General features: G+C 44.5%; 7 protein-coding genes, 3 long non-coding RNA genes and 2 other non-coding genes across 26 annotated transcripts; 10 read left to right on the top strand and 2 right to left on the bottom strand.

Moving 5' to 3' along the window:
- Positions 1-16,290: 16,290 nt before the first annotated feature.
- Positions 16,291-167,162, bottom strand: LOC123617868 (uncharacterized). 11 transcript variants are annotated; one of them, XR_012501289.1, is made up of 7 exons: positions 167,026-167,162; positions 162,819-162,897; positions 155,188-155,276; positions 146,703-146,828; positions 52,963-53,061; positions 51,344-51,438; positions 16,291-17,427 (listed from the first exon to the last, which is right to left on the bottom strand). It is a non-coding gene; the product is annotated as an uncharacterized LOC123617868 (long non-coding RNA). The 11 variants fall into 11 exon arrangements; XR_012501299.1 differs by lacking the exon at positions 167,026-167,162 and adding an exon at positions 166,629-166,772; XR_012501291.1 differs by lacking the exon at positions 52,963-53,061 and having other exon boundaries at positions 16,292-17,427.
- CRNN (cornulin) lies at positions 35,131-40,650 on the top strand. Of its 3 annotated transcripts, XM_045516042.2 has the most exons (4): positions 35,223-35,264; positions 35,776-36,452; positions 37,253-37,402; positions 38,445-40,650. In XM_045516042.2, the coding sequence occupies exons 3-4, from the start codon at positions 37,265-37,267 to the stop codon at positions 40,299-40,301; spliced, it is 1,995 nt and encodes a 664-aa protein (XP_045371998.2). In that variant the 5' UTR covers positions 35,223-35,264; positions 35,776-36,452; positions 37,253-37,264; the 3' UTR covers positions 40,302-40,650. The 3 variants fall into 3 exon arrangements, with proteins under 3 accessions (XP_045371995.2, XP_045371996.2, XP_045371998.2); XM_045516039.2 differs by lacking the exon at positions 35,776-36,452 and having other exon boundaries at positions 35,131-35,264; positions 37,230-37,402; XM_045516040.2 differs by lacking the exon at positions 35,776-36,452 and having other exon boundaries at positions 35,149-35,264.
- Positions 70,037-70,109, top strand: TRNAS-AGA (transfer RNA serine (anticodon AGA)). The gene has a single exon. It is a non-coding gene; the product is annotated as a tRNA-Ser (tRNA).
- On the top strand, positions 71,614-80,082 carry LOC105068263 (uncharacterized). Its single transcript, XM_074349444.1, has 3 exons — positions 71,614-71,869; positions 72,944-73,103; positions 73,854-80,082. Exons 2-3 carry the CDS (start codon positions 72,966-72,968, stop codon positions 78,483-78,485), a joined length of 4,770 nt encoding a protein of 1,589 aa, XP_074205545.1. The 5' UTR covers positions 71,614-71,869; positions 72,944-72,965; the 3' UTR covers positions 78,486-80,082.
- On the top strand, positions 106,348-121,575 carry LOC105068264 (uncharacterized). Its single transcript, XM_074349962.1, has 4 exons — positions 106,348-106,857; positions 115,140-115,298; positions 115,896-117,320; positions 121,387-121,575. The coding sequence occupies exons 1-4, from the start codon at positions 106,768-106,770 to the stop codon at positions 121,573-121,575; spliced, it is 1,863 nt and encodes a 620-aa protein (XP_074206063.1). The 5' UTR covers positions 106,348-106,767.
- LOC141574405 (uncharacterized) lies at positions 132,871-135,479 on the top strand. Its single transcript, XM_074349961.1, has 2 exons — positions 132,871-132,936; positions 133,767-135,479. Exons 1-2 carry the CDS (start codon positions 132,871-132,873, stop codon positions 134,931-134,933), a joined length of 1,233 nt encoding a protein of 410 aa, XP_074206062.1. The 3' UTR covers positions 134,934-135,479.
- On the top strand, positions 148,490-155,204 carry LOC141574355 (uncharacterized). The gene is made up of 3 exons (XM_074349447.1): positions 148,490-148,546; positions 149,389-149,547; positions 151,236-155,204. The coding sequence occupies exons 2-3, from the start codon at positions 149,410-149,412 to the stop codon at positions 154,755-154,757; spliced, it is 3,660 nt and encodes a 1,219-aa protein (XP_074205548.1). The 5' UTR covers positions 148,490-148,546; positions 149,389-149,409; the 3' UTR covers positions 154,758-155,204.
- Positions 167,156-171,770, top strand: LOC141574357 (uncharacterized). The gene is made up of 2 exons (XR_012501303.1): positions 167,156-167,294; positions 170,285-171,770. It is a non-coding gene; the product is annotated as an uncharacterized LOC141574357 (long non-coding RNA).
- Positions 171,771-172,107: 337 nt separating this feature from the next.
- LOC141574356 (uncharacterized) lies at positions 172,108-211,111 on the bottom strand. 3 transcript variants are annotated; one of them, XR_012501300.1, is made up of 4 exons: positions 210,894-211,111; positions 204,570-204,648; positions 173,447-173,545; positions 172,108-173,011 (listed from the first exon to the last, which is right to left on the bottom strand). It is a non-coding gene; the product is annotated as an uncharacterized LOC141574356 (long non-coding RNA). The 3 variants fall into 3 exon arrangements; XR_012501301.1 differs by having other exon boundaries at positions 173,447-173,542; XR_012501302.1 differs by lacking the exons at positions 173,447-173,545; positions 204,570-204,648.
- On the top strand, positions 186,430-194,438 carry FLG (filaggrin). Its single transcript, XM_074349446.1, has 3 exons — positions 186,430-186,502; positions 189,082-189,241; positions 189,832-194,438. The coding sequence occupies exons 2-3, from the start codon at positions 189,104-189,106 to the stop codon at positions 193,399-193,401; spliced, it is 3,708 nt and encodes a 1,235-aa protein (XP_074205547.1). The 5' UTR covers positions 186,430-186,502; positions 189,082-189,103; the 3' UTR covers positions 193,402-194,438.
- A 25,536-nt stretch (positions 211,112-236,647) lies between the features above and the next one.
- On the top strand, positions 236,648-240,195 carry RPTN (repetin). Its single transcript, XM_074349448.1, has 2 exons — positions 236,648-236,792; positions 237,585-240,195. Exons 1-2 carry the CDS (start codon positions 236,655-236,657, stop codon positions 239,463-239,465), a joined length of 2,019 nt encoding a protein of 672 aa, XP_074205549.1. The 5' UTR covers positions 236,648-236,654; the 3' UTR covers positions 239,466-240,195.
- A 6,038-nt stretch (positions 240,196-246,233) lies between these two features.
- Positions 246,234-246,306, top strand: TRNAP-AGG (transfer RNA proline (anticodon AGG)). The gene has a single exon. It is a non-coding gene; the product is annotated as a tRNA-Pro (tRNA).
- Positions 246,307-251,037: the final 4,731 nt, after the last annotated feature.

Here is a 251,037-nt window from a genome sequence, read left to right as displayed (position 1 = left end):
AACTCAAAATGGATCAAAGACCTAGATGTAAGAGAGAAAACTATAAAACCCTTAAAAGCTAAGTTAGGGGTGAATCTTCATGACCTCGGATTTGGCAGTGGTTTTTAGATATGACACCAAAAGTACAAGCAACAAAAGGGAAAATAGATAAACTGAATTCCATCAAAATTTAAATCCCCTGTGCTTCAAAGGACACTATTAGGAAAGCGAAAAGAAACTACAGAAGGGGGTGAAATGTTTGTGCAGCGCACACCTGATGTCCGGGATCCGTAAAGAATACTTACAACTCAACAAGAAAAAGGAAAATAACCTGATTTTAAAATGGGCAAAGGATTCAAATAGGCATTTCTCCAAAGATCTACGCATGAAAGATACTCAAGGGCATAACTAATTAGGAAAATGCAAATCAAAACCACTGTAGGTCCTACACTTCACAGTCCCTAAAATGGCTACAGTCAAAAAGATTTTTAAAAGTTGGAAAAAACTGGAGAAATTAAAACCCTCATCTATCACTAGTAGGGATGTAAAATGGTGCAGCCATTTTTAAAACAGTTTGCACATTCCACAAAATGTAAAACTTTTTTCTTTACCCAGCAATTTCACCCCTGGGTATATACCTGAAAGAACTAAAAACATATTTTCACATAAAAACTTGTAAATGAATGTTCATGGCATCATTATTTATAGCCAAAAAGTGGCTATTCATGAATACACAAAATGTGGTGTGCTCTTACAATGAAATATTTTTCAGCCAACTTGAGTGAAACGTGAAAACATTCTGCTAAGTAAAAGAATCCAGCCGGGAAAGACTGCGTATTGTATGATACGATTTATGCAAATTCCTAGATAGGCAAATCTTTGCATACAAAAAGCAGCTTAGTGGTTGCCCGGGGACAGGGGCTGGGAGTTGGAGTGCAGGCACAGGGGTGGGTGGGTGGGGAGCAATTGCTAGCAGGTTTCTTCTGAGAGTGGTAAAGTGCTCTGGAATCAGACAGTTGTGATAGTTGGAAACCCTGATAAATATACTAAACATCATTGAGTGGCACATTTTAAAAGGGCGAATTTTATGGTATGTGAGCTACATCTTAATTTTTTAGGAGCTCCTAGGATCTCTGTGGGGTTCTGGGAGGGCCCAGTTACAAAGTCTTCTGGTTTCTAACTCCGATAAACAATTGCTTTAACATTCCATTTTATGTAGTATGTGCGACTACACCAAAGAATAACTATTCCATTAGACTGAGTACATTGTGCTACACAAGAACGATGCCAAGTGGTGGCGAAGACTGTGGAGCGCATCGGGAGGACAGTGCTCTGGGGGCCGGTTGGGGACTGGGCGGAGCGGCACAGGGCAGCAGTCAGGAAGTCTTCTGGGAGGGGTAGGGCTGAGCCAGCCCTTGATGGGTGAGTGAGACACAGGTAAGTGGGCCAAGGGGCAGGTGAGAGCGATGAGCATCAGAAGGGTCATGTCAAGGACAAGTGACACACATGCGAAACTTCCTTCCACGCCTGCCCCAGAGACCCAGAGTGGGTGGGACACGGGAAAGACCAAAGAAGGCAGGAGGTCAGGCAGAAGTGGAGAGGTGTACACTTCTGGGTTGTCTCCAGGAGAGCGGGATGCAGGGAGACGAGGCTTTGCATGAAACGCGGTATGGTAGCTACGTCTGTACACGTACTGAAACATGTAAAGAACTAGGAGCTCCTTTAATTGAAATTAATATAATGCCATTTCTTGTGCAGCTGGCCCACTTGGGGTGGGCTAAAGGAGAAAACATCCTTCAAACTACTGGTGAGATGTATCTACTTCTATCACCTTTACGAAAATCTCATTTTAGGAAGTTATTCAGTCAAAGTAAACGTCACCTCCCAACTAACCTCTTTGCCCCTCTCTTTCCCTTGTCCTGCCCGTGGTGGCCTCTGGGTTCAGGAGCAGGGAGGCTGATGGGGCCGGGAAGCCTCACACAGGAGGAAGCCTGGCATTCTACTGTCGGATTTTGGGGTTTTGCTGCCCCCTACTGTAGGATGGCTGCACTGACAGGGTTCTTGGGCTGGGGCCGAAGAAATCTGTGGTCAGTGAACTTGCGCTCCACCCTCCCGGCCTGGGCAGGCCCAGTGGTCCCCCTGGCTGCCTCCGGCTCACTTTAGATGTTACCGGAGCTGGGGATCTCCCTGCGCCCCGGCTGTGGCTCCCGGATATCCTGTCCCCAGCAGCCCACCCTGCTGCTTTCAGCTGCAGAGGCACGGACCCCCGTTCATCCCCACGGGGTTACCCTCCCACCTCCCACTTCCCCACACCCCCAGGGAGCTCCTTCCTTCTCCGCAGGACAGATGGGAGCTTCTGGATCCCTGTCACCTCCATGGGAGTCAGGGGAGCTTGGAAGCGGTCTCTTCCTTCCAAGTAGGGAATAGGGCCTAAGACTTCTGTTTCCTGCTATCTTCTCAACCGGATTATTCATCCCACTTCCAGGCGGCAGCTCCACTGGTGACAGTCAAGGCATGCATCTGTTTGACTGGCCATCTCCATCCCCTCTCCCTCAGGACTGGAGACGCTTTCAATGAACTGTCCCTGTGCAGAAGGGACTTCCCCTCCATCACAGCCTCCTCCGCTTCCCTCTGCCCTTTGCCCTTCCTGAGATCCAGAGGGTCACAAGGTCACCACTACCCAGCAAGTAAGTTAGACCAGGCAGTAATTTCTAAATTATTCTAACCTCGACCCCCATGTTTTCTCCATCTGGAGAGGGATGGGATGTGGGGAGAGGGGGAGGAGAGAGAGGAGAGAGAGGTGAGAGGAGAGATAGTCAAAGCAACCAGTCTGGAAGCAGCCGGGCGGGGCTCAAAGCTGGCAGCTGGCCCATGAGTTTAAAGAGGCATTTTCTTAAGGACCAGGGAAGCTGGATCATGGGCTGAATTGAGAAGAGAGGGAAGATATTTATTTAGATAGTGTTTTGAGAAACCAGATTCTCCCCCCAGGGTCTAGGAATCCCCCTGCTGCTTCACGGAGTCCCAGCCCAGGAAAGAAAATAATTTGGTGGGGTTAGGTCTCCAGCTTCAGAAGAGTAATTTGGGATCTCCCCGGGAAGGACAGATTGAAAAGTCAGGGCGCGGAATGTCAAAAATTACCCTGCAGGTGCCCCAGTGTGGGAGGAGCCACTTCCTGCTCCTCCCAGGGCCAGCGTCACCTGGAGCCTGGTCAGGTGAGGCCTATAAAACACATTTCCGACGCCGCTCCTCACATGCCCGGAACCTCAGGGACTGACCGGTCCACGTCTGGGTCTGACCAGGTGAGTGGGTCTCTTGGGACCTAGAGAGAGCACGATTGTAAAGTGGCGGGGGCGGGGGGGGGGGGACTGTTGGAGATCACGGGGGGAAGGAAAGGGAGGGGGTAGGAGAGATTTTTGCCTTGGATCTAGTAAGAGCCGCCTGGGAATTTTACGTCCTAAAATTGGATGGTGAGTGATTGGCCGGCCTCAATTCTTGCCAACGTCTGGCCTCTGGCGACTGAGACAGCTGGCTGGGGAGGGTGGATCCCAGGCCATGTACCTCTCACAGACACATTCCTGGATGCTTAGAGAGGGTGACTGAAGGACACGGAGAAGATGGTGACCGCCAGTGTTACCACGAAATGCCATCTGGTGTCCTTTCCTCTACTTGAGTATAGTTGCCGGCCTCCCGCTCTTTCCTCATTCATTAATACATTCAGATATTTTTCACTTACTCAGCAGTTACTTGTGGAGCTCCTACGGATTACCTGGTGCCCTTCTAGACTCTGGAAGATAAAGTGTGCAGAACTGGGGGCGGGGCTGAAAATCCCTTTCATTTCTGTGTTCCACCTATATTTATTGGACGCCTTCTGTTTGACAAGAATTGTGCCATATCTTAGAGAAACGTTCATTTTTAATGAGTGAGATGGAGGCTTTGTGTTGACTCTGTGTGTGTGTGTGCGTGTGTGTGTGTGCGTGTGTACTTCTGATTACCTCCCCATATCAACAGCCTATGGGAAGATTCCAAAGGCGGAAGCGATGGTCTAAGATTTCAGAAGCCCTTAAAGCATCTGTATTGGGTTTTAGGTTGACGGAACTCCCACCCAGATGTCCTGCCAGCAAACCCAGCAGGCTTGCTGGCCTCCTTTTAAAGTGCCCACCACCAAGTGCCCCCCAAAGTGTCCCCCTAGGGGCCCTCCCAAGATGCCCTGCTCCAGTCTCTTCCTGCTGTGGGCCTAGCCCCAGGGCTGCTGTGGCCTCAGCTGACTGTGACATCAGAGCTTGAGCTGTTGCCAGAGCTTTGGGGCTGCTTCCCACCTGGGCTCCCAGCATCAGCCTAGTGACCAGCTGGCCGAGGATGGGCACCAGCCCTGTGCTGCTCATCCCTCAGTCTCTTCCATCCCTTGATGAGCTCTCACCTGGGGAATAAGGCCGCCCCGGCGCTGTACTGCAAGACAGCCACCCTGGGGCTGGGCTCAAACTCGCTCTTCTGACGTTTGGATGTGATGGCTCGGAATGTGCTGCTCGGCCACAATAAATATTTTTATCCACCAGCCCTCTCCGGTCCTGTGGTTTCTGTTTTTAATTCATGTTTTCACTCTATTTACCAAATTCTACTCCTTCTCTCTGAATGAATGGCTGGGTTCATAACTTTGAGTGAATAAGGGCAAAATCAATCTAGCGAATGAAAATAAGTTCATGTTTAAAATAAAATGAATGAATATAATGAAACAGAAACAGACTCAGATACAGAGAACAAACTAGTTACTCATGGGGAAAGGGGTGGGAGCAAAAGCAAGATAGGTGAAGGGCATTAAGAGGCACGAACTACTTGGGATAAAATAAACAAGTTACAAAGATGTGATGTCCGGCGCAAGGAATATAGCCAATAGTTTATAATGACTTTAAATGGAGTATAACCTATAAAAATACCAAATCACTGTTATATACCTGAAACTAATATAATATTGTAAGTCAACTGTACTTCAATAAAAGAAAAAAAGCTTAAAACTCTTAAGGAACTAAATACAACCTTTTTAAAAATACCTGTATGATTTGTTTTAATTAAAAAATGTGTAAAATGTGGTCAGTACTGAAATAAATAAATTAGGGGTATACTGATACATCAGGGAGAATCTTCCTATTATTATATGTTCAAAATGTCCTTTTAATGAATCGTCTTTTAAGAGTCTACAACAGAAAGATTTTTTTATGTAAAAAGACATTCATTTGGACATTATTTTTTTAATGCCCTTACAATAAAGTATAATGTTAATCTATAAATTTGTGCTCAGGCTTTGCTGCTGAGATAGTTATTTGGAAGAGGACCTGTGTGAAGGAATGCCCTGGCTTCCTTCATTTTAGATGAAGGAAACATACAGCCACCTGCTCCGATCCTTAGAGCCTTGTTAGGCGCGGGGAAGGCTAAGTGAACCGAGCCCTTTGACATTCACACATTAAAACAGAAGTCCATTTAGGTTGCTTCCATGTCTTGTACATTGTAAATAGTGCAACAGAAAATGAATACAGACGGATTTAAATATGTATGTGGTATATTCATAAAGCATGTTCCATAGGCTATAAAAAACCAAACTCAACAATATAGAAGAGCCTCACAGATACAATGTTGAGTGAAACAAGTAAGGTACAAAATAATACAGACAGTATTATTCCATCTATTTCCATTTATATGGATTTCAAGAATGAGCAAAAGTAATCTGTGGGGATAGAGTTCAGAACCGGGGTTACTCTTCGTACTGAATGAGAGGAAGAATGAGGCAGCTTTTTGAGGTGCTGGAAATGTTCTTTATCCTGATCTAGACTGTGATTACACAGGTGTATACATATGAAATAAATGCATTGAGTTCCACACTCAGGATGTATGTCATCTGCGATTTTTTAAAGTTATACCTCAATATAAAAAAGTTAACGGGGAAAGGATACTCAATTGCTGTTAGGACAGTTATCCACAAAGTAGAAACTTGTTTTTAATTTGCTGATTCTCCACTAGAGGGCACCCCTGCACAAGAGCAAGTCCTCCTTTAGCGAGGGATGCATGGCCATCCGCAGCTGGCTCCAGGCTGGCTTTGCAGCTCACCTCCAACCATTTCCCCCTCGTGGTCACTATGCCCTTTTAAACTATTTGTGGGAGACTGCATGCAGCCACACAATCACACTAAAGTGTGATAAGTGCTGTTGCGACAAAATCTTTTTTTTTCCAACAATTAGAAAAGACCCCGTAAGGAATCTGTGTGGCCAGATTAAGGGATGAGCAAGGTTCAGCAAGACCTAAAATTCACGCAGTCTGTCTCTGTTTAAAAGTCAAAGCCTTAGCAAGTGGTAATCAAGTGTGACTTTTAACCCCTAAAAGTCTTAAGAAGAGATGTTCTTGAGTTGCCAGCTTCAATATTTAGAATAAAAAGTTTTTAAATGCAGTAACTCTTTGAAACACTCCCACCAAGAGAACATTCTTCTTACATTTGTGTAAACTCCACACATAACACAGATGAAAGGTCTGTTTCCTATTTACTGCAGTCTGTTGTTCATTCATCCTTTCTTTCTTTCTTTCAACAGTTATTGAGCACCTCAGCATGTCCCAGGCCTGTGCTGTCATCCGGAATCAGAGGTAAAGGATGCTAATTCCCTGTCCTCACGTGGTTCACACACGGGGGAGACAGACTCAATAACCACACAGTCTATTGAAGTGGCACAGGAGTCACAGAGGACTGGGACGCGGTGGGGGTGGGGGTACAGTAAGGGATGGTTTCTGGGAGCAGGTGATTTCTGAAGTTGTGATAGTCTGACAGGAGGTGAAGGACATCTTAGACGTAGGGAATACTGTTCCTAACACACACACCAGCACGAGCCACGGCAAAGGGACATTAGCATGATGCCATCATAAAGGTGCCAGTACACAGAGTGCTCCGAGAAGGCTAAAAGGGAAGAATTAATTTGGTAGAGTCACATCTAGGAAGATTTACTGTGCCATTTTCAGGTTGACCTGGAAAAAAAAAAAGTGAAGATTCAGTGGGTGAAGAGGTAGTTTGCACAGACAACCAGCAGGTGGCGCCCGCCCTTCCCTGCAGCTTGCGGACGAGCCTGGTCAGACCCCTTTCGAAGTACCTCCCACCCCAGGAGCCAAATACAGAAGCTGGCCGGGGCCACCCCTGCCCCGACCTTTACACCCCCCGACCCACCCCCACTTACCCCCCCCCCCCATCACAGCATATACCCTGAGCTGTTCTGTACCCGCTACCCAGAGAAATGAGGAGAAACAGCCGTGGTGAACAAAGCACCGTATTTGCTTTTATTTCACAGAAGAATGTAACTTCTGTGCTTTCTCTTTCAGAAAATAAAAGATTTATCTACCGTTTCTACTGAATGCCACGAAAAGAGAGAACTAAAAACAGTCACGAATTTCAGAATAGTGAGGACGCTGCACCTAAAACTAGGGGCACAAGGAAGCCGCCTAGATGTGGAGAGAAGACCGGATCGGCACTCAGCGCCGGCACTCCTGGGGGCTCCCCGTGACCCCTGAGCGCCCCCCCCCCGACACCCCCCCCCCAGGGGAGGCTGGCCTAGAACGGGGGGCCGCCCACCCACAAAAGAAACACACGTAAAGAAAAGCAAGGGGGGCTGAGGAGAGAACAGGGCTCTGGGGCCAGGCCCCGGACTCGTTAGCCCTGGAACCGCAGACCGGCCACCCGCTCTCACGCAAGCGCCGTTTCTCAACTTTGAAGTGGGTCCATAACAGCCTCCCGGAGGCGCTGACGAGGCTGGGTTGTGGAAGCGCCTGCGACGCCCAGCCTACAGCAGCTCCTCAATAAACGGTGCCGTCGGGTCCCCGCTACTCTCCCCCTGTCACTCCCTCCCAGCCACGCCGGCCTCCTCGCTGTATCTCGCGTGGGTCACGCACACGCTCATCTCAGGGCTCGGGCACTGGCTCTTCCCTCTCTGCCTGGAGTGTTCTTACCCAAGATGTCTCCTTGGCTCACTCCTTAAACTCATTCAAGTATTTGTGCAAAAGTGGGCTTCCTAATAAAGCAGATCTGACCAGTCAGTCCATTTAAATTGCAGCTCCCTCTCCGTCCCTGCGCAGGCATTGCCAATCTTCCTAATTCTGCTCTATTTTAATAGCCGTTATCACCTTCCAACATTTTATGTATTTTACCTACTTACCAGGTTTATTGTTTCCTGCCTACACTCCCCTGCCCCTCACTTTTCCACCTTCCACTTTTATCTGTTCCGTTCACTGTTGTATCCTTGGTGCCAATAACATTGACTGGGACATAGTAGAGGCTCAATGAATACTTTCATGAATGAATGGATGCACACATGAATGCCCTTCCATCTCTGAGAATCAGGTCTCCTCATCTGTCAAACAGGGAGAGCTGGTCTTAAGATGAAAGGTGATCCCTTATAAGAAAGGGCCAGGAGGTGGGGAAGCACAGCACCATGGCTGACTGCTTTCCAAGTGACTGTCAAGAGCATCCAGCAGAAGGAGCGGGGAGGGTGTCGCTCAGTGGGAGAGTGCCTGCTTAGCATGCACAAGGTCCTGGGTTCACTCCCTAGTGCCTCCATATAAACAAGCAAACAAACCAACCTATTTACCTTCCCCTCGAAAAGAAAAAAAAAGTAAAAACAAAAAAAAAAAGGGCATTCATCAAGGAGGGGTGAAAGGCTGCCCAGACACATACCTGGGCCCTAGTTTCAGTCCCTGTGCAGAGGGCCTTAAACTTGCTGTGATTTGGCCCTGGGGAGGAGTGTCAAAGGCTGTGGGTTTAAGCAGGACCCTGTGTCTTTGGGGTTGGCACTAATTGCACCCCACTATGCTCGGGGAACTCAATAGAGGTTGTTCCTTACCCTGGAGGTGCCCACAGTCAACCTTTGTCTTTTGGAGAGGGGCAAACCTGGATTTAATCCCAGCTCTTCCACCATTGAGTTAGGATCTTGGACACGTCACATCATTTGTCTGAACCCCAGTTTACACCTCTGTCGAACAGGGATAATAATGGCTACTGCTCGAGGTTATCTTGAGTGCCCAGCACACTGCTTACACATAGCGTGCATGTCATAAAACTATTTCCCTCTGGCTTCCGTCTTGAGCTCCATCTTCCGGAGACATAGTGTGCAATTCAGGACCTGCCCTGCAGAGGGTGCCAGAGCACCAAGGAATCCTAGCTACCCAGGGACTCGGGCGTGCAAGGTGGCTGTGGGCCCACTAAGTCAGCCAAGGTTCTCTGGGCCCCAGACCTTGGGCTCCTCTCTCTCCATGCCCTCTACCCAGGCCCCGCTCCTGCCCACGGGCTGCCCAGCAGCTCCCCCTTCCCAGGCTCCGTCCAATCAAATATGATACAACCACTGTCCTGGGTAAGCGACAAGCTGGCTTGATAAAACCAATTGTGCCAGGAAGTTTTTAGGTAATATTTGCTCCTCCCAGCTAACATGTGTGGATTTTAACAGGGGCTTTCTGAATACATAGTCGGGAACAAGTGGACATTACAGGGGCTAAAATCAGTGTTTCTCATTTAGACCCATGTGCGTTTCATGGTGAATATTGAAGATTTATTTCCTCCCTTCAGTGAGCTACTATTAGATTAAAAAGATAAAATTACTCGTAATCCACCATTTTAACCTACAAAACAACAATTTCATATGGTCCGAATTAATTTCACCCCTTCAACTCTTCTCAACTTCACTACAGACCCTAGCTTGCTTTTCTTTTTCTTTCTCTTTCTTTCTTTCTTTCTCTTTCTTTCTTTCTTTCTTTCTTTTTTTCTTCCTTCCTTCCTTCCTTCCTTCCTTCCTTCCCTCCCTGCTCTCTCTCTCTCTTTTCCCCATCACATTTCTGCCTTTAAGTTCTGTTCCCCTCCTGGCCCTACAGTTTCAGCTTCATCACTTGGTGCCTTGACCACACCTCACCGGTGTGAGGCGGCCCCCTGGTGGGGCCACTGCTGTGATGGGCTTGGCACCCCCTGGGGTCTCCAGAGCGCGTACACCTTGGGCACATCAGGGCTTGTCCAGCCAGGGGCTCCAGCTTCTCTGGCAGCAGGATGTGTGGGGTGAGGTGGGGGCAAATGGTTGAATAATGACCAAAACTTTTCCAAATTTGATTTTTGAAAACTGTACACTTAAGGATCTCAATGAACCCCAAGCACAAGAAACATGAATAAAAATACACCAAAGCATTTCATAACCAAATTACTTAAAACCAGTGATGAAGGAGAAAAAAGTCTTAAAAGCAGCCACACCAGGGAAAAATAAATTCTTTCCAAAGGAAGAAAGAGAACAGTGATCTCAGACTGCTCGGCAGAAACAAGCCAAGCCAGAAGGCGGGGGCGCAGCAGCCATCAGTTACTAAAAGACTAACTTTCAGTCTAGAACCTCATACCCTGTAGAAAAACATCTGTCAAAAATGAATAAGAATTAAGTAACTTTAAAAACATCCAAATGCTGAAAGAATCCATCACCCGCAAACAGGAAGTACGAGAAAGGCAGCCCTGCAGGCAGGAGGAGGGTGACGTTAGAATCTGAGCTACCCAAAGGCCAGAAGAGCACCTGCAACGGAAATCACGCGGGTAAATATAAAAGGGATTTTTTTGTTATTTAAATCTCTTTCAAATGGTCCACTGGAATACTGAATCTCTGAAAACATGTCAGGATGGCTTGGTCAGGGCATCCAGCCAACGGCGTCGGGCCAGCGCTCCCCAGAGGCGTCCAGGAGCCGGCGAGGCGGCCACCCTCAGCTCGTGCCCAGCAGGGGGAGCCCGTGGACTTTGGGAAGGACCAGGCCGCCCCACCTACGGCCCTTCCCGGTGACAAACTCCCCGGGCCAGGTAGACTGGGGCTCTCCAACAGCAACAAGTGGGATCCCTCAAGGATAAATCGTAAAGCTTGAATGGATGGGTCCCGATCCAGGCTTTCCCATTAATTTGCTGTGCAACTTCATTTGGGCGTCTACCTCTCTGGGCCTCATCAGATCCCTCATTTGTAAAATGAGGGGTGAGACGAGCTAAGGTATAAAGGCCTTCTTTCCCACAGTCTGTCATTCCTTGACCCTAATGAGGAGGGGCCACCTCGGCCCCTCTGCTCCCGCCATGGTGGAGCCTCCAGGGGCAGAGAGAGGAGCCTTCCTCTCTGGGGAAGGGTTAAAGGAGAGAAGGCTTTGAGAAAGCAGAACCTGAAAATCAAGCTCCAGCCTTCCCTGTGCCCGTCAGCCACCCCCACTCCCCACGTGCAAGCACCGGGCCAAGCACTTTATAGCATTCTTTCATTTCATGCAACAGTCCAACCCCTAAAGCAAGGGAGAAACAATTATCCCAATTTTACAAATGAAGAAACTGAGACCCAAAGACGTTAAGAAACTTGCTTAAAGTCAAACAGCTAATAAGAGGTGGAGCTGGCATTTGAGCCAACGGCCAGCCAGGCCCTGACATGTGCTCCTGAGCCTCCTGAGAAATGCAGTTCGCTCCTCGGAGTCACACTCTAACCTGGAAGGGCCCTTGCAGTCCTCTGTGCACCCCTCTCATTTTATATGGGAAGAAGCTAAATTAAAAGGGCACTGTGTGTGTTTGTTTGATTCTTTATTTTTATTGAAGTATAATTGATGTAAAATATTGCATATGTTACAGGTGTACGGTACAGTGAAACAATTTTTAAAGGTTACACTCCATTCATAGCTATCATAAAATATTGGCTATATTCCCCGTGCTGTACAGTATATCCTTGCAGCTTATTTTATACCTAATAGTTTGTACCCTCAAGAGGGATTTTAAATGTTTAGACCCTCTTAACCCTGCCCAGTTCTCCTCCTATAAAAGTCCACTCGAATAAGAGCATGGCTTAATGGCAGTTCTGTGCCGTACACTGGGAGAGAACCTCAGTTTACACACAATTGCCTGAGGATTACCTCAGTTCTTCACAGCAGATGCACATGCTCATAATAAAAGTGAATTTTAAATAAAAATACCCATTTTATAGATGTGGCTATCTCAGTACAGTTTAATAACTTGGTCACCATCACACAACCAAGTCAACTAAAAAGAACTGTAATCTTAACCCCCCCAATTCTAATCTCGTGCTTTTCTGTGACACCTCTTTTCTTCTGAGCCACTCTTTACCTCCAAAGCCTGTGGTACACAATGGCTATATGAATGTGTGTGTTTATCTTGCTTATGACAAGAGGAAAATGGTAAGAAAAAACGCTCGGAGTAAGACCAGCTGGAAGGAGCAGTGGCAATGGCACCAGCAGCAAGAAGGACCCTTCCTTTCCTGCTGAGACCAAGTCCCAGAGCCCAAAGCTTTCTGGGGTCCTCCCCTCCCTGCCTCCTCTTCTGCTCCCCCCGGGCCCCTTCCTCTGTGCCCAGCCGGGCTCTGCTCTGTGCACCAGGTCTTGTGTTCATCCCCGCCAGAACGAGCCCTACCCCAGCCCCGGCTTCTCTGGAGGCGGGAGGGGGTCAGCCAGCAGCAGGGAGGCCCTTGCACTCCCCTTTAATGGAGGAGAGATACAATCACCTGTCAGCTGCCCGGACCTAATTAACACCGGCTCAGAGTTTTGGTTGCTGGTTAAGGGCGCCCCTCCCTAGCTGAGGCTCCTATGGGAAAGTCGGTCACAAACTTGCTGGAAGTGGGACCTCGGGATAAGGTCGATGCAGGGGCAGGGGTAACCCCTGTCTGAACTCTTCTAGCATCTTAGACTAGAACAGGAACAAGCCAGCCTCTAAGTAAACAGCCACCCTGGTTAGAAATCCTGCCTTCCTGCATCCTGCCCAGACCAAGGGAGAGAGGACCCCCCCCCCGTTCACCCAGACATCGGGGTCTCCAACCCAAATTGTTTCTCTGCACCCCTCTCACAGGAGTCTACGTTTCCCTTCTCCCCAGTCAAAAGGTTCTCTGAAATTTGAGCCCAGGACTGTCTAGCTCTGAGCCCAGTGTCCAAGTCTAGAACCTTCTGAACTTGAACTTTGTACCCTGGTTCATGGCTCAGCTTTCACAGCCCCACCCCCGCTTTCATCTCCTCCCTAAATTCACACCCTTTGGAATGACACCAGAATTCGTCTGAATTATCAGAAGAAAAAACACGCAAATAAATAGACAAGATCGTTACAGAGTGTGGCAAGCACTAGGACGAAAACAAATGGGATGCTGGGCACAGACTGCGGGGGTGGGGCGGCGCCGCTTTGGCTACAGGAGACCCAGAAAGGCCACTTCCTGGGACAGACCGCACAGGTTCCGCAGCGCGGCCCACAGACCGCCTCTCCGCTCCCGGCCACCTCCTGCCACCCGCCCCAGCACGCCCTGCCCCACGTCCCTGCCTGGTCCCACTCTTGCAGCTCTTGGTTTTATTTACTGTTTCAACTGTTGTTATTCTAACCAAATATAATGTAAACTCAATGAAGTTAGGGATTTTGTACTTTTTGTTCCCCACTCTGTCCCCAGCACCCAGAACAGGGCTTGGCACACAACGAGTGTGTAATAAATCAGTGACGAGTAAATTAAAGTGGCCTCCGTTTCTCCTTGGCAAGATGGGCACAAGCCAAAGCCAAGAGCGAGCTGGCCTCCAGACCCTCCGCCAGCCTCACAGGGCACTGGGACACAGTCGTCCCTCCCATCTCCCAGAGCCAAGATGAAGGTCATGGCTTCTCCACTGCAGGCCGGGCAGCGGGGGCCTGTCCCCTGCCTGGAGAGATGCCCAGAATCCAGGATCCAACTTCTGAGGAAGACCCTACTCTCACTTTGCTTCAAACCCAAAGTCCCTTAATTCTTCCCTTTCTCTCACTCCCCCACATCGAGTCCTCTTCGTTTAATCACCAAATACATTTTGAAGCTGCCCACCTTGTCTCTGTCTCCTTTTCCACCACCAAAGTCCAAGCCACCCTCTTCTCTGCCTGGACCACCGCAAAGCCGCCAGCTGGGCTCTCTGCTCCTCCTCTGAGCTTTTCCTGTTCACGCTCGTGCAGCACCCAGCGTGTATGTTTTAAAACATGAAATAAGAGTATTTTCTCTCTGCCTAAAATCCTTCAATGGTTGTTCTTTGCTTTTAAGATCAAATCCAAACTCACTGAACCTCATCTCCCACCTCCTTGGCCCTCACTTGCTACACTCAAGCCCCACTGGCCTCTTCTCTCTTCTCCAAAACACAGATCCTCTTTGACTTATGATGGAGTTATGTCCCCACGAACTCACATAAGCTGAAAATATCATTAAGTCAAAAATGCATTTAATTCACCTCACCTACCAAACATCAGAGCTTAGGTGGGCCTACCTTAAACGTGCTCAGAACACTCACATTAGCCTACAGTTGGGCAAAATCATCCCGCACAAAACCTATTTTATAATCAAGTGTTGACTATCTCATGCAATTTACTGAAGACTGTACCGAAAGTGAGAAACAGAACGGCGGTGTGGGTACGGGACGGTTGTGTGTTGGCTGTTGACCTCCCTGACTGGGAGCGGCCGCTGTCCAGCATCATGAGGGCACCACACTCCATATCGCTAGTCTGGGAAGAGAGCAAATCCAAATTTCAAACCGTGGTTTCTACCGAAGGCCTATCTCTTTCACATCAAGTCAAAACTTCGTAAGCCGGGGGCCATCTGTAGGTCAAGCCCTTCCCATTTGTTTTGAAGCCTCCCTCTTCCTGTGCTGCTCTTTCTCATCCTTTACACCTCTGCTTAGACGTTACCTCCTTGGAGAGGCCTTCGGGGCCTGGCTTCCTGAAGGCCCCTTCAGATACAGCCGTTCCGTGTCACTCTGTCACGTTTCCTGCCTTCCTGATCCCACCGCCTCTGTAATGACTTTGTTTATTAGCACGCTGTCTGCCTCCCCCGCTAGTGGAAGCTCCCTCAGGTTAGAGATCCTTGTCTCTTTAATTCATCTGGCTTCTCTGGAGGCCTCGCACGTGATTGGTGCTTAATGAGTGTTCTTTTGAAAGGATGAATACGGGGCCTCTACTCATTCACATCCTATTTTACCCACTGACTCTGGGCGCAGTCTCTTCATCCTGCTCTGCCTCTTACAAGCCTTTGCCACTTTTGAGGTCCCCTCCATCGGAACCGCCTCCTCCCTCCCGAGGCCGATCACTCCGCGTCCTTGTGCACCTCGGGACTTTGCTCTTCCCTCCGACCAGTGTGCTCTTCTGATTTCTCTTACCAGCTGAACCCTCACCCGTTCCTCAGTGCGAGGTTCAGACATGACTTCCTCCAGTGTGTGCAGATCCCTGCCGTCTCAGCCCTTCCTTTAGGGGGCGGTAGATCATATCACTAACAGAACATTTATGTGTTTGGTTGTCACTGATGCTGTTGTTTTGCGTTTCTGTCTCCCAGGTGGACTGTGGCATCTTCTGGAAGACAGAGATCTGTCTTATCCATCGTTATATTCTCAAGACTTACCAGACCTCATGTACAAAGCAGCTGCTCAGTACGTGTGAGTGGAACTGCTTGGAAGGCCTGGCCCTTTATTACACAATCTCTTACCTCTGGGACTGCCTCTGATCCCTTCAGTGACTCCTCCCTCCCTCTGTTAAATATGAAACTTCCTGAGTTTCTCCTCTCAAACCTGGTATTTTTCTGTACTCTTTCCCAGAGACTGTCAGAGCTGAAAGCAGCTCTTCCACTCCCAGCACACGGGAAGTCCTGCCGTGTTGGGTCCCCGCCTTAGTCCTGAGACCAGCCTGGTCACTGCCGTCTCCAGCCCTTGGCAGCATCCGTGGCCAGACCTTTTTATTTTTAAGGTTCTCTGAAGAACCATTCTGACACTCAACACATACTTCCTGTGCAACAGAAATGGGACACAGATTTCTGCTTGATGCAGGGAGACATGACCTTTGGAAATGAGTGCTCAACACTCTTGGGGCTGGTGCTTTTTGGGGTGAAACTAGGAAGGATGGGGCCACAGGACATTCAGTCCAGGGGGTCCCTCTGCCTCCTCAGCTCATGGACTTGGATTTCAGACTGTGGTTCTGATGAGGACAGTGTGTTTGTAAACGCACAAAGTCACCCAGCTACAGCAACAAGCCCTCTGAGTTCAGCATGGACACCGAGCACTTAGGACCAATCTCCATGCACTTGTCCTCAGAATCCGAGACTAGGTCTGCCTGGGTGACCTCAGGGAAAAGTCAAGCAGGCATAGTCCTAGGGTAACTATAATTAGGGTCCTAAACTCCCACCCACAGCACATCATAGCCTCGAACGTTTGCCCTGAGCCTGCATGGGTGTGCGTCACAAGCCTGGGTCCAAGGGCTTGGCAACACCTGCATCGCTACTCCCACCTAAGTGAACGTCAAGAGCTATCAGCAAGGTTTAAGGTAAAAAGCACAAGCTTTGGTGGGATTTTTTCATTTTCAAAACTTCTAATTTTTATTGAAGTGTAGTTGATTTACAATGTTAGTTTCAGGCTTACAGCAAAGCGATTCAGTTACACACACACATATATACACATTTTTAAAAATTCTTTTGCATTATGAAAAAGCATAGGTTTTGAAGTGAACCAGATCTCGGTTTGAATCATGACACTCCCATTTGTGAACTTCATTCAGCAAATATTTATGAAAGTCATTCCATGCACCAGGCATTGTACCAGACCCTGGGGAGAAAAAAGGAAACAGAACCAACATGGACACTGGGCAAATTACTTACAATTGTAGGCCTCTGCTTTCTTATCTAAAACGAGGTCGTGGCTACCCCCTTAGAGATGTGAGAGGATTTTGTGAGACGATATGTGTAACTGTGGAGCTATTTACATTATCATCATTGTAATTAATAAAATAACATGGTAGCAGCGTGTGTGAAAAGCCACACAACTATTTAAACTTTTGAACCCTAAGGAACCTTTATCCTAAGGAAAAGCCCAGATACAAAGACATAGATGAAGGAGAGAGATGGGAAAGAAATTATCTACCGACTAAGTACGTACATTCTACCAAGCACTGGGTGAAATATCTTACATTTCTTAATTCATGAAAATGAGCAAAGGGAAAAAATTACAAGCAACCTAAGTATTCAGCAGTAGCATCATGAATGAAATATTTTACCATCATTTGAAGTAATTATAAAGACGATGTACAACATCGAGAAACGCTCGTGACATGATGTTAGGTGGAGAAGGCAGGTGACGGAGTGTAGGCGCGCAGATCACAGCTGCAGTGACACACAGCTCCTGCGCGTGAGCACAGACACGCGGAGCAGCAAGGCCTGCGCCGGAACGACGGGTTTACGGCGCCGACTCTGCTCTCCATTTCCCAGACTGCTGGCAGTGCTCTTCCATTTTTTGCTATATCAGTGTGATAGCTGGGCTTTTCCTAGGGTGTTTTATTTGCAGGTTATTTCTCTCTGTTCTCTGCGGTCCGCACATCAATGCTGAAAGGGGAGAAAATAAATATTTTCGTGCTTGGAAGTCTCAGTAGGGGGCAAATCTCTGAAGAGGCCTCGGTTGCATTCAATGTATTGCTGTTTCCTGAAAAATAAGTGGAAGAGTTACCCCCGTTATATTTAGTGCTACTGATAGCAAGCCTTCAGGAACAGAACTCCTGCTACAGCAGCACCTGCCAGCCCCACCATCAACACCTGGAGGGCTCTGTGTCCCTAGGAGGGCCATCGGCACAAGCTGACCTCCCTTCCATCCATCCACCCACCCATCCACTCACTGACTCTACAATCCACCTGTCTATCCATCTGATGCTGATTTACTATCTTCCATCCTTCTATCCCATCCCTTTGCTTATCCATCCATGCATCTACTCTTTCTTGGAAGGGCATCATCACAAAACTTCCTTACAGGAATTAGGGATTTACAAGTGTCCTGATTCTTCAGCTGGCAATTAGCATGAAAAAGCAAGGTTCACGTTCCCAAATGGGGTCAATGATGCAACAGGACAGGAGCCAGGAGGCGTGCTTCTCATCTTCGCAGTTGCTGGTGGGCCGCTCAGGAGCTGGCTCGGCAACTGGGCAGGCTCCCACGGCCCAGGAACAAAGGGCCCAGTAATCAGGTCAGATCTGTCGCCAGGGTCCTCCCTGTCCCAGTAACACCCAGCTGGCGGCTGGGAGCAGGATCTTCAAGGCATTCCAAGCCTTGGCACCTAAATCTGTCACATTCTAGGGCTGTAGGTGGAGTGGGAGAGGCCATGCAGTATGCACTTGTCAGTCTGCCAGCTGAGAACCTGTTTTAATGAGTTAAACAATTGGCTCTCGTTACATAAGCCTGGACTGTGACCTTCTCAATCAAGTGTTAATGGGGGTTGATGAGGACAATCTACCTGGGACCTTCTCACCTCACATCAGACTGCTTAGAGTCCTACCTCAGTCCCTAATGAGGTTAGATGGGGAAACTGAGCCAGGGTCTGCTGAGTGACCGGGATGTGTTCACAGAGCAAAATAAAGAATTCAGCATCGATGGAGCATGTGTGTGAGGTCCAGCGCCTGAGGCAAGGAAGGCAGGGAGGAACCAAGCGCACTTCCTGCCTGTAAGCACGGAGTCTAGTGGAGAAAACAGACCCTAAGACAGTGAGAACAAGGGTGTAAGGGGCCACAGCAGTAGTGAGGACAGCATGAGCTGAGAATCCAGATGTGGAGGCCACATCTGTCTAGACAACCCCAGAGGCTTCAGGGAAGGAGGCATTGGAATTGGGCCTGGACCGCACAAGCAGACATGGCTGTGCCCTGACAGATAAACGACGGGAAAGCATGGAGGAGAAAGGGAGAAGGCGCTCACACCGGGTCCCCGAAGCAGCAGCCGCTCCCTTTAACTGTGCAGCTCAGATGTGAAACGTAAGCCCCGGAAGGTCCTCTCGGTGTTCCTGGAACACGCTTAAAGCCATCATAGGGGGAAGGTACAGCTCAGTGGTAGAGTGAGCGCTTAGCATGCACAAGGTCCTGGGTTCAATACCCAGTACCTCCACTAATAAATAAATAAAAATTAAAAAAAATAAAGCCATCATATCACCAGGTCACTGTTCAGTCTTCATTTTGTCTAGAAGAGCATCTCTTCCCTCTACCTGGCCCCAGTGATCCCAGCCTGCTACACTTCACTCACCCTTAAAGGCCCAATTCTCAGGCTGCCTCTTCTGTGAAGCTCCCTGGGCTGACCCCACCTCAGGGCCAACCCCCTCCGCGCCCCCCATGTTTTGTTCTAACTCTAGGACCACATTTATCAGGCTGCATTCCAGTTAGTCTGTGGATTCTCTCTCCAACAGCTTTCATTATTGTATCGCCAGTGGTCCTCACAGTGCCCGGCACACAGTCGGTACTCAACATCTGATTGTCCAGGGACAACTCCTTCCAGGATCAACTCACACTCAGGTGATCCAGAAGCACCATCCAGACCCCTCTCCTGCGAGACTGAGCTTGTCGTCACAGCAGGAAGCCACCAGTTAACCTGGGAAAAACAAGTCTACCTGCAACCCAGCCAGCTCCCGAGCCAGCGTGCCACAGACCAGCCACCTCCAGCACACTTCGTAGTTTCTAGTGTCTGTAGGAAACCCGGAGCTCCCTGGGCCCCAGCCAGCAATCAGCCATCCCACAGATGTTAATTGCATAGAATTCATTAATTGCGCTGCATAGAAGGCATCGCAGCACCAGGACCCTTCAGTGGCTGGGAGGAGAGGTGGGAAGGGCTCACTAGTCATCAGAGATGAGACAAGGCTGTTTATTTTTAATTAGTTGAAAAGACAGTCTGATCGGTACTGTCCTCATTATCCTCGCCCCACCTTCCTGTAATGGGCCTGCCTTACTTGTATAACTAGATTTTTATTAAAAAGAAAATTTTAAGACAATCTGAGTGGGAGTAGTGAAGATTTCAGGAACATAGTCACTGATTAGTATATACTGATAGATCACCAATAGTCTCCAATTTGCAACACACCTAATTAGCCATTAGTCGTGAATAGGAAAGCAAGGAGGTATTGAGTGTGTGTGTGGACAGGAGAGGGGCTGGTGGGGGCCTTGGGGGATCGAGGGAGCAGGACTCAGAGGCCTCGAAGGGGTGCTGTCAGGGCAGTAGTGTCGTCAGCAGACTGCCTCCCATCCTCCCGAGCTGCCCTTCTCCCGGCCTCAGCTCACCGCCCTTCCAGCTCCAACCCTAAGGCCTGGGCCCCTAGAGCTGTCCTGTCCCTTTAGTTACCCCGCCCAGCGTGGGAACAAATGATCCTATCTTCTTGTTTAGAGAAAAATGAGGGGTGTGTATTTTTGTTTTCAAAGGCAACTTTACTTGGGAAACCAAGAGGAATGCAAAGCAAAAGCGAGCACGCAGGGAGCGGCAGCAGTGGGAAGTTTTCCCGGCTCAGCCTATCCTGTGCCAGGTGACGGTGCAGAAGGGCTGGGCTGGCATGTGCAGCCCAGGGCTTGGCCTTCTTCTGACTCTCACCAGGGATCTGCTACTTGTGTGCTGCCCCCACACCTTCCCGACGTGGTCCAGGCAGGTGAGAAGAAAACATTTTGCTGCTTCTCACCTGCAGGCTCTGAACTGAAGGCAGTCCTACCCACCCGCCCCAACCAGCATCCCCAGGGCCCCTTGGTCTCCCTTCCTAGATGGTACCTGCCAGCAGGTGAGCTAGCTGGATTTTTCTCTTCCCCTGTAATCTTACCAGGAAAGGCTCTGCCCAGACTCCCTTGGTGCTGCCTGCTCTCAGGGCCCCATCTTTTCGCTGCTGCATTTCTCTGATCTCAGGTCCTCCGTTCCAGGGGCCAGTGACCAGGCCAAATGCTCACTGGGCCTGTCACTGACCACTTGTCAGTCAGCCCTTAGGTTCCTCCTCCGCAAGCCCCTGACATCCAGTGCTGACCCCTGTCCTGGCTCCTGCGTGGGACTCCCTGGGCCTCGTCTACCTCAGGCCCAGCAGCCACTTGCACACATCTGGGCAGAGGTGGGGCCTCTCACCTCCCCGCCTCACTCTCTACCGCAGGTCAGCCAGGTACAGTTTTGCCCAGACCCTGCATGCTTCATGCTTCCATCTGCCTAGACTGTTCCTACTGCTCCTAAAATGAAACTCAGGCCCCTCCCCTCCTCCCCGCAGCTCTCCAAATCTGAAAACCCCTTTCCAAATCCCAGCTCCGCCATTTCACAGATGACTGACGTGGACAAGACTTTTCAGCTGTCCAGGGGTAAGCCACGTCCGTAAATCCAGGAAAACGGTAAAAACCAGCACAGAGAATCAAATGAGAGACAACGTAGGTGCAGGGCCTTGCAACTCTGGGCTGTTGGTTGTATTGGTCTCCGGCCCAAGGCTGACTTCGCTGTTCGTCTCCACCTGAAATACATTCCCCCTCGGGTTCAGGGTGGTGAGCCCCTCCCTGAAGCCTGGCTTCCTCGCCAGTTTTCTGGTTTCCCCCTTTCTTGCCCGTCCTCCACCAGGGTGGGTGCGGAAGAGGCCTGCCTGCTATAGGCCCAGCTCAACACTAGGTGGCAGCCTGCCCACGGGCCTTTGCTGGACAAGCCGCGCCCTCCACCTGGCTCAGCGCCGAGGCCCCAGGCTTCAGCGGGGTTACCCCTGTGCCAGGCACGTCCCACGATCCGCCCTAGCCCACAACTGCAGCTGCTGGCAGCAGAGGCGCAAGGGAAGCTTCCCGCTGGCGGGTTCAGGCTGAAGCCGCGGAGGCGAGAGGAGGTGTGGGCCAGGTCCCGAGTCCGCTCTCCCGCCAGCTGGGGCTCCGTTTGCAGAACAGAGGTCTCACGCAGTCCTTGGTGGAGCTGGAGGGGCTGAGGTCTGGGTGGCAGCAGAGGGGCCTGGCAGGGCAGCCTTTCAGGCCAGCGGCTGCTCTACCTACAGGGCCTGGAGTTCCCTGCGGAGGCCCCTCTGGGAGCCCACTGAGCCTGGGACACGGGATCTCTCCGTTCAGCCTTTGTTTCTTTCCAGGGAGGGGGGAGTGGTGATTAGGTTTATTTATTTACTTATTTTTTTTAATGAATAGGGACTGAACCCAGGACCTCATGCATGCTAAGCATGCGAGCGCTCTACCACTTGAGCTGTACCCGCCTCCCCACCCTTCAGCCTTTCTCCCAGCTGACTCCCTCCCCTCCACGTGAGGGAGACCAAGGCCTTCCCGCTGGGAACCAATGCTTCCTCCTCTGGCCTCTCCCTTCCCAGCCAAACTGATTGAAAAAGCTGTCTTCGCGCTCTCCCCCGTCACGGCCTCCCACTCACGCCTCGGCGCACTGTATTGACTCCTTCTCTTGTCCTTCAAAATCTGCCATCTCTGGGTGGCCCTGCTCCCATATTGCCACCTCCCAGCCCTCTCCAGTCCCCACCTTCCTGCATCTCTGACCACGCTCGTGCCCTCTGCCTGTAGGACTGTCTCGTCTCCAGCCCACTTCAACATGTTCTTCTTCACCTGCTTCATTCACTCTCCTCAAACCTAATATTCTTAGTTTGTTCAACCCAGAACTTATATCCTGAAGATTTTCAAACTTCTGCCTTAGGACCTCCATCCCTTCAGCCCCAGTGCCCCGTCTCCATACTGAGCTCCTCTGTCCGCCCCGGGCCTGGCGCCCATCTTCCTCTGCCTGTTTTCTGTATCGGTGAAAAGCATCACCAGCGACCCAGTGGTGGCCAGAGTCAGACCATTGGAAGTCACCGTTGACCCCTCCCTGTCCCTCCCCAGCCACAAGCACCAGATAGCCATGTCCTGCCCACTCGACCCCTCAGTACCTCTCAGATCTTCCCCACCTGCCCAGACAGGTCCTCAACTTCTCTTTCCTGAGCAGATGCAACAGGCTACGAACTGGCCTCACAGCTTCCATTCCTGCCCCCACCACCGCATCTCCTCGCTGCAGTTGGTGTTTTTTATAAAATGTGGAGCTAAACAAGGCATTTCTATGCTCAGAACCCATCAGGCCCCTAAGGGTAGCACCCAAATGTACAAAACCTTCATGACTTGGATCTGCCTGCCTTTTCCAGCCACTCCCTGTCTCTCCACCCCGGCTAAAGGGTCCCTGCACAGCCCGTGCCCTCGCCTTCTCCTGTACCTTCCGTCTGTGCTTCCTCTCCCACCTCCCTTCTGTCCGCTGAGATGCTATTCACAATTGTCAGCTCCCTACCCCCCACGCTGTGTTGGGGCCCCCTTTCCTATGCTTCCTTGATCAAAGTACTCAGTATTGTAATTGTGTGATCACGTGTCACTAGACTCTGAGCTTGAGGGCAAGAGCTGTTTTTTTTCATCTTTGGGTCCCCAGCGCCAAGTTTACTGCCTGACACAGAGAAGGGGTTAAACCACATGTTTGTTGGGTGGGTAGATGGGTGTATGGAAGATGGAAAATTATTGTTCCCTGCTTATTCAGAGGCAGCCTAGTATTTAGATTTGTCACCTTAACCCCAAGTGCCTGGCATCTGTCACATGAAGCTAGACCTCAGACCTCAGAACCACCCAAAGCAACATGGCTGAGTGCTTTCCTGGGATCAGGGGATGGGAACAGCTTCTCTAGGTTCCCATCAAAAAGTTCAGGTGCTGAGTAGAATTCAACCGATGCAGGGCCCCAGCCCTGCTCTCACTTTGGCCCAGAAGTACGCCCTCGCCAGGCCAGGGAGATGGGAGCAAGGCAGTCAAGCCCTTGACCAGAAGACAAGCCAACCTCTCTCAATTTGTCCCCTGCAGAAGAAAGGCGCTCTGAGCAACATGTCCGCCTGGGGACGTCCGGGACAGCAGCACAGAAGCAGGGCCTCCACTGACAACTCGAATGAGATGCAAACACATGGACAAGTCTTAAGGACAAAGGGTTCCTGCTCCTACGAACGATGGCCACCGCAGGCTACGCTGACAGTGCCGTCCCACCCTGCGGGACACACTTTACAGGCTGGGTCTCCGCTCCTGCTCTCTCCTCTGATCGCTCTCCCACCACACTGCCTCTTACAGTCTCAGCCAACCTGTGAGACCCAGTGCCAATGCGTGATCTGTGAAGCTCTCTCAGAGCCACCGCCCCCAGTCTGAATTAACCAATATTTTCCCTACACTTCTGTAAGATGCTGTTCATGTTTCTTTTACAACACTGATCTCAATTTCCCTTTCACTGGTATTTCATATGACCAATGTCTTTGATTATGTCCCTTTGATTTGATTAAGGCTATAAATGCCTGGCAGGGAAGAACTATTTTATCCATGTCTGCATACCCCAGGGTTCTAGCCCTGTGTTCTAGGCATGTAATAAATGCCCATTGAGTTGAATAACAATTTTCAAAGCATTACAAAGCACCATGCAGAAAACTAGGTTCCTAAGTTCAAGGCACATGGAGAAAATAGGAGTGATCATATGGGTGGGGGTCATCTGAGAAGACTTCCTGGAGGAGGTGTGGCTGAGGAAGCTGAGCAAGGCGGGACTGAGAAGCATAACCAAAGCCTGACTGTCATTTTAAGTTCTAGGAGGGAAAGGCCGGGCTTTTCTCCTTCCTTACCCACCTTTTTCCCCATCTCGGTATAAGTAGTGACAGTATAGTACCATGGTTAGAAATGCAGGCTCTCAAGACAGACTGCCTGGATGTATATCCTAGCTTAGCCACTTAATAGCTGTGTCACCTTGGACAGGCCACTTCACCCATCTGGTCTCAGTTTCCTCCTCCCCTGTAAAGCGTGGGTAAAGTGGCATTTAACTCACTGGATTATGTGATGATGTAATGAGTTAATCTATGTAAAACTCTTACTAGGTGCCAACAGCTAATCTCAGGGCTTTACGTAGAGGAACCCACTTAATCCTGGCGCAGCCCAGGGAGGGTGGTACTATTACTATCTTTACATGCAGGTGAGGACGCTGAGACTCCGGGAGCCGGGGGTGGGGCGCTCATTGGCATATCCCACCCAAAATGTCAAATGTTCTCTAAATATGAAAAATTTGGACCTGCTTACTCCAAACCATCCAACTGGTCCCCCAAAGAACCAGAACCACAGTCATAGCTCAAAATAACAACTTGGCCTTTGTTGTAATTCATATGCATCTGCTCAGCGTTTTCATATTTGATCCTCACTCCGCCCCAGTGAAAGAGCCATCACCACCCCTGCTTTTCAGATGAATGCATGAGGCCCAGAGGGCTGGCAGGACCTGGAGAAGCTGGCCTCAGAGGCAGGCACCTGGGCTCCGGGCCGGAGAGCCTCCGCCAGGCCAGCGGCTGGGCCACGGGGCTTCGGGCAGCTGGTGGCAGCCCCACACCCTCCTCTTCCTCACACCCTGAACAATTTGTCCTCCAGATGAATCCGCACCAGTCTCTGCCCAGAGCCCACTGTAGCTGCTGGGTACCTGGCTCACACCTTCAAAAAAGGTGAGTGAGTTTACAGAAAAACTACCAAGCTCCAGGGTCTATAGAGATGACAGAAAACAAAAAGGACACCATCACCCAAAGACAGAGGAAAAAGCATTTAGAAATAATTTTCAAAACAAAAGACTTTGGTTTGAAGATTGTATGTTCCACCTCTAAAAAAATGGACACAGGGGAGGGTACAGCTCAGGGGTAGAGCACGTGCTTAACATGCATAAGGTCCCGGGTTCAATCCCCAGCGCCTCCGTTAAATAAATAAACAAACAAACAAAATTATCCCCCCGATTTTTTTAAAAAGACAAACTGAACCAAAAATTTGTACATAAAATACAAATGGCCAATAAAATGTTTGCCCCACAGAAAACAAAAGGAACTCAAATCCTAGCACTGAGACACCATCAATTAAGGTGGGAACTTTTTAAAATAATAGATAAGGGGGGCTGGTTGTTGTAGGAACTGAACACTCACGAGCGTGTAAATTGAACCACCTTTTGAGAGACAGTTTGGTCTGGGGAGTGTAAGGGCCTTAACGCTACTGATGTTCTTAACTCCACAATTTTGTTTCTAGATATTTATTAAGAAAAATGCATAAATAGTACAAAGTAATATGTTTAAAAATATGTGTGTTTTACAAAAGTAAAATAAAAAGAGGCAACATAAAAGCTAAAGAGGGGAATGATTAAGTGATAGCACCTCCATCCACTGGAATATTCTTTCCAACCACTAAATATGATGTAGGAGAGCTGAAGATTATTTAATGACTTTAAAAATGTTAACTGTGAAAAGCAGCGTAAAAATAAACAGTATACTGTATATAGAATAATTCCCATATTATAGAAAAATATATGCATACAGGGACACTACAATGAAGTGATTAAAAGCCCGGACTCCAGGATCAGAGCATTTGAGTCTCCCATCTGAAACTGCCCTTTACAGGCTGTGTGACCTTGGGCAAATCACTTAACTGCCCTGTGCTTTGTTTGACTCATTTGTCATAGAAATAATATTGGTACCTACTCACTGATGCTGGGAGAATGGAATGAGTTAATAACTGGAACATAGTAAGTTATATGTGTTAGCGATTATCATCATTGTTCACACATAGAAAAATGACTGAAAGGATACACAATCGAATGATTGTTTCTGGTGGTGGTATTACAGGTTTATTCTTTCTTTTGGTACCTCAATTTTCTAAATTTTCTTTCACGTACCTATAAGATTTTTAATAAGAAATATCTATATTATATATAGATATAGATATAGATATCTTATATAGATATATATATATCTTTATTAAAATAAAAGAAATCTGGGGTAGAATTCTTAGGGAAAAAGACAAAGAATAAAAGTCCAGACCAAGATAAAAGGCGCTTAGTAAAAAAAGGTTTACTAAGAAATAGGTTTACTAAGAAATAGGTCAGGGAAGTGGGAGAAACCTTGAGTATGAAAAGCTAGGACTGGGAAAATAAGAGTATTCTGAGTGTGAATGGATAATTTGCCAACTTAGCTAGGCCGTGGAGCCCAGTGTTGTTCAAACATCAGTTTGGATGTTGCTGTAAAGGCATTTTTTAGATGTGATTGACATTTAAATCAGTTTAGTCTGAGTAAAGCAGATTATTTGCCATAATGTGGGTGGGTGGGTCTCATCTAATCAGTTGAAGGCCATAAGAGGAAAAGACTGAGGTCCCAGAGAAAGGAAGTTCTCCCGCCAGACTCCCTTTGGCCTCAAGACTACAATATCATCTCTTGTCTGACTTTCCAGCCTGCTGGCCTGCCCTGTGAATTTCAGACTTGCCAGTCTCCACAACTGTGTGAGCCATTTCTTTAAACTAAACTCTCTCCATTGGGTCTGTTTCAATGGAGAACCCTGACTAATACACAAACCACGTGAAGAAGGCATGAGCCTGCTTCCAACATAGCACTCCATCTCCACAGCCTCCCCGGGAGTGGTGAGCTAGCCTGTAATCATCAGCCTATATCCTCTTTACCACCTGTAGGGACAGTTATTATGCTCATAAAAAAAAACATAGGATGGTTAGTGCCATAAGTAGGTAACAGCACGGCCTTTCTCATATAAGAAAGAAAAGAAAAACACACCCCTTCATGATGGAGCAGATTGGGCCCTTCCCCAGATAGGACACCTCCCACCTTGCAGGCTCTGTGATGGGTCTTACACACGTAGCAGCAGCTGAATCAAAGAGAACCAAGCCAAGAAGAAGCTGCATTTTAGGAGGAGTGCTCGCGAAACATGAGGCACATCCAGAGAGAGACAAGCCCTGGGCAGGACGCAGGCTGCACACCTAGTGCTCCAGGTCTGGGCACCGGATCTAGAAGACAGCAGCCAGTGGTGGGGGCGGGGGGGCCCCCCCACTGCACAGGACTCCAGACTTAGCAAGGGCTGCTTTTAACTTAGATCTTAGGCATGGACAGCAAAAAGTTTCCGAAATGATGGAACCTACATTACTGTGTGAAAGATTTGAACTTTGATAAAAGTATTAAGGAAAATTGCATTCATAACAAATGACAAAGCAATTTACGGAGTGCTCCTGAGGTTAAGTGGAACCCCTCCTCGCTGAGGAATGGACGAACCACCCAGGCGTGGTCCTCTCTGGGTTTCCTTCTCGTGCAGTCCTGGTTCTGTGTCCCTGAACCTCTTCTCCAGCAACATCCCTCCAAATGTTCACGTCCTCGTTCCACAAGATTTTATAGAAATTGCAGAGAATTTTTTGGCTTTCCATTTGCAGTTGCTCGAAGTTCAGACCTTTCAGCAACTGTAATTCCAACTACTCCTGGTTGTATTTGGTAGTGAATAGAGAGATCCATGTTGGAACTTCAGGAGCTGTATCTTCTACAGATGAGCATACACACACATGCAGTCATTACTCAACTGAGTTAAAGTCTAGAAATTATTACAGACCTCTTTCACACCACAGGGGCTTTTGGTTTTTCTGTTTAATCACACCGAGCCCTCTTGAGTAAGGATTCTGAGCACAATCCAGAGCAGACTGGGTTCTGTTATTATCAGTATTGACGCCTTCATAAAATGATATCAGACATCTATTACCTATTCAGAGTCTGCGTTTACCAGACACCAGGAAAACCATGAAGACCCATTCTTTTATTTAATCTACATGTCGTCCATGAAGGAAGAGGCATTACATAAGCTCCATTTTTAGAGAAGAGACTACGACTCAGAGAAGTTAAGGGATGTGCGCTAAATCACTGAGCTCATAAGCGGTAGGGCCAGGCTATATCCCGGGACTGGTGGACCTGTGAAGCCCTCAGTTTCCATTTTAACCAAAAAAAAAAAAAGAAAATAAAAGAAAGAAGTTATGCTTGCCCAAGGACAGGTTAGGAGAGATATTCAGAAGCAAGGAGGGCCCCAGGTTCTTGGCTGGTGATAGCAAAGGCAGAAGCTGAAATCATGCAACAAAACAAAACAACCCTCTAACCACCACCATTCTCCCACAAAAAAACAGTAAAACAATGAGTTTACCAAGTAGGAGACCTAGGTTATTCTGGGCCAGAAAGGGAAAGAAAAATACCATATGATATTACTTACATGTGGAATCTAAAGAAAAGACACAAATGAACTTATTTACAAAACAGAAACAGACTCACAGACATAGAAACAAACTTATGGTTACCGAGGGGAAAGGGGGAGGGGAGGGATAAATTGGGAGTCTGAGTTTTGCAGATACAAACTACTATATATAAAATAGATAAACAAGTTTCTACTGTATAGTGAAGATAACTATATTGAATATCTTATAGTGACCTATGGTGAAAAAGAGTATGAAAACAAATATGTACATGTGTACATGTGACTGTCACATTATGCTGTACACCAGAAGTTGACACAATACTGTAAATCAACTGTACTCCAATAAAAAATTAAAATGCTAAAAGAAAAGTAGCTCCAGTCCTATCTCCACCCAAAACTGTCTGTGTGACTTTGGACGTGTCATTTTATCTCTTTGAAACTCAAGTCCCTCCAGTGAATATGAAGAGCCTCTCAGGGCGTCTGTGGGAAGTCGCCTTGCGCGGGGGCTGGCGCACAGAGCACGGTCAAGAGTCGCTGGGCCGAAGCGGAGCTTCAGCCCCTCCTGGGCAAGTGAACTGACCGCTCTGCACTCTCAGGGTCTCTTCCTGGCCCTGCTGGACCTATCACCACCCCCTCAGCAGTGTCTTCCAATGCCCGTGGTCAGGGCACCCAGGGAACCAAACTACCCCTCAGTCCTGAGTGTAGGTTTAGCTGGTGGATCTGGACTTCCGTGACTGCTCCCTGGAGCTGGCCACTGCCACCATCCAGCCTCCCAGGCTTTGCCCGTGCCCAGCTCCCCCAGACCCAGCAGTCAGGCCCACGCTGGCATGCATGGAGAAAGATGACCTCTGTCCTGGCCCCTGCTGCAGTTTCACCAGCATAATGACAACGATAGCACGTGCACGGGCCAGACACGTGTTCCCGGGGCAGCAGTGGTTGGTAGACATGTGATTCACGGAACCCTCCAGTAACCGCAAAGGCCACCTTCAGTTTAGGAATCTGGGAGTGAAAGCAGATTCTCACCACGCAGCGGGGAGGATCTGACAGCCAGACACTCAGTCCCCGCCCCAGAGGACCCCACAGCAGCCCGACCTGGAGGTAAGTAGAGGCAGGCTCACCGCAAGGCTGTGTCTAGCGTTTCGGACCACAAAGATTATGTAAGTGGAGTATTATTTCTTTCCATTTCATTGATACCTTTAGTTTCATTTTGGATTGATCTGCAAATAATGGCTTTTCATGTTGCCTACATGTACATTTGTTCTAACATAGTTAATGGTGTGTAAAGTAACACAGAGGTAACTGAGGGAAGTGTGGGGTAAACCCCTGCATGGGAAAACAGACAACCTTTATTAGTGAATATTCACCCGCTGTTTCCTTCGAATTTCCCTTTTTGGATTGTCCAAGGCACGTGTGTTATTTGTTATTCATAGGTTGGTGCTTCTTAAAGGGTAGAATGAGGGATTCATTTGAACAATAGTTTTTCTGTACATACATTCCTCTTCTCTATATTTAAAAGGACTTCGTAGTATATGTAAACAACAGCAGTAACACCCTAACCACGCCGTGGTGTTCCTCAGTTTACCACGCCGTGGTGTTCCTCAGCTTACCACGCCCGTTCACACCCGCTGCGATTTTTACCCTGATCATGACCCCCTGGCAGAAGGAGAGCTTATCACTATTCTATAGAGAAGGGAACTGAGGCTCAGAGGGGTTACGGGACTTTTCAGAGCCCTGGAGCCAGGGACGTGGGGAGCTGTGCTGGTCTCTTTCTACCCCTGAGGATAAAAGCCACGTCTGTGCGCCTTCTTGACTTCCTAACTTCAAGGGGTCTGAAGACAATGAATGTGTGCACTTTCATTTGTAACCAGTGGCCCCCAGAATGACCCCAGCAGCCCACAGCCGCTGCATCTCACCCTCTTCTCAGTAAATAAGGACAGTATTCCAAGCCCCCAGAGTAACTCCTCACTTACTGGCTTTCACCTTTGCACACCCTCCGTGTTCCTTTGTCACTCAGTGTGCTCAGAACACCCTGTCATCACCTTTCAATCCTGACTCACTGGGAGGGATGGGTGCTTTGATCGATGAAGGAGGAAATAGCTAAAAGCTGACAACCCTAGAGGAGACCACAGGACAGACAGGTTTGTGGGGTTTGTAGGGAGACCAGCCCAGAGCTAGTCCATCCTGAACAGACCTGCAGTGGCGCTTTCCCCAATTTGCTCCTGGGATCCCCCAGCCTTGGATGCTGAGATCCCGCTCCAACCCCAAGAGCACAGGAATGAAGGTAGCTCCAGTGAGACGGAATACGGGGCCAGGCATGGTGTGGGGGTCACATCACTCAGCCTTCATGGTTTCTGGCAAAAGCCGTGTTCTCCCGAAGAATGGACATGGCTTCCGTATCAAGTCATCACTCACTTACCTACAAACCAGCCTTGTCCTCAAAGAGGGGAAAAATCAAGAAAGGATGACTAAGCAAATGGACAAGCAATGAGAATGACAGTGGAGGAAAATAAATTCTGTAAAAGATGCACCAACAAAAGATTACTGAGGGCAAGCTGTATGTTTAAGGGAGACCTCATCAGGTTGGGAGAATCAGTGGTGTTTGAGTTGCTCTGAATGGATGGAAGCCATCTGCATGGAGGAGATGGAGAGGAATGCATTCAAGACAGGAAGAAGCCTTACAGGACAGCAAGAGGGCAGCACGACCTTGGGTTGTGTGGGAACTGACAGGTCCATAATTTTGGCCAATGTTTATGATAGGAATGAGCGCGTGGTGGGAAATGCCTGCTATCTTTACATCTAAGTCAACAAACTCTTTGATACCACTGGGACTTTGTAGAGTTCTGAGCACTGGTGAAACAGGAAAAGGAAGAACTCCCTCTCCTCCCACGATGTTTCTTCTTTTTCCAAATGAGAAGGGGGTTAGAACCTTTCCAGTTTGCTTGTTCTAGGAATGCTGCCTGTGGGTTGGACACCTAGATCGGACATTCAGATTCCCTTTCAAGCGGCATCTTCCAGCTTTCCTGATCAAACCAAAGATGCCAGTGATGGTGTTAGCCACATGCTCCCTGCCTGAATCAGGACTCCGAGAAACAGCGGGGCCAACAAAACCTGTCAGGTCAGGGGTTAGGCTGAGGATGTCTAACAGGTACTAAGTCACTGGAAAGTGTGTCAGGAGGGACGTCTCTGGTATCTGCCTAGTTCTTCCTGCTATTTCTGGGACTGAACTTGGGCATCTGGGTGCTTCCCTGCTGCTCTGAGCAGGGCCCAGGTAGGGTGGTTTTAGGCGAAGAGGCTCTAGTTGGGGAAGACAGAGGACAAGGAGGCCCAGAACTGTCCACTGTTCTTTTTTCCCTCTAAGAACCATACCCGTCACCCTGTCCCTCAGTCAGGATGTGTGGGCTGTGAATGGACAGGTCAATTCTCTCAACACCCAAGTAACTTCAAGCAATTTTAGGCAACAGCTCTCTGGTTTTTAGACTTTCGTTTTGTTTTGTTTTGTTTTGTTTTGGAAGGGGGAGGTAATTAGGTTTGTTTATTTATTTATTTTTATTATGATTTATTTTTGTTGGAGGCGCTAGGGATCGAGCCCAGGACCTCATGCATGCTGGCATATGCTCCACCACTGAGCTGTGCCCTCTGCCTCTAGACTTGTTTTTGCTCTTTTCTAAGGGTGAAGCCCGGGATTATGGAATTTTCCCATCTTCTGCTTTTTTGGAGGGAGACTTGAACGGCCACTGTCTAATCACTCCCCACTGCCCGGCCCCTGCCCCTTATCACCTTTCTGTGCTCCTGGGTGGAGGTGAAGGTGTCTGGTTAGCAAGCTCTCATATTTAACATGTAAAATTTTGTCTTCCATTATTAAGTAATTATTTTGGGTGTGCGTGGCCTGTTTCCCAATTAGACTGGTTTCCTGGAAAGTAAACCCCTATTCTCCATTTGCAGCCCACTATGTGTGGCGAGTACCGGCTGTCAGATACTTGGAGGAATCAGTCAGGTGGAGGCAGCAGTGAATTTCTGAGTAAACGTGTAAGAAGAAATCAAAGTCCAAAAGTGAGTTTGTTTCAGACTCACAGACACAGAATACAAACTTGGGGTTGCCAAGGGGGCAGGGGTGGGAAGGGACAGACTGGGATTTCAAAATGTAGAATAGATAAACAAGATTATACTGTACAGCACAGGGAAATATATACAAGATCTTGTGGTAGCTCACAGCAAAAACAACGTGACAGTGAATGTGTGTATGTTCATGTATAACTGAAAAATTGTGCCCTACACTGGAATTTGACACAACATTGTAAAATGACTATTACTGAATTAAAAAATGTTTTAAAAATTTAAAACATTTTTTTAAAAAAGTGAGTTTGTTTCTTTGAGATTTTTCTGTTTACTCCAAGGCAGAGTGAGCAGAGGATAAGAGTCTGCCCCAACTTCTGATAGGGTCCCTGGCCTCCCCCTGCCTCCTGCACACCCGTGAGATGCGAGTACTCAGTAAAGTCATTCATTTGTAACATTAGTAACAACTCCTCAAAAATTTCCAAACTAACAAATTTATGACCTCAATTAAAGACTGTTGGTCCCCAACTCTCCCACCTCCTCACGTCCCCAGCCCCACCCACCCACTCCAGCCAACCTCCCTTCACCCGATACTCTTCACAGCACCCCACCCACGGGCTCAGGGGACATAGACTTTGGAGGCAGGCGGACCTAAGTTCAAAGTCAGCGTGTCACTTTCTAGGTATGTGACCTTGCGTAGTTTACTTGACCTCTCAGTACCTCAGTGTCTTCATCTGGAAATTGGATGTAATGAGAACCTACCTCATGGTTGCCTCACAGATTAAGCACCTGGCATATCACTTCCCTAAATTACTTTCCCCTAGATCCCAAATCTTTCTGGAAGTTCTGAGCCCCTTCAGCACACTCACAGTGGGGAGGTCTAATCTGTTGGGCCCCTTCTTGTTCCCTAACTTCCCCCTCTCATCCTGGCCTCTTCTAACCATAGCAACTTCTGCTCCCTCTCCCCACTCCAGGACCAGAGCCAGCCCCTCCCCGTGCAGACACACCTCTCCAGCCACAAAGCCTGCAGAGGCCCCTCCTGCAGTCTGCACGTCAGCCCTGCTCTTGGTCCGGTCCTGGGACTCCTGCCACGGCTACAGGCTGCCCTCGCTACGCCAGACACCGCAACCAAGGCCCTTCCTGCACCTGCCCAGCCTGTCCTTGCCTTTCCTGTGTGCTCCGTGACCTGTCCGTGAGGACTGGGAGACACCTTTCCCCACCCAGTGTGCTTCCTGCCAATGTGGCTTAGGAGCTTGGGACCTGATCTCAGAGCTATGCAGGCTTTCTCCTTAGCATCTTCAAAGATGGTTGTTCTTCATCCACGGAGGACAAATGTGATGTCTGGAAAGTGCCGAAAATCGTGGAGAAAAGAACACGTGGCAGCAGGCTGTGAGAGAGGGGTCCGTGGCCCGAAGCTGAGGGGCTCTCGTGCAGCCCTGTCCCTTCTTCATGGAACGGCCACTTCCCTGAGGATTCTCAGCATCCTTCTTTATAAGAGGGGCTTAGCCGTACCACCTCACAGGGCAGTCGTGAGGCTCCCACAGAGCGAGATGGTAAGGAAAATGAAATCGAATCGAACAGTGATTACCGTTACCGTTGCCCGCCTGGGCGCTTCCTCCCGGGACTGCCAGGCTGTGAACTCCTTGAGACATGACGCTACTGCCACCCTGCTCAACACTGACTCCTCAGGCCCCAGCACTGTGTCTGAAAGGCAGCAAGCTCTCCAGAAATATCTGCTGGTCAGTTGACCCGTGGAGTTCCCCGTCTTCACAATGAAGGGTTAGACATAATTATCTTAAGCCTCTTCTGCCACCAGATGTAAAATGCTACCTACCCATAGGTTGGGGGTCGCGGGGAGAGGTATTAACTTTCTTTGTTTTGATCAAAAATGAGGCCCAACTATACAGAAATAAGACTGGATTTCTTGCCTATCTTGTAAACTTGGTATGAAAGGCAATTTCCACAACAAGAATTTCAAGAATGTTCTAAGGAATGACATCATCAGAAAAACACGTATAGCCTCCCAAAGCGACCGCTTTGAAAAGGATAAGCCTCCATAGATGGGTAAGCTCGTGAATGTTTGTGCTAAAAGAAAGGTGACCCACGACTGCCGTCACACAGGGCTGAAAAAACGGCACCAGGAACCCCACCGGTGCCGAGCCCAGCACGGTGGGAGGGAGCCTCCCGATCATGCGGAGACAGACCCAGGGAGAGAGGAGGTGGGGAGAGGGCACTGAATGTGGAAGGAGGGGCCTGCTAATTAGACAGCAGGTGAGACGGACAAGCAGGAAGGTGAGGCTGGGCCGGGCTGAGTGTGGATGAATCAAGCCTTCCCATGGGGCGGGGACATCCTGTCTAAACCACTAGCCCCAGTTAAAGCCCTTATAAAAAGGTTTCTGTCCCACTCATCTGGCACTCCACACACCACTTAACAGCCACCTCTTCATCCTGCTTGTGCCCTAGGTAAGTCCACTCCTAAGGAACCTCTTTCTCAAGCTGAGTCTTGGTGATCTGAGCTCAGAAAACCAGGGCTGCCAGGTACGGGCCCGTAGGTCAGCCAGTGGCGGCTGTGGGCAGAAAGCACCCCCTCTGATGGAGTCTTGGGCAAACCAGGGGCTCTCCTGCAGCAGCCGGGCTCTCTCCTCCTCCCCTGCGGTTGGTCCCGTAGCAGCTTCTCTCACCGGGAGGCCGTGTTGGCAGTAGTAACAGAACCCCACGGGCCTTCCTGGATCAGCAAAGGTCTCTTGTTCTTAAGGTTCTGTAAACCTCTTTGCGGTACTCAGTGTCTGTGAAACCAGAGTCAGATTACTTCTGCCAACCCAGCAATGGGGTTAAGCCTTCTTCTGGAGGGAGGGGCTTACATGGTGGCCCCCCCTCCCCCAGGGCCATATTTAGGTAAGATGAGTTTGTGCATTTATTCTAAGGAGTTTGAAGGGTAACTGAAAGATCATCTTATTATTTTTACTGTTTATAGGTCAGTGGCTAAGGTTTGCCACATGGAAAAAACAAAAACAAGAAACCAAGACCTTTTCATGTCTCCGTTGAGGCGCAATATTCTGATTTTGTACCTTGATGTGCACAAAAAAGCAAAGTCTGCCTGAAAATATTTTGGCCACCAAATGGTAGCAAGGACACCCCCTGAAGAGCCCCCTGGGTCCGCAACCCTCCAAATCCTCTGGCCACACTGACCCACTTTCTCTAGCACCGATTCCCCTTCCTCTCTTTCCTCTCTTGGTTCCTTAATCACGCTCCCTCTTTGTGTGCCCCGTTCCCCGTACTCCCTTCCTCGGTGTTCCAGCTTCCGCAGCTCTCCTTACCCCCAGCCCTGCACTTGGACACTACGGTCTCTGACGGTCATCTCCTTTGGTCTCTCCAAGGCTTGTGCTCAATGAATCTCCACATCTCTTTGCCTCTTGCCCATCCAGCCATAGCCAGGACTCACTTCAACCTGTGTCCAGACCCCTGACTAATGGAAAAGAGAACACCTCCCTTCAGTTGGGAACCTCTCCTCACAGGCCGCCAGGGCCAGGGGTTTGGAGGAGCTATGCAGCTGTGGACAGCTGGCCTCCCCCGAGGTCCTAGCACTGAGGACAGAGGGCACAGTCAGAGAAACCCGGACTCTCAGAACTGGAAGCCCTCCCACCAGGGAAGGTACGCCCTCCTCAGCATTCCCAGCAGCTGGTAGCCCAGCCTCTTCCTGAACATCTTTCAAAAAGGAAGCCAGAAAGGGCAGAGTTGGGCTCTGGGGCTCCCCACCCGAGGCCAGGGTTAACCTGCATATGTACTTACTGCCTGCTGCTGTTCCCAGGGGGTCCCTAACCCCTGTGATAGGCAAAGGCATTGCCCCGTCTGCAGGGTACCGTCTAGAAGGCTCATTGAATTTGGGTTCCAGGATTTCTTGGTTTCTTATAAGCTGTGTGGCCTTGGGCAAACAACCTGTCTTTTCTGAGCCTATCTCCTCACCTATAAAAAACTGGAAATAGTAAGGGTTACAAGAGATGATGCACACAGAAGTGCTTGTGAGCAGTAGAGTGTACACAGATGCACACAAGTCATACGTGGGTACAGTAACACTGATGAGAGGTAAAAGCTAGCACTTGGTATAAGCCAGCTTCTGCCAAGTATTTTCTATGAATTCTCTCTTTTAATCTTTACAATAATCCAATAAAATAAATACCAGTCCCACCTACACTTCACAGTGAGTAAACCGAGGCACGGGGAGACCAAGCAATCCGCCCAGCTCACGTGCCAGGCCGGCGCTGGGGCCCCCGCAGAAGTCCTCCCTGTTCCCACTCATAAACCGCATCATGCCGGAAAGGAAGGCGGAGAAGACCCAGCAGAGCGGCCCCACGCGGCCGAGTGTGCAGGGAAAGGCCTTAGGAGCTGGGCACTCCCTGGGGAACAGCTGAGGCTGATTACGGGCCCCAGGGGGGCTTTTCCTCTTTCTCTAGCTTGACTCGAAGATGCCTCAGTTGCTGCGAAACATCACTGGGATCATCGAAGCCTTTGGGCGCTACGCCAGGACCGAGGGCGCCTGCCAGGTGCTCACCCGGGGGGAGCTGAAGCGGCTCGTGGAGCGGGAGTTTGCTGACGTCATCGTGGTAGGTGGCGGCGGGGGAGGGGCAGGAGGCGGGGGAGAACCAAGTGCTAGCCTCCGGACCCCAGCGTCCTAACGGGGCTGTGCAGGCAGAGGAGGGGGAGATGGAACAGAGAGGGCCACAGGAGTTGACAGGCCTGGTCCTTAAAGGAAATACCTTGACTTCAGTCAATTCTAACTTGGAGACGAGGTAAGAGGACACCAAAGGGACAGCTCAGGGAGGAACAGAGCCTCAGACTGCTTCAGAAATGGAAATAACTGCCACTTTCTGCTGCTTCTTAAATCTGATGCGGCGACCACCTCCTATGGGTACCAGAAGTTTGATCACCCGTTAATAAGCACTCACGAGAAGCGGTTGCTCAAAGCAGTTGCTCAAATGTATTAGCTGAGTGGGCTCATCAGAAATGGGGTTTTGGAGAGCAGGTGGTTAGCGGCTGGGGGAGACTCTGGGAGCCCCTCCCTGGCTAAGCCAGACCCCGGGCCTTGATGCACCCCCCTGCATTTCACTGCCTTTGGTTTGCAGCTGAAGCAACCAGCATGGTGAAAGTCTTGGGGGCGGGGATGTGTGTGGGCACAGCTGGATGCTGCCTCTGAGTGCGTCCCACCAGGCCCCCCCCCATCTCGGCAAAACAGCTGCGCCTCAGTGTGGATGTCACAGATGCCCACGGGGCTGTGTTCCTACTGTGCTTTTCTTGGTGTTGGGCTCACTGGAGAAAATACGGCCTCCATGCCAGGGGCTGGGGCCAAGGACAGCCCAAAGAGTCACTATGCGCTCATTTATTCATTCTTCATTGAATCTTTATCCAGTTCTCCTGTAGGCCAGAAACTGGGCTAGACACAGAGGATACAAAACAGAGCGAGCTTCTACGTTTGCAGGGAGAGGCCGGGCTGAATGAAGGTGATTTCAGGTGGATGCTGCTGTAGCAGGACGTGTGTGCAGGGTAGGGGCACCGAGCTCCCAGGCTCAGGGTGGGAAGCCTGGAAGCTGACAGACCGGCCTGAATCCTCAGGGGCGGGATGCTGATCTCACCTCATCCTCTCCCCAGAAGCCCCATGATCCGGCCACCGTGGATGAAGTCCTGCGCCTGCTGGATGAAGACGACACAGGGACTGTGGACTTCAAGGAATTCTTGGTCTTGGTGTTCAGAGTCGCCCAGGCCTGTTTCAAGACCCTGAGTGAGAGTCCTGAGGGAGCTTGTGGATCTCAAGAGTCTGGAAGCCGCCCCTCTGCGGCCTCACAAGAGCCAGGGGAAGGACAGAGAGGTGGCACTGAGGTGGGGACGGCTGGGAAAGGACAGGACCAGGCAGGGAGCCACGGTGCACAGAGTGAGCAGGCTTCCACGGGGCAAAGTGGGCCTGGGCCTCAGACCCAGGGTCAGGACATCAGCTCTGCTCAGGTCAGTCACCAGGACAGGCAGTCTGAGTCTCAGAGACGGGAGGGAGCCAGCCAGCTGACACAAGCAAGGGACCACGTGGAGCAGACCCAGAGAGTGCGAGAAGACAAGAGTCCTCAGGCCAGAGAAAGCAGGGCGGAGAGGCAGTTGCAGACCAGGGAACAGGACAGAGCCCACCTGACAAGTGAGACCATCATTGGAACTTTAACTCAGACCCAGACAGGTGCCACCCAGACTGTGGAGCAGGACAGGAGCCATCAGATGGGAAGCACCAGCACCCAGTCATGGGAGCCCATCTGTGGCCAAACCAGAGGGACTGAGACCCATGGTCAAGACAGGAGTCAGACCAGCCAAGTGGTGACAGGAGGACATGTTCAGACACAGGGAGGTGCCATCCAGACTGTGGAGCAGGACAGGAGCCATCAGATGGGAAGCACCAGCACCCAGTCATGGGAGTCCACCTGTGGCCAAACCAGAGGGACTGAGACCCATGGTCAAGACAGGAGTCAGATCAGCCAAGTGGTGACAGGAGGACACATTCAGACCCCACCAGGGTCACAAACCCAGACACACACCCAGACCATGGAGCAGGACAGGAGCCATCAGACAGGAAGTACCGCCATCCAGCCACAGGAGCCCACCTGTGGTCAGACTAGAGGGACTGAGATTCACAGTCAAGACAGAAGCCAGACAAGCCAAGTGGTGACAGGAGGACACATTCAGACACAGGCAGGGTCACAAACCCAGACACACAGCCAGATTGTGGAGCAGAATAGGGGCCATCAAAAAGGGAGCACCGGCACTCAGCCATGGGAGTCCACCTGTGGCCAGACCAGAGGGATTGAGACCCATGGTCAAGACAGGAGTCAGACCAGCCAAGTGGTGACAGGAGGACATGTTCAGACACAGGGAGGTGCCACCCAGACTGTGGAGCAGGACAGGAGCCATCAGATGGGAAGCACCAGCACCCAGTCATGGGAGTCCACCTGTGGCCAAACCAGAGGGACTGAGACCCATGGTCAAGACAGGAGTCAGACCAGCCAAGTGGTGACAGGAGGACATGTTCAGACACAGGGAGGTGCCACCCAGACTGTGCAGCACGACAGGAGCCAGACTGCAAGCCACACAGGGGCTGGAGAGCAGGGACAGACCCAGCGGCAGTCAGGCAGTGGTCCAAGACACACACAAGTGAGCAGTTACGAGGCAGGAGAGACAGAGCTGGGAGGACAGGCCCAGACCGAGCCAAGCACTGTGACCAGCAGACAGGACTGGAGCAGCGCCTGCCCAACGCACAGTGTGGCCAGGGGGCCGGGAGAGAGGGATCCCACTGTGGTGAGACAGGAGTGGGTTGATGACCACGCGAGGGAGACAGTGATCCGAAGGCAGGACCAGGGCAGCCTGCACACCAGTGTGCCTGCGGCACAAGGCCAGGAGGCCGCCCAGCAGGGAGGGAAGCGCAGCCTCACAGCCAAGGGGCTCTACTCCTACTTCAAAAGCAGCACACCGTGAGCATCCCAGCCCTGCTCCAGTGCGCAGTCCTGGGAGAGTGGAGAGCGGCTGGCCTGTCGCACCCTGGCCAGTCCAGTCAGCGTGTCCCTGGACATTAGGTCTTAACTGTGGTGCTCCTCTCTTAGGTCTTTCTCAGTGAGACCATTTTTGCAAGGGGCCTAAACTCCCCTCTCTTACCTGCTTTGCTGTGCAGACCCTCTCAGGAGCAAGAAGACATGGAACAAGTCATCTCTTTGTGCCAATTTTTCCTCAGCTTGTGGAGGTTTTCAGAGCTTTCAGGTTTATCTCTGCCATCTGCCCATTGCCCTGTCTATCCTAATGCATCAATAAAACCTCCCTGAGCAACTGGGCTCTGTGTCCCGTTCAGGCACTGCTGACATGATGGGCTAAGGGCTACAGGGTTTTGATGATGAACTGGACATAGTCCCCACCCTTGAAGAGCATCTGGTTGAGAAGACGTTGTGCAAGGTTCCAAGAGTTGTAAGAGTCAAAGGGAGGAGAGATCATGCTCTTATACTTGGCAGAGATGGATTCGGAAAGGTTTCAACCAGAAGAGGCTTTTTCCCCTTGTAAATGCCCTTAAAGGACAAGCAGGAATTAGGGAGGTAAAGCTATTCTCAGTCTTTCACGACCTCTAATTCTAGAGTGTAAGTCTCCGTTCACCTTGTAAGGTCACATAGGAAGGCTGACCCAGGGTTACCAATAAATGGAAGAAGGCCCCCAGGGGTTGGAGCGGGGTGGCAGGGCACGGGGAGCGGGGAGAGGAGGGCAGGCATGTGGTACCCGGCACTGAGCCGAGACCCAGAGACCCCGAGCGTCCCTCCCCCACCCCTCACCCCATCAGCTCTGACCGTTCCTGCTGTCTCAGCCGCTGGATACGAGCAAGGTGTCAGGTAGAACCTCTCAGCTCTGGCTTATTGTAAGAATCACCTCAGGAATCGTTTTAGCAACACAGGTTTATAAACCTAACCCTGGAGATGCTGAGTCCAAAAGTCTGGGGCAGAGCCTGTGCAAAGCGTTTAGGAACTTCTTAAGAAGACGTCTGCTTCTAGCAGAGTGGCAGGCTAGATACGCCGAAGGACCTCCCACAAGAAAACAATGCGATCCTGTGTAAAGCATATTTTTTCATGGCATTGTGGTTTCCAGGAAATAAGGGAACTCTCAAGGAGAAAACAAAATGTGTTAGGCTGAATAATAACCCCTAAAGATGTCTGCGTCCCAGTCCAAGGGACCTGTGGCTGTGTTACCTTATATGGCAAAGGGGACTTTGCAGGTGTGATTAAATTAAAGGTCTAGAGAGGAGGCGATTGTTCTGGATTATCTGGGTGAGCCCAGTGTAATCACAAGGGTCCTTGTGAGGGTGAGGAGAGAGGGCCAAAGTCAGTAAAAAGGAGCCGTGGTGGTGGCAGCAGGGACTGGGGTGATGTGCCACAACCGAGGAACGCAGATGACTTCTAGAAGCTGGAAAAAGCAAGGAAACAAAATTTCCCCAAGAGCCTCCAGCTGCCCTTCCGACACTTTGATTTTAGACCTCTGACCTCCAGGGAAAAAAGGGAATAAATTTGTGTTGCCTTAAGCCATTAAGTGTGTGGTAATTTGTTACAGCAGCAATAGAAAACTAACACACAAAACAAAAACCCAGAATTAGAGCCAGAATAGTCAGGAATAAGCATGTGTAAAGGTAAGGTTGTCCTTCTGAGGACGAAGTGATTTTACATCTGTCCAGACTGACGTTTGGGTCTAAAGACCAAAGATAAGTAACAAAGAACTCGCAAGGACTCGGGGGGTAGTGCTCCCCAAATCCCTGCATGAGGAATCTACTAGAGAATGATCTCCCAAAACAAACAAAAACCCCCAGAATCATAAAAAGCATTTGCCATACAATCTGATACAGCACGTTTCAATCTATTTAACTGAAGACTGAGACTAAACAATGGGGATAAAGATGACAGAATAACACTTTACATTATATGCTCTGAAATAGAAATATCACACAGCTAACAAAAAACGGGGAGAAGGAGCAACCGTATGGGAAGTAGAGTAAGTCCACTGGTTTTATAATAAATACAAATTTTTGAGTAAAAACTGGGAGTGAAAGGATATCACTCCAAATTAGATATTAAGGAAGAAAGCAGGAGGGGAGCATGAAAAAGGTTTTCGGAAATTCCATTATTACTTGGAGTAAGGGATGAATAGACAGTATATTTTTACAAAAGAAAGGGGATATATATTACATAAAGATGTTACTATAAAAGTAACTTTAGAACAAAAATATAAACCTTTCTCAACATCAAGATATTCCAGAAAAAAAGCAAATGAGAACATGATAAATGATGCTATTTATGTACAAGACATATTTGCATAAATGTGACACAGAAGAGTGTGGGAGACTGAGGTTGGACATATAAGCTATAATAGTAATGTCAAAGGCTTAATGCACTATCGAAAGAGCACGTTTTCATTTTAGTTCTGCATCAGTCTATGCTCTTCACAAGGGACATCCTAATCAAAGAGACTCAAAGTTATTTAAAAAGGGGTGAGTGGGTTAATAAAAATCAGGAAAACACAGATAAAAACAAAACTTAAAAATCAGGGCTATGATCTTGATCCCAGACAAGATAGAATTCATCAAAAAGCATTAAATAAGATGAAGAAGGACACTTAAAAATGTCAAAGGATATAATTCACAATGAAAATATAACAAATTTTAATAAATGTACATTCAATAACATAGCCCAGGTCTCATAAAGCAGAAACTACAGTGGGTACAAGAACAAATTTTAAAAAACAGAAATAACAGGGGACTTTCAGTTGAAGATAGCAAATGTAGAGATGAATTAAAAAACACAGTAAGCTATAATATAAATAAAACTTTATGCATATAATCCACTAATATCCTAACCCGACAATAAAAACTACACCTTCTATGCATAGAATATTTACTATCAGGTCACAAAGAAACCCTCAATGCATTATTCAAAAATAGAAATAATACAAATAGCATTCTTACAGGCACACGTGGGATGAATGAATACTGCCAAGCCTCTGTTGTTGTTTTGTCATTGTTGGAAATTAACAATAGACACACTCTATTAAATAATTTTTGGATAAAAAGAGATGAAAAAAATTGCAGACTTTTAGAAAATGATGACAAACTAGATACCTAAGGATTATAGACCACAACTCCATGAATACATCAAGGAAAATCCATAGCCTTAGCTACATGTTAATAAAAATTAGAATAAATAAATTAAATGTGCAAATTGAAAAGCTAGAAAAATACCAATGAAAACATATATGTATGTGTGTGTGTGTGTGTGTGTGTATGAATTTTAAAGGTAAGAAGAAATTAATGACTAAAAAACAGAAAAGCAGTAAATAAGTAAATAATAAGTAAACAAATAAATAACCTATTCCTTTGAATCACCCAGTAGAAAACCGCTAACCAATCTAATTTTTAAAAAGGTGAAAAAGGTGCAGGTGAGAAAGCAAAAATATATGAAATAAGTAACGATGGGCAAAAGATACAAAAAGATAGTTGACAGAAGAAATACAAATGATCCTTAAATATATAAAAATATGTGACAGCTTGTTCATACAAATAGAAACACAAATTAAAACCATATCAAGATACTGTTTCTCACCATCAGCTTGGCAAAAATCTAAAAGAGGACAGACTTGAGAAGCAACTTTTTGAGAACAGACTGTTGATGACGCTGTGGAGAAGAGCTGTGCCCACACTTCTGTGGAGGGACTGCCAAATGATACACCACAACGGAGGGAATCTGGCAAAATTCATCATTATCATATCTGCCTGTTTTGTTCTTGCTGCTCCCTTTGTACCTGAAGTCGATCTTGACAAACAGTAGCGTTCAATGATTATTCGTTGGAAAAAATGGAATGACCTGACCTCTTCTTTCATGTACATTAGTTCATATAATCTCTGTGCAGACATGTGACTATGGAAAGCAACTATAATCAGGCCTGGAAGCTCCCTGAGAACACGGATCTTGAGAACAGAATCTATTCCAAGACAGCAGTGGGCTCCATTCTTTCATGGCCAGAATCTCCTCTGGGGGCTTGAGGTGGGACTGGATGGGCCATTCTCAGGATCCAGGTTCTCAGGGAGCTTCCAAGAAGAGGAAGGGGGTGACCCTGGAACAGTCAGGGGAAACACAAAGGCACAAGTGGTTCTGAAAGAGAAGTCAAGCAACAGTGAGTCGTGGAGAGGTGACAGCCCGCCGCCCGTCCCCTCTAAGCCTCCCTGTGCCTTGCCAGGTGGATCTGGAAGCTACAGTGAGATCCACTCCACCCCGTAAGCTTTAGTTATAAATGAATAGAGATTCCTTATAAATGTTGAACATTGGAATGGATCAAATCACAGACATATTCAGGGTCAAACTTAAAAAGAAAGAATGGTGTCTAAGCCAACAGGATCTGACTGCAACTTTTATGTGTGCACTTTCATTTAGAAGGGAGGGGGTTATTCAGCCAAATGTAGAAAAGGGAAGTCATGAAGCCAATGAAGCTGGACCCCTATATGCAGTCCGTGTCTCGGCAAGAGGGCCACCTCCGACGGGCAAGGTCTACGGTGGTGATGGCCCTCCATCAGGTGAATAGCTGGATGGATGCCACTAACCTCCAAATCAGAGAGTGCACTCTCCTCCAAGTCGGTGACCACCAACTCTGATTACGATACGGGTCCATGTGGGAGAAAAGGCACCGCCCAGCAGGTGAGTAACTAGTCCTTCCGATATTCATGTTCCTTGTAAATTGATGAACTGAAATCATCAGTGTCAGCCCTGGTCTCTGGGCTTGGCAGCTGTGAGCCTGCCACTCACGAAGGAGGATCTCCTCTCAGACTCGGAGCCTGGGGGCCTGTGTGTGCGTCCTGGCCCCCGTGAACACAGGGCTGTCACTAAGGCGGCCAGCCTGCCTCATCCCTAGCCACGCCCCTCCTTCTCTCAGGGCTTACTGGTCCTCCTCAGTCTCTTAAAGTTGCCACATAGCTGATCCTTTCAAATAATGTACGTGATGTATATGTTATGTTAGATCCAAAAGGAAAAACTTGTGGAAAATGTACAAGGGCTAGTTGGGAACGGAATGTCCTTGCTCACAGCCCCTGAGGTAGACTCTCTTCCTTTTGAAGGTGGAAAAATCATCCTTCCACTTCATATCAAACATATTAAAATGCACCTACAGGCCATTTAAATATAATTTTTACTGCATTTTGGGGGCAAATTTGAATAGTTTTGTTTTTGAAATTATTTACTTACAAGTAACACATTTACCTGATTTTAGTGTTGATTTCTTTGCAATTACGGTGCATATTCTTGAGGAAAAACCCTATTAAAAATTGCTTAACAAGTAAGTATTTCCTATGATTACTAAATTTAACGAAGAATGAGGTTCATGAAGTTTCATTTCTGGATCTTTAAAGAGTGACAGAATTTAATTTGTCACATTTAGGGTTGGGGAGCTGACATTCCTATAGAATGACATCAATTTATTTTTGACTCAAACATCTCATTGGCCTTTACAAAGCTCACAAGCTCCAGTGATACTGTCTGTTGTGTGTGAAGCAGCCCCAGCCTTGCCAGGGCTGAAGGTCCACTCCAAACGCCCAGCAAACCTCTGTCCCCGGGTGCTTTCCGTTCATAGGGAGGGCAGGTAATGCTGTACTGCCGCCCCCTGGTGGTGGTGAAGACAAGCCTCTGCAGGAGTTCCTGCAGTAAATTTGCTTACGCTGGAATGGGAGATGGTGTCAGAAACCCAGAAACCACTGGACAGCCTCAGTAGTGTGACCCCGGGCACAGCAGCACCTGGAGGAAGTGGCCCTGAAATCTCCGCAGTGACCCACCCCAGGCTGCTCAGAGGCACAGGGCTGATAGTGGGGCGTGTATATGTGTGCATGTTTGTCTGGGGGTGCCCTTCACAGAGCCACCTCCACTGACAAATGGGCTCCCAGCATGGGGTTTGGGGCAGGCCCTGCCTCGATCCCCCTGTAGAACTTGACCTCTTGCCAGGGCTGTGGCTCCACTGGGCAGGGGTGGCCCCCGGGTGCTGGATTATCTCACCTGGGAAGGTGTATTTCTGGAGCGGCCCACGTGAGAGGTAAGGACGTAAGCGTCCCTTGGCTCTCTCTCCTCAAGTCAGAAAACAGCAGTGTGTGCACCTCTCCTGGGGCCCCTGAGACCAAGGCTGCAGCCCGCCCTTGTCCTGGCCGCTCACAGGACCCTCCTGTCAAGTGGAGAAGCAATGGCGTCTCCTCATGGCAGTTGTGAGGAGACATCTACTCATCTAAACACATGTGTATGCCTGGCACATGGCATGGTAAGCACTCAAAAATGTTAAGAATTGAATAATGCATTCTTTAAGGCCAGCTGTTTATAAAGCGAAGGATGTTTGAAGAAGGAGGAGAAGATACAAATGGTCTTAATCAGCTGGACTCTGACCCAGTACAGAAGGTTCTCACAGGTTGGGGTGTCTGCCTGTGAAGATAATTGTAGCTTTTAGCAGCTGCTGTGAACTGTGGCTCAGCTCTGGAGATTTCTACCTCAAAGAAAAGCCTAAGGGTTAGGGCTGAATGTCAGAATATTATTCCAAATGCACCCATGTAACACCAACCCTCCCCTCTTCTCTCTCAAGTCCCCATCCCGTCCATCAGGGCAAAATCAGTTTCTCACTGGTCCGTTTCTCTCCCTCTCAGGATTTTTAGGCTGTTACCTAAGAAGAGGGGAGAGAGTGGATCTCTAATTGGCTTATTTTTTCACAAGATTCAGGCAGAGAAATGGAAGGTGGGTGTGGCTGGGGAAAGCACAGTCAACATTAGTGTCTCAACTCGTGCATCTGACTTAGAGAGGCACGTTTAACAAACTAGAACAATCTGGGCCACACTGACCAGAAAAACCCATCTTTTGTTTTATGAGACATTTTATCATGTATCATGACATACTCATCATTTGGGTTCAATTTTTCTTTTGTCTTCAAAGGAAGGTCACCATCCACAGAGGAAAATGCGCGTACACAGGCTGAAATCTCCCTTATCTTTTCAATCCTCATCCCAAACACAAATAATCGCAAATAATAAAAGTGGGATGCTATGCTACATGCTGATTTGTAAATCACTACAAATTTGCTGAGCACCAGTTTTGTGCTTGGCATGTTATAAGATGAACCAGACCTAGTGTCTCCGTCCAGGCGCTAACATGAAATCAATAGAAATAATGGAAAGTATATTGAAATAACCAAAGACTCTTAGCTCAGAGAACAAAAGCCCATGCTGTCTGCCTCTGGGATACCCTAACCTACACTTAGCCTTGGTATGATTCCAGGTGGCGTTACTGCAATCATCACTGGTCTTGAAAATGGCTGTTTGGGCCTCATTCCCTGGTGCAGGGAGAGATGTGTTTATAATGAGACTCTGCTCGCAATGACTGCAGTGCCCTCCCCCCAAAAAAACACTCTCTGTCATTTCATCAGGGACCTTTTCCACTGCCTACTACTCACAACCATCACATAGTTACCCTCAGAAAACAGAGGACTAAAATCCACTGCTGTCCGCCATGACACACCCGGCAGGAACGCGCTGCTCTAATTACCACCTATTTTGTGATAAGATTGGTAGCCATGCATATTGTTGAAGTGTTTGTCTTATGAAAAGGGTGTTGTAAAATTTAATTACACCTCCTTATCCACAATCAATGAAAGATTAAGTCACACCTTAACATAACATAGGGTATTATTTATCCCCAAATTAAGCAGCAATGTAGTAATCTGGGGTAAACCACAGATTTATGACTTTTCCACCCATGACCTGGTCTTTCTCACTTAGCTGGTTCTGGCCACCTGCCTCCCCTCCAGAGTCTTGTCAACAAAATAAGCTGCTGATCACTCTGCTCTACACCCTTATGTAAGCACCTCACCAAGGACGATGTGCGGCCTGCAGGTGGCTCTGCTGTGATTTGTGGGCTCTGCTGCAATCAGTCAGATGACCCAGTTCAGTGGCGTGCCTCAAGTGCTAAACCCACACGCCTTCACAGGGGAATTTGACCATCCAGCAAACAGGGCACCTGTCATCCCCTTCACACAGAACGACAACCCTCCCCTGCCCCTGGATGTCAGAACTAACAATACCATTTGTCTATACCTTTCCATTTTGACTTTGCAGCCTTGCCCATCTTCTTTGTCTCTCCTGTATGTCGGGGTTCCGGGCTTCTCTTGAGAGCATCATGGTGCAGTGAAAAGAGGCCAAGGCCAGTCCCTGGGGTCAGAGTGTCAGAGAGGCCAGGGCTGAGCCCTGGCTCTGCCACCTGCCACCTACACAGCGTTAGCACTGGGGCTTTCTCTGAGCTTCAGCTTCCTCACTGGAAAATGAGGATCAGCATCTGTATCTCCCTTATGGAGCTGCTGGGGGATCACTGCTGCATGTAGAGCACAGAGACGCCCAGCAAACATGGACCCTGTGACTTCCCCTCTCCCACCTGCACCTATCCGTCCCACCCCTGCCATCTGCCCCTTACCTTCTCATACAAGAAACTGCCTTATACAAGTTTGTTCTTTTCCTCTAATAATACTTCCCAAATTCTCCTTCTAACTGTACACCCACAACTTGGTCTGATAAGGTTTATGGGAAACCAGAAATGTGCTGTTGGTGGCCAGTTACCTGGGATATCAGGTTGCAAAAAGAAATTTTTTTTTAAATAAATATCAGGGTAAGAAGAGCTAAACATTACTGGAAGGGCAGAAAATTGGAGCAAACTCTATGAAAATAAATTTATGAATATCCTTCAAAAGCTTTAAAATGTTCCTACCTTTTGACAACGGTCTCATCTCTAGGAGTTTATCATATTAAGGAAATAATCAGATATATTCAAATATTTGTGTATAGGACGTATTGCAACAGTGAAAAGTTAGAAATAATCAAAATATCTTAGAATAGGATGCCACGATAATGGAGTAAATACTAGGCAGGCCTTAAAAATCAGGTTTTAAATGAGTTTATAATGACATTACAAAATGCTCACAATGTGATATAAAATTATGAGTATATGATCAATTTTTTAAATATATAAAACATGGAATTACCATATGATCCAGCAATCCCACTCCTGGGTGTACACCCGAAGGGAGGGAAAGCAGGGACTCAGAACATAGTTGTAAACTCATGCTCACAACAGCATTACTCACAATGGTCAGAAGGTGGAAGCAACTCAAGCGGGTAAGTGGATAAACAAAACGTGGTCTGTACACACCCAGTGGGATGTTAACTCAGCCAAAGGAAGAAAATCCTGACACATGCTGCATGAATGTGTCTTGAGGGCATTACGCCAAGTGAAACAGGCCAGTCACAAAAGGACAAATACTGTATGATTCCACTTAAATGAGGTACTCAGAGTCGTCAAACTCATAGAGACAAAAAAAAAAAATGGTGGTTGCCAGAGATGAGGGGGTGGGAGGAAATAGTGTTTAATGGGTATAGAGTTTCAGTTTGGAAAGATGAAAAGTTTCTGAAGATGGATGGTGGGGATGGTTGCCCAACAGTGTGGATGTATTTAGTGCCATAGAACTGGACACTTAAAAATGGTTAAAATGGTAAATTTCACGTTGTATGTATTTTACTATGATACATATTATACATGCATACGTATACATATATATTTATCCATTACATCTCCACACAGACACACACATGCAGAAATGAAACACTGAGAAGCTATAAGCCAAATGTTAGCAGTGAATTGTGAGCTCTGACTCATGAAATTATGAGAGCTATTTCTTTCTTCTTTGTATTTCTCTGCATTTTACAACTTTTCTATTATGAATATATATTATTTTTAAAGTCAGGAAAAAAAATGTGTTTCTTTAAATCCACTTGAGTTTCCCTGAACGAGCTCTTTGCTCCGGCCAAGGAGGAGCCCGGCCCTACAGGCAGACGCCTGCGTGTTCTGCAGCAGGAGTTTCTCCCCTCCAGGCCCTGCCCTCGGCCTTTACAAGGCGGTTTCAGGCTTGCGGAGGAGCTCATAAAGAGCTCCTGCCCACGCATGGGCATTGTTGGAGAGCATCTGCAAGGTCTCTTCAAGTCTCGTGGATGAATTTATGGCTGCTTCATGACGGATTCCTCCTGATGGCCCCAGGACCTATGCTGGAACTGTCCTGCCTGACGTGCAGCCAAGAGAGTCATGTCGGGGCAGCAACACAACGCAGCGGGGAAGGGCCAGAGGAGTCAGCCTTGGGAATTCCGCACTGTGACCATCAGCCAGACACTCCCCCTCTCTGGACCTTCCCTCCTTCACTGGTGAGAGGAGGGGATTGGCAAATTGTGACCCCCTCCTTCAAACCAAGCTCATGATTTGCTTGCCCCGGGGTGACTTCCCTGATGAGCTCCTCCAGACTCTGAGGGTCACCTTAGCAGTCATGGCTTCAGATGCTCCTCTAGAAAGCTGAGGTCAAGATTTGCATGTAAGCTCTTCAGCGATTTTTGTGTGAGTCCTTGACTGCGCTCAGGGGTCATGGGCCCAATGACGCCTTCCAGTCCTGCCTGCCCTTCCATTCCCAGCAAGGAGTCCCAATCATTTGTGTTGAAATGGGTCTCAGGCAACTTACAAACAGACCCTGCGTGAACTGAGCACCTCTCTTGCCCCATTTAGAAGCCACCATTGGTTCCCCTTTGCCCTTAGAACAAATTCCAAACAAGGACTTTATTCTGAGAAATATTCACAAGACCCTACCCAGTCTGCTTTCTGACCTCCTCTGCCAGACTCAGCATTTGCTGCGCTCTGCTCCTGCTCTGTGACTAATAATGTTTTAAGTGTCTTACCTGTGAGAACTCATTTTTTTTGCACACGGCCAAATCCTGAAGACTTTTTTTCTCTGCCCCACTTCCCTAGTTTCCTGTCTGTTTTCTTACTATCGCTCTTTACCCTTCCAGCTGAGTCTGTAAAGCACTACACAGCCTTCCTATAAAATGCTGTTCTGCCTGAGTGAGCCAGAGTCGATGACTGCCGCTTAAAACCAACAATCTTATCTCAAAAGACATTTACCTAGTGAGCCTCCACTGAGCATCACTGAATTCCAGGCACCTGTGCTGGTGCAGAGGGGATACAAGGCTCTGGCTCTGCTCCTGAGGATCTCACAACTGTATGAAAAAAAATTTTTGTTAAGACAAACAAACAAAAAGGACAAACAACAATGCAAAGTAATTAAAGATACAATGTGAATAGTTATGAAAGTATGACAGCTCTTTGGGAACCCAGATGGGGAGTCTGAGAGGGCTTCACAGAGGAGGTGACACCCAAAGAGGCAACGCAGCACCAGTGGCCAGAGAGGGCTCTGAAGCCAGATGAGCCGGGTTCACGTCCCGCTTCTGCCACACATTGGATGTGACATGTAACCTTGGGCAAGTTGTTTAATGTCTTTGGCCTTCAATGTCCTCATCTATAAACAAGCAACAAGCAACCATAGGAATATCTCCTTAGTAGTCACCTCTGGAGCCAGCTCAGTCCCCAGGATCTGTCTAGGAAGCGTGCCCCCAGGCCTGGAGCCAGCACCGCCTGCTTCTTCACCAACCTCACGTTGCTGTGAAGGACCATCTGTCTCAAGCCCAGGGCTCAACTCGAGTCACTAACTTATTAACGAGGCTCATTGTTTTAGTCCTGGACCTAGAATGTGACTCAGCCTTTCCTTGCTGTTTCCAACTTGCCTCGTACGTTAAAAGGCTAAGTTAACATTATTTGGGGCTTAGCTTTCTTATTCATTAAAGAAAAGTCCCTTCTCACTGAGTCCAGAATCCACTCCTCTGAGCCTATTCTGAATTGTTCTCTCTGAAGCCACAAAAATTCTGTGTATTAGCCTTCTAGATTCCCCTAAAAAACATCCTCATGAGACTAAGCAGCCTGGTATAGTTTAAAAAAAAAAAACAACTCCTAATTTTCTAGAGTCAGAGAGAGTCGGGTTAAATCCACAGACCCACCTCTAGCTGTGAGCCTTCAGACAAGCCACCTCTTCACGCCGTCATTATTTATTTCCAGGGCTATTACAATACCAAAGTCAGGAAGATACGTAACAAGCCTGCTCAAGTCTCTTCCTTTAATTTGTTCCTGTTATTCCTGTATTCCCATTTTGCAATATCCTCTGATGGTCCCACTGACAGCCATTCTTATCACTGCCTGTTTTCTCAATCTCTCTACTTTCAATTTTTTCTACTGAATGTCCTGGCAGCTCCCAAATGTCACACTTCTGAGTTTCTGGTGCTACTTTCTTGGTGCTGCCTTGTAGCCATGTTCATTGTTCATTCCATTTTAGCCCAGTAAAAGTATTTTCATTCCTAATTTAAACATACATCAAAATTATTCTATTATGCTGAGAAGGTATGTCATTGAACTTCAACAGGGCATTTAGCCAGATCTCTTATAATATCTTGGATGTATGGACAGTCATTACAATTGCCAAGACTGAAGGTGATGGCTGATGAAACAGAACCTCTCTTAGGAAAGTGGATAGTGTCATGCCAGCATTCTAGCCACATCTTATTCTAATTAACATCTTTATTAATCACTTGAATGCTGATTTCTTAAACAGGTCAAGCAAATTTACAGATGACAGAAAACTGGAAAGGTTCGAAACTACTTTCAAGTCAGAAATGATTTTCAAAAATACATACGTATCTTAGCAGGTTGTATTGATGAGCTGAATAAAACAAGAAGCTTAAAGGGGGCAGATGTAACATTCCTTCTTTGAGTCCAATAAACTAGCAGCACCCCTGTAGGATGAGATTGAATTTGTTCAGCAGTAGTTACTCTCCCACAGCCAACCCAGTATGATTTCATCCTGCCATACAATTGCACCCTCAAAGCAATGCAGTCTAAGGATGCCTTAGGAGCTCAGCTTTAGAATAATGGAAGTAATGATCTTCCTCTATCCTATGCAGCTAGACCACACCTTTGGAATTAAATTTAGCTAAGGGTGACTTATTCTGTGCAAGATATTGGTAAGATGAAATACATTTAAACAAGAAATCATTAGGATTCAAAACCATGTCATAAGAGGTGTGTCTGAAGGCAGCAGGGACTTTTAGACCACATAAAATCCCCTCAGGTTTCTCAGGGAGCAAGACAGCAGAAGGTTACAGAAACTATAGGATAGGTTCTCCTCTCGAGCTCACGTACAAGGTGATTAGTGTTGTAACAGAGGCAGATTCAAAATGAGGAAGAAATGGCTAATTTTGCCTGGAGGGGCAGGAAAGTTTTCACACAGGGAAATGAGGCTGAAACTGGATCTCAAACATAATGTGGAGGATTTCCCCCCCAGCAGAGGGCGTCATTTGAAGCAAAGGGAGCAACATACAGATGAATCCCCCGGGGCAAGGATTAAAGCAGGGGGTTGAGAAGTAAGTGGAGGTAAGAAAGTGACAACAGCAAGTACCAAAGATAGACTGCAGGTTTCTGCTTAAATGTAATGTACTTAGAGGTTTTCCCTGGCCACTGACGCCCTGTCTAAACTCAGTGTCCCTGTAACACTGTCTCCCAGTGTTCTCCAGTTTTTCTCTAGAGAACTCACAGTTCATATTTTATGTTTGTGCACTATTTAGTATCAATTTGCCTGCCATACTGCACGCTGCATGAGGGCATCAGGGGCTGTGGCTGGCACATGATAAACACTTAACAAGTAGATGCTGAATCATGCTCATGAAGACCAATTTAAAGCAGATTATGGGGGGAGGGTATAGCTCAGTGGTGGAGTGCAGGCCCAGCATGCACAATCCTGAGTTCAATCCCCAGTACCTCCATTAAAATAAAAAAAGAAACCTAATTACCTCACTCCCTTAAAAAAATAAAAAATAAAAAAAATAAAGCAGATTATGACAAGAGCTATACTATACATACACATTTCTTCATTTCTTAAGAGACAAGGAATATCTGAACTAATGACACTTGAACTAATTAAACCTTATGGGAGAAAGAGAATACAGGAAGGACATCAGAGGCTGACGGCGCAGCTCCGGCGGTGCATGGGGGCGTGAAACAACATGGCAGGTACAGAGAACTGAGAGAACTTCCATATGTTTGTACACAGGTAGATGTCGGGGTGTGGTAGCCGACAAGATCAGAGAGGTAGGCAAGGGCTAAGCCATTCAATGAATATTTCAATGAATCATTCAGTTCATTCAATGAATATTTATTGAGTGTTTCTTCATGAAGGGCTTCCTAATCCACACAAATAAGTTTGGATTTTATCCAAACAGTATTGAGTAACTACTGGAGGAACTGAGAGTCCTATGATTCAATTCGTACTTTAGAAATTTAATTCTGGAGTCTGGGAAGTGGATTATTTAGATGGCGGCAAGACTGGAGATGAGTAGAGATCACTTTAGGAAGCTGTTTCAGAAATCCAGGTAAGAAACCGGTGGCAGTGGGGACAAGGAGGACATGGTTCAAGGAAGTATTTAGACACCAGGATTGACAGTATTTGATGGGAATTTCTCACTTTGGGAAGTGAGAGAGAGTGAAATTTAGGATGGTTCTTGTGTTTCTGGTAAACGCAATGGAGGAGATTGTGATACACAGAGAAAAAGACTATGGAAGAAGAGAAAATTGAAATAGCAGTAAATCGTGAAATCCATTTAGTACTTGTTGATATTTGTGGAAGAGACTGCTAGCTGTCTACCAGGACCCATTTTCTCCTTTTTCCACATAATAGTATCTCAGATGTGGCTATGACCAACAGCACGGTGTGCAAATTCTTTCTCACTTGTTTAAGAAGAAATCCTTGTCCCACAGTTTCTGCTCTTTCCCTCTGCTACTGATTGGAATGGTAATTACTAGAATGACACAGGAAATCACAAGCTGAGGATGGCAGAGCATCCATTAGCCTGGGTCCCTGTATGTATTAGAGCTGTCTGCTAACCTAGAACACTAATCTTAGGCTGTTTACATGATAGAAAAATAAATGTATTGCTCTTTAGGTCATTCAATTTTTAGTCTTTTGTTACAACAGCTTATCCTGCCTCATACAATATCATGAGATAGATTTATCAATCATAATCAAATTGCTGGTGGATGAATGACATTAGCAAGTTGGTGAAACAAGAGGTTCCAGTCCTCATCCTCCTACAGAAACACCAATACACCAATCTGACAACTATCCACAGACAAAAATATCCTCATGAGGGTTCCAGAATCCAGGTGAGAGATTACAGCATCTGGGAGGAGTATAGAACCTAGAAATGATGCGTTTAAGAAGGTAGGAGGGACAGTATCACTTTACTCACATCACCCTTCCCTGCAACCCATGCCGTGCAGGGCCAAGAGATATCCCTTGGCCCAGGAGTTCTCCTGTAGGGAAAAGAGAGCAAAGTGAGAGTCCAGCTTCACTACTGATCCACTCCAGTGGATCCTGCTGCCAAGCCAGCCGCTCCAGACCCTGGCTCCAGGCTTATCACCATGGACTCAGGCACCAGGTTAACTCATAGACCCTGGAACCAGATTCACTCATCTACAGCCTCTGGCACCAGAACTGCCTGTTTGCAGACCCAAGTATCAGGCCTGTTCACTTGTAACTCTGATAGCAGGCCTACCAATGGATGCTGCCAGCTGGCCTGCCCAGAATCTCTGGCAGGGCTGACTGGTTAATGGCTTTCCCTGCTGAGGCCAGCCTGCAAAGACTGGAAGGGGCGACTACTTCCTTTAAAGTGCAGACACCAATGCAAGACTATAAAGATCATGAAGAACTGGGGAACCATGGTACTGCCAAAGGAACGAAATAAAGCTCCAGTAACCGGCCCTAAGGAAAGGGAGATTTACAAACTGCCAGGCAAAGAATTCCAAATAATCATATGAAAGATGCTCAGTGAGCTACAAGAGAACACAGATAGCTAATTAAACAAAATCAGAAAAACAATACATGAACAAAAATGAGAAGTTCAACAGAGAGAAAGAAACCATAACAGAGAACCAAAGAGAAGGTCGAGCTGAAGAACACAATGACTAAACTGAAAATTTCAATACAGAGCATAAACAGCAGACTTGATTAAGCTAAACAAAAAAATCAGTACGTTTGAAAACAAATCACTTAAAATTACCCAGTCAGGGGGGAAAAAACGAAAAATGAATGAAAAATACTAAAGAAAGTCTATAGGACTTTATGAGACATCAAGCAACCCAACATACAGATTATGGGAATCCCAGAAGGAGAAAAGAAAGATAAAAGGAAAAAAAGCTAACTTTTTTTTAATGGCTGAAAATTCCCCAAATCTAGGGAGGGAGATAGACATTCAAATTCTTGAAGCCCCCAAAATTTCTAATAGATTGAATCTAAAGAGGTCTACCTCTAGACACATGATAATTAAATTGTAAAGTGACTTGTCACATACAAGGGATTTACTCCATGAAACTATATGCGGATTCCTCAGTAGAAACTTTGTAGAAACAAATGAAATGATATATTCAAAGTGCTGAAAGGAGGAAAAAAACTGCCAACCAAGAATACTATACCCAGCAAAACTATCCTTTTAAAAGGAAGATAAGATGAAGACTTTCCTAGATGAACAAAAACCAAGGGAATCATCACCACATACCTGCCTTACTGGAAGTGCTAAAGAGAACTCTTCAAGCTGAAATTTTTAAAATGCTAAACAGCAACATGAAAGCATATGAAAGTATAAATCTCACTGACAGAGGTAAGTATAAAGACAAATACAGAATAACAAAGTACTTTAAGGGTGGTGTGTAAGTCACTTCCAGCTCTAGTATAAAAGTTAAGAAATAAAAGTATTAAGTAAAATTACAACCACAAGAACTGGTTAATGGACACACAATATAAAAAGAAGGAAAACTGTGACATCAATAACATAGTGTGTGGGAGGGGGGGTATAAAAGTGCAGAGTTTTTTGTATGTGGTTGAATTTAAGTTGTAATCAACTCAAAATAGACTGTTACAACAATAAGAAGTGTTATACAAGCTTCATGGCAGCCACAAAGAAAAAATCTACAGCAGATACAAAAAAAGATAAAGAGAAAAGAATCAAAGTATATCACCACCAGAAAAAAAAAATTACAAAGGAAGATAATCAAATTGGGTTAAGGTCAAAGCCAGGGATATGAATAAGCCATAAAAAAATGTACAGATAAAGAAAAGAAGACTTCAGATGAAACACAGGGGAATACAACCTTTAAAGTGTTCATGAGGGAAGGAAGATAATATCACAATGAATTGTGAAAGAATAACAGAGAATTAGACGATAGCAGTCTGTCAGGAGCCAAGAGAGGAGACAGTGTCAAGGATGGAGCTGTGAAATGTTCAAACGCTACAGAGAGACCAAGAAAATGTCAGAACTGAAAATGGCCATTGAATTTAGCAATTAGAGTGACCTTGATTTTAATATTACAGTAGAATGTGGCAAAAAAAGGAGTCAAAGTCATACCAAAATGGATGCAGCAAAATTAGGAGGAGGAGAAGAAGAGTCAAGGGGAGATTGTTCTTTCAAAAAGCTTCACACTGCAGAGATCAAGGAAGAAGTTATTTCAAGATAGCAGAGACCTGAGCATGTTTTTCTGCTAAGCAGAGAAAGGAAATACTGTGGAGAAAAAGCAAGATGGACAGATGGAGGAAGGAAGTTCCATGAGAGGATGGGAGAAGATGGGGTCTGGGACCTCAAGGATTGGCCTTGGACCAGCGTTGGGACCCTTTTCCCACTGTAAGAGAATGTGAGGAGGTCAGGAGGAGTGCAGATGGAGGTAAATTTCTAAAAGCATGACAGAAATTAAGAAGTGATCATTATTTTCTCTAAAAATAGAGAATGAATTAGTGTTTGATTTATAGCTCAATGAAAGTGGTAAAGCTACCAGGGTTGGAAAAAAACATGCTGGGATAAATCTAGAGTAGAGTGGTGTCCCCTATATGTAGACAGGAGGAGGGTGTAGATGGTAAGACTGGTCCAAAAGAGGGATTCTGAGCAGCAAGTGGAGAGGGATGAAGGTCAAAAAGTAGAGGATACTGGTGAGAACAGTTGGTGGATTTCTCTCTTCATCACTTGATCCTTGCTTTCTTGGAGATTTTATACCAGGTTTGCCACATTGCCTGCTACAAACATCACACCATCACCATCCCATGCTTTTCCAAGTCTGAGAACAACATTTCCCAGAACCCCTTCCTATATAGTGCCACACTGCAGTCTGCCAATGAAAGAGACATGGAAGGTGGGACCAAAGAGGAAGCCTTTATTTCAAGGAGGTTGAAGTGGCCAGACGTGATAGCTTTTAGACTTTTTCTCCAATTTTCTAAAGTCCTCATTCTTTCAGCTCCACCCTCATTCACATAATCTCTAACTGATAACATCAAATCTCTCATCCCCTTAACACTCATATTGGCTCTCGTTTCCTAATCAAAACCAAATGGGTATACCAAGCTTAGCGATGATAGAGCTATCCGCACCCTCTTTGAAAGGAAGAAACATTTAATTATTCTGGCCTCCATTCAACTCTGTTTTCCTTGGCATTGTCATTTGGCAAAACAGCTGGTGACACCTCAGACACCATTGCCTTGGATGCTTGGCACCTGTCAACCTAAAATGCTTCCTGCATTCTTGAGAGCAGGCTTCTTCTTGGGTGCCATCATTGCCACAACGCTCCCACATAACTGGATGCTGTCACCTCAGACAAAAGCCTTGCATTCTTGGCAGTGCTCACCAATAAGGAATCAGGCAATGGGTATGCAATTTGGATACATCACAGGGCTGATCCTGGATCCTCTTTAACACCTTCCTAAGTAGTGATTCATCGTGATCATACTCAGCCAGTTGTTTAGAGAACAAGAAGGTTCTTTACAGCACCACTGGCAATATCATGCCTCAGGCTCCAAAGCCAGCTGCATACAGAGTTTAGCAAATTACTAGGATGTGACAGAGTTTAAAGCGTTTGACTTTGTCTAGCTTAACAGATAAGTCCTACTTAGTGCTGGGCACATGGTGGGGACCTAATTTACTTGAGTTGTTCAGAAGCTGGGTTTCTGAATCTTCTTTAGCGGCCAGCCTTTCCCTTCTTCCAAACAGAGAGGCTGCCTGCTGTTGTGATCAGGAGTGCAGACTGCAGCCAGACTGCCTGAAGTTACAGCCTGGTTTGATTTGCGGAAAGCTGTTTAACCTCTCTGTAACTCATCTACAAAATAGGGGTAATAATAGCAAGGATTCAAGAAATACTGCCTTAAAGGGCTCAGTATATTTCTGGCACATAATAAGCACATGGTAATAATAACTTGACTGGCTCTGCACTAAAATCTGATTTCTCTTCCTAGTTGTTCTCTTATTGCCATTCCATCTATTTTATCCCAATTATGGGCCAAATAAGGATGTGTTGGCCTAGGCTCGCCAGGCATACGCTCTGTCTTCCGTCTACCTGGTCTACCACACATATCCTGAAATAGGGCCTTTCTGGAGGATCATTAACATACAACTTACATTAGTTTCAGGTGTAACAATGATTAGACATCTGTATACACTGTGAAATGATAATAAGTCTAGTTATCATCTGTCACCATACGAAGTTACAGAACTAGTGTTTTTCTTGTGTTGAGAATTTTTAAGATCTACTTTCTTTTAAGGTTTGCTTATTTACTTTCAAGTTTGCAAGACAATGTTATTGACTCTATGCTGTACATTACACCCCCTGACCTGTTTATTTTATGACTGGAAGTTTGTACCTCTTGATCCCCCTGATGCATTTCACCCCCCCCTCCCCCGACAACCACCAAATCGCTTTTTTATTTGTTCCTGGTCAAGCTGTAAGCTTGAGCTAGCTTACACCTCAAAACTCTCCTACCCAACTACTATTTTATAATATAAGGTCTTGCCTCCACTACCTCTCTAAACTCATCCTCCTATCCCTCTCTCCCTTGCTCACTCTACTCCAACCACCTGGTTGCTTGCTGTCCCTTAAATGCACCACATGGCTCCTAACACGGGGCCTTTACCTTTGTCCTTCTGCCTAGAAAACTCCCCCTGCCCGGGAGCGTGGCTTGAGCCCTCACTGCCTTCTTGCCTTTGCGCAAATGTCGCTTTATCAGTTAGGCCTTCCCTGAACACCACATATAAAACACACCTCACACCCTCAACTCCCAGTCCTCTTTACCCTGCTTTATTTTCTTCCCAGTACTTATCACTATCTGTCAGATCATATGTTTATTCACTTATCAATTGTCTATTTCTCTCCATTCCCATTCCCAATGGAATTTCCCTGCCTACACGTATCACCGAGGAGAAAGGTATTTTATCATGTGTACTAATAGAATGTTGGAACAGGACTTGGCACAGCTCCTCAGTCTCCTCTAAGTCCTTCTTTTTAAAATCAAATGTAACTTTAAAAAAAAGTGATGCAATAGTTCAGTCTTCCCAAATAAGGCAAAACAATATTTAATTGTCTTATGCATATATGGTCTAGTACAGCCACTCTCTTGTCTTTCGCCAATAGTTAAACAAGAGGCTGGAGGAATACGGACCGACAATGCTGGGGAGGGATGATACGACCTAAATGGCAGCAGGGGGCACGGGGCTGAGAGGAGGCACTGACGAGGTGTTTAGAAAGCAAAATCCAGACAACTTGTTGAATGACTGGATGTGGGAAATGAGAGAGCAGAAGTCTAGGACAACTCCCCGGATTCTGAGCAACCAGGTGAGTGATTTTACAGGCGGCAGACCGAAGAAGTGCGCAAAGCTACGTGAGTGGATGGGGTAAGCGTGTTAGGCTTGGGTGGGATGGTTCCACAAGACATCTAGACGGAGCTCTCCAGGGCACCGCCCAGAACTGGGGGCAGATCAGAATTGGAGAGATAGTCATGTTCTGCACAAAGTGTGTGTGTGTGTGTGTGTGTGTGTGTGTGTGTGGAGGGGGGATAGAAGAAATACAGGGAATTGCATGTTCTTGAACGATAATTATAAAAGCTTTCACTTGAGTGCCTTCGGTGTGCAGGAACTGATTGGGAGTAATAGAGACTAGTTTGAGCTACTTTAAACAAAATGACGGCATAGATAAAACTACGAGGGCATGTCACAGGCCCAAGGGCAGGGATACAATTGTCTCAGCAATGAACTGGAGCCAGGGAGGACCATACCATCAGGATTTTTGTCATCTCTTGTCTCCAGACTTTTTTGTGCCTCTGCTCCCTGCTTCATTATTCTCTCTCCAAGTGTTTTTCCCAAGCTACAAGGATGTTTGTACTTCTGGAGTTAATATCACCTCCACTTAACACACAGGGCAGAGACTAAAAATGGAATTATATAGTGCTAATACTGAATCCCAAGGAAAGGTACTCACTGGCTAGCTTGATAGGGCAGAAAACCGGGACCAAATAACCGTGGAGAGGGCTCAGAAGGGATGGACAGTTCCATGAAAAGGTAGCAGCAGGGAAGACAAGCCAAGGTATCCACACACACAAGTTTCTTATTTAACCTTAGAATGACACTGTGAGGTACTTCTTACTACTATCCTTTATACTGTAAATGCTCTGAAGGCAAAGACCATGTCTATTCATTCACCGCTGTATCCCCAGCCCCTAGCACGATGCCCAGCTCATGCTTCATAAACACAGTTGGTGTCAATGAGCAATTGAATGGATGAGTCTCAATTTTACATTTGAGGAAACTCAAGATCAGGGAAGCTCAATCACCTTCCCGGGTGACACAGCAAAGGAGCAGAAAGCAGACTCAAATCCAAATCTAGTCTGCTTCAGACCTTGCGCTATTAACCGAAAAAACTCACTTCTGGTGAGGCATTCACTGCTGCCTAGAAGTCTGAATTTCCTCGGGAAATGAAGTTTCCAGATACTGAGACAGCTGTATCCCAGTGAGCAGGCAGGACGCTGGCCGGGGACGGGCCCGGGCCCGTGCTGGGATGGGCACGGGCACGCTCACAGAAGTCTCCGTGCACTGCAGCGAGTGCCCCTGACAGGTGCCAGTAACGCAGAGCAGTGACAGCAGGAGACGGGGAGGGTGTGCGGGCACATCATCCTAGGTGGCTCTGTCTCACAACTAAAACTTCCGGCTGGAAAAGGCCCCAGGTGCGTCTCTGCCCACAGGTCCAAAGAGCAGAGCAAGATGATTTTAGACTCTTCAAGAGGGCTGCACAGCTCTCAGTCCTCGTAGTACAAGAATTCCAATCCCCCAACTCAGAAGCATTTCTCAGCACGTATTATTTCTACCATGGTAGGTGTTTAGACAGTAGGGTAAGGTGATCATGTTTTCTAAGCCTGACAACACGTGAACTGACAAAAGATTTTTTTCTTCCTTTGTTTCTTTATTTACATAAATAAGGATAAACTGGATCAAACATAATTATGTATTTAACAATCATCTCTTGCCTGCATTCCTGCAATAGCTTCATAACTGGTCTCCCCAAGTCGACCTTTGGCCCCTCACAGTCTATTCTCAACATAAGTGGGTAGAAAGAAGCTTTCAAAAAGGAATTCAGGTCACCCCTCTGTTCTAAACCTGACATTAACTCCCCATCTCATTAAAGTAAAAGCCAACATCTAAGGCCTAAAGGTGTGGACCACACATTCCGAGCATTCTCCCTCCCACTCACTCTGCTCCAGCCACACTGGCCTCCCAGCTGCTCGCTGAACTTGCCAGGCACATTCTACCTTGGGGCCCTTGCACTGGTCGATTCCTTGATTGAATGAATAAAAAGAACAAAATCACTTTATCAGTAAGAATTTAAAATATATGATACAGAACTATAGTTCCCACTGTCTTAAAATCTCGCTGGGTTGACAAAACATTTCACATTTTAAATAATTAGATCAATGTAAGACTGGGGGCCAAGTTGTAGGCCTAGGACTATAGATGTTACATAAGTGGAGAAAAGAAAAGAAAGTAGTAAACAAAGAAATTAAATATGGTGTGGATTTTTAAAAGTAATAATCATAATGATAATATTAATGAATATACTATAGAGTTTATCACAAGCTTTTACAAATTTTCCATTTTATCCTCACAAAGTCTGTTGAAGTAAGTAAAGTGTATGTTATCACCCCATTTTATAGAAGCGATAGCTGAGTAAGGGGAGTTTATATAGTTTATCCAGGGTATACAACTAGGAGAGGGTGGAGGACAAACACAGATCTCCTGACGCTAAATTATTCACTAATTTGTTAATCGATCCAACAAATATTCTGAGTATCTGTGATGTGCCAGGCATTGTTCTAGGTATGTGCAACACAGCAGTAAATAAAACAGATACAGCTCTGTCCTTAAAGAGCTTATATACCAGGGTGGGGGAGAGACACACATACCATAACAGCAGTATCACAACAGGTAAGTAAATTATATAGTGTGTTGGACCGTGATAAGTGCCATGGAAAAATAAAGCAAAGGGAAACGAAACTGAGAGTGCTGGAAAGGCAATGTGATATTAAACAGTGGCCACAGAAGGTCTTATTATTTTAAATTTATTTTAAAATTTTTATTAAGATGTAATTTACATAGGCTAAAATTTAATCTTTTTAGTATACAGCCCTGCAGGCTTTGACAAATGCAAATAGCTGTATAACCACCACCATAATCAAGATATAGAACAGTCCCATTATCAAAAAATATAACCTCCATGTCCCTTTGTAGTCAAGCGCTCCCCCCAGCTCCAGACTCTGGCAACAACTGATCTGATTTCTGTCCCTATAGCTTCATCTTTTCCAGAACGTCATATAGATGCAATTACAGAGAATTCAGCCTTCTGAGCCTGGCTTCTCTCACTTTGCAAAATGGATCAGATATTCATCAATTGTATTGTGCATCACTCTGAATATATGAACATATCAGTTTTTGTTTGAATGGATAATTCACTGAGTGTGTTTGATACTTTTTCACCTGTTCCTTTTGTGATGGTCCAGCACATATCAGCTCCTGTGAATATTTCTTGGGTATAAGAATTAAAGCATATGAGACTGTTTTCAAATTGGCTAAGAGCTAAAGCACAGTCCTCTGTCATGGGCTTGGTGTAGATGTGGGTTAGAGCAGCCAACCTCTGAGTTTCTTAGGGCGGAGGTCACAGAATCTGTATTTAAATTAATATATAAAAGGCCCTCTCTTCACTACCATTCGCAAAATAGACATCGTAGCCTGTTTTATCACTCACGTTGCTGTTTGACAAATAGCTTCGCCTAGGCCCCAGATTGCTGGGTTGTGGCACTAACAGGTGAGGGCACCAGTCCTACAGCAGGCAGGATCTGAATTTGGCTGGCATGAACCTGACTCAGCCTCCCTCTGGCTTTACATACAGCCCTGAGGTGGGTTGGGTTTTGCTATTCCAGCCACTGGCAGCCTTGAGCAACTTGCAGGAGACAGAAGCAGCTGAACTTGAAAGCTTAGCTTTACATGCAGGTAGAGGCAGTTTTGAAAGCTGCAGAATATACCTCAGTCAGCTGATGTCTCCCTGTCATTTAAACCAATCTGAACCACCCAGACCTACCTGTCCATAAGAATTCTAAGGGGTAGGAGGGCAAGAGGCAGTGAAGTCCATAAATCCATAATCCATTAGAGGTTGCTGGGACTCTGGCTTCTTTATGAAAGAGAAGAGACAGAAGGATTTTTCTATCTATAAAGCCCCAAAAGAATCCATGGTCTTAATATTTGGGAAGAGTAAGCCTTCCTGTTGAGGGTGAGTGGCTGCGAACCACATATAACCAGGAAAGGGCTTCCAAAGGCTAGAGTGTAACCAGGTGAAGAAAGGTTATAGATTTTAAAAGCAGGATAAATACAACATTGACCCCCTTACTGGCAGTGGATCAAACACAGTGTGAATGCAAGAAAAAGGAGACAATTGATGCACCCTGCAGGCAAACCTAGGACCTAGGCTCTGAGCTGCTGGGGCAAAAATAAACGTTCTCATCTGAGGATGCTATATCCATTATGAATAGAGTTTGTGTCATTATCATCATCGTCATCATCACCATAAATAGCATCAAGATTGTTGGCATCATAATTACCTTTAATCAGTGTTTCCCAGCAGCCAGCTGGGCCAAAACCAAGACCCTCTTCCAAGCAGACCTATCACAGGGCACTTTGTACAGTATTTGATGCTCGGAGATGCTGATTAATCCCGAGTACATCTGATTTACGGTTTTAGCTCTCAGAACAAAATTATGAAGAGCAACCTTCATGATGATGGTATCATCCATAAAAGAGATGTAAAAAATACAGTATTCCAATCAAATGAAAAAAAAAAAAAAAAGATATCTTTTTTTTTTTTTTTTTTTTGGCAAAACCCCAGCAATTTCTACCTCTTACTGAATGGCTATTTTGTTCCAGGCACTTGACTTAATTCTTTTAAACTTTATAACAACCCCCATGGAGAAAATTCCTCACATTTACAGAAATATTATGTCATTTAACTAGTGAGTGGCAGAGGTAGGATTCAAACCCAGATCTATCAGATTCCAAGTTTTATGCTCTCAATCACTCTAAACAACTTGGCTATAGATTTTGTTTTAGTTTTTAGGAAGAAGTCATTAAACATACTTCTTTAAGAGTCCCACGCTTGGTCTACTCTGAATTCCTCTCTGTGGACCCGACTTAGGCAATGAGTGCGAGAAAGGCCCTTGCAGAAGTCTGGGCTAATAGCTTCTTCTCTTATAGCAAAGGTCCCACTCTCCACAGTATAGCTGCCTGTCAAGCCACATGCATCTCAGAAATCAGTGGAATGTCATGTTTGAACATCTGAAAAAGCTCACTACTGGTCTCCCTCAGCCAGGGGTCCTGGACCCTCAGGGAGCAGATTCTGCTCCCAGTGTCTTTGACCCGCACAAAACTAGGGGCAGGGAGTGGAGCGGTTGGGTTAGAGTACAAGGTCAATCCAGAGACCTTAGTCACCCTATAATAATTACATTAAATAATTACTCTCTCTGCCTTTTGCAATTATCTTGCTAAAGTGGTGACCGAGTGTCCCTAAATCAAGACACCAGTCCCCAAGGAGGACAACTTCCCACTGAAGAAGAAGTAAGGCCCTGCAGAGGTGGCTTTTCCCCAGATCCCACTTTTCTGTCCTTCCTCTTAGAGTCCAAATGCTCAGAGGCGATCTAAACTGAGCAGTCCCAGAAGACCCAGGCTCTGAAGCCTAATCAGCGCCAGAGGCAAGGAATTAGCACATGGGTGGAGTGACTTTATCTACAATACGTAAAATAAACACAACTAATTTAAAAGGGAAAACAAAATTATCCTAGATAACGGCAACAATCAATAAAATTAATTAAACCACAATTAATTAAATCTAAGCCCCATAGCTATAACTCATAGAGATCCTGGATTTATTTTTCCCTAGTGCTATTCGAAGATGTCATCCTAGGCAGCCCAAGATACAATTTTTATCAATTTTCTCCTCATTCATAAGGCATGAAAAATCAGCTTTACTGGATGGATATTTAGAGCAAGTCTGTCCCTCGTTAAAACGTAATGATTTGGGGAAGAGGGTGGATAGGTGTATATACACATCTATGTACTTGTGTAAATGTGTGCACATGCATGCACACGGTATCCTAGGTAATCCGAGATGGCAAATCCTCAATACCCTTCTAAACAGGAGAGTGCCAAGATTGTTAGAAGGGAGTGATGGAAAATTCCAGGCTCATAAATCATCCCAAGCCAATATAATTTCATTGAAGACACTTTCATTGAAGACACAAGTACTGGGTCTTGCATATTATTGCTTTTCAATAATGTATTTTAACTGTGGGTGGGAGTATGCGTAGAGAGGAGTGAGCGTCTGGCGGGGTGGGGATGGGGGTGGGGCGGGTAAAAGTGATGCATACACAAATCTTCAGCAGTTTTCCTGATACCCAGACCCCAGGCCAAGCTTCAATCCGGATCTGACTTCCATGATTCTATTTCATACAATCTTGGACTGCTTCATCATTGGAAGCACATCCACACAAAGAAAAGGGTCATGGGAACATAGCAAGTCCACAAAAAATGCTCACTGAAGTAGCATGAATCGCTGAGTCACTGGATTGAAGAAATTAGTCTGGTTACTTTAAATTCATACTTAACAATGGACTCCCTTTTGAAAAAAACTTCTTAAGTTATTCTCTTTGTTACCAAACTTGGTTCAAATGCTTACAAATGATTCCAAAAATCAAATTCATGCTTTATTGGCCAGTATTTTCACCTATCAAATGTTATTTAAAAGCATGTAATGCTCTTAATGCTTTGAAGAAAGAGTTCCCATTAACATTTTGAGCATATATATGTATATGGGAAACTACTTTGATTACACCATTTCTAGGTTGTTTTAAGGAAAAAAAAATCTCCTGCCTTACTTAATAATCATGCCTTGCAAATTGTCAGAATACAAATTCTAGATCATCTAGCGAATCATAGAGCTACAGAGCTAACCCAAGTTCCTTCCTCTTCAGCCAGGCTGATCTAGCCAGTAAGTTTCTAAATCCATCAGACAGCAACCTCTTCTTCATACTGTCATCACAATTATTGATATCGTGGCTGCAAAAATCACTTGTGCTTCTGAGACTCAGCCTTCAGAAATGGCCCTGAGTAGATTCCAGCAAGCATCTGGACACCCCAGATGGCACATCTCAGTTAGATCAGGACGGAGCAAGTCACTGAGTCTTCGTGTTACCGACCGAAAGCCTGGGTGCATCAGGAGGCGTCTCTCTGTGAGACTGCTGCTCTAGTACAAGAATCTTGAGACAGTAACAATGATGTGGGGAAAAGAGGAAGGGACCTGGGGGTGGGGGAACTCTCAGCTGGTGTGGCTAATGGTTCCATCTTCCCTGTGAACTTTTCATAATAGAAAATTTAAGCTCCTTTGAAAGCTGGGTTCCAACAGTTCAACTCAAATGGCCTCTGATTTTACCTAAGAAGAGAGAATGCTAGGAGGGAACAGGGTTAAGAACCATCTCCAAGAACCATCAGCCCCGAAACCTATTGATAACACTATACTAATCAGATTCAACTTGAAAATAAGAAGGAAAGGAAATAAAATATATTAAATTCTTATCATGTGGTCAACATTATCCTAATATTATTTCATTTAATTCTCACGAGTCTGACATTATCCTTATTTCATAAGTATGGAAAGAGACTCAGATTTAGAAAATTGCCCAAGGTAACCTAGGTGGTAGACGTTGGAGATGTAATACAAAAAACAATCAGTCTTCTGCAAAGTCAGTATTCTTCCTACTGCATCATATTATGAGCCAAAAATAGCTCCGTAAATTGCTTTTAGAGAAAAGAGGCATTTAATAGACATCAGTGTCCTTGGATCAACTATCAGGTATCAGCTCTAAGTTGAGTTCATTGAAAACCCCCAAAATAGGGGGTCCTAACAGTCCCAGCACAGTGAAAACATTTAGTTCCTGTGATAGGCATGGGCTCATTTAGGCCCTAAGCTAAGTCCTTTAAGGAATTCCCTTTGAACGTAACAGGAAGCTAAAGCAGACTACTTAAACTTGGAGAAGGTCCCCCTTGAATAGGATGAGATATGAAAACAAAACTCAGCTAGTATCCAGTGGAAAAACCAAAAGCTGGGACTTTTACAGACACAATTAAAGTTGTTTTTAATATTCTAAGGTATTGCTTACCCCTCAAGACAATCAATCTGCTGAGTGCACAAGCTTCACAAAATGGACCTAAAATCGAAGAGTCTGGTAGTTCCTGAGAACTGAGAGCTGTGTAGATGTGGGATGTGCAGAGGGTAAAGAGATGAGTAGAACAGAGCAAGAAGAGGGTCCAGACCCAGGGAAATGGTACAGCTGAGATCGTACCCTCGCTCATGACTCTGGGCCTCTGCTTCACTGAACTAAACCACCTTTCAGGACCCATGCAGGCAAAATCCTCTGCAGAGACTATCAAATAGATCCTTAGAAATCATCATTTTGGTTCCTTTCCAAATAGTGTTTGGGCCTCTGGTAGGAACATAACTGGTCTCCAGAATTACAGCTGAAATGACCTGATATTTGTCCACTTATACCCTGACACTAGGAACACTTTGTGGTTATTTTAGAGGGAAAACTGAAGCGTTGGGAAGTGAGGAAACTTACTGAAGAACACAAATGAAACTATGTTTTAGTTGCACAACTCTGTGAATATCCTAAAAATCACTGAATTATACACTTTAAAAGGCTGGATTTTATGGTATGTTTGTTTCAATAAAACTGTTATTAAAAAAAATCATGACATCTTCTGGGGCAATGCTTTTGACAGATAAGTAGGATTTCTGCCTACTGTTAGCTCCTAATTTATTTTGATCAAACATGGTTGAGCGCCTCCTATGTGTAAGACACTGTGATAGATGTTATAAGATACTTTAAAAGGGTCTTGCAATAATTATATGGTTACTAAGCATTTATTATACGCCAAGTAGGTACTAAGGAATTTCACAAATTACCTTAAGTAATCTCCACCAGTGAGGTATGTATTGTTATTCCTACCTAATAAAACACCTGACAGGTAGGTGTTATAAATATTGGAAAACTGAGGCTCAGAGGATTAGCTCATTGCTCCTGGAGCACAACGAGCAAAAGGCAGAGCTGAAATTTGAACTCATATCTCTCTGACTCCTAAGCCTATACTTTTATGTAGTACACTCTGCACATCAGAAGAGGATGAGAGACCTGAACACAAAGAATACAAAAGAGTGAGTGGCAGAGCTGAAAGCAGAGAAATTATGGAACTAGTTTCAAAGTTCTAAACTAGGATCCTGAAGTTGTGGTGCAAGGATGGCTTTAAAAATCTATTTCAGGGGGGAGGGTATAGCTCAGTGGTAGAGCACATGCCTAGAATGCATGAGGTTCTGGGTTCATTCCCCAGTACCTCCGTTAAAAAGTAAATAAAAATAAATAAACCTAATTACCCCCCCCCTAAAATAAATAAAAACAAAGTTAAAAAAAAAATCTATTTCAGTGTGGAGTCTGGGGGTCTGAAAGTCCTCCTGCCACAAGAGTCATCTCCATGAAAACAAGCACAATTCCAAAAGGTGCATGCAACTGAAAATGACCATAATATCCAAGGGACAACACCACTTTCCAGGTGGTCGTCTTGGTCGTCTGGGACTCCCTGGCTATGAGAGCAGTGGTATATCCATTACCATTTTGTGAGCAGGTACTTTCTAAGTGTTAACTAAGTTCCAGACACTGTCTAGATGATGTGGTGAATAAGATAAGATGGCTCCCCTAACGGAGTGCCCTAACAGGAATTGATTGTGCCCATAAATGTGGTATATGTGTGGTTAAGTGACAGGCTTTAGCAGCGGACAATCACAAGGTGTGATTCTGGACAAATTATTCCCAATTTCTCTATGCTTTCATTTCCTTATCTGTAAAATGAGAATGACAATAACACTGATCTCAGTGGGTTACTGTGAAGAATAGATATATAAGCATGTGAACACATCATGTCTAGAAGATTCTGGGCACTTGATGAATGACGGCTGCTATCTTCATCAGCATTAGAGCAGCATCATCACCTGGTGGAAAAGTACAGAGAAGCTGACCCTCCGTGCTTAATACAGCTTTCTCATTATTTTTGCTTCCCTCAGGCAATATATTTGACATCCTTTATGTATGTTAATGACATTTTCCCAAGGGTCTAGGGCCTAAGCTGCCAGATTACCAATGGATAGCAGAATGATGCAAGAAATTCCAAGAAGAAGGACCACGCTTAAGTTCACCCTGAACACTTCTGAAAACATTACTTTCAGGTATGGCCCGTTAACATATTTTTATAGCCTAGAAGAGAGCCTTCACGGGGCCAGAGGATATGGTTTTTCCTTTTCCTGGCTGATAACACTCTTTTTATTGCATTTTCATATATTTTGTTTTTGGGTGGAACTGACACTTCTAAAATTGCATAATTTTCGCCTAATAGGTGTGTGTAATAGATACACAGAGGTAAGCTAGTATAATGGCTGAAAGAAAGGGGATTATGATAAGGTAGATATAGGTTCAAACCCTAGTTCCTTCACCTACAATCTGTGTGACCTTGGAGAGGACTCTTAGAACCTGTTTCTTCATCTGTAAAATGAAATACAATAAAAATCTCACAGAAATGTTGTGAAGATTAAAGGAGATGATACGTAAAAAGTATTCACCACAGTATCTAGCACATAGTAAATTCTCAATAAATAGTAGTTATTATTATTGCAAAAAGACATGAATTAGGTAAGCTTAATGGCCCAGGTTCATTTTCGATTAAATAAGCATCTATTGCACACCTGCCAAGTCATCTTACACTTTGCAACTTTTTGCAGGTACTAAAGGGAACGAACTACACATGTCCTCTAAAACACAGTCTCTGCTTTTCAGAAGTGGATGACCCTAAAAAAAAGCGTCCTGCAACATGTCCTCATCTGGGAAAGTAGGCTGGTACCAGCCTCTCTGCAATTATCTCAGAGATGAGAATGTGAAGAAGTGGGAAGTTAATCGTGGACAGAGGTGGGGTTAGGTTTGGTTGAAATGAATCAGCCCATCCCACAGAGGGCAGCACCCACACGTTAGCTATATAAGGGCCACCATCTCAATCCATTGTCGCCCTGCAAGCTCCATCAGGCTTTATTCTACTTGTTCCTTTGGTGAACCAGGTGAGAGAAAATTCATCCAGCTCCATCAATGGATATTCGGTTGGTTGTTGTCGAAGGCAGAAATCCAAGAGTATGAGCTAAGACAGCGTTAATATGTATTTGGCCTTCTTTCCTTCCTCCTTCCCTTCCTTTTGTTTCTTTTTTCCTTTTCTTGTTTTTTCTCTTTGTTTGCTTATTTGTTTGGTCACTGTAGTTTATTCCAGGGTCTTTTTAGAATAAATTTGTTGTTGTTGTTGTTGTTGAGAAGAATAATATAAGTAGAAGTTTGCCCTCTTCTAGGCCATTTCACACTCTCTTCCTAGGCTTTTTGCATGCCATTTTTTTCTGGGTTGTCTGGCTTAAATAGGGAAAAGACCAGCACCATTGTAGAGTCCCATCCTTGTTCAGTGTCAATTTCCAGAGCTCCAAGATCTAATCATCCACTAGTCAAACTACTGCTTACATGGCTGAACCTTTTCCCTGATTATTGAAAGAGAACAGTGTTTGGTCAAGTCTGAAATTAGGATACTTCCTGAGCTATGATAAAGGCTAGCTCATGCTTCTGAAGCACCAGGATAGTGTTGACACACTTTGCCCATTTTTTACTTGCTAAATGCCTTAACAATCCAGTTTAGCTTCTGGTACCCAGAGAGGAAATAGATATGCGTGTTAGGTCTGTTACTTTTGACTCAAGAAAACCAGTGAAACTAGCCAGAGAGACTGGGGCAATACATCTTTGGTTCTAGAAACTTTGGAAGCTCCAGGACAACATACAGAACAGCAAAGTACACAAAGTGTAGAGATACTGTGTAAAGAATGTGTTCATCCAGGACACAGGGATCTGTGATCTGGTCCTAGTTCAGTCAGTAACATGCCATGACTTTACCTTAGCAAAGTAACTCAGAGTTAACAAAGGTTTCAGTGTGTTGCAGGGTGTTAGATCATCCCTGACCCATCCTGATTTGCTGAGGTATTTTAAGGTTAAAAGAGACAAGATATTTGAAAAATCATGATGATTATTATTAAAATCAGAACTGCTTATAAATTAAAAAAATAAAACGAATGATAGCTTCTTTTGTGTGTTTTTTCCTTCAGGTTTACATAAACTTGCAACAAGATGACCGATCTCTTGAGAAGTGTCGTCACTGTCATTGATGTTTTCTACAAATACACCAAGCAGGATGGGGAGTGTGACACACTAAGCAAGAATGAACTAAAGGAACTTCTGGAGAAAGAGTTTCGTCCAATTCTGAAGGTGAGGACTGAGAGCTGTTAGGGTCTTGTACATTTTCTGTTCTATGACCAAAGATCAGCTAAAAAGGGCATTGTCCCCATGGTCTTTGAACTAACTCTATGAGTGGTACTTTTTTGGGACATCAGAAAGTCTGTTCAGGCAGTATTTATTTTTAGAAAGGTGAATGCTTTCTTTCCTGTGCACTCCCACCATGCAGACCCTTGGGCTTTTTCATGCTCCTAGGTTTTTCCTTCTGAAAAAGTAGAAAATAAGTTTGAGCTAAGACACCAGTTTATAAATTACCCTAGCAAATGAGGAAGGAAAATAGCCAGGATGACTAAAATCTGAGAACAAAATACAAGCATTTTTTCCATCTACTTGAGAAGGACTCAGCTATTAGCTTCAAAATAATTATAGATCATAGCACAGACTATATTAGCATGCAAGGCGTAACATGTATGTAAATTTAAAATACACCAGGTACTGAACTTTGTTCATGCAACTCCTTTTTGTGTGTCGTACCTGAGTACCTAGTCCTCTAGCTTAAGTCCCTGAACTGTATGCTGCTAAGGATCCCAGCAGTCTTTATTCTCTTCTATTACCTCTTCCCACCTGCTGGGTCCTATTAGGCTGCCTTAGCCTAAAATATTTCTTGATTGGATTAAACTGCCTAATGTTAAACATCTCAAGTCCACAGCTCTACCTGATTATTTTAGCTGAGTATATAGACTAAGCTGACCAGGTCTCCTTTGGTGTGTTGCTTGTATACAGAACCCAGATGATCCAGACACAGTGGATGTCATCATGCACATGCTGGATCGAGATCATGACCGAAGACTGGACTTCACTGAGTTTCTTCTGATGGTATTCAAGCTGGCCATGGCCTGCAACAAGGTTCTCAGCAAAGAATATTGCAAAGCTTCAGGGTCAAAGAAGCGTAGACATGGTCGCCGACATCATGAGGAAGAAAGTGAAACAGAAGAAGAAGAAGAGGATATATCGGGACAGAAATCAGGTTACAGACATTCAAGTTGGAGTGAGAGAGAAGAGCATGGGTATAATTCTGAGAGCTCAAGGGGAACTGCAAAACATAGACATGGGTCCAGCTCCAGAGGTTCAGGAGATGGTGGAAGGCAAAGCCATGCATGTGGTTCCAGCAATTCTAGTGGGTGTGGAAAGTCACACACTGCTTCTAGTTCTTGTCAGGCAGGTAGATTTGAAGGGCAAGGATACCAATCTAGCTGTACCCAGTCAGGTTATCAATCAGGAAGCAATGGAGGACAAGGTCATGGATGTCTCTCAGGAGATCAGTCCTCTGGATACGGTCAATATGAGCCTAGATCCTGTAGCCAGTCTTCTAGTCAGAAAGGATATGGATCTAGAGCATGTGGAGGACAACAGGGAACAGGTTCAAGTCAGTCCTCTTGCTGTGGGCAATATGAGTCTGGAGGAAGTCAGTCTTCTTATTATGGTCAACATGGATCTGGTTCATGTGGATACTCTTCAAACTCTCAAAAAGGGTCAGGTTCAAATGAATTTTCCAAATGTGGTCAACGTAGATCCTGCTCAGGTCAGTCCTCTGGCTTTGGACAACATGGATCTGGCTCAGGTCAGTCCTCTGGCTTTGGGCAACATGGATCTGGCTCAGGTCAGTCCTCTGGCTTTGGACAATGTGGGTCTAGCTCACATCAGTCCTCTGGCTTTGGAAAACACGAGTCTGGATCAGGGCAATCTGGCTATGGCCAACACGGTTCTGGCTCAAGTCAATCCTCTGCCTTTGGCCAACATGGATCTGGCTCAGGTCAGTCTTCTGGCTTTGGGCATGGGTCAAGTTCAAGTCAGTCTTCTGGCTTTGGACAACAAGGGTCAGGCTCAGGTCAGTCCTCTGGCTTTGGACAACATGGATCTGGCTCAGGTCAGTCCTCTGGCTTTGGACAACATGGGTCTGGCTCAAGTCAGTCCTCTGGCTTTGGACAACATGGGTCAGGCTCAAGTCAGTCCTCTGGCTTTGGACAACATGGGTCAGGCTCAAGTCAGTCCTCTGGCTTTGGACAAAGTGGGTCTAGCTCACATCAGTCCTCTGGCTTTGGAAAACACGAGTCTAGATCAGGGCAATCTGGCTATGGCCAACATGGGTCTGGCTCAAGTCAATCCTCTGCCTTTGGCCAACATGGGTCTGGCTCAGGTCAGTCTTCTGGCTTTGGGCATGGGTCAAGTTCAAGTCAGTCTTCTGGCTTTGGACAACAAGGGTCAGGCTCAGGTCAGTCCTCTGGCTTTGGGCAACATGGATCTGGCTCAGGTCAGTCCTCTGGCTTTGGGCAACATGGATCTGGCTCAGGTCAGTCCTCTGGCTTTGGACAACATGGGTCTGACTCAAGTCAGTCCTCTGGCTTTGGGCAACATGGATCTGGCTCAGGTCAGTCCTCTGGCTTTGGACAACATGGGTCAGGCTCAAGTCAGTCCTCTGGCTTTGGACAAAGTGGGTCTAGCTCACATCAGTCCTCTGGCTTTGGGCAACATGGATCTGGCTCAGGTCAGTCCTCTGGCTTTGGACAACATGGGTCAGGCTCAGGTCAGTCCTCTGGCTTTGGGCAACATGGATCTGGCTCAGGTCAGTCCTCTGGCTTTGGGCAACATGGATCTGGCTCAGGTCAGTCCTCTGGCTTTGGGCAACATGGATCTGGCTCAGGTCAGTCTTCTGGCTTTGGACAACATGGATCTGGCTCAGGTCAGTCCTCTGGCTTTGGGCAACATGGATCTGGCTCAGGTCAGTCCTCTGGCTTTGGACAACATGGGTCAGGCTCAAGTCAGTCCTCTGGCTTTGGACAAAGTGGGTCTAGCTCACATCAGTCCTCTGGCTTTGGGCAACATGGATCTGGCTCAGGTCAGTCCTCTGGCTTTGGACAACATGGGTCAGGCTCAGGTCAGTCCTCTGGCTTTGGACAACATGGGTCTGGCTCAGGTCAGTCTTCTGGCTTTGGGCATGGGTCAAGTTCAAGTCAGTCTTCTGGCTTTGGACAACAAGGATCAGGCTCAGGTCAGTCCTCTGGCTTTGGACAACATGGGTCAGGCTCAGGTCAGTCCTCTGGCTTTGGGCAACATGGATCTGGCTCAGGTCAGTCCTCTGGCTTTGGACAACATGGATCTGGCTCAAGTCAGTCCTCTGGCTTTGGGCAACATGGATCTGGCTCAGGTCAGTCCTCTGGCTTTGGACAACATGGGTCAGGCTCTAGTCAGTCCTCTGGCTTTGGACAAAGTGGGTCTAGCTCACATCAGTCCTCTGGCTTTGGACAACATGGATCTGGCTCAGGTCAGTCCTCTGGCTTTGGGCAACATGGATCTGGCTTAGGTCAGTCCTCTGGCTTTGGACAAAAAGGGTCAGGTTCAGGTCAATCCTCTGGTTTTGGATATGGATCTAGTTCACATCAGTCGTCTAGCTTTGGAAAACATAAGTCTAGATCAGCGCAGTCTGGCTATGGCCAACATGGCTTCAGTTCAGGGCAATCTTCTAGATTTAGTCAACATGGGTCTAGTTCAGGCCAGTCTTCAATTTATGATGAACATGAGTTTAGCACAGGTCAATCATCTGGCCAAAACAAAAATGAATCTAGGGTAAGTGGACAAGGAAGCTGTGGGCCTAGATCAAGCAAAAGGTGTCCAATATGTGGAAACCCAACATCAGATTTATCCCACAGTCAGACAAGAGGAAGTAGCCAAGAAACAACTACTCACAGTGATAATGAAAGAAGCAGGGTATCAGGAAGTGAGTCTGAAGATCATGACAGCATTCATGGACATAGCCAACAAAGCCAAGGATCAAGTCAGGGAAGGAGAGCATCCAGAGGGCAGGAAACAACACATAGTCAATCAAATGACAGCGAAAGCCAGTCAGATGACTGGGAGAGAGGAAACAGCACTAGACACTCTGGTACAAATCATGGAGATACTGTACAAACACATAAAGAGTCAGAATCTAGTAAAAGACAAGAATCTACTCATGGTCAGTCAAGGGATACAACTACACATACCCAGACTGGTCAAGGACATTCTGCTCAGGAAAATTCCAGCGTGACGGGAAGAAGGGGAACTAGTCACAGTGAGTCCAGTGACAGCGAGAGGCATTCGGGGGTGTCTCAGAGACACGCAGGATCCGCTCACGGGCAGGCTGGACCCCAACATGCAGAGTCAGGATCCACAGAGAACAGGAGACAGGGAACTGCTCACGGACAGTCAGGAGACACCACCAGACACGGCCAAGCTAGTCACGGACAATCCACTCGGTCAGGGTCCAGGGCAGCTGGCAGGCAGGAGTCTAGTCACAGTGAGTCCAGTGACAGCGAGAGGCATTCGGGGGTGTCTCAGAGACACGCAGGATCCGCTCATGGGCAGGCTGGACCCCAACATGCAGAGTCGGGATCCACAGAGAACAGGAGACAGGGAACTGCTCACGGACAGTCAGGAGACACCACCAGACACGGCCAAGCTAGTCACGGACAATCCACTCAGTCAGGGTCCAGGGCAGGTGGCAGGCAGGAGTCTAGTCACAGTGAGTCCAGTGACAGCGAGAGGCATTCGGGGGTGTCTCAGAGACACGCAGGATCCACTCATGGGCAGGCTGGACCCCAACATGCAGAGTCGGGATCCACAGAGAACAGGAGACAGGGAACTGCTCACGGACAGTCAGGAGACACCACCAGACACGGCCAAGCTAGTCACGGACAATCCACTCAGTCAGGGTCCAGGGCAGGTGGCAGGCAGGAGTCTAGTCACAGTGAGTCCAGTGACAGTGAGAGGCATTCGGGGGTGTCTCAGAGACACGCAGGATCCACTCACGGGCAGGCTGGACCCCAACATGCAGAGTTGGGATCCACAGAGTACAGGAGACAGGGAACTGCTCACGGACAGTCAGGAGACACCACCAGACACGGCCAAGCTAGTCACGGACAATCCACTCGGTCAGGGTCCAGGGCAGCTGGCAGGCAGGAGTCTAGTCACAGTGAGTCCAGTGACAGCGAGAGGCATTCGGGGGTGTCTCAGAGACACGCAGGGTCTGCTCACGGACAGGCTGGATCCCAACATGCAGAGTCCACATCTACCCGTGGACACTTAGGATCTAGCACAGTAGAGCGACATGGGTCCAGCCATGCACAGTTACACAATGCTCATAGACAGTCAAGTCATAGGCATGCCCAGTCTAGAATAAGTCATTCTCGGTCACAGATTAGTAGACGACAAAGACATGGATCAGGTCAAAGCTGGAGACATGGCAGCTATGGAAGTGCCGAATATGACTATGGGCAGTCTGGGTATGGACCTTCTAGGGGCAGCAGAACAAGCAGCCGTAATTCTAGTCCTCTGAGGTCAACAGACAGAGCTGAATCCAAGCAAGTGTCTAGTCTTTGACAACCAGTTTCTAATTCTGACCAGTCAGGATCAAAAGCAACTGAAATAGCAGGAAGACAAAGCTCACGTTATGAACAGGCACAGATAAGTTATGGGCAGGCCACTGATTCCCATAATCAGTCTGGATCTAGTAGAGCTACAGGGCAGGGATCTAGTCATGGGCATTCAGTAAAAACTCAGGAACAGTCAAATGACCCTCATGTTCAATCTAGAAGGCAGGGATCTTCTCATAGCAGCCAGCCAAGGAACCACTCTCTATCAGGTCATAAAAAATCCTTATCAGCTTACAGCTATTCAGATTCTACTTCAACTAGACGGCAGGGATCCCATAGTGATGGTAAAGGGCATTCAGATAATTGGGGGGGAAAGATTCATGAACAATCAGGATCGAGGCATAGACAGTCAGAGTTAAATACAACAGGTATACAGGGATCCAGCCAACAGCAGTTGGGAGATACAACATCTCATGAGCCAGTAAGATACAGCACAAATTTAGCAAGACAGGGATCAGCTGATGGACAATCAGGAGATATCCAGGGACAATCTGGATTCAGCACAAATGAAAGACAAGTATACAGTCATGGCCAATCAAGTGATAGCCATGGGCAATCAAGTGATAGCCATGGGCAGACAAGTGGCAGTCATTCACCTGATAGCCAAGACCTTACAGGACCTGAAGAGTACAGATATAGGTATTTATCAAGCAGTACAACCATGTGGAGTTGGGAAAGGCAAAAGGAAGAGAGTGGATCGAGTCTGTCAGGGAGCATGAGAAGATACTTTCAGGATGTGGAGGATAAGCAGACAAGCTACTGTGAGCCCAGGGGTTACCATAGAAGAGAGAGAACTGACTCAGGTTCCTTTCACTTAGATAGCAACACACCACTCTATGAATATGTCCAAGAACAAAGATGCTAATACTTTCAATAATAATTTGAAACTAACAGAAAACAAACTAACTCAAGAGAAAAACTAAGCCGAAGGAGAAATAAGACACACAACATGGAATTAAGATATTTAATGTGATCCCTTATTTGGGTACTGGGGGCATATGTCTGACCTTTTGTTTTAATTGTACTACTGTAGTATTTTCCTTTTGCTTGGTGCAAGGGTTTTTTTTTTGTAAGGCTCCATAATCATTGAGCTCTTTGATTAGAAAATAGTGGATGGAAGAAGTAAACTGCATTTGGGACTATATTTAGAACTGTATGGTAAAGTAATTGGGTGCTCTGGAATAAAGTGAGCACTTTTTAAAAATTCCTGATACTCAAAGTTTGGATATTCCAGATTGTTTTAATTTATTGTTGATAAATCTATCCAAGGAGCTAAGAGGCATGGTTTAGGAGCCAAAATTTCCCTAGTAACATTGTAACACATTCCATATCCAAAGCAAAGAATGTTGTGGTAGTTGAAGATTCAGAATATTTGCATCTTTTGTGCCACCACTGGAACTCTGCATTGCTACTTTTGAATTTATTGTCATGACCTCCTGTATATAGGATCCAGAAAATTGTATTTCATAAAACTTGACAATAAACTTCTCATCAAGTTATATTTCCTCTCCTCTTTCATCCTCACAAACACAAACATAGCCTCCTGCCACAGGGTGAGATGCACATTTCTTTCTTCTACCTTTGGACACCTAGACGTCAGGAAAACACTCAGATACCAATAACAGGGAGTACAAAGAAGACAAGACAATCACATCTGATCTTTTCCTCAATCCAATTACTGCCCAAAGCATTTACAGGAAGCAATGTTTTATACTGAGGAGTTGAACTCCTTTGGTTAATCATGATCATCATCATGATCATGATCAAAGATAGTTCAAAGTGGCTGTTTCCTGAGACAATACAAATTCTGAAAATAAGAGTTATAAGCCACAGATTTTTCTCTGCCAAATATATTAATTGAAATACCTCTTAGCAATGAGGCTAACAGGGTCCTGAAGTTTCCAGTCAAATAAAAACAATTAAAAATACTCCTCCCTAGAAGGAAAAAGTATGTGAACTTATTATGAGTAGAAAGAGACATAACAAGGAGCAGAAAAATGTGTACACAAGATGGTAACTTCAGTAGGAAGTTTACTACTGCGAAACCAAAAGAAAATGTCCACAAAATCAGAACTAGTACAGGCTTTAAAGATCATCCCCTTAATTTACAGATTAAATGAAAAAATCAGAGTAAAGCATATTTGGTCTAATCATAAAGGCTGCTAATTCCTCAAGTCGGAATTTGATGTTCCCCCATCTTCTCCTGCCAAAAAAACTCAAGCTACTTTCCTTCCACCTTCACTTTTGGAATTCAAACTAAAGTACAATTAATCAATGGGTGCTCAAGATTGCAAGCCAGTATTGGCGACAAAAGTTATATTAAAAACCAAAAAATAATCTCCTTCTTCTGATTAGACTTAGAACACAGGCTATCTAGTTTTTAATAGTTTAAGAAGGACTGTAAAAACTTTCAGTCATGCGATTGACTCAGAACACTAGTCGTATTGTTTATTAGTAACAGGAAATAAAATTATTTTATACTATTAATGATACACATAAAAATAACTGAGTATATGGTAGTTAACCCTAAATCGTAACCAATTCATACAAATCTATCGATCATCATTAATTCATTGAAGAAATGCTAATTACCAAAGAATCATTAGAAATTTAAATATTATGTTTAATCTCATCCAAACAATTTCTATTGTAGGTAAAGGAAATGAGACTCAGCCCATACTGTGCAGATAATTAGAAGTGCTGCTGTGACCAGGATATAGGTTTCTGATTCTTAAACTAAAGCTCTTTTCATCCTGTTAGGGGGTCTGCACTCATTTTACATTCTTCAATCTCTAAGTATAAATTTAAGAGTGTCTAAAATTTTACCAGTCCCCTGAATCAATGTTAATTTGCCTTTAGTGTGTGTGTGTGTGTGTGTGTGTGTGTGTGTGTATAAGTGGAAAGGTCAAATATTTATTGGTGATTCCCATAGTCCCTTGATCACACTCATGTGAAATATAATGCAAAATAATATAATATTAAATAATTAAATATTAAAATAAATATAATGAAAAAAATTATATTCCATACTGCTAAGCCCCTCAGTAATTTGTGTTAATCAAATTGAAGGAAATTGTTCCTTATAAACTACACCAAAAGTATTCTAAAATAATTCAAAGAAAATTACATATTCCCCTTCTAAGATAAAAGGCAAGATAAAATCAAGACAGCGGGTGTGGTCTACATGAGAAAAGGTTGGAAAATGGGGTGCCCCCATTTAGAGCCCCTGGGAACAACTGAATTCCTTAGATGCAGTTCTGTTGGGAAAAAGAGTCATAGGGTATACACAATTAGAGATTTCCCCTCTACCCCCACCTTGGGCCAGCATTCTATACATAAAACACCTCTGTGCCAAGGAATGCCAAGTGACGTCAAAGCATTCTTCATAGCACGTCTGTACTGTCGGGAAGGAGCACATAGCACAGCAGAGAAACTCTGGCCAAATTAGGAGACATAAAGGTAAAATTCTTCTTTTCCCAGACTTTCTAGATAAAGGTGACATTTGAACGTGGGAAGTTGAAGGTCAGTTTGTACTAGATACACTGCATGCACTGGTTGCTTTGTTGGAGTATAAGTTATAGTCCTCCGAGTTGTGAGAGTTTATGACAACCAGAAAGGACCTTCTAACATAATACTACATGCAATCAAAGGTGAGTATATAAGCTGTGGGGGAAATGAGCAAGAGAAACTAGAACAGGAAAGGATGAAGATGGGAGCAATGCTGGATTTGACTGGAAATGAATCAAGCCAGTAAACAGAGGGCAGCTTCCTCTCTAATAATAAACTATTTGGCACGATTAAAAGGCCACTAACCCAGACTCTGAAACCTATTTTAAGCAACATCTTACCATCTTTGGAGAGCATGGTAAGTGAAAATGAATGAAGTTCTACTTAGAAGTACGTAGCAGCACCAGTAGGAAAAGTTAGTAAGTATTCTCTTTGTATTATGAAGTCATCTAGCACAAGGAAGTGTGGAATTTGCAAGGGGTGTGTCTACTTTTAAAGATTATTTAGATATATTAAATTGTCTCTTATAGTGCCTATTCATTTCTCAGTGATGAACACTGATGAATATCTTGTGTCCTCCTACTGCCCAATAAAGTAACTAGGAAAAGGGCGAAATGCAGAATCACTCTCTATTGCCAAACACTTAGATGTGTTTCTGGCTCTTCTCTAGGACTGAAGCTTAAGGACTGACTGGTTATCAGTGTTTCATTACAGCACAGACATGAAGGGTAGGAGAAGCGGTTTCCCATAGTGAGACTGTTAAAGGGGAGGAAATATAGAGAGGCTCTGAAGTATACAAACGAGGTGATCTGCTGGAGGGAAGGCAGGGGAACAGAACCTAAGGAGCTCAATAACTAGATACCAGTGTAGGCAGATTACCCCCAGCTTACAGTTATTACTTCAAGGTTCCCCTAGGGCTGAGAGTCAAAAAACTGAGTTCCAGTCTACTTCTATTACTTGACTTAATACAAAACATTCAATATTTATGTTATTTATTCCACTCTGGGTTAAAGAAAGAAAATTAAAATTTATTGAATGCCTACTTACTATGTTTCAGTTACTTTCCCTACAACAACCTTGCAAATCAACAATTGTCTATACTTCATGGACAAAATTGAGGCTTAGAGAAGTTTTTTCAAACTTACTCAAATTCACATAGCTGTCATGCAGTCAAGTGGCAAAGTCAGATCCCACTCACTCAAAAGCCCAGGTGTCTTCTACTCCCTTGGTCTACCTAACACAGAAAACTAATGCCCAGAGAGCATACATCAAGTGCTGGTTTCCCTTACTTTCTTTCCTCTAAAAATCAGCTTATGTCTCTTCTTTTAGATAGATGGATAGATAGATAGATAGATAGATAGATAGGCAGACAGACAGATAGATAATTTTTGAATTTTTTAAATGTCAAAGTCTTCGCCATACCTCACTCAGCAGTTATCTTTTTTTCTCTTTTGTTAGGAGGGCTTTAATAAGACAGTAATTCAATCATCCTTCTTCTTCCTCTAATTCTCAAGGATGAACTATGTCAGCTCTGATGTTGTTTGTTGAATTGCTTGGCTGGCTGGGTGTCTTAAAACCCAATCAACCAGTACACAAAAAAACCACATCTCATTTACACTAATTCATTCCAAGAAGTATTAAAGTGCATTGAAGAAATTATTCCATTTGGTGCAATTTCAGGGCTGGACGAAGGTTATGGTGTCTCCCAAAGTGCACCACATAAGCCCTAGGTTTGAATATTTGGGGGAGTAGAGGAATACCCAATAGCCTTTATTTTCCAGCAACATTATTATCTTGTTCCTATTGCTTTTTTCTTCCAAATTTTTGCTCCACTCTTCCTAATACCTTTCCATTTTGTCAGGCTTAGCTAGCCAAGCCTGTAAGAACAAATGTTCGAGCTCCATCTATGGGTGACAAAATACTTGTATTTCTACAGATCTCCAACAAGTAATCTGAGAATGTGGGCTAGGCTGATCAGCAATCCCTCTCTGATTAGTTTGATGACAGAATCCAGATGATCTAGGTAATGTGGGTGTTGTCAATGCAATATCAGGGTCACTTGTCTACTCATTCATTCATTGGAGGGAAGCTAATAACTACTTAGTTGACAGACATTATACCTGGCACTGAAGTTACGGATATGAGAAAGCCACTGTCCCTGTGCTTTAGGAGTTTACATATTCATCAGGGAGACCAACATATGAGAAAGCAAAAAATATGAATATTCTGGCAAGTGCTGTAATAGACATGATCAAGGGACTGTGTTTGCAGTGAAGTAATCAACTGATTTTAACTCTGATTAAAAGTGAAGAAACAGGATTCAAAGGAGTCTTAAGAGGATAATTCTGCAATGGGTCTCCAGAAATGGCCAGGAATTATCCAGGATTGCTTGGGAGACTACCCCAGGAATATATATTTTTAAATGTGTGTAAAGTCTTAAAGTAAGAAAGACCATGGTAAGCTAAGGGAATGTGAAAATACTTCAGCATAGGTAAGACACAGGTTGTACGTGGCGGCATCAAGAAAGGATGTCAGAACAATAGGTTGGATCACAATGAACTTTGCAAGCCTTGCTAAGAACTTTAGTCTTTAAGAAATGAAGAACCATCAAAGGGCTTTTGTAAAATCACATTTCACAGTTTTTTTGTGGTTTTGTGGGGCTTGTGTGTGTGTGTGTGTGGCAGAGGAGCAAGATTGGGGGTGTGGAGACCAACCTGGCAACTACTACAATAATCCAGGTAAAAGATGACAGAAGTTGCACAGGTACATAAAAGGGGCTGAATGCAGAACGTATTTCTGAGATTTGCGGTTAGATGGTATGTAGTGACTGAGATGAAGGTGCCTGAGATAACCTGCTAGATTTCTGGCTTGAGTCATCAAGTAGACAGAACACATGTGTAGGGAGGGGAAAAAATGAAACTTTGATGAGAGACTAAACTTTGTTGATATTTTCTCTATTTGGCATTAAATTTGGGTCAGGCCATTGGTCATATATAGAAACCTACAAGTTCAAAAGTGACCAACAGGCTATCCCTAGTCTACTAATGTGGCTCACTTGGCCAGCGCACCACTGGCTCACAATATTTAAAATACAAATTAGTTAACAGTGTTTTGAAATTGGGGGATCATACACACACACACACACGCACACAGAAGTCCATGGATTTCTGTTTTCTCTTAAGCCAAATATCCAGCCTGGGCCAACATCCCCCTCTTAACAATCAGCCAGATCTGGGTAGCTGTGATCTCACTTTGCAAACCAGTTCATGAAAGTTTCCATCACACTTGAATGTCTCCCCCACACTGAAACCAGCTTTATTCACTTCGGGCTTTACATGGATTGTTCCATTGAATAATCACATTCATTTTGGAAACTGGGTATTATTATCCTCATTTTATGGTTGATGAAACTCATTAACTGTTTTTGTATTTGTGTTTGTTTGATGAGAGGGAAGAGAAAAAGAAAGGACAGTATAAAAGAGTCTTAGTGGTCAATGTTAAAAGAATTTCACAGCTGAAGAGGACACCGAAGATTATCTAGGTCAATGGCTATAAACCTTTTGTTGTTGATGTTTTTATTGTTTCAAACTATTTACGCATCTCTTTCCCAAGTGCCATCCCATCAAAAAATGCACACGCCTACCTACACAAAATTTTTTTCCTATAATTTCAAGGACTTCTCAGACACTCTAAAGTCTGCTTGTAGATACAGATGGATTAGGAACCCTATGATAACCCTTTTATTTATTATTTGTGGAATGTTAATCCCAATCTCACACAATTAAGAAGTATTAACTGTTTAATCAGAACACTGTTGGCAACCAAATCCCAGCCCGGTGCTGCTTCTACCATATTCTGTTGTTTATTGGAAACAGAACAAAAGGGAAATGAATTCATGTCAGTGTAGACAGAGGTTGAAGAACTCAACATGAGAGTCCAGCTTTCTAACTAGTCTCAATATTTTTCTTATTTTTTTTTATTATTGGCATGTTACATAAACATGTAAGCCTACTAGTACAAGTCAATTTATTACCATAAAAAACACGTTAAAATTATCCTCACCTCTATTAATCATATGCATAAAGCTTACTGTACACATCATTACTAGTTCATAGAATGCATTCTTTCAACAAAAACATACCACAGAGTAACAGAAAGTGCTTTTTAAAATAACTTTAATAATGAAGTAATAGGAAAACACATTTCCTTTTAAAAATTAGAATATTTGTATAGCTACAGTCCTTTCTGACCTTCATCCCAAATTCAGTCCTTTTCCTCCTTCTCCAGAGATAATCCCTAGGAAGTTGAGTTTAAGTCCTTCCAGACACCTTAAAGATATTTTTACACACATAAACTGGTACACAGAGAACATATTTTACGTTTAGCATGCATTTTTATACAAAAGATGTCATATTGCACTTACATTTTCTGCATTATACATTTTTTCACCAATAAGTTTTGGAGATGTTGATTTATATAAATCAAATTCATCTTTTAATTGCTATAGAATTCTATGATGTAGACATACTGAATTTTATTTAGCCATTCATCTATGAGTTGGCATTTAGGTTGTTTCAGTTTTTCAGTATTGCAAACAATGCTGCAATTAATATCTTACCCTTGTCTCCTTATTGTTAAATTGTGTTGCTATGAACATTGAGGTGCAGGTGTCTTTCTGAATTAGGGTTCCCTCTGGATATATGCCCAGGAGTGGGATTGCCGGGTCATATGGTAAGTCTATTTTTAGTCTTTTGAGGAATTTCCACAATGGTTGCACCGAGCTGCTTTCCCACCAACAGTGTAGGAAGGTTCCCTTTTCTTCACAACCTCTCCAGCCTTTATCGTTTGTGGACTTTTGAATGATGGCCATTCTGACTGGTGTGAGGTGATACCTGTAGTTTTGATTTGCACTTCTCTGATAATTAGTGATACTGAGCATTTTTTCATGTGCCTATTGGTCATTCATATGTCTTCATTGGAGAATTGCTTGTTTAGGTCTTCTGCCCAGTTTTGGATTGGGTTTTTTTTTTCCTTATTAAGTCATATGAGCTGTTTACATATTCTAGAAATCAAGCCCTTGTCAGTATCATCTTTTGAAAATATTTTCTCCCATTCCATGGATTGTCATTTTGTTTTGCTTATGGTTTCCTTTGCTGTGCAAAAGCTTGTAAGTTTAACAGGTCCCATTTGTTTATTTTTGCTTTTATTTCTATTGCTTGGGTAGACTGCCCTAGGAGAACACTGCTGAGATGTATGTGAGATAATGTTTTGCCTATGTTTTCTTCTAGGAGGTTTATTGTGTCTTGTCTTATGTTTAAGTCTTTAAGCCATTTTGAGTTTATTTTGGTGTATGGTGTGAGGGAGTGATCTAGCTTCACTGATTTACATGCTGCTGTCCAGTTTTCCCAACACCATTTGCTGAAGAGACTATCTTTATTCTATTGTATTTTCTTGCCTCCTTTGTCAAAGATTAATTAACCAAAACTTTGTGGGTTCATTTCTGAGACCCCTATTCTGTTCCATTGATTCATATGTCTTGTTTTTGTACCAATACCATGCTATTTTGATGATTACTGTAGCTCTGTAGTATTGTTTGAAGTCTGGGAGGGTTATTCCTTCAGCATCATTCTTTTTCTTCAATAATGCTTTGGCAATTCTGGGTCTTTTGTGATTCCATATAAATTTTAATATGATTTGTTCTAGTTCTGTGAAATATGTCCTGGGTAATTTGATAGGGATGGTATTAAATCTGTAGATTGCCTTGGGCAGTATGACCATTTTAACAATATTGATTCTTCCAATCCAGGAGCAAGGGATATCATTCCATTTTTTTTAAGTCTTCTTTAATTTCCTTAATCAATGTTTTGTAGTTGTCCATATTTAAGTCTTTCACCTCCTTGGTTAGATTTATTCCTAGGTATTTTATTACTTTGGGTGCTATTTTAAAAGGGACTGTTTCTTTACTTTCTTTTCCTGTTGATTCATTGTTAGTGTAAAGAAATGTAACTGATTTTTGGAACACAAGGATGGTTCAACATATGCAAATCAATGTGATACACCACATCAACAAGAGAAAGGGCAAAAACCACATGATCATCTCAACAGATGCAGAAAAAGCATTTGATAAAATTCAACACCCATTTGTGACAAAAACCCTTACCAAAGTGGGTATAGAGGGAACATATCTCTTCATAATAAAAGCTATTTATGACAAACCTACAGCCAGCATAGTACTCAACGGTGAAAAACTGAAAAGCTTCCCACTAAAATCTGGGACAAGACAAGGTTGTCCACTCTCACCACTTTGATTCAACATAGTCTTGGAAGCCCTAGCCACAGCAATCACGCAAGAAAAAGAAATAAAAGGGATCCAAATTGGAAAAGAAGAGGTAAAATTGTCACTATAGAGAGACATGATACTATATATAGAAAACCCTAATAGCTCCAAACAAAAAGTACTAGAACTAATAAGAGAATTCAGCAAGGTAGCAGGATATAAGATTAACATACAAAAATCAGTCTTCTGTCAATTTTTAATTGAATTGTTTTTGCTACTGAGTTGTATAAGTTCTTTATATATTTTGGATGTTAGCCCCTTATTAGATATATGATTTGCCATGAATTGGCTCAGATTTCAGCTACATATTTGTGTTTCGGCAACCAGCCAGTGCTTGAACCCTCCCTGAGCTTGTAGAGGTAGAGCTATGTCCCCTGTTAGCATGCTGAGAATAAGGCTGCTATGGCAAGGCCACACCCCTCCCTCCACATGCGTGTTGACAACGGGGCTCCTCTAGAAGACCTGCTTCCATTGTGTGCATACCCCAGTTGCAACTCAGACCACACTCCGGTCCCTTTGGGCTGTCTCTGCACAGCCAAACTGAGTCCTCTCCAGGTCTGTCTACTGAAGCCCGAGTTTCAGCACCCAGCTGCTGCACACACCAGCAGGCATGTGTCTTGGACTGGGAAGTGCAGCTAAGTGGTAAGGTCCTTATGTGCTGGTCTCTCTCTATCCTGCCTGCCATAAGCTGGCTGCTGCATTCTTCTGATCCTCTGAAACTCCTTATCTGTCCCAGCTGACCCCCTAGGTAGTGAAGGAGGTTCCCAGGGTAAGGAAACTTGGCCTCTTTCACAGCTCCCTTCCAGAGGATGCAGGTTCTGTCCAGATTCCTTTTATTTCCTTTTTATCCTACTGAGTTTTGTGGCAATATTTCTTGCAGCTTTGGTTGTATGAGATCTTCTACAATGTTCAGTAGGAATTCTGTGAAAATTGTTCCACATTTACATGTATTTTTGATGTATGTGTGAAAGAAGGTGAGCTCCACATCCTTCTATTCTGCCATCTTGATCTCCAACTTTCCACATCATTTTTTAACAATTAAAACTTTAAATCACTGGGGGTCAATTTCTCCACACTTCATCCTTGTATTCTAAAGATAAATCAACTTTTCCTATGTATTTATACTTCCATGTGAATTACAGAATAGTTTCGTCAAGATTCTATAGAAAATCCTTCAAAGACTTTTAAAAGAATTGCATTAATTTTTAAATTAATTTTGAGGCAAATGATCACCTTAATATGCTATATATTTCAATTTATTCAGGTTTTCTTTTATGCCCTCCTGTAATTTTTCCCTATGAAGATACATTTTTTTCAATAAGTTTACTTGAGGGCACTCCATATTTTTGTTGTTAATGTACATGGAACTTTTCTATTATATATATATATTTTTTAATTTCAGAACATTTTTTATTAAGTTACAGTCAGTTTACAATGTTGTGTCTATTTCCAGTGTAGAGCACAAGTTTTCAGTTATACATGAACATACATATGTATTTATTGTCTCATTCTTTTTCGCTGTGAGCTACCACAAGATCTTGTATATATTTCCCTGTGCTATACAGTATAATCTTGTTTATCTATTCTACATTTTGAAATCCCAGTCTGTCCCTTCCCACCCCCTGCCCCCTTGGCAACCACAAGTTTGTATTCTATGTCTATGAATTTGTTTCTGTTTTGTATTTATGTTCCTTTTTTTTTTAAGATTCCAAATATGAGCAATCTCATATGGTATCTTTCTTCCTCTTTCTGGCTTACTTCCCTTAGAATGACATTCTCCAGGGACATCCATGTTGCTGCAAGTGGCGTTATGTTTTTGAATTGGCAACTGGTATTATTTAGGAAGATACTGATTTGTTTTTGCTACTTGTGTATTTGCTATCTTGATGCACTCTTATTATCTTTGAATATCTGTTAATTTTGGGGGGTACTGTTTGTCTGAAATTGATAAGTGAATTGTCTACCTTTTCCACATTTGTGCTTCATTTCTTATTTTTTTCTTGTAGTGAAATACACATAACATAAAATTTACCATTTTAACTGATTTTAGGTGTGCAGCCCAGTGGAATTAGTATATTCACATTGTTGTATAACCATCACCACCATCCATCTCCAGAACATTTTCATCTTCCAGAATGGAAACTCTATACTCATTAAAAAATAACTGTCCATCCCCATCCCCCCAATCCCAGACAATAATCATTCAATTTTCTGCCTCCACGGATGTGTAGGTATCTCACGTAAGTGCAATCACACACTGTTTGTCCCTTTGGTTTATTTCACTCAGCATATTGTTTTAAGCTTCATCCATGTTGTGGCACATGTCAAAATTCCATTCCTTTCTAAGGCTGAATAATATTCCATTGCATGTATATACCACGTTTTGTTTGTAAATTCATCTGTCAATGGACATTTGGGTTGTTTCCACATTTTGGCTATTGTGAAAAATGCAGCTATGAACTTGAGTGTGTGCAAATATCTCTTCAAGAACCAGCTTTCAATTCTTTCAGAATCTATCCAGAAGTGGAATTGCTACCTCATTTCTTACTGGTTAGGACTATGAAATATTAGCAGTGATGGCAGGCATCCTTGTCTTATCAGTGGTATAGATCTATAATGTTTTCTAAAAGTTTCTATTACATAACCTCTATCAAATTAAAGAAGTTCCCTTCTATTCCTAGCTTGCCGAGAATTTTCACCGTAAATGAGTTTTGAATTTTATCAGATGCTCTTTTCAGTCTATTGTGATGATAATGAGGATATTCTCCTTTCTTTTTGATTAATTTTATGAATTATATTAATTGATTTTCAAAGGTTGAACTGATCTTGCAATCTTACAGTAAAATTCATTTGGTCCTCATTAAATACATTTGATACTCTCCTAGATTTGACATGCTAATATTTTATTAGGATATTTGCACCTCTGTGTTCATATGTGAAATTAATCTATAGTTTTCTTTTCTTGGGCTTTCACTACCTAATTTTCATGTCAGTGTTATACTAACCTGATAAAGTTGGTTGGGGAATTTTCATTTTCTCTGTGCCCTGGAATAGTTCATATAAAATGTGGATTTCTTGAAGGCTTAGCAAATCTAGCTAAAAAATACTGGACCTCCTCTGGCATTTAGAGCTTAAAGTAGTCAGTCTTTTATAGTTGAAATAATCAGAAAGAATCAGAAATAGGTTTTGGGGGCTAATTTTGGTGGTGTATATTTTCTTAGAAAAGTATCCATTTTATGTACATTTCAATATTATTAGTATTTAGTTGCTCATAATATTTTATTTTAAAATGATTATTTTACCTGTAGTTATTCCTGTTGGTGCTTTTTTTTTTTTTTTTTTTACTATTCTTTAAAGTCGTCTTATGTTTATTTTTCTATTTGTGTTATTATTCTTTTGAAAGAATGCTCATAGTTTGAGGGAGAAATATAATTTTGTGTATCAATTTCTGCTTTATCTTTATTACTCTCTTCATTTTATCTCTTTTGGGTTTGTTTTGCCTTGACTTTTCTACTTTAAAGCTTAGTTTATTTTCTTACATTTTTCTTTGTGTTAATAAATGTACTTAAGGTTATAAATTTTCTGCTGAGTGTTTTATCTTCATCTTATGGATTTTAAATAAACTGCCTTAGTTGTCATTCTATTTAAATATCTTATAATCTCCATTTTTATTTCCTGTGTCTCATGAATTACCTAGAAATATGCTGTTTTCCATTAGTGTGATTTTAACATTTCCAGATGTACAGATTACTTGAATTTTATTTTATCTACCCTTTATTATTGATTTCCTTTTTTTTTTTCATTGTGGTCAGTTACTCTGGTATATGTGATATCCAATTTTTGCACTTCGTTGACGCTTCCTTTGTAACTTAGTATATGGTCAATTTTTATTAATTTTGCATGTGCTATTGAAAATAATACGTATTCTCTGTTGAAAGAAGAAATATATGTGTGTATATATATGCTTGTTAGTTGTATTATTCAAGTCTTCTGTATCTTTTTCACTTAATGATTTTGACTTCTAACAAAGTGTGAAGGTCAACTACTATAATTGTAAATTTATCCATATTTTTCTTTATTTCAATTAGTTCTTACTTTATATACCTTGAAATAAAGTATTAGGGGTTAAAAGTTCTTCACAGACATTTCCTCATGAATTTTCCTTTTACCAATATGTTATGCCTTTAATTACCAATATGTTTCACCTTTAATTCTACTTAATCTGATAATAATTTTAATGTTTTTCTGGCATATCATTTCCACCCTTCTCTTTTATCCTTTATTAATAATTTTATATTAGGCATGTCTCTAGTAAATAATATATAGCTAAATATGAATTATTTATTTATCTAAGCAGAGTTTATACCTGTCAATAAAAAGATTAACCATTCATTTTATCATGGACAAGAAACTACAAAGGAAAAGTATTAAATAAGATGGCAGAAACAAGTCTTACTATTACCATAATTACAAAAATGTAAATAATAGAGACTTTTAGATTTGATAACAACAAAAAGGATTCAACAACATGGTGTCTACAAAAAACATGCTTAAGACAAAGGCATAGAATGGTTGGAAATAAAAGGATTAAAAAATTCAAGCAAATGTGGACCAAAACAAAGCTGGAGTAGAGCTCTTAATATCTAAAATAATATTTTGCAAAATATAATGAACAAAGGAGATATAACTATCAAAATATACATGTACCTAATAATCAGGCTTAAAATGTATCAGACAACTAAAAAAACTACAGGGAGCAATTGATAAATCAATAAAAATGATTTTTAAATTTTAAAATGCTCTATCAGAAACCGATAGCTCAGTCAGGCAAACTCAACCAGTCTTTGGGTTAAAAAAAATAATGAAGAGAATTGAGAAACACTTAAGAATTAATTAGGATGATAATACTGCATGTTAAAATTTGTGGGGCAGAGCTCAACCAGTTCTTAGAGGGATATTTAAAATATTAAATATATTTATCAGGAAAGCAAAGGGTAAAAGCAAATGTGCCAAACATCTAGCTGAAGGCATAAGAATAGAGCATGATGGAATAAAAGAATAGATATAAAGTCAGAAATCAATGAAATAAAGAACAAAAGGGATGGGGATTAATTTTAAAAAGCTATTTCTTTGAAATTATTAATAAAATGGACAGACTTCTGCCAAGGCTGATCAAACACTAAAAACAATTAGATACAAATATAGCAAATATATAAAAGAAGACATGACCACGGAACACAAGCTAACACATTTGAAGACTTACATTAAAAGGATATATTCATAGAAAAAATATAGATTGCCATAATTGATCCAAGAATAGATAAATTCAGTAGGCAAAAAAAAATAGGAAAAGTTTTAAATAATAATCCAAAGTCTTCTCTTCCTACCTTTAAAACAATCACAACCAGATTATAAGTGAGTTCTACCATAATTTTAAGCAGTTTGTATTTTATACAAATTCTTTCAGAAAAGATGAAGAGTAAAAGCCACCTAGCTAATTTTATAATATAGTATAATATTGATTCTAAAACTAGATGTGAGCATTACAATAAAAGAATAATCCCATTTCCATTTAACATATAAAAGTATATTTTAAAATCCTAAATAAAATATTAGGTAATCATATCAGACAGCACATTTAAAAATAATATCATGATTAACCAAGGTTTATACCAGGAATGAAAAAGTAATTCAAACTCAGAAAACCTACCTTTGTAATTTGCCACATTAATATGCTCAAAGGGAAAAATAATCTGTTTATCTCAATAAAGCAGAAAGTGTATTTGATAAATCCCAATGCATATCAGAGATAAACACTCAAACTAGAAATAGATGGGAAGTTTATCAACTTGGCAAAGATTATACATCAAAACCTTACAGTATACCTCATAGCTAAAGAAGAAACTTTAGAGCATTCCTTTCAGAAGTAAAATCAGGGACAACATCACTATTAGAGTTTAACAAAGTATGAGGTATCCTCCCCATGGCTATAAGCAAAAACAAACAAGTAACAAGTACACTGATTGGGGAAAAAATAGAAAAGACTCACTATTTGCAGATGATATGATCCTCTAGCTAGAAAAACCCCACAAAATCAGCAAATTATGACAATTAATAAGATAATTCAGCACATTTATGAGTAAGATCAACTTAAAAAATTAAAAGCATTTTTTTTCTCACCAACAGTAACCAGTCAAAAATGTATTAAAAAATACAAGGTATCACTCAGACAAGGAACAAAATACTATATAACCAGAAATTAGTGACAATACAGAACACCTTCATGGAGAAAAATTTTAATCTAATAAAGAACATAGGAGGTCATGTGAATAAATGAAGAGATATTCCACCTCTTGATTGTGGTGACAATATTCTAAACATATCAGTTTATCCCATATTAATCTATAAACTTAATACAATCACAGATACCTCAAATATTTTAAAATTTTTTTCAGAAATTTAAATAACTCTGTCAAAAATTTTTTTAGAAGAATAAAGATCTGTGAATAAGTAAGTCAATATTTTTAAAAAAGAACAGGAAGACCATGTCGTACTAGGTATTAAGAAACATCACAATCATAATAATCAGAGTGATTTATTGCAACAATACACAAATCACTGAAACATAATGGAGATCTTAGAAATATACGCTTGCTTAAATGGGAACTTAATACACAATAAAGTGGGCACCACATATCAATGGGAAAAGGACAGATTTTTTAATAGATGGAGTTGCAAATCCAGCCCACACTATAGATTAACTAAAATTGAATCTTTATGTACAACTACATCAAAAGCAGACTGCAAATGCAATAAATATCTGAATGTGAAACATAAAACAATAAAGTAAATAGAAGAAAATACAGGAAGATGTATTTGTAATCTCAGGGTAGAAAAGGACATTATAGACCCAACTTTATATACACACAACATTTAAAAAATAATGATTATTTTTATGACAACATAAGTAAAGCTGTCTGTTCAGGGAAAGGGGCCATGACAAAGTTAACAGGTAACAGATTGGGAGAAATTATTTGCAATGTCTACATCCAACAATGGACTAATATAAGAATATATAATGAACTCCTTCAAGTCAAAAAACAATTAACATAAAAATGGGAATGTGTTTGAACAGGTAATCAAAATACTTTAGAAACATACACAGAGATGCTCAAACTTATTAATCAGGGAAACACAAATGGAAAAAACAGTGAACTAGACTAGATAATGAGGTGTTGGCTGGGGTGCATGTGGGTTTAGGAAGTGCTTCTGGTAGGAAAATACAGTAGTGCAGCTGTTTCAAAGAGCACCCTCAGTATTTAGTCAAATCAAGCATACACATACCCTAAAACCAGGCAACTCTACTTCTGTGTTTGGAGCCTGCAAAGCACACTTCTCAGAGATCCATAATGGATATAAGAGGGTGTTATTCATGATGCTGTTTTTGTGCTGGGGAACTGGAAGCAAACTGAGTGTCCATTACTGGGGAAGGACACAGTATACTGAGTAGGGGCACAACATGGCTCAGTCACAAGTAGCGGATGGATATACACAGAGCAGGATGGATGCTAAGTGAAAAAGGTAAGAAACACAATGAGATTTACCACATACAGCTCTACACAAAAGAAAAGTACACAAAATAACAATGGATATTTTAAAGAACTTATACAAATTAAGAAATACATGGTAAACTCATTAGAATAATTGTCTGGTAGGGGAGAGACAGAGGAATGGGAGTAAAAGTTAATCAATCAATCAGTAATTCCAAAAAATATCTGTACAGACCAATAGTGATAATACGCCATGAAGTGAAGAACATGATTGACTCAAATCTCTACAACTGGAACTTTTTAAAAAAAATAGACTTTGGTGTCCTGGGTGTTGATGCTCTCAAGTCAGCAAAAAGTCTGGGCTCAAAGTCTATGAAATGTAATTGTATAAGATCATAACACTGTCTGTGAGGAGGCGAGAACATCTCAGGAAAGGTGAAGCACGGGAGAGAATGAAGACCTAAGAAAAAACGGATTCTGGAACTCTGACTTCAGAAGATAAAAGGAAAGTTAGTTAGACAAGGGAAAATCAAATCCTTTTCTAAATAGGAGCCATGCTTAGGCTGCCGGGTAGCTTCCAATGTTGAACAGGGCAGGGCCACAGACACACACTCCTCTTTCTGTAGAGGCTCCTACAGACAGCCCTCTAACATCCTCAGGCAGGTCCCTACCCTTGCTCACAAAAGAATGTAGCCTTAAAAAAAAAATTACAGTTTGACGAATATAGGTTCAGTCCTCAGTCTGGAGGGAAAGGGAAGCCATGAAAGCATTTGTAGGGAGGGCCTGGTTCTCCTCCTCCTCCCCTTTCTCTATTATCACTCTTTCTGTAACATGCCCTGGTTATTTTGCTTTTTTTCGCATTTATTATAAATGTAGAACACAGTAAAAAGCAAACAGCAATTGTATCAGTTAGCTCTACTCCCATCTGAAGTAACAGAAAAATTCAACTCAAACTTTATTAAATGAAAAAAGGAATTTATTGGTTCACGTGATGGAAAAGTCCTGCATGGGTCTTGCAGACAGTACTCCCTCCAAGGTATGGAGGGTTATCATCAGGGTTGAGGGAGTCTCTCAATTTCTACCTTTGCTTTTCTCTCTGCGGACTCCAGTTTTGGAGTCATACTGTTGTGAACTGCTGCAGCAGCTCAGCCTATATGCTTCCAGGCTCAACTCTCAAGGTGTCAGGGGTCAGGGTGGGGGGACACTGAATGCTGTTTCTTTACTGTTGGTCCCCCCAGTGTCCTGAGATTCACTCTGCCTTAGTCAGCCCAGGTTACATGCTCATCCACTGTTGCCCAGTAAAACTCAGACACATTCTTCACCTCGGAGTCAAAGCAAGATCCTCCGCCCCGCTCCAACCACATGCAGTAAGAATGGGAAATGGATGAATTCCCACATGAAAATCAGGGACTGTTGCAGAAGGTAGGATGTATACAAGGGAGGTAAAAAATAAATGTACCCGGAGTAATTTCACCAAGTTATTTAGTATTCACATTTATCATTCACTATTTCCCTGAAGCTACTCTTTTCCTAAAACAGATGAAAACCTTCTCCTTGGTCTCCCAGAGTTAGTAAAGGAACCCAACAGATCACCCAGCCCCCTGAAGGACTTTCAATAATTTCCATATTCTCACGGGGTCAAATCTTGAAGGAAAAGAAAAAAGATATACCTCCTGCTTTTCTCTATTGAAGAAAAAACACCCACATGTAACAATCAAATCAGAATAAGAGTGCATCACACTGAGTTACCAATTCTGTTAAGATTTCATAATAACATAATACTAATAATTGCCATTTATTGAACACCTGCTATAATGTCAAGCAAAATGCCAGAACATTGACATATAATTCACTTAATACCCTTGACAACCATGCAAATTATATATTATTATCCTTACTTTAAGGATAAGGAAACAAGAGTCAGAGAGATTAAGAAACTTACTCAATATCACAGAGCTGGTACGTGGAGGAGCCAGGAGTCAAAGTCAAGTCTGCAAGACTTGTTGAGACTGGGTTCTCAACACTTTGCCATGGACTTGGGGATATGGGCATCAACTAGGGCACTGATATTGTGAACGTACTGTCATTTCAATTCAATCCTTTCATGTACCTCATTTGAAAAGTTCTTATAATTAGGATTTCATGGGGAAAAATGAAATGATTAGTTGAGGATTACTAAATCCATACTATAAAAAGAACTGCAATAGATTTCTTTGAATTGCTTTAAGCATAGATATATATAAAATGCTGCCAGAGTATACTTTGCAAGTGTAACTGATGGTTTGGTTAAAAAAAAGATACTGAGTTAAGAAAGTAGAATCCAGGAAATATGAGTTAAAATGACTAAACACAAATTGAGGACAAAAACTACTTCAATTTCTCAAGGATTGCCATAGAAGAGCAGAAACATCATCCTGAAAAAAGCCAAAGGTAGAAGCTAGGTTCCAGACTAACACATTGGCTTGAGAGTCAACATTCTGGGATGCCAAGGAAATTATGTCTGACCTGGCCCTGGGGGATCTGCCCCAAGTTATCAGGATATCCTAAAGGAAGATAAATGCCTTGAAATGAATGCTCTTAGAAACTGAAAAAATCTGGTCATACTTTAGGCAGTGCTGGTAAAACTAGTAAGAAATGTTGGTGGGGCAACAGTCTAGCTCAATGTCCACAAGATCTCCACTGATGAGGAAATCTACAAGGTTGAAAGTGCATCATTGGTCTCATAAAGTCACTTTAAGGAACTGGAAGCCTTGGATCACACGGTGTCTTCTGGACATGCGGTAGTTTAGAGTCCCGAATCGTTGTTTTTAATTTTTGCTGTAAGCAGAAATTGTAAATAAGATACCAGTATAACTCCAGAGTGGTTCTGATGTTCACTTTCTGAACCCGTAAGTCCCCAGACTATTATATTTTGCAAACCTTCTGGTCCCACAGCTAAGACACATACATTATTCTGGAACATCCCCCGACTACATCTAGGTTAGACGGGTGCGGTGTAGTCAAAGTCTGGAGCGAGGCTACAATAATAATCATGGAGATTATCAATCAAACATCTGCCTAATCTACAGGGTGTAGGTGGTGAATTATTATGGATGAACTCCAAGAGGGGAGGAACTTGCAAGGGGGGACTAAAGTCCAAGTTGATAAAATGTGGTTGCAAAGCAGACAGAGGGGTCTTCAGACTGGCAGTTTAGTGAGATTCCCCTGTCACCTAGAACAAACAGTGACTTTCAGCAGGAAGGGACGTTCCTCAAAGTTCAGGAGTCAGCATCAGGTCACCTATTCTGCTAACGTGGCTTTGATCCCTCTTAGTTGTGAAAACTAGGTCTCTCCCTAGTTCCTGACCTGTGAGGGTCCCATGTTAGGAGCGCATCTTTGTTTTTCTGCCTTCTCTACTTCCAAAATTAAAACCCTGACCTGAAAGAGGAGCCCTAAAAGCCTGCTGTCTCCTAACTGGCGTTGTTGATAGCAGCTCCCATCGCCTTCCCACTTAAATCTCCTGTTCCTGGATTCTCTATCATTGAGTTTGTCCACCTTTCAGGACCTACTTTACTGAGGTTGTCCCTCCCTAACCCGTCTTCTACACCAGCTGTTGCCAAAACTCTCACCTATTGCTTCTTGTTCTTTGCCCTCCTTCAATTTCCATGTGCAAAGCAATGTCAAGCTCTAATTCTGAAAAGTCTCTTCCCTTAGGTCCCACTGCCAACACCTTGATCTGAAACCTTATCATCTCCCCTCCTTTTTCAAATTGCCTGCATCCTTGCCTATATCAACGTCAATTCACCATCCATATTCTTAAGAGTTATTTTTACTAAATAAAAATCTGATCCCGTCACTTTTCTACTTAAAAATTCTTCAGTTGTTCTCCAGTGTAAATAAGATAACATCACCTGACTTAGCATGATTTTTGAGGCCTTTCCATGCGGCCTTTCAGGTCAATCTTCCCATGTTCTGTCCCACACAATCCAATAAATGCATTCTTTAAAGCTGAACTCAAATATCACCTCCTCTTCATCTCTCTAACAGAAAATGAGCTAAAATAAACAAGTAGGATTATATTAAACTAGAGCTTCAAATAATAAACTGAAAAGGTAACCTACAAGATGGGACAAAATATTTACAAACCATACATTTGATAAAGGGTTAATACCAAAAATATATAAAGAACTCATACAACTCAATAGAAAAAAATAAATAATTCAATTTAAAAATGGTCAAAGAATCTGAACTTTTTTTTTCCAAAAGACATATACATGGCCAATAGGTACATGAAAAAGTGCTCCACATCACTACTCATTAGAGAAATGCAAAGCAAAACCACGATGAGCTATCACTGGCACCTGTTAGGATGACTACTATGAAAAAGATAAGAAATAAATTTTGAGGATGTGGAGAAAAGGCAACCCTTACACACTGTTGGTAGGAATGTAAATTGGTGCAACCACTATGGAAAACAGATGGCAGTTCCTAAAAAAACTGAAAATAGAACTACCATATGATCCAGCAATCCCACCCCTAGGTATATATTTAAAGGAAATGAAATCAGTATCTCGAAGAGAGATCTACAGTCTCATATTCATTGCAGCATTATTCATAATACCAAGATATGAAAACAAATTAAATGTACTTCAACACATGAATGGATTATGAAAATATGATATGCTTTATATATGTAACATATTTAATATATAAATATTCCATTATATATATATATTTTCCATTATGATGGAAGCTTTTTCAGCCATTTTCAGGAAAAGAAGGAAATCCTGCAATTAGTAATAATATGGATGAACCAGGAGGACATTATGGTAAATGAAATATGTAAGGCAAGGAAAGACCAATATTGTATGTTATCACTTAAAAAAAAGTTGATTTCAAAGAAAGAATGGTGGCTGCCAGGAGTTGGAAAGTAGGAGAAATAGGGAAAATGGGGAGATGCAGGTCAAAGAGTACATATTCACAGATGTAAGAGGAATGAGCCCTGAGGATCTAATGTGCAGTGTGGCGATTACAGTTAATACGGTACTGTATACCTGAGAGTTGCTGAGGGTAGATCTTAAGTGTTCTCACCATACACACACAAAAAGAGGAGATACATGTGTTAATTATCTTGATCTTGGTAATCATTCCACATTGTATATTTATATCAGATCAACACACTGTGCACTGAATATATACAATATATTTGTCAATTATTCCTCAATAAAGTTTGGGGAAAAGTTAAAAAGTAGAAGAAGATGAGTTGCTTCCTCATTTATCTTTCCATAAATGATTTATAAATACCTTTATTATAACACAGATCACATTGTTTACACCTCTGTTTTTAGATTATGAAACCTGTGAGGACAGGGAGCATGACTTCTTCCTTGATGGTCCGTGACAGGCATGATGACCGGTGAGTAGTTGGCTGGTAACAAATGTTTGTTGAATGAATGAATGATCCCTGAATTCTGTGACCTGTTCTTCATCTGAACTTCCCTCTGGCACCTGCAGAAATTTTCCCTCCAGAATACACGCTAATCTAACTATCTGTCTATAATATCCCTACATATTAGGGAGCAGGTAGGAAGGAGAGTAGGAGTTTATTCCAAGTTCTAGCCCCTCTGATCTTCCACATTCTCCTGTAATCACGGGCCTTCTCCAGACCCTGTGGGAACAGGTGACAGTGGTGAAGTCTGGCCATAATGACTATCGTGTCTCTGTCCTAGCTTGCTCCTGGATTCTTTTTTTCCAGTTTCCTAATGCTGCAGCATCTGTCACCGAAACTCACTGTTTCTATGGGATGTGGAATGGTGACAGGTCTGTCATTTAGTGCTGATACGAGTCATTGCTGATGGGGCCACTCTGAGGATTCATGATCTCTCTGTTCATAACCATTCAAAAATTAAGTCAGGAAGACGTTTTCCTTAACTACAGTGAGGTAACCAGTTGCACTTCTATCATTCCTTCTGTAATTTTTTTCTTACTTTTGTCCCTTTTAGAGAAAACTTCCATATAACACAGTTACTGCATACATGCAACTCCCTTTCCACCCTAGAGAGCCTCTGGCCAGCTCTGTAGTTGTACGTGAGGGGTTTTTTAACCACCAGGGTTTTAGAAAAATAACATCTTACCGATATAAGTCCTCCTGGAAAAGATTCCTCCACTATCCAAAAGACTTGTCTTTAATCGTCGTTTCCTCTGACTGTCTCTCTCACCCATATTCTCATTGTGTGTGTGTGTGTGTGTGTGTGTGTGTGGCCTGCATTTTGAGTAGCTGGAATGACGTGCTAAACATACATAAGCATACATCCCATACCACACTTCTGCCACAAGATTCCTTCAATTCTGTTCTCAATTTCCAACTTGTCCATATGTTGGGCATGTTTATATATCTGAGAGGCAATCCAGATTGGCATAAAATGGCTTGTGTGTATCTAGAAAACTCTCTTTCTCACTCTCATTCTGCCCACATATCCCTCCCCTCCTTTCAATCTCTCTCTCACATACAACACACACACACACACACACACACACACACACACACACAAGACTAATGTAAGAACCTGAAGTCACTGGAGGCAACTTGAAATTGTTCCTCGGGATCAACGTTACTTCCTTCACCACTGCCCTGGTAAGCACAAGCTACGAGCAGAGGCGCTCCTGCCGGACGCTGCTCCCCTACTAGGCAGCGAAGCAGGCACATGAGCTACAACTTTGCCAAAGAATCCAAGAGAATATTCAGCCTGGAGAAATCCCACCTCCAAAACAGCACCTCCCAGGAGATGACTACAGCTCCTGTGGGAATCATTTAACCACAAATTCCAACTCCCCTTCACTCCTACAGCCTCAGTCACACATCGCAAAGGGCTGGTCCCTGAATCGTGACAACCTGACCCACTTCAGCAGCCCAGAGGCCATATGGCAACACAGTGCCTTCCCAGCCCATTGGATAGGAAAAGGGAGGGACAACCACAAACGTATGATTGCGGCTGAAATCCTGTAATTTCTGATTTGTCAATAACTCCTGACATTTGGGGAGTTTTCTTCACCCCTTAACAAATCCTGGTAGCCACAAAATACAACTGTGGACACCTAAAATGCCTCTGAAGCCATTTCACTGTCTTGTAAAGATGAGGCAAAAAATAAATTCTCTCTGAGGACAGAGAAGGTGCCCCACATCTCAGAGTTCACTATTCCATGGTCAGTAATTTTAAAGGTTTAGGGGGAAAGAGTTTTAGGATTTAAAGGTAAAAAGCAAATATGCAAGAAGGATCAGGTGTGTTGGCAGAGAGTAAGGTATGGTAATATACCCTAAATATATATGCTAGACAGACAGACAGACAGACAGACAGACAGACAGACAGAGGGAATAGTGAAATCTACCATAAAGTACAATGTACAGTCCTGTTATCCCTGCAGTTATTAAACTGCACTGATCAAATAGCTATCTAAGCTGGATCAAAGAAATCTACTTGAATCATAGACTCATAGCTCTCAGGTGGAAAGAGGGATTTATCAGACATCCACCCAATGTTCCCTCCTTAACAACCCTCTGACATATCCCTGTCTCACGCTCACCTCCCAGTAACAAATGTAACTTGGTGCAATGGGAAGAGTATTTGGAGTGAAAAGTCCTGGGTTGGAGGCCTGGGTCCTGCACTGTTGATTTATCAGCCATGCAGCTTTGGATCTTCTAGTTGTCAAATGCAATATGAGGAAGCTAGACTAATTGACTGCCAAGAGCTCATCCAACTCAAAATTCTCTAGGCAGTGACAGGGAGCTCACCATCTCCAAAGATAAATCTTTTCATTTTTGGACAACTCTGACTATTAAAATGTTCTTCCTATACAAAGTCAAAATAGGCTTCCCTACAGTCCCTACCCGTTTATCTGAGTTTCTATACAACCCAAGCACAGTAACAATTTCACATCGTGGAAAACAGACTCACCTCCCATCCACTTGTTTCTCATCCTGTTCCCTTTACCACCCATCTAGCCAGTCATCCTATTTACTTGACTCGAAACACGCAAGTTGTCCACATCCCTACTGAGAAGCAGTCATCGGAACTGAATACAAAGCTACAGAAACAATCCGACAAATGCCCAGCGGAGAACACCACCACTTACTTTGTTCTAGTTAATGTGCTTCTTCTCATGCAAGCTGAAATAGCATTCCCTCTACAGCTACTACATCGCACCGCCACGGTCACGATGCCCTTCCTTTCACTCAGGTCTTCTACCCTGTCCTTGTGAAGTTTAATGTCCTTGTGAGGTCAGAATTTACTTTCATTTTAATAATATTCATTTTTATTAGATTTGACTTATTGGTGTGACATGCTAAAATCTCCTTGGATCCTCAGTCTATCCTAAAAATATTTGCCATCTGCCCACATTTTCGTCCAAGTTACTGATAAAAAAAATGTAAGGATCATAACATGGTCAACAGCTCTGGAGCCGACTACTAGGACTGCCCTCTACATGGATAGGAATCTGCAAGAATTGTCAATTAAACAGAAGATCCAAGGCTGCCCATCCGTGCCACTCTCTGGACTCCACCTTCCTCAGCTAACTCACACTGCATGATCTAGTCTATCGGCTGCCCCTGCAATGGTTTCCACAGTTAAGCTCACCCCGGACACAGGGTACTTTGAGAGAAACCACTGTTTAAAACACCAAAAATATAAATAGGCTGAGAAAAGGAGAAAAGTTCACACCCAGAGCAACATTGTCAGTGGAAATAATGAGGGAGTTGGAATCAGGATAACCTGGGGTGAATCCGACTTCTGTAACTTACTCACTGGGTAATCTTGGGCACCTTGTCACTATCAGTTCCCTGATCTCAAAATTAAGGATAATAGCAATGACCTCATGGGGTTGTTCTGAGGGTTAGAAGAAATACATGCAAAATCTTAACACATTCTTGGCACTTAATGGGCATGCAATAGATTATTACTATTTGATAGTCTGATAAGAGAGAGACAATAACAGTAACTCCTGGCACAAAAAGACAATTAAACCCAAGAAGAAAATAGGAGAAAATGCAGACCTGGGTTCTGTGGATGTTAGTCATCCACAAAAGAAAGAAGTGGTGGCCTCAAGAGGTTAGAAATGAGGGCATTAAACAAAGTTTTAAAATTTCAAGCACATTTCTATCTCACCAGCTCTAAGCAAGACTGCCCCCCCCAACACACACCCCACCCTTGCACTTCTTATTTGATCATGTCTCAGGAACTGTTAAAGGGCCCAAGAACACAAAAGATGATTCAGGCCCAACCAATACCAGGGTGAGAAGAAACACAAAATTGGGAAGTTGGGGGCTGCTGCAGACACATAAATAAATAATTAAAATAAAAGGTCACCAGTGCTATGGGAGAGATCAATAGAGTCTGTGAGGGAACTGTGATCGATCTGGAAATGTAAGGTAAGGCTTCATGAAGGAGGTGATGATTCTGGAGGGTCCCAAAGGATGAAGAGAAGCTAAGGTGGAGGGACTCTCCAGGTAGTAGGACAGCAAGCAGAGATTTTGAACAGTTGGTGGACCATTAAAAGACCGTCCACGGAATGTTGACCAATTGAGAGTGATTTTTCCCATAAAATACAGGTGGCAAGAGAAGCAGCTAAAAAAGATACAGATTCATTCCGATTGCGAAGGGGCTTATATGTCAAGTAAAGAAATCTGGAATTCCACAGGTAAGGAGGAGCCAGCAGAAGGAATGGTAAGATCAGAGTAAAAGATGAATGAGGCAGGCTGATAGTGGAGGGGCCAGTCATGACACTTTTCACTAACATCCAACTGAAAGATGGTGAGGACCAGAATGAAAAGTGCAGCCCTAAATAGAGAATAGGCCTGCATATTAAGAGGTAAGTCTTGGTAAGAGTGACATGTCATGACATTAGAATGAGAGCTAAAGAGAGGGAGAAACAAAAAATGACTTTGTACAGACACTCAGTGGATGGAGGTCTCATTAACCAACATGTGGACTTCCAGAGGACAGTATGTTTTGGTATGAGGTTGATAATGAGTTTAGTTTTGAACAGTATGACCTGAGATAACTAGGCGACATCCAAATGGAAACAGAATGTGTTTGACATACAGTCTGGAAGTCAAGAGAGTGGCCAAGGATAAGAGTCTCCTGTATATTTACAAGGATCAATGAAAAACTCATAGTTTAACCCATAGGAATGGTAAGTAGAATATGTCTCTGCTACCCCAATGCAATAACCTTGAAAACAAGACTAATAATTCTTGCCTAATAGTTCATGCCAGCTCCTAGTGACCACTGATTCTAACTCAAGGGCCCACTTTCTTGCTCTCTTTCAAAAAATTAAAATTAAATTTGTCTATCTTCTCTGCATTCATTATAATTTCTAGAAGCTCAATATTTTTCATGGCAAGTTCTCTCAGGATTCAGAAATGGAATTCATAGATAAAAGGGACATGCATTTAGGTGCTTGTGATGTTTGCTTAAATATAAATTGTATTTAAGTTACTCAAAATATATATTCTACTTCTCTAAAGAGAAGGATAAGGATGTAAACTCACCAACAGATATTTATCAAGCACCTACCAAGTCAAAGTAGGGGTTACAACAACAACAAAAAAAAAAAACACAGAAGGTATGAACCTTGAACACAAAGAGCCAATGCTAGCCAAAGGGAATCTTCCATAAAATCCCCAATATATGGGAATGATGTAAACTTAAATTTGGAACTTGGTAAAACAAGTACAGATGAGTACGTGAGCGATTTGGGAAGTAAACACATTGCTAGAGAAATAGAGGTGGAGATATGGGTGGATCTGGGTTTGGTTAGGAATGAATCAGACCATCCTACAGAGTATGGCTCCTCCCTAAATGACCTGCTATAAAAAGGCCATTATTCCAGGCTTCAGCACCCAGCAAGCTCCTTCAGGCTACGTTCTACTTGCTCTTCTGGTGAAGGAAGTAAGTAAGAGGGGATGCATCTAAACTTGCCACTTGCTATTAAGCAAGGTGGAGATCTGGATGTATTGTACTCTGAGGCAAAAAGTTGGATGTTTGGGGTTCTTTTATTTTTAGTAACAATGTTACTACAAGTTTATTTTGATACTGAAGGAAAATGAGGGCATAAATTTGCTCTCTTAATATTGCTGGATTATCTATTCATCCATTCATTAAACAAATATATATTAACTACCTTCTATTTGCCAAGTGCTGCTGTTGGCTGAGTATGCAGCAGTGAATGACATAAATTCCCTACTCGCAGGAGCTTACAATTAGTAGTAAACAGAGGTGGTGGTGGTGCTGCTGCTGCTGGTGGTAGTATAGGAGTAGGAGTAGGAGATTTAGTTGGGAGACATTCAGTTAAAAACAAATGAATAAGAATTACAAGTAATTCAAATAATTACAATGAAGAAAATAAGAGTCATGAAGTAAAATAATGGGAGGAGAATCATGTATATTGGATCGCCAGGAAAGACGTCTCTGAGGAATTGTCTTTTGAGTGGAGATCTTAATGACAAGAGAAACAGTCAAGGCAAAGAACAAGATTCTAAAGCAAGAGTAAACTTGTTTCACAGAATGAAAGAAGCTAGAGTGCAGTGAGCATGCTTAACAAGAGGAACAGTGGGAATATGGTAGTGTCAGAGAGCTAGGCAGGGTACACCATGTAAAAAGGGGCATAGTAGACTTTGTGCATTATTTCAAATACCTGAGAAGTCACTGGAGAGTTTTAAGCAGGAGGAGTAAGATAATTTAATATATATTTTTAAAAGATCACTCTGGGCTGCGGTGTGGAAAACAGAATAGGGAGGTAAGAATAGGAGAAAGGAGATGATGGGGTAACAGAAGTAGTGAAAAGTAACTCTTTGCTCAAGTTAAAATCTAGAAGTTATGCATGATTCCAGTCTTTCCTTTACACCACACAGATTCACCACCAACTCCAGTCAACTCTGCCCATAAGACATGCCAATCCACCTGTCCCCATCTCCCATGACCACTTGGTCAAGGCTATCCTTCACTCTCACCTTTGACTATTATATGAAAATATCAATTTATTTATTCATTTTTATTGATAGATATTGGAGTTGTTTCCATTTAGGGAGGTATTATAAATAATGGACCTATGAATACATTTTTGCATGTGATTTTTGGTTACAAATGTGTATATATTTCTATTGAAAATATTCTTAGCAGTGAATTTCTGGTCTTAGGTACTGTCAAACAATTTTTTGTTTGTTTGTTTGTTTGTTTGTGGGATGGGGAGGTAACTAGGTTTATTTATTCAATCAATTTTTGAAAGTACTTCTGCCAGTTTACGCCCCTTCTAGCAGTATATGGAAGATACAGTTTCTTCATATCCTCACCAATATTTACTACTAGAAAGGTTATATTTCCATTTTGGGTTGGTTTTTTTGGTAATTTTTGTAGGGGTACTATGATCTCACATTGTAATTTTAACTTGTATTTCCCGGATGATTTATATAGTTGAGAACTTTTTGTGTTTGTAAGTCATTTAGATAACCTTTTTTGTAAAGCTCCTCTGCTGTCTATCCATTTTTCTATTGAGTTGTCTGTATTTCTATATCACTCATAGGAGTTATTTTTATATTCAGGATAGAGCCCTTTACTGGTTGATGTTTTGCATATGCCCTCCCACTCAGTGGCTTTTCCTTTTCTCCTTTAATAAACTCTTTGAATGAACAGACATAACTATTTTTAGTGTAGTCCAATTTATCAATCTTTTTCTTTATGATTAATAGTTTTTAAGCTCAAATTAAGAAGTATTTCTCTACCCCAAGTTCTTGAAGATATTCTCCTATGTTGTCCTTCTTTTATCTTTTACATACAAAATCCACCTAGGAACAAATTCATTTTTCCATATGTGAATTCAGTTAACACAGTGCCCTTTCCCTGACGACTTGCACCAAAATCTTTTTCATAAGTCAAACATGCATAACAATATAGGTCTGATTTTTGATTCTTACCTTTTATTTATCTATTTGTTTAGCCTTGCACCAATGACATGCTGTCTTCATTCATAATATACTTTGACATCTGGTATGTCCACAACTTTGTCTTACTCAAGATTGTCCTGGCTAATCCTGGCCCTTCACATTTTCATATAAATTTTAGACATCACCTTATTAATCTTTATTTTTAAAAATGTCATAGATTCTGAGTAAAATTTTATTGCATGTGAAAATGAATTTGGGGAGATTTGACATCTTAACAATATTGACACTTTCAAGCCATGAAAAAGGCATAACTTCCATTTATCTAAATCTTTAATTAACTTCAATATTTATAACTTTCTGAGTACATATCTTTCATTAGATTTATTCCTAGGAATTGCCTGATTTTATATGTTTATAAATAGCATCATTTTTAATTTAAATTTCTAATTATTTCTTGATTTTGCATAGAAATACAATTGATTTTTGTGTATTTCTCCTATACCTGGCAACACTTAATTTTATGTATTCTAATACTTGAGCTATACTTTTTTTATTTTCCACATACAAAAATCACACTATTCTCTGAGTAATGATAATTGTGTTACCTCCTTTCCAATTATTCTGTTTTTACTTCTTTGTCTTACTCTGGCTAGGACCTTCAATACAATGTGGAATAGGATATTAGCAGGTGTAATGATCTCATTCCCAAACCCAGAGAGAAAAGCCTTCAACATTTCACCATTAAATATGATGTTTCTATAACATCTTTGTAGATATAATTGATATCTTTTATTTATAAGTCAAAATTAATGTTGCATTTTATCAAATTTTTTGGTATCTATTGTCCATCCTTTCACTTTCAGCCATTGTTATCATATTTAATGTATGCCTCTTTTATTTTTTTTAACTTTTTTTTTTATTGTTATGGTCATTTTACAATGTTGTGTCAAATTCCAGTGTAGAGCACAATTTTTCAGTTATACCTGAACATGCATATATTCATTGTCACATTCTCCTTCGCTGTGAGCCACCACAAGATCCCACATGTATTTCCCTGTGCTATACAGCATAATCCCATTTATCTATTCTGCACATGCCTGTCAGCATCCACAAATTTCAAAATCCCAGCCTGTCCCTTCCCACTCCCCACCCCGTGGCAACCAGAGGTCCATATTCCATGTCCAGTCTGTTTCTGTTTTGCATTTATGTTTTTTGTTTGTTTGTTTGTTTTTGTTTTTTTTTAGATTCCACATATGAGCGATTTCATATGGTATTTTTCTTTCTCTTTCTGGCTTACTTCACTTAGAATGACATTCTCCAGGGACATCCATGTTGCTGCAAATGGCGTTATGTTGTCGGTTTTTATGGCCGAATAGTATTCCATTGTATAAATATACCACAGCTTCTTTATCCACTCATCTGTTGATGGACATTCAGGCTTTTTCCATGTCTTGGCTATTGTAAATAGTGCTGCTATGAACATTGGGGTGCAGGTGTCCTTTTGAAGTAGGGTTCCTTCTGGATATATGCCCAGGAGTGGGATTACTGGGTCATATGGAAAGTCTATTCCTAGTCTTTTGAGGAATCTCCATACTGTTTTCCACAATGACTGCACCAAATTGCATTCCCACCAGCAGTGTAGGAGGGTTCCCTTTTCTCCACAGCCTCTCCAGCATTCGTTATTTGTGGACTTTTGAATGATGGCTATTCTGACTGGTGTGAGGTGATACCTCATTGTAGTTTTGATTTGCAGTTCTCTGGTAATTAGTGATACTGAGCATTTTTTCATGTGTCTATTGATCATTTGTATTTCTTCCTTGGAGAATTGCTTGTTTAGGTCTCCTGCCCATTTTTGGATTGGGTTGTTTTTTTCTTATTATGTTGTATGAGCTGCTTATATATTCTGGAGATCAAGTCTTTGTCAATTTCATCATTTGCAAAAATTTTCTCCCATTTTGTAGGTTGTTGTTTTGTTTTACTTATGGTTTCCTTTGCTGTGCAGAAGCTTGTAAGTTTAATTAGGTCCCGTTTGTTTATTCTTGCTTTTATTTCTATTGCTTGGGTAGACTGCCCTAGGAAAACATTTTTGAGATGTATGTGAGATAATGTTTTGCCTATATTTTCTTCTAGGAGGTTTATTGTATCTTGTCTTATGTTTAAGTCTTTGATCCATTTTGAGTTTATTTTTGTGTATGCTGTAAGGGAGTGTTCTAGCTTCACTGATTTACACGTTGCTGTCCAGTTTTCCCAACACCATTTGCTGAAGAGACTATCTTTATTCCATTGTATATTCTTGCCTCCTTTGTTGAAGATTAGTTGATCACAAGTTTGTGGGTTCATTTCTGGGCTCTCTATTCTGTTCCATTGGCCTGTATGTCTGTTTTTGTACCAATGCCATGCTGTCTTGATGACTGTAGCCCTATAGTATTGTCTGAAGTCTGGGAGAGTTATTCGTCCAGCCTCTTTCTTTTTCTTCAGTAATGCTTTGGCAATTCTAGATCTTTAATGTGTGTCTCTTGTGGGCAGCATGTAATTTTTCTTCAATCTAGTCTGACAATCTTTGTTTTTAAATTGCAGTATTTAGTCCATTCATATTCAGTTACCACTGCACTATTTGGTTTAAATCTACCATATTACTACTTAGTTTCTATCAGCCCACCTATTCTACGTTTCTTTTTGTCTTCTTGACATTTTTTGATAAATTCAATATTTGTCAGTTAATTTTTATCACATTAACTTCTTAATTATATATTCTTCTACCATTCTTTTTATGCTTACCCTAGAGATTACAGCACATTTCCTTGACTACTAGAGTATATTATAAAAATACTTTAATATTACTCAAACAATTCAAGTATCCTACAGTACTTAAACTCCATTTACCCCCTCCACCCTTATCTGATATTGTTATGCATTTTAATTCTATCTTAAATCCTGAAAAAAAATTATTATTATTTTCAATCAAAATATCCATTTAGATTTCCCCACACAATTTTTTGACTTTTCTTCATTCTTTCCTGCCTCTCTGTGCTTCTAACTAGGATCATTCTTTAATATTTCTTTCATGGCAGATCTACTGGTGATATTTGTTTGCTTGAAAATGTCCTTACTTAAGCTTTCTTCTTCATGGATACTTTCACTGGGTATAGAATTCTAGTATAGAACTTATTTTCCTACAGAAAGATGAGGAGTACATTTCATTGTCTTTGGGCTTCCATTATTTCTTTTGAAAAATCAACTGTCAGTCCTATAGTTGCTCCTTTGAAAATAATATCTGGTTTTTCTCTTGCTACTTTTAAGAGTTCCTCATTGTCTTAAGTGTTAAACACTTTTTTTTATTATGTGTCTAGGTGTGGTTTTCTTTTATATATCTTGCTTAGAGTTTATAATACTTTTGGAATCTGTGGCTTGATACCTCTCATTCGCTTTTTAAAAATTGCAGTTACTTAACTCCCCAAACTACTGAACTTCCTTCCAATCTAAATGTAGGCTTCAATAAATTGTCATAGTTTTGATAGATTATAATGCCTAAACAGACGTGCGTGTGCACACACTCCAGCTTTCTAGTTGTTCTCAAAGGACTGTTATTCTGAAACCACCTAATAAGCCATTCTACAAAGTGATCCTTTAAAAACTGAATCGTATTAAATTACTATCTTATAAAAAAAATCATTTAGTGACTTCTCATAATACTTAGAATAAAGTGTACAAATGTTATCCTATTTAAATCATCATTTTTTCACCCATCTGTAAATCTGACTTTAAGTTGTATCACTTCTGATTTGCCCACAATGTTCTCGAGTTGTCCTTTGTCTACAGCACTAACACACCAAGTTACTTCTCATGTTGGGATCATTGCACTTCTCCTTTCACCTAAATTTTTCCAAGTAACCAACAAGATTAGTCTTTCTTGTTTTTCCATTTTCAGCTCAAATATCCTTTCTACCACCAAATCTTCTCTGATCAATCTAAAATACCCCTCTCAACACTCTATATAGCACCATTCTTCTTTCAATGGTATGTATATCATTTCTCACTACCTAATTGCTTCATTCATTTATTTGCTTATTGTCTTCATAAGAACACATCTCATCTATTTTTATTACCATATCCCCAGAGCATACAATAGTACCTAATCCTGTAGTAGGTGTTCCATATTTGTTAAATAAATTAAAGTGTAAATGAATGAATGTAGAAATCAAAGGAAAGGTCATGCTTAGAGGTTTCAATTTGGAAGTCATCAGAGAGATGGTATCTGAAGTCAAGAGACTCAATGAGATAGAAAATTAAATAGATATATTAAAAAAGAAGGTCAAAGACATGGGCCATGGGGATTTCCAACATTTTTAGATTGAGCAGAAGATGAGGGGTTAGCAAAGAATACTGAGAAAGGGGTTTTGCTATAAAAGAGAAAAGATAAATCAGGTGGTGCTTAAAGGGATATGTACAATGGGGAAGAGGGTAGTTAATAAGAGACATTTCAGCATGAATACATGCTGAAGGGAATGATCCAGTAAAGAAAAAGAAGCCGATGATGTGGGAGGAAAAGTGGACAACTGCAAAACCACAGTGTTTGAATACACAAGAGAGAGTGGGGTCCAGTGCCAAAACAGAGGAGAGCAGCACAGACAGTTTATCCACCAGAAAAGCAGTGAAGGTTAAGGTATATATGGAGTCAAATGCAATAGGCTGGCTAATCAGATATTGGGACAATGAAGAAATAATTTTCTAATGGCTTTCAAGATTTCAGTGGAATAAAAAGCAGGTCATCTTCTGAGATAAAGGAAAGGGAGCACTGTTGGAACTTTTGCCAGTGAGTACAAGAGAGTGTGGGACAAGAAATAGAGCGTGTATGCAAGGAGCAATGATGGAGATAAACTATAATGTCTAACCAAGCTGAAAAGGGAAGTGAGTACAGAAAGCAGTGAATTGTGAGGTCAAAGAATTACTGAAGTCTGGGTACAAGTGAAAGACAAAGAGTAAATCCTTGAGACTGAGATTTTGGAGACTGTCTAACTACAGCAAAGTCCAGGTCCGAAATATCACCACAGATATTAGTAGCTAAAAGAATCTTAAAATTTTCAGTGTATTTTTGTAAAAAGCATATAACTATATTTTAATCTAGTCTTTACAATCTGTCCTTTAACCAGAAAGTCTGGTCCATTTTACACCTACTGTAATTAATGATAAAATTATATTTAATTCTACTCTACTCTTTCACTTTATACTTCGTGTTTACCCTGCCTTTTCTATGCTTCTTATTTTTTTTCTTCCCTGGCTTCTACTAAAATGATCAAGTTTTTCCCCTTTTTCTTCTATTAATGGTTTCAAAGTTATACATTTTTTTTAGTGTTTATCCACAAGCTTATCAAAATACATATTTAACCAAGTCAAATATAAATCAATACCTACTTCCTCTTACCAAAAATCCAAGGTCCATAAATGCCATAGATCCAGCTACCACAGTAAAGCCTTTCACACTGTTATTTTCTAAGGCTTCCAAGTCCTCAGTGAACTAAAAAATTAAGGACATCTTTGGCCTAGTTTTAAAAGTTCTAAAGCAGTCACTACGATGCTTTCATGTTAAAAATTAGACTGTACGGACATGCTTAGTAATTCCTTTGTTCACCAGTGAGATAAATTGAACATTCCTTAAACACTATTCTTTAAGTGGCAAAATGAAAGCTAGACAACAAAATATCTTGTATAATATTCAAAAGTTAGTAAAGCCATTTGATCCAATCAAAACTTCTTTATAATACTGAAAATCTATTAAAGCCATTCTATCGAATTAAAAATAAAAAACCCAAGTAAACAGAGAGGAAGTTCACTGAGTGTCTCAGCCATCTGACAAAATAGGATTCAGGAAACTGCCTTCCAACACAGCGATCACTAGCAAATTACCTTTTGGAGAATTGATTCTTAGCAAATTGGCATGAATAAACTTTCCTGCTTCTGACCAATAGCCTTTCTAAAATCCTGCCATGGACAATGGCCACATCAACAAAAGGATATCTTATCTACAGTACACTAGGGTCTGTGAGAGGATTTAAATCCTGCTGGGAATGGGTTCAAGGCCAAATGTTGGCAGTTTTAGTAATTCAGTCAAACTTTGTGTTGATCTACACTATGTAGATAATAAAAATTTTTCCTGGCCATCTTCCATTTTTAAAGCTGCACTACATAGGGTAAGATATGGATTTTAAAATGTGGAAATTCTTTATAATAAAGGATATGAACTACGAAAGAAAAGAAACATTAAAAAGGCACATTTATATTTCTTCTTTCTAGGTTCCCATATACTTCCAAAACATGTCTTCTCTTCTGGAAAACATCACTGCCATCATCGACCTATTCCATCAATATTCAAAAACCGATAAGGAGACTGAAACACTGAGCAAAAAAGAACTGAAGGAACTTCTGGAAGTGGAGTTTCGACCAATCCTGAAGGTAAAAGATATCTGCCAGGACTGTAGTGCATAGTATTTCTGTTCTGCATCAAAAATCTGTCAAAATATTAGTGTGAAATTTTGCTGACATTTGTTTTGTAAGATGCACTGATTTAATCTTATTTCAAAACAGGTATAATTTGTTTGCCTTCTTTATGCCTCTAGGTATACTATACACACACGCACGCACACACACACACAAACACACATCCGATCTGTGAAAAAACATAATATAAATAATTACTGACAAATAAAAGGAATACTAGTTAGTTAATTCATCGTAACACTCATTTTAATTTCAAGAATGTAAAGAGGGTATATCTAAAAGAGAATACAGTTATGGAACTTATACACTATTTACATTTGAAGAAGTAGTAAAATAGAATTTGCCCCATCAAATTTTTCTGTCACCACGATTAGGATACATTTCTTTTACTACATTATCAGCAGCTTCCTGTTAAGATAAATATTATTACAGAAAAATTTGGTTGTCTTTTTACATACCAAGAATTCACATTCCCTAGATTAACTTTGTCTATTTAATTGACCATCTGAGTCAATCTTATATACTTTCCCTCTCTATCTTCCCTCTGTACAGAACCCAGATGACCCAGATACTGCTGATGTCTTCATGCATATCCTCGATATAGACCACGACAAGAAAATAGACTTTACAGAGTTTTTTCTGATGGTGTTCAAGTTGGCCCAAGCATATTATAATTCAACCAGGAGACAGAATTTCCACACATCAGGGCAAAAGCAGAAAAAGTATAGACACCATCATGAAGATGAAGAAGATGTCATAGAAGAAGAGGATAAAGAAGAAAAAAAGAGAAAGTCCAGTCATTCAACAAGCAGTGATGGAAAGGAGAAAGATAGATCAAAGAGCCCAAGAGGAAGAGGAAGAAACAGACATGGGTCACATTCTGGAAGCGGAGGAAGAAGAGGAGTAAGAGTTACTTCAGGACATACACACGGTTATGCTAAGAAGTCAAGAGGGGAAAACATAAGGAGATCAAGTTCAACTGAACTGAAAGAAAGAAGCCGAAACTTAAGTGTAAGCCCCAACACGGGATATGAGGGAAATGAAGACGAATATCATTATGAAAAAAAAAGTACAGTACGAGCAAAATCGGGACCACCACGCTATGTGGACTCATATCAAGAATCTGAAGAAACTATAGATACTACTACAGATTTTCAATTAGAAAAGCAAAGAAATAGAAGAACTCCAGACATAAAATCAAAAGAAAAAATTACCTTCATAGAGAGAAATATAAATGATACAATCAAAGACTCAAAAATTAGATATGAAAACCCATCTCCTCCTTTGACGAATATCAGAAACGAAGGATACACTACAAGTGAGGACACGGACAGTGAAGGACGCTCAGAAGACTCACACAGCTACCATCAATCTGCCTCTGAAAACAAAAATGAGCATGAAGAAAACACAAGTCATTCACAGGACCAAAGGGAGTTCTCTAGAGGGAGGGATTCAGTCCACACAGAGTCCAGGAACAGCGCTGCCCACAGACAGGGGCGCCGCCATGAGCAGGAACGAGACAGCTCCAGACACTCACGGACTGAGCACGGACAAACCTCAGATGTGTTCGGTAGCCGTACACGCAGGGAATCCAGTGTCAGCCCAGCCAGCGACAGCGAGCGCTCCGAGCAAGATGGAGGGAGACAAGCTGTGACCACCCAGGGAAGATCTGGGTCCACCTCAAGGCACCAGCAGGAGGGATCCCATAGCCAGGCGCGAGTCAGCTCTAGGCACTCAGACTCTCAGCAAGGGCACAGGGCCACCCCTAGAGAGAGGGACTCTGTCCACGCAGAGTCCGGAAGCAGCGCTGCCCACAGACAGGGGCGCCGCCATGAGCAGGAACGAGACAGCTCCAGACACTCACGGACTGAGCACGGACAAACCTCAGATGTGTTCGGTAGCCGTACACGCAGGGAATCCAGTGTCAGCCCGGCCAGCGACAGCGAGCGCTCCGAGCAAGATGGAGGGAGACAAGCTGTGACCACCCAGGGAAGATCTGGGTCCACCTCAAGGCACCAGCAGGAGGGATCCCATGGCCAGGCGCGAGTCAGCTCTAGGCACTCAGACTCTCAGCAAGGGCACAGGGCCACCCCTAGAGAGAGGGACTCTGTCCACGCAGAGTCCGGAAGCAGCGCTGCCCACAGACAGGGGCGCCGCCATGAGCAGGAACGAGACAGCTCCAGACACTCACGGACTGAACACGGACAAACCTCAGATGTGTTCGGTAGCCGTACACGCAGGGAATCCAGTGTCAGCCCGGCCAGCGACAGCGAGCGCTCCGAGCAAGATGGAGGGAGACAAGCTGTGACCACCCAGGGAAGATCTGGGTCCACCTCAAGGCACCAGCAGGAGGGATCCCATGGCCAGGCGCGAGTCAGCTCTAGGCACTCAGACTCTCAGCAAGGGCACAGGGCCACCCCTACAGTGAGGGACTCGGTCCACGCAGAGTCCGGAAGCAGCGCTGCCCACAGAAAGGGGCGCCGCCATGAGCAGGAACGAGACAGCTCCAGACACTCACGGACTGAGCACAGACAAACCTCAGATGTGTTCGGTAGCCGTACACGCAGGGAATCCAGTGTCAGCCCGGCCAGCGACAGCGAGCGCTCCGAGCAAGATGGAGGGAGACAAGCTGTGACCACCCAGGGAAGATCTGGGTCCACCTCAAGGCACCAGCAGGAGGGATCCCATGGCCAGGCGCGAGTCAGCTCTAGGCACTCAGACTCTCAGCAAGGGCACAGGGTCTCCCATAGAGAGAGGGACTCTGTCCACGCAGAGTCCGGAAGCAGCGCTGCCCACAGACAGGGGCGCCGCCATGAGCAGGAACGAGACAGCTCCAGACACTCACGGACTGAGCACGGACAAACCTCAGATGTGTTCGGTAGCCGTACACGCAGGGAATCCAGTGTCAGCCCGGCCAGCGACAGCGAGCGCTCCGAGCAAGATGGAGGGAGACAAGCTGTGACCACCCAGGGAAGATCTGGGTCCACCTCAAGGCACCAGCAGGAGGGATCCCATGGCCAGGCGCGAGTCAGCTCTAGGCACTCAGACTCTCAGCAAGGGCACAGGGCCTCCCCTAGAGAGAGGGACTCTGTCCACGCAGAGTCCGGAAGCAGCGCTGCCCACAGACAGGGGCGCCGCCATGAGCAGGAACGAGACAGCTCCAGACACTCACGGACTGAGCACGGACAAACCTCAGATGTGTTCGGTAGCCGTACACGCAGGGAATCCAGTGTCAGCCCGGCCAGCGACAGCGAGCGCTCCGAGCAAGATGGAGGGAGACAAGCTGTGACCACCCAGGGAAGATCTGGGTCCACCTCAAGGCACCAGCAGGAGGGATCCCATGGCCAGGCGCGAGTCAGCTCTAGGCACTCAGACTCTCAGCAAGGGCACAGGGCCTCCCCTAGAGAGAGGGACTCTGTCCACGCAGAGTCCGGAAGCAGCGCTGCCCACAGACAGGGGCACCGCCATGAGCAGGAACGAGACAGCTCCAGACACTCACGGACTGAACACGGACAAACCTCAGATGTGTTCGGTAGCCGTACACGCAGGGAATCCAGTGTCAGCCAGGCCAGCGACAGCGAGCGCTCCGAGCAAGATGGAGGGAGACAAGCTGTGACCACCCAGGGAAGATCTGGGTCCACCTCAAGGCACCAGCAGGAGGGATCCCATGGCCAGGCGCGAGTCAGCTCTAGGCACTCAGACTCTCAGCAAGGGCACAGGGCCACCCCTACAGTGAGGGACTCGGTCCACGCAGAGTCCGGAAGCAGCGCTGCCCACAGAAAGGGGCGCCGCCATGAGCAGGAACGAGACAGCTCTAGACACTCACGGACTGAGCACAGACAAACCTCAGATGTGTTCGGTAGCCGTACACGCAGGGAATCCAGTGTCAGCCCGGCCAGCGACAGCGAGCGCTCCGAGCAAGATGGAGGGAGACAAGCTGTGACCACCCAGGGAAGATCTGGGTCCACCTCAAGGCACCAGCAGGAGGGATCCCATGGCCAGGCGCGAGTCAGCTCCAGGCACTCAGACTCTCAGCAAGGGCACAGGGCCTCCCATAGAGAGAGGGACTCTGTCCACGCAGAGTCCGGAAGCAGCGCTGCCCACAGACAGGGGCGCCGCCATGAGCAGGAACGAGACAGCTCCAGACACTCACGGACTGAGCACGGACAAACCTCAGATGTGTTCGGTAGCCGTACACGCAGGGAATCCAGTGTCAGCCCGGCCAGCGACAGCGAGCGCTCCGAGCAAGATGGAGGGAGACAAGCTGTGACCACCCAGGGAAGATCTGGGTCCACCTCAAGGCACCAGCAGGAGGGATCCCATGGCCAGGCGCGAGTCAGCTCTAGGCACTCAGACTCTCAGCAAGGGCACAGGGCCTCCCCTAGAGAGAGGGACTCTGTCCACGCAGAGTCCGGAAGCAGCGCTGCCCACAGACAGGGGCGCCGCCATGAGCAGGAACGAGACAGCTCCAGACACTCACGGACTGAGCACGGACAAACCTCAGATGTGTTCGGTAGCCGTACACGCAGGGAATCCAGTGTCAGCCCGGCCAGCGACAGCGAGCGCTCCGAGCAAGATGGAGCGAGACAAGCTGTGACCACCCAGGGAAGATCTGGGTCCACCTCAAGGCACCAGCAGGAGGGATCCCATGGCCAGGCGCGAGTCAGCTCTAGGCACTCAGACTCTCAGCAAGGGCACAGGGCCTCCCCTACAGAGAGGGACTCTGTCCACGCAGAGTCCGGAAGCAGCGCTGCCCACAGACAGGGGCGCCGCCATGAGCAGGAACGAGACAGCTCCAGACACTCACGGACTGAGCACGGACAAACCTCAGATGTGTTCGGTAGCCGTACACGCAGGGAATCCAGTGTCAGCCCGGCCAGCGACAGTGAGCGCTCCGAGCAAGATGGAGGGAGACAAGCTGTGACCACCCAGGGAAGATCTGGGTCCACCTCAAGGCACCAGCAGGAGGGATCCCATGGCCAGGCGCGAGTCAGCTCTAGGCACTCAGACTCTCAGCAAGGGCACAGGGCCACCCCTACAGAGAGGGACTCTGTCCACGCAGAGTCCGGAAGCAGCGCTGCCCACAGACAGGGGCGCCGCCATGAGCAGGAACGAGACAGCTCCAGACACTCACGGACTGAGCACGGACAAACCTCAGATGTGTTCGGTAGCCGTACACGCACGGAATCCGCTGTCAGCCCGGCCAGCGACAGCGAGCGCTCCGAGCAAGATGGAGGGAGACAAGCTGTGACCACCCAGGGAAGATCTGGGTCCACCTCAAGGCACCAGCAGGAGGGATCCCATGGCCAGGCGCGAGTCAGCTCTAGGCACTCAGACTCTCAGCAAGGGCACAGGGCCACCCCTACAGAGAGGGACTCTGTCCACGCAGAGTCCGGAAGCAGCGCTGCCCACAGACAGGGGCGCCGCCATGAGCAGGAACGAGACAGCTCCAGACACTCACGGACTGAGCACGGACAAACCTCAGATGTGTTCGGTAGCCGTACACGCACGGAATCCGCTGTCAGCCCGGCCAGCGACAGCGAGCGCTCCGAGCAAGATGGAGGGAGACAAGCTGTGACCACCCAGGGAAGATCTGGGTCCACCTCAAGGCACCAGCAAGAGGGATCCCATTTCCAGGCGCAAGTCAGCTCTAGGCACTCAGACTCTCAGCAAGGGCACAGGGCCACCCCTACAGAGAGGGACTCTGTCCACGCAGAGTCCGGAAGCAGCGCTGCCCACAGACAGGGGCGCCGCCATGAGCAGGAACGAGACAGCTCCAGACACTCACGGACTGAGCACGGACAAACCTCAGATGTGTTCGGTAGCCGTACACGCAGGGAATCCAGTGTCAGCCCGGCCAGCGACAGCGAGCGCTCCGAGCAAGATGGAGGGAGACAAGCTGTGACCACCCAGGGAAGATCTGGGTCCACCTCAAGGCACCAGCAGGAGGGATCCCATGGCCAGGCGCGAGTCAGCTCTAGGCACTCAGACTCTCAGCAAGGGCACAGGGCCTCCCCTACAGAGAGGGACTCTGTCCACGCAGAGTCCGGAAGCAGCGCTGCCCACAGACAGGGGCGCCGCCATGAGCAGGAACGAGACAGCTCCAGACACTCACGGACTGAGCACGGACAAACCTCAGATGTGTCCGGTAGCCGTAGACGCAGGGAATCCGCTGTCAGCCCGGCCAGCGACAGCGAGCGCTCCGAGCAAGATGGAGGGAGACAAGCTGTGACCACCCAGGGAAGATCTGGGTCCACCTCAAGGCACCAGCAGGAGGGATCCCATGGCCAGGCGCGAGTCAGCTCTAGGCACTCAGACTCTCAGCAAGGGCACAGGGCCTCCCCTAGAGAGAGGGACTCTGTCCACGCAGAGTCCGGAAGCAGCGCTGCCCACAGACAGGGGCGCCGCCATGAGCAGGAACGAGACAGCTCCAGACACTCACGGACTGAGCACGGACAAACCTCAGATGTGTTCGGTAGCCGTACACGCAGGGAATCCAGTGTCAGCCCGGCCAGCGACAGCGAGCGCTCCGAGCAAGATGGAGGGAGACAAGCTGTGACCACCCAGGGAAGATCTGGGTCCACCTCAAGGCACCAGCAGGAGGGATCCCATGGCCAGGCGCGAGTCAGCTCTAGGCACTCAGACTCTCAGCAAGGGCACAGGGCCACCCCTACAGAGAGGGACTCTGTCCACGCAGAGTCCGGAAGCAGCGCTGCCCACAGACAGGGGCGCCGCCATGAGCAGGAACGAGACAGCTCCAGACACTCACGGACTGAGCACGGACAAACCTCAGATGTGTTCGGTAGCCGTACACGCAGGGAATCCAGTGTCAGCCCGGCCAGCGACAGCGAGCACTCCGAGCAAGATGGAGGGAGACAAGCTGTGACCACCCAGGGAAGATCTGGGTCCACCTCAAGGCACCAGCAGGAGGGATCCCATGGCCAGGCGCGAGTCAGCTCTAGGCACTCAGACTCTCAGCAAGGGCACAGGGCCACCCCTACAGAGAGGGACTCTGTCCACGCAGAGTCCGGAAGCAGCGCTGCCCACAGACAGGGGCGCCGCCATGAGCAGGAACGAGACAGCTCCAGACACTCACGGACTGAGCACGGACAAACCTCAGATGTGTTCGGTAGCCGTACACGCACGGAATCCGCTGTCAGCCCGGCCAGCGACAGCGAGCGCTCCGAGCAAGATGGAGGGAGACAAGCTGTGACCACCCAGGGAAGATCTGGGTCCACCTCAAGGCACCAGCAAGAGGGATCCCATTTCCAGGCGCAAGTCAGCTCTAGGCACTCAGACTCTCAGCAAGGGCACAGGGCCACCCCTACAGAGAGGGACTCTGTCCACGCAGAGTCCGGAAGCAGCGCTGCCCACAGACAGGGGCGCCGCCATGAGCAGGAACGAGACAGCTCCAGACACTCACGGACTGAGCACGGACAAACCTCAGATGTGTTCGGTAGCCGTACACGCAGGGAATCCAGTGTCAGCCCGGCCAGCGACAGCGAGCGCTCCGAGCAAGATGGAGGGAGACAAGCTGTGACCACCCAGGGAAGATCTGGGTCCACCTCAAGGCACCAGCAGGAGGGATCCCATGGCCAGGCGCGAGTCAGCTCTAGGCACTCAGACTCTCAGCAAGGGCACAGGGCCTCCCCTACAGAGAGGGACTCTGTCCACGCAGAGTCCGGAAGCAGCGCTGCCCACAGACAGGGGCGCCGCCATGAGCAGGAACGAGACAGCTCCAGACACTCACGGACTGAGCACGGACAAACCTCAGATGTGTTCGGTAGCCGTACACGCAGGGAATCCAGTGTCAGCCCGGCCAGCGACAGCGAGCGCTCCGAGCAAGATGGAGGGAGACAAGCTGTGACCACCCAGGGAAGATCTGGGTCCACCTCAAGGCACCAGCAGGAGGGATCCCATGGCCAGGCGCGAGTCAGCTCTAGGCACTCAGACTCTCAGCAAGGGCACAGGGCCTCCCCTAGAGAGAGGGACTCTGTCCACGCAGAGTCCGGAAGCAGCGCTGCCCACAGACAGGGGCGCCGCCATGAGCAGGAACGAGACAGCTCCAGACACTCACGGACTGAGCACGGACAAACCTCAGATGTGTTCGGTAGCCGTACACGCAGGGAATCCAGTGTCAGCCCGGCCAGCGACAGCGAGCGCTCCGAGCAAGATGGAGGGAGACAAGCTGTGACCACCCAGGGAAGATCTGGGTCCACCTCAAGGCACCAGCAGGAGGGATCCCATGGCCAGGCGCGAGTCAGCTCTAGGCACTCAGACTCTCAGCAAGGGCACAGGGCCTCCCCTAGAGAGAGGGACTCTGTCCACGCAGAGTCCGGAAGCAGCGCTGCCCACAGACAGGGGCGCCGCCATGAGCAGGAACGAGACAGCTCCAGACACTCACGGTCTGAGCACGGACAAACCTCAGATGTGTTCGGTAGCCGTACACGCAGGGAATCCAGTGTCAGCCCGGCCAGCGACAGCGAGCGCTCCGAGCAAGATGGAGGTAGACAAGCTGTGACCACCCAGGGAAGATCTGGGTCCACCTCAAGGCACCAGCAGGAGGGATCCCATGGCCAGGCGCGAGTCAGCTCTAGGCACTCAGACTCTCAGCAAGGGCACAGGGCCTCCCCTAGAGAGAGGGACTCTGTCCACGCAGAGTCCGGAAGCAGCGCTGCCCACAGACAGGGGCACCGCCATGAGCAGGAACGAGACAGCTCCAGACACTCACGGACTGAACACGGACAAACCTCAGATGTGTTCGGTAGCCGTACACGCAGGGAATCCAGTGTCAGCCAGGCCAGCGACAGCGAGCGCTCCGAGCAAGATGGAGGGAGACAAGCTGTGACCACCCAGGGAAGATCTGGGTCCACCTCAAGGCACCAGCAGGAGGGATCCCATGGCCAGGCGCGAGTCAGCTCTAGGCACTCAGACTCTCAGCAAGGGCACAGGGCCACCCCTACAGTGAGGGACTCGGTCCACGCAGAGTCCGGAAGCAGCGCTGCCCACAGAAAGGGGCGCCGCCATGAGCAGGAACGAGACAGCTCTAGACACTCACGGACTGAGCACAGACAAACCTCAGATGTGTTCGGTAGCCGTACACGCAGGGAATCCAGTGTCAGCCCGGCCAGCGACAGCGAGCGCTCCGAGCAAGATGGAGGGAGACAAGCTGTGACCACCCAGGGAAGATCTGGGTCCACCTCAAGGCACCAGCAGGAGGGATCCCATGGCCAGGCGCGAGTCAGCTCCAGGCACTCAGACTCTCAGCAAGGGCACAGGGCCTCCCATAGAGAGAGGGACTCTGTCCACGCAGAGTCCGGAAGCAGCGCTGCCCACAGACAGGGGCGCCGCCATGAGCAGGAACGAGACAGCTCCAGACACTCACGGACTGAGCACGGACAAACCTCAGATGTGTTCGGTAGCCGTACACGCAGGGAATCCAGTGTCAGCCCGGCCAGCGACAGCGAGCGCTCCGAGCAAGATGGAGGGAGACAAGCTGTGACCACCCAGGGAAGATCTGGGTCCACCTCAAGGCACCAGCAGGAGGGATCCCATGGCCAGGCGCGAGTCAGCTCTAGGCACTCAGACTCTCAGCAAGGGCACAGGGCCTCCCCTAGAGAGAGGGACTCTGTCCACGCAGAGTCCGGAAGCAGCGCTGCCCACAGACAGGGGCGCCGCCATGAGCAGGAACGAGACAGCTCCAGACACTCACGGACTGAGCACGGACAAACCTCAGATGTGTTCGGTAGCCGTACACGCAGGGAATCCAGTGTCAGCCCGGCCAGCGACAGCGAGCGCTCCGAGCAAGATGGAGCGAGACAAGCTGTGACCACCCAGGGAAGATCTGGGTCCACCTCAAGGCACCAGCAGGAGGGATCCCATGGCCAGGCGCGAGTCAGCTCTAGGCACTCAGACTCTCAGCAAGGGCACAGGGCCACCCCTACAGAGAGGGACTCTGTCCACGCAGAGTCCGGAAGCAGCGCTGCCCACAGACAGGGGCGCCGCCATGAGCAGGAACGAGACAGCTCCAGACACTCACGGACTGAGCACGGACAAACCTCAGATGTGTTCGGTAGCCGTACACGCACGGAATCCGCTGTCAGCCCGGCCAGCGACAGCGAGCGCTCCGAGCAAGATGGAGGGAGACAAGCTGTGACCACCCAGGGAAGATCTGGGTCCACCTCAAGGCACCAGCAGGAGGGATCCCATGGCCAGGCGCGAGTCAGCTCTAGGCACTCAGACTCTCAGCAAGGGCACAGGGCCACCCCTACAGAGAGGGACTCTGTCCACGCAGAGTCCGGAAGCAGCGCTGCCCACAGACAGGGGCGCCGCCATGAGCAGGAACGAGACAGCTCCAGACACTCACGGACTGAGCACGGACAAACCTCAGATGTGTTCGGTAGCCGTACACGCACGGAATCCGCTGTCAGCCCGGCCAGCGACAGCGAGCGCTCCGAGCAAGATGGAGGGAGACAAGCTGTGACCACCCAGGGAAGATCTGGGTCCACCTCAAGGCACCAGCAAGAGGGATCCCATTTCCAGGCGCAAGTCAGCTCTAGGCACTCAGACTCTCAGCAAGGGCACAGGGCCACCCCTACAGAGAGGGACTCTGTCCACGCAGAGTCCGGAAGCAGCGCTGCCCACAGACAGGGGCGCCGCCATGAGCAGGAACGAGACAGCTCCAGACACTCACGGACTGAGCACGGACAAACCTCAGATGTGTTCGGTAGCCGTACACGCAGGGAATCCAGTGTCAGCCCGGCCAGCGACAGCGAGCGCTCCGAGCAAGATGGAGGGAGACAAGCTGTGACCACCCAGGGAAGATCTGGGTCCACCTCAAGGCACCAGCAGGAGGGATCCCATGGCCAGGCGCGAGTCAGCTCTAGGCACTCAGACTCTCAGCAAGGGCACAGGGCCTCCCCTACAGAGAGGGACTCTGTCCACGCAGAGTCCGGAAGCAGCGCTGCCCACAGACAGGGGCGCCGCCATGAGCAGGAACGAGACAGCTCCAGACACTCACGGACTGAGCACGGACAAACCTCAGATGTGTCCGGTAGCCGTAGACGCAGGGAATCCGCTGTCAGCCCGGCCAGCGACAGCGAGCGCTCCGAGCAAGATGGAGGGAGACAAGCTGTGACCACCCAGGGAAGATCTGGGTCCACCTCAAGGCACCAGCAAGAGGGATTCCATGGCCAGGCGCGAGTCAGCTCTAGGCACTCAGACTCTCAGCAAGGGGACAGGGCCACCCCTACAGAGAGGGACTCTGTCCACGCAGAGTCCGGAAGCAGCGCTGCCCACAGACAGGGGCGCCGCCATGAGCAGGAACGAGACAGCTCCAGACACTCACGCACTGAGCACGGACAAACCTCAGATGTGTTCGGTAGCCGTACACGCAGGGAATCCAGTGTCAGCCCGGCCAGCGACAGCGAGCGCTCCGAGCAAGATGGAGGGAGACAAGCTGTGACCACCCAGGGAAGATCTGGGTCCACCTCAAGGCACCAGCAGGAGGGATCCCATGGCCAGGCGCGAGTCAGCTCTAGGCACTCAGACTCTCAGCAAGGGCACAGGGCCACCCCTACAGAGAGGGACTCTGTCCACGCAGAGTCCGGAAGCAGCGCTGCCCACAGACAGGGGCGCCGCCATGAGCAGGAACGAGACAGCTCCAGACACTCACGGACTGAGCACGGACAAACCTCAGATGTGTTCGGTAGCCGTACACGCAGGGAATCCAGTGTCAGCCCGGCCAGCGACAGCGAGCACTCCGAGCAAGATGGAGGGAGACAAGCTGTGACCACCCAGGGAAGATCTGGGTCCACCTCAAGGCACCAGCAGGAGGGATCCCATGGCCAGGCGCGAGTCAGCTCTAGGCACTCAGACTCTCAGCAAGGGCACAGGGCCACCCCTACAGAGAGGGACTCTGTCCACGCAGAGTCCGGAAGCAGCGCTGCCCACAGACAGGGGCGCCGCCATGAGCAGGAACGAGACAGCTCCAGACACTCACGGACTGAGCACGGACAAACCTCAGATGTGTTCGGTAGCCGTACACGCACGGAATCCGCTGTCAGCCCGGCCAGCGACAGCGAGCGCTCCGAGCAAGATGGAGGGAGACAAGCTGTGACCACCCAGGGAAGATCTGGGTCCACCTCAAGGCACCAGCAAGAGGGATCCCATTTCCAGGCGCAAGTCAGCTCTAGGCACTCAGACTCTCAGCAAGGGCACAGGGCCACCCCTACAGAGAGGGACTCTGTCCACGCAGAGTCCGGAAGCAGCGCTGCCCACAGACAGGGGCGCCGCCATGAGCAGGAACGAGACAGCTCCAGACACTCACGGACTGAGCACGGACAAACCTCAGATGTGTTCGGTAGCCGTACACGCAGGGAATCCAGTGTCAGCCCGGCCAGCGACAGCGAGCGCTCCGAGCAAGATGGAGGGAGACAAGCTGTGACCACCCAGGGAAGATCTGGGTCCACCTCAAGGCACCAGCAGGAGGGATCCCATGGCCAGGCGCGAGTCAGCTCTAGGCACTCAGACTCTCAGCAAGGGCACAGGGCCTCCCCTACAGAGAGGGACTCTGTCCACGCAGAGTCCGGAAGCAGCGCTGCCCACAGACAGGGGCGCCGCCATGAGCAGGAACGAGACAGCTCCAGACACTCACGGACTGAGCACGGACAAACCTCAGATGTGTTCGGTAGCCGTACACGCAGGGAATCCAGTGTCAGCCCGGCCAGCGACAGCGAGCGCTCCGAGCAAGATGGAGGGAGACAAGCTGTGACCACCCAGGGAAGATCTGGGTCCACCTCAAGGCACCAGCAGGAGGGATCCCATGGCCAGGCGCGAGTCAGCTCTAGGCACTCAGACTCTCAGCAAGGGCACAGGGCCACCCCTACAGAGAGGGACTCTGTCCACGCAGAGTCCGGAAGCAGCGCTGCCCACAGACAGGGGCGCCGCCATGAGCAGGAACGAGACAGCTCCAGACACTCACGGACTGAGCACGGACAAACCTCAGATGTGTCCGGTAGCCGTAGACGCAGGGAATCCAGTGTCAGCCCGGCCAGCGACAGCGAGCGCTCCGAGCAAGATGGAGGGAGACAAGCTGTGACCACCCAGGGAAGATCTGGGTCCACCTCAAGGCACCAGCAAGAGGGATTCCATGGCCAGGCGCGAGTCAGCTCTAGGCACTCAGACTCTCAGCAAGGGGACAGGGCCACCCCTACAGAGAGGGACTCTGTCCACGCAGAGTCCGGAAGCAGCGCTGCCCACAGACAGGGGCGCCGCCATGAGCAGGAACGAGACAGCTCCAGACACTCACGGACTGAGCACGGACAAACCTCAGATGTGTTCGGTAGCCGTACACGCAGGGAATCCAGTGTCAGCCCGGCCAGCGACAGCGAGCGCTCCGAGCAAGATGGAGGGAGACAAGCTGTGACCACCCAGGGAAGATCTGGGTCCACCTCAAGGCACCAGCAGGAGGGATCCCATGGCCAGGCGCGAGTCAGCTCTAGGCACTCAGACTCTCAGCAAGGGCACAGGGCCACCCCTACAGAGAGGGACTCTGTCCACGCAGAGTCCGGAAGCAGCGCTGCCCACAGACAGGGGCGCCGCCATGAGCAGGAACGAGACAGCTCCAGACACTCACGCACTGAGCACGGACAAACCTCAGATGTGTTCGGTAGCCGTACACGCAGGGAATCCAGTGTCAGCCCGGCCAGCGACAGCGAGCGCTCCGAGCAAGATGGAGGGAGACAAGCTGTGACCACCCAGGGAAGATCTGGGTCCACCTCAAGGCACCAGCAGGAGGGATCCCATGGCCAGGCGCGAGTCAGCTCTAGGCACTCAGACTCTCAGCAAGGGCACAGGGCCACCCCTACAGAGAGGGACTCTGTCCACGCAGAGTCCGGAAGCAGCGCTGCCCACAGACAGGGGCGCCGCCATGAGCAGGAACGAGACAGCTCCAGACACTCACGGACTGAGCACGGACAAACCTCAGATGTGTTCGGTAGCCGTACACGCAGGGTATCCGCTGTCAGCCCGGCCAGCGACAGCGAGCGCTCCGAGCAAGATGGAGGGAGACAAGCTGTGACCACCAAGGGAAGATCTGGGTCCACCTCAAGGCACCAGCAAGAGGGATCCCATTTCCAGGCGCAAGTCAGCTCTAGGCACTCAGACTCTCAGCAAGGGCACAGGGCCACCCCTACAGAGAGGGACTCTGTCCACGCAGAGTCCGGAAGCAGCGCTGCCCACAGACAGGGGCGCCGCCATGAGCAGGAACGAGACAGCTCCAGACACTCACGGACTGAGCACAGACAAACCTCAGATGTGTTCGGTAGCCGTACACGCAGGGAATCCAGTGTCAGCCCGGCCAGCGACAGCGAGCGCTCCGAGCAAGATGGAGGGAGACAAGCTGTGACCACCCAGGGAAGATCTGGGTCCACCTCAAGGCACCAGCAGGAGGGATCCCATGGCCAGGCGCGAGTCAGCTCTAGGCACTCAGACTCTCAGCAAGGGCACAGGGCCTCCCCTAGAGAGAGGGACTCTGTCCACGCAGAGTCCGGAAGCAGCGCTGCCCACAGACAGGGGCGCCGCCATGAGCAGGAACGAGACAGCTCCAGACACTCACGGACTGAGCACAGACAAACCTCAGATGTGTTCGGTAGCCGTACACGCAGGGAATCCAGTGTCAGCCCGGCCAGCGACAGCGAGCGCTCCGAGCAAGATGGAGGGAGACAAGCTGTGACCACCCAGGGAAGATCTGGGTCCACCTCAAGGCACCAGCAGGAGGGATCCCATGGCCAGGCGCGAGTCAGCTCTAGGCACTCAGACTCTCAGCAAGGGCACAGGGCCTCCCTTAGAGAGAGGGACTCTGTCCACGCAGAGTCCAGAAGCAGCGCTGCCCACAGACAGGGGCGCCGCCATGAGCAGGAACGAGACAGCTCCAGACACTCACGGACTGAGCACGGACAAACCTCAGATGTGTTCGGTAGCCGTACACGCAGGGAATCCAGTGTCAGCCCGGCCAGCGACAGCGAGCGCTCCGAGCAAGATGGAGGGAGACAAGCTGTGACCACCCAGGGAAGATCTGGGTCCACCTCAAGGCACCAGCAGGAGGGATCCCATGGCCAGGCGCGAGTCAGCTCTAGGCACTCAGACTCTCAGCAAGGGCACAGGGCCACCCCAACAGAGAGGGACTCTGTCCACACAGAGTCCGGAAGCAGCGCTGCCCACAGACAGGGGCGCCGCCATGAGCAGGAACGAGACAGCTCCAGACACTCACGGACTGAGCACGGACAAACCTCAGATGTGTCCGGTAGCCGTAGACGCAGGGAATCCGCTGTCAGCCCGGCCAGCGACAGCGAGCGCTCCGAGCAAGACGGAGGGAGACAAGCTGTGACCACCCAGGGAAGATCTGGGTCCACCTCAAGGCACCAGCAAGAGGGATCCCATGGCCAGGCGCGAGTCAGCTCTAGGCACTCAGACTCTCAGCAAGGGCACAGGGCCTCCCCTACAGAGAGGGACTCTGTCCACGCAGAGTCCGGAAGCAGCGCTGCCCACAGACAGGGGCGCCGCCATGAGCAGGAACGAGACAGCTCCAGACACTCACGCACTGAGCACGGACAAACCTCAGATGTGTTCGGTAGCCGTACACGCAGGGAATCCAGTGTCAGCCCGGCCAGCGACAGCGAGCGCTCCGAGCAAGATGGAGGGAGACAAGCTGTGACCACCCAGGGAAGATCTGGGTCCACCTCAAGGCACCAGCAGGAGGGATCCCATGGCCAGGCGCGAGTCAGCTCTAGGCACTCAGACTCTCAGCAAGGGCACAGGGCCACCCCTACAGAGAGGGACTCTGTCCACGCAGAGTCCGGAAGCAGCGCTGCCCACAGACAGGGGCGCCGCCATGAGCAGGAACGAGACAGCTCCAGACACTCACGGACTGAGCACGGACAAACCTCAGATGTGTTCGGTAGCCGTACACGCAGGGAATCCAGTGTCAGCCCGGCCAGCGACAGCGAGCGCTCCGAGCAAGATGGAGGGAGACAAGCTGTGACCACCCAGGGAAGATCTGGGTCCACCTCAAGGCACCAGCAGGAGGGATCCCATGGCCAGGCGCGAGTCAGCTCTAGGCACTCAGACTCTCAGCAAGGGCACAGGGCCACCCCTACAGAGAGGGACTCTGTCCACGCAGAGTCCGGAAGCAGCGCTGCCCACAGACAGGGGCGCCGCCATGAGCAGGAACGAGACAGCTCCAGACACTCACGCACTGAGCACGGACAAACCTCAGATGTGTTCGGTAGCCGTACACGCAGGGAATCCAGTGTCAGCCCGGCCAGCGACAGCGAGCGCTCCGAGCAAGATGGAGGGAGACAAGCTGTGACCACCCAGGGAAGATCTGGGTCCACCTCAAGGCACCAGCAGGAGGGATCCCATGGCCAGGCGCGAGTCAGCTCTAGGCACTCAGACTCTCAGCAAGGGCACAGGGCCACCCCTACAGAGAGGGACTCTGTCCACGCAGAGTCCGGAAGCAGCGCTGCCCACAGACAGGGGCGCCGCCATGAGCAGGAACAAGACAGCTCCAGACACTCACGGACTGAGCACAGACAAACCTCAGATGTGTTCGGTAGCCGTACACGCAGGGAATCCAGTGTCAGCCCGGCCAGCGACAGCGAGCGCTCCGAGCAAGATGGAGGGAGACAAGCTGTGACTACCCAGGGAAGATCTGGGTCCACCTCAAGGCACCAGCAGGAGGGATCCCATGGCCAGGCGCGAGTCAGCTCTAGGCACTCAGACTCTCAGCAAGGGCACAGGGCCTCCCCTAGAGAGAGGGACTCTGTCCACGCAGAGTCCGGAAGCAGCGCTGCCCACAGACAGGGGCGCCGCCATGAGCAGGAACGAGACAGCTCCAGACACTCACGGACTGAGCACGGACAAACCTCAGATGTGTTCGGTAGCCGTACACGCAGGGAATCCGCTGTCAGCCCGGCCAGCGACAGCGAGCGCTCCGAGCAAGATGGAGGGAGACAAGCTGTGACCACCCAGGGAAGATCTGGGTCCACCTCAAGGCACCAGCAGGAGGGATCCCATGGCCAGGCGCGAGTCAGCTCTAGGCACTCAGACTCTCAGCAAGGGCACAGGGCCACCCCTACAGAGAGGGACTCTGTCCACGCAGAGTCCGGAAGCAGCGCTGCCCACAGACAGGGGCGCCGCCATGAGCAGGAACGAGACAGCTCCAGACACTCACGGACTGAGCACGGACAAACCTCAGATGTGTTCGGTAGCCGTACACGCAGGGAATCCAGTGTCAGCCCGGCCAGCGACAGCGAGCGCTCCGAGCAAGATGGAGGGAGACAAGCTGTGACCACCCAGGGAAGATCTGAGTCCTCCTCAAGGCACCAGCAGGAGGGATCCCATGGCCAGGCGCGAGTCAGCTCTAGGCACTCAGACTCTCAGCAAGGGCACAGGGCCTCCCATAGAGAGAGGGACTCTGTCCACGCAGAGTCCGGAAGCAGCGCTGCCCACAGACAGGGGCGCCGCCATGAGCAGGAACGAGACAGCTCCAGACACTCACGGACTGAGCACGGACAAACCTCAGATGTGTTCGGTAGCCGTACACGCAGGGAATCCAGTGTCAGCCCGGCCAGCGACAGCGAGCGCTCCGAGCAAGATGGAGGGAGACAAGCTGTGACCACCCAGGGAAGATCTGGGTCCACCTCAAGGCACCAGCAGGAGGGATCCCATGGCCAGGCGCGAGTCAGCTCTAGGCACTCAGACTCTCAGCAAGGGCACAGGGCCTCCCTTAGAGAGAGGGACTCTGTCCACGCAGAGTCCAGAAGCAGCGCTGCCCACAGACAGGGGCGCCGCCATGAGCAGGAACGAGACAGCTCCAGACACTCACGGAATGAGCACGGACAAACCTCAGATGTGTTCAGTAGCCGTACACGCAGGGAATCCGCTGTCAGCCCGGCCAGCGACAGCGAGCGCTCCGAGCAAGATGGAGGGAGACAAGCTGTGACCACCAAGGGAAGATCTGGGTCCACCTCAAGGCACCAGCATGAGGGATCCCATGGCCAGGCGCGAGTCAGCTCTAGGCACTCAGACTCTCAGCAAGGGCACAGGGCCACCCCTACAGAGAGGGACTCTGTCCACGCAGAGTCCGGAAGCAGCGCTGCCCACAGACAGGGGCGCCGCCATGAGCAGGAACAAGACAGCTCCAGACATTCACGGACTGAGCACAGACAAACCTCAGATGTGTTCGGTAGCCGTACACGCAGGGAATCCAGTGTCAGCCCGGCCAGCGACAGCGAGCGCTCCGAGCAAGATGGAGGGAGACAAGCTGTGACCACCCAGGGAAGATCTGGGTCCACCTCAAGGCACCAGCAGGAGGGATCCCATGGCCAGGCGCGAGTCAGCTCTAGGCACTCAGACTCTCAGCAAGGGCACAGGGCCTCCGCTAGAGAGAGGGACTCTGTCCACGCAGAGTCCGGAAGCAGCGCTGCCCACAGACAGGGGCGCCGCCATGAGCAGGAACGAGACAGCTCCAGACACTCACGGACTGAGCACGGACAAACCTCAGATGTGTCCGGTAGCCGTAAACGCAGGGAATCCGCTGTTAGCCCGGCCAGCGATAGCGAGCGCTCCGAGCAAGATGGAGGGAGACAAGCTGTGACCACCCAGGGAAGATCTGGGTCCACCTCAAGGCACCAGCAGGAGGGATCCCATGGCCAGGTGCGAGTCAGCTCTAGGCACTCAGACTCTCAGCAAGGGCACAGGGCCTCCCCTAGAGAGAGGGACTCTGTCCACGCAGAGTCCGGAAGCAGCGCTGCCCACAGACAGGGGCGCCGCCATGAGCAGGAACGAGACAGCTCCAGACACTCACGGACTGAGCACGGACAAACCTCAGATGTGTCCGGTAGCCGTAGACGCAGGGAATCCGCTGTCAGCCCGGCCAGCGACAGCGAGCGCTCCGAGCAAAATGCAGGGAGACAAGCTGTGACCACCCAGGGAAGATCTGGGTCCACCTCAAGGCACCAGCAGGAGGGATCCCATGGCCAGGCGCGAGTCAGCTCTAGGCACTCAGACTCTCAGCAAGGGCACAGGGCCTCCCCTAGAGAGAGGGACTCTGTCCACGCAGAGTCCGGAAGCAGCGCTGCCCACAGACAGGGGCGCCGCCATGAGCAGGAACGAGACAGCTCCAGACACTCACGGACTGAGCACGGACAAACCTCAGATGTGTCCGGTAGCCGTAGACACCCAGGGTCTAGTGATGTTCAGTTCAGTGACAGTGAAGGTAATTCTCAAGTGGGAGGTAGACAGTCTGCAGCTAGTTATAGAACGTCTGGTTCCAGGTCACGGAATGAAACACATGGTACATTTCAAGGTTGGAGACATGGCAGCTATGGAAATGCAGATTATGACTATGGAGAGTCAGGATATGGACACTTTCATGGTGGTGTTGTCCGTCATGATTCCAATCGTGTGTCTTTCAGGGACAGGTCTCAATCCCCTTCAGAATACATCAGGTCCAATATAACAGCCAGTAATATTCATCCTGGTTTAAAATCGTTGGGATTTCATCAGTTCCACAGATACTTTTATTAATAATGAGAAACTAATAATAAGTTAAAAAAAGTAACTTACTGAAATAATAGGAGAATGACAAACACAACTTGGCGTTAAGAAAACTATCATTATGCTTTCAGGGTTGGTATCTTTTCTTGTACTTATTTGAAAATATTTACAGTATTTTTTTCCATTGGTGGTAGTTTCTTTTTATTCTTAACAATTTTTGAATTGTATGATTTTGAAGTATTTAATAGAAGAAATCTATATTATCTAGTTCTACATTTAGGAACGCATGTGTATTGGGGAGATTGGAGCTCAAGTATTTTTTCTTCTGAGAGATATATTTTATTATCCTCCAGACTGTTACATTAATGTTTGTCCAATATATCAATGTAAGCAAATGTATAAGACAAGCATTCTTTAGGTTAAAGGTGCTTTGTTAATATTATGGCATAGTACACTTGCCTTTATTATCTTTCCATTCGAACTCTGTACTTTTGCATTCATTAATCACCTTAGGTATATAAAATCAAAAAAGGTGAACTGCATGAAAATTGAAAATAAATAACTGATTATATGTCATCATTTGTCTCTTCCATTCTTGTTTCTCATAGACCCCACCCCCCCCAAAAAAAGACTTACCTTCCCATGATAAGAATGACATCCTTTTTCTCTGTCCCTGGAAAATTATATGACCAAAAGGCTTATATACACCATGTCAAAGAAGCAAGGTGTCCAAAGAAGAATTACTGATCATAGGTCCTTATTACAACGACACAAAGAGATATTTTCCAATAGAAACTAATGAGAGCAGGAAAATGTGCTCAAATTTCTTGAGAAAGGAAAAGCCATTTTAAAATGTCCTCCTGTTCTTGAAAGAAAACACGCATATGTTATGATTTAGGCAGGAGAGCTAATACATGTAGCAAACAGTGAACAAGGTTCTGCCATTGAAGGAATATCACACTGTGAGAATCATATCCAAGTTTTCCTTTTCCACAGTATCAGACCATACATAAGACAATGCTTAGTACAATGTTCACATTTTGCAGCTGTCTGTCAGAAATCTGAGTTTAGTTGTTCTGTAAAAGCATTTATAAAATCTGCCTTTCTTTGACTTTTACTTAAATAAAGCTAAGCTGAAATTTTTTGTCTAAGTTTGAAAGATCTGTAATATGAACAGGGATTGAATGAAAAGTAGAAAACAAGCTCATTTTTCTAATTGGCCTCAAACAATCTCATGTCTATGTTTGTGCTCCATAAGCCACATGAAGGGGGCAATACCCTCCTTGGTTATCTCATGTGCCTGTTTGAAGTACTGTCCCCAGATAAACCTTACAAAACTGCAAAATCCAGACAGTGCCAAAGACACGATCAGCAACCAGTAAATGTTTGTCATTATGAATCAAGCTATAGGCATGATTGAATGAGAAGGTTGACAGTGAGAACCAAGTCTAGAATATTGAGAAACCCCACCACTAAAGTCACACAAAAAGTAGGCACTGGGAACAATATTTGAAAACTGATTCTATCTTCCACTTTTCACTGAAAGAAAAAAGTGTTATCAAAGTTTGAATATTTCAAATTTCAGGTAAAATCAAGAATGAAATATGTTCATTGATTTGGTAACCTGACATTTGGGACTTGTAAACAGTTATTTCTGTGGAGAGGTCATGGGGTAAACTTTGTTGGAATGCTTAGGAATGAATGGTTTTTAAGGAATTGGAAACAATAAAGGAAATTCAGAGTAAATAACTTAGCTCACTGCTCCTGTGAGAAAACCAAAAACTAATTTCCAACCAAATTCCTTAGGTTTTTCCCACCCCTAAGTGTCCTCAGGTATTGAGATTCTGAGGGTGAGGGCTGGGGAAAAAAGTCTGCAGGAGATAATTTTTGAGAATTAAATAGGGATCATGTCATGTAGTATCTTGGAAGCCACAGTAGGGAGATTAGATTTCTTTTTTAATTTGTAGCAAAAAACAAACAAACAAAAAAACCACATATAACATTAAAATACATCATTTTATCCATTTTAATTATGCAGTTTAGTAGTATTAAGTATATTCACACTGTTGTATAACCAACCTCCAGAACATTTTTATCTTGCAAAACTGAAACTCTATACTCAATAAACAATAACTCCCTATTTCTCCTCCCCCCCCCCGCAGCCCCCAGTAACCACTATTCTACCTTCTGTTTATATTAATTTGACTACTTTAGATACCTCATATAAGTGGAATCACAGAATACTTGTCTTTTTGTGACTGGCTTATTTCACTTAGCACAGTGTCCTCAAGGCTCATTCATGTTGTAGCATGTCAGATTTATCCCTTTTGAAGGCAGGCTGAGTAATATTCCACTGCATGTATATACCACATTTTGTTTATCCATTTGTTTGTCAGATGGACATTTAGGCTTCTTTTACCTTTTGGCTATTTTTGAATAATGCTGCTATGAACATGGCTGTGCAAATATCTCTTCCAGACCCTGCTTTCAATTCTTTTGGATTGAAATGGGATTGCTGGATCATATAGTAATTTCATATTTAATTTTTTGAGGAACTATCATACTTTTTTCCATAGGAGCTACAGCATTTTACATTCCCAGCAATAGTGCACAAGGGTTCTAGTTTCCCCAGGTCCTCACCAACACTTGTTATTTTGTGTTCTTTTGACAGTGGCTATCCTAACTGGTATGAGGTATTATCTCATTATGGTTTTGATTTGCATTTCTCTCATAATTTGTGATGTTGCACATCTGATTTTTTACATATCATCTTTGGGTAAATGTCTACTCAAGTCCTTTGCCCATTTTTAATCAGTTTCTAAATTACTGATATGTTATAGGACTTCTTTATATATATATATTTTTTTGGACACTAGCCTCTTATGAGATAAATGATTCGCAAATATTTTCTCCTATAACATAGGTTTCCTTTTCATTCTGTTGTAGTTTTTGATGCGTAAACATTTTTAAGTCTGATGTAGTCCCATTTGTCCATTTTTGTTTTGGTACCTGTGCAAAGGCTGGATTTTATTCTGATTTGATAGGAAGCCTTTGCAGGATTTTGAGCAGTAGAATGATAAAAATCTGATTTTTCATTTTAAAAACATTATTTTAACTACTTGATGGAGGATATATTTTAGTTGGGATTAAAGACAAGATTAGAAAATGAATAATAGGAGTCAATGCAAAAACTTATAGCAGCTGGGACAAGAGGAGAGGGAATAGAGGGAGTGCATATTTCGAAGACATAAGCAATAGAACTTGCTGATGGATTGGTTTTGGAATAAAAGAGAGAGTGTAGATTCAAGGGTGAGTCCCAGATCTTTAGGCTTAGAAGGGCTTGGCTGAGCAGTTCTCAATTGATCTCTCAAGTTATAGTTAGGTGTCACCTAGGGTTTCAATCTGAAGCATTAATTAGGTAAAACATACAAGATGGTTCATCCACATGACTGACAGCTGATGCTGGCTGTCAGCTGGGGGCTGAGCTGGGCCACTGACTGGAGCACCTGTAAGTGGCCTTTACAGCCTGGAAATCCGAGAGTAGTCTGATGTTTTACACAACACCCAGCCTTCACCGGTGAAAGCATGCCAAGAAAACCAAATAGAAGCTGCATGGTCTTTTCTGAATTAGACTCAGAAATGACCCAGAATCACTTCTTCTGTATTCTATTAGCTATAAGCAAGTCACAAAGGTTAACTTAAACTCAAACAGAAAAACTCCCATCTTTCAAAGAGAGAAGTGTCGAACAATTTGAGGAAATGTTTCAAAACTACTACCCTTACCTTGTCAACTTCCTCTAGGAAAAAAAAATTAAAGGTCAGAGTGTAAATGAATCCCTCAATTAGGACACGGATAGGACAGACAGAAAAGAATCCAGTTTCCTAGAGGTAAAGAGATATGTGGAAACTTGAAATGCAATTGGATACTCTATGCAGGTGCAAACATGAAATCTAAGGAGCACAAGGACAGAAGTCAAGCTTGAATACCATCAGCTTAAAGTCTAGGCTAATCCAATGAAACATACTGAATGGGAGAAAACATATGCAATTCATACATATGACAAAGGGTTAAACTCCAAAATATATGAAGAACTCATACAAGAGAACAGTAAAAAACAAAAACAATCCATTAAAAAACAAAGATAGCCAACGGGTATATGAAAAGGTCCTCAACATAACCAATTATCAGGGAAATGCAAACCAAAACCACAGTGAGAGAACACCTCAGACCTGTCAGAATGGCTCTTATCAAAAAGACAAGAGATAACAAGTGTTGGTGAGAATGTGGAGAAAAAAGAACCCTTATGCAATGTTGGTGAGAAAGTAAATTGGTGCAGCCACTGTGGAAAACAGTATGGAGATTCCTCAAAAAATTAAGAATTAGGACTATCATATGATCCAGCCATTCCACTTCTGGGTATTTATCCAAAGAAAACAAAAACATTAGCTCAAAAAGATATATGAGCCCCCATGTTCACTGAAACATCATTTACAATAACCATGATATAGAAACAACCCAAGTGTCCATCAGTAGATAAATGGATAAATAAAAACAAGGTGTGTATATATATAATGTATATACATTATATACACATACACCTATGTAATAGAATATTATTCAGCCATAAAAAGGAATGAAATCTTATCATTTGCAACAACATGGATGGACCTTGAGGGCCTTATGCTGAGGGAAATAAGTCAGGCAGAGGAAGACAAATACCATATGATCTCACTTACAGATGGAACTTAAAACAAAAAACAAACAAACATCAAAAATTAAAAATCAGCTCATAGATACCAGAGAACAGATTGGTGGTGGCTGGAAGTAGAGGTTGCAGGGTAATCAAAATGGGTACAGGGTGCCAAAACTTATAAACTTTCAGTTATAAAACAAATAAGTCATGCAGATGTAATGTACAGTATGGTGACTATAGTTAATAACTGTATTGCATATTTGAATGTGCTAGAAGAGTAAATCTTAAAAGTTCTCACCACAAGAAAAAGAAGTTTTATAACTATATATGGTGATAGATGTTAACTAGACTTGTGGTGATCATTTTGCAATGCATACAAACATTGAATCGTTATGTTGTACACCTGAAACTAATATAATGTTATATGCCAGTTACACCTCAAAAAAAAAAAAATTCATCCACAGCTAGCAATATTCAACTTTACTGGTAATGACTTACTGTAAGTTGAACTTATCCAAAGTACTTAATAATGATGTTATTTTTCTACCATGAGAAAAAAGACAATGGAAATTTATTGATTTCTCACTACATATCACCGTCTTCACAATACAGCAAGGTAAAAAAAATTATAATTTACCCTTTACAAATTATAAAACTGATGAGCAAAGATATCAGTAGTAACTTACCTAAAGGTACGGACTGAGTGGTGAAGTCAAAATTTAACTCAGATGGTCTGCCTCAAAGCCCATGTTCCTTCTCCTACAGGCTACTGACTAGCACACAATGGATCCAAATTAAGCAACAGTTTCCCTCCCCATCTTCCTCTAAAAACCAGCGCATGGCTCTACTTTTAGAGCCAAAAAGAGAAGGCAAATCTTCATACTCACTCAGCAAGGTCTCTTTCCTTCCTTGGCAGTAAGGCTTTAATAGAAGATCAGTTGAATCTGAAATTCTCAAAATTATTCTCAAAATTCTCAAAATTAAAGTTTATCATAATCGAAGCAAAGACTCTCCTTGGTTCCAGAAAGATACATCATTAAAATATATAAAAATATTAGTCATTGCCTGATGGTGCAATTTCAGGATCTAAACAAGGGTGTTGTTCAGAAATCACACCACCAAGGTGACCACTTACTGCTAAGAGGCTAATATTTAGAGGACTAGGGGATATGAGAAGAAAAGGAGTAAATGACAATCATATCCTATGCTATTACCAAAGTGACTCAGATTTTAATAATAAGATTGTGGCTTTAATTTAACAAATGATTTATCTATATAGCCCCAGATGAAAAGGAACAAAATGGTCTCTAGGCTTTTGTGGGGCCATACTGCCAGCAGTTTTGATTCCTCTTCTCTCCCAAGGACTTGTTCCACTCTTCTCTCCTAACCTGTCACATGAGGAACAGCTGGGACAATACATATCTATGGATGTCTGGGCTCTAGCCACGTGCCAAACACATCTCCACACATTTTCCAACAGAAAGCTGAGGATAAGAATTAGACTGATCAGAATCCAGATAATATGGTTGTTGTCTGGCTCTCAATGAATATCATTCTTTCATTAGAAAGACTAAAGGAAATGATTAATCATTTAATTGTCAAATTCTACACTAGATTTTGGAGATAAGAAAGACAGATCTGTTTTTCAGGAATTCACTGCCCAGGGAGGAAAGATATGACAGTGTGAAAAGTAGAATAAAAAGGATATTACTAATGTGCAGCAGTGGTTGAAAGTAGAGAGTGCTGGCTAACTATACTTAGTGGTAAGGAAGAGCTGGTTCAGATGAGCCTTTTGAGTTTAGGAGAAATGTGCATTGAATCTCTACAACTGGACATGTGCCAGGTTGACCAGGGAAGGAGAGTATTCCAGGGGAGTTAACTATCCTTGCAAAATCCCAAAGATAAAAAAATAAAGACGTGCTAAAGGAACTGACAGTAGCTCAGCACAGCTAAGATATGAGATGAATGTGAGGGACATGGCGTAATGTGGTTCTGGAAACCTCGGAACCAGACCAAAAGGCTCCTTGGAAGCCCTCCTAAGGTGTTTTGGTCTCTGTGGTCTGATAGCAAGAACCAACAAAGGATTTTAAACAGAGAACACGTGATTACATTTGTATTGTTTAAGAGACTTTATCCTTTTAGAGCAATTTCTGGTTCACAACAGAATTGAGCAGAAAATACAGAGAGTCACACATAGCCCTCCCCATGCACACATATATACTCCCCTACCCTCAGCATCCCTCATCAGTGTAGCATATTTGGTATAATCAATGAACCAACATGGGCACTTTATTATCAACCAAAGTCCATAGTTTACATTAGGGTTCACCGTTGATGTTGTACATTCTATGGATTTTGACAAAGGCATAATGACATGTAGCCACCACTACAGTATCACACAGAATAATTTCATTGCCCTAAAAATCCCTTGTGCTCCATCTGTTCATCCATCCCTCCCTCCCTCCCTCTCCCCAAACCCCTGGAAACCATGATCTTTTTATTGTTTCTGTAGCTGTGCCTTTCCCAGAATATCATTTAGTTGGAATCATACAGTTTGTAGCCTTTTCAGACTTGCTTCTTTCATTTAGTAATATGTCTTTTAAGTTTCTTCCATGTCTTTCATGGCTTGATAGATTTTTTTTACTGCACATATTTTTTAATTTACATATATATGTACTGTTCATTGTTTCTAAGAACATTTAGAGCTTTAGCTTTTTAAACTTACATAGTTATCAAAGGAATAAAGCCAACGACAAAATAAGAATTAATTCAAAAAGCTACATACACCCTATTATTAACAGCAACATTATTTATTATTGCCAAGATATGAAAGCATCCTAAGTGCACATCAGTAGTTGAATAGATAATGAAGATGCAAAATACACACACACACACACACACACACACAAACATACACAATAGAATACAACTCACCCATAAAAAAGGGTACTTTGCCATTTGCGGCCCTTCACTTCTTTTTTTTCACTTCATAAACCAGAATTTTATAACTGGCAGAGGTATTTCCATTACATCAAAAACAACAAAATACGTAGAAATAAAGGTTACCTATACTCTGAAAACCAATGTGACACAAAGAAGTGGAAAGATTTCTTGTCCTCTTGTACTGGAAGAATCAACACTATCAGAATTGCCACACTACCCAAAGCAATCCACAAATCCAATGCAAGCCCTGTCAAAATATTCGCAATATTCCTCACAGAACTAGAACAAACAGTTCCAAAATTTATAAGGAATCACAAAAGACCCTAAACAGCCAAAGCAATCTTCTGTAGGCCTCTCCCCCACCCCCCTTTCTTCTTTTTGTTCTCTTTTCTTATGGTCTGATGACTAGAGAAGGTCCTTTAACATTAGTTGTAAGGCTGGGTTGGTGGTGCTAAAATCTTTTAGCTTTTGTTTATCTGTAAAGCTTTTGATTTCTCCACCAAGTCTGAATGAGAGCCTTGCTGGATAGAGTATTCTTGGTTGTAAGTTTCCCCCTTTCATCACTTTAAATATGTCATGCTACTCCCTTCTGGCCTGTAGAGTTTCTGCTGAAAAATCTGCTGATAACCTTATGGGAGTTCCCTTGCATGTTATTCATTGCTTTTCTCTTGCTAATTTTAATATTTTCTCCTTTTCCTTAATTGTTGTCAATTTAATGACTATGTGCCTTGGTGTGTTCCTCTTTGGGTTGATTCTGTGTGGTACTCTCTGTGCTTCCTAGACCTGGGTGATTGTTTCCTTTCCCAAGTTGGGGAAGTTTTCAGTGATTATCTCTCCAAAAATTTTCTCAGGTCCTTTCTCTCTCTATTCTCTTCTGGGACCCCTATAATGCAAATATTATTGTGCTTCATGTTGTCCCAGAGTTCTCTTAAATTATCCTCATTTCTTTTCATTCCTTTTTCTTTTTTCTGTTCTGAAGTAGACTTCTACTAATCTGTCTTCTAGCTCACTGATCCGTTCTTCTGCCTCATTTAGTCTATTCTTGGTTCTTTCTAGTGTACTGTTCATTTCAGTGATTTTATTCTTCAACTGTTTGGGTATTCTTTATATTTTCCAACTCTTTGCTAAAAACTTCACTGTGTGCATCTATACTCCTCTTGATTTCTCTGAACATCTTGGCCATCATTACTTTACATCATTATTTACATCATTACTTTAAATTCTTTCTCAGATAAATTGCCTATCTTCTCATCACTTATTTCTTCTTCTGGGATTTTATCTTGTGCCTTGGCCTAGGAATGTTAATCTTTTAAAGGATAGTGTATACTTGTCCTCCTCAGCTACAGTATGTTAGTGATATAAGTTTAAACATAATAACATCATACAAAAATTTTGTTATGTAGGGCTCAATAACAGTTAAATATGAGCACTCAAGTTTTGAAGTTTCTGCCAAGTTTGTTATTATACGTGACACTTAAAGGGGATATATTAGGTCTTACAGCATCACCAGATCACTGTAACTGCAACACCCTTGAGTTTATACATAGAGTTTCCAAGTCTTTCATTTCAGACTACCTAATTGCATAAAAACTGCCAATAAAAATTTATAAACAATATGTCCTGCTTCTTTCCTGCTCCATTATCATACTTTATAAATGATAAAAACTGATGCAAACAGGCAGTGAACTAAGGATGGAGCTTTGCAAACAAAAGCATTTAAGCACAGGCCATGAAAAAGGAGCCCTCAAAAAAGCTTGAAAGAAAGTGTGAAACTCAGATTGTAAATGGTTAGAGAGTAAATGGAAGATAATAGAGTCAGAGACAGGGAGTGCTCACTGCTCTTTTAAAAAGCTGAGTTATTAAAAGATGGGAAAATTCAATGATGGAGATAAATTAGATGACAATTCATCATCATTCCCCCATCTCAAGCCTTCTCCTTCTCATTTATTTATTTTCTTAGTGTGTATGATATCACACATATAGTCACCCAAGCCAGAGGCCTTGATTACTACCATCCCCTCATCTCTCACCTGACTGATCTTCCTTATTCTACCTCATCTCACTATGGTCTAGTATCAACGCAGCAGTCAGTCACATCATGTCTCTCTTCCGCTCAAAACTCTACATTATAAATAAGCCAACCATACTATAGCAAATTAGGAGCATGTATCAAATAGAATAGGTATGGTAGGCCTTATGATGTTGATATTTCAGCAACCACCTGAAGGAGATTAAGGGTTAAGCCAAATGGGTATCTGAGGGTCAAGCATTATTGAAATAAAATTCCTAAGGAAGGAGTGTGCCTGAAGGTTTTGGAGATAACAGGGAAGCTGTATGGCCCCAGCAGAGTCTATGTGGAGAAGACAAGTAGGAGGAGAGAAGGTCAGAGAGAAAACAGAGACAACAGTTTTACACTCATTGCATTTGTCACATTACCTCTCCCTCCCCCCACCCCCGCACATGTAAAAGACAGAGGTTCTGGACCTGACTCCCAACAACCAAGGTCTCTGTGTCTTGGCTTTTCCCCTCCCACACCAGAAGCTCGACATCTCCTCTGGTACCACCCATACTAGCAGGTCTCTTGTGCCGCCTCTTTAACACTTTGGAGGAGCCCTAAGAAGCACTCCAAATCACTCTCCTCCATCCGCCCACTTTGATGGAGCAGGCCTGTATGCAGAAAGCCTCGAGTAGGTAGGAACTAAGGGATATAGGCTATGAATGTCCATGCTAATAAAAGAATCAAAGAGCAAGTTCAGGAGATGGAAACACACTAGAGAAAGATACTGACAGAATAACTAAGAGGACAAGTAAGAATGAGCTCTGGATTCCCAGCCTTTTTTGGACCTGAAGGAGAAAAGAGAAAATACTGAGAGAGAAAGAACTGAACAAAAGGCCAATACTCAAGCAGAGTTACTCCAGAGCCTGGGTCTGGAGCAGAAAGATATGTCAGCACACCTGGCCCACCTCCCAGATAATACACGCTAAGCTATAAAATTATATCAGATCCATTTTTAAATTTTTTGAGATAAGAGAAACAATGACCCCTGTATGAGGAGAGAAGGATATGGAGGGAAACGCTAGTTGAGCAGTTTTACATTATATCTAACTTCTTTTGACTTGACTTGCCCCGAAATCCTAACAATCAACATTCACTGCCTATTATGTCCCTGTTTTTTACATAGTCTCCTCATTCATGGAGACTAAACTACAAAGAACTCTCACAAACTGCATGAGGAGATGAGGGGAAAGGACAAGGAGACTCCCTAGCATTTCCCTAAGACCCAGCAGATGGTGCTATAGGAACAGTGTCATCCATACAATTCCATTCCTCCAGAACTGGCCCCCAAAGCCTTCCTCTTCCAAGACACGAAGAGTCCCCTATTCCCTGCCTATTCTCAAGAAGAAGCAGATTTGAGTTTAAATCTTGTCTTCTCCACTTAATAACTAAGTGACTTTTAAAAAGTTACATATTTTCCCTGAGCCTCAGTTTTCTCATCTGCAAAATGGAGTACTGATACCCACATCATATGCTTGTTGGGAGGATTAACAAAATGATATACATACAGGCACAAAGCACTGTGTTTGGCATAAAGGGGAATGTAATTTCCTTTCTTCTGCCAACACATACGGCACTGAAAAACCTAGAACATGTCACATACCTTAAGAAATCTCTTCTCCTGAACACTGTCATCTCTATGGGGAAAATCACTAACCAAACTGATGAGGGGTAACTTCATTTCCACCCTGTTAATGTGGAGCATATACTCTGGTAAAATAATGAATCTCAGTTTTGGAAAAAACATTTTTGACATTCTAATTTGACTGTAACTTTAGTAATTCTCAAAAGGTAGACAAGAAGTCAAATGCACACTCAACATGCCTCTTGATTTCATGACACAAACCAAGAAATAAAGCTCAACCAAATTCTGGTTTGTTGGTAATATTGGAGGATATTCAGAAAATAAAGCCTTGATAGGATTAAAACTGTTTATATGATACATGCAAGTTTCTTTAATATCCCTGAAAATAAATTCAATTACTTTGCAAAGACCTCACTGCATTTTCAGTCAGCCTCACAAAGACCTCACTGCATTTTCAGCCAACGCAGATGTTTCAAAATTCACCTCCCTTTTATGGTCCCTTGTTGTGTTCCCTTTCTTACCACCTCACATTCGCTGACATTCACAGACGTGCAGGCTTTTCTCTCTCACAACAATTAGTGGTTCTGACGTCCCACACTCCTAGCTCTTCTCTTCCCTCTGAGATTCTCCTCTCCTGGCAAATCTTCCTGACAAGCAAATATAGAAGAGAGCCAATGGGTGAATGGCAAACTATAGTCCACAGGTCATATCTAGGGCATCACCAATTTTTGTATGTCCTATAAGCCAAGAATGTTGTCTATATATTAAAAGAACTGGGGAAAAAAAAAACTTGTGACATGTGAAATTATGAGATTTAAGGGTCATGTCAATCAGTAAGTTTTACTGAAACACAGCTATGCTCATTTGTTGACAAATCATCTACCAATGCTTTCATGCTACAAGAGCAGAGCTGAGTAGTTACAACAAACCCCAACCGGCCCACAAACCTATAATATTTACTACCTGGCCCTTTACACAAAAAGTGTGCCAGTCCCTCCTGTAGGAGAGCAGTGGCCCCAAGACCATGTCTCACCTGGAACAGTCTTCACCCACAACCCTTTCTTCCCTCTGTGGTAACAGCGGGCTCCTCCAGGAAATTACCCCTCACTCAGGAAGTTCCACCTCCTCTGTGCTCCCACAGTCCCAGTCACACCTCTGATGAAGCATGACAACCTGGCCCAAACCAGGCATCCAAAGAAAACACAGAATGGATACTGACTTTGCAGCTCTCTGGGTAATTCTCAGGAGAAAACATATAGCCTAATAATGTTTGAATCTGGAGTCATATAATTTATCATTTCCCAATAGTTGCTACCACTCCTTCCCAAATCTTAATGATCATATTGCACAAGTTTTAAGTCTATGTGACTTCACTCGGCTTCAATGAGATTTGTGCTATATGTTCACAACAGAGGGAGTGCAGAGCAAGGTCCTCACAGATAATTCCTTATGAATAAGGGGCACAATTGTAACTCTCCCTCAAATCACTCAGGAGAGATTTCGTGGTTGTTAGGAATGAATAGGAGTTTTCTAGGCAAATAATGAGAAAAAAAATCCCCCCCCACAAAATGAAATAGTATGGTATATTCAGGACAGTTTCAGTGGTTGATTACTGGTGGAGCACAAAGAGGAAAATGGAGTGAAGAGATGTGGCTGTAGAGAGGCCAGAGCCCATATCATGGGGAGCCTCGGATACCACGCTAAAGAGCACGGATTTCTTCACACGGTTAGATGGTGGCTGAATGAAAGCTACATTGATGAATGGCCACCAAGGTCTGCTAAACAGTTAGATAAAGAGACAAGAGGGCCTTGGCAGCCATTATCCATTCCAAAAGCCAATAAAATCATGGGTGACACCTTGGCTGGAATCCTGTATAAGAAAATTTCGTTTACAAAAGAGAATGTGACTAGATAACCTTTAGGGTTCCTTTCAAACATCAGATTCCATGATTCTTTGACATTTAGTCCCTGATGCTCCTGCACACAATCCATTCAACTTCAGTTGAAGTCCTCATAATTCGTTATCAATGCATTATGCTACACACCTTGTTTATAGTAAAGATGTCCTTCATTTCAGTGTCCAGAGACTGGCAAGGTGTGGTTGGTACCAGCCCAGATTTGGGAACTGCTAATGCAATCTCAGGTGAACAGGTAAGGAAGTGAGAAGGTAAACACCTGAGAGATAGAGATGGAGGTGGAGGCGGAGGCAGAGTTGGGCTTGCTCACGAGTGAATTAGGACATCTCAAACAGAGCAGCTCCTCCCTAAAGTGGACCATTATTCCCTCTATAAAAAGGCCACTATCCCAACCATCAGTGCCCTGTAAGCTGCTTCAGTCCATCCGACTTGTTCCTCTGGTGAACTAGGTAAGTGAGCAGAGGACTTAGGGCTACAAATTATGAGTCCCAGATGTGCTCTAAGGCAAAGAGGCTCTGGATACCAGGATTCTTTTTAACATATATACTTTGGGGAACTTTGGTATAAGTTTAATTTTATTGAGAAGGAAAATGAAGAGATAACTGGGACTGGTAGTACCCCCCCCTTCTTCAGGGTCATTTCCTTAAAGATCACAAGGCTCTCATTATCAACCAGGCAGGCTGCCTCCTGTGCTCTCAGCTTCTTCTCTCTGATGTGTAATCAGTAAAGCCTGAGGGTCAGCCGCTGCTTACAGAATGAAAACAGGAGCAGAGCCTCACAGCCACTGCCCCTGGCTCATGCCCAGGCCTGTGCTTGGCTTTGCCTACTTTGTCTACTTTCTCTGGCCTTGAATCTTGAGCGTCCAGTTGAGCCTGGTGCCCCTCAGTTGGAGTCAGGCAGGCATGTAGATGAGTGACCTGTCCCTCCCCAGTGTGATGGTTGGAACCTAGAGAGGAACTGAAAAAGTGATGGACTGGTGCACCTAGGATTCCTACAGCTCCAGAATTTAAAGTTCTTAAAATGATGGGCAGGGAGCCCAGAACAGAAAGTCATTGCTGCTACCTTCATTCAGAAATCGGAAAAGAGCATAGACCCTGTCCCTAATTACATCACTTTCTTGCTACATGGCTTGAACAAGTCCTTCAACTCTGAATTGGTTCTTGGTTATGATAGGATGAAATTAATCATGGCTGACTAATAATGAGCTATTATTAAAAATGACTCAAACTGTTTATTTAAGCAAGAAAAAAGGACACTAACAGATGTGTCTCTGTTCTTATTTCCCCTTTAGGTTAACTGAATTTACAAAAAGATGCCTAAACTCCTGCAAAGCATTGTCACCGTCATTGATCTTTTCTACCAATATGCCACCCAGGATGGGGAGTGTGACATGTTGAACAAGGCAGAACTGAAAGAACTTTTGGAAAACGAGTTTCATCAAATTCTGAAGGTAAGAACTTCATGTCAGGACTGAAGACAGCTGCAATTCTTTTTGTCAGCCCTTCCTACCTTTTTGTCATATATGTCAAACGCCTAGAGGATTTCTCCTACTTGGTGATAGAGAACAGGGTTTAGCAAATGCTTGAAATAAGATCAAAAGTTGACCCATAAATGTTTCCATAACATGACTGACAAAAGTGATTCTACTAAACAATAGAAAAAAATCCATAGATTGATTAATGTCCTATGTGAACTAAGTGGGTCCTCAGAAAAACTGCAAAGTAGGTGAAATGTATCTTCTTCCCTTTCTTTCATCCTTCAGCCCAGAACATCCTGAGCACTGCCCATTTCTGGGGTTACTACACTATAAGGCCTCTGAGCTCTAGAAATTAGTGTCTTACTCCTAAATCATAAAATGGGGTGACCACCACCCTAAAATGCTGGCTCAGGAGATAAATATTTGTAAACTTAGATCTAGCTCTTGGTCTTCAATTCATTAAACTAAGCTGCCTACTGAACAGTTTTATCTGGATCCTTATAGATGTCTTAAATTCACTGTGTCAGGTACAAAACTCACCTTCTTCCTCTCTAAACTCTCTCTTCCTATTGGACCAAGGCATCATGTCATGCTATTTTTGACTTCTTCTTTCAGCAGTTTCCTCCACCCCCAACCTCCAAAGAATTCACCAAGAGTCTCTCAAAACAGTTCATTCCTCTCCATCACTCATGCTAGTCCTCTGGGTCAGGCCACCTTCTACTTCCAATCTCAGCATTATATGCAAATCTAATCATTTCAGAACTCAACTCAAAATCCTTCAACAGTTCCCAGCTCTTAAATTAACTCCAAAGTTCCTTGACACAACTTAAAAGGCATGATCTGGTCTCTATTCCTCTCTCTAGCCATATCTCTTAACTGCTGAGATGCTCTACTTAGCAATCCTGGATCTCTCAGTTCTGTGTATAAGTCATGCTTCTTCTCCCCTCCAGCTCTCTGTTCATATTGTTCCCTCTGCCTGCAACAATCTTTTGCTCCCCTCCCTCTTTTCCTACCCCTCTATTTGGCTAACTCCAACCCATCATTCAAAAGATATCACTTCCTCTCATTAACTATCCTTGAATCCCCAGTGGTTGTCCTCTGGTGTAATGTTTCTCATAGAAACATTATCACAGTACACGGTACTTTTAAGTTGGTGTGTTTTACCCAGTAAACTTTAAGCTCCATTTTGTCAGGAACCAAACTTTTTCATTGCTTTATCCCTAACCTGACTCAATGCTAGGCAGGTAATAGGTGCACAATAAATCTTTGTTGAGTGAGTTAATCAATCAGCTAAATAATTAAAAGCTGGATGAATAATGAAAACCTATATATAATTAATGAAAGTATCCAAAATTATTATTTATAAATTAGCTAATCATTCATATTTGACCCGTTCCTTAAAAAATAATTAATTCCCTTGTTCCCTGTCATCTTCCAGCTGCATCCCTCTTCTAGCTATTTCTCACTGCACTATTCATTGCCTATTCCTTTCTCTCTATCTGCTCAGGATAGGGCAGTCCAGCCCAAAGGACTATGAGATTGAGCTCCACTTAAGTAAGCTCCACTTAAGCATTCACATTTCTATAGCCTTCCTTCAAATGGTTAGCTTGGAGCGTGCTGCATACTGACAGAGCTGCCCTTTGTACCTTGTCCCTATACAGAATCCAGATGATCCAGACACTGTAGATATCATCATGCAAAATTTGGATAAAGACCACAACAAGAAAGTTGACTTTACTGAGTACCTTTTGATGATATTCAAGCTGGCTCGGGCTTGTAATAAAATCATCGGCAAAGATTACTGCCAAGCTTCAGGGTCAAAGCAAAGAGATCAGAGTCACCGGCACCAAGAGGAACTGAGGAAAACAGAAGGGGAGGAGGAAGGGCAAGAATCATCTAGTCATTCAAGCTGGAGTGAAGGCGAGCATGATTCCTATTCCCGGGGCTCCAGAGGAAGCATTAAACACAGGCCTGGGTCCAGATCCAGAAGGACGCAGCATCAAGGAAGCTTATATAGTTCTGAGCATAGGCAAAGCTCTGAGGATAGAAGGAGAGAGTCAAGTTCAGGCCACTTCAAGGACAGTAAGAAAAACAAGCATGGCTCTCATCGACATGAAAGGTCTAGGAGTGAAGAAGCTGGTTATTCTCATTTAAGTAACTCTAGAACAAGATCAAAGTCAGCAAATCAGTCCAGCACTTGTGGAACACAAGGGCGTGTGTGCCACTTAGAGGATCAGTCTTTCAATTCTGACCAACACTGGTCTGACTCAAATGAATCTTTAGGGAATAGGCAACATAAGAAGAAATCATGCCAGTCCCCTAGTAAGCAGGATCACGGATTCAGCTCAGGCAGTTGTGGAGGACAAGACCACTGGTCAGATTCAAATGAGCCCACTGGTTGTGGTCATGGCTTTGGCTCAGGCCAGCCCTCTCAACAGAGATGGCAAGAATCAAATGAAGAGTATCACTCAGGAAACTGTGAACAACAAAGATATTGTTCTAGTTCAAGTTCGGGTGAGATATACAGTTATGGCCAACACAGGTCAGGCTCAGGACAGTCTTCCAGCTGCACCCAACATGGATCTGGCTTAGGTCAATCCTCTGGTTATGGACAACATAGTTCTACCTCAAGACAGTCACCAAGCTGTAGCCAACATGGATCTAGCTTAGGTCAGTCCACTAGGTGTAGTCAACATGGATCTGGCTCAAGTCAGTCATCCAGCTACAGCCGACAGAGTTCTGGATCAAGCCAGTCTCTTAATCATGGCCAACATAGGTCTGGATTAAGTCAGTCTTCTAGCTATGGCCAACACAGTACAGGATCAGGTCAGTCTTCTGGATTTCAGCAACATGGGTCTGGCTCAGGAGAGTCTTCTGGCTTTAATCAGCAGAGATCTGGCTTAGGTCAATCCTCTAGCTATGGACAACACAGTTCTACTGCAGGACATTCATCAAGCTGTGGCCAGCATGGATCTAACTCAGGTCAATCTTCCAGCTATGGTCAATGTAGCTCAAGTCGACATGGCCTAAGTCAGTCTTCTAGCCACAGTCGACATGGGTCTGGCTCAAGTCAGTCTTCTAGCCATAGCCAACATGGGTCTAGCTCAGGTCCATCTTCAAGCTTTGGTCAGCATGGTTCTAGCTCAAGAGAGTCTTCTGGTTTTGGTTGGCATGGGTCTGGCTTAGGTCAGTCATCAAGCTATGGACAACACCAATCTGGGTATGGTCAATCTTCTAGGCATGGAAAACATGGTTCTCCTTCAGGTCAGTCCTCTGGCTTTGGACAACAAAGGTCTAGATCAGGTCAGTTTGGCTATGGCCAACACAGGTCTGGCTCAGGTGAGTCTTCCAGCTGTGGTCAGCATGAATCTAGCTCAGGACAGTCTTCCAGCTATGGTCAACCTGTGTCAGGCTCAGGTCTGTCTTCTAGCTATGGCCAACACAGTACAGGATCAGGTCAGTCTTCTGGCTTTCAGCAACATGGGTCTGGCTCAGGAGAGTCTTCTGGCTTTAATCAGCAGAGATCTGGCTTAGGTCAATCCTCTAGCTATGGACAACACAGTTCTACTGCAGGACATTCATCAAGCTGTGGCCAACGTAGACATAACTTAGGTCAGTCTTCCAGCTATGGTCAATGTGGCTCAAGTCAACATAGCTCAAGTCAGTCTTCTAGCCACAGCCGACATGGGTCTGGCTCAAGTCGATGTGGCACAAGTCAGTTTTCTAGCCACAGTCGACATGGGTCTGGCTCAAGTCAGTCTTCTAGCCATAGCCAACATGGGTCTAGCTCAGGTCCATCTTCAAGCTTTGGTCAGCATGGTTCTAGCTCAAGAGAGTCTTCTGGTTTTGGTTGGCATGGGTCTGGCTTAGGTCAGTCATCAAGCTATGGACAACACCAATCTGGGTATGGTCAACCTTCTAGGCATGGAAAACATGGTTCTCCTTCAGGTCAGTCCTCTGGCTTTGGACAACAAAGGTCTAGATCAGGTCAGTCTAGCTATGGCCAACACAGGTCTGGCTCAGGTGAGTCTTCCAGTTGTGGCCAGCATGGTTCTAGCTCAGGATTGTCTTCTAGCTATGGTCATCATGGATCAAGCTCAAGACAGTCTTCCAGCTATGGTCAGCATGGCTCTAGCTCAGGACAGTCTTTCAGCTATGGTCAGCATGGATCTGGCTCAGGTCTATCTTCGAGCTATGGCCAACAAAGGTCTGGATCAAGCCAATCTTCAAGCCACAGGCAACATCGTTTTGGCTCTGGTCAGTCCTCTACATATGGCTATCATGGGTCTGGATTAGGTCACTCTTCTGGCTTTGGTCAACATGAGACTAGCTCAGGAAAATCTTCTGCCTTTGAGCATGGATCTAGCTTAGGTCAGTCACCAAGCTCTGGAGAACATGAAGCCAGATATGGTCAATCCTCTGGCTACAGACAACATGGTTCTGCTTCAGGACAGTCATCAAGCTTTGGTCAACATACATCTGGATCAGGTCAGTCTTCTAGCTATGGCCACCATGGGTCTGTCTCATCTCAGTGTTCTACCCAGAGTCAACATGGATCTGGCTTGGGCCAGTGTTCTAATTCTGAACAATACAGGACTGGCTCATGTCAGTCATCTAGCTCTGGACAATGTGGTTCTGGATCTGGTCAATGTTCTAGCTATGAGCAACATGAATTACAAGAGAGTTGTAGGTCAAGTTCAAGTGGAACTCATGGTGAGGACAGTAGACCCAAAGTGGGCTCAACCCCTAATCAATCAAGAAATAGCCAGGAGTGGTCAGGATATAGCCAAAAAGAAAGAAGTAGGAGTTGCAGCCCATTGAGTGGCAAGTCTGATGAAAATGAGAGTATTCATAGACAATCAAGAACATGTAGGCAACAAAGCCAGGGCCAGTTGGAATCTTGCTATAGCCATTCCAATTGTAATGAAGGCCAATCAGGAAGCAGTTCTAGACAAGTAGAAAGCTCCTCAAGTTGTGACTTTGGACAATCTACACCCTCCTATGAACTGTCTAGCTCCAACACTACCAACACATTGTTAATCTGCAAGGAGGATAATAGACAAGGTGGCTATTGTTACCAGAGAGAAGGAGGTAACCATGGAGGGGGTCATACAAACTCAAATTCCCACAGTTTCTGTAGCAGCACTCCACTCTACAAATATGTCCAAGAGCAGAGGTGCTAATTCGAGGAATGAATAATAAATAGAAATTAAGATATACAATAATAAATAATATATAATAACATATATTTATATATATAATATAAATAATAATAGAAATCAAGTAGCAGTTTAAGAAATATGAAACTACATACAAGCAATTCATTATGAAACTTCTTTCTAACAGTCGATATAACTTTTCCTTTTAACCATGTAACTATATTTATTTCCTTGTTATTGGGTTCCTTCCAAAGAATGTAGGGTATGGGGGCTACTTTGTTAGCAAATACTGAGTTGAATAAATAATGTGTGGGAATAAATTTGGAAGAATTATGCAAAGCATTTAAGAAGCCTGAGGTTTAGTTGAGGTGTCTTTTTGAGAGCTTCTTACTCATCATATGAGTCCAAAGATAATCTTTCATCTCTAAAGAGCAAAAAATTATAAATGCATTACCAGTTCCGGCGCCAAAGCTTGTCTTACAGCAACGTGGACCATAGTTTTTTGTGTGCCTCACGATGGATGGTGGCAGAAAGGAGAAGACCCTAAAAGCAAAGATGCAGCATTGGTAGTTTTTTCTTTGCTTATCAAAACCACCAAGCCCCTATTCTTCAGCGCACCTTTAATCAGTAAATTAACAAGAGGCATTAAAAAGTGGCACCAGGTACTTCTCCCTAACCTGTGAGTGAGAGCATTATTTCTTAAAGGGCAGGGATGAATTAGTTCAGGATTAAAGGATCCATATGTGGGCTCTGACTTGGTTTCAGCAAGAAAGATCTTGACCCCTACCCCTAAAATTTTCTCCAGGTTAAAAAATTCAGAAGAGCAATAGGATGAAAATACAATGGCTCCAAACTACTTCTGTAGTTCACTGGCCTTTCCTCATAGGAAAATATCATTTCTAGAGAGATGGAACAAAACCTTTTCTGCCACTGCTTTATAGTTACTTAGTTTGACTGTAGTATATTTGTTTCAAGTCTTTGGATTCAAATAACTGAACTTCATTAAAACTAGCAATAAATACTGGTAATCAAATAACGACATTTGTCTCATCTCTGCTTCATCTCACTCTCACACACAGGTGGTCAGACTAGAAACTAATTCAAATAGTTATTTTTCAAGGCCTTGTCCTTCACAAACAACTCTGAATATATAAAGATTTTTTTAAACCCCAAAATAAGACAAACAATTCAATTTAAAATGAGCAAAAGATCTGATTGGACATTTACCAGACAAAATGTACAAATGGCCAGCAAGCACATGAAAAGATGCTCAATGTCATTAGTCATGTGAGAAATGCAAACTAAAACATGAGATACTACTATGCACACATTAGAATGGCCAAAATTAAAAATACGGGCAATACCAAGTGTTGATACTACTGGTGGAAAGTAAAATGATACTCACTTCGAAAAATAGTGTGTCAACTTCTCTTAAAATGAGTATATGACCCAGCAATTCTACTCCCAGGTGAAATGAAAACAAATGTCCACATGAAGATTTGTACATGAATGTTCACAGCAGCCTTAATAATAATAACCAAAACTTAAAGCAACCAAAATGCCCACAACCAATGAACAGATACACAAATTGTATAGCCATACAACGTAACACTTCTTAGCAAAGAGAAAGGAATGAACTGCTCATATACATGACATTAATGAACCTCAAAAACATTATACTGATCAAAAGAAGCCAGCACAAAAAAGTACACATCACACAATTCCATTTATATGAAACTACTAAAGGCAAACTTCAAAGTATAAAAAAATAGAAAGTAGATCAGTGGTTGTCTAGGGTGGGGAATAGAACTTAAGAACTTATGAACTGGCTGGAAAGATGAACACAATGGAACAGTCCAAGGTGATGGACTTAATTCTACACTGATGTATATTTTTGTCAAAATTCATAGAATAGGATACTTAAAATGGTGTATTTTATCACATGTAAATTATACCACAATAAAGTTGATTTTGTTTAAAACCTCCCCAAGCCTTTGTGTGAAATTTGATACAATAATTCTAAAATTCATATAAAAGCTTGAAGAATCAAAAATGGCCAGAACAATTTTTAAGATAAATGAGGAGGAATGCTATCTTATCAGTTATCAAACTGTATTACAAAGTTATATTATTTAAGATAATGGGAAACTGTTGTAAAAAAGACATATAAAGCAATGGAACATCCAGAACAGACCTATTTAAATTATAAATGCCTATAAATCAAAAGACACTCACAAAAGCAAAAAAAGGCCAGCCACAGAGTAGGATAAAACTTCTTATAAACAACAAATAATTAATAGCCAGAATATACAAAGAACTTATAAATATTAAATTAGGAAAAAAACAGCAAACTTATGGAAAGAAAGCTCACCAAAACAGAAATCTGAACAGCCTAGTGCATTTTTAGAACAATGCTCAGGGAAACATAAAATTAAAATACAATGAAATACCATTACAAACCCATCGGGTTAGAAAAAAACAAAATTCTGGCAATACCTAGTGTTGGGAAGGATATAGAGCAACGAAGGTCTAAGTTGGTAACAACTAAGAAGCAACCTGGCAGCCAACACAAGAGTCAGAAAATGTCGCAAATAACTTAAAAGTTCAACAGAAGAATGGATAAGTACATTGTGACGTATCTGTATACTAGAATGCTATACAGCAGTTAACATTAATGAGATAGTCATGGGGCAGGCAGAATACAACACCTCAAAATTTGGCATATGTATTATTTTGAGCTGAAGGCAATCAAGGCCTAGCAGACTGAAGAAGAGTTTTGTTTTGGGGATGTTTTTTGTTTTCTCGTTTTGCCTCTCCCTCAACTGTCTAAAGGAGTTTATATCGGGGGCCTGTACCAGGATCAGAACTATTAACAGAGATAACTTTTTATATCAGAAAGACATAACCACACGGCGTGGCACACACGTGCTTACCAATTGTTTGCTCTTCTCATCCTCCTGTGAATTGTCTTCCTCCCCTCTGAAGTCCCCTACCCACTTTTCCTTAGCTCAAAATGGCATATAAGCCTTACCTGCCTGACTGTCTTTGAGTCTCAATTTTTTTGGAACTCTTACAGGTATGAAGTTAAATTTTTCTCAAGTTAATCTGTCTTAAATCAATTTACTTATTAGGCTAGCCAAAGCACCCAGAAGGGAAGAAAGGAAAAGTTTCCTGCCCCTACAAAGAATACAGATCTTCCTCAACTTATGATGAGGGTTACGTTCCAATAAAACCATTGTAAGGTTAAAATATGTTAAATTGAAAATGCATTTAATATACCTAACCTACCGAACATCACAGCTTAGCCTAGCCTACTTTAAACATGGTCAGAACACTTACATTAGTCCTTAGTTGGGCAATATCATCTAAAACAAAACCTATTTTATAATAAATTGTAGTATATCTCATGTAATATATTGAATATTGTACTGAAAGCGAAAAACAGAGTGGTTTAAGTATATCAGTGGTTTACCCCTGTGACTGCATAGCTGACTGGTTGCTGTGGCTCGCTGCCACTGGCCAGCATCAAGGGAAAGTATTGTACTGCATACTGCCAGACTAGGAAAAGATCTAAATTCAAAGTACAGTTTCCTGATGTGCATCACTTTTGCACCATCATAAAGTCCAAAAAGTGTAAGCCAAAGTGTTAAGTCAGAGCCTGTCTGTACCCTCAACATGCTAGATAACCGGTTCCTGTTCTCGATGCATATCTACTTTTGTTAATAAACTGGACCCTGAAAACTTTGCTTACTATGAGTCTGTCTCCCAGAGCTTCATCACATCTGAGTGCACAGAAAAAGACTGACTTTGTTTAATTTCAGCAATGGGATTCAGATCCTGGACACGTTACTGAGACACTATCCTGCCCCAAACAGTTAGTCTACCCCTTTCTGTTCTCTTTTTTTAGGTGAAACACTGTGGTTCTTAGAGTCTGATGTCATAACAGGGAGAAGAGGAACACTATGAAAAATTTGGCTTAGCTATACAAATAGCATTTATTTGAAATTTCTTTGTTTTTTCTTACTGGAATAATTTTCTTGTTCCCAAACTCTAAAAATTTAGAAGAGGCAAAGAGTAAGGTTGAGATGTTGTCTTGAAAAAAGGGCCAGGGTTTGGTCCTCTATGTGGACTCAGATATGCACTGATGTCAGTGCCCCAGAGTTGATTAGACTCAGGAAAGCTGTTTCTTTGTAACTAAACTAACCAGGGACTATGAATGTATGAAAATGAGAATGCTAGCTTATTAATTTACAGTAAGAAATACTCTGTCAGAAACACTAGGTGTTTATATTAATCTGGCTAGTGAATGCTTTTTCCTTTTGCGAAAATTATACGAAGCCAAAATTTCAGAAGCTCCCTGGTGAGTTTCACGACTGAACCAGACGGTTGTGCAATTCAGACGATGAATCTCATCAGGCACTGATGTGCTGATACGTACAAATGGCAAATAGGCAAATGAAAAAGCTCAATACTGCTAATTATCAGAGAAAAGCAAATCAAAACTAAAATGAGGTATCACCTCACATGGGTCCAAATGGCCAGTATTAAAAAGTCCACAAACGGTAAATGCTGGACAGGGTGTGGAGAGGGAACCCTCCTACAATTTTGGTGGGAATGTAGTTTGGTGCAGCCACTATGGAGAACAGTATGGAGGTTCCTTAAAAACTAAAAACAGAGTTACCATATGATCCAGTAATCCCACTCCTGGGCATACATCGGAAGAAAACCTCTAATTCAAAAATGTTCACTAGCAGCACTACTGACAACAGTCAAGACACGGAAGCAACCTAAGTGTCCATCAACAGATGAATGGATAAAGAAGATGTGGTCTATATACACAATGGAATACTACTCAGCCATAAAAAAGAATGAGATAATGCCATTTGCAGCAACATGGACAGACCTAAAGATAAGCATATTAAGGAAGTAAGTCAGACAGAGAATGACAAATATCATATGATATCACTTATACGTGGAATCTAAAAAAGGATACAAATGGAAGGGGAAGGGTATAGCTCAATGGTAGAGTGCATGCTTAGCATGCACAAGGTCCTGGTGTTCAATTCCCAGTACCACCATCAAAAAAGCAAAACACAAACAAAACAAAAGAACAAAACAGAAACAGGCTCACAGACATAGAAGCAAACTTATGGTTACCAAAGGGGAAAGGTAGGGGAGGGATAAATTAGGAGTTTGAGATTAGCAGATACAAACTCCTATGTATTAAACAGATGAACAACAAGGTCCTACTGTACAGCATATGGAACTATATTCAATATCTTGTAATAACCTATAATGAAAAAGAACATGAAAAAAGAATATGTATAACTGAATCAATCTGCTGTACACCAGAAACTAACACAATACTGTAAGTCAACTATACTTCAAGACAAAAAAACCAGAAACAAAGTTAATAAGTACTCAAAGGCAAGAATAAAAGTAAAAACAGAAATAAAAAGCAAATTTTTGGGCTCCATCCCAGATACACTGAGTCTGAATTCTCAAAATTTCTAGGAGATGGGGCCCAGCAACCTGCATCCATTGTGATCCAATGAACTCCTTTGAGAAGAATGGAAGTTAAGAGAATTCACATCTGTTAGCCCCTATGATGAAGCAAACTGGACCCCTTGCCCAGCCACTATTATGACTAAGCACATTAGATCCCACAGTTGGAGATGGGAAAAAAAATCTTTACGCCCTGAGATAAGCTGAAAATACAGAAGAACATTCTACCTAGAAACAGTTTCCTCCAATTAATGAAGCCTTGAGCCCCTTCCTCTAAATTGCCAAATCCCAACGTGAAAATGCTTCTCTCTGACTTTTGCAATGCTGACATCTACAAGTGAGATAATCAATCCCACAGGGAAATTGCTCTTTGATCCACAACTCTACTAACTGTAACCTTGGTAACCTCTTAACCTTTTTTCCTCTAAATGTCTGTTGTGTCATTTACTCAAAGAAACATTCTTCTCAAGTCTGGACTCCTAATCCTTTTTTAGATACTCCACCATCTTACAAAGAAGGAGGTAAAGTGACCTGCTAAAACGAAGATGAGGTGGGAGGGAGACTTGAAAGGAGTGGGAAAGGTGCGAAGTACCTGTTGAGGGGTCTGAGGAAGGATTCAGCTAGGAATGAGAGAAGACTTCAGACAGGATTAGGATCTTAGATAAGGTGGAAACAAACACAAGTGAGGTTAATCGCAGGTTTGGAACTGGCAGGGCAGATGCGAGGACAAGTGGCGAGTCCACAGACACTGAATGACCCTAATGAGGGTTGCAGGTATGGGAGGAAGAGGCAGACACTCTAAGAGGAACTTTCCTGGGCCCAAAGTGATGTGTACGAAGGGAGGGATAATTTGCAGTCAAGTTTCCCTCTAACTCCATTACTGTAATAAAGACAAGCCTTGCTAGCCGCAGCAGCAGCTTTTCAGGTAAAAATATGGAAAACATGAATATACTAGGAACTATGTATCAGTTCCATGTCACTTACCCCATTTTAACCTCACAACTCTTTCAAGCAGTGATCCTTAAACTTTTTAGTGTGGAAACTGAGGTTTTTTGAAGGTAAGCCATGAGTCCAGGGCACACAGCTCACCCCTGATGGAGGTCAGATGGGGCTGACTGCACAACTCGTTCCCAATCCACTAGCCCATACTGACTTCACCAGGAGTGGCTGGATCTGTCATGGAAAACCAGGTGTCTGGCACAACATGGGGTTGCAGGGAGTTTTCCAAGGAAGAGTGAAGGATACAGGGACATTTCTTGGCAACAGAACTAAGGAAAATGAGAAGCATAATGTAGAGGAATTAGCAGTGAGAGAAAAGCAAGTAACAGGAAACAAGTAGCTGTAACTATTGTACCAGATTGCGGGTTGAAGGAGTGTACGCATGGGGGACATGACGGGGACGACAGGGTGAAGAAGGAAATGAGAGGGAGAAACAGGCTCAGCCCACTCACAGTTATTATCTGTGATGACTCTCAGTGGAGGTGGAGGCCCTGTCACCATGAGGAGTCATCGGGCCCAGCAGGAGGAGCTCATCTGATTGCACCCTCAATTAATCCTTTTCTTCTGCCCACTTTGGGGAGCCATCTGGGTGACCTGGTTTGCTCCTCTTTGAGATGCTTACCAACTTCTAACAACGATCATGAGGCATTATAACATGATTGGGGCCCAACTTCCAAAGGGTGATGATGGAATTCAGGATAGATATGAAAGAAGGCAAAAGGGAACCCGACAGGCTGAATTACCAGAGACAGGATAAAGAACAAGCTCACTCTAGAAATGCACACCCTTCCAACCAGCAGTCCCACTCCTAGTCGAATACCTCAAAGGAAGATGTACACGTATGATAATAAGATCTAACATTTATGTAAAACGTACTATATGGCAAACACTTCCACACATTGCCCCCTCAGTTACTCCATGAGAGAGAGAATGCCACACTCCCACTTTACTGATAAGGAGAGAGGCACAGCCATGCAGTAAGTTCCAATCATCACAAGAGCTAACATTTGAACCCCAGCGGTGTGACTCTGTAAAGTTTTTCTTCTTAACACAAGACACCACTTATAGTTGTGAAGTCTGTCCACTGTCCAGAGGTGCCCACAGGGAGCAAGTCCAAGAAATCCAATCCGCATCCACTTAAGAACCCACCCACCCCCAGCACAAAGCTACGTCCACCTGAGTACTTGTTTCTTCCCCCAGGCGCCCTTCACTTGCCAAGCTCTGTGTCCAGAGGACAGGCCCACGCAAAGAGGAAGCCTCCCTACCTCACACAGAGGCGCCAGAGCTAGCTGTGCCCCTGCCTGTTCCACAGCACAGCACGGACTACTCTGTGTGGGAGGACACTTGGAAGGGTGTTTGATTAAGCAGTTTGTAATGATGAATGTGGAAACGGATAAATAAACTGCACTACATACTTCTACTGGAATGTTATGGAGCATTTAAAAGGAATGGACTATTTATTATGTGTATATTGATTTTTTAAACATAGCAATGAGTGAATCAATCTGTAAATCAAGTGCAGTACACTACGTAGATTTTAAAGCCCAAAAATCATTACATTTTATACACAGACACACTCACCAAATTTGTGTCAGTGGTTGCTTTCGCGGAGAGGACGAGATCAGAACTTGAGGGAAGACCACAGCAGACTTAAATGTACCTGTAAGGTTTTATTCCTTTTATTAAGACTTGAAGCAAAAATGACAAAATACTTATTACTATCAATTCTGGATGACAGGCATGCAATTACTCAAAGTAAAAACAGTGTTTATTTTTTAAGATTAAGTTTAGTAGGAACCTGGGAATAGAAGACTTAGAAGGCTATGCTGTGTGATCAGAAAGCGGAACTTCAGGAGTCCTGGATTCAGAGGTGGAGCAGTTCCAGATGATGACAAGGCTCAGGGTGCAGCCACTGAATGGCTGACTAAAGGGGAGGTGGAGGTGGAAATCAATGGACTATAAGAATGAAGGATCCAGATGCATCACCAAGATGCTGGTTGAGTTTTCCAGAATGATGGCAAAAGCCAGGGTGGAAAGAGACAGGAGCCAAGGTCCTCATTAAATATGGTTATAGGGTAAGGAGATCGGTTGAGGGAACAATGAGGTTGGAAAGAGGGTGGAGTGTGCATGCATCAGTGGAAGAATGGTCGTTGAAAGGAGCCAGGGTGGTGAGCAAAGGCAAGCTGAGCCCATCTCCAGCCACAACCCCACGAGGGAGAATGAGTTCCCTGCACTGGAACTGCTGAAAAGTCGTGTCACTCAGGAAAAGTCTACTTTCAGTTAAGGTGAGGAGATAGTCACCTCAAAAATCCTACCAAACTCTAACTTTCTAATCCAATAACCCAGAACTATGGGTTCAATCAGAGAGGAGTGGTAGATGTTGCCAACAAACAAAAGAAGGAGAACTGAGGACTCCTTACACTGGAAGTCAAGCTGCCAGACACACCAAGGGGAAGGGAATGATGAAAGAGATTATCGCAAAGCAAAGCCAGCCAGGCAGCAAAATAAGCAGTCTTGGGAAATCAAGTTGGCACCGAATGTGTGAAATGACCTGAGGGAGCACATAGAGGCATCTGAGATCATTGTCAAGAGAGAATTCCAGTTCAGGATTTGGTGTTGGCTCTGGAAACAGCTCTGGGAATGTGTTGAGGGATGAATGGAGAGAGGGGCCCACATATGAAGAGATTTGAGGTTGACAGTCCAGATGGACCCACACGGACAAGGTAAAACCATATCCTAAGACTCAAATCTTTAGAGATAGAATAGAGAAGTGACGAGATCAGAATGGTAAAGAGAAAGAGAGGCCAGTATCCAGGAAGGGAACAGGAGCAACTGGAACTTTCAGACGTTTTGGGCTAAGAGACACTCAGCCCCCTCACTCATGCCAAGACATGCCAAACCCCATTTTCTCCTCCACGGCACTGAAGGGCCTCCCTACAAGGCCTGCAGTCACGTTGCCGACACCAAGAGAGGCACGTGTACCCTCAGTTCTAGGATGTCCACACTTAGAGAGGAATTATGTGTACATTCTACCCAAAATAATCTCATCTGGACCTGGTATCTCCCTCTAGGTAGACTAGATGCGGGGTGAAAACAGGGTGGGGGTGAACATGAGATTAGCCTAAATGGAATGGAGAGGGTGTGTTTGGAAGAGGTGGTGGGAAGAGGTAGATCAAGACCAGGATTACTCATTTTTGTCCACTACAGGCTTTCCAAGCTCCCCTCTCCTCTAAACTACTAGTTCTCAGACATTAACTACCTGAAAATGCAGCCTTCTGTCCTTCACTGCTATTTCACAAGTGCCATCATCAAGGAATTTTTACACAGGGTACCACAATCTCCTCACGCAAGTGTGGGCAGAAAGGGAAGGGGATTCAGCACATGTCCAGCGTTCTCAGGGCCAGAGGCTGAGAGAACTGACGCAGGCTCAGGAAGGCAACTCGAGGGACCAAGAACAGTGAGCAAAGGGCACAATTTCTAACAGGAAGACACAGAGCCTCCAAGCAAGTGGACAGATCTCTACAGCTGTAAACAAACGTGGCAAGGAGACAGTTCTGGAGGGTAACTAAGGATCCAGGTGAGACATGTAATCAAAGCCTAGGAGTGGAGAACAAGCGTAAGCCTGGTCTCACACTGGTCCAACACAGGTAGCGGGAGTGCAGACCCGTGACTGAGGGATAACCGGGCACCACGTATCAACTGGCAACAAAAGGAATCTGGGGGAGAGTTCAGGAACCTAGACACCAAGATTGGGTGACTAAGTTTGAGAATCTGACTCAGTTCGAAGGGTAAGCTGTAGACGGAGATCATCAGTGGACTTGTTTGGGAGAAGTAGGGAAAGGAGACGAAACAGAGGAAATGAAAGCCTAAAACGCTTATGGACAGATTATTAGTCCCTTAGGTGTAGGGGCCATGCCTCAATTCTCTCCTCCGCAGCACTCAGCAGATACATATTTAGTGATTACATAACAAAGAAAGATCAAACAGAGTTTGGTATTGCCCAATGAAAGTAAATATGCCAAGACAACTTGAGTCATCACTTAAGCAAGCAAAGTATTGTGGCATCTTTACAAGAAGCCTCCATCACCCTGGCAAACACAGAGGGTAATGTGATCTGGTGAAGGGAGATGCGGCTAGAAATGAGGAGGGGAAAGTACACCAACTTTGCAGCAAACTCCCGTCGACCTTAGACAAGTCATTTCACCTCTCGGAGCCTCAATTATCTCATCTATAAAAGGGTAACTGCAACTGCTCCAAATTTTTCATAGTATCTAAAACACTCTTCACCCAGATCTCTGCTTGGCTAACTGCATTTCTTTTGAATCTTTGCTCAAATCCTGCCTCCCTGATGAGCCCTATCCTAGCCACCCTATTCAATACAGTAATCTGCTCGATCCAACAACCCCACCCACCCCTACACTCTCTGGCTTATATTTTTCTTTTTCATAACACTTCTAACACCCTATAAAATTCACCTATTATCTTTATTGCTGCCTGCTAGAATGTAGGCTCCATGACAGCACGAGTCTTTGTTCTAGTTCACTGATGTATACCAAGTCTCTGATAGCATCTGGAGCAGAGTAGGCATCCAACAAATATTTGAAGGATAAATATATGAATGAATCAAATAACGGCCACAATCTTGTGGAAGAAGAAAACTACAGTAACAAATCAATCGTATTCTCCCTGCAGCCAAGGTCTCCTGCCTACACCCTCAAGAATTGCTAAAATGCAGTGATACCCTAAACTCTCATGAAATCTGGGGACCCAAATGGGCAAACACATCCCAGGTGTTCTGGGGCCACCTGCTGGCAACTCTACTTAGTAGCTATCTCAGCATTTAAAACGACAGGAATTTCCAGCGGAGAACCGAGTTACAAGGAACCTCTCCCCTCAGCCAGTGAGGGCACTCAGGCTACACACAAGAAACAGAAACCTAGACCACAAATCAGGAGCTTCCAAAAGTTCCCGGAAGGGAGAGTTAAAACCTCCTCTGAAGGACCACATGTCCCAGCGTTTCCCAGAACCTACTTCCACTACATTAAGAACAGTAAGTGGCACGTACCGAGCCCTCATCTCTCAGGCACAGTTCCAAGCACTTTCTCGTTTTATTTAATCCGGGCATCAATCCCTTGGTGAACCTACCACCATTACCATTTTAGAGATGAATAGTCGCCTTTTAAAGTGAATGTTTTAAGTGAAGCTGCGACCCCATTTAAATTAAAATACTGATAGGAAAACTCAAGCCAGGGTGTGCGCCCGGTGCCGGGGAGCCCCAGCGCACCTGCGGGGCAGGTGTGAGGGCCCAGCAGCCCTCCCCTCAACTCAGTCGGGCGCCACCTCAGTCCTGGGCTCTGGATCCCACAGGCCGCCCCGCTTCACTCTGGTCACCTCAGAAGGAGGATGCGCCCCAGCAGCCCGCGTGAGCTGTGCGCCAGGGACTCTTTCCAGGCCTCCGACGCCCCCAACAGCCTTTCTCGGCTGAGCCGGCTGCGCCCCGCCCCTCTTCCCGGAAGTGCAGCGTCTCTTCCCGGAAGTGGCTCTCTCCACTTCCCTGGGCGCCAGGGGACGCTGTGCGCACCGGCGCCTCAAGGGCACATGCCCGAGGCAGCGCCGGTCGCTGTTTCCAAACGCACCACCCCCAACCCGCACTTCTCCGGGGGGGTGAGGGGCCACGCAGGAGGCCGAAGGGCTGCCCGCCCCGCACGCCCCCACCTCCGGCGCGGCGGCCACTGCTCCGAGGGGCCTCCGCGTTCCGGGAGGACGCGGCGCGTAGTCCGGGCCTTACCTCCCCGACGGGCCTCGGGGCCCCTGATGGAGGGGCCTTGGCGCCGCAGGGCTCAGGCCTGGGCCTCTCACGGCGCCGGGGTCTGGGAGCTCTCGGGCCGCCCCTCGGGGAGGCGGAGGCACGGTGCTTGGGGGGCGAGGGCCCCGGATGGGATCAAAGCCCGGGCCTCCAGGACGCCGGACAAGTTCGCCCCCTGCTGGTCAGGCGGAGGCTCGGGCTTCTTTGTCCTCAGCTACAGCCCTGGTGACTGTTTCCCAGGAGGATGCGAGGTGGGTTGAGGTGCTATAAGCGCTTTTTTGAAATGCTTATTTATTCTTTGGTGTTTTAGAGAAAAAGTTACAGTACAATCCCTTTTCTCGATTATTATTTTCTATAAGGCTCTTTATAAGTGAGTAGTTAGCATTGGTTTAAATAAATAATATACAGATGTTGCAAAAAAATCTCGGTAGTGCTACTCTAATGATTAAAGTCAGGGAAAACTATCACCCTCTCAAGGGTAAGCAAAGGAATTCGTATGTATGATGGAAAATATTATTTGTTAACTTGAGGGTGTTTGGGGATGAGATTAATATTTAAATCAGTGATCTTTCCCTCCATAATGTGAGTAGGTCTCATCCAATCTGCTGAAGGTCTGAATAGAGAAAAAGACCACGACCCTGAGCAAGAGGGATTTCCCCAGTGAAATGCCTTCAGGCTTTGTCTGTACCATGGGATCTCCTTGGTCTCCAAGTGCAGACTTTGGACTTGATGGCCTCCATAATCACTGTGGTGTTCCTTATAATTAAAGGATTAATTAACTTGCTATTGGTTCTGTTTCTCTGAAAAACCCTGACTACTAGAGTGGGTCATCTCAAATGGTCCTCCCAGCTTCCACACTGGCTAAGGATGTGAGAGGACAGCAGGGGAGTTAAAGCTTGACTCTTGATACCTGATGCTCCAAGATTCTAAGGGGTGGGGGTGGGGGTGGGGTCACTCCATGCCCTATTCACTAGCACATTCACCCCAGCTTCACTGCTTCTGTCCTTCCTCCTGCGCCTCGCACCAGGGCCCTGGTGGACCAGGTCTTGGAGCACTCCCACTGCTCACTCTTCCTGGAGGAGAACTCTGTAGTGCAGTGTAGATGGAGTCTGCACCCAGGTCAGGATATATAGTGTCATGGCACCTTTCCCTCATGACTTTGCAACTTGCTTATCAGAGTCCTTCCCCCTTCCTGGAATTCTACAGTATCTATAGGATAAGAGGGCCTGACTTGGATGGAGTCTAAGGCCTCTGCAGAATGTGAGTGGCTTCCCCTATCCCCCTGTGCCTCTTTCCTGTGTTTGCCCCTGAAATGGTTGGTACATATCATAAGAATTGGCTCAGGTCTGCCCAGCTTCTACTGGGAACTGCAGAGGTCCCCCACGCCATGACAGGGACCTACATCTGGGCAGGAAGGCCTGCTCTAGCCCAGAGCTGCCATTGGGTGGGTAGAGCATTTTACCTCTAGAATTTTATTTACCATAGAGTACAATGTATGGGACCAAAAAAGGAAACTGATTGTAGAAATGTGAGAATAGGAAAATTAGACCAAATGTGAATATTTGGCCCAGGGACAAGGATAAATTTCTAGACAAACCTGACTTAGAAAGTAGGACTGTCTTCCCAGGATGAACCCCTCAGACTGATACCAGATTGACTAACTTCGCTTCCAAACCCAGGCAGTGCTTTTACACACATGAGACACATGTGAGCAATGTATGCAAGGCTTTGCTCTCTGATAGCACTGGCTTTAACTCCTCCAAAATGCCACCAGTGCCAGATGTCTAAACACACTAACATTTCCCCTATTTAGCTCCTGAGTCAACAAAAGTGGAAGCTGGAAGAGAGGGGAGTAACTAGCCCAAGGGCACATGGTTTATCCTTGGAGGACTCTGCACTAGAACCCAGGTTTGAGTGGCTGGCTAGTGCTCAGCCCCAGCTCCAAGGTGCTCCAGGGCTAGGAAGACAAATGGATTTCAAAGCAAGAATCCAAAGCCCAGGAGGAGCTGAAGATAAGACTCCATCATATCACCCATCCCTCTACCTCCTCACCGGGTAACACATAAGCCACCCCAACAAAAGAGAATCCTCTGTCCACCAGAAAAGGGCTTAAATCACCCCTCCATCCCCCTGAGCCTCCACCCCAGGGTCTGACACTTTTCACAGATGAAACGTTATTCTCTGCTCTGCCTTCAGATGTCAGCACTGAAGTGTCCAGCTTGCACCAGCAGGCCCAGGTGTATTTCCCTCCCTGTGCCTTTAATGTCTGTCTCCCTGTGAGCACAGGACCACATAGCAGAGCAAGGGGTCCCCAGCTGCAAACTTCCACCTCTCCTCACCCTCCTAGTTCTAGCCATTGACAAACCTAGATATACAGGGTTGGGGTGGGGGGAGCAGGGGGCGAGAGAGAGAGATGGATGATACATGAGCAAAAGAGTAATAATAATACTGTTATCAGTTGTTATTTATCAGCCCAGTGGAAGGGACCAAGTTTCCACAGAGCAGGGCCTATATCACTATGGTGTTCCATGCAGTCTGTGCCAGGGCTGTCGCTACACTGAGGCTGGCAGGAGGAGCCACTGACCTCCCCCATCTCCTGGCCACAGTGGACAGCCAGAGCTCTGAGACTCAGTCAGCCAGCCAGCCTGTGACAACCAAGCCAGCCTTGGCTCAAACTGGGGCTCCAGGCCCAAGGAAAACATCCCTTCAGTTCCATCTCTACTGAGGGGCAGACCTTGGCATCTGTGAAACACAGCCACCCAGACATAACATACCCCAGAAGGGGCCGAGCCTAGGAGCTGTGTCTCAAAACTCCTCCAGAGCCTTCCCCGAGACTCCTTTTGTGCTTCTCTGGCCCGTCTCTCCCTATGTCTTCCTCAGAAGAGAAGGGGCTGGGGGGAGACAGAGACCAGAAGTGAGAGAATGAGTCTGAATACAGATGACCAGATCTGAAGGTACCTGAGATGCCTCACTTTTTGGAAGTGAGTAGTCCAAAGTGTGCTATAGGTCCTCTGTGAGCTCTCAGGACTTGCCATCCTGAATCTCCCCTGGGGCCGATCCAGCTCTGCGTTCTGTGCCCACAGGCCAGAGACACCAGCAGCTAAGACCCTCCCGCAGGCGTCCTGTGCTGTAATTCACAGCGTGCATCACAGCTTGTTGTTTTTGTATGTGATTATTTGATTATTAAATTACTCAAAAACCACAAAAGTCAGGAACTAAATTGAATCTTGTTATTCCCTAGACACATGCCCAGGATTCAGCACAGAGCAAGCTCATGTAATATCTATTGAATAAACACACAGGAAGGAATGAGAACCCATTAGTTCTGAGTGCCACATTTTATGAGAGGAGCTGACAAACTATAGCATAACCAGAGATGGCAGCCAGGACCTTGAGTGTTCTGGAGACCTCGTCACCAGACAAAAGGTTAAAAGAACAGAAGAGATAGACACAGAGAAGAGGAGATGGAAGAGGCAGCTTGGACAATTGTTTTGTGAAATCACACGGAGGAATAATATGATGAGCTTTGATTTACATTGTCCCAGAAGGCAGAATGGGAGCCAGGGAGCAGAGCTCCCAGGTGGATCGTAGCTCCAAGCAGATGGCCATTCCCCACGGCTGGAACTACCCAGGTAGGGGGCAGGCTGCCTCCTGGGGAGGGCCTCCCCCACCAGAGGGGATGGCCACTCAGAGGACGGACACCACCAGGGGGAGGGGCACAGGATGGGCCTGCACCAACTGCTCAGACTACCTGGAAGATTCCAGATTCATCTCTCCCATGATGCAGGAGGAGAACAAGTTTTCATGTGACATGAGTCCTGTGAGGACCTGAGCAAAACTATGAAAAGGGAAAATCCGACTTCAGCGTCCCTCACTTACCTTTTCAGAACCTTATCATCTCTGCTTGTAAAACTCCTAACACTAGCATTCTTGTCTTGGATGTGAGTAAAGGAAGAAAAGAACTTACTTAAGAGGTTACTGCCTTAATATATGCCAATCCACACCATGAAAGATGGGGCCTCATGAGACCAACGAGCAGACCTAATGGTGGGCCTGCAGCTCAGTAGCGTCTGAATGGGAACGTCCTCTGACCGACCAGCTGACGAGGGCTCCGGCACAGCACTAGTCAGGGGCACGGGGGCTGGACTGGGGGGCAGAGTCCTGGGTCTGAGTCCTGGGTCTGAGTCCTGGCTCCGCCTGACACTGACTGCGCCGGTTACGCTGCTGGTTAGTTTCTTAGCTTCTCTGAGCCTCATTTCCCTCACCTGTAAAACAGGGTTACTTCCCCCCTTGTCGAACACAAACATGCAAGGAGCAGAGAGAGGCTGTCTGAGGGGGACACAGAAGGAGAAACACCAGCTCTGACCCAGGCAGAGGGCTGCGCTGAGCTCTCCGCCACGCCTGGTCCCTGCCGGGAGCCCGGTGCTCCCTCCTGGCTCCGGGGGGCCCCCCGGTTCTCTCCCACCATCCCAGGCATGCCCAAAGGCTTCCGAACTCACTCCCTCCCACAACCTCTTCCAGCACCCCAGAGGATTTCCTCCACCTCTGCCCTTTCCATCCCCAGAGGCATCTGCCTGCTTCAGAGGGAGACAGTTCCCATAAAGGAAAAACCAGCTTAGCCAATTCAGGCCACTAAACCCTTGGGTTTCTTTTTGGCAAATAAAGGGCTTCGTTATTCTACTGCATAGAACTGACTCAGAGCAAATTAAAACTGATTTCCACCTCAACCTGATGACCTCGCTCCTCACTGATGATATGACAACACACACACACACACACAAAATCAGCTAAACTGCAGAACTGGGGATTTACCTGAGATTCAAGACATATTTTCTGACAAAAAACAAACTAGTAAGAAAATGGCATCTCCTGGCTGTTCTCTCTGTGTGCTGCTTTTTTGTTTTGTTTTGTTTTGCTTGGTGGGGGGCAGGGAACTGGACATTTCCAGTACAGATTAAATCACAGGTAGTCAAACTTTTTCTATAAATGGTGAGGTAATAAATATTTTAGGCATTTGTGGCCAAGGATATTACATAGGTGCTTATATATGACAAGAGAGAAAACAAATTGCCACAATTTTTTATTGATAAAACTCAAAATATAAACATAATAATTTAATACAATTTTTGCAATACAGGTCTAACAATGAGGAAAATGTAATTCCTTTTTAAGGAGTAACATTTCATTTAATTGAGGTTCAAAATTACTGCTCCCTTATCATCAAAATCCATTGCAAATGTCCATCTGCTGATGCTGCTGTGTAATGAGATTCTTCCATCATTAGAAATGCCTTTTCACACAGACAGATATTACCAAATAGTGACATCAATCCATAATTATGATTTTAATTAAGGAAATTCATCACTTGGAAGTTACTAATAGGCTTCTACTAGATTTATGTCTTGGTATTTTCCTTAAAACAGAGCATTACATTAAAGAGTAATTCCTTCCAACTGAAGGTTTAGGAGAAAGCTCTTCAACTGCATGGATTTTGAAAAATGGAAATTTCCGCTACACTTGCATTGAGGTCCAAAAAAAACACTGCTGGAACTGTAATTTGAGCTCAGAATATACATCTGCTACAAATTTGTGTGTCAGTGAAGACCCCACTTCTTATTTTAACCTTGTATAGCACGGGAAGCCTGTAGAACAGTTTGACATGACTTGTGATTCAAACAGTGTTAGCTGTCTTTGAAATAATTTTACCACAGTATAAGTTTCACTTCTAAGCGCTGTTTTCCTTGTAACTTTAGGTTGAATTCATTAGGATTCAATTACCAAGTCTGCCACAAAAGCTGATTTCCAAGGCCATCTGTGTTCAAAACCAGTGGACGAGGATGATTCTTCTCATTCAATAAAAATTTCAATCTCAGCCTTGAACTCAAAACTTCACAGTGAAACATGGCCACTGTTCAGCCTTCGAACTGTTGTGTGCAGGCAAGTGAGGACAGCAGCTTCTATTTCTGACCTGAAAATCACAGAAGTGAGGATAGTTAAGTTCATGAGAGCAAATGAAGTTCACCATTGACACCACTGGTTCAATAACATGATCCAAACGTTTCCTTCAAAGTATCTGCTGGTGACTAACACAATGATGAATCATAGACTTTAATGACACATTTTCATGAGCTTGAAAAATTTTCCAACTCAGCCCTTTTTTTCTCCAAATGTATTTTTACCATTAATTGTAACACAGCTTGCAGATTCCACCTCTGGGAATTAGTACTTCCTCTGCTTTGAAAATATCCGTGCAGGCAGTTGTTCCACACAGACTGTTCACGGAGGCTAATTCTTTAGTGTCTTCAAACTCAGCATTTACTCCTCAATAAACAGCAACTAAGCAGTATCAGAAACATTCTGTCAACTCCTCAAGAACCAAAGAAAATCACTCAGAATTACTTGCCTTGTTTTTAGCTGAATATTGATGTTGTATCCTCTCTTTTTCCCAAAAGCCTAGTCTTGTTAAACAAATTTATTTTCTCTGGACATAGTTCTTCATCTGCTGCAATCAAATATGATTTAATTAACTCACCATTGGTAACCAGTTTTCCTTGCTTAGCTAACAAATGGGCCATTCAGAAACTTACCTTGGTTGTGGTCTCATTTTCATTTTTTGTAAAGAAATTCTGCTTCCTGCCTCCAACCATGCCTTCCTTCCCCACCCCATTCAAATGTCCAGCAGTGCCAGGTGCAGATGCTCACCCCACTCATGAACTTGATTGCCTTACAGTGTCCACAGTCTGGGACACGTGCAGCAGACCCTCAGATCAGTGGGGATGTTAGAGGTTGTCTGGTCCATTTTCCCTGACTCCAAGCAGCCCTGACTGCTTAAATTAAGTTTTCGCGTCAAAGATAGTTTACTGGGACGCAGTGATGCTCCTTTGTTATGTGTTGTCCGTGGTTGCTGTTGTGCGGCAGCAGCTTCACATCTTCACACTGGTGCTGGGTCAGCTACATGTGCAGTTATAACTTGACCGTGTTTCCAGTGCCAGGCTTACCATTCTGTTGTAACATTATATTTTATTTGTTATTACCAGTGCACACCTATCAGGTCAAAGCAAAAGAAGAAAACTAGACTTCAAATGTTACACTTTTGGGCACAGAGAAGTAGAGGGCTTTTCGTTGGTGTTGTTATGGAAATAGAGGGCAAAGCATTATATTTATTATGCAGTCACACTACAGCTGTGCTAAAGCAATGTAATGCATATCGATGTTATCAGACTAAGCACCCATCACAACGTTCCCAACTTACAGGGAGCAATGGGCAGAAAAATTAGTATTTAATATGAACTATTTCATCACAACAGAATTTCTTTACAGAAAAATGAAAATGAGACCACAACCAAGGTAAGTTTCTAAGCGGCTTAATATTACAAATATCAGTTCATCCCAAATTAATCTAGTAAATAAATCTATAAGTTTAATACGACAACAAATATGTCAAAAAATTTTGTTGAATGTTTGGAGATAGGTGATAACCTTAATCTAAAATTTTTATGGAAGAATAAAGATCTATGAACAGGTAAGTCAACATTTCAAAAGAAGACCAAAGAGGAGGAATGTGCCCCAGTAGGTATTAAGACATATTACACAGTCATAATAATAAAAAAAAGTGTGATATTATTGTAACAACAAAGAAATCAGTGAAACATAATGGAGAGCTTAGAAATTTAATCATGTTTACATGGGAATTTAGTATACAATAAAGTAGGTACCACATATGAATGGAAAAAGGAAAGATTGCTTAATAGATGGAGTTGCAAACCTAGTTCACACTGTAGATTAAAATAAAATTGGATCTTTACCTAAAGCTACACCGAAGGTAAACAGCAAATGCAACAAAGATCTAAATGTGAAATTTAAACAACAAAGTAAATAGAAGAAAATATAGGAAAATATCTTCGTAATCTCAGGGCAGGAAGACATTGTAGACAGAACTTAACATGTATACAACATAAAACAAAAATAGTGATTACTTTTATTACATCATAATTAAAGATTTCTGTTCACTGAAAGTTACCATGAATAAAGTTAACAGACAAGTAACAGATTGGGAGAAATTATCTGCAATGTCCACATCTAACAATGGACTAATACAAGAATATACACGGAACTCCTTCAAGTCAAAAAAATTAACATAAAAATGGGAAATGTGTTTGAACAGGTAATCAAAATACTTTAGAAACATACACAGAGATGCTCAAACTTACTAATCAAGGAAACACAAATGGAAAAAACAGTGAACTAGACTAGATAATGCTAGGTGTTGGCTGGGATGCATGTGGGTTTAGGAAGCGCTTCTGGTAGGAAAATACAGTAGTGCAGCTGTTTCAAAGAGCACCCTCAGTATTTAGTCAAATCAAGCATACACATACCCTAAAACCAGGCAACTCTACCTCTGTGTTTGGAGCCTGCAAAGCACACTTCTCAGAGATCCATAATGGATATAAGAGGATGTTCATAATGGCACTGTTTTTCATGCTGGGGAACTGGAAGCAAACTGAGTGTCCATTACTGGGGAAGGACACAGTATACTGAGTAGGGGCACAACATGGCTCAGTCACAAGTAGCGGATGGATATACACAGAGCAGGATGGATGCTAAGTGAAAAAGGTAAGAAACAGAATGAGATCTACCACATACAGCTCTACACAAAAGAAAAGCACACAAAATAACAATGGATATTTTAAAGAACTTATACAAATTAAGAAATACATGGTAAACTCCTTAGAACAATTATCTGGTAGGGGAGGGACAGAGGAATGGGAGTAAAAGTTAATCAATCAATCAGTAATTCCAAAAAATATCTGTACAGACCAATAGTGATAATACGCCATGAAGTGAAGAACATGATTGACTCAAATCTCTACAACTGGAACTTAAAAAAAAAAAAATAGACCTTGGTGTCCTGGGTGTTGATGCTCTCAAGTCAGCAAAAAGTCTGGGCTCAAAGTATATGAAATGTAATTGTATAAGATCACAACACTGTGAGAAGGTGAGAATGTCTTGGGAAGGGTAAACTGCAGGAGAGAATGAAGACCTAAGGACAAATGGATTCTGGAACTCTGACTTCAGAAGATAAAAGGAAAGTTAGTTAGACAAGGGAAAATCAAATCCTTTTCTAAATAGGAGCCATGCTTAGGCTGCCGGGTAGCTTCCAATGTTGAACAGGGCAGGGCCACAGACACACACTCCTCTTTCTGTAGAGGCTCCTACAGACAGCCCTCTAACATCCTCAGGCAGGTCCCTACCCTTGCTCACAAAAGAATGTAGCCTTAAAAAAAAAATTACAATTTGACGAATATTGGTTCAGTCCTCTCAGTCTGGAGGGAAAGGGAAGCCATGAAAGCATTTGTAGGGAGGGCCTGGTTCTCCTCCTCCTCCCCTTTCTCTATTATCACTCTTTCTGTAACATGCCCTGGTTATTTTGCTATTTTTTCACATTTATTATAAATGTAGAACACAGTAAAAAGCAAACAGCAATTGTATCAGTTAGCTCTACTCCCATCTGAAGTAACAGAAAAACTCAACTCAAACTTTATTAAATGAAAAAAGGAATTTATTGGTTCATGTGATGGAAAAGTCCTGCATGGGTCTTGCAGACAATACTCCCTCCAAGGCGTGGAGGGTATCATCAGGGTTGAGGGAGTCTCTCAATTTCTACCTTTGCTTTTCTCTCTGCGGACTCCAGTTTTGGAGTCATACTGTTGTGAACTGCTGCAGCAGCTCAGCCTATATGCTTCCAGGCTCAACTCTCAAGGTGTCAGGGGTCAGGGTGGGGGGACACTGAATGCTGTCTCTTTACTGGTGGTCCCCCCAGTGTCCTGAGATTCACTCTGCCTTAGTCAGCCCAGGTTACATGCTCATCCACTGCTGCCCAGTAAAACTCAGACACATTCTTCACCTCGGAGTCAAAGCAAGATCCTCCGCCCCGCTCCAACCACATGCAGTAAGAATGGAAAATGGATGAATTCCCACATGAAAATCAGGGGCTGTTGCAGAAGGTAGGATGTATACAAGGGAGGTAAAAAATAAATGTACCCGGAGTAATTTCACCAAGTTTTTTGGTATTTACATTTATCATTCACTATTTCCCTGAAGCTACTCTTTTCCTAAAATAGATGAAAACCTTCTCCTCAGTCTCCCAGTTAGTAAAGGAACCCAACAGATCACCCAGCATCCTGAAGGACTTTCAATAATTTCACAAGAGAAAGATCCAGGAAAGATTTGATACGTGAATTAATCAAGATGGTAGAGTAGGAGCACACGGCGCTCCCCTACCCCCAAGAACACGTCAAAAATACATCTACATGTGGAACGATTCTCACAGAAAACTAACTGGAAACCGGCAGGAGGACTCCAGTACAGCCACGGCTGTAAGACAGATACACGCATAATCCAGTAGGAAGGGAAGAAAAGCAATCAGTGGGAGGGGACTCAGGAGAAAAAGGAGAACACAGAGGAGGACACCGCCCTGGGGAGTGAGCAGTGAGAACCACAGACTGGATGTCCTAGTCCTGGGGTCTGAGATGAGCTCCCTTGGTTGGCTGGAGGACCCCTCGGACTAACAGGAGGGATGTGGGAAGCCTGGACTCTGCTCAGGTGCACATGTGCTGGCTAGTCCCCAAGGCAGGGCGGAGAGAGGGCTGCTCTAGCAGTGACTCGGCTTCCTGTGACCTCCTTGGCTCATGCCCCAGCACAAGCCAAGCAAAAGCTCTAGCCTCACTCACTGATAACAGCACAGCATGCCACTGAGTCTCTGGTGGTCACAACCAGAGAGAAGACTTGACTGTGGGACACAGAGGAAATTGAGTCTTGGTGTGGAGGCTGGCTGGGGCAGCAGCAGCCACTGTTGGCTCTTACTCAAGCAGCACATCAGCGGCAGCCAGATCTCTGACAGCAGCATCTCACCTCCTAATACATGCCAAGGGTTCCCGCAGGCCTTGCCATTTCTGCAGTGTAGCTCCACGACAGGGTGGGGACGGCAGAGGCTGGGGGGAGTGACTGGCTGTGAGGGACAAAGGGGACTTGCACCCAAGGCTGCGTCTGAGCAGAGAAAGGAAAATAACCACGGACAACTGCACAGGCAGCACACCAGAGACAGCTCAGACCCCTGTCTGGGATCGACATGAGCTGAGAGCCTGCACAGGGTCCCCTTGCTTCAGCACTCCCCCATCTTGGGTCAAAGTTCCCAGTGCAGTGAGAGGGGAAAATACATACTAAAAGGGAACAGGGGCCAGCTTAGGCCTGACCTTCAGGGCTTCTGTTCCAGTAACTTGGGATCAGACCCAACAGAGATAGGGGAGTGACAGCCACTGAGCAGAGGGGAAGTCCTGTCTCACAACTGGCTCCAGCTCTCGCCCCTCCATCTCCAGCCCCACCCCCTACGAAAGTGAAAGCTGCTGGCACACCCTGAGGAAAGATTTGTCCATGTCAAATCCAGCTCTCCCACCAAAGGCCCTGGGAACACGAGTCTGCATAGGAACACTCCCACATGAAAACATCCCTTCAAAACCACAATAGGCAACAGTTCCACCCAAATTCACAGAGGCAGAGAAAGTCATGGGAAATGAAAAGGCAGAGGAACTGCTCTCAGTTGAAAGAGCAAGAAAAAAATCACGAAGAAAATAATGAAATAGAAATAAGTAATTTACCAGATGATGAATTCAAAGCTTTGGTTATAAAATGTTAACTAAATTACAGAAAAGAATAGACTTACATAGTATAATTTTAACAAGGAACTAGAAATATAAGAAAGACCCAATCAGAAATGAAGAATTCAATAGCTGAAATTAAAAACAAACAAACAAACAAAAAAAACCACTAGAAGGAATGAATAGCAGACTAATTGATACAGAAGAATGATCAGGACAGTAGAATAATGAAAATTACACAATCAGAATAACAAAAAGAAAAGAAAACATTTAAAAATAAAAGTAATCCATGAGATCCCTGCAGTAGCATTAAGCATACCAACATTTGCATTATAGAGGTCCCAGAGGAGAAAAGAGAAAGAAGGGGATCGAAAATGTATTTGAGGAAATTATGGCTCAAAAATTCCTAAACCTGAAGAAGAAAATAGGTATCAGGTACAGGAAGCACAAAGGGTCCCAAACAAGAGAAAGTAAAAAACAATCCTATTTAAAATCACATCAAAAAGAACAAAATGCCTAGGAATACACCCAACCAAGGAAGTAAAAGAACTACACTCTGAAAACCATGTAACACTGATGAAGGAAACTGAAGGTGACAAAAACAAATGGAAAGATATCCCTCTTTCTTTGATATCTTGGATTGAAAGAATCAATACTGTTAAAATGGCCATACTACCCAAAGCAATCTACAGATTTGATGGAATCCCCATCAAAATGCCCATGACATTGTTCACAGAACTAGAACAAATAATCCTAAAATTCATATGGAAACACAGAAAAAAAAAAACTAAATGGCCAAAACAATCATGAGAAGAAAAAAGAACATAGCTAGATGTATCACCCTCCCAGGCTTCAGACTATACTGCAAATCTACAGTAATCAAAACAGCATGGTACTGTCACAAAAACAGACACATAGATCAACGGAAAGAATAAAGAGTCCAGACGTAAACCTATGCACCTTGAGTCAATTAATCTATGACACAGGAAGCAAGACTACACAGTGGAGAAAACAGTCTATTCAATAAGTGGTGCTGGAACAACTGGACAGCTACATGTTAAAGAATGAGATTAGGACATTCTCTAACACCATATACAAAAGTAAACTCAAATTGGATAAAAGACCTCAATATAAGACCTGAAACCATAAAATTCCTGGAAGAGAATATTGGCAGAACACTCTTTGACATAAACCGTCGCAGTATTTTTTGGATCTGTCTCCTAAGGCAAAAGAAATAAAAGCAAAAATAAACAAATGGGACCTAATTAAACTCAAAAGCTTTTGCACAGCAAAGGAAACTGTAGACAAAATGAAAAGACAACCTAGGAATGGGAGAAAATGTCTGCAAATATGACCAATAGGGGGCTAATATCCAAAAAATATACACAGCACATATACTTAATATCAAAAAAAAAAACAACCTCAACAAAAAATGGGTAGAAGACCTGAATAGACATTTTTCCAAAGAAGACATACATATATCTAACCGTCATGTGGAAAAGATGCTCAACATCATTAATTATTAAAGAAATGCAAATCTAAACAGCACCTCACACCTATCAGAATGGCTATTATCAAAAAGTCCACAGATAAAAAATGGTGAGGATGTGGAGAAAAGGGAATCCTTGTACACTGTTTGTGGGGATGTAAATTGTTGAAGCCACAATGGAAAAAAGTATGGAGGTTCCTCAAAAACTGAAAATAGACCTACCATATGATCCAGCAATTCCACTTCTGGGTATATATCCAAAAATAATAAAAAACACTAATTCAAAAACATACATGTACCACAATATTCACAGCAACACTATTTACAATAGCCAAGATATGGAAGCAACCCAAATGACCATCAACAAATGAACGGATAAAGATGTGGTATACACAATGAAATAGTAATCAGCTATATATATATAAACATATATATAAAATAACACAGATCACATTGTTTACACCTCTGTTTTTAGATTATGAAACCTGTGAGGACAGGGAGCATGACTTCTTCCTTGATGGTCTGTCACAGGCATGATGACCGGTGAGTAGTCGGCTGGTAACAAATGTTTGTTGAATGAATGAATGATCCCCGAATTCTGTGACCTGTTCTTCATCTGAACTTCCCTCTGGCACCTGCAGAAATTTTCCCTCCAGAATACACACTAATCTATCTGTCTGTCTATAATATCCCTACATATTAGGGAGCAGGTAGGAAGGAGAGTAGGAGTTTATTCCAAGTTCTAGCCCCTCTGATTTTCCACATTCTCCTGTAATCACGGGCCTTCTCTAGACCCTTTGGGAACAGGTGACATTGGTGAAGTCTGGCCATAATGACTATCGTGTCTCTGTCCTAGCTTGCTCCTGGATTCTTTTTTTCCAGTTTCCTAATGCTGCAGCATCTGTCACCGAAACTCACTGTTTCTATGGGATGTGGAATGGTGACAGGTCTGTCATTTAGTGCTGATACGAGTCATTGCTGATGGGGCCACTCTGAGGATTCATGATCTCTCTGTTCATAACCATTCAAAAATTAAGTCAGGAAGACGTTTTCCTTAACTACAGTGAGGTAACCAGTTGCACTTCTATCATTCCTTCTGTAATTTTTTTCTTACTTTTGTCCCTTTTAGAGAAAACTTCCATATAACACAGTTACTGCATACATGCAACTCCCTTTCCACCCTAGAGAGCCTCTGGCCAGCTCTGTAGTTGTACGTGAGGGTTTTTTTAACCACCAGGGTTTTAGAAAAATAACATCTTACCGATATAAGTCCTCCTGGAAAAGATTCCTCCACTATCCAAAAGACTTGTCTTTAATCGTCGTTTCCTCTGACTGTCTCTCTCACCCATATTCTCATTGTGTGTGTGTGTGTGGCCTGCATTTTGAGTAGCTGGAATGACGTGCTAAACATACATAAGCATACATCCCATACCACACTTCTGCCACAAGATTCCTTCAATTCTGTTCTCAATTTCCAACTTGTCCATATGTTGGGCATGTTTATATATCTGAGAGGCAATCCAGATTGGCATAAAATGGCTTGTGTATATCTAGAAAACTCTCTTTCTCACTCTCATTCTGCCCACATATCCCTCCCCTCCTTTCAATCTCTCTCTCACATACAACACACACACACACACACACACACACACACACACAAGACTAATGTAAGAACCTGAAGTCACTGGAGGCAACTTGAAATTGTTCCTCGGGATCAACGTTACTTCCTTCACCACTGCCCTGGTAAGCACAAGCTAGGAGCAGAGGCGCTCCTGCCGGACGCTGCTCCCCTACTAGGCAGCGAAGCAGGCACATGAGCTACAACTTTGCCAAAGAATCCAAGAGAATATTCAGCCTGGAGAAATCCCACCTCCAAAACAGCACCTCCCAGGAGATGACTACAGCTCCTGTGGGAATCATTTAACCACAAATTCCAACTCCCCTTCACTCCTACAGCCTCAGTCACACATCGCAAAGGGCTGGTCCCTGAATCGTGACAACCTGACCCACTTCAGCAGCCCAGAGGCCATATGGCAACACAGTGCCTTCCCAGCCCATTGGATAGGAAAAGGGAGGGACAACCACAAACGTATGATTGCGGCTGAAATCCTGTAATTTCTGATTTGTCAATAACTCCTGACATTTGGGGAGTTTTCTTCACCCCTTAACAAATCCTGGTAGCCACAAAATACAACTGTGGACACCTAAAATGCCTCTGAAGCCATTTCACTGTCTTGTAAAGATGAGGCAAAAAATAAATTCTCTCTGAGGACAGAGAAGGTGGCCCACATCTCAGAGTTCACTATTCCATGGTCAGTAATTTTAAAAGTTTAGGGGGAAAGAGTTTTAGGATTTAAAGGTAAAAAGCAAATATGCAAGAAGGATCAGGTGTGTTTGCAGAGAGTAAGGTATGGTAATATACCCTAAATATATATGCTAGACAGACAGACAGACAGACAGACAGACAGACAGAGGGAATAGTGAAATCTACCATAAAGTACAATGTACAGTCCTGTTATCCCTGCAGTTATTAAACTGCACTGATCAAATAGCTATCTAAGCTGGATCAAAGAAATCTACTTGAATCATAGACTCATAGCTCTCAGGTGGAAAGAGGGATTTATCAGACATCCACCCAATGTTCCCTCCTTAACAACCCTCTGACATATCCCTGTCTCACGCTCATCTCCCAGTAACAAATGTAACTTGGTGCAATGGGAAGAGTATTTGGAGTGAAAAGTCCTGGGTTGGAGGCCTGGGTCCTGCACTGTTGATTTATCAGCCATGCAGCTTTGGATCTTCTAGTTGTCAAATGCAATATGAGGAAGCTAGACTAATTGACTGCCAAGAGCTCATCCAACTCAAAATTCTCTAGGCAGTGACAGGGAGCTCACCATCTCCAAAGATAAATCTTTTCATTTTTGGACAACTCTGACTATTAAAATATTCTTCCTATACAAAGTCAAAATAGGCTTCCCTACAGTCCCTACCCGTTTATCTGAGTTTCTATACAACCCAAGCACAGTAACAATTTCACATCGTGGAAAACAGACTCACCTCCCATCCACTTGTTTCTCATCCTGTTCCCTTTACCACCCATCTAGCCAGTCATCCTATTTACTTGACTCGAAACACGCAAGTTGTCCACATCCCTACTGAGAAGCAGTCATCGGAACTGAATACAAAGCTACAGAAACAATCCGACAAATGCCCAGCGGAGAACACCACCACTTACTTTGTTCTAGTTAATGTGCTTCTTCTCATGCAAGCTGAAATAGCATCCCCTCTACAGCTACTACATCGCACCGCCACGGTCACGATGCCCTTCCTTTCACTCAGGTCTTCTACCCTGTCCTTGTGAAGTTTAATGTCCTTGTGAGGTCAGAATTTACTTTCATTTTAATAATATTCATTTTTATTAGATTTGACTTATTGGTGTGACATGCTAAAATCTCCTTGGATCCTCAGTCTATCCTAAAAATATTTGCCATCTGCCCACATTTTCGTCCAAGTTACTGATAAAAAAAATGTAAGGATCATAACATGGTCAACAGCTCTGGAGCCGACTACTAGGACTGCCCTCTACATGGATAGGAATCTGCAAGAATTGTCAATTAAACAGAAGATCCAAGGCTGCCCATCCGTGCCACTCTCTGGACTCCACCTTCCTCAGCTAACTCACACTGCATGATCTAGTCTATCGGCTGCCCCTGCAATGGTTTCCACAGTTAAGCTCACCCCGGACACAGGGTACTTTGAGAGAAACCACTGTTTAAAACACCAAAAATATAAATAGGCTGAGAAAAGGAGAAAAGTTCACACCCAGAGCAACATTGTCAGTGGAAATAATGAGGGAGTTGGAATCAGGATAACCTGGGGTGAATCCGACTTCTGTAACTTACTCACTGGGTAATCTTGGGCACCTTGTCACTATCAGTTCCCTGATCTCAAAATTAAGGATAATAGCAATGACCTCATGGGGTTGTTCTGAGGGTTAGAAGAAATACATGCAAAATCTTAACACATTCTTGGCACTTAATGGGCATGCAATAGATTATTACTATTTGATAGTCTGATAAGAGAGAGACAATAACAGTAACTCCTGGCACAAAAAGACAATTAAACCCAAGAAGAAAATAGGAGAAAATGCAGACCTGGGTTCTGTGGATGTTAGTCATCCACAAAAGAAAGAAATGGTGGCCTCAAGAGGTTAGAAATGAGGGCATTAAACAAAGTTTTAAAATTTCAAGCACATTTCTATCTCACCAGCTCTAAGCAAGACTGCCCCCCCCAACACACACCCCACCCTTGCACTTCTTATTTGATCATGTCTCAGGAACTGTTAAAGGGCCCAAGAACACAAAAGATGATTCAGGCCCAACCAATACCAGGGTGAGAAGAAACACAAAATTGGGAAGTTGGGGGCTGCTGCAGACACATAAATAAATAATTAAAATAAAAGGTCACCAGTGCTATGGGAGAGATCAATAGAGTCTGTGAGGGAACTGTGATCGATCTGGAAATGTAAGGTAAGGCTTCATGAAGGAGGTGATGATTCTGGAGGGTCCCAAAGGATGAAGAGAAGCTAAGGTGGAGGGACTCTCCAGGTAGTAGGACAGCAAGCAGAGATTTTGAACAGTTGGTGGACCATTAAAAGACCGTCCACGGAATGTTGACCAATTGAGAGTGATTTTTCCCATAAAATACAGGTGGCAAGAGAAGCAGCTAAAAAAGATACAGATTCATTCCGATTGTGAAGGGGCTTATATGTCAAGTAAAGAAATCTGGAATTCCACAGGTAAGGAGGAGCCAGCAGAAGGAATGGTAAGATCAGAGTAAAAGATGAATGAGGCAGGCTGATAGTGGAGGGGCCAGTCATGACACTTTTCACTAACATCCAACTGAAAGATGGTGAGAACCAGAACTAAAATTGCAGCCCTAAATAGAGAATAGGCCAGAATATTAAGAATACAAGTCTAAAAGGAGGATCATTTTCTTGATTCGTATGGGTACAATACTTCTTCCTCCCAAGAGCCTTCTCTCAACATACTCTAAAAATCCTTGTGGGCACTTTTTAAATAGAGTCAAGCATTTTCACATGTTTTTGAGTATTATTTGTCATATTATGAAACAAATACATTACACGTGTATTCTGCTGTTTTAAGAGTCAATCTGTTTTCCAGTGTACTTTTTTCAAGTAAATTTTCTTATTAAAACTCATATACTCCCAAGGGGAAGAAAAAATAACACAAGTCTAGGTAGAAGTGATATGTCATGACATGAGCATGAGGGCAAAAGAGGGAGGAACAGAACATGAACTGTACCATTTTAGACACACAGTGGATGGAGGCACGGCTAGCCAACACGGGGACTTCTGCAGGATAATATGCTTTGATATGAGGCAGGAGAATGAGTTCAGTGTTGAACAGCATGACCTGGGGTCACTGGGGGAGATTCCAGTGGAAACGTAATCTGCGCAACATACGGTCTGGAAATCAAGAGAGTAGCCAAGGATAGGAGTCTCCTGTATATTTACGAGGATCAATGAGAAAACCCATAGTTTAACCCACTGGAAGAGTAAGTGCTCCAGTGTAATAATCTTGAAAACAAGATTAGTGATCCTTGCCTTACAGATTCAAGCCAGCAATCACTGCTTTTAATCAGGAGCCCAATTGCTTGCTCTCTTTCAAAAAAATCAAAATTAAATTTGTTTATCTTCTCTGCATTCATTATAACTTCCAGAGGATCAACATTCATTTCTTGGCAAGTTCTCTCAGGATTCAGCGATAAAATTATCAGGTAAAAAGGGACATGCAGGTAGGTGCTTGTGATGTCTTCCTACCATAAACTGAATTTTGAGTTTCCGTAAGTATACATTCTACACCTCTAGCGACAAGGATAAGGATGTATGCTTATAACTGATATTTATCAAGCACCTACCAAGTCAAAGTGGGGGTTACAACAACAACAACAAAAAAAAACACAGAAGGTATGGACCTTGCACACAAAGAGCCAATGCTAGCCAAAGGGAATCTTCCATAAAATCCCCAATATATGGGAATGATGTAAACTTAATTTTGGAACTTGGTAAAACAAGTACAGATGAGTACGTGAGCGATTTGGGAAGTAAACACCTCACTAGAGAAATAGAGGTGGAGATATGGGTGGGTCTGGGTTTGGTTAGGAGTGAATCAGACCATCCTGCAGAGTATGGCTCCTCCCTGGATGGACCTGCTATAAAAAGGGCATTATTCCAGCCTTCAGCACCCAGCAAGCTCCTTCAGGCTACGTTCTACTTGCTCTTCTGGTGAAGGACGTAAGTGAGAGGGGATACATCTAACCTGTTCAGCAAGGTGGAGTTCTGGATGTATTGTACTCTGAGGCAAAAAGTTGGATGTTTGGGGTTCTTAATTTTTAGCAGCAATGTTACTAAAAGTTAACTTTGATACTGAAGGAAAATGAGGGCATAAATTTGCTTTCTACAAGGCTACTCTCTTAATATTGCTGGATTATCTATTCATTCATTCATTGAACAAATATATATTAACTACCTTCTATTTGTCAAGTGCTGCTGTTGGCTGATTATGCAGCAGTGAATAACATAAACTCCCTACCCTCAGGAGCTTATATTTTATAGAGGGGGACATTCCCTAAGCAATAAATAAATAAGAATTTCAAATAGTGATATGAACAATGAAGAAAATAAGAGTGATAAAGTAAAGATATAGGAGGAGAGGACTTTAGATCGGATGGCCAGGAAAGCCCTCTTTCAGCAACTATCTTTTTAGCAGAGATCATAATGACAGAAGAAACTAGCCAAGGCAAATGAGAGGATTCTAAAGAAGGAGTAAACTCGCTTTAAAGGACAGAAAGAAGCTAGTGTGCAGTGAGCATGTTTAACTAGAGGAACAGTGGAATATGGTGGTATCAGAGAGCTAGACGGGGTAGACCATGTAAAGAGGGGCATAGTAGACTTTGTACATTATTTTAAGTACCTGAGAAGCCGCTGGAGAGTATTTAACAGGAGGAGTAGAAAGATTGTTCTGGGTTGCTAAGTGAAAAATAGGCAACAGTACGAGCAGGGAGATGGACTTCAGTTTAGAAGAGAGATGATGGAATAACATAAGTAGTGAAAAGTAACTCTTTGCTCAAGTCAGAATCTAGAAGTCATGCATGATTCCAGTCTTTCCTTTACACCACACAGATTCACCATCAAGTCCAGTCAACTCTGCCCATAAGACATGCCAATCCACCTGTCCCCCTGTCTACCACTACCACTTGGTCAATGCTATCCTTCACTCTCACCTTTGACTATTATATGGAAATAGCACAATTCATTTATTCATTTTTATTGATAGATGTTCGAGTTGTTTCCATTTAGGGGGCTACGATAAATAATGGGCCTATGAATATTTTGTACATAATCTTTGGTTACAAGTGTGTATATATTTCTATTGTGAATATTCCTAGGAGTAAATTGATGGTCTTAGGTACTGTCAAAAATTTTTCTCTTTGCTTGTGTTTGGTTTTTTTTTTGGGGGGGGGGGGGTAACTAGGTTTACTTATTCAAACAAATTTTGAAAGTACTTCTGCCAGTTTATGTGCCTTCTAGGAGTGTATGAAAGATCCAGTTTCTCCAAATCCTCACCAATATTTGCTACTAGGAAGGTTATATTTCCATTTTGTCTTTTTAGTCACTTGGTGACAGTGCTATGGTCTCACAATGTAATTTTAATTTGTATTTCCCTAATGAATAATAAGATTGAGAACATTTCATGTTTCTTAGCCATTTAGATATCCTTTTTTGCAAAGCTCCTCTGCTATCTATCCATTTTTCTGTTATGGTTTCTGTATTTTTGTATTAATTTATGGGAGTTACTTTTATATTCAAGATAGAGAAATTTACTGGTTAAATGTGTTGCATATATCCTCCCACTAAGTGGCTTTTCCTTCTCTCCTTAACAAAGTCTTTGAATGAACAGTGCAGTCCATTTTATCAACCTTTACATGCCCAACCATGACAAACATTAATCAATACCTATTACCTGTTACCAAACAATGCAAGGTTTACAGATGCTTTAGCTCTTGACTACTACAGACATCTTTGACATTATTGTCTTCTATAGGATTTTAGTTTCTGGTTTTATGTTTTAATAAAGTAATGTGATTATTATTTTATAATATAATTTATATAACATTTTTGTAAAACAAATGCTCATTTGGATTTACCAACATACTTAATAATTTATTTCCTTCCCCAATAAGCTAAATAATCTTTCAATGCTATTCCTTATGTGGAAAAGTGAAAGCCAATCCAAAAAATTTTTTATAATATTGAAAATCAGTTAAACTCATGCTATTCAATTAAAATGCTGTGAACTTCATGAATTCTCGAAGGGGGAAAAAAAGTAAATTGCGTGAATGTTTATTGAGTGTTTGACGATTTGGCAAATTGCCTTATTGAAAACTGTCTCTCAATACACTGACCATTTAGCATATTAGCTTTTATAGAATTGATTTTCAGCAAATTTGTATGAGCAAATTTTCTGGCAGCTGACCAGTGGGCCTTTCTAAAATCCTGCTATGGACAATGGCCAGACCTACAAGAGGACTGATCTTATCTAGAGCATCCTGAGGTCTGTGAGGCTATCTAAATCCTGCTGTGAATGTGTTCAAGAGAAAAAAAAAGACTGGCAGTTTTACTAATTCAGTGAAACTCTGTATTGACTTTCATATGCAGATGGTAGAAGTTTTTTCTGACTTTTTCCATTTTTGAAGCTGGATAACTTAGGGGAGATACAGGTTTAAAAATGTGGAAATACATTACAATAATTGTTGTGACCTAGAAAAGGAACAGAAACACAAGATAAGTGCATTTTAACTTCTTCTTTCTAGGTTCACATATACTTCCCAAAAGATGTCTACTCTTCTGGAAAACATCACTGCCATCATCGACCTATTCCACCAATATTCAAACACAGATAAAGAGACTAACACACTGAGCAAAAAAGAGCTGAAGGAACTTCTGGAAGTGGAGTTTCAGCCAATCCTGCAGGTAAAAGATATCTGCCAGGACTGTAGGGCATAGCCTTTCTGTTCTGCATCAATATTCTGATAAAGAATTGCTGGGATCGCTTTGTGAATTATTGCTTTTGCAATAGGATAACAATTAATCTGAATTCAAAACAGATGTAATTTGCTTCCCTCCCTTTATGTACTATACACCTACACAGGTGACTGTGCACGCACACACACCCATTTCTCTGAGGAAAACTATTACATGTATTTAGTGACAAAGAAGTTCTTCATAATATTCTTCCTAACATCAATAATGATTAGGTATATTTAAAACAAAATTCAATTATAAATTTTATAAAATATTCATGTTTCAGACAGGAAAAAGTGGCACTTGCCCCATTAAATCTTTTTGTTTGACCATATGTTTTTAAGATTTATTTCTTTTAGTACAGTACCTATAGTATCCTCCTGGATCAAAATAAGCTAAACAACATGAAAGAAAAAAACAAGAGATTTGGTTCCACTTTTTATACCAAGATCCATGTTCCCTAAACTTAATTTGAATTATTAAATTGACAGTGTGAGTCACTCAAATGTACTGTCCCCTTCTGTCTTCCCTCTGTACAGAATCCGGATGACCTAGATATTGCTGATGTCTTTATGAATAACCTTGATATAGATCACAACATGGAAATAGATTTTTCAGAATTTTTTCTGATGGTATTCAAGTTGGCTGAAGCATATTATGAGTCTACCAGAAGACAAAATTTCCAAGCATCAGGGAAAAAGCAGAAAAAGTACAGATATAACAAGAATGAAGATAATGAAAATGAAGATGTAAAAGATGAACAAGAAGAGAGAGAAGAGAAAAGAAAGAGAAAATCCAGTAATACAGCAAGTGATAAAAAAGGGGACACAGTGAGATCAAAGAGCCAAAGAGGGAAAAATAGGCATAGGTCAATATTGGGAACAAGACAAGACAAAGATGATGACTCTAATTCTATAGATGAAGACGAAAGCAGAGAAAAACATTCTGGGTCAAGTGGGAAAAATAAAAAGAGGTCAAGATCTACAGAGGTAAAAACAAGACAGAACAAGTCAAAAATCAGGGGGAATGAAGAAGAACAACTAGCACTGGTTTATGATGATACAAAACAAGAAGGTGCAAAATGGAGACGATCAGGATATAACAACTCATACAATGGAGGTAAAACATATGTATTTTCCCAAATTAATAATCAATTAGATGAAACTGAAGAAACAGCAATCTCAAGAGAAAACAATGATTCCAGACAGAAAAACATAGATAACAAACACACTCACTCAAAAACAGAACAAGAAAAAGGATTCTCAGAATACAGAAGGGAGAAAGAAAAAAATGCTACTATTAGTCAGGACAGTAATAATGAAGAACAATCAAAAGATTCAGGCAGAATATCCACATCAACTCAACCAAGAACTGGGTTCAGGTCAAGCAATCAACATTGGTTGGACCATGTCTGGTCAAAGGACAACTCTGGGAAGTCAGACTCTCAGCAACGGTACAGGGCCACCCCTACAGAAAGGGATTCTGTCCACGGAGAGACTGGAAGCAGCGCTGGCCAGAGACAGGGGCACCGCCATGAGCAGCAAGGAGACAGCTCCAGACACTCAGGGACTGGACACAGACAAACCTCAACTGCGTCTAGTAGCGGTAGACCCACGGAATCCAGTGTTAGCCAGGCGAGTGACAGCGACGGCTCCTATGAAGATGCAGGGAGACAAACTGTGACCACCCATGGAAGATCTGGGTCCAGTTCAAGGCACCAACATGGGGCTTCCCATGGCCAAGCAGGAGACAGCTCTAGGCACTCAGCATCTCATCAAGGGCAAAGAGGTGCACACAGAGAGAGGGACTCTGTCCACGGAGAGTTTGGAAGCAGCGCTGGCCAGAGACAGGGGCACCGCCATGAGCAGCAAAGAGACAGCTCCAGACACTCAGGGACTGGATATGGACAAAGCTCAACTGTGTCCAGTCACAGTAGACCCAGGGAATCCAGTGTTAGCCAGGCAAGCGACAGCGACGGCTCCTATGAAGATACAGGGAGACAAACTGTGACCACCCATGGAAGATCTCAGTCCAGCTCAGTGAGCCAATACGGGGCTGCACATGACCAGACAAGAGACAGTTCGAGACACTCAGACTCTCATCAAGGGCACAGAGCCACATACAGAGAGAGGGACTCTGTCCATGGAGAGTCAGGATTCAGCGCTGGCCAACAACACAGGAGCCGCCATCAGCAGGAAAGAGACAACTCCAGGCACTCAAGGACCGGATATGGGCAAACCTCGGCTCTCTCTGGTACTGCTAGACACAGGGATTCCAGTACCGGTCACTCCAGTGACCGCCAAAGGTATTCAGAAGATTCACGAAGGCAATCTGAGACCGCCCACGGAAGACCTGGGTCCAGTTCGAGACACCAACATGGGGCTTCCGATGGCCAGGCAGGAGACAGCTCTAGGCACTCAGCGTCTCATCAAGGGCATAGAGGTGCACACAGAGAGAGTGACTCTGTCCACGGAGAGTCTGGAAGCAGCGCTGGCCAGAGACAGGGGCACCGCCATGAGCAGCAAAGAGACAGCTCCAGACACTCAGGGACTCGACACGGACAAACCTCAACTGCGTCTAGTAGCGGTAGACCCACGGAATCCAGTGTTAGCCAGGCGAGCGACAGCGACGGCTCCTATGAAGATGCAGGGAGACAAACTGTGACCACCCATGGAAGATCTCGGTCCAGCTCAGTGAGCCAATATGGGGCTTCCCATGGCCAGGGAGGAGACAGCTCTAGGCACTCAGCGTCTCATCAAGGGCAAAGAGGTGCACACAGAGAGAGTGACTCTGTCCACGGAGAGTCTGGAAGCAGCGCTGGCCAACAATACAGGAGCCGCCATCAGCAGGAAAGAGACAACTCCAGGCACTCAAGGACCGGATATGGGCAAACCTCGGCTCTCTCTGGTACTGCTAGACACAGGGATTCCAGTACCGGTCACTCCAGTGACCGCCAAAGGTATTCAGAAGATTCACGAAGGCAATCTGAGACTGCCCACAGAAGATCTGGGTCCAGTTCGAGACACCAACATGGGGCTTCCCATGGCCAGGCAGGAGACAGCTCTAGGCACTCAGCGTCTCATCAAGGGCAAAGAGATGCACACAGAGAGAGTGACTCTGTCCACGGAGAGTCTGGAAGCAGCGCTGGCCAGAGACAGGGGCACCGCCATGAGCAGCAAGGAGACAGCTCCAGACACTCAGGGACTGGACACAGACAAACCACAACTGCGTCTACTAGCGGTAGACACAGGGAATCCAGTGTTAGCCAGGCGAGTGACAGCGACGGCTCCTATGAAGATGCAGGGAGACAAACTGTGACCACCCATGGAAGATCTGGGTCCAGTTCAAGGCACCAACATGGGGCTTCCCATGGCCAAGCAGGAGACAGCTCTAGGCACTCAGCGTCTCATCAAGGGCAAAGAGGTGCACACAGAGAGAGGGACTCTGTCCACGGAGAGTCTGGAAGCAGCGCTGGCCAGAGACAGGGGCACCTCCATGAGCAGCAAAGAGACAGCTCCAGACACTCAGGGACTGGACACAGACAAACCTCAACTGCGTCTGGTAGCAGTAGACACAGGGAATCCAGTGTTAGCCAGGCGAGCGACAGCGACGGCTCCTATGAAGATGCAGGGAGAATAACTCTGACCACCCATGCAAGATCTGGGTCCAGTTCAAGGCACCAACATGGGGCTTCCCATGGTCAGGCAGGAGTCAGCTCTACCCACTCAGAATCTCAGCAACGGTATAGGCCCGCCCCTACAGAGAGGGATTCTGTCCAGGGAGAGTCTGGAAGCAGTGCTGGCCAGAGACAGGGGCACAGCCATGAGCAGCAAAGAGACAGCTCCAGACACTCAGGGAGTGAATATGGACAAAGCTCAACTGTGTTCAGTAGCCATAGACACAGATTGTCCAGAGTTGGTCATGTTAGTGACAGTGCTGGTTATTCTCAAACTGCTGGTAGACAGTTAGGGACCGCTTCCAGAAAGTCTAGGTCCAGCTCAAGGAAACAAATGCATGATACAGTTCAAGATTGGCGACATGGCAGCTATGGAAGTTCAGATTATGACTATGGACAGTCAAGGTTTGGACAGTCTCAGTATGGCATGTAGGATTCAGGGACAGATCTCAATCCTGAGAAGAATTTATTAGCTCCAATATAACAAGCAGTAATACACACCCAGGAACATATGGCCATCCAAGTGATCTTTTGAAACAGATGGGATTTCATCCATTCCAAAGATCCTTTTATTGTAAGTTAGAAATTAATTTTTTGAGTAATTAACCTAAAGAATATGAGAATGACAAAGACACAACTTGAGTCAAGAATAATTTCATTATGCTTTCAGGGAGGTTATCTTCTCTTATCTTTTTAAAAAATTTAGTTACACTATTTCTTTCCATTGGTGATAGGTACTTTTTTTTTCTCTAGGAAGCTTTGAACTTTATAGTTACGAAGTGGTGAATGGAAGAAAGCAATTCCAATCAGTGCTAAATTTAGAAATCCATGAGTATTTGGGGAGATTGAAGCTCAAGTATGAACTTTTCTTTTGAACGGTAAATTTTAGAACTCTGAATGTTGTTACATTAATATTTGCCAAATATTTCAAAGTAACCAAAGGTGTAAAATCACCATTCTGTAAGCCAAATCTGCTATATTAATATCAGGTCTCAGTACACCTGCCTGTATTATCTTTGTATTGAAACTCTGTATTTTTGCATTCATTAATCACCTTAGGTATATAAAATCAAAAAACCTGTACTGCATGAAAATTGAAAATAAACTATTGATGATACATCATTGTTTGTCTCTTCCATACTTATTTCTCATAGGCCCCAAAAGACTTACTTCCCCATGATAAGAATGACATCCTTTTCCTCTATTCTTGGAAAAATACGTGACCAAATAACAGATATATATCATTCCAAAGAAATAGGTAGTCCAAAGAAAAAAAGTTAATCAAATCTTATGTTATTCTCCAACATAGTCATTATTCCATGTAGTCACCATCAAGATGAAAAAAGGCTAGCTCAATCATAGATATCATCATAATTATTAGCAAAACATCAACCCAAGTGGGTATTAGGCAAGTCAAACAAAGATCAGGAAACTGAATATTGACCATAGGCCCTTCTCACAAAGACGCATGGAGATATTTTCCAATGGAAACTAATGAGAGCAGAGAAACTGTTGAAATTTCTTGACAACGTAAAAGCAATTTTTAAAATGCCCTCCTGTCCTGGAAAGAAAACACATATATTTTATGATTTTGAGAGAAGATATAATAAATCTGGTAAAAATGTGAACAAGCTTGTACCATTACAAGGAATATCCCACTATAATAATCATACCCAAGTTTTCTTCTCCACAATATCAGATCAGAAAGTTTACTAGACAGTATCTAGGCCAATGTTTGCATTTTGCAGATGAGTCTATCACAGAAATAATCCATACCAATAAAAATTAGATTTCAAGTCCCCTAACTCTGAGTTTAGTAGTTTTACAAAAGTACTTCAAATCCTGACTTTCTATATGGACAAGTTTCTAAAAACATACAGTCCACCAAAACTGAATCAAGAAGAAATAGGTAATTTGAAGAGACCAATCATCAGAAATGAAATAGAATCAGTAACAACAACAACAACAACAAGAACAACAAAAAACCTCCCTGCAAACAAAAGTCCAGGACCTGATGGCTTCACTGGGAATTCTACTAAACATACAAAGAACTAATACCAACCCTTCTCACACTCTTCCAAAAGATTGCAGAGGAGGGAATACCCCCAAACTCATTCTATGGAGCCACAGTCATCCTGATACCAAAAGCGGACAAAGACACTACCAAAAAACAAAATTACAAGCCAAAATCTTTGACAGATATACACACAAAAATTTTCAACAAAATATTAGCAAATATAATCCAACAATGCGTTAAAAAAACATACACTATGATCAAGTTGGATTCATTCCAGAGCCACAAGGATGGTTTGACATATGCAAATCAATCAATGTGATACACCACCACACTCAGAAAAGAAAGAACCACATGATCATCTCAATAGGTGCAGAAAAAGCATTTGATAAAATTCAACATAATTTATGATAAAAACTCTTACCAAAGTGGGTATAGAGGGAACATATCTCAACATAATAAAAGCTATTTATGGCAAACCCACAGCCAACATAATACTCAATGATGAAAAGTTGAAAACCTTTTCACCAGAGGAAAACAAGGATGCCCATCCTCACCACTTCTATTCAACATAGTATTGGAAGTCCTAGCCATAGCAATCAGGCAAGAAAAAGAAATAAAAGGGGTCCAAATTGGAAGAGAAGAGGTAAAATTGTCACTATACGTAGATGACATGATACTAGATATAGAAAACCCTAAAGACTCCATGCAAAAACAACTAGAGCTGATAAATTCAGTAAGGTAGCAGGATACAAGATTAACATATAGAAATCTGTTGCTGAAATTTCTGTTAACATACACTAGTGTTTCTTTACACTAACAATGATACATCAGAAAAGGAAAGTAAAAAAAAAAAAAATCCCTTTTAAAATCACATTGAAAAAAAAATACTTAGGAATAAACCCGATCAAGGAGGTGAAAGACTTATACACGGAGAATTAAAAACCACTGATTAAGGAAATTAAACATGATTTAAAGAAATGGAAAGATATCCCATGTGCTTGGATTGGAAAAATTATTATTGTTAAAATGGCCATACTACCCAAAGCAATCTACAGATTTAATGCGATCCCTATCAAATCACCCAGGACATTTTTCACAGAGCTAGAACAAATAATCCTAAAATTTATATGGAATCACAAAAGACCCAGAATTGCCAAAGCAATACTGAAGAAAAAGAATGAGGCTGGAAGAATAACCCTCTCAGACTTCTGACAATACTACAGAACTACAGTAATCAAAACAGCATGGTATTGGCGCAAAAACAGATATATGGATCAATGGAACAGAATAGAGAGCCCAGAAATAAACCCACACATTTACGGTCAATTAATCTTTGACAAAGGAGGCAGGAATATACAATGGAGAAAAGACAGTCTCTTCAGCAAGTGGTGTTGGGAAAGCTGGACAGCCATATGTAAATCAATTAAGTTAGAACACTCCCTCACACCATACACAAAAATAAACTCAAAATGGTTTAAAGACTTGAACATAAGACAAGACACCATAAATCTAGAAGAGAACATAGGAAAAACATCCTCTTATATAAATTGTACCAATGTTCTCCTAGGGCAGTCTACTGAGGCAATAGAAATAAAAGCAAAAATATATAAACAAATGGGACCTAAATAAACTTATAGCTTTTGCACAGCAAAGGAACCCATAAATAAAGTGAAAAGACAATCTACAGAATGGGAGAAAATATTTGCAAATAATGCAACTGACAAGGGGGTTAATTTCCAGAATATACAAACAGCTCATACAACTCAATACCAAAAAAGCAAACAATCCAATCCAAAATTGGGCAGAAGACCTAAGTAGACATTTCTTCAAAGAAGACATACAGATGGCCAATAGACACATGAAAAGATGCTTAACATCACTATTATCAGAGACACGCAAATCAAAACTACAATGAGGTATCACCTCACACTGGCCAGAATGGCCAGCATTAAAAAGTTCACAAAGAGTAAATGCTGGAAAGAGTGTGAAAAAAAGGGAACCCTCCTACACTGTTGGTGGGAATGTGGTTTGCTACAGCCATTATGGAGAACAATATGAAGATTCCTAAAAAAAAAAAAAAAATGAAAATAGACCTACCCTATGACCCAGCAATCCCACTCCTGGACATATATCCAGAGGGAACTCTAATTCAAAAAGATACATGCACCTCGATGTTCACAGTAGCACTATTGACAATAGCCAAAGCATGGACGCAACCTAAACATCCATCAATGGATGACTGGATAAAGAAGTTGTGATATGTAGACACCATGGTACACTACTTAGCTATAAAAAAAAGAATTAAATAATGTCATTTGCAGCAACATGGATGGACCTGGAGACTGTCATACTAAGTGAAGTAAATCAGAAAGAGAAATAAAAATACCATATGGTATCACTTATATGTAGAATCTTAAAAAAAAGAAACAAATGAACTTATTTACAAACAGAAACAGGCTCACAGACATAGAAAACAAACTTATGGTTACCAGGGGAAAGAGGGTGGGGAAGGATAAATAGGGAGTTCAGGATTTGCAGATTCTAAACAACAAGGGCCTACTGAATAGCACAGGGAACTATATTCAACACCTTGTAATGGCTTATAATCAAAAAGAATGTGAAATATACATATGTATAAGTGAATCACTATGTTGTACATCAGAAATGAATACAACATTGTAAACAAACTATACTTCAACAAACAATAAATAAAATGTTAAATATTTTTTAAAATCCTTTCATTGATTTTTACTTAAATAAAATAAGCTAAACAAATCATTTGTTAATTTAAACAACCTTCAGTGGACAGTGATTGAATGAAAAGCAACAAACAAGCTCATTTTTCTAACTAGCCTCAAACAATCTCATGTCTATGTTTGTGCTCCATAAGCCACATGAAGGGGGCACTATTTCTTATGGGTATCCTGCTTCCTTGCTTGAAGTGCAGTCCCCAAATACCACTACAAAAATCCAAACAATGCAAAATATGCTGGTCTCATTATGACACAAATATGGACAAAATGTTTCTTTCCATTTCTGTGACACAATTTGCCACCTTGCCTCCAGTCTCACAACCAGCTAATTGAGCTCCCACCTGTGGCCCTTCCCTAGAGAGTCAGGACTAACTAACAGGCTGAAGAACTAAAAATTGTAATGAGGGAAACACTGGTGACCCAGCCTAACTGAAGTGGAGGTACTGATGGAAGGACACTGATGGACATTACAACTGATGGACATAACCAGGTATGTATACCCTACAGCTAAATGCTCAATGTTTTTCTAAAGAACCCATAAACAACTGAAATTGCTTTCTTTCATATTCCTGTTCACCAGAGGATAGAACTACCAGACACTCCTCTTTGCTAGCCAACAGAAAATCATTTATTTACCCAAAAAAGTGCAAACAAGATTCACTGGGAACATCCCAGACTACAGTATTTCTCTGTCCTCTCTACTTCCCTTACAGAATGTTATCTTTGACTCTGTTCTTTAACTCAATCAACCACCTCCCTCACATGTGAATCAACAATTTTCATGCAAAATAACTAAATGTGTCTAAGTTTTTCTTTGACTGGGACAATCTTACAGGGCAGACTCCATCTTCCCTTATCTGCACAAAAACTTTCTCCAAAGCATATCAATCCAAGGGAGAGAGGAAATGAGAGTTGGAACCAGTTTAGTGGCCAGAGGATATCTGATCAACAAGGTCAAAAGAATTTGGTCACTGATTGAATCTGGAGGTAAAGAATAGGAAGGAATCTAGGGTTATTTCGAGGATCCTTACTTGGGCAAGTGCATGAAGGATGAGGTCATTCAATGAGGCAAGGAACAAAATGAGAGACAGAAAATGGTAACATCAGTTTTGCACATCATGAGCTTGAGAGTCCCAAGAAAGACTCAGGTGGAGCTTTCTTGTGAGCAAATGGATATAAACGTCTCTATTTCATACAAGAGATGAGACTCAAGTCATCTGTATAGAGGTAGATTATTGAACTGGGTGAACGTCCACGTTCTGGAGCCAAATGCTATCCAAGCAGGAGTCTGGACTTTATCATTAATCTGCTATGTACCTCAGGCAACTTACTCAAGATCTCTATCCCTCATGTAGAGATTACAGATAATGACAGTACCTACTTTAACACTGTTGTGAAGATTGTGATGATACATGAAATGCTACCAAGCGTACAACAAGCATTCAGTATATGTTTGCCATTACAGATGGAGCTACAGGCTTGACTGAATGAGGGGGCAGAGAGTGAGAAACAAGGCTAGAATATTGAGAAAACTCGCCATTAAAAGCTCAGCCCACAGTCACATAACAAGTAGGTGGTGGAAACAAGATTTGAAACATAATTTTGTCTCCCAAGTCCAAGCTCTTTTCACTGAAAAGGGAAGAGTTCTGTTAAAGGTTCAATAGTTCAAGTAAAACGAGGAATGAAATTTTCCCATTGTTTTGGTAACTTGACACCTCTGATTTAAAAACAGCTATTTCTGTGGAAAGATAATGATGTAAACTTTGTTGGAAAACCTAGGAGGGAACAGGTTTTAAGGAGTTGGACATGACAAAAGAAGTTCAGAGTAGTGAACCAGCCTCACTTCTCCTATAAGAAAATCAAAAATTAATTTCTAACCAAATCCCTTAGGTTTCTCCCACCCTTAAGTGCCTTGGCGTGTAGGGGTTCTGGGGTGAGGGTTGAGAAAATGGTCAGTAGAAGATAATTTTTGAGAATTAAGCAGGGACTAGATGATGTAGCATCTTGGAAGCCACAGTAAAGACACTGGATATTTTTGTGTTGTAAGAAAAATGCATAACATGAAACTTACCATCTTATTCATTTCTAAGTATACAGTTCAATAGTGTTAAGTATACTCCACTGTTGTGCAACCAATCTCCAGAAATGTCTCATCTTGCAAAACTGAAACTCTCTACCTATTAGACAACAACTCCCTATTTCTCCCTCCCCTAGCCCCTGGTAACCACCATTCTACCTTCTGTTTCTATGAATTTGACTACTTTAGATAACTCATGTAACTATATTTGTCTTTTTGTGACTGGCTTATTTCATTTCAAATAATGTCCTCAAGATTCATTCATGCTGCAGTATGCATCAGAATTTCCTCCATCTTTAAGACTGACAATCTTGCACTGTAAGTATAGTACTACATTGTTTGTCTGTTCTTCTGTTGATGGACATATGGGTTACTTGCACCTTTTGGTACTTTGAGTAACACTGCTATGAATATAGGTGTGCAAATGTCTCTTTGAGATCCTGCTTTCAATTCTTTTGGATACATACCAGAAATGGGATTGCCGGATAATATGGTAATTTTTTTACTTTTAATATTTTGAGGAACTATCATACTTTTCCACAGGAGCTGCAGCATTTGACATTCCCACCAACAATGCACAGGGGTTCCAATTTCTCCACATCCTCACCAACATTTGTTATTTTCTGTTCTTTTTGATAGTAGCTATCCTAATGGGTATGAGGTGGTATCTCATTGTGGTTTTGATTTACATTTCTCTAATGATTAGGTAGTTGAGCATCTGATCATTATACATCGTCTTTGGAGACGTGACTATTCAAGTCCCTTGCCCTTTTTTTAATCAGGTTATTTTTTGTTCTTATTGTTGAGTTATAGGACTTCTTTATATACTTAGGACATTAACTCTTTATAAAGTAAGTGATTTGCAAATATTTTCTCCCATACCATTGGTTGTCTTTACATTCTGTTGTGTCTTTTGATGCACAGAAGTTTTTAAGTTTAACCTAGTCCATTTGTCTATTTTTGTTTTGGGCACTTGTGCAACAGGTTGAATTCTATTCTGATTTGACAAGGAAGCCTTTGAAGGATTTTGAGCTTGAGATAATCATATGATTTTCTTGTTTTAAAAAAATCATTCTAAGTGCTTGATAGAGGATAGATTTTAGCTGGGATTAAAGGCAAGAGTAGAAACAGAATAACAGGAAAATGACCTATGTTTGCAATTAGTGTAAAAAATTATAGTAGCTGGGGACAGGACTGAGGTGACAGAGGGAGCAAAATTTTACAATTGGTATATATTTAAAAGAATCAAAAGAACTAGCTGATGCATTCATTGTGGAGGGTAAGAGAGAGGATGGATTCAAGAATAACTCTCAGATCTTTGAGCTTGTGATTTCTTCCTGCTTACAAACAGAGAATAACAAGTTGCAAAGGGAAGAAATGGAGGCCCATCATTGGGTTCCCCATCACTTAAATGCATATCTGCCTTTACCAACTGTTCTGGTCACTAGAACTAGTAATAAATTACTCTAAAATCCAGCAGCTTAAAACAACCTTATTCCACTTATAATTTTGTAGGTAAGGTATTTGGAAGGGCTTAGCTGGTGGCTCCCACCTAACGTCTCTTACGCGCTTATAGTCAGATGTCACCTGGGGTTTCAATCATCTGAAGGCTCAACTAGGTCAAACGTAAGAGATGGCTCACTCGTATGACTGGAAGCTGATGCTGGCTGTCAGCTGGGAGCTGGGCTGGGCCACTGCCTGGAGCACTGATATGTGGCCTCTGCAGCCTGGCAGTCCTAAGGTGAGACACCTGACATGACTCCCGGCCTTCCCCAAGAAAACCGAGTGGAAGCTTCATGGTCTTTTCTGAACTAGCCGCAAAAATGACATAGAATCACTTTCTTCATATTCCACCCATTACAAGCAAGTCACTGAGATCAACTCAAATTCAAACAGAAGAACCCCCACCTTTCAAAGAGAGAAATGCCAAACAATTTAAGGACATATTTTAAAACCACTACAGTTACCTTGTCCACTTTCTCTGGTATGAAAACTTTAAAGTTTAAGGGTGTAAGGGAATCTCTCAGTTACAACATAGATATGGGAGGCAGAAGAGAGGCCAGCTGCCTGGAGGTAAAGGAATATGTGGTGTCTTGGAATTCAGTGGGATAATCTATATGGGCTCAAACAGGAGCTCAAGGACAGAATTCGGAGGGACACTACCAAAGGCTTGAGTAGCATCCACTTAAAGTCAGTCCTTCAAGATTCATCCAGGGCTAGGAATTTTCCCCTTTACTGCTAGTAACTTGCTATAACTGAACTTTATTCAAACTACTTAATAACAATATTATTTATTCTACCACATGAAATAAAAGGAAGGGAAACTGACTCAATATGCATCACTTTTCTCACAATAAAGCAAAGTAAAATATCATTATGCACCCTTATAAACTATAGAACTGATGAGCAAAGACAGCAACAAAAACTTACTAAAGGTACGGACTGAGTGGTACAGTTGCAATTTAACTCAGATGGTCTGCCTCAAACCCCATGTTCCTTCTCCTACAGGCTACTGACTAGCACCACTTCTGACACACAATGGATCCAAATTAAGCAACAGTCTCCTTCCCTGTCTTCCTCTGAAAACCAGTGCGCGGCTCTACTTTTAGAGCCAAAAAGAGAAAGCAAATCTTCATACTCACTCAGCAAGGTCTCTTTCCTTCCTTGGCAGTAAGGTTTTAACAGGACATCAGTTGAACCTGAAATTCTCTAAGTTTATCAAAATCCAAGCTGATATTCTTTTGATTTCAAGGCACATTTCGTTCCAGAAAAATACACCATATAAAATTAAAATGTATAAAAGACATTAATCATTACCTAATGATGTAATTTCAGGGTCTAAACAAGGAGTTCTGTCTGGCAATCATACCACCAAAGTGACCATTTACTCCTAAGATGTAAATATTTAGGGGACCAAAGGACATGAGGAGGAAATGAGTAAATTACAACGCATATCCTATGCTGTCACCAAAGTGACTCAGATTTTGGCAATAAGATCGTGGCTTTAATTTAACAAATGATTTATCTACATAGCACCAGATTAAAAGGAACAAAATGGTCTCTTGGCTTTTGTGGGGCCATACTGCCAGCAGTTTTGATTCCTCTTCCCTTCCAAGGACTTGTTCCACTCTTCTCTCCTAACCTGTCACATGAGGAACAGCTGGGACAATACATATCTATGGATGTCTGGGCTCTAGCCACGTGACAAACACATCTCCACACATCTTCCAACAGAAAGCTGAGGATAAGAATTAGACTGATCAGAATCCAGATAATATGGTTGTTGTCCTGGCTCTCAATGAATATCATTCTTTCATTAGAAAGACTAAAGGAAATGATTAATCATTTAATTGTCAGATTCTATACTAGATTTTGGAGATAACAAAGACAAGAAAGACAGATCTGTTTTTCAGGAATTCACTGCCCATGGAGGAAAGATATGACAGTGTGAAAAGTAGAATAAAAAAGATATTACTAATGTGCAGCAGTGGTTGAAAGTAGAGAGTGCTGGCTAACTATACTTAGTGGTAAGGAAGAGCTGGTTCAGATGAGCCTTTTGAGTTTAGGAGAAACGTGCATTGAATCTCTACAACTGGACATATGCCAGGTTGACCAGGGAAGGAGAGTATTCCAGGGGAGTTAACTATCCTTGCAAAATCCCAAAGATAAAAAAATAAAGACGTGCTAAAGGAACTGACAGTAGCTCAGCACAGCTAAGATATAAGATGAATGTGAGGGACATGGCGTAATGTGGTTCTGGAAACCTCGGAACCAGACCAAAAGGCTCCTTGGAAGCCCTCCTAAGGTGTTTTGGTCTCTGTGGTCTGATAGCAAGAACCAACAAAGGGTTTTAAGCAGAGAACACATGATTATATTTGCACTTAAAAGGTCATTTTTGGGGCAAGACACGAAGGGGATGACATCAGTGGCAAGACCAGATCCGAGACCACTGCGGCATCTAGGCAATATCCTGCAGGACCTCACGGTATCTGGTACCTTAAAAGAAGTTGTACATGTATGATAATATCTAACGTTTATGTAAAACGTACTATATGGCAAACACTTCCATACATTGCCCTCTCAGTTACTCCATGAGAGAGAGAATGCCACACTCCCACTTTACTGATAAGGAGAGAGGCACCGTGATGCAGTAATTAGCTATGGCCACAAAAGCTAGAATTTGAACCCCAGCGGTGTGACTCTGTAAAGTTTTTCTTCTTAACACAAGACACCACTTATAGCTGTGAAGTCTGTCCACTGTCCAGAGGTGCCCACAGGGAGCAAGTCCAAGAAATCCAATCCGCGTCCACTTAAGAACCCACCCACTCCCAGCACAAAGCTATGTCCACCTGAGTACTTGTTTCTTCCCCCAGGCGCCCTTCACTTGCCAAGCTCTGTGTCCAGAGGACAGGCCCACGCAAAGAGGAAGCCTCCCTACCTCACACAGAGGCGCCAGAGCTAGCTGTGCCCCTGCCTGTTCCACAGCACAGCACGGACTACTCTGTGTGGGAGGACACTTGGAAGGGTGTTTGATTAAGCAGTTTGTGATGATGAATGTGGAAACGGATAAATAAACTGCACTACATACTTCTACTGGAATGTTATGGAGCATTTAAAAGGAATGGACTATTTATTATGTGTATATTGATTTTTTAAACATAGCAATGAGTGAATCAAGCTGTAAATCAAGTGCAGTACACTACGTAGATTTTAAAGCCCAAAAATCATTACATTTTATACACAGACACACTCACCAAATTTGTGTCAGTGGTTGCTTTCGCGGAGAGGACGAGATCAGAACTTGAGGGAAGACCACAGCAGACTTAAATGTACCTGTAAGGTTTTATTCCTTTTATTAAGACTTGAAGCAAAAATGACAAAATACTTATTACTATCAATTCTGGATGACAGGCATGCAATTACTCAAAGTAAAAACAGTGTTTATTTTTTAAGATTAAGTTTAGTAGGAAACTGGGAATAGAAGACTTAGAAGGCTATGCTGTGTGATCAGAAAGCGGAACTTCAGGAGTCCTGGATTCAGAGGTGGAGCAGTTCCAGACGATGACAAGGCTCAGGGTGCAGCCACTGAATGGCTGGCTAAAGGGGAGGTGGAGGTGGAAATCAATGGACTATAAGAATGAAGGATCCAGATGCATCACCAAGATGCTGGTTGAGTTTTCCAGAATGATGGCAAAAGCCAGGGTGGAAAGAGACAGGAGCCAAGGTCCTCATTAAATATGGTTATAGGGCAAGGAGATCGGTTGAGGGAACAATGAGGTTGGAAAGAGGGTGGAGTGTGCATGCATCAGTGGAAGAATGGTCGTTGAAAGGAGCCAGGGTGGTGAGCAAAGGCAAGCTGAGCCCATCTCCAGCCACAACCCCACGAGGGAGAATGAGTTCCCTGCACTGGAACTGCTGAAAAGTCGTGTCACTCAGGAAAAGTCTGCTTTCAGTTAAGGTGAGGAGATAGTCACCTCAAAAATCCTACCAAACTCTAACTTTCTAATCCAATAACCCAGAACTATGGGTTCAATCAGAGAGGAGTGGTAGATGTTGCCAACAAACAAAAGAAGGAGAACTCAGGACTCCTTACACTGGAAGTCAAGCTGCCAGACACACCAAGGGGAAGGGAATGATGAAAGAGATTATCGCAAAGCAAAGCCAGCCAGGCAGCAAAATAAGCAGTCTTGGGAAATCAAGTTGGCACCGAATGTGTGAAATGACCTGAGGGAGCACATAGAGGCATCTGAGATCATTGTCAAGAGAGAATTCCAGTTCAGGATTTGGTGTTGGCTCTGGAAACAGCTCTGAGAATGTGTTGAGGGATGAATGGAGAGAGGGGCCCACATATGAAGAGATTTGAGGTTGACAGTCCAGATGGACCCACACGGACAAGGTAAAACCATATCCTAAGACTTAAATCTTTAGAAATAGAATAGAGAAGTGACGAGATCAGAATGGTAAAGAGAAAGAGAGGCCAGTATCCAGGAAGGGAACAGGAGCAACTGGAACTTTCAGACGTTTTGGGCTAAGAGACACTCAGCCCCCTCACTCATGCCAAGACATGCCAAACCCCATTTTCTCCTCCACGGCACTGAGGGGCCTCCGTACAAGGCCTGCAGTCACATTGCTGACACCAAGAGAGGCACGTGTTCCCTCAGATCTAGGATGTCCACACTTAGAGAGGACTGTTTGTTGATACTGGAAATCTTCGTTTAAAGAGACTCCTTTACTTCTGGGCAGAGGATTTGGGCTACAAAGCAGACTGGTGACCCTGATCAAGGTCTCATTCAGAAAATACAGCAATGCCTTTCTGAGAAAAAAAAAAAAAAAAAACCACCACCCTCACGCCCGCTCTCGGACAAGGGAAGAACGCAGACCCACTCACTGCATCCTGCTCTTTATTCGTCTCCAACTCCCCCCATCCCTGTTTACACAATCTCTATTCAGCGTAGATGCAGAGCAGAAAAAAATAAAGGTTCTGGGCAATCGCACCTTCTTTCAAACTGGAATGACTCATATCTGCGCTTGCCTTTCGCATTTACAGGAGAAGAATGCTGATGTCTTCAACCTCAGGTCCCTCAGTTTGGGATGAGGGGCCCTGGGAACATGCCTGTGTGAAGCCCACAGGGGACGGGGAAGACCTCATTAACACTGCACACAGTTGGCCACAGCCATTTCTGTAGCTCTAAAATGTTTCACTTCCAACCATCTCAAGATTCAGCAAAATAAAATCACTCTACAGGATAAAATAACTGCTTATCAAATCTATTAACTTCTTAATAACTCTAAGTTACTTGTTACGGGAAACCAGTTTGGTAAGAGCACCAAACCCTCCTGGCCCACCTCAATACCACCACCACTCTTGAAATGAAGAGTCCGGCTGTGTTTACTGAGCTGGGGAGAGAGTCACTGGAGGAAGGAGAAGGTGGGGGGACAGAGCAGGACTGCAGTGAGGCACTAACACCCAGTCTTCAGACTTGGCTGCCTTCTCCTACAAAGCAAAACCAGGGCAGGTGCAGAGTTCTTTCAGCCATCTGTACACCCCTGCATATACACAGCTAACTGGAAACACTTTCTTCATTGTGCCGGGGAATGATGTGCACACTGTGCCCAAAATAACCCCGTCTGGACCTACTACCTCCCTCTGTGGCCACTGTCATCTCCTGCAGGTCTCACTCCTCACTCAAAAAGTTCCAACACCCCTTCCTACCACACCTGTGGTCACATCTTGATGAAGCCAGGCTGCCTGTCTTGAGCAGCAGCCCCAAAGAGTAAGAGAACAGAGGCTGTCTCAATGGCCCATTGAAATCCCCAGAACTAATAATTATAGTTAACTCTTGTTGAACATTAATATGTGGCAGCACTGCTCTAAGAATTAATCACTATAACTCTGTGAGAGAAGTACTATTCTTATCCATATTTCACAGAAGAGAAAACTGAGCCACAGAGAGGCTTAGTAGCTTTCCCAGAGACACACAGCTAGTAATTGGCAGAACAAGGATTTGAGCCCAGGCGATCTTATTCCAGAGCCCATATTCTTAACCCTGGTGTGGTTCTGCCCCTTGGAAGAAACCAAACAGCTAACATGGTTACATGGAGAAATATGTAATTTACATTTTGTGGCCCTGCCTCTCAATGAGTTTTCACTCCTTTCCTCTCAATGTTTACATTTCATGCTTTAGATGTGATGCTTTCAGTCTTTACATCTAAAATGGAACAGGGTACGCAGTGCTATCTTGTCATAATGGAGTGAAAAACAGGTTTCAGTGGGAGTACCATCCCCAAGTAAAATTCAGGGGCAGCCCGGTCCTGTGCTCATGTCTTCATCAAGATTGACTCCAAGTATCCAACTCTGCAGACCAGATAGATGGCATGAGCACTAACAGATTCAAGCATTCAGAGGGCAGAGCAGGTTTGGAGAACCTTAGTTTAGTTTATTCCCCCAGTCAATACGTATTTTCAGAGCTTGGAGTATCTGATACTGTGCTGGATTCTGGGGACACGATAGAAAAGTAGACAGAGTCCTTATCCTCTGGCAGCATTCATTCCAGAATACGCTAGAGGAGACTGAGAATAAACAAGCAAACAACACGTAAGAAACAAGATGCCATGACAAAATAACCCAGGGAGTCTCTTTTATATGGGGCATTCAGAAATGTAGCAGATTTGAGATCCTCAGAGATATGCAGGACATACAGTTCCCAATGCCATGCCCTCTTTATGCCTTTCTGCTAACTATTGGGAATTTCCCTATTAAAGAACAGCTCTGGATGTTGTAATGCAAACTTCTTGACCTGGTGCTCAAGGCCCTGCTCCAGCCCTGCCCTACCTATATACCTCTTCCCATCACCACTTCCAAACACACCTTTTCCATTCCATTTAAGCTAATCTCTCATTGTCCCGTCTCATGTTCACTCCAACTCTGTTCTCTCCCTCCACCTGTTTATTCTACCCATCCTTCAAGATGAGGTTTCCTCATTTTTGTCCACTACAGGCTTTCCAAGCTCCCCTCTCCTCTAAAATACTAGTTCTCAGACATTAACTACCTGAAAATGCAGCCTTCTGTCCTTCACTGCTATTTCACAAGTGCCATCATCAAGGAATTTTTACACAGGCTACCACAATCTCCTCACGCAGGTGTGGGCAGAAAGGGAAGGGGATTCAGCACATGTCCAGCGTTCTCAGGGCCAGAGGCTGAGAGAACTGACGCAGGCTCAGGAAGGCAACTCGAGGGACCAAGAACAGTGAGCAAAGGGCACAATTTCTAACAGGAAGACACAGAGCCTCCAAGCAAGTGGACAGATCTCTACAGCTGTAAACAAACGTGGCAAGGAGACAGTTCTGGAGGGTAACTAAGGATCCAGGTGAGACATGTAATCAAAGCCTAGGAGTGGAGAACAAGCGTAAGCCTGGTCTCACACTGGTCCAACACAGGTAGCGGGAGTGCAGACCCGTGACTGAGGGATAACCGGGCACCACGTATCAACTGGCAACAAAAGGAATCTGGGGGAGAGTTCAGGAACCTAGACACCAAGATTGGGTGACTAAGTTTGAGAATCTGACTCAGTTCGAAGGGTAAGCTGTAGACGGAGATCATCAGTGGACTTGTTTGGGAGAAGTAGGGAAAGGAGACGAAACAGAGGAAATGAAAGCCTAAAACGCTTATGGACAGATTATTAGTCCCTTAGGTGTAGGGGCCATGCCTCAATTCTCTCCTCCGCAGCACTCAGCAGATACATATTTAGTGATTACATAACAAAGAAAGATCAAACAGAGTTTGGTATTGCCCAATGAAAGTAAATATGCCAAGACAACTTGAGTCATCACTTAAGCAAGCAAAGTATTGTGGCATCTTTACAAGAAGCCTCCATCACCCTGGCAAACACAGAGGGTAATGTGATCTGGTGAAGGGAGATGCGGCTAGAAATGAGGAGGGGAAAGTACACCAACTTTGCAGCAAACTCCCGTCGACCTTAGACAAGTCATTTCACCTCTCGGAGCCTCAATTATCTCATCTATAAAAGGGTAACTGCAACTGCTCCAAATTTTTCATAGTATCTAAAACACTCTTCACCCAGATCTCTGCTTGGCTAACTGCATTTCTTTTGAATCTTTGCTCAAATCCTGCCTCCCTGATGAGCCCTATCCTAGCCACCCTATTCAATACAGTAATCTGCTCGATCCAACAACCCCACCCACCCCTACACTCTCTGGCTTATATTTTTCTTTTTCATAACACTTCTAACACCCTATAAAATTCACCTATTATCTTTATTGCTGCCTGCTAGAATGTAGGCTCCATGACAGCACGAGTCTTTGTTCTAGTTCACTGATGTATACCAAGTCTCTGATAGCATCTGGAGCAGAGTAGGCATCCAACAAATATTTGAAGGATAAATATATGAATGAATCAAATAACGGCCACAATCTTGTGGAAGAAGAAAACTACAGTAACAAATCAATCGTATTCTCCCTGCAGCCAAGGTCTCCTGCCTACACCCTCAAGAATTGCTAAAATGCAGTGATACCCTAAACTCTCATGAAATCTGGGGACCCAAATGGGCAAACACATCCCAGGTGTTCTGGGGCCACCTGCTGGCAACTCTACTTAGTAGCTATCTCAGCATTTAAAACGACAGGAATTTCCAGCGGAGAACCGAGTTACAAGGAACCTCTCCCCTCAGCCAGTGAGGGCACTCAGGCTACACACAAGAAACAGAAACCTAGACCACAAATCAGGAGCTTCCAAAAGTTCCCGGAAGGGAGAGTTAAAACCTCCTCTGAAGGACCACATGTCCCAGCGTTTCCCAGAACCTACTTCCACTACATTAAGAACAGTAAGTGGCACGTACCGAGCCCTCATCTCTCAGGCACAGTTCCAAGCACCTTCTCGTTTTATTTAATCCGGGCATCAATCCCTTGGTGAACCTACCACCATTACCATTTTAGAGATGAATAGTTGCCTTTTAAAGTGAATGTTTTAAGTGAAGCTGCGACCCCATTTAAATTAAAATACTGATAGGAAAACTCAAGCCAGGGTGTGCGCCCGGTGCCGGGGAGCCCCAGCGCACCTGCGGGGCAGGTGTGAGGGCCCAGCAGCCCTCCCCTCAACTCAGTCGGGCGCCACCTCAGTCCTGGGCTCTGGATCCCACAGGCCGCCCCGCTTCACTCTGGTCACCTCAGAAGGAGGATGCGCCCCAGCAGCCCGCGTGAGCTGTGCGCCAGGGACTCTTTCCAGGCCTCCGACGCCCCCAACAGCCTTTCTCGGCTGAGCCGGCTGCGCCCCGCCCCTCTTCCCGGAAGTGCAGCGTCTCTTCCCGGAAGTGGCTCTCTCCACTTCCCTGGGCGCCAGGGGACGCTGTGCGCACCGGCGCCTCAAGGGCACATGCCCGAGGCAGCGCCGGTCGCTGTTTCCAAACGCACCACCCCCAACCCGCACTTCTCCGGGGGGGTGAGGGGCCACGCAGGAGGCCGAAGGGCTGCCCGCCCCGCACGCCCCCACCTCCGGCGCGGCGGCCACTGCTCCGAGGGGCCTCCGCGTTCCGGGAGGACGCGGCGCGTAGTCCGGGCCTTACCTCCCCGACGGGCCTCGGGGCCCCTGATGGAGGGGCCTTGGCGCCGCAGGGCTCAGGCCTGGGCCTCTCACGGCGCCGGGGTCTGGGAGCTCTCGGGCCGCCCCTCGGGGAGGCGGAGGCACGGTGCTTGGGGGGCGAGGGCCCCGGATGGGATCAAAGCCCGGGCCTCCAGGACGCCGGACAAGTTCGCCCCCTGCTGGTCAGGCGGAGGCTCGGGCTTCTTTGTCTTCAACTACAGCCCTGGTGACTGTTTCCCAGGAGGAGGATGTGAAGTGGGTTTACGTGCTACAAGCGCTTTTTTGATACGCTTGAGTTACTTATTCTTAAGTGCATTAGGAAAAAAATTACTAGTACAACAACCCCTTCTACCTGGAGTATTATTTTGTTATGAGGCTAACTCTTTAAAAATAAGTAGTTGACTTTGATTGAAATAAATAATACACAGATGTAAAAAAACCACGGTGGTGGTACTCAAATGACTAAAATCCAATAAAACTATCAGCCTCACAAGGATAATGAAGGGAATATGTGGTATGATGGTTAATATGTGTCAGCATGCAGGGTGTTTTTGGATGAGGTTAACATTTAAATCAGTGCATTTTGAGTAAAGCAGATTACCAACCATAATGTGGTGGGGCTCATCCAATCAGCTGGAGGTCTGAAAAGAATAAAAAGACCCACCACCGTGAGCAAGAGGGAATACACCACCGGAATGCTTCTCCCCTCCATCTCCCTGAGCCTCCACCCCAGGGTCTGAGACTTTCCACAGAAGAAATGTTATTCTCTGCTCTGCCTTCAGATGTCAGCACTGAAGTGTCCAGCTTGCACCAGCAGGCCCAGGTACATTTCCTTCCCTGTGCCTTTAATGTCTGTCTCCCATGAGCACAGGACCACATAGCAGAGCAAGGGGTCCCCAGCTGCAAACTTCCACCTCTCCTCCCCTTTTAGTTCTAGCCATTGACAACCTATAGATATAGATATAGATACATAAATATAGATAAACACATCTTTTTTTTTCTTTGTAACCACTTGGTCCTCATAGCTCAGTAGCCATCAGGAGACACGAGCATGTTCAGGCTTTCACTGCAGCTATTTGTGATGTGTAAGTTCCCTGATTGCAGGAATCCTGGCTTTCTATTCCTTTCAGAATCACACACTATGACCTTACATGTAGGAAATGCTCAATGAATGCTTGATGAGAAGCCCCATTGGTGACAAATTTGAGAGTTTTGTATGACTTCTACATGTGGGATTTTATGTCCATGTTGGACTGTTGCCTCTCTACCCTAAGGAGTTACTGCCCTGGAAAACGGCTTAGGTCTCCCCACTGGCAACCCTGGTTCTGTTTGAAGACCATATGGGTGGTACAAGCATGACACAGGACCCTCTGATATTGGGGTCAAGGGTCATGGCACCCAGGCCTCCATGGCCTGAACTCCTTGAGTCTCTCCAGTTGCCCTTCTTATCTCTTCTCCTCCTCTTCCCTCCTCCCCTTCCCTCCACCTCTCCCCTAGCTCCCTCTCCCACTGTTCTGTCTCCTAATTTCTCTCTTCTTCCCTCCTTCACCTGTTATAGTCTCCTCTTACTTCACCTTCCCCTCTTCTCTTCACCTTTCCCCTTATGTTTCCTCTTCTTCTTTTCCATCTTCCAAGTATTTCATAAACAAAACCAAGGCTCCATTCCTAAGTTTCAGGACCCTGGCTGAAGAAATTACAAAGACCAGCTCAAAGGCAGTTCAAAGGCAGTTCAAAGGCAGCTCAAAGGCAGTGGCATTTGGAGTCATGTGTCCAAAAGGACTCTGCACCAGTGAGGACTCCTGTGGAAGCCCTTTGACTCCCTGTACCCCTGTCTAGCCTTCTTCCCATGTGTTCAATCACTCACTTGCCCCCAGATGCTGGCTCCATTCCCTTTTCACTAACCCTGCAGAATAGGGCCAATCCCACCGTGTTCCATGGGAGACCATCTTGTTCCTTGCAGGCCAGTTCACTTCCTGAGGCCCCCAATTCCTGTAAATGGTGGTCAGTACACCATCAGGCCCCAGACCCACTTTAGGAGCCAACAATAAGAGCCTACTCCATACACGGGGGTCACTGGCAACACAGCAGCTTCCTCCCCAGTCAGAGAGAAGCCAACGCCCACCCCAAAGTTGGCTCATGTGTGGGCAACACAGTCTTGCCAGTTCTGTGGCTGCTGATCTTAGCTCAACACATCTTCACTGAGCCTCTGCTCTGAACAAGGTGCTTAACTAAGTGCTATCCTTATCAGAATTGGAAAGCAACTAAACACGCATCCTGTCTAGTCTGGGGATCCATTAAGCTGGCGATAGCTGTGCCAGGTGCTGTGCCACCTTGTCAGTACCTAGGGGCTCTTCCCTGTCCACCTCCTGCATAGCTCAGGCCCTGATCTGAGAAATCCACTTATCTCGGGCACCTGTGCGAAGGAATCTCTTCAGGACTCAATGAGCAACTATAAGATTTCTTTACAAATGCTTATAATTGTAGGGGCTGAATACTAGCAGAAAAGGAGGACCACAGTGGTAAGATCCAGAGCAAAACATGTCAGAAATGCCAAATTCCAGAGCAACTCGATGAGCTGGTGCAGCTGACTGATGTGGATGAATGGATGATGCCCCCCTGACTCCTGATGCGCTGTCAAGACCATGCCCAGGGCATCTTAGAACCAAGATCCACAGAGTTGGAAGGAACCAATACCATCTTTTCTCCTTCCCACTCTCAGCTGTTTCATCCATAAGAAAGCTAAGAAACACAGAGGTAAAATGTCCCATAAGTGATCAGTCAAAGAGCTGGGATGTGAGCACAGTTTTTCTTTCTCTCATTAGAAGGCCTATTTCCATAACAAGAAACTACAAATACAAATTGCAACAGTGAACCTGGAGCAGCTTTCAGCTGGGGTTAGGTCAAGCAGAAAGCTGCAAGGGAGCATGTTGGGTAGCAGCCACCCCTGGGGAATAATCTGAGGTGAGTTGTCCCACTAAGTAGGCTGATGTCTAAGGAGCCGCTCGTGGGTTCCCCCAGGGTCTTGAGGCTCCAGGAGTCTGATTCACACTAACCACACTCAGCGTCCCCGGCTGGTGAGCCAAACACCAATATTCACATATAACAGACACAGGGCCTCACCTCAGGCCAGGGCACTGGGACGTGCCTGTCATGAGCAAAGCTCATAAGGAGCCTACACCGTGTATCACCAGCTTACAGAAAACAAAGTCAGGGCAGAATATTTTTCACCTTGAGAGATATTTTAACTAAAGAACCAGAATGTCCTTTCCCAGAACACTGCCAAGAGAAACAAAAAATCTAGATTCAAACCTCTGCCACTCTCCTTTTTCTAAAACACCATGGTGACCTCTTTATTGCCATTGTCACTCCAACAACCCCTGCACCATGTTAACCTCTTACGTGACAATTCCCAAGCCCACAGAATAGCCTACACTGATTTCATTTCAGGATGGCTGTTTCTGGCGCTTCCTAAGAGGCACCCTAAACTCACCCACCTGCCCCCAAAGCTTAGCTGGGTAAATCACTCTAGGAAGGCTTTATAGAGCAGGCAGCTACTGTGTGACTTCAGGTTAGCCTCAAAGGGGACTGACGTGGGACTTGTATTCTCTTCCAGGCTTTCTGTGTCTATTAGTTTTGCCCTCAAACTTGAACTCTGTGGACTTGATATCCCCCTTGCCGTCTAATAACTAGGTTACACTCCAAATCCAGCTTTTTAATGCCAAAGGCAGGCAGGAACATTGGGGGTGGGCCCCTTGCTCCCTGGCCCACCATATGGGTTGAGATTTAACTTCTTTCAACTCTTGAGGCCATTCTGCCTTCTCCTCCCAGTGGGCCTCATCCTCTGCAAAGTCAGAACACTGCCACCAGCTCCAGCTATGACCCCTGAGGGGGCTGAGGGGAGGAGGCTGTCTGAGGGGACCTTGCTCTTGAGGTCTGGCCCTTTCATAATGTGTTGTGGCTACTGCTGACCTGGGTGAGCTACCAGGCCCCAGGGCACCCTGGTGAGATGAAACTCCTCTTTAGATTTTGCATGATGAGCACAATTAGTGCACAGTAATAACAACAATAATGATAAACAGAGCAAAAGGGTAACAATAATACTGTTATCAGTTAACCTCTTGTTATTTATCAGCCCAGGTGAGGGGACCAGGTTTCAGGGCCCGTATCACTAACGTGTGCCATGCAGTCTGTGCCAGGGCTGTCGCTACACTGAGGCTGGCAGGAGGAGCCACTGACCTCCCCCATCTCCCGGCCACAGTGGACAGCCAGAGCTCTGAGACTCAGTCAGCCAGCCAGCCTGTGACAACCAAGCCAGCCTTGGCTCAAACTGGGGCTCCAGGCCCAAGGAAAACATCCCTTCAGTTCCATCTCTACTGAGGGGCAGACCTTGGCATCTGTGAAACACAGCCACCCAGACATAACATACCCCAGAAGGGGCCGAGCCTAGGAGCTGTGTCTCAAAACTCCTCCAGAGCCTTCCCCGAGACTCGTTTTGTGCTTCTCTGGCCCGTCTCTCCCTATGTCTTCCTCAGAAGAGAAGGGGCTGGGGGGAGACAGAGACCAGAAGTGAGAGAATGAGTCTGAATACAGATGACCAGATCTGAAGGTACCTGAGATGCCTCACTTTTTGGAAGTGAGTAGTCCAAAGTGTGCTATAGGTCCTCTGTGAGCTCTCAGGACTTGCCATCCTGAATCTCCCCTGGGGCCGATCCAGCTCTGCGTTCTGTGCCCACAGGCCAGAGACACCAGCAGCTAAGACCCTCCCGCAGGCGTCCTGTGCTGTAATTCACAGCGTGCATCACAGCTTGTTGTTTTTGTATGTGATTATTTGATTATTAAATTACTCAAAAACCACAAAAGTCAGGAACTAAATTGAATCTTGTTATTCCCTAGACACATGCCCAGGATTCAGCACAGAGCAAGCTCATGTAATATCTATTGAATAAACACACAGGAAGGAATGAGAACCCATTAGTTCTGAGTGCCACATTTTATGAGAGGAGCTGACAAACTATAGCATAACCAGAGATGGCAGCCAGGACCTTGAGTGTTCTGGAGACCTCGTCACCAGACAAAAGGTTAAAAGAACAGAAGAGATAGACACAGAGAAGAGGAGATGGAAGAGGCAGCTTGGACAATTGTTTTGTGAAATCACACGGAGGAATAATATGATGAGCTTTGATTTACATTGTTCCAGAAGGCAGAATGGGAGCCAGGGAGCAGAGCTCCCAGGTGGATCGTAGCTCCAAGCAGATGGCCATTCCCCACGGCTGGAACTACCCAGGTAGGGGGCAGGCTGCCTCCTGGGGAGGGCCTCCCCCACCAGAGGGGATGGCCACTCAGAGGACGGACACCACCAGGGGGAGGGGCACAGGATGGGCCTGCACCAACTGCTCAGACTACCTGGAAGATTCCAGATTCATCTCTCCCATGATGCAGGAGGAGAACAAGTTTTCATGTGACATGAGTCCTGTGAGGACCTGAGCAAAACTATGAAAAGGGAAAATCCGACTTCAGCGTCCCTCACTTACCTTTTCAGAACCTTATCATCTCTGCTTGTAAAACTCCTAACACTAGCATTCTTGTCTTGGATGTGAGTAAAGGAAGAAAAGAACTTACTTAAGAGGTTACTGCCTTAATATATGCCAATCCACACCATGAAAGATGGGGCCTCATGAGACCAACGAGCAGACCTCATGGTGGGCCTGCAGCTCAGTAGCGTCTGAATGGGAACGTCCTCTGACCGACCAGCTGACGAGGGCTCCGGCACAGCACTAGTCAGGGGCACGGGGGCTGGACTGGGGGGCAGAGTCCTGGGTCTGAGTCCTGGGTCTGAGTCCTGGCTCCGCCTGACACTGACTGCGCCGGTTACGCTGCTGGTTAGTTTCTTAGCTTCTCTGAGCCTCATTTCCCTCACCTGTAAAACAGGGTTACTTCCCCCCTTGTCGAACACAAACATGCAAGGAGCAGAGAGAGGCTGTCTGAGGGGGACACAGAAGGAGAAACACCAGCTCTGACCCAGGCAGAGGGCTGCGCTGAGCTCTCCGCCACGCCTGGTCCCTGCCGGGAGCCCGGTGCTCCCTCCTGGCTCCGGGGCTCCCCGGTTCTCTCCCACCATCCCAGGCATGCCCAAAGGCCTCTGAACTCACTCCCTCCCACAACCTCTTCCAGCACCCCAGAGGATTTCCTCCACCTCTGCCCTTTCCATCCCCAGAGGCATCTGCCTGCTTCAGAGGGAGACAGTTCCCATAAAGGAAAAACCAGCTTAGCCAATTCAGGCCACTAAACCCTTGGGTTTCTTTTTGGCAAATAAAGGGCTTCGTTATTCTACTGCAGAGAACTGACTCAGAGCAAATTAAAACTGATCTCCACCTCAACCTGATGACCTCGCTCCTCACTGATGAGATGACAACACACACACACACACACACACACACACACACACACACACAAAATCAGCTAAACTGCAAGACTAAGGATTTTTTTTAATTGAAGTATAGTTGACTTACAATATCATATTGCTTTCCCTTGTACAACGTAATGATTCGATATTTTTATAGATTCTACTCCACATATATAAAGCTATTATAAATTATTGGCTATATTCCCTGTGCTGTTCATTACATCCTTGTAACTTATCTATTTTCTACCTAGTAGTTTGTACCTCTCAATCCCCTTCACCTATTCCACCCCTCAGCCCCCGCCACTCTGGTAACCACTAACTTGTTCTCTGTGTCTCTGGGTCTGTTTCCATCTTGTTACATTCATTAGACTAAGGATTTAAGATTTCACCAAGATTCAAAAAAAATGGAATCTTTGGTCATTGACTGTCTGTCTGTCTACTTATTTGTTTGGGCCCTGGACATTTCCAGTATAGATTAAGTCAGGGGTGGACAAACATTTTCTGTAAAAGCCAGATAATAAATATTTTAGGCATTTGTGACCTAAGTATATTACATAGTTACTTATATATAACATGAGAGAAAACAAATTTCCACAATTTTTTGAGAAAATTCAAAATATAATAATAATGGAATGCAATTTTTTTTGTAGTACAGGTCTAACAGTGAGAAAAATCGGAATTCTTTTTTTAAGGAGTAACATTTCATTTAATTGATGCTCAGAGTGATTTTTCCCTATCACCAGAATGAGTTGCAAATGTTCATCTGCTGTTGCTGATGTGTAATGAGATTACATATTTCATATTTTAAAATGTCTTCTCATATGGATAGATATTGCCAAATACTTAATCATCCAAACATGAATTTAATTAAGCATATTCATCACTTGGAAGGTATTAATTGAATACTACTAAATTCATCTCTTGATATTTTCCTTAAAAAATAGCATTACATTAAAGAGTGATTCCTTCCAATTGAAGGTTAAGAAGAAAGCTTTTCAATTGCACAGGTAAATGGATTTTGAAAAATGGAAATTTCCTTTACATTTGCATTGAGGTTCAAAAAAAAACACTGCTGAAACTGTAGTTTGAGCTCCGAATATACATTTACTACAAACTTGTGTGGCAATGAAGACCCCACTTCTTATTTTAACCTTGTATAGCACAGGAAGCCTGTAGAACAGTTTGACATGACTTGTGATTCAAACAGTGTTAGCTGTCTTTGAAATAATTTAACCACAGTATAAGTTTCACCTCTAAGCGCTGTTTTCCTTGTAACTTTAGGTTGAATTCATTAGGATTCAGTTACCAAGTCTGCCACAAAAGCTGATTTCCAAGGCCATCTGTGTTCAAAACCAGTGGACGAGGATGATTCTTCTCATTCAATAAAAATTTCAATCTCAGCCTTGAACTCAAAACTTCACAGTGAAACATGGCCACTGTTCAGCCATCGAACTGTTGTGTGCAGGCAAGTGAGGACAGCAGCTTCTATTTCTGACCCGAAAATCACAGAAGTGAGGATAGTTAAGTTCATGAGAGCAAATGAAGTTCACCATTGACACCACTGGTTCAATAACATGATCCAAACGTTTCCTTCAAAGTATCTGCTGGTGACTAACACAATGATGAATCATAGGTTTTAATGATACATTTTCATGGGCTTGAAAAATTTTCCAACTCAGCCCTTTTCTTCCCCAAATATATTTTTACCCATCAGTTATAACACAGCTTGCAGATTCCACCTCAGGGAATTAGTACTTCCTCTGCTTTGAAAATATCCGTGCAGGTAGTTTTTCCACACAGACCGTTCTAATTCTTTAGTGTCTTCAAACTCAGCATTTACTCCTCAAATAAACAACAGTTGAGCAGTATCACAAACATCCTGTCAACTCCTTAAGAATCAAAGAAAATCGCTCAAAATTATTTGCCTTCTTTTTAACTGACTATTGGTGTTGTTCTCAATGTCCTAACTCGTTGCCAAAAGGCTAAACATCCTAAGCCAGTTTTATTTCTCTGGACATACTTCTTCATCTGCTGCAATCAAATATGATTTAATTAACTCGCCATTGGTAACCAGTTTTTCTTGCTTGGCTAACAAACGGGCCACTCAGAAACTCACTTTGGCTGCAGTTTCATTTTCATTTTTTGTAAAGAAACTCTGCTGTGATGAAATATTTCATTTTAAATCCTGATTTTTACCCTGATGCTCCCTGTTAAGTTGGGAACATTGTGATGGGTGCTTAGTCTGATAACATTGACACATATTATGTTGTTTTAGCACAGCTATGGTGTCACTGCATGATAAATGTGGTGCTTTGCCCTCTGTTTCCATAGCAACAGCAAAAATACCCTCTACTTCTCTGTGCCTTAAAAGTGTGATATTTAAAGTCTACTTTCTTCTTTTACTTTGACATGACAGGTGTGCACTGGTAATGAAAAATAAAATATGATGTTACAGTAGAATGGTAAGCCTGGCACTGGAAACAGCGTCACGTTATAACTGCACATTGTAGCTGACCCAGCACCGGTATGAAGATGTGAAGCTGCTACCGCACAACAGCAACCACGGACAAGTAATGAGCATCACTGCGTCCCAGTAAACTATCTGTGACACGAAAACTTAATTTAAGCAGTCAGGGCTGCTTGGAGTCAGGGAAAATGGACTAGACAACCTCTAACGCCCCCACTGATCTGAGGGTCTGCTGCATGTGTCCCAGACTGTGGACACTGTAAGGCAATCAAGTTCATGAGCAGGGTGAGCACCTGCCCCCGGCACTGCTGGGCATCTGAATGGGGTGGGGAAGGAAGGCAGAGGTAGAAGAGGCAGGAAGCAGGAGCTGCTCTCAAGACATTGCAATCAAATTGTGAGGATGAGACTGACACACACGGACACTAAGAGGATGAGGCAATTTTAACATATGCTCTTGACATTGATTAAGGTCTCCTGAATATAGTCGGTGCCTGATAAATATTTGAAGAACTCGGTGAGTAAATGATATGCAACACAGCCAGCTCTAACCCGAGTAGGAGCTCACTATGGTGGCAAGGTTAAGCCCATAGGTTTTGGGGTCTGATGTCTGGGTTCGAATTTTGCTCTCGCTATTGACTACCTCTACGACCTCAGACAGAGTATTTGACATCTTTTAACTTTACTTCTGTCTATAAAATGAGAGTGATAACATTATATATCTCATAACCTTGTGAGCATCAGTCAAGATAGTGGATGTAAACGACTTAGTGTAGAGCCTGAAAAGCTCAATAAGTAATAGCTACCATCGTTTATATTGTATAATCAAAATTTGCTAAGAGAATGGAACTTCAATGTTCTCACTAAAGAAAAAGAAAAAAGAAAAAAAAGATATGTGAGGTAAAGGATGTGTTAATTAAATAGGTGGAGGAATCTTTTCATAGTGAATATGTACATCAAGTCATCACAATGAACACTTTAAATATCTTACAGTTTTGTCAGTTATACCGCAGTAAAGCTGAAAACAAAACAAAACCAAAGCCAAATAATAACAGCTAAAATATATATCAACTTTCATCAGAACAGAGTTGCCATCTAAAAAGCTCAATACGTAATAGCTTAAAGTGTTAGAGAAGGGAAGATTACTGAGAACCCTGAGGAATTGGGGCAGCTGCATGGAGGAGGTGGATGTTAAAGGAAGGTGGGCAGAGAGGAGGAGAGGGGTGATGGCAGGCACGGGATCGAGGACACAGCTGGGAAGCTGGGCTTGTCAGGCAGCCTTTGGGAGCCTCCGGTTTCCTGGTGAGTCAGTTTTCAGGCCAATGCTCAAAGGAGGAGGAATAAGGACAGCGTTGGTTCATGTTGACCTGATAGACAACTCGAAGCACAGCATGGGGAGCAATAAGATCCCTTTGAAATGCCTTGCTTGGACTTACGGCCCATCCACGTTCAAAGGCCCAGCGCTGGGGGGGCCAGAGCCACGGAGGCCAGCAAGAGGCTCTCAGGGTCTCAGGCTCTGAGTGACTCTGCATGTGAGTGTCATAGTCATCACCATGGGCGACGGTGGCCAGTGTTTGTTGAGCATCTGTGAGCCAGGCACTATGCCAGAGAACAAGGAGGGAGAAGACATTTTATGATATCAAAGAGATTATAACGTACTTTATGCAGTACAACGGAGCATGTCACAACTCTAGTACCACTTTCTGGTGACAGGAAGCAGAGGCCTCGGGGGACCAGGATTCTGACCCTGGCACACAATGAGGGTGTCATTGTGTACACCGACATTTCCACATTATAAGCAAATCAAATCTTATGCTATGGTTTTCAAACCCCTTCCTCAAAGCAAAGCTTAGGATGTGTTAAAGATAAAAGCAGTTCATTGGAAGGGTAGAAGCTGCAGAGTCCTTCCCACCAGGCCTCCTCACTTCAGCCCCTGACAGGTTCCCAGGAACACGGCTTGGAAACCATGGGTTTGAGGTCAGTAGCACTGGCCCGTTCCAGCTTGAGGATTCTCCACGGGGGTAGAAAGTGCCCTGAACCGAAGTGCAGGGCAAAGATATGACGTGTCCCCAAAGCTCAGTTCAGGGAGAGATCAAAGAAGGGCTCACAGGGTGTCTCTCGGGGGAGGATGTTGAAGGGCCGGTGGATTCAGAGACATTGGGAGGAAAACAAAACACACATCAGAGGACTCAGCACCTGAGAGGAGGCGTGGAGAGGGGCCCAGGGCCCAGCAAAGGGGAGATGGAGTCAGAAATAAGAGCTAGGTCGGATTATGAAGACCCAGACAGAGGAAGGCGTCCTGCTGCCGGGCCCCGGGGCCAGCTGCCCAGCAAGGTCTGTGACACAGAGGACACGGTTGCTGTTGAGGCATCTGCACTGTGTCCCTGCTGGCTGAGGGTGACCATCAGCAAACCTCCCTGACACCTGCCACATCCCCTGCCACATACCTGAGCTCTGTTGTCACAAGGCCCTGTACGGGAGGGGTGGGGTCCAGGGGACAGGGACTTGACACCCAAAGCAGTTGTGCCCCGATTTCCCAAACACTGGCCCGTGTAGGGTCCACGGGGAAGCAGAAGTCTTGCCACAGGAAAATCTGTGAGGCTTAGCAATGCATTGTGTCAGGTAGATCCCCTAATTCAGCGGGAGCTAAAAGCTTCTAAACTGTCATCAAGTCTCCTTAATCCTAAAATGCTCTTAATCCTCTGAAACACTCCTGCTTCTTACATGCACATGGGTGGCAACAGCTATTATCCTCATTCACTGGGAAATAAAGGCCAAGGGAGAATCAGTCATGAAGCCTAAGACAACAAGAAAGGTGAGATGGGAACTCTGGGGAGACATTCAACAAAGAAAGGAACGGACAGAGGCGAGGATAGAAGACCGGAAATGAAGAGAAACACCCACCGCCTCAGGCTCAGTCCCCCGGAAAGCCTCGTCTGCCACCCTCTCGATAGGATGTGCCCTGGCTGTGCTGTCACGGCGCCTGCAAATGTCCTAACGCAGCATCCCTCATATTGTGGGGACCAAAAGGGTCCACCAAGGCAGGGATCCCGTCCATCTTGTTCACAGTGTGTCCCCAGTGCCTAGCGTTTACTGAGTAAACTGGATGGCCTGGGACGGGGCGGGAAACACCAGTAGCTGACGCACAGGGGAAGCGAGACTCAGAGCACGCGACTACATAGAAATAACCAGGCTGCGGAGAACCGCCTAGGCCTCTGGTTGGGGCCAGACAGAAGATGTCACCTCCTTCAGGCCACTATCATGTCACCTCAGAGCAGCCCTCCCCAGCCACCCGATTACAAGTCACAAACTGTCCCTACCCCGACTCCGCCGTCCCAGCTCGCCCTGTCCCTTCCCCTGTTCATTTCTGTCCACAGTCCTTGGCGCTAACCGACATACCGCACGTGTTATTTATGTGCTTGTTGTGTCTCCCCACCCTAGAATGTACAAGCTGTATGAGGATTTCACTGCTGTAACCCCCATTTCTAGAGCAGTGCCTGACGCACAGTAGGTTACCCATAAACATTTGTTCAATGACAGAACCACGGAACCGGTGATCCACTCTCCCACCCACGGTTTACGGGAGTCCCCAGACACTTCAAATGTGAACACTTCATCCAGGGTTTCCTCCCTGAGCACCACAGAATGTAGATCTCTCGTTCCCCACTCTCTTTCCCACCCTTCATCCCTCCTCTTTGCTCTCAACAACACTTACGCTCTCTCGCCGTGCTGGTGTGTGGAGGCATCTAAAATGGCCAAGCGCAAACCAGCCCCGTGTGCATTTGCCCGGGAGCCTGCCTCTGACAGAGGCACCGGGGTGGTATGAAGGGAAGCTGTGGAAACCTCCACTGCCACTCAGCTCAGGAAGGCCTCCAGAGCTTCCAGAAATCTGTAAACGGATTCTTACTCTTCACCTAGCATCGTTTCTTGAAGCAAGGAGTCCCCACAAATTATGACCTGTTGTACAAAGTAGAACTCCTTCGTCCTTGTCTTACCATTCTCAAGCCTTAAAGGGATGGGGACATCCTTACTCTATTTTGGGTGTTTGTGGACATGACTATATTCATATAATATAGACCTTTCTTGATCTTGCAGTCTTCCACTTGACCCCTTCCCTGCTGTCATCCTCTCTAAATGAAGAGACTTAATTTTGCCATTCAATCATGTCAACAAGCATTTATAGAGCAGCCACCACGTGCCAGGCACTGTTCTAGGCACCAGGGCTACATGGTGCTTGCTATCTAGTAAGGGAGAAAGATAATAAATGGGCAAATATGTACTAAACCAGGTGGTGGGGACAAGTGCTAAGGAGAAAAATAAATCAGAGTAAGGGAATAGAGTTAGAAGATGATGCCTAGCAGGGTGGAAAGAGGGGGCTTCTACCGGGTGGCCAGGAAGCCTTCTTTGACAAGGTGACATTTGAGCAGAGACCTGAATAAAATGAAGACTCAAACCACGTGACTATCTGTGGCAACAGCATCCCAAGCAGTGGGAACAGCAAGTACGGAATCTCTGAAGTAGGAGGGTCTTTATCATCACCTCCTAGTTACCTTTTCTAAAATTTTCAAATTATTTCTTGCTTAAGGTATGGAGACCAGAATTACACTTCATTATTTCAGAGGCTGGTACGTTAAAGACTCAATAATGATGATGATGATGAAAAAATAATCATAGCATTTATTGAGTGCTTCCTGTGTGCCAGTCACTGCCAGGCTCACCCAGTTCATAAGCACCAGAGCCAGCATCACACCCTGGCCATCTGGCTCTGGAACCAGGGAGGCTGAGCATAGTCCTGGTCTATTTGTAGCTCACATTTCAGTGGCACCCATCATTTGGGTCTCCTTTTTAATTTATTCATCCCAAGGACGTACTCTGTGCCACAAGGAGGGACACAGAGTGGAATACACAGAGCCCTTGGAAACCCCGCAGTGCAGCAGGAAGGAAAGGCACAGACAGCCGGGGTGCCGCACGGAGGCTGAGCGCTGCAGAGGCGGTGACCCGGTGCAGGAAGAGGAGGCTTCCAAACACGTGTGCACCGAGGCGCGCGTGTCCTCAAGAAGCAGTGCAGGAATTCCTGGGCCGCCCTCCTGGGTCAGGTGGACCGCTCAGAGCCCACTGCTCCCTATGGATTATTCGGGTTGGTATTAGTAATCATAATAACTATAATAAGAGCTACTGGCGTCAAGTTGATCACACCGCCAAGTATCATGATAAACCTCTCACATACAGAAAAAAATATTGAAAGCAGCTAACATTTCTTGAGTGTCCACTTTGTCTTCACGGTAACTCTGTGCTGTGACAGGGACAAGAGATCCTGCAAAGACCAGCATCTGTATGTTCACGGTCTAAAGGTGGACGTCTACTGAGTGATAAGAGAAAAGGTGAATACTGGGTCTATTGAGATAAGCCTAGAATAAAAATACTGGCCTGCCATTATGGACAAGGCTTCACGCAGTCTGGGAAGAGCAAGGCAGAGGGACATTGATGATGACCAGGATTCAATAACAAAATCAAGCAAAAGCTGGCTTTCCAAAGAGAGGACTCCATGTGAGGCGGAAGCTGCTGATGGCGGGGAAGCTCCCTTCCCCTAGTGTCTGGGACTGGGCCACTGGGTGGGGAGGCACAGCGAGGTGTCGCGAACGAAATAATGCAACAGGTGGAGGACTGAGCGACATCGGAACCAGCACTTGCGGATCATGGAGTCGCAGGGCCTGCCTCGGTCCTCCCTTCTCAGCCTCAGAGTGAATTCTTCAGGTCTGATGGTGCCAATCAGCTGACAGTCTGCAGACCAAGGAATGGAATCAAGTCCTTCTGACCCCAGGTCCAAATTCTCTCCCCAACACTGTAGTTCATGAGCTTCACACTTAAAGTATTTTTTCACTAAGTGCGTTCTTTTGCATTTGCTTGCAAATGAAATTCATGCCACTTTCCTGCCCACTTTCTGGACTAAAGAGATGGTCACTCAAAATCATAATCATCACTGAAAGAATGATGGAAGCAATCTGCCCTTGCTCCCCTCCGTCCTCCCCCGCCCCCGTTCACGCCCCTTCCATGGTGGACACTGCTCACCTCCCCTTCCACAAGATGCACTGCTCTCTAGGAAGCATGAGCCTTGCTGATGATGCCAGGTGGCTCTGGGAGCATTTTGTGCCGGGCCAGGTTACGGCAATGGTGAGAATGTAGCTTAAAACAGATTCTATAAAATAGCTTACTTTCCACAGTCCACACCCTCAAGACTCAAGTTAATGGCACAGATCTTACAAGTCTCACAAAGTTCCTCCACTGCTTCTCAAATAGGGTAGTTTAGGGCAGCTTCTCACCACGTGGGTGGCTAATATATTAAATAATCATGGTAGTAATTAAGCCTTGCCCATAAAGTACTTGAGCTCCTGACACAGTTTGTAAATGGAGACGTAAAGACACGCAGCAGGGTGCCCAAGCTGGTCAGGACCTCTGACGCCCGGCGAGTGTCCAGAAGGTGATGATAATGGCTGGGCCACCTCAGAAGGGAAGGGAGCACCCACCGACCACACCCTCCCCTGTGCCGGGTGCTCTGTGAGACATTCTCACACCCAAATTCATTTAGTTCTTACAGCAGTCCTGGGCAGAGGTGGGATTCCCACTGAGATCTGCTTGACCCTCAGACCCTGGTTCTTGCTACCTGGCATTGACTAGAGGAAAGAGAAAAGAGCAGAACGTAGTCTCAGGGCAAGAAAGGTACACCTGTGTTAGAACACTGGGATTCTAACCATCGCTTTACCATTAAACCCGTGTGTGCCCTTGTGAATACCACCTGCTCTCTCCCAGGCCTTAATTTCTCGCTTTTCCAAGGTAGGAAGGCTCTGGGCCCTGGAAGCTCCCTGCTCTATGGAACCCAAGAGGCTTAAGGTGCAGGGGCTCCCATCCTTCCAGAAGGCAGGGAAGCTCCCTGCACTCTCCTTGGCCAGCCTCCCTCCTCATGGCAGAGTCGGGCTTCAGAACCCCCGGCTGAAGGGACCAGTGCACACAGCAGAAGCAGGCTGGCGTGCTGCACACATCACTAGAGGAGAGATGCTCAGATAGGTAGCCAGACTTCTGCTGACTGACCAGCCCGGGCAACCCGTCGCAGCAGAATCCTGCTGGGCCTCTCCCTCTGCTGCCAGTCTTCCTCCCCGAAGCCCTGCACTGTGGCCACCCTCCCCTCTGCTCCTGGGACAGGAAGGTGCTGCTGTTTCTGGGTGCTGCAAGAAGCTAATAATTGCTTTCCCACAGGGTGAACGGGCCACGTGGAGCATCTGTGACCACAGTAAAGGGTTTGGGGATGACAGGGGGATGAGTAGGCAGAACTCTTAACAGCGGTGCGGTAAGCTTGGGCTGGGGCTCACAGAAGGGTGTGGGGCTGCTGGGGCACCGGCACCAGATGCAGGAGCCCGGGGGAGACAGAGCTTGTCAGGGCTCGTCTCACTGTGGGGGAGGAATGAATGAACATGAAATGTCGCTCTTGCCCCAGCCCTGGCCCCCAGCTCTGCCACAGCCTCTTCTTACAATCCTTTTCATCGTTAACGGGTCTGGCTTCCTTACTAAACACTTGTCCAGAGGATAAATGAATAAGTGAATGAAGGAATCAGGCAATCAATGAAGCAAGCTCAGCTTTGTCCCCTAACCCCTCAGTCTTTTGTTGTTGTTGTTGTTTCTTGAATAGGCCAAGAATTTGTTAAGTGGACATGACAGGTAGGTGTATCATTCAAGTGTCAACTGCCCTCCTTTATGGGGACTGGGTAATAAATCACAAGAGGACTGGGGACAGCATCCCTCCCAACTCCCAGATAACCTCCATCAAAGAAAGTGCCGAGGCCATCTCCCAGTGACCTCCTATGCTCCTTCTCTGCTCTGCTGGCAAAGGCCTCAGAAGGATTACTCCTCTCACTGAAGCCTTCGCAATGACTCCCTTCCATTGCCTGCTTTTCTCTCTCCACTTTCTCAGGACTCTGATCCAGCATCCAGCTGCACCTGACAGCTGAGGGAATGAGACACGGACATGAGTTTCTCGGAGACTGGGTAATCTGCTCCTCTGGGGAGCTTTAAGATTGATACCTGCCATGGATGGCCTGAGCACCGACCACCTGGGGCAGACACAGGGCAAGATGACCCCTGGAGGCCTGATGAGTCTGATTTGCACCCAACACTGCTTTCACCTTGCCCGCTCCAGAACTCCCCGCGCACACGCTGCCCAGTGTCACAGACACGCTCATCTACTGGTGGGAGCTGTGGCCCCTGGGCTGAGCGTCAGATCCCACCTTCTCCGTTGGGCCTGGGAACCATAGCGTGCAGCTATTTCTGGAGAAACTAAAACTATTCCTCTGTTCTCTCTGTGTGTAAGTCCTTCAGGATACTAGCAGCCGTTCCCCAGACCTGCTGACATTATCCTAGCCCACCACCGGTCCAGCTTACAAACCTATCTACCTGCCCCATACTCTGTAAGGAGCCATAACTTCCCCAAAGTATTCTCTTTACTCCCAAGAGTCAAACCACAAACAAGCTCTAAATCCTAGATCAGAACTCCCCGCGGAGCACAGGCTTGCAGGAGTGGGAGGTCATTGGTTCAGCCGTGACCTGGGGGCCTAGCACCGCAACAGGGCACATGGGGGCATCCGGAGAAGGGAACCCAAGGCCTTGGCCCTCAGAGAATTCATCATCTGATCCAGGGGTAAGAATTATACATAGAAAGCAGCAGAAAGCTCTAAAAGACCACATGAAATGAGGGCTTAGCTGTACGTTTCAAAATCCCACTCTGCCTGGGACACCGAAGCCAGAGAAAGCCACCCACTCTCACACTTAAAAAACACCTATCTTGTGAATGGCAAAGCAGAGCTTGCAGGGGACAGAGAAATTAAGAGACTGACTTTTCCCTCATAGAGCTCAAAGTCTAATGAGATAGACAGATGCGGACACAGCCATTGACAGGAAACCAAAGAGGACAGACCATGCCAGGGCTACAGTGTGCGGGGAGGGGACCGAGAAGAGAGGAGCATGCTTGTTAGGAAGACTTGGAAATTTTTTTTATAGGAAAGTAAGTATTTAAATGTGTTTAAAATGGACAGGATTTTGATAGATAGAAATAGGGAGCAGTGTGAATAAAAACAGAAAGAAGGACGGGTGCAGGGTTTGGAGAATATCAGGAGGTCGTTTGTGGTTGGGGGGAAGTCGGACTACCTGAAACCACAAAGATCTGCTTGCTGTGGAGGGAGGGCCTCGAAGAGCATCAGAGACTCTTGGAGTTGATTCTCATGGAAAAATCAAAACCCTTCACTCTTACAGGAAGCTGTGATCCTTTCTAAGGAGAGAAAATTACTCCAGGGAAAGTGTAAAAAATAGGTTAGAAAGTAAAACGGGAGACAGGGAGATGTGTTGGTAGCTATGAACAGTCCCAGCAAACAGCAAAGAGCTCCTCTCCCGAGCAGCAGCGGAAACGGGGCAAGGAGTGCAAAGAGCCCAGGCAGGAGGCAGCACAGCCCTCAGAGCGCAGAGAGCTCGGGGGCACAGATGTGCAGAGGTGGGACGACGTCGGCTCACCCAGTCACGGCTTCCAACCCCTCCCTCCTCACAGATAAGGAAGGAAACCTGGTCACAAAGTGGAGGTGTTTCTTCCAATTTCACGGCAAAAGTGAGTGCTGGGCCCTGATGAGAACTCAGGGCTCAGTCCAAGGGCTCTCCGAGCACCATGGGGAGGGGCTCGGGCCAGGAAAAGCAGGAGGGGATCTGACTGTTCTTGAAAGGGGAGCAGGCGAATGCCTGAGCATTGACTTTCATATTCACAGATTCTCCCAATTCACCTCTTCCCACCCTGATGGAGCTGACCCAGGAGGTGGATCAGTAGGGGCAGGGGAACTGAAAACACTGGCGGACCCTAAAGGAATTCCTAGGAATACCTAAAATACGATTGAAACTTTACAGAAAGCATGTTTACCTACCTTCCCTGCCCCGCTTCCGCCACTCCCGCTTTACCTCAGGACACATTCATTCTTTTGGTTAACAAACCTTTATCAGGTGCCTACCACTGTGGGTTCTTTGGTGGCTACTGGGTTGCAAGGTTGCACAAGACCCCTGGGAGGTGCAGAGCCTCAGCAGTAACTGAAATCCCTTGACTCTGCCTGGCTGCATCTCGGCCAAGCTGGTTTAACTTGTTGGAATCCTCAACTCCAGGCATTTAAACCAACCGTCTCTCTCCAGAAGGTTTTGTTAAAACAACTCAAAACAGTCTGGCAGTTCCTCAAAAAGTTGAACACAGATTTATGATATGACCCAGCAACTCCACCCCTAGGTGTATGCCCAAGAGAGCTGAAAACATACGCCCACACAAAAACTTATACACAAAATGTTCACAGCAGCATTATTCGTAATAGGCCAAAGGTTGAAACAACCATCTGCCTATCAACAGATGAACGGGTAAACAAAACGTGGTCTATCCACACAATGGAATACTAGCCTTAAAAGGAAATGCTGAACCGACACACGTTACAATGTGGACGAATGCATGTTAAGTGAAAGAAGCTGGTCAAAAAAGGCCACAAGTTGTGTGATTCCATTTCTATGAAATCACCAGAATAGGCAAGTCTGTAGAGACAGAAAGTAGATTAACGGTTGCAGAGGGGATGGAGGAGGGCAAGATAGGGAATGACTGCTAACAGACGCAGGATGTCTTTGAGGGAAAGGGACAAAAATATTCTAAAACTAGCTTCTAGTATTTTAGTGATGGTTGCACAACACTACAATACTAAATTGTACACTTTAAATGGGTGGATTGTAAGGTATGTGGATTAAATTACATCCCAATAAAGCTCTACAACAACAACAAAGAAAAACCTCAATAACCTGACCTAAATGATTCAAATCCTGCCACACATGGCCAACCTTGAAGACATCTGTTTCGCTCTGCAGCATTATTAAGCATGTTCTAAGAAGTACCTAAAATTCCAAGGGGTTGTGTTCAGCAATGACTTCTGACACTTTCTAGCTTATTTCATTGGGGGTAAAATATGGCCTGAGACTTTGGAGAGGGGAGGATGATAGGATCTTGTATCCAAAGCAAATCCTACAGTAGAAGAAAAAGCTGGGCTCCGAGCTCGCCACGGGGAGCCCAGCTCCAGACTAGATCCTGGGCACTAGACCCTCAGGAATCCTAGACCCTCTTCCTTTGGCTCATAACACACTTTCTGACAAGGTTAAAATATTGCTGAGGCTAATGTAACCTTAAAAAACCACTGACTCTTACAGAGATCATTAATAGGGAAATGGCCTGTAATTAACAGAAAGGTAATTCATCTGCAAGGAAAGACTTTTAAATGAGAACTGATGTGTGCAGGTGATAATAAATGACCCTTCAATATCAAGAAATCTCAAAGGGCTTTATGTCTATTAATTAGCCCCACTCCTCTCTGGGGACAGGTGTTCATTTTCCCCACCTACAGTTTATCTACTTGCTTCATGCCGAGGGCTAAGCAGGAGTGGAGAGCCCGCCCCAGGGTCACACAGGGGCCTTCCCTTGTTGTACCAGCAGCCGCCCTCTGGATCCTGTGGTTTTCATCTCACTAAGTAGGCACCCAACATCTCAACAGAAGAAAAAAGGAAGTCTAAGTGTTCCGTGATAATTATCCGTAATGATTTGGTTAAAATAGGACAAGGAGACTCCCTGAAAACTCTATTAGCTCAAAATAGTATCTGTCACACCCACTGGGCACACCTGCATCCCAAGAGAAAGGGACAGGAAAGGCCTACAGTGGGGTCAAGAACAGCAGGGAATGGGCAACAGGGAGAACGTCCTCAAATCTCATTCTGTCAATCACAAAGGCAGAAGGGTACTTTTTCTATGTAGGTTTTATTTTTATAAGTGTAACCATCTATCTTGTCTCTCCAAAGAGACTCCAAGCTCCTTCAGTGCTGGGACCACTCAGGTACTGGAGAAGCATAGGTAAACAAGAAATAATTGACTGGTGAAGCATCGGAAGGTTCTCATTTCAAGGTTGGATTCCTTCATAGCATGTCACTAGGAAGTTACTTTATTCTTACTCACTTCAGCGTGTGTGGAAAGCTATTTCTCTCACTGGGGAGTGGGCAACCACCAGTCCTGTTCCAACAGAAACAGCATAACATAGGAGTTGTAACAAGGGCTTTGGAATCAGGAAGATGTGGGTTCAAACCCCAGCTCAGCCATTCCAAGCTGCCTGACCTTAAGCAAGTTATTTATCCCTCTCCAAATCTCAGTTGCCTTGTTTGAAAACTGATGATAATATTCCCTGCCTCATGGAGTTGTTGTGGAATTAAACAACACATCATATATAAAATGCTTAACATAGAGCCTAGCACACAGTACACTGCAGCTTAAAAACATCTTGCCTTTGAGACCACAGGCCAACATCCAACATGAATGCAAATAAAAGCAGCAGAACACACTCAATAACAATGAACAAAAACAGCATTGGTTCTCATGCAATTTACAAATGTCAAGTAATAGAACAACCATAATTGCCCTCCCTGTTTTCGACAGAAAAAGATTGAGGAATACAAAGTTCTTAGCCCTTTATCAAATTCATGATTACAGCAAAGTTAAAACATAACCTCTAAAGCCCCCACTAACCCTAAGACTGAAATTGCAGCACCTTAGAATGTTAATGCCAAAGCAGAGTTTAGAGATGAATCCAACCTTCTCCTTTTGTAGACAAAGAAACTCACGGCCAACAGGTTAAGTGATTTGCCCCAGTTTACCAAGTCTGTTCCACGATTGCTTCAAATATGTGTTATTTCTAGCCCTTGCATCCTTCCCTTTTTCCCTCTGATCAACCTCTCTCAGTATCTATGAATGACAGTAGCAATTTGAATCGCAGAGAAGGAGGCTGTGTATCCTTCCTCCCAGTGAGGTTGAAAATTCCTGAAGGACAAAGACGGTGTCTTTTGTCTCAGTGCCTGCAAAATGGCCCTCCATATACTCACAAATCCCCACTGACTGAGCAACATGAATCGTTCTCTGCTCATTCCATAGAAACTCACTAAGAGTTAAATGAATGCACACATAGCAGACCCCACTGTTAAGAACACATTCTTTCTCTCCACTACAGCATCAGGCAGAGAACTGCCCATCTAACCGAAAGAAACAGTTGTTGCTAGGGAGACCTGGAAGACGCCAACAGAAAGGGGCCACAGCTGTGCTCCCCTCCATCACAATGGCTGTTGTCTTAACCCACTTCTCATCCCACCTCTACTCTCTTTACTTGCCTCTGGGGTCACCAAATCTCTGGGGTTTGGCTCTAATAGGTAAGAAGAGACATAACTGAACAGCGCTCGTAAGTCAAGACACAAAAGCAGAAAGAAAGAGAATCTTAGCATGACCCAGCCCTCAGGATTAAAGTCCTGACCAGGGCTGGGACACCCCGAAGAGCAGAGGGTACAGGCTGGAGGGAGGGTGACAGGACTTCAAAAGGCAGAGCCCCTGTGGAACGCCAGTAGGTGAGCGGAGTCTTAGGCCCTGCTCAGCCCCCTTCAGAAGTCACATCTCTTTGGCACCCCACAGTTCTCCCAGTTATCTCGGCTTGACGCCCTGGAGTCTCCCCAACTTCCCCACCTTCTCTGCCCCCCAGCTGATGTCCCCTAACCCCATCCTTCCTTTCCTTCTATCACCCGGCTACCTCCCTACTGTTTTAAACTGCTGTGTCCAAGTCAAAGCCCTATCGCTTCTCCTGTGGCTCGTACAATAGACTTACTGGTCTCCCTGCCCAGGAGTGCCTCCTTGCAGTCCATTCTGGATGTCATAGTCTAGGGTGACTGACTTCTCTCAGGTTGCCCAGAACTCTCACACCTTTATCACTGAATGTCCTGGGACACCTCCTAGTCCCAGACAGACTGAGACAGCTGGCCACCTGACCACAGGCAGATTAACATCTTCCCCCAGACAAAGTTTTGATCATGTCACTTTCCTGACCAAAATGCTCTCTGCTTCCCATTTCTCATCAAAATAAACGTGATAGCAGGCCTATCAGACAATGTATAAGAAAGCGTACAGCAGCGTAAAGTAACAAGTATCTAGGTCTGGCTTTAATCATGGCCCTGTGGGACCCTGGGCAAGGCACTCTGTCTAGCTGGATCTCAGTTTCCTTGCCTGTAAAATTAGGAGACTGAGAATAGACTTCCTTTCCGGGTCCAAAATTCTCTCATTCTCTTCTACATCCCCTTTGCCCCAGCCAGAATTACCAGCTGACTCTAATCCAGACACATCCTGTGAAGTCTCTCCTTAGACCTTTGGTCTTTCCCTTCTCCTCACCAGGACTTCTCTTTGTCTGCCCACCTGAATCTTCGAGGAACAACACAAATCCCACCTCCTAAGGGAAGCTTGGGCTCCGCCCATGAAGACACCATATGCCCCTCGGTTTGTTTTTTTTTTTTAACACTCAGCACTTCTCACGTCCTGCTCCTGGTGTTCAAAATCTTTTTCTCTGCTTTATTCCAACCAGACCAAAATCTCTCTGCACTTTCATGATTCTTTTGCAGAATCCTGAGCACATAGCTACAATTAGCAAGTGCCATCACTAATAACTAATTGCTGTATGGATAGGATGCATAGGGAAAAGTCCAATCAGGGATCGAGATGTGTGACAAATTAGAAAGTAGAGGTGAATCTAGATTTTTTTTTCACTTTACGCAAGCCTCCCAAATGCTTCTATAATTCAGCAATTCATTTACTCCACTAATATTTACTAAGAATCTCCTATCTTAAGATATTGCTGGAATGTCATGGGTGCAGAGATGGGAATAAATGGAGGCCTAGGTCTGTGACAGCATCTCTATTCACAGGCATCATAAAATTCCGCCTTGTCCCTCAACTCTAACTTTTTAGCAAGACCTCAGAAGATTCCAGTGGTGGAAGCTCTGCCACCATCACATCCTTTCCTTCCAAAACTGGCCATGTATCTACTTCTCCTTCTAGCCTGCAGACTGTTTAAAAAAATTATAATTAGGTCAATAGATTAAAATACACATATCTACCTACACAAGCAAGACAACCTGAGACAAATCTCTTCCAGGAACTATGTCCTGGCTGTACACCTAGAATCTCTTGACAGATTTTTATGAAGTGACTGCATTAGGATCCTTCTCTGTTATGATTTGACTGTTGTCCTCCATTCGTCTTGGTGAGTGACATGTTAAGGATGAACTTAGCCTACGCCTCTGTCTTGTGGGACCCTCTGCTGCACACATGCCTGTACACACACACTCCCCTAATTAAATGGGGATGGGACTTGAACAGTATCACCTGCTCTAATGACAAACAGGTTCATCAGCAAATGGGGAAGTAATAGATCAAACGGTTTGCAGAGGGAGAGGTCAGGCCGGGCTGAGCTGGGCTTGGCCCAGAGTGATTCAGGCCCCACCACAGAGTGGGTGTCTCCTGGGACGGTCTAGTAGGGCAATTAAAACCCCTATAAATAGGGTGGGTTTTCAGGTGTCCAGTATCTTCTCCAGCTTCTGAATCTTCTGCTCACACCTCCTTCAGCAGGTAAGACATGCATGGGGAAGCAATGGAAGTATCCAGGAGGCTCCTGATGAGGGCTGTGATGTGCTGGGCTGGGGAGGTCAGAGACTACACCCTGTACCCTTGGGTGGCCTTGGGTACCTTCCTGCTTCCTTTTTTGGCTCTATCTGAGAATATAATGATAACTGAGGTGGCCTACTTCTGAGTCTGTAAAATATGCATGCCATTGTCTCAGTGTGCCCTAGGCATCCCCAAACCAAAGGCTAGAACTACTGATGGATAGCTTAGTCTCCCATCACTTACCTTTTGGGCAAGTTAAGCAAGACCCAAGAGTTTAGGGTTCATTAGGGCCACGGCCCTGGACCATGGGGCCACAATAATATTCAAGTCTCACTGCAGTTAATTGCCACAAGGGACTCAGCTTGTTCCATGCAGTTCATCACTTGCCACTTATCCTTACAGGCATCACTGCATGCCTTTGGAACGCCAACATGCTTTGCAATTAGGACTTCAGTTTGGAGACTTACAAACTCAGTAACTGGAATTTTCCCACCACAGATGAAATATCACTGAGATTGAGATCCCAAAATATCCCAGCCTCCCAGCAAGGCCAATGAGATCCTAGCGGATCGTACATACTTCCTCTCATCTATACAGTTAACTTGGCTTGCTATTTTTATCTGTAATCATTTTCGTACTCACTGATTCTACTTTACAAGTATATTTCAACAAGACTATTCATGCCCGAAGCATTTGCTGGGATTTAGCCCCCCAGAAAGCTTCCTCGGCCCATGGCGAGAGACCTCCAGCCTTCTTCCCCACCTGAGCAAGGCTCATTAGAAGACTGACGTCTCTTGAGCACCCTGTTCAGCGGGCTAGTCACTGGTAGAAAACCATGCCTTTCCATACCGGCTTCTGGTCCTACCTCTGCGGCCTTCCTAACCTCCTTTCCTTTTTGTTCTAATATGAGAGTTTCAGTCAAGCAAATCCCACTTGGAGCAGAAGACGAGGCATGTAAACCACCTACCATGTATTTTTTGTTATTTAGAAAATTGCCTCTTTTTGTATTTGAGGACACACAGTTTGTACCTTCCTTCCATGGTAGCAGTGATATTTGGAGCCTGACTCTGGGTCAAAGGGTATGAAGGGTATGGCTAACAAGGAGCCCTGTCATTTCTTAAGCTTCTTTCCCTGAGCAAGAGGGGCCTCTTTCCCTCTGGAAATGCTATCTCCTAGTCTTCTTCTAAATATCATCTTCTTAAAATGGAAATAGGTTGACAGAAAATAAACAGTTTCTAAAAATATATAAATAAATAAATATCATCTTCTAAATAGAGACAAAATCTTGTTTCTTTTAGGTTTATTCATCTTTGCCAAAATGGCTCAGCTCCTGAACAGCATACTCACCGTGATCAAGGTGTTCGAGAAATACGCCAAAGAGAATGGAGACCGTAACTCACTGTGCAAGAAGGAGTTGAAGCAGCTGCTCTTGGCTGAGTTTGGAGACATACTCCGGGTAAAATGCTCAGACTCTGGGCCTCACGGAGTCAAGTGTGAGTGACTCTGACACCCACATCCAGGGCTTGATGTTTTCTGTTTTATGTGGTCATGCACCACCCTGACACTGAGAGTTTCAGGCAGCTCCTTAGTAGTTCTCTCCCAGCACGTGCACATGTGTGCACAGGCATGATTCATACACACACACACACACACACACACACACACATACACCCCTCCTTGCAATGAGCTTGAACAGGAGGGAGTACAATTTCAAACTGGAAATCATTTCTCAGAAGAAAATCTGATATTTGTACCTTGATTTCTATATTTTAGTGCTGCCACACATCTCATTCATTCATTCATGCATTCAGCAAAGAGTCATTGAGCACCTACTCCGAACCAGCACCATCCTGGGCACTGGGGATATAAATATGAATAAAAGCAGCTTTCCCTCCCTCCAGGACCTCAGAGTGTGGTTGGAAAGACAGAGATGAGCTAACATTTGCAATATAGTATCTGATAGGGTGGGATAGCTTCCTCAAATGACTCAAAGTAGTTATTAATGAGGCTGATTTTCAATAAGTGTATCTACTCCCTATCATCAGGCTCCCATTGGTCCAGCAAGGGGTGAGGTTCTGAGAACCAGCTGATCAGAGACTAGAACCAAGCCTCAGACACTTCAGATTAATGGTGTCTCAATCAAGGAAGGTTTATACAGGACTGAGTGGACTGGCACATGGACATTGGCACGTATCTTACTATCCACAGGAGAACATCTGATTTTGCTGTTTGTCTTATCTTCTCACAGAGACCAAATGACCCAGAGACTGTGGAAACCATCCTGAGCCCCTTGGATAAAGACAGAAATGGGCAGGTTGATTTTCATGAATATCTCTTGTTGGTGTTCCAATTGGCCCAAGCCTGCTGTCATAAGCTGGATGATGAGACACGTGGAGACAGAACTTGCCAGCAAGAAGGGGAGCAGGAGGGAGCAGGAAACCATAAGTTTCCAGGAAGTACAGGCAGACAACACAGGCAGAGGCATGAGAGAGAAAGGCAGGACCCCCACCACAGTCAGGCCGAGAGACAAGACAGGAACTCCCAGTACGGTCAGACTGAGAGACAGGATCAGGACTCCCGCTATGGTCAGTCTGAGAGACGAGGTCAGGACTCTAGCTCTGGTGAAAGATTGAGTCATAAATCTGGCAGTGGCAAACCTAAAAGTCAAGGGTATGTCTTTGCCTTAAATCAGTGTGAGAAACAACTTCAGGATTCTCATTATGGCCAGCCTGAAAGACGTGGACAACGGTCCAGCTATGGCCAGTCTGGAAGACTTGGACAGGACTCTTGTTCTAACTTCACAGACCAACAGGTATCAGGCTCTTATGAACAGTCTGGGAGGCTGGGTCGGGAATCAGGTTGCAGTCACAGAAATAGGCAAGAATTGGATTCTCAGTATGGCCAGACAGACAGACGAGGCCAAAGGTCGCCCTATGGTCAGACAGACAGACAAGGCCAGAGCTCCCACTATGGCCAGACAGACAGACAAGACCAGAGTTATCATTATGGTCAGACGGACAGACAAAGCCTAAGCCCTCAATATAGCCAGACAGACAGACAAGGCCAGAGTTTCCACTATGGCCAGACAGACAGACAAGGCCAGAGTTATCATCATGGCCAGACAGACAGACAAGGCCAGAGTTTCCACTATGGCCAGACAGACAGACAAGGCCAGAGTTATCATCATGGCCAGACAGACAGACAAGGCCAGAGTTTCCACTATGGCCAGACAGACAGACAAGGCCAGAGTTCTAACTATGATCAGACAGACAGACAAGACCAGAGTTATCATTATGGTCAGACAGACAGACAAGGCCAGAGTTCACACTATGATCAGAGAGACAGACAAGGCCTGAGCTCTCCATATGGCCAGACAGAGACTGGGGAAACTAAGCAAAATAGGTGCTTCCAAGGAAGTGAGGGAACAAGCAGGGACTCACATGTTGAGCAATCAGGACAGTCAGGCAGACCAAGTCAACAGACTCAAGGACAGGAAGTGAACCGAAATCAGGGTCACAGAGTCCAGTCTAAGGAAGGGCAGCAAGACAGCCACCAGGTGTGGGAGCCCGAGGAGGATAACCAGCACCAGCAACACAAACTAGTAGCACAAATTCAGCAAGAAAGGCCACTCTGTCACAAAGAGGGAGACTGGCAATCACGCAGCAGTGAACAGGGCCACGGTCGGGCCCAGACCAGGCAGAGTCGTGGTGAGGGGCAGAGCCACCAGGCAGAGGAAGAGCAGGGCCGCCAAAGCTGGGGTAGACGTGGTCATGAGGGTCAGGAAGCGCCATGTGAGGCTCGGGACAGGCAAACCCACGAAGAGGATCCAAACCGTCAGAGACAACAGGGTAGGCAAACCCACGAGGATAGCGAGAGGTATCAAGGGTCCCCGGATCGACAGTCCCATGGGACCCAGCAAGGCTGTGCTAACAGAGAAAAAGTCCATATGAATGAGGATGGCCGGAGCCGAGGTTCCCAGGGAAGACACAGTGACCCGGGCTTCCATCCAACCCAGAGCAGTGGGAGGCCCCAGAGAAGAGAACAGGGTGGAAGTCGCCCTAGCAAGGCAGCTCTTGCTCCCAACCCTCTCTATGACTACGTGCAAGAGCAGAGAGGGGACTGGCACTAGGCCGTGCACCCACCGGAGCTAAAGCAACACAAAGCCGATGAGGAAATCTACGCGTCAATACTTACTTCCGTTGAAGAGATTGAAAATGCATGTCTTCATTCTCTGTCTATCTGCAAGGATGCTTTGGGGAACTAGTATTCACTTTTAGGGCATTTCGGTTCTTTGAGCAGCAATTCCAGGGTGTTCCGGTTGGGTGAAATCTGAGCGGTAAATTGGGTGAAATAATCGGATCCCAATTTTGATTAATTTGGGGATTGAAATCATTTCCTGGTTTGCCCTCCGTGTAGGTGGGACATGATTGGATCATTGAAAGGTAGAAGTTCCTCCCAAAAGTTCAGAAACAGGAAAGTTATTCCGAAGATGTACATTACAGCCGTAGGAGGGGACACCTGGACTTTGCTGAGCTCCTGTGGATGAACCATCAGGAATTGTAAGCGCTGTGGTCTACACCAAAATGAAACACAGCAAGAGGCTGCTAGGAGATGCCCACAACACCTCCTGTGCCCACATTCCTGCCCCTCATCAGAGGGACTGTCCCCTAAGCTCCTACCACTAGAACTGAGTGGACTGATTCCAGTTCAGTGCCTTTCCAGTTTCTGATCACAGCAAAATAGAGAGGAATCATGTCATCTGTCTGCAGATTCCAGCAAGCCAACACTGTCGATCCATAGCTCCTGGAGCCTGAAAACCTTTCACAAAAAAAACAATGGAATTGTACTAAAATACCCAATAAATGATTGGTGAGCATTAACCTCAAGGACTCTTTTCCTTCTTTACTGTGGGACCATACTCTCTTTACTTGTGTGCCATTTTCCAAGAATAAGACCTCATTTCTCTACTTCTAAGATCTCTTTGTTCTTTGAGTCCCTGGGCACTAAAGAAAAGAAGAATCAATATGAAACAAATAACAAGGAGTCAGAAGGAACTTACCAAAATATTTTCACCTCCTTCTCCTGCAGAGGAGTCAGATTTGACCCTTTCCCCTCATTCAGCTCCACACTCAAATGGCTATTAAGTCCTACCAGCTCTACATCCACCATAGCTCTTAAATCTCTTCCCACTTCTCCAGTCCCACTGCCTTAATCTCCCTTCTCTTCAGTGGCTCCCAGTGACTTTAGAATAAAGTTCACACTCCTGAACATGGCACATAGGCCCTATCCAGCCCTTCTAAGAGCATTTAATGCTCCAGCCATGCCAGGGACTTAGCCTTTTTTTAGTATACCATAGTCTTTCATCAGTTCATACTTTTGAACATACCATTCCACAGCCTGGAATACCTCCCCTCCGCTTTCTGCCTGGCAAAAACTGCAGCATCCTCTATGTCCCAACTAAAACATTACATCTTCTGGGAAACCTCCCCAAGCACTCCTTTCCCTAAGTTTCTACGCATTCCTGTTATATCATTTCTCACATTATAGCATTTATCTCCCCTACCAAACTGGAAATAAGACCACATCTTACTCAAACTTGTACTACATAGCACTTAGGGCAGCCGCTCATGTTAGTGGCACTCATTAGTTGTTTGTTGAATAGGTAGGCAGATGGAGTAAACCAGTCTGGCTTCAGAATAAATTCAGCTGAACATTTATTGGGTCCCTACTGTCTGTTACACAGTAATAGACAAAAGAGACTATATGAGACCCTCATTTCAGTGAATGAAACAGTAACCTTTTCAGATATTTTAATCAAAAGAGAATTTAATGTCTAGAACTATAAAGGCTCAATCATTAAAAATCACCAAGCAACTTCTGGAACTATTGAGTTCAATATGTCACCAGTGCTGCAGTTGAGGAATCAGAAAGCTGGAATCCAGAAGTTTGCTAGCATTGCTACCAAAATTGCCTATCAATGTCCATGTAGCCATGACCTTATTTGCCAAAAGAAATAGCCAAAATCACAATACCTTCCAAACATCATGTAAAATCATCTAATTGGTAAAACAGAATTCACATCTAGAACCCTAGCTGCAAGGGAGTCTGGGAAATAGAGCAGTTGATGAAAATGGATACTGAGGGCCATCAGATCATAGTCACCATAGGAAGGACACAAAAACTCATAACGACAGCTCTTTTCTTCAAGAAGCTTCCAATCTAATAAGAAATATGTGTGCAGCAAATAACCATTAAACAAGACAAAATGCCATAAATACGGTAAGAAAATTGTTGTCATGGCACCAAAAAGAGAGTAATTCTGCCTGCAAGGATTTTGAAAAGGCTTTCAAAAAGAAAGCATCTAAGCTAAGGCCATGATCCTGGGGCAGAGGCAATGAGAAGGGTCACGGTTTGTCCTGGGCCTTAAGCTCATTGGAGAAGCCCATATGTAGGCTAATGTGTAAATTGCATAATTGTTCAGAGATAAGATGGATCTTCTTCACAAATGTTCTCTATAACTTAGACCCTTCCTGGAAAGCCAAAGAGAGAAAAGAGAGAGAGTCAAAGCTGAAAGGACAAACTGAGCAAGGTCAGGGAGGACTTCAAAATCTACCATGAAGAGTTTGGATTTTTTTTCTATTAATAATAGGATCCAAAAAGTTTTCTGAGCAGAAAATGAAGGGGAAAGAAGAAAACTGGCAAGAGAGATGTTTGGGATGGAGAGAAATAGCTAAGAACAAAGTTAGGTGAACCTGATCTCTGTAACTTCCTCATCACATGTATAACACAAGCCCATGCAGACCTTGCAACATGGCAGCCTGGGTGGCTACCCCACCCAAAGGCCCAAAGCTAAAGACAAGAAGTAGGAGCCTGCCCTCAGAAGGGTAGTAAAGGAGGCAGGATAAACATCCTAATGTGCTACAGGCTGACCAGAAGTGGACTCTACACCTGGCAAAAAAGAAGCTGTCTGAGTCTAGGCCATATAGCAATCTTCCAAATCTCCTCAACTGAAAAGTCCAAATGGAAGACAGTTCCCCTTAAGCACTATTCTTAGACTCTGACTGAATCATGCAAACTGTGAGGACAATTCACAGCGATTCCTCCAAAAATACCTAAATCAAATATTCTCATTCTCTTGTAGAAAACTGATCTTTATTTCGTGGCAGCCCGTCATTCTTCCCCTTGGGGCTCACTCTTCAGCCACCTTCCCCTCTTTCCAAACTACAGGTTATTTTGTCCAGTCCTTTGACTTTAAACATCATCAGTATTTCTAAGACTCTCCAATCTTCACCTCCAATCTCTTTCCTAAACCTCAGACTTATATATCTAATCATCTACTTGGCATTTCCATTTGGATGTCAAATAGCATCTCAATCTTAGCATTCCCAAACAGAAGTCCTTTTTTAAATTGCAGTATAGTTGATTTACAATGTTGTGTTAGTTTCAGGTGTACAATAGAGTTATTCAGTTAGATAGATAGATACATAGATAGATACATAGATAGATATATAGATAGATAGATAGATAGATATAGAGATATTCTTTTTCAGATTCTTTTCCATTATAGGTTGTTACAAGATACTGAATATAGTTCCCTGTGCTATCTGTAGGTATTTGTTGTTTATCTATTTTATATATAGTAGCCCATATATGTTAATCCCAAACTCCTAATTTATCCCTCCCCTGACCCCTTTCCCTTTTAGTAACCAGTTTGTTTTCTATGTCTGAGTGTATTACCAGTTGGTAAATAATTTCATCGGTATCATTTTTTTTAGATTCCGCATTTAAGTGATATCATATGATATTTGGCTTTCTCTGTCTCACTTACTTCACTTAACGTTATAATGCCTAGGTCCATCCATGTTGCTGCAAATGGCATTATTTTGTTCTTTTTTATGGCTGAGTAATAGTCCATTGTATATAGAAACCACATTTTCTTTATCCAGTCATCTGTCAATGGACATTTAGGTTGTTCCCATGTCTTGGCTATTGTAAATAGTGCTACTATGGACACTGGGGTGCATGTGTCTTTTCAAATTATAGTTTTCTCCAAATATATGTCCAGGAGTGGGATTGATGGATCATAGGGTAAGTCTATTTTTAGTCTTTTAAGGAACCTACATACTGTCCTCCATGGTGGCTGCACCACCAGCAGTGTAGGAGGGTCCCCTTTCCTCCACACACTCTCCAGCATTCATTATTTGTAGACTTTTTAATGATGGCCATTGGGACTGGTGTGAAGTCATACCTCACTGTAGTTTTGATTTGCATTTCTCTAATAATTAGTAATATTGAGTATCTTTTCATGTGCCTCTTGGCCATCTGCATGTCTTCTTTGGAGAAATGTCTATGTAGGTCTTCTGCCCATTTTTTGATTGGGTTGTTTTGTTTGATATTAAGCTGTATGAGCTGTCTATATATTTTGGAAATTAACTCCTTGCCATTCTCACTCTTTGCAAATATTTTCTCCCATTTTGTGGGTTGTCTTTTCGTTTTGTTTATAGGTTTCTTTCCTGTGCAAAAGCTTTTAAGTTTAGTTAGGTCTCATTTATTTATTTCTGCTTTTATTTTCATTACTCTAGGAGCTGGTTCAAAAAAATACTGCTACAATTTATGTCGAAGTGTGTTCTGCCTATGTTTTCCTCTAGGAGTTTTGGAGTTTATGGTCTTACATTTAGGTCTTTAATCCATTTTGAGCCAAAACAGAACTCTTGACTTAACCTGTTTCTTCCTCAATTCCCATTTCAGTAACTTGATAGCACTAGCCACATTGCTCAAGCAAAAACCTAGGAGTCATTCTTCATGTAATCTTTCCCTCCACCAAAACGAAACTCATTAGCAACCCCTATGGTTTCTATCTCAAAATACAGAGCAGCTGAAATTCGCCAGTCTTGTCATGTCTACTCCTATCACCCGCTCACCACTGTCTCTTTCCTAGAATACAGCAATAGCTTCCTGATGGGGCTCCCTCTCCTCTGGAAAATGTAAACCACATCATGTCACAGCCCTGCTTAGAAGTCTTGGTAGTTTCTCACTACACTGGGAATAAAATGCAGTGAACTTCCCAGGGCCTCCTAGGGTGGGGCCCCGCCAGACCTCATCTTGTACCACTGTCCTCTTAGCTCACCATTTTCCAACCACTCTGGCCTTCTTTTGATGATTCTAGCAGGACAAGCTGATTCCTCCCTGGTTTGTGGACGGGGCTTCTTATTTCATTTAAGTCTCAGCTAAAGCTCACCTCCTTAGAGAAGACTTCTCTGACGTTTAATCTGAAAGAGTAGTGCCCCGACCACGCTCCACCACACACTCCTCTTTCTGTTGTCATTGTTGTTAGCATTTTTCATTCCTGATATCTTGTTTTCATGTTACTTGTTTATTGTCTTTTTCCCTCTACTGGAACTTGGGGCCCGCAAGAACAAGGATTTTGTTTGTCTTCTTTGCCAAGGTACCCTCTGCATCAAAAACAGGGGCTGCTCATGGTGTATGCCCAATAAGTGTATGTGTTGACTGAAAGCTCAGAAGACTGAATGCCCCACGATCTGGTGTCAGTCTACATCTTCAACGTGGTTGCCCACAATGCCCCAATATGCCACCTAGACTCTAACTTAACTGAACAACTTTTCACCATTTATACCTTGGAAGCAAACTGGAGAAATTATCATACTATCATATGAGGTTCTAGTGCCACCTACTGATCACTGGATTCCCTGAGTCCTTAGATGTCTAGAAAAAATGACACTGTTGGAAAGGGAACAGGTCAGTGTGGCGCTCTCTGCCCATGAACAAGTAAGTCTTTTGTCACATGGCCTGGTCACCAGGTTCTATGACAGCAGCTCTCCCCCTAACCGTGCAGTGTCTATGCGTTGCACAGTAGGCTGAATGGTCAAGAGCAGCAGTCTGGGAGCCCAATAGAAGTGAGTTCCAATCCTGGCCTAACCACTTAACTTCTTGTGTGACTTGAGCCTCAGTTTCCTCATTCAAAAATTCTGATAATACCAGTGGTAACCATTTTAATGAGTCATATGAACTACATTAATACCCAGTATTGCAATTTGAAATAAATGACTAACGAGTCAACAAAATTCTGATAATAATATCTTCTTCATAGGGTGGCTGAAAGGGTCTGCAGAGTGCCTGGCATGGTTCCTGGCACATTCCAGGAACTAGAAAACTGCAAAGACACAACTTCTGCCCTAAAAGAGCTTGCAATTAGTCAGGGGTAGAGGCAGGCGCTCAGCTACGCATGTAAGTGATGATGATATGATTCAATGTACAAAAATTTTTGATCACCTCGTGCACACCAAGGACTGTAACTGAAGATGGTAAGGCAATAAGAAATAAAGCACCATCCAGGCTCAAAGGAGGGATAGACCACATGCAGGGGGGAATAAGACAAATGTCTTCAGTAGAGGAAGCATCTGTCCTGGTCTTTAATGAACAACTAGGATTTAAATAAGCAGATGATTTACTCAACCCATATTGTACTCATTCTCAAAATCTCAGTTCAAATTTCATCTCCATAAAGCCATCCCCAACATCTACCTTAGTCATTAATTTTTCCACTCCACGTGTCTGCTCCTACTATTACCAGTCCTCTACTGTGGCATTCTAATTCATTCTGCTTATTTTCAAGTTCATAATCTGCAAGTCTCTTTCACACTGTCTTCCACACACCTAAGGAAATCACTGATAGTATTCATTTATAAGGCCCCACAATGCAATGTTTATTAATAAAAGTCATATTTACATATGTAGAACAGTGAAACTGCAGTTCAAAAATCTCAGATTCATTCATTCATCCAACACTGACGACTACAGTTTGCTGGACACTTTTCTAGACCCTGGGGGGATACAGAGGCAGGGTGCCTGAGATTAAGAATTCACAATCTAAGGTGGGGGAGGGTATAGCTCAGTGGTAGAGCACGTGCCTAGGAAGCACAAGGTCCTGGGTTCAATCCCCAGTACCTCCATCAAAAATAAATAAATTAAGTTTATTTTTGTGTATGGTGTACGGGAGTGTTCTAGCTTCATTGATTTACATGCTGCTGTCCAGTTTTCCCAACACCATTTGCTGAAGAGTCTGTCTTTATTCCATTGTATATTCTTGCCTCCTTTGTCGAAGATTAGTTGACCAAAAGTTTGTGGGTTCATTTCTGGGCTCTCTATTCTGTTCCATTGGTCCATATGTCTGTTTTTGTACCAATACCATGCTGTCTGGACTATTGTAGCTTTATAGTATTGTCTGAAGTCTGGGAGAGTTATTCCTCCAGCCTCTTTCTTTTTCTTCAGTAATGCTTTGGCAATTCTAGGTCTTTTGTGGTTCCATATAAATTTTATTATGATTTGTTCTAGTTCTGTGAAGTATATCCTAGGTAATTTGATAGGGATTGCATTAAATCTGTATATTGCCTTGGGCAGTGTGACCATTTTAACAATATTGATTCTTCCAATCCAGGAGCATGGGATATCTTTCCATTTTTTTTAAGCCTTCTTTAATTTCCTTCATCAATGGTTTATAGTTTTCCATGTATAAGTCTTTCACCTCCTTGGTTAGATTTATTCCTAGGTATTTTATTACTTTGGGTACTGTTTTAAAGGGGATTGTTTCTTTACTTTCATTTTCTGTTGATTCACCATTAGTGTAAAGAAATGCAACTGATTTTTTAATGTTAATCTTGTAACCTGCTACCTTGCTGAATTCTTCAATTAGTTCTAGTAGTTTTTGTGTGGACCTTTTAGGGTTTTCTATATATAGTATCATGTCATCTGCATATAGTGACACTTTTACCTCTTCTTTTCCAATTGGGATCCCTTTTATTTCTCTCTCTTGCCTGATTGCTGTGGCTGGGACTTCCAGGACTATGTTGAATAGGAGTGGTGTTAGTGGGCAGCCTTGTCTTGTCCCAGATTTTAGTGGGAAGCTTTTGTGTTTTTCACCATTGAGTACTATGCTGGCTGTAGGTTTGTCATATATTTTATTATGCTGAGATATGTTCCCTCTATACCCACTTTGGTGAGAGTTTTTATCATAAATGGGTGTTGAATTTTATCAAATGCTTTTTCTGCATCTATTGAGATGATCATGTGGTTTTTGTCCTTTCTCTTGTTGATGTTCAGCATGTAAATCAATGAAGCTAGAACACACCCTTACACAATATACAAAAATAAACTCAAAATGGATCAAAGACTTAAACATGAGACAAGATACAATAAACCTCCTAGAAGAAAATATAGGCAAAACATTATCTCACATACATCTCAAAAATGTTCTCCTAGGGCAGTCTACCCAGGCAATAGAAATAAAAGCAAGAATAAACAAATGGGACATAATTAAACTTACAAGTTTCTGCACAGCAAAGGAAACCATAAGTAAAACAAATAACAACCTACAGAATGGGAGAAAATTTTTGCAAATGATGAAACTGACAAAGGCTTGATCTCCAGAATATATAAGCAGCTCATACGACTTAATAAGAAAAAAACAAACAACCCAATCCAAAAATGGGCAGAAGACCTAAACAAGCAATTCTCCAAGGAAGAAATACAAATGATCAATAGACACATGAAAAAATGCTCAATATCACTAATTATCAGAGAAATGCAAATCAAAACTACAATGAGGTATCACCTCACACGAGTCAGAATGGCCATCATTCAAAAGTCCACAAATGACAAATGCTGGAGAGGCTGTGGAGAAAGGGGAACCCTCCTACACTGCTGGTGGGAATGCAGTTTGGTGCAGCCACTGTGGAAAACAGTATGGGATTCCTCTAAAGACTAGGAATAGACTTACCATATGACCCAGGAATCCTGCTCCTGGGCATATATCCAGAAGGAACCCTACTTCAAAAAGACACCTGCATCCCAATGTTCATAGCAGCACTATTTACAATAGCCAAGCCATGGAAAGAGCCTAAATGTCCATCAACAGATGACTGGACAAAGAAGCTGTGGTATATTTATGCAATGGAATATTATTCAGCCATAAAAACCAACAACACAATGCCATTTGCAGCAACATGGATGCCCCTGGAGAATGTCATTCTAAGTGAAGTAAGCCAGAAAGAGAAAGAAAAATACCATACGAAATTGCTCATATGTGGAATTAAAAAAAAAAAGAACATAAATACAAAACAGAAACAGATTCATAGATATAAAATACAAACTTGTGGTTGCCAAGGGGGCGGGAGGTGGGAAGGAACAGACTGGGATTTCAAAATTTGTAGATATTGACAGGTATATACAGAATAGATAAACAAGATTATACTATATAGCACAGAGAAATATATACAAGCTCTGGTGGTAGCTCACAGCGAAAAAAAAATGTGACAATGAATATATGTATGTTCATGTATAACTGAAAAATTGTGCTCTACACTGGAATTTGACACAACATTGTAAAATGACTGTAACTCAATAAAAAAATTTTTTTCAATTAATTAATTAACTTTTAAAAACTCAATTACCTCCCCCTCCCCTCAAAAAAGAATTCACAATCTAAGGAGGACAGTCACAATTCCATGTGAACAGTCCAAAAGAACAATTGTTTACAAATACAAGTGAAAAATAATCATCACTAACTTTCCCTGAGCACTTAGTGTGTGCCGGGCACAATGCTGAGTGCTCACATGCCTTATTCCATGGGATCCTCTCATGAACCCCAGTAAATTAGGTTCTTTTCATCATGTCCATTTCGCAGATGAGAAAGCTGAGGCATGGAGAGATTAATTAACTTTCCCAAAGTTATGTATCTTGTAAGTGACAAGAATAAAATTCAAGTGCAGGTCTGACTTCTAAAACCCGTGTTTTTTAATCAGTTTATTTCTTCCCATGCCAATGAAAAGAGCTTTCCCAATGAGTATTGTAATTCATGGAGCAAAACCCAGCGTGTAATTGCCACATCAACTAATCTTTGCTGAAACAGCTACACACAAGACACGATGCTAGCTACTGAAGGGGGCACACACGTGAAAAACCGTCCCTACCCCCACGGAGTTCACAGTCGACAGAGAGGTGTGATACATATAAATCAAAAGATTTAATTCAGAGAATACTATGATAGAACTGTAATCAAACACAAGGGCCAGGGGAAGACAAGATTACATCTGACTGGGGAATATCAGTGGGATTCTTGCTGGAAGAGTCAGCTGGCCTGGGCCTTTAAGGGTGAGCAGAATTTAGAGACGCAAACGTGGGTTGAGAAGGTAGAATGAGGGTCACCAGGCTTAAGAGCCTAACAGATCTGACGAGGGCTTCTGATCGACTGAGGTCATAGCAAGAGCGCCGCGAGCTGTGATCGCGCTAAGAAAAACTGCCACAGCCCAAAACATGGCACCAAAAGCAAAGGCAACAAAAATCAAAACAGATGCATTGGACTACATCATAATTTAAAACTTCTGCGCATCAAAAGACACAATCAACAGAGTGAAAAGACAGCCCACAGAATGGGAGAAGATGTTTGCAAGGCATATTCTGATAAGGGATTAATATCCAGAATACATAAAAAGAACTCCTAAAAATCAACAACAAAAACCCTCAAACATTCAACTTAAAAGTATGAAAAAGACTTGAAGAGGCATTTTTCCAAGGAAAGTATTACAAATAGCCAAAAAGCACATAAAAAGATGTGAAGCATCACTAATCATTAGGGAAACGCAAATCAAAACCACAGTGAGATGCCACCTCGTGACCGTTAGGATGACTACTATAAAAAGATAAAATTTAAATTAAAAAATAGAAAATCACAAGTATTGGCAAGGATGTGGAGAAATTAGAACCCTGTGCGCTGTTGATGTGTATATAAAATTGATTAGCAATTATGGAAAACAATATGGCAGTTCCTCAAAAAAATTAAAAATAGAATTACCATATGATCCAGCAATTGCCCTTCTGGGTTTATATCCAAAAGAACTGAACACAGGGTCTAGAAGAGATCATTGTACACTCATGTTATAGAAACATTACTCACAATAGCCAGAAGATAAAAACAACCCAAGTGTTCGTCGATGGCTGAATGGATAAACAATGAAATAGAATTCAGCGTTAGAAAGGAAGGAAATTCTGGCACATGCGACAGCATGGATGAGACTTAAGGACACTATGCTATGTGAAATAAGCCAAAGACAAATACTGTGTGATTCCACTCATGTGAGGCACCTAAAGTAGTCAAATTCATAGATTAAAAAAGTAGAATAATGGTTGCCAGGGGCCAGGGAGGGAGGGGAATGGGAAATTATCGTTTAAAGGGGACAGCGTTTCAGTTTTCCAAGATGAAAAGACTACTGGAGATTGGTTGCACGACAATGCGAATATACTTAGCACTGCTGAGCTGTACACCTCAAAGTGATTCAGACGGTAATTTTTATGTTATGCATATTTTATCACAATTTAAAATTTTAAAGCCTAAAGGAATCTTAGGTAGATTATTAGAAGCAGTGTCCAGATAGGAAGGAAACAGAACTCTGTGCCCTACCCTGCTCAGCCAGGACATCCTGAGAGGCGTTGCAAGCTGGAGTTCTTCCGGAGGAGTGTGATGAAGACTTCTCTCCTAAAGAAGACATAAAGATGTTAGGAGCGTTTGCAAGCATCTAAGACTACCACTTAGAATAAGGAGCAATTCTACATTGCTTGAGAGAGTAAGAGTACAGCCAATAGGAACAAGTTAAAAGGAAAGTAATTTTACCCAATTCAAGAAGAAATTT

This window comes from Camelus bactrianus, chromosome 21 (genome assembly GCF_048773025.1).
Source record: "Camelus bactrianus isolate YW-2024 breed Bactrian camel chromosome 21, ASM4877302v1, whole genome shotgun sequence".
Taxonomy (NCBI): Eukaryota; Metazoa; Chordata; class Mammalia; order Artiodactyla; family Camelidae; genus Camelus; species Camelus bactrianus.
This window is presented reverse-complemented; position numbering and strand designations above follow the sequence as displayed.

What these genes read in the sequence shown, in the direction of transcription:
- CRNN (XM_045516039.2), top strand. Translation starts at nt 37,265, where the DNA reads ATGCCTCAGTTGCTGCGAAACATCACTGGGATCATCGAAGCCTTTGGG. An exon ending in AGTTTGCTGACGTCATCGTG is followed by an intron (nt 37,403 to 38,444) that starts GTAGGTGGCGGC and finishes TCCTCTCCCCAG; the next exon opens with AAGCCCCATGATCCGGCCAC.
- LOC105068263 (XM_074349444.1), top strand. Translation starts at nt 72,966, where the DNA reads ATGACCGATCTCTTGAGAAGTGTCGTCACTGTCATTGATGTTTTCTAC. An exon ending in AGTTTCGTCCAATTCTGAAG is followed by an intron (nt 73,104 to 73,853) that starts GTGAGGACTGAG and finishes GCTTGTATACAG; the next exon opens with AACCCAGATGATCCAGACAC.
- LOC105068264 (XM_074349962.1), top strand. Translation starts at nt 106,768, where the DNA reads ATGACCTGCTATAAAAAGGCCATTATTCCAGGCTTCAGCACCCAGCAA. An exon ending in TTGCTCTTCTGGTGAAGGAA is followed by an intron (nt 106,858 to 115,139) that starts GTAAGTAAGAGG and finishes TCTTCTTTCTAG; the next exon opens with GTTCCCATATACTTCCAAAA. An exon ending in AAGATGGAGGGAGACAAGCT is followed by an intron (nt 117,321 to 121,386) that starts GTGACCACCCAG and finishes CTGTCCACGCAG; the next exon opens with AGTCCGGAAGCAGCGCTGCC.
- LOC141574405 (XM_074349961.1), top strand. Translation starts at nt 132,871, where the DNA reads ATGAGCAGGAACGAGACAGCTCCAGACACTCACGGACTGAGCACGGAC. An exon ending in ACAAACCTCAGATGTGTTCG is followed by an intron (nt 132,937 to 133,766) that starts GTAGCCGTACAC and finishes TCAGACTCTCAG; the next exon opens with CAAGGGCACAGGGCCTCCGC.
- LOC141574355 (XM_074349447.1), top strand. Translation starts at nt 149,410, where the DNA reads ATGCCTAAACTCCTGCAAAGCATTGTCACCGTCATTGATCTTTTCTAC. An exon ending in AGTTTCATCAAATTCTGAAG is followed by an intron (nt 149,548 to 151,235) that starts GTAAGAACTTCA and finishes GTCCCTATACAG; the next exon opens with AATCCAGATGATCCAGACAC.
- FLG (XM_074349446.1), top strand. Translation starts at nt 189,104, where the DNA reads ATGTCTACTCTTCTGGAAAACATCACTGCCATCATCGACCTATTCCAC. An exon ending in AGTTTCAGCCAATCCTGCAG is followed by an intron (nt 189,242 to 189,831) that starts GTAAAAGATATC and finishes CCCTCTGTACAG; the next exon opens with AATCCGGATGACCTAGATAT.
- RPTN (XM_074349448.1), top strand. Translation starts at nt 236,655, where the DNA reads ATGGCTCAGCTCCTGAACAGCATACTCACCGTGATCAAGGTGTTCGAG. An exon ending in AGTTTGGAGACATACTCCGG is followed by an intron (nt 236,793 to 237,584) that starts GTAAAATGCTCA and finishes ATCTTCTCACAG; the next exon opens with AGACCAAATGACCCAGAGAC.